At 42.9% G+C, this 259,116-nt stretch overlaps 4 protein-coding genes, 1 long non-coding RNA gene and 1 other non-coding gene across 11 annotated transcripts; 4 read left to right on the forward strand and 2 right to left on the reverse strand.

The window, feature by feature from the left end:
- Positions 1–4,629: 4,629 nt before the first annotated feature.
- On the reverse strand, positions 4,630–20,792 carry SUB1 (SUB1 regulator of transcription). Its single transcript, XM_074995703.1, has 5 exons — positions 20,708–20,792; positions 17,130–17,202; positions 15,390–15,509; positions 10,842–10,950; positions 4,630–4,884 (listed from the first exon to the last, which is right to left on the reverse strand). Exons 2-5 carry the CDS (start codon positions 17,199–17,201, stop codon positions 4,805–4,807), a joined length of 381 nt encoding a protein of 126 aa, XP_074851804.1. The 5' UTR covers position 17,202; positions 20,708–20,792; the 3' UTR covers positions 4,630–4,804.
- A 9,900-nt stretch (positions 20,793–30,692) lies between these two features.
- On the forward strand, positions 30,693–78,310 carry ZFR (zinc finger RNA binding protein). 3 transcript variants are annotated; one of them, XM_074995700.1, is made up of 20 exons: positions 30,693–30,807; positions 30,957–31,041; positions 50,156–50,438; positions 52,555–52,696; positions 54,111–54,329; positions 55,596–55,843; positions 56,842–57,033; positions 59,251–59,551; positions 60,366–60,562; positions 61,115–61,234; positions 62,180–62,325; positions 62,699–62,861; positions 64,663–64,868; positions 65,115–65,265; positions 66,520–66,661; positions 71,519–71,616; positions 72,432–72,527; positions 75,878–75,989; positions 76,122–76,219; positions 77,518–78,310. In XM_074995700.1, the coding sequence occupies exons 1-20, from the start codon at positions 30,771–30,773 to the stop codon at positions 77,695–77,697; spliced, it is 3,216 nt and encodes a 1,071-aa protein (XP_074851801.1). In that variant the 5' UTR covers positions 30,693–30,770; the 3' UTR covers positions 77,698–78,310. The 3 variants fall into 3 exon arrangements, with proteins under 3 accessions (XP_074851801.1, XP_074851802.1, XP_074851803.1); XM_074995701.1 differs by having other exon boundaries at positions 59,251–59,539; XM_074995702.1 differs by lacking the exons at positions 71,519–71,616; positions 75,878–75,989; positions 76,122–76,219; positions 77,518–78,310.
- LOC142013958 (small nucleolar RNA SNORA66) lies at positions 43,086–43,218 on the forward strand. The gene has a single exon (XR_012645833.1). It is a non-coding gene; the product is annotated as a small nucleolar RNA SNORA66 (small nucleolar RNA).
- Positions 78,311–98,580: 20,270 nt separating the features above from the next.
- MTMR12 (myotubularin related protein 12) lies at positions 98,581–164,416 on the forward strand. Of its 2 annotated transcripts, XM_074995704.1 has the most exons (16): positions 98,581–98,808; positions 115,993–116,047; positions 117,853–117,992; positions 119,101–119,173; positions 122,259–122,389; positions 123,758–123,851; positions 125,357–125,480; positions 126,248–126,323; positions 126,963–127,069; positions 131,491–131,615; positions 141,819–141,897; positions 146,050–146,120; positions 155,509–155,681; positions 156,576–156,743; positions 158,957–159,118; positions 161,538–164,416. In XM_074995704.1, exons 1-16 carry the CDS (start codon positions 98,581–98,583, stop codon positions 162,108–162,110), a joined length of 2,379 nt encoding a protein of 792 aa, XP_074851805.1. In that variant the 3' UTR covers positions 162,111–164,416. The 2 variants fall into 2 exon arrangements, with proteins under 2 accessions (XP_074851805.1, XP_074851806.1); XM_074995705.1 differs by lacking the exon at positions 158,957–159,118 and having other exon boundaries at positions 98,650–98,808.
- Positions 161,984–186,817, reverse strand: LOC142013830 (uncharacterized). Of its 2 annotated transcripts, none has more exons than XR_012645802.1 (5): positions 186,729–186,817; positions 176,057–176,174; positions 168,334–168,561; positions 165,983–166,403; positions 161,984–162,121 (listed from the first exon to the last, which is right to left on the reverse strand). It is a non-coding gene; the product is annotated as an uncharacterized LOC142013830 (long non-coding RNA). The 2 variants fall into 2 exon arrangements; XR_012645801.1 differs by lacking the exon at positions 186,729–186,817 and adding an exon at positions 186,112–186,236.
- Positions 186,818–186,890: 73 nt separating this feature from the next.
- On the forward strand, positions 186,891–235,436 carry GOLPH3 (golgi phosphoprotein 3). Of its 2 annotated transcripts, none has more exons than XM_074995706.1 (4): positions 186,891–187,303; positions 216,991–217,122; positions 224,349–224,463; positions 233,480–235,436. In XM_074995706.1, exons 1-4 carry the CDS (start codon positions 187,088–187,090, stop codon positions 233,923–233,925), a joined length of 909 nt encoding a protein of 302 aa, XP_074851807.1. In that variant the 5' UTR covers positions 186,891–187,087; the 3' UTR covers positions 233,926–235,436. The 2 variants fall into 2 exon arrangements, with proteins under 2 accessions (XP_074851807.1, XP_074851808.1); XM_074995707.1 differs by having other exon boundaries at positions 186,894–187,303; positions 233,501–235,436.
- Positions 235,437–259,116: the final 23,680 nt, after the last annotated feature.

Raw genomic sequence — 259,116 nt, forward strand, 5'->3', positions numbered from 1 at the left:
AAAGACATAGCAAAGACTGCTCTGCATGAAAGGGTAATGCAACTAGAAAATCCATTCTCTACAGACTACCCAAGCAAGTATGAAAAAACTGGGAGTCTTCTTTCCAAAGAACACTTATAACAACCCTCACCATGAAAAAGGCTGAGGTGGTGAGGCTTGGTTTTTTTTTTTCTTTTTTAAAGAGGGGTGCCTTTTTTTGGAAGGTGAAAGAACAATTATAGGAACCACCACACAGAACAGACTCTTAAAAGTTTAGATTTTGCCTTCGTCAAAATAATTCATTCGGAAATTTTCTAGTCACCAAGCACAAGTTGATTTTTCAAACACAAACTGTGACAGAAGTACTCTATGGCAGAGACCTGCATATCTTGGAATTCTGCTACTCAGGCAGTCCACAAAACCAGCCACATTAGCTACTGCTCAGGTTGTACCCAGAGCCAGCTCCCCTGGGCCTCCTGAGCAGCAGCCAGTATGGCTGGCCTTGGAAACCACCTGAGCAACTGGCCTCAAATTATTCCAGCAGCAGCTCATGGTGGCTGGTCCTGTGCCTCTGGCTGGTCTGTGGGGTGCCTCAGCAACTGGCAGCTTTGCAGGCAGCTGCACCAGCCACTGTGAAAGTCATGGAGGTCGCAAAAAGTCATGATTTTCATGAATCCGGTGAAAGAACTGCAGACTTAATAATGGTGCAGGTCAAAATCTAAAGATTTCATTTTAAACTGTCATTAATTTTCTAATTTTTGAATTACACTATGCTATAGCTGTCATTCATTTTCCGGTCTTGAAACTGGTATCATGCATGTCATTTTTTAATTTTTATTTGAACATTTAAGATAGTTACAACTGGAGGATTATTTACAGTGGCATTCCTACGGCAGATACCACCAAAACAAAATATACACACATTCCACATGGTTAACAAAACAACATTTTAGTTACTAGAATTACATCTATTGTTGTGTACAAGCTTTTGCTGACAGATGTCACAAAGTATTGTTACTGGGGTATTTCTGTTAACAGTCAATATGAGGGTAGTACTACATCTACTTAATTTTAATAGGAATGAAATGGATACCTATACATAAAGATAATAATGTACATAATAAGGTATTTAGCACTCGTATTTTGCCAAAACTTTCTATGCACTTTGAGATCTTATGGCTCATAAGTTTAATAGTTACCAGTTATGCACTATAGAAATATTGATGATCAAACTTACACAAACCTCCTTGGTATCTATCCTTACTGGTTCATATTTAACTGGAATATATGAAGAGATCAGTACATAAACATCTTTCTTGTGCACTTTCATTAGCAAGCATGCTTATTTGCAAAACCATTATCCAAATTTTAGATGTGAAATCCAAGCCTTCCATTTTTTTAAAAAATGGAAAGAATGATCCAATCATACAATGTACATTAATGCAGTTTAAATACTTATACTTGATGCAGAAGTCTTAGTCACTGGCACACATTCACTAAACTCCACATCACTTAATCAGCACTCCAGCATTCTTCTTATTCTGAAAGTCTGTTTTACAGTGTACGTTGCGTTACATCATGCAACTGACCGGCTCATAAGATAATTACTTTTTCACTGTCAGAAGAGCATTTTACTGCTGTACATGGGTTAGAGAATGGAAGGCTCTGAAATAAAATATATGAAGCTTTACAAAAACATTTCAGAAGGAAAACTGGCTGGCAGGTTAAAATTTTGTTTTTGTAATGCAAGTTCTAAGTAAAATGAACCTGCACTAAGTTATTAAAGTAAAAATATAAAAAAAAAGCCAACAGAACCAAGGACTAAATAGAATTAGACAAGGAGCTTCAGTGAACTTGAATAATCCCTTTTAAAGCTCAGTAACCTGTCTAAGGCTATATCTACACTAGCCCAAAACTTCGAAATGGCCATTTTGAAGTTTACTAACAAAGTATTTCAGTGCTTCATTAGTAAACTTTGAAATGGCCATTCCTAAGTTTTGGGCTAGTATAGACATAGCCTAAGACTCAATACTCCTTGGTTAAAAAAATTGCTTCCATGAATCTCTGCTATCATTGTATCCACAATGAAGTCTTCTCATTCATTCCCAAGACCAGAGAATTCAACTTCTCTCTCTCCTGAACACTTTGTAATAACATGATATAATCCAGTTACCATGTAAGAACCTCAAGGCCCAGTGCTACGATATTCACTTATCTGGCTGAGATGACATTGCTCCCTCTCTGTTACTACAATTATCCTATTCAAAACAACCAGATGAAAATTGAGGTAAGGCAAGTGAAATCTGCACTTACGTTTCTCAAAGATGAGCTTTCTAGTTAGATTTTGCAAGCTATAAAACCAATTTCATAAATATTGAAACAGTAGGTAAAAACTCTTCCAAAGATAAAATAAGTTAATTAGTAAGGACAATAAAGATCTGTAGCAATTCTTTTCCTTTGCTGTTCTGTGAAACTTTGGCAGGTACATTGCAAGCAATAAAGAGTTATTTAAAAAGGACTGTTGAGCTAAAGATGAGATTGTTCCCTTAAAATATGCCTTGTGGCCTCCTGACCTCCACAAACAGCACTTTGGTGAGGAACTTTTGAGTTCTTAAAGTCACAAGGGACTAAATCACCTCTAATTAGTTGCACTTGAAATTATTCAGTGATGACTGGCCTAAAGGGCAAATGAGGAAAATATGATACTTTGTATGCAAATTAAGCAGTGTGTGTTTAATTATATCAGTGCTTTTTTTGTTGTTTTGTTCTTTTCCTCCAAACAAAGAGGAGCCTGTACTCAGCAAGCTCCCGACTCTCCTTCCCCCTGCACCCCACAGCCAATCCTGTGGCACAAAAAAAAGCACCAATTATATCCCTTTTTCCTCAGCCTCCATACATCATGTGTACTTGATTATAAATTCTTGAAGGCACAGAATCTTGTGACACTTAAAACAGGCCTATATGCATCTGCAATATTAATAAATTCCTTGCAACTCAGATGACAATTCTGCAATTAAATGAACAGTGAAAAACAGTTATCTAAACAAGTTGAAAAATGCACTAACAATTTAACATTAAATGGGAAAATAAAGCAGATTCAACAGTTGTACATTCAGTGATAAAGTCCCAAAACTGCAATTTTCATCAAGTTGCTGTCTTCTTTCTTGAATTAAAACAATTTGAAATCAGATACACACACATGCACCACTCTCAGCTTCTATATAAATTTCTTCAGAGTAGCATTAATTCACCAACTGAGCTCACACCTCAGTTTTATGGTAACAGAGAAGTTATGGGTAATCTTTGTATAGGAGTGCCTCGCTACTTTAGATCGAGATGTTGACAGTCAAGTGAAGTTCACCAAAATCATGATCTGCTGCGTGACAGTACTAAACATGCTCTTCCTGAAAGACTAAAACAACTATGCATGTATAAGACACACAAACATGCAGTCTGACCAGGCAACATGGACAGAGCAGAATTATTTCAGTCCAGATTGGATCCTTGGCTTGAACAGTTTTAACCCTGCTTGCAATCTACACCAACTGTAGAATAGCCACGTTAGCAAGATTGTGGAACATGACTGAAAGCCCTGCCAAGGCAGGATACAGATTCTTGCCAGTTAGAATAGCTAATCCCTGGATATCAGATAGTATGTTCAAAATCTATTTTAATTTAATGTGAAACTTGAAAAGGGTAGGTAAGTTAACATTATTGGTTCATCTGTTTAAGATGAGACCTTTGAAATATAATCTTATTAAACCCTACTCAGAGGTAAAAATCTTGTCATAATACCATATGAAACATCCAGTCTGTTTAAGAATAAAGGCTAATTATCTTTTTTAAGTCAGATGTTCTGAAGAATGAGGAAAAGAATGTGGCTTATTTAAGTGTGCCTGAGTGATAATCACATATGATTGTTTAGTCTAATAAAGGAGTCAGCAACCTTTCTGAAGCAGACTGCTGAAATTTGACCTGTTAACCTCTATGTGCAGTCTGAGTGCCGGTGATACCTTTTAACATCACTTCACTAATAAAGAGCTTCATTAATAAAGATGCAGAGCTTTACCATTTAGGTGGTGGTTGGTAGCATTTGCTGGTCTTGTTAATCCATGGGTGACATGGCTTTGCGCAAGCTCCCAGCTGCATGGGGGAGGAGGACTGGGGCTGTGCTCCTGCCTCACATGCCAATGAAAATCAGCTCACATGTCGATCTTGGCATGCTTGCTGGGGGTTTCTGACCCCGGTCTAATATTTCACGTAAGCAATATCAAAATACCTCTGTACTCATCTAAATAATAAATAAATGTGGTGAATTTTCCAAAAACAGTAGTTTAGTTTATCTACAAAATAGTAATTAATTATTCACTATTTGGATTGAAACTGAAAATATCAAATGTATAAGTTCTGAATATTTGCAATAAGTGTTATTTTAATCTCTTCTGATCAATAGTTAATATGAACATGTTTTAACTGAATTAAAACCAAAAATAAATAGGAGACTAAACTGTTAGCTGGCCTTACTAGCAACTGGCTTTTCAGTCAAAAAGGCCAAAAACAGCTAAGCTTTACCTAATATTACTGGACTGTTTTTTATTCTACACTGTGTTGGAAAGCAAATTCTTTTTTAATAAAGTACACACAAATAGCCTCAGTTAGAATACACTTTTAATGCACATAAAAAAAAGTATTCATCTTACAAATTGTTTTGCAATCCAAATATACAATAGCTTGGAAAACAAGTATTTTAAGAAAACAAAAGCCAATGTGTAAAAAGACTGCTTAAAACAACTAAAACAGTAAAGATTTTTGTATGGCTCTGTCTTTACAGTTTTCTTACTGCATCATCAATATCAGAAATCTGTTCCTTCAGCTGGCTCCACTGTTCTGGATTTAAAGAAATACCTGAAATGCATTAACAATAAATCTTTAGTGCAGGATGAAAACGAAAGTCAAGTTTTTACAACTTTAAAATCCTTTGAACCCAAAACAATGATACATTATCAATATTTTCTTAAATTATAACGTTAGCTGTAGAGTTAGATTTTAGTTAATGTAATTCATGACTATTAACTGGAATACCTACATTTAATTTCAGGCCAAACCAACAGTTAGTCTGTTTATGGCTTTACGTGGATGTGGGAAGAATACAAAATGAACTGCAGTATCTTTATAGAAAACCATCCACAGGTATTATGTGAAACAAAAACCCCAAGTGTAGCTCAGGCCATGATGGCATGCTGCACTAAATCTCTCAATGAGCTGGATAGACCGAGGCTTTTCTTTAGTGGGATGAAGTCATGTATGTGTTCCTGGGTTGAGTTTGCATGCACTTGCACTTAAATTCATAAGTTCCCTGGTCAGCAGAACCATAGTGATTATCTAGCCTGACATCACTGTACAACAGGAACCTGTAGTGAACTTACACATTTCTTCTAAAAAGCTGATCTTGAATTCTAAATTGTCAGGTCAGTAATATGCAACCCACTGGCCGTGTCTACACTAGCCAAAAGCTTCAAAATAGCCATGCAAATGGCCATTTCGAAGTTTACTAATGAAGCGCTGAAATACATACTCAGCGCCTCATTAGCATGTGGGCGGCCGCAGCACTTCGAAATAGACGCGGCTCGTCCAGACGGGGCTCCTTTTTGAAAGGACCCCAGCTACTTCGAAGTCCCCTTATTCCTACGAGCAGATGGCAATAAAGGGACTTCGAAGTAGCCAGGGTCCTTTCCAAAGGGAGCCCCGTCTGGACGAGCCGCGTCTATTTCAAAGTGCAGCAGCCGCCCGCATGCTAATGAGGCGCTGAATACGTATTTCAGCGCTTCATTAGTAAACTTCGAAATGGCCATTTGCATGGCCATTTCGAAGTTTTTGGCTAGTGTAGTCGTAGCCACTATGACCACTGACAAACTGTTCCAATGGTTAATTACTTTCACTCAAACATTTCATCCTTATGTCCAGTCTGAATTTGGCTAGCTTCAAGTTCTAGCCATTGGACTGTGTTATACTTTTGTCTGCTAGACTGACAAGCCAATTATTAAATACTTCGTCCTGTGATACTTAGCCACCCTTACTGCTCTCCAGTTAAACTGAATTCTGTATGTTAAGCACGTAAATGTTTATTTTTGAAAACAGAAAAAGCACTGTGTTGCACTTTGTCTGGTTACAGAAGTGTTTACCATTCCTCACATTCATTAATATCATAATAATTAAACCTTACTCATGCCTCCATGTATGTTTCTTTTATTATCCACCCATTGTTTACTTAAGGATGTTTTTAATTTTGTCTCCACTCATTCAAGAATTAATCTTGGAGCACTTTGGGTAAACCCATAACAGGACCCAGGGAAAACAAGATCAGATCCTTTTTGTTACTGAACATTCTTATTATTTGAGATAATCACCATAAATACTGCTATTGTCAGCCACCTGTGAACTTTAATCTACAGGGGGAAAGAAAAACTTTTCCTGTATTCTTTCATGTTCTGGACACCAGCTAGTCTGAACGTGCTCTCGCAGTCTAAACAAATTTTGAGAGAAGACTTTTTTGTTTAAAGAAATCTTGACCACTTTACTGAAATTGAACATTTAATTTTGCTCTGGAAAATATGATCACCAATACCATTAAGCCCTTCCAATCGGAAAATATACAAAATTGATTTACCGAGTTCTCAAAATTCTTATCAGCAACTTAATTTCTAGAAGGAAGATCAACAAAATATCAAGTATACTACTTTAACATAAGTTTTCCAAGTATGCTCATTTCAGTCAAAGCAATTTAAACAGAAATAGAATGACAATATTCATTTTAGGATTAGAGTTTCGTTTAGTTTGCAAAAGGAAACCTCAATTGATAACAGACAGAAATACTGGCCAGTTAGACTAAACATCGCTTAATAATTAGGTACACCTATACAACAACCTAAATCTGGCAAAATACATGGAAGTAACAGATGTAGCCACATTAGTCTGTACTCCACCAAAACAAAACAGCAGAAATGTGGCATTTTAAAGACTAACAAAATGATTTATTCAGTTATGAGCTTTATGATTTATTCGAGACAGACCCACTTCATCAGCTCAATCTCATTTCCAATACAGACTGACATTTATAAGTACAGAGCACCAAAAAAATTGCAATAATAATAATAATAATAATAATAATAATAATAATAATAATATTATCTCAATCGTAACATCCCTCCTCCCTTCACTCCCACCTTCAGTCCCAGGTTCTTGATTTGTCAGTTTTTATTTTAATTTTTTTTTTGGTGCTCTGTACTTATGTCAGTCTATATTGGAAATGAGACTGAGCTGATGAAGTGGGTCTATCCGATGAAAGCTCATCACCCGAATAAACCATTTTGTTAGTTTTTAAAGTGCTACATTTGTGCTGTTTTGTTTTGGCAAAATGTATGTCACTCCTGGGTGTGAATATTCCACCCCAATCAACACAAGCTGCACCAACATAAGTACTCATGTGTATAGTGTTATGCTGGTGGAAGAGCTTATCCCGCCAACATAGCTTATGCCACTCAGGCAGGTGGGTGTGTTTTTATGCTGATGGGAAAACGTTCTCTCACTGGCACAGTGTCTTCACCAGATGCACTGCAGAAGTGTATACAGACTTGTCCTAAGTAACGTACACAGCTTGTTCAAGCAGCAATTTATTTTAGCAAACTTCTTCAGAGAGTTTGCAGTAGTCAAATTTAGTGACTTACATTCTTTTTTTCGTGAACATTTGTTTAGTCAAGCTGGATTTACAAAGGGTCTTACTGAGTTAGACACTTAAATCTCACAGGGGATTTGGGTGTGTAAGTCATTAGACTTCAATGAAAATGCTATCCTGAAACGACAGGACAAGTAGATTGTTGCGATTACACCAAAACCAATGTTAGTGTGTTACAGCTTGGGCTCTGCTTTCCCAATTGCTGAAGTAACACCACCTAAATTGAAACTATGCTCTAAGTGTCATACATACTAAATCAACAGTAGGCAATAGCATAACAAATTGCTTTTTTAAAATTTATTTAGTCTACTCAACGTGAGAAACAGCATCCAGAAATTTTCTAGAATACAATTTCTTCGTGTGCCACCTGTATTTTACTGACTGATTGTTAAAGATCTGTTTCTTACTTCCTTTACACACTGAGTTTCTGATATTAGAACAAACTAATCTATATTTAGATAATGTCGTTTGTACACCTGCTTCCACTCCAAGAAAAAAAAAATTCTGAGCTCTACATCTGTGTAACTGGCCAGCCATTTCCACCTGTCTTTGGGTTTAAACTTCAAAAGCAAACATTCATTTCTGAGTGTTTCTCTTCCAAATTTGAAAATGTATAAGTCATAGCAGTGTTCACCTCATTTAATATGTAAACTGGAATTTTACATTGAGAATGCAGGAAAGAAAATTAAATGAAGGAAGTTCTATTTACATTTGTACAATTTAGCTCTGGTTTTGGGGTACCACTGAAATGTTTACTGATCCTTGTCCAAGCTTTTGAACGCTCTCAATCTCTTTGAGAAAACTGTCAGAAAAATAAGCTGCCTATATGAATTACACAATCTTCACCTCTGAACTCTTCACTGAGATTACTAGTACTGACTACAAAGCATTCCATCGTTGTTTTGGATGATGAATATTGATTTTTTTTGGGGGGGGGGGGGCGGGGGGGAGACACGACACTATACCAATCCAGCATTCTAACAAGTTTAGTTGTACTGCTGCAGCCGGACACCTCAGATAGTGGTAATGATGAAATCAACAACAACGATACAGAAAGTGGTCATTCATCTCACCTGTATAATTCTAAATTTAACTGCCTGAAAACTTCGTTGACCCATTATGTTGGCCAGTGCTGCCTCATGCCCTTCCAGAATGTAGAGAGTGGCTAAACTTAAACCTCTGAAAACCAGGAAATACAAAGTTAAGGTTGTGTTGCAGGGATGGTGTGTACCTTAACTCTGTCCCCCTCCAGCTGGCAAAAGACACCAGGAATGGCTCCATAAAAATAATGCTTTTATAAGGCATGAGGAAGGACTACAAGAAAGTGCCATTGTTTGTGGTGTGTTCCAGATCTGAACTGCACCGTGACTCTATAAAAAAATAAACTGGAATAACCACTGCATTCCAACCAACCATTTTCACCTGAACTAAAATTGTAATTAAATCTCTCATGCTTAGACACAATGTAAGAATGTTAACAGAAGCTGACAGTTTATCTGTTCTGAGATAATTCAAAGTGGTTAGTTTTTTAACTTCATGCTTTTTCAATGGACTTAGTCAACATGGGGAATTAATACACTGGACATTTCAAAAACAAACTAAAAAATAAAAATATATTGTTGTTTTTTTCAATATGATGTTTATACCAGCAGTATAGTAATTCAACCTGCTTATGGGTGGTATTTTACTTCAGTTGCCCGTCGCCTAAACTAGTTTGTATCCAATGTCTGAGTCAAGTTCAAAACTCAAAAGTACAAGGTTGTCAAATCAATATGGCTACCTAGCCATCTCTATTATGCCACCTTTGATACTCTCTCATCGTCCAATTCCATGCCCACTATAGTTTAGGGAAACACTTCCAAGGCATCAATGGGTACGGAATGGAGCCTTTAATGAGAAACTTCTAACCTTCAAACACTTAAATTCTCATTCAGATAAAACCTCCCTGATTGTTATATGCCACACAGGAAAATAATCCAGTAATATTTAATTTTGTTTTTAAATATATTTTCTAAAATATAATAAAAACACTAGCATTACTCACCAAAAGATCCAGAATATTCAGACTGACAGAGAAACAGTATCTTCAATGTCATCCTTGGCATGGGTAGCACACTTTTCAAAATGTTGTTTCTTTCCTGCTACCAAGCCCTGCATTCTTTGTTACGCTTATACAGCATGTGATCCTTTCTTAATATTTCCAAATGATACAGGAATCTCTTCAAAAATATTCCTATATGGGAGTTTTGCATCTTGGAGGCATAGTGGAATTCCCCAAAAAAGTTAAGTACTATAACTTACTGGTATAACACTGTAAAAATTAAAACAAAATTTTTCTGCAAAATTTGTATGAAAGCAGCTGCGTTTCCACTTTAGTGTTCTCAGTTGAACCCTGTCCAGCTCCAACATTAACAACATGCCATTATGCAGTTTGTAATTTCTCATGCAAAGATAACTTAAAACTATTTGAGGGAAATAAGAAGAGCTAAGTAATTGGAGAAAATGCAAGTTTTTCAGTAGTTTAGGCTACAGGTTTTTTTAATGTTTTTCTAAGGAGAAAATGCAGGCTTGTTTTGATGAGTGCTATATGGACCTGATTTCTAATACCAATCCACTGCAACACAAACTTTTTACATTTTAAATTATAAAAAATTTAAAGCACAATTTTTAGGCAGGAAGATCAGATTTCAACTTTTTTTTAAAAAATGGGGTTTTATGGGATTTTATGCTCTGTTCTGAAAAACTATGGATCATAACCTCTTGGGCAAGGAACCAAAAGAAACTTTTAGGAGCAGGAGGAGAGAAGGCAAAGGACAACAGCTGTCCCATGTGCCTGGATTTCCCCTAGTATTAAGTAAGTCTCTCCCATTAAAATATTTCAGAGTTACTTCAAAGATGTCTTATCCAGGTAGGAAAAAAATATAATCGAAGCACGTTAAAATTTTGCATTAGAATCAAGAATAGACAGACATATAGACAAAGGTTTAAAGGTTTGCGTTGTGTAGCTGTAAGTGTATGAATAGGATACTTACAAAATTCTTCAAGTTAGATGATTTTCCATTTTCCTCAACAAAGCTAAGCAACATACATTTTAATACTATGCAACTAATGACACAAAACAGAAGTTCACCTTTTCTGCCAGGTTTCATTTCACCTTCTTGATCCATCCAGTATTCTCTAATATCAATTAGGACTTTCCCTTTGAAGTCACGAACACTGACATACCTCATTTTGCCAATCTACCAAAAAAACAAATAATCAGTACAACTTAAGACACTTTACCCAGAATAAATTTTTTTTTCCTTATCAGCATGAAATGACGACATGAGTCGTTGCATATTGTTGCAGCTTATTGTAGACTTAAGTTAAAGTGATTGGATTAAGTATTTTTCTGGAGAAGTACATCCTAACTAATAAGTGATGACAGCATTAATGGATGAAAGACTTAAAATGTGTTAACAGAATTTAGTATTATTTCCTGCAAAAAAATGCATGTCCTCAAAAGAAAATTCATGTGTACCTAAAAGCTGAATGCCTAATAAATATTGCCAACTTAAATTACTGATTTTCAAGCAAAAAAAATCCTGCTTCCTTGTGGCTCCTGCTAATGGAGCTAGAAAATGGTGAGAAGATAATCAATTCAAATTTATTTTCAAGCTATGAGACTAATAAAGAGGACAGGAGAACTATCACTCCCACCCGCTCTAAATCTGAGTTCACGTCCATGCTTTCAGAAGGAAAGTGAGATCTGCACATTTTAAACAAACAGAAATGCATAGTAAATTCAACTGATGGAGGCAACAGGCTCCAAATGCATACAGAATATCTGATGCTTATCTTAGTTAAATCAGCACAGAAATAGATTAGTTGTCTATCACAACCAAATTAAAACCTAGACTGCACAAGAAAACAGATTTTTAGATAAAAATAAATGCAACTGTCTGATTTCTGAGATTAACTGCACCTCACAGCACAATTAGAGCTTCCTGAAATCACCCTTTCCGCTGTAGAAAGCCCCCTAAAAGAAGCTTAAAACTTTTAATATTACTTTTCCACTTAAGTAATTGCTTTACTTGCCAGAAAAATTTTAACGTAATCAAGAATGGGAGGAAACAGTGCTTTATCCTGTCTCTAGGTGTCAAATTCTAAAGTACAGTGTATTACAAGATGGGAGACTTTCCTTCCACATAAAATGAAAAAAAGTATTTTACTGGTTCCCCAATCAATTTTTGTATCTACATCAGTCTTCATTTCTAAATCAGTTGTCATATTTAACTTCAGCACTTGTGTGCCACTGACATTGCTTCACAGACAAAAGTGAGTCTGAACCAGACTCCCAAATTTGAGAAAGTTCTGATTCAAGTCAGATTCTAGATACATCACTGTTGTCTCTACTTTTAAACACAAGAGCGATTGAAGATTTGATGTGGAAAATTGAAATTCAAGCCCAAAATGTTTATAAATTTGATTGTATTCACCAAAACTATCACAGCAATTTGGGGATAAAAGAGCAAATGAGTGTCACGACACTGTCTTGCTGGCAGAATGACTATTGCTACCTCTTGAAGGTCATTTGCACATAAATAAATTTATTAAACTTTTTATTTTAAAATATGTGTAAATACTTATCAACATCAGGTTTAAAACAAAGCACCCACACTTCAAAAACCAGTACCACAGTTTTTTCCATCACTATCAGAAAAAGCTTGTGTTTCAGTCACAGGTGTCAGAAGTTCTTCTGAGTGCATATCATAAAAACCATATTTAACAACAGTGCAATGGCTAATCCAAGGGAAGTACTCTAACCTGCTATGTTGGAGACCAAGATTTGATAACATTAGATTCCTGCAATGTCATACACAGCAAATTAAACATGAACTTTCCACATCAATTCTAAATTTCATTGTTACGTTCTGACAACGAAATAACCCAGGACTAAATGGCTGAAAGCACTGAAAAGACCAAACTCACCACTTGCAGGAGGAAAAGAACATCTAGCAGCACTCAGTCTAAATTGCAGTATGTTCCAGCCCAGACCTTTTCAATGTCTTTACTCAGAAGAATAATGGCTATAAAAGAAGGCTTCTAGCAGACTGAGGAAAAAACAAGTATCCTCAGGGTTCCCATTTCTACATTGGGAAAATGCACTATTTTAGAAAATGTCGAAAAACATAATTTGACTCAGCATTAAATATGAAAGCACTTTATGCAGACAGGAACATGCTCAAAAACCATGTGTTACTCTTGCACAACCCTAATACCTAAGAGATGCAAAGAATGAAATCTTAAGAATTCACACTGCCAGAAAATGACAATGAAATTCAGAATTGACACTAAAGTTCACCCTTAGATTTGCTGTGTACAACATTGCAGGAATCGAATATCATAATGTACAGATTTCAAATTGTACAATACTCGAGAAAACTGGCACAGGTAAGAGTTTCTACCTCATCTCTAAACACAACTTATTTTTATTATCTCAAGCCAAAGTCTTTGAAAGCAGTTGAGTGTTAATGTCTAAAGTAGATGTGCTGGGGCAGGTTCAGCGGAGGGCAACAAAAATGATTAAGGGGCTGGAGCACAAAACCTATGAGGCTGAGGGATTTGGCCTTGTTTAGTTTACGGAAGAGCAGACTTAGGGGTGATTTAACAGCAGCCTTCAACTTTCTGAAGGGGCGCCCTAAAGAGGAGGGTGAGATAACTGTTCTCAGTGGTGTCAGATGGCAGAACAAGGAGTAATGGTCTGAAGTTGAAGAGGGAGAGGTGTAGGTTAGCTATTAGGAAAAACTACTTCACCAGGAGGGTGGTGAAACATTGGAACCTGTTGCCTAGAAAGGTGGTGGATTCTCCATACCTCGAGGTTTTTAAGTCCCAGCTTCACAAGGTCCTGGCTGAGATGACTTAGTGGCGATTGATCCTGCTTTAAGCAGGGGGCTGGACTAGATGACCTCCTGAGGTCCCTTCCAGACCTATGATTCTATGACTATCATTCTATTAAAGTATTTATTCAAAAAAATCTCCCGTAAGTTTGAGAAGGTATTAGAAATTTACATTTTCACATCAATCTGTGCACAAACCTTTTATTAACACCTAGTGTGAATGCTCAAAATACAGTGCACTTCAGGACTGCAGCAGTGTCTTATCTCTGTTGTGATATTGTGACCACTAAGTTTTCTTCCAACTAAACCAAAATCTCCACTCATTTTAGGGTAACAGGAGTTCAAGCCTTCTACCTTTCTTTTCCCCTAGATAAGCCTTCCTTCAAGGGTATTTCAATCTCTATCCAACTTCAGGGTAAAACAAGAGAGAGCCTATGGAAGCTTCAGTCAAAAAAGTTCCACCCTCCCTCTTCCAAAAGTTCCAGTCTTGGCACCTTTTAAAAAAAACAGCAGGCATCTGGCCTAACTACCATCTCTCCCTCACTTTGTCCCCCAATCCAAGCTTTCTTTGCCAGCATTCATGCCTTGTTTTTAGGCCTCTTTTCAGGCCCCTTCAGCAAAATTCTTCAGTGGTTCCTTCCACACTCCCCAACTGGAAAAAATGCCCCTTTCTTACAGTCTTAAAGCAGGCTCACAGCAAGTTTTGCTCTTTCCCCAGTCTTCCCTACAATGAGGAAAAGGAAGCTGAGGTCCTTCTCTTCTGGCTCCATTCTCAGCACACTAAGTGGCATAAGGCTCACAACTCCATGATGCCCTTGGGAACTATGATACCCTTGTTGCAGAAACAGAATTGTACTGAACCCTAGGCCTGTACAAAAGAGGCCAGCATCACTTGGTTGTATAGACCAGTGGCAGTCCTCCATGAAGATCTGTATCAATCCTGTAAGACTGTCACTCTTCTCTGACATTGTGTTAGTAAAAACTAAATCACGGAATAAGAGAGACCATATAAACACAGGGACAAATTTTCTTGACACCATTCTAGTACAATGAGAGCTCTGTCAGCTGCTCTTGGTCTAGCTGAGTAGACAGAGAAGTCACAAGTTTGACAAGAGGTTCCCAGGAATCAAAGAGCCATGATTAACAGCTTTCCCAAATAGATCTTGTTTGAAATTAACATTTAAAGTCTAATTATAATTCTGTTAAAGTTTACAATAGAAAAGTCTAACCCTCACAGAATGACAAACTAGGACAGAATATTGGGAACACATGATACAATCAATCAATGAACCAGAGTTAGACTTGAATGGCAGAGTATAAATTTTTTTACTATACTAAATTCCATCGTTGTTTTTTCTGAGTATCTCACTTTGGGCATGTCTTCACTATAGGCAGTGATCAATCAGGCAGCAGACTGTGATAAATCAACCACAGAAGGCGCTCCCATAGAATCCAGTAAGCCACCAGAATGAAAATAAGCACAATTGATAGGAAGGCATCAGTTGTTAATTTACCGCAGTGAAGACACCAAGGTAAACAGACCTAAGTACATTGACTTCCGCTGAGTTATTCATGAGGCTCAAGTTGTATAACTTAGATTCACAGCCTGCAGAAGTATAGACTAGCCCCTTTAACAAGGTTTAGCCAAGAAAAATCTAGAAGATTGAATACTATGCTATAGCTAGACAAGAAAACAAAATATTCAGAGTTCAAAGATTACAGAATAAATACAAATTATAAAATGCTTCCTTAGGAACCCTTCAATCAACACACACCTATAGAAGCAGTATCAATATTACCTGGAACATATTCTCATCTCTGTTGCTACTTTGCTTAGAGGAAGCTGCACCTTTAGAACTTTCACCGGTCTTCTGTTTCTTCACAGGTTTTTCTGGAGCTGCTTGCTTTTTCCTCTTTGCCTTTGACCAAAAATTTAAAAAACAAACAAAAGCACACCCCACTTTATTCATTATTAAAACGGGGAAAATAGAGGCTGCAGAGAACTGTTATACTATGTAGTTCATTTCACTACAAATATAAAATTTTTCAAAACCCTGAATTTGGGGCTGGATTTTCAAAAGTTCCCTAAGATGTCCTAATTCTGCTTCTATTTAAGTCAATGGTAAAACATTGACTCCAACAGGAACAGATATAGTTTAATAAGTACTTTTGTAAACCCTACCCATAACAATTTTCCTTGCACTATAATTGCCAAGAGACAAAACCCTGGCTATTTAAAAAAGTGAGCATATGTGGGATTTTTTTTAAAAGCCCTATTTTAATATTTTAGAATTCAAGATCATAATAAAAGGGAGATGGATAATACCTTTTTATTTTGTTACTAATTGACACTAGCATATCAAGGTCTTCATGCTTCCACAACATTAGTATCTACAATGGACTACAGAATATACATAAAAAATTCTGTACACTCTTCCCTCACTATACGAGCACAACTGGTTCCCAACTTTCTGCTCATAGGCAAAAACTCTTAAGAGTGACACTAAATTTCCATTAAAATACATGTAAAAGCATCTGATTGGTTCCAAGTGCTTGAGTCAAAAGCAGCGCCGCCTGCTTCCAAAGGTAAGTGAATATTGGGGGAGAAGGAGTTTCCAGAGGTTTAAAGGCTGGGGGGCAGTTTGGGGACATGAGTGGGAGGGAGGGTTAAAACATGATGGAGGGTCGTGGGGGGCGGGGTTCAAGCTGCTGCTGGTTGGGTCTGTAGGGCTGGCAGGGGGGTTAAGGCTGCAATGGTTTTGGTCTGCGGGGCCGGTGAGGTTAGGCTGTGGCCGTTTAGGTGCACAGGGCTGGTGAGGAGGCATTTAGGTTGTGGTGGTTTCAGTGTGCAGGGCTGGCAGGGGCGTTTAGGTTGCAGTGCTTTGGGTGCACAGGGCAGGCGGGGCATTTAGGTTGCGGCGGTTTGGGTGTGCGGGGGTTGGGTTGTGGTGGTTTAGGTCTGCAGGGCCAGTGGTAGGGGGGAGGCGGTCAGGCTGCGGCAGGTTGGAGCCACCAGGAGGGGGTAAGGCTCATATTAGCGGGAGGAGTTCACTCATCCAGTGAACAAAAGGTAAGTATGTGCGTCACTGGTTTAAGTGAGTACTCGTAAATTCGGCCAGCATTTCACATGCAGAATGCTCAACCCAGCATGTATATCAAGTCTTGGTAGACTTAAAAGCTAAACAATCTTATTCATAACTTTGTAGGAGGAAAAAAAGTTAACAGACTAAGGGAACTAAAATAGTTTAGTATTCCTGCTTTTATCACAGAGATCTACAGATCTCCAAGAACCTTGTGATTAGATGCCCCCAAATGAAACACCAAATGAGGCAAAACCAGACAAGCTTTAAAAAAAAGATTCCATAATTAGAAGCATGCTACCTACCAAACACAGATCCCCAGTTTTAACAAAAGAGCTAGGCAACTCAAATAGCACAGCATACGTATTCCAGCAGAAATTCCTCCTAATGCAAGCCAAAATAATTTTGATGTTTAATTATTAGACTAAAACACAATATGCAACTGTACCAAATATTCACCTTTTTGTCGACTTCACTATCTGAATCACTGGCAGATGAGCTTGAAGACACAAGTTCCTTTGATTTAGGCATTCTGGAGAGAAGACATACATTGCAAAAATATTATAAAGTAAATACTGCCCTTACCAGAATGCAGTCCCCAAACCTCTTTGCAAAGGTTTGTCCCTCAAATATCTACTAAAGACTGGCTCGAAGCCAACGTGAAGTGGCAGGAAGCGTCAGTACATTCTGTCTGAGTGACTGTGTTCTCTCATCATCACACTAGTCCTTCATCCCCCTTTCATTTGATCCACTCCTCATATGTAACCTCTTCAGGGCAGGTCTACAGTCTACACTTGCAGTAACTACCATACTACCTGATGTAAGTTTATTTGACATCACATTTTGTTTTGTGATACACCTAGCACATTTGGGGTGCACAAAAAAGGTAATATACAAGTCAAAATTAATATTTAATTTATTATCAAAACAAAAAAGCACCTTCATTGAGATACTTTCAATAAACAACAAAACATATGGGTACAGCATTATCTTCCAAAAGCGACTCCCCCTCGCTCTCATATTCTGTTATTTTGTCTATTTTTGATTTCCAGGTCACAAAGAGAGAAGTGGTGACAAAGAAGTACAGAGCTATAATCATACATATTTCTACACACGTTTCAATAATTTGTTTAAAATACACCACCACCCTCCTGATTATTTTCAGTATTTTGGTGAATGTCTACAAGCCCAACAATGAACAACTCACAGCTAAAGAGCAAACAATATGTGATCTCCAAATGTTGGATAATTCTTCCTTTAATATATGCAGTATATTGCGAGATATGATACTGTATCTGTGTTTTGATCGTATTGCTAATAAAGTCTTGATTTTGCAAAGGAAAATGAAAACCTGCTGCAAAGGGCAACACATTTTAAGGAAGAAAACTGAAATTAAACATGAAGTAAAATTGTTATAATTAAAGTGGATTCAGGATTGAAAAGAAGGAAGATAGGAGGACAAACACAAAAACGTGAAGTGTGAGAAAACAATACATAACAAGTTTGTGAACTTCCTGCAGTAAACACGTATCACATTACAAATCTTTGTGTGCACTGTTCTTAAAATAGGGATTACAAAAAGCATGGTTTGACATTATATATTAAAGACCATCTTGTATTCATATGCGTTGCAGCTCTTGAATTACTGAGTTTTTTGGGGGTTTTTTTTAAAAACAAATTTTTAAAAAATGGCTCTTCTTGCTTTTTCGGTTGCCGACCCCCATCCTAGGTGAACGCAATGAAATCCAAGCAAACGTCTTAAACACCAGCCTTCATAAATTAGGCATTTATGGAAATCAGGGATGTAAAATCCCAATTAACCGATTAAGGAGGGAGGAGTTCAGCTGCCACAAAAGGGGTGGGGGGTACTGGCATATGGCTGGAATAGGCATGGTCCCCGGTGTGACAATGGCAGGGATGCTCCAGCACAGCCCCCATCTGTGGGGCCGGGGGGGAGGCGCGCACTGCGCCGTGCTCCAGTATGGATGGGTGGGAACAGCCTCCCCAGAAACACCCCCTTCTCTCCCAGCCACTGCAGGCAGGAGCTGCTCCAGCCATACTGGCATGCCCCCCACCTCAACTCCACAGCAAGGCTGGAACAAGCACCTACCAGCACCAGGCACAAGAGGCTGCTGCTCCATCACATACCATTTAACTGGAATTGGTAACCCTATGGTGAATCCTTAACATCCCTAATGGAAAACACATTGTTTTGAATGCACAGGTCTATTCTGCAAATCTACAATATAGTATATGATCATCTAGCATTTCTTGGGGGAAAAAGAGGCAGAAGAGATTTAAATTTTACTTTTAATACATTTCCAGCCTTTGAAAGAACAAAGGAAAAAAGTAACAGAGAGAAAGCCAAGCTAGTCTATTTACTATCAAAACAAAAAAGCAGTCAAGTAGCACTTTAAAGACTAACAATTTATTAGGTGAGCTTTCATGGGACAGACTCACTTCTTCAGACCATAGCCATTTTGGTATGGCTATGGTCTGAAAAAGTGAGTCTGTCCCACAAAAGCTCACCTAACAAATTATTTTGTTAGTCTTTAAAGTGCTACTTAAATGCCTTTTTGTTTTCAAAGGCAAATAGCATGTAAGCGCCATAGCAGGAATCTGGAGAGTACGTATGTGTTCTATTGGTTAATGTCAAGTAAGGGGAGAATGACTACCAGGGCAATAACCTTGTAAAAAGTGTGTTAGGATGGAGGCACAACAATTCATGAGATGGGTGACCAAAATGCTTGTGATCTGCATGATTTTTGACAATTAAAAACCACAGATCACAGAGGCCCACACCTTTCACCTATCATACTGAGAGAGTGGGAAAAGATTGCATCTTTCATCAAAATGGTGGGATGGGGCTTCTATTCAACAGGCAGAGGGATCTCAAGGCTTCAGCAAGATCAAGGCAGGCACGTACTGGCTTTCAAACATATTTAGATTGTTTTGTGTGGCTCAGAGGATCAGTATATTTGGCCACCCCAACCCAATGAATAAATTTAGAAAATAACAGGTGTAAAAGCAGCCAAAACAAGGAGAAATGGTACACAGGTGAGGAAAAAGGAAAACATGAAATACGAATGTGCAAGGTCATAACAAAAGCAGAAAAGATCAGTTAGCAATGTCTGAGGGTTGGAAATATGTTGAAAAGGAGCAGGACCCACTATGTAGCTAAAGAGCAGGAAGAAAGGAGACCAGCGACTCTGATACAGCATAAAGGAAAGGAAGTGCAAGCAACGGATTAAGATTATGGAGAGAACATGGAAGAAGGAGAAATAAGGATTACCATGATACAGGTCACTCAAAGACAAGGTTACCCAGGATGTGGGGATGGGCAGGAGACAGGGCACCACGTGAAGGGATATAGGGAAAAATGGCTATGGGCACCCAGAGGAAAAGGGAATGGAGAGAAGCAGTTGAAGGAGAACTAGAGGGAAGGGGAGCTGGGGGACAGCCTTGAAACACAAGAGATAAAGGGGGCAGGCGGTTCCCAGCGGCCATTTTCTCTCTCGTTCACGCGCTCCCCCACCCCCCACGAACAGAACACAGGGGAAGGGGAAAAGGGAGCACGGGACAGATCACCGGACGCGTGGAGGGCAGGTGGCTGACATGGACAGCTCGCGGCATGGCTACCAACACGTCACGGGCTGGGACCAGGTCGCGGGGTTGGGGTTGGTGACGGACAGGTGGCTCCCCGCCGCCATTTTCTCCCTCACAAGGCTGCTCTTTCTTTGCCCCCCGTCACGGCAGCGTGCCTAGACACACCGGCCCCCCACTACCAGTGAACGGGAGGAGGTCCCCGTACCCACGGCAGCGAGCAAAGGAGGAGCCCGGCGGAAACCCTGCGGGCCAAACTTTACACAGTGCTCGAAAGGCAACAGCTCAACCCACCCCCAGCTCCTAGCGCGGAGCTGACAGGCTGCCCCGTCCGGCTCCCGCAGACCCTGAGCTGAGGGGCAAAAGGTAAAATGGCGGCGGCAGCCAAGCACGCAGTCGGGGGAGGGGAGTGGAGGAAGCAATCCGATACTCACGTCCTAGTCTGCGTACCGCTCTATTCTCTCAACCACCACTAAAAGAAACGGAAATGACGCACACAGCAAACTCCACCTCCTACGTGATGACGCCTTCACGCGTCACGACGGCTGCTCCGGAGGAGGCGGTGTTTAAAGGGGAAGCAGACCATTGTAAGGGGCTCCATGAGCGGTGTTGTGCTTCCCTCGCCGGTGTAGATGGGGATGGGCCCAGAGAACGGGCATTACCTCTCCTCAGCAACCCCTCACAGCCTGGCGTCCTAGTCTGCCCTGCACCACAGAGAGCAGGAGACTGGCCTCGGGCGCTGGTGGCCGGGTTTTGGCCAGAGAAAAGGGTTGAGAAGGGGACTTGAGCGCATCCAATCAAATCTACTGCTCGGATGCTCACAGCAAAGGTGGGAGAAGTACCCGGGAAGTTATTTGACTTAAAGTACAGCTGCTTTGGAGGGATGTACTGAAGTACAAGTCACTGGTATCCCTCCGGGAAATTACTTGAGTAAAAGGACACATGCGTGACCGCATACATCACACCTTGATTTTACTCAAATATTCAGAAGTGAAAGCAGATGCACTTTTACTCAAGTAACTTTTTGGGTACTTTTTCCTCCTTTGCCAGCAGCCAGCTACTCCAGGCAGGTGAAATAGGGCCTGCTGTGTCATCCACTATGCCAGCCACCATTCAACCAGGGGCCACCTTCTACCTGCTGGCAGCTCTGGCTCTGCAGGTGAGTTCCACTCCCTCCTTGCCTTGGTCAAGGGGTGGAGGGTAGAAACAGTGAGTAATGGGAGAGATTCCAGAAGATTGAAAAACGGCAAATACAGTACCCAGCTATAAAAAGGGGAAATAAGGACAACCCAGGGAATTACAGACCCATCAAGTTAACATCTTTCTCAAGTAAATGGAGCAAATAATTAAGCAATCAATTTGCAGACATCTAGAAGATGATGAAGGGACAAGAAACAGCATGGTTTTGTCAAGAACAAATCCTGTCAAACAATCTGATAGCTTTCTTTCACAAGGTAACACCTTGCGGCTAGGGAGAAAGCCGTAGTCATGCTTAATCTTGAGTTCAGTAAAGCTTTTCATACTATCTTGCATAATCTTCCATAAACAAACTAGGGAAATGCAACTTAGACAGAGTTACTATAACATGTGTGCAAAACTGGCTGGAAAACCATACACATCAATGATGCACAGTCACGCCGGAAGGATATAACAAATGGAGTTCCACAGGGATTATCTGTGGTTTGGTTCTGTTCAATATATTCACCGGTTACTTAGGTCATAGCAGAAAGTACACTTATAAAGTTTGCAGATAACACCAGACTGGAAGGGGTTGCACACCAAGCTTGGGAGGGTTGGTTAAAAATTCAAAATGATCTGGACAATTTGGAGAAATAGTCTGAAGTAAACAGGATGAAATTCAATAAAGATGAATGCAAAGCACTCCATTTGGGAACAGTTACACACTTACAAAATTGGAAATGACTGCTTAAGAAAGAGTGCCATGGAAAGGTATCAGGGTCATGGTGGATCACAGGCTAAATATGAGTCAATTTAATATTGTTGCCAAAAAGGTGCACATCATTATGAAGCTGTGGCTGCACTAGCCCCCGCTTTCGAAAGGGAGATGCTAATGAGTCACTTCTGCAGATGCTAATGAGGCACTACCATGAATATGCAGTGCCTCATTAGCATAATGGTTGCCACACGCATTTTGAAAATGACGCTTTCTAATCTCTCACCGCTAGTGTAGACAGGGACCTTTTGAAAGGACCACCCATGTTTTGAAAGTCCCTTCTTCCCAAAACCAAATGGGAAGAAGGGGCTTTCGAAGTCCAGGGATCCTTTTGAAAGGCCCCTGTCTACACCAGCAGCATGCGTTTTGAAAGCGGCACTTCTGAAATACGTGAGGCTGTCATTATGCTAATGAGGTGTTGCATATTCATTGCAGAACCTCATTAGCATATCCTGACGTGTCTCATGAGCATCCCCCTTTTGAAAGGGGTGGGCTAGTGTAGACATAGCCTTAATGTTGTAAGCAAAACAACAAGAGTAATTATTCTCCTCTACTCTGATTAGGTCTTAATTGGAGTATTGTGTCCAGATCTGGGCACCACCTTTCAGGAGAGATGCAGATAAAGTCCAAAGAAGAGCAAGAAAAATGATTGAAGGTCCAGAAAACATCATCTTTGAAGGAAGACTGAAAAAATTGGGTTTTTTAGTGTGGAAAAGAGAACGCTAAGAGGGTCATTATAACAGCTTTCAAGAAACTGAAAGGTTGTTATAAGGAGGAGGGAGAAAAATTATTCTCCTTCTGAGGCTGGGACAAGAAAAAAGCCTTAAATTGCAGCAAGGGAGGTTTAAGTTGGACATTAGGAAAAACTTTATATTAGGGTGGCTAAGTACTAGAATAAGTTGCCCAGGGAGGTAGGGGCATCTCCATCATTGGAGATTTTTAAGGGCAGCTTAGACAAACACCACTCAGGGATGCTCTAGATAATGATTAGTCCTGCCATGAATGCAGGGGATTGGACTAGATGAACTCTCAAGGTCCCTTCCAGTCCTATGATTTTATTAAACCCATTTTGTACTAAAAGCCAGCAATACATTTACAGTATTCTTCCATCCTGCTGAATAGGAATACAATCAGTCATCACATTTCTTTGTTCAGCCTTAATCCACCAAACATAAAGAACACATTGTATAATTCAACTTTCAATTGCAATGAGCTGCAACAAAAATGAGGGAATCCCTCTCTATTCCTCCCGCCCGCTTAGTAAAACCTTTTTTGATGCTCATATAACTATAGTAGAAGGAGCAAATAGAAAGGCTGACACCTAGAAAGAAAGTTAACTCATTTTTACAAATAAACCATTGCATACTTACTCAACAGTTATTACTGTTACATATCATGCAGAGAAAAGCTCAAAAGTATGTATCCATGTGTATATATGTATATATACCCAGAGTAGCTCTTTCAAAAGGGGAATGCAAAGGAGGGAAATAAAAAATGCAGTAAGGCACTGATTTATATATCTCATGCTTCATTAGCATAATCTCTTTTTGGAAGAATGTGGTTCTTGATGCCAAACTATAAATGGCAGAGCTGATATTTAACAAGGTATATTTTTATAGCATAAAATTAGCATAATGGCAGCTGTGCGCTTTTCAAAAGTTCCACTTTCGAAACACATGCTGCTCGTGTAGACAGGCCTTTCGAAACCAAATGGGAAGAAGGGGCTTTCAAAGTCTGGCAGTCCTTTCGAAAGGCCTCTGTCTACACAAGCAGAGTGCATTTTGAAAACGGCACTTTCAAAACGTGCATGGCTGTAATTATGCTAATGAAGCTCTGCATATTCATGAAGTGCCTCATTAGCATCTGCCAAAGTGGCTTATTAGCATACCCCTTTTGAAAGGCAGTGGCTAGTGTAGCCACAGCTTGTGTGTCATACATGCATTATGAAATCTAATTAACTAGATTTATATTTTTATTATGAATTATATAAAACTAAAAGTAATTGTATGATCTTTGTTCCCTTCTCGTGACCCTTAGTGCACTGAGACTTTCAAAATGCTGCTAACCTATTATATTTAGTTTCATTAATGATTTAATTCATTTTATACACTTCTGTCTTGGCCTAGAATATCCCTGAGTCATATAGGCCTGTTGTCAAGAGGTAACACGTTTTCCTTAATCACCAGTCTCTATGACAAGAGCATTAGCACTGCTAATTTTAGACTTTTTCTTGATGGCTTACAAAGGAGTGTGTGGAGTTGGGGCTGCTTTACAGCAAGATAACTAACTATCTAACTAAAAAAACACACATTTTGGGGGGAAATAGATTAGTCTGGATGTCCTGTACTGTATGCATGTGGAAAAACTTGAAATTCATTTTCTTTTGTAGAAAATTCTGCCCTGCCCCCTTGTGGCCACACAAGCGCCATTTAGATGTGAGGTTTTAGTAGTCTGCACGAATATCTTTTTACAGAAATGTTTTCCACTTCTGCCAAAAAAACCTTCCAGATTCACTCAAGGGGGGCTGTCTCTGTGATTCTGAGAGCTTCTGAAGAGGCTAGTTTTGTGGGGAGAAAAGAGAGGGAAGGAAATCCACATCATGCAATGCTGTGACAAAAGGGCAGGTATTTGCACAAATCTGGGCATCGTGATACTGAAATTAAAGTCACAATGGATACCATATGCTAAACTGCTTCTTTTTCTACTTCACCATGGAAATCTCCTCCTCTTCCTCCTACTCACAAAGCTGAGACAAAGATTAAAGATCTACTTTCTATTTGAGTTCCTATCTATTTTTAATTGCCTCAGATGGGTAGCCCTGTTAATCTGTAGCTTCACAAATAACAAGCAGATCTGTAGCACCTTAAAGGCTAACCAATTTATTAAGTCATGTACTTTCGTGGGTAAGGCTCAGATTCTACTCCAGTCATCCAACTGAGTAGTCTTTAAACTGCTATGGGACTGCTTGTTATTTGTGTATGTATATTTTAGGTGCATTTAACTTTGGGTGAAGGAGGGAATCTACCTCATGGGCTAAAATACAGCATGCTTACTATTTGCCCCCCAAAACATTTTCCCACCGCTTCTTAAAATAGTTTGAAAAATGTATGGCATCTCAATGGGTGAAAAGATGGGACAGAACTCTTTCCTTATTTAACAAATGTTTTCAACTACACTAATATGTTTCAATAATATTTTTCTTTGCTTATTTCTTTTTCCACCTGCTTCTGCACTCTCCCAACACTTTCCTTTTCAAGGATGTACAAACAGCTGCTGCTTGAACTGCCATGAGAAGAGTTTATCCAAAAATAACGATATATCAGATTTGCTTCAGATTACAACTTTCCTCATTAAGATGTGGGATATTTTTCTTCCAGGGGCGAGTGTGTCTAATGCTGCAATTCATCTTCTGCACCAGATCCTGAAAGCTACTGGTGATGTGAGTCATGAAGTGAAGTTCAGTTAATGATTTCTGGTAACTATCTCAACTGTGAGCACTTTAATCAGTAGGACGCTGCTGAGGAGCCATGCATAATAAAATAGGGCAGAATTTTCTAAAAGTAGTTCCCTGCTCCATTGCCCAAAGATATTTAAAAATACTCTTATAACAAGTTGTTATAGTTCTGTATCTAAGTGAGGTGATTACACTACTGTCTCTTTAAAACAAGATAAGCCTGAAGAATAAGTCAAAATTAAACTATGTGGATAAGCATCTTCTATGTTGCTATGTCAGACAGCAAAGTGGGAGATTCAAGTCTACTAAAGTGAGTGCAGCTCTGTAGTGCTGAGCTCTTGAATATTCTGTGCTGTTTGTATAAGAAACTCGTTGTGCTTTTCACAGAAGCTGCTTGTGCAGAATAAGCATAAAATATGAAAATCAGTACTGTAGATAAGACAAGTGTTCCTCCAGGATTTTTAGTTTAAAAAATCAGTGAAGAGAGAAATGTTGCAAATGTGTGACTCTTGGGACAATGTGGAATCACAAGATTTGTGCATTTCCCAGAAAAGACTTGCTTAGAAAGGTAATTTTAGTTCTGTGGGAATTCTGCAATGTTTCTATGTCTCTAAATGAAACAATTGCAGAATTTCCCCAGGTCTATCATTTGTCAGAGAAGTAAAAATTCCAAGGATGAAGTGAAAAAGAGAATCTCAGATATTGTAAACCTAAAATCCACTTATGGAAAATTTAGGAAGTCATGAATTTCTTAGGAAGAAAATTACTTTGTGTCCTGACTCCAATTTAGGCACTAGTGGCTTTATTTCCAGTTTAGTGGGGTTTTCCTGTGTAGGTATCAGCTTGTGTAGAACATCTTGCAGGATGTGTCCTTTAGCTGGCATGAAAACAAAAGCAATTAAACAGCTCTAATTACCACCTGCTGCTTTCTTCACAGAGAGAGGATCCAAAGGAGCACTTTCACGCATGGCACACTGTCTTTTACAGGAGGTTAGTAATTCTGGTAATTTGAGAAGTAAACTAAAACACCTATCTTCACTTTGTTCCTTCTCCTATCAGTGCAGGGCTTTTTATTTTGTTTTGTTTTGTTTTCCCTACCCTGTCTGAGTGGAAACCGGGGACAAAGATAACAAGAGGAGTAAATATCTTTATTTTTTCTTATGAGGTTATGTCACTGGCTTACAAAGCTAGGGGGAGTGATTTGGTACTACTGTTATGCTAATAATTGTGTGGAAAGTTATCTGATTAGAGTGTCACAGATGCATAGAGTATCAGAGGCATAAACAATTAGGTTCCTCCATTTTGTTACACCTATTTTATAAATAAAAATGTCCATAGTGAAATACATGGTAAAAATTATCTGCCAGTAAATTATAATTAGTACTATCAAGCTGTGATAATTTAAGGAGGCTATGACTTAAACAACTTTTTAAAAAAACTCATTTTGAAATATAGAGTACAAGCCTTCCACAGAGAGTGAAATTCTTTTAAATAGCTACTTTCAAATTAATCTTAAAAAGAGTGCAACTTGAGAGGCCTTTGTTAGTTTACTGAAGATGCTGCAGATATTGTGTCTTACAGTCAACATTGTATACTGAAGGGGAGAAAATGTAATTCAGTCCCTTGTGTTGTTGCACGTAGTCATACCATTTTAAGGGACTTGAAAAATCAATTGCCTAATAAAGGGAATTTCTTAAAGGTGGAACAGAATGGTACTCATTAGAACCAGAAATAAGGGTATTTGGCTTTCTGAGCATAACTTTCACTACAATTATACAAATGGTGAATTTAGTCTCAAATGTATAGACTTAGTTTTTTTGATCAATCATAGGATGATAGGCTTCCTAACAAAGGTGCTCATAGGCATGCATTTGATTCTATGCATATGACAAATTGTTGTTTTACACATAAAACAGTATGTCCAAATATATCTGTTTGTCTGTAGGCACCACTGGATTTCTCATTATTTTTTCAGATAGAGACTAACACAATTACTCCTGAATAGTAAGAGAGGTAGCTATGCTAGTCTATATACTATCAAAACAAAAAGCAGTCCAGCAGCACTTTAAAGACTAACAAAATAATTTATTCTGGTATGGCTATGGTCTGAAGAAGTGGGTCTATCCCACAAAAGCTCATCACTTAATAAATTATTTCATTAGTCTTTAAAGTGCTACTGGACTGCTTTTCTGTTTGGATGATTACTTCTCTGAGACTTGCCAAAAGTGGTTATATTCATTGTCTCTAACCCACTGATTCCCAACTTATGGGTCCGCACCCAAACATGGGTCACCATTAGATTTGTTAAGGGTTGGCAGCTGGGCAGTTCCCAACTGCATGTGGCTGTTAAAGAAGCCACTTGCAGTTTCTTAACACAGCTGCCTCAGGCAGATATCTATCAATAGAGAAAGCTGCTGGAGACAGCAGCTGTCTCTGTCACAAGAGACAGCGATTACCTTATGCCTAGGTGCTGAAAGCTTAACAATTGAGTTAGTTGGTCTTAACAACTGTTACCTGTTGGGATCAGGAGAGCTGGGGGAGCCCAGCCTAGCATCCCTGGTGAAGAAGCTGCAGGAGGAAGGGGAGTGTCTAAGGCTGGGGTGGTTTAGGGCTCCAGGGGGGAATCTAACACTGGGGGCAGTTTAGGGTTGTGGGAGGGGGTGTCTAAGACTGGGGACAATTTGGGACTGCAGAGTGGGTTCTAAGGCTGGGGGCAGTTTGAGGGTATGGGGGGGTCTAAGGCTGGGGGTAGTTTGGGGCTGAGGGGTGTCAAAGGCTGGGGGTGGTTTGGGGCTGCTGGGGGTGGGGTGGTGGCAGCATGGGGTTATTTTGTGTTCAGACCCTGGAACATTTAAAAAAATTCAATGTGGCCCTGAGTGGGGGGGAAAGTTGGATATCCCCTGCCTTACACATTACAAAGACAGCTTCCATGTCTTTCCTATTCATAGGCAAGCCACTTAATAGTCTCTGGCAGTAATTTTGCCCCCCTCCTTCCTGCCCTGTTTTGCCCCCCCCCCCCCGTAGCTGATTTCTCAGTTTTCTTTTTTTTGTTTGTGATTGGCCCCCCCAACCCCTCCAGCGTTGGCCTGTGTGTACACTTGCAATCCTCTTTTGAAAGAGGTATGCAAATGAGGCACAAATTTGCATATCTGACACTTCAGTTGCATATTCTTATTTCAAAATAGCTTCTTTCAAAAGAAAACCAGTGTAGACACTACCCTTTTGAAAGTAAGCCACATTTTTGAAATAACACTTCTTCCCTTTTTTTAATGGGAAGAAGGATTCTTTTGAAGATGAAGTTTACTTTCGAAAGAGCAATGTCTGCACTGGTTTTCTTCTTTTGAAAGAAGCTATTTCAAAATAATATGCAAATGGTCATATATGCAAATTTACTCCATTTGTGTTTTTGATTTACCTCATTTGCATGCCTCTTTTGAAAGAGGAATGCAAGCGTAGACACAGCCTCTGGCTGTGGCCATACTTGGCCAAAACTTTGAAATGGCCATGGAAATGGCCATTTCAAAGATCACTAATGAGGTGATGAATTGAATGTTCAGAGCCTCATTAGCATTACGGCACTTCTGGCCACGGTCCTGAGAGGAATAAGGGGATTTCAAAAGTTGCAGGGTCCTTTCCAAAAGGACCCCCTGGTAGCCAGGCTGAGCGATGAGTGTTGGAAAGCAGCACTTTTGAAGCACTGCGGCTGGAAGTGTCCTAATGCTAATGATGTGCTGAATATTCAGTTCAGCGGCTCATTAGTAATCTTCAAAATGGCCATTTTCATGGTCATTTCAAAGTTTTGGCCAAGTGTGGCCACAGTCTCTGAGTGTGGGGTTTCAGCTAGGGACAGCAGGGAGTGATCTGAGGATGTCTTTCCCTTACTGCAACTGTTATTATTTTATTAATGTATTTTCCCTTTGTATGGAATAACCCTTAATATATAAATATGAGGGGGCAGAGTTTTCTATTCTTGCTGCATGTGCACAATTAGCCACTTATGGCACTGCCCCCCACCACCATTTTTTACTTGCCTTGGGTCACCAAGTCTTCCTGAATTGTCAAAATGGGTCCCCATCTGGAAAAGGTTGGGAACTGATGAAGTGTTCATGGTGAATCAACGCTAAGGATCCATTGAGAGGAATGAGTAGTTAGTTGAATTTGTACCTCAGCTTTGCAAAGGGACATTCAACTATGTGGAGTTTTATTTACATGCCATGTTGTGTTAGTACCTGCAATACCCCCTCATGGATATAAGGAATCTGCAGGATCAGAGCATTATGGGCAGACCCCTGAAGCTGCCCAGTATCCTATTGATTTTAAAGGAGCTCCATGAAGCCATAGGCAGGGGCCCACCTGAAGCTCATTGCAGGATCAGGATACAAGTGGTTATCTGTTGGGTCTGGTCTCCCTCAGGTGGAGAAATCTTCTGTTCAGAGGAATGGATCCCCAAAAGCTGAGGTATCTGTATAGAGAAGAGATGGGTGAAAATATAGTGATATGAGAGCCCCTGACCTTGTGCCACATGCTCCTCTTGCTAGATTTTAATAGAGCATGTAATGTATAATCTGTGCACTTGTACAAAGAGAGTTGTAATGGAACTACAGGTGTATAAAAAAGTGTTAATGCAAAACAAATGAACGCCTTTTCCCGGGGCAATGGAAAGGCCGGAGTATATGTGGGACTGTTCGTATAAAGCTTCAAGGGCCTCTTTCTGTATGTACTACTTTGCGTCTTCTGACGCTGAACGGAGGCGAAAGGGGAAAAAACTTCATTTCCCATTAGCCGCTGCACATCCCGCGCACGTATTCTCACCGCGGCAACCTTCCCACTGCCCCACCCCGCCCACCTGCTAGCCCGCCGTGAGGCACCGCGTGCAACGGCAGCGTGAATGGGAACTACGTCTCCCATCAGCCCCTAGTGCCCATGCGGCGCACGCGCATCAGCTGGGCCTGCTCTCGCATCACTTGGTCGTTGTTGAGCCCGTAGGTGGGTGGGGGGGAAGGGAGAGAGTGCGACGGCGAGGAGGGAGGGGGGTGAGAGTTGAGAGTTCAGCGGCCGCTGCCACTGCCACTGCCTCCAGCCCGGACCCATGATTCCCATATGCCCGGTAGTTTCCTTCACCTATGGTGAGTAACGGCGGCGGCGGGGGTGCGGCGGGCGCGCCACGCGCGAGGGCTGCCTGAGGCGCTGTGTCTGATCTCGCTCGCTCTCCATTTCTCTCTCTCTCTCCCTCTCGCCCGCCATGGCCCCGACCGCTGCCGCTTCGCCGTCGCAGTGCCCAGCCGGCTGGGGGAAGATGCCAAAATGGCCACCGGCAACTACTTTGGATTCACCCATAGCGGGGCTGCTGCCCAGTATAGGTAACCGAGCGCCCCGCCCTTCGCTTCCTGGTGCCCGGCTCGTGCGGGCCTGGGACCCGGCCCCCTCGTGCGCGCGCGCCCCCCACCGGCTCTTCTCCCACTGCCCATGTGGGCTTCCTTGCGGCCCCCGTGTGCCTGGCATGCCTCTGCCCCGCGCCGTGCACGGCAGGGCCTCCCCGAGCCTGTGCTGTGGATGGGGGGGTGGAGCTGGGCTCCGTGCGGAGGAGGAGCAGCAGATGCCTAGGCCCGTAAATTAAAATGGCCTCTCACGGTCTGCGACGCCAGGGAAACAGCGCCGTCTCCTCTTCTCATTCCCTCAGAGACAGGGGATTTTATTTACACACACGCCCATACAGACACGTGATGGGAGAGCTTTGTTACCCTGCAGAACCCATCCCCGTCGGGGGGAGCTCGTCAGTCACGGAGAGTTTAAGCACCAGGAACATAGGGCATGGGGTGTAAATTTTCTACTGAGACATGATTAGAAAGAAAAAAAAAACTTGCAGAAAAGGGAGAGAGAAAGGGCCCTTTAAAATCCTTCCACTCTACTCAAATACGTGAAATTTGAAGTTCCTGTAATGGAGTTTAGCGCATAAGTATATATTGCTTACAAAATGAAAAACAAAGCACTTAAGTAAGGTGTTGATATGCCAATGATCATAAGTATGGACTGTTTTTTAGATAGGATTTCTTTATCAAATACTGTCTGCTGGTAGCTGTAAAATTTCATTATGTGATCTCATGGGTTGTTAAATTATTTGCTTGTCTTACATCTTGATCCCTCCCCTCTGTCCCAGGTCCTGCCCCCACTCCACCCCTTGCCAGAGTCCTCACCCTGCCTCTTCCTGTCCTTGCTCTGCCCGTTCTACTCCTTTCCCCAATTCCCTCTCTTTTCTCTACTCCCGTATCCCTCAGGGAGCTTCCTGAGTGTAATTTCTTGGTGGGCAGGAGATGCTGGAGCAGAGTGGGTGGAGTTGGTCAGCAGGCTGCTAGGGGAAGAATGAGGTGCTGGCTGCCAGGTGCTGCTTAGCACCTGCTATTTTGACCCCTCCCTTCCCCCATGCTTGTTGAAGCCCATAGAGTCAGCACCTATGATTACAGCAGCACCTAAGGGCACTAATCAGGAGGAAATACTAATTTTTACTAGAAGCTGTATAAACATAGTAAAGACTAGGTCTATCCTTAAGGGTCTTTGTTTTAGCCACCTATGTCTTATTGCTAGGTGAGAGATGTTGAGGTAATGTGATACAAATATGATCATGTGTTCATATAGGTGAGCCAAATATAACTATTTGCCTAAGTTTACCAAGTGATTTGAGGAAGGCTTATTTTTAACAGGAGCACTGAAATCATCCCAAATCCCCCATGGTTGGTGTTTTCCAAAATTTATCACAAACAGAGACTGTGAAACGTACTCTTGAAATAACTCAAAATAGAAGAATGGATATTAGAAATTAGAGATGATTGCTTCCATCCTCTTTTGGAAGTATAAAATTGAAACTTAAAACATAATATCAGCTTCTAATGCATCGAAGCTCGCTCCCTTTATAAGTGAGACTTGATAGGTCTGCTCCAGTTGTTATGTATGCACAGTAAGCATATGTGGTACTTAACAATTAGTCTAAGTTGTAAGTGACTTCACAACAAAACAGCAAAAATCCATTATCCAGAAGAAAAACTAAATGCTGTTCTTAATTCTGAATGACAAACTTTATTCTAATAAAAAACAAAACTGTTCTTTAAAATATATTCCAAATTACTGAATCTCACAGATCTGCAGTATTGAACTGTAGACTAACAAAAATATTTCATTTGTGTGTGGTGGAAGGAATTTAGAGATGACAAAATTTAAACTTGAAAGAGTGTGGGTGGAGATTCCCACTGAAGTACTCAGGAGAAGTCCTTCATTGTGAGAGGATGAGACTTTAAACATTGATCCTGTAACTAATTATAAATAGGATCATAGGAATTAATGATGAAACAGTCCTGTTTGCTTATGTGGTAGCCTCAAAATGCAAGAATTGTTTCATAGATATGTTAGTGCAGAAATTGCCTTTCTCTAAATGAGAGAGAGATTTCACAGATATGGATGTAAAATGAAGAGATGAAGTAAGCAGTATTTTGCATAAATTTTGTATACAAGACATTTTAAGACAAAAAGACCTTAAATATGTGAGAAACATAGTCAGAATAAAAAAAATCCATCACAAGAGGATGAGACTCTAAAAATCAATCTCTTAGAGCACTCTTAAGCTGTGTCTATGCTTTCATTTCTTTTGAAAGAGGCATGCAAATGAGGGAAATTGGAAATGCAAATGAGGTTCATATTTACATATCTAGGGTCTCACTTGCATATTCATTTGAAAGAAGAAAAGCAGTGTAGACAGCTCTTTTGAAAGTAAACCCCATTTTCAAAAGAACCCCTCTTCCCATTTTTTTATGGGAAGAAGGGTTCTTTTGAAGATGGGGTTTACTTTTGTAATAGCCATGTCTATACTGCTTTTCTTTTAAAAGAAGCCCTCATGTGCATGCCTCTGTCGAAAGAGGAATGCAAGTGTAGACACAGCCTTACTGTGTGTCACTGCAATATATGAAAAAGACTTGGTGCTGAAGTGCAGTCCAGCAAAAGTACTAACATGCCCTTCACGTTAAAATGAATATAACCCTGCATAACTGATTAGTCTCGTTTAAAATGGTCCACATTATTATAAGTGTGTCTCTGAGGTACACAAAACACGTACACACACAAAGCTTGCATTAGTGGAGGGTATAATTTCAAAAATTAGGGTTGCAGACATTTCAGAAAGAATAAAACTAATTAAAATTTGATAGTCCTGTTGCTGTAAGGATACAAGATTTAATAGCTGGACCGAGGACATACCAATCAGCAGGTCTTCAAGAAAGGTGAACAAAACCATGAATTTTTGAAGACCGACTCGCAGATTTGAAATTTAAGACTTTAACTGATTGCCAAGGTAGCAGTTATGAACTAGATGCAAAGTGGATGATAAAGCATTAATACTCTTACATACAAAAAAGGAGCATATCCCATATTAAAGGTACACTAATGTAGCTAGTTTTTGTAGTAAGTATATACATCAAACACAAATATTTCATGCCAATACAAGTCAGACTGTTCCAGGTCTATTAAGGAAAAAAAAAAAAGCCCTCAAAACTCTGACAAGTTGGAACAGCTTTAAGGCTAGGTCTGGAAAAAGAGCCTTGTAGTCTATACTTCATGATTATGTGAAGTCCATTCACTTCACTGGAAAGGATGAAGGTACAAGGGTAACTGTCTGCATTTCTTTCTAGAATCTGTCTTAATTTATATTTTGAATATCTAAGAATCTGACTTAAAGCTTAAAATCTTCACATAAAAACTTCCAAAGCAAAATTAACTTTTCAGCCTAAGAGAAAAACTAAATAGTTCTAAACCAATCAAGTCCTTAGGGGCATCTTTCCCTTTAATTCAGTACAGATTTTTAAAACTACTAGACAAATACCTACGCTGTTGGTATCCTGAATACACTAACTAAATATACAATTTTGAAAAAGAAAAATGATACACATTACATGAAAACTACTTCTGTCAGAGGAAAAATAAACTAGGGAGTTCCTCAGTTCATTAGAATTGATGTCGAAAAGTGAAAAGTAACTGGAACAGAAAATGTGCTATATATATATTGTTGTGAATATAGATTAGCAACAAATTACAGTCACTTCATATCAAAATATTTACATTCTTTATGTGATGGGTGAATCAAAATTATTTTAAAAATGTAACATTAGTAAATAAAAGTACCAATTTGGAAGATGAATTAAATCTTTTTAAGTATTAGGGCTTGAATTCAAGAAGTTCGTGATTAGTCTCTTGGCGTGTAGCAGTTCATAACATCACTTAGGCTATGTCCACACTACAGCATAATTTCAAATCTAGGGAATTTAGCTCAATTTTAAATTGACTATTTACACATCAAATGCCATTATTTGAAATTTAGGGGGCCCTACAGTTGATATTCTAACTCTGACAAGCCAAGTGGGATTAAGAGGAAATTTGAATGTAAGCATTCAGATTAATGGTAGTGTAGAAACAGCTACTGTTTAAATTTGTTTTATTAGCCTCCAGAGGAATCCCGCAGGTATCCCACAATGCCCCACGGTTGTGAGTTTTGGCAGGTTGCATCTTTGATGCTCTCCAGGTGTGCAGGAAGTAAGGTAGCAGGAAACCCGCAAATTTAAGATTTTGGGGGCTGGTTGTCACTGTCAGGGGAAGTCTACCCCCTCCCCCACAGCAAAGATTGCAGGACTGCAAAGATTTTCTCTTTCTGAAAAAATGGCCTTTTGCTTTCCGCAGGAGAGGAATGAGGGCAATGCAATGTGGGAAGGTGACATTACATACCCACAACCATTTGCAGGGTATTTTTTTTTTTCCATACTGCACCAGCGAAAACACCCTTAATGCTGTGGGACTGAGGGAACTGTGGGATAGGTTCCCACAATGCACTGCTGCAACAACTGATGTTTGGTGATTTAGTATGGCAGTACTAACTTGATTTTGTTGGGACTTTGTGGGGATGAGAGGCTATTCAAATTTGAATTTATAAAACCCAGCATTACAAAATTGATTTTAATCGAATTTATCTCATAGTGTAAACATAAGCTTATACACAAGACTGTGACTAGGTGATTTTAAAAAACATAGAAATGTATTAAATGGGAGATGAAGTAAGATTTTGAGTATATAATACGTAAACTAGCTGGAAGTGGAAATTTGTAAACCTAAGGCAGAGAAGGAAACAAGGATTAAGTGTCCAAATTTTATGCACAGAAATAATGGAGTAGGAAGTATTCTTATTTCCTTCACTTTTACAGCAGTGTATATTTTTCTACTGTCCATCAATTATTTCTACTTAATTTTCATTCAAAATTGTTTACGCAAATGATATAGCTGTAACATTACAATTTTAAAGGGGGAAAACCTTGGGTTATTGAAATGAACAGTTAAGATAACTAATAAATACTCCATTACCTTTAACAGATTGTATAATTTGTAACAGTATTGACACAAATTCATTTTAAGTACTTTGATTTGCAACATAAAACTTCAAAGATTTAAAGAAATATGTTGACAGTTCATAAATACATGACACCTTGTGAAGTAATGCCTCCTTCTTGTGGTTCAAAGCTCCCTGATCTAGTATTTGCCCAGATTGTTATATTGGCATCTATTACTGTTGGCTCTGAGTGTCTTGAGTATGAATGACAGTAACATAATCTCTTCCCTAATTCTTCCCCCCCTCGCCCCCAGCAACTCAAACCTCATTGACCTTGCTCATAGACTTGTGGTGCTTATGCACTGGGGGATGGGAGGGGGGGAAAGCACTGAGGATCACAACTGGCTCAATCCAGATATACTGGAGGTTCCCATACCTGGTTTAAGCAAAGAAGTGGGGGTTTCATTTGTCTCCACATATGATGCAGTTAATGATCACCCTTAGTTCATCAGGCAATAAGCAGTAATCCTGGTCTGGTTTCTGTGGACATGTTTCATCTACCCCTGTGAACAGTTTCACTGTTTCTGTAAGAGGGCATGGCTACAAAAGAGACAGAAGCTTTTCAAACTAGAAGCAGTTCAGTGACCTTGCACTGGACTATATTCTCTCAGTGCATAGTGTACTGAGACATCTGAGAGAGATCAGATTACCATTTTAGATTAAAAACTGTTGCAGTGCTTCTGTGCTGGACTTGATGACTGTGTAGTTAGAATTGATTGTGGTCTCCTGGTGAGCAACAGGAAGAAGAGCTTTTTTTTCCATTGTGACTGTTTTCAGTGTCAACTTCAGAGCTGAATTCACAAGATCATAACGCTATAAAAAAATTAACAATCTCACATCAAATGCCTTGGATAGAGTGGGTTGTTGTATTGGAGAAGTTTTCTCCACATTTCCCTCTTCCTATTAGCATTAACTCCTCTCTAGGTTCAGCTTTTGCCGCATGACATTTAGAAAGCGGTGAAGTGTTCACTTAATGGCTCTGCCCTATAGTCCTTGATGGGCCAGCTACCCCAAGTTAGAAGTACCAGTAACCTGGTCAGGAGTTCTTGTGGGTGGACAGAGGTGGCAGACAGAAGAAGGTTGTTAGGGACACAACTTGAGTGAGAACGCAGGTTAGCTCTAGTGAAGACATGCTGTGAGGTTCTGACTTCACTACTTTAAAGAAAAATAGTATATTTTTTATGGTGAAATAACAAATGCACGTTGTAACATCCTTATGGAGGAGACAAATTATTGCAAAGTAAAGTAGGAGAAGGCTTGACATGGACAGAGGGAGTATAATGTTGGTCTTTAGCTACCTTGTAATTTAAAAATTACAAGTGTGGGATTTTTCATGAGTTAGCTCTCTTTCATTAGCTGTGTTGGGGTTAGTTAAAAAGGAATAAATAATTATCACTGACAAGTTTTTGTGCACTGAAACTATTAAGTTTTGCAGGAGTGCATATATCAGTGTTCAGATACATGTCAGTGTTCTAGAGTTTTGAGGAGTTTGTCCTTAGACTCCAATATAAAGATGACAGTGAGCTAGAAATAGGCTTCTTATGGACTTCTGTTGCAGTTTTAATGTTTCATTTGACAGCCAGAATTCCAGGTGTGGTCCATGTTTAAAACTTTACCTTCTATTTAAATGCAACATATTCTAGGGTGAAACAATTTACTAGTGCGAACAAAAAAAGACACCATATTTTGAGACAAAAATATAAAATGCGTTATCAAATTAACTGGAATTTTTCATATTGGTGGGGTCTCTTGTACTGTACAGTATACTGAGGGCTTGAAGTATCTTTAGAGTTTTTTATATTTAGTATAAATTCTTAATTTTAAAAAATTGTAAGATAAGATATGTTGTTCCTAATAGCTAAGTTCCACATCTATTGTTTTTCCTGACCAGTCATGGTATGATATCAAATACCAACATTTGCAAAAGATTCTTTCATAAAATCACTGACTGTTCAGGAATAGTGTTGGAAAAAGGGTATCTTTAAGTAGAGGTGGTCACTAAGTTGTCCATTATTCAGCTGCAGTCAAAAAACATTAGGGGCTTGTCTACACTAGCCCCCTTCGTCGCAGGGGACATGGCGAACAGCCTGAATGGGGAATAGCAATGAGGTGCTGCGCTGCATATGCAGCACCTCATTAGGCTAATTCTCACTGCGGGAACTTTGAAGTTAGCAGCTTCGAAGCACTGGCATGCCATGTAGCTGCAGCCACTACAAAGTACCTGTGCAACTTCAAAGTGCCCTTACTCCCAAAACGGCTTGCCAGCGCTTCAGAGTTGCTAACTTAGAAGTTCACGTGGCAAGAATTAGCCATATGCGGATGCAAATTTTCCATGCTTCATTAGCATATTGATACGTGGTTCAGAGCCCAGAAGAAGCTCTTCCGGACTCCGAAGTACACATGGAGATGCATGGCTCACGGGGATCTTCTGGAGGGAAACCCTCCTCCTCAAAATTTTGGGGAGGGAGTGGCTTCCGGAAGATCTCTGCGGGTGCACATTTCCACGTGTACTTCGGAGTCCAGAAGAGCTGCTTGTGGGCTCTGAACCATGTGCTGATATGCTAATGAAGCATGAAAAATTTGCATCCGCACCTCTTTAGCATCTTCTGGTTAGCTCATTAGTGTGCCCCTTCCAGAAGGAGGAGCATGTGGAGGCCCAGCTAAAAAGTTTTCTGATAAGTCTTGCAAAGTTTCTGACCTGACTTAATATTGCATTAACAACACGTATTAATAACCACAGTACTTGCTAACCCTAAAAGACCTGCTTTTGTGTCACTTCACGTTTTGCTTTCAGGTAGGGCAAAATTAGGAAAGAAAAAGAGCAAGTTTATAGTAGGCCTTTTAAGACACTGACCATTCTTCCTATAAGTGTTTAAATATAAAAATAACCCTTGCTCTAGTCCTCTTTTATTGCCTGACTTATTAATTATTTGTTGATCAGAAACCCCAATTTGACATTTTATGGTTTGTCTAGGTCCTGCTTCAAGAAATATTGCAGTTACTATGAGGATTCTGATGTAAATAACAATGACACTAACAGTTAGGGAAGATCTTGCTGTTATATTCATACAGTTAACAAAATCACATCTGCTCCAAGCCAGCGAAGTACTCAGAGATCATAGATATTTTGGACTAAAAGGGACTTCAGGTCATTTAATCCAGTCCCCTTCGCTTGAGGCACAATTAAGTAATTAGGTATTCCATCCCTGACATGTTTTTCTAATCTGTTCTTAAAAACCTTCAGTGACAAAAGAGTCCACTGCCTTTGTAGGCCATTTGTTCCACTGCTTACCTACTTTACAGGCAGGGGTCTTTTCTTAATGTCTAATCTAAATCTCCCTTACTGCAACTTAAACCCATTATTTCTTGTCATGTCCTCGGTGGATATTGGTAACAATTTATCACCTGCCTCTTTATAACAATCTCTTACATACTTGAAAACTATTATATCCCCCCCTCAGCCTTCTCATCTGTGAACTAAACACACCCAGGCTTTTTTTTCCAGTCTTTCCTCATGAAAATGCTAATGATTTTTGTTGCTTTCATTTGTATTTCCTCCAGTTGGTTCCACATCTGTCCCAAATTATGGTGCCCAGAGCTGCACACAGTACTCCAGTAGAGACCTGACTGATAAATGCTGAGTAGAGTAGAACTGTTTGGCTAGATCTACATGAGGAGCATCTGTCAACAGACATCACTGTCAGAAGGAATTTCCTGGCAATACTTCTGTCCACAGGTTATGTCTACACACAGAAGCAGATTGAAAAAGCAATCCTCTGTTGACAGGGAGCAGCTAGACTGCTTGGCTGTCTCCCGACAGAATGGCTGACTGGAAGCTCTGCAAACAGGGCTGCCCAGGGAATGAGTGGCATCTACGCAGCTGTTTTGTCAACAGAAAGCTGTGGAGAAAGGCATTATACCTGGAACCAGCGAGGTATAACGCTGCCAGCAGATGTGCTGAGTTTTGTCAGCATGCTGTCCACAGAGTACATTCTGCATATAGATACGCTGCAGGTTTTTCCAATAAAAGCCCAGTTTTTCCAGAAAAACACTCTCTTGTATACATAGCCTTTGAGACTTGCTTGCAACAGTCCTACTAAAACACCTTTCAAGGCTGTTTCCCACTCTGGTGCTTGGAGTGCAGCAGGTGGGGGGGCACTCAAGAGACTTTACAAATACCCTGCCACTGAAGCTTCTGCCTAAAAGCTCCCCAAGGTTAATGATTCCTTGACCTTGGATGATACACTGCCACCACCAAAGTGCAAAAAAACCCTTTGGGAGCACAGGAGGACACATTTGGGGATTTCTTCCTGTGCAGGGTACCCTCAAGCTCTTTAACCCTCTTTCTGGAGAGAGCTTAAAACAACTGTAATTTTCCTAATAGTTAAACCCTTTGGTCTCAGGCTCATACATACATGCCTTCGAGGACACAGATTCAGGTCATAGTCTTAATTTTTTATTTATTTATTTATTATTAAATTTTTATTAACAAAACAAAGAAAATACTTGGTAAAGCAGACGTGGTTTCTAGGTCATACAGAGCAACTGAAAAAAGGCTGATTAAAAATAGAGAGTTGCTTCCCATCAAACCCAAAACTAAGGAAAATAATCTGATCGTGCCTGACTAAACGTTCCCTGCTCCACTTAAATATCTATAATTTCCAGATTTAGTCCTTCCCTAGGCATGGATGTTGCTGAATATTTCATGGATGTTTTCCTGGCTTAACTTGTTACCCAGTTCTTTCTGGTCACACACAGACTGTAGCAGACACATCACTGCTTCAGTTCAGATTTCACACTCTTTCCACTGGCTCTTCTGGCTCCCTGCCAACACTTCCTAGAGATTTTCAGGGCTCTACAGTCTCTGGGTTTAACCCTTTACTGCATTTTTTTAACTAAATGGCTGGGATGTACAGAAGAGGGTGGTACCCTTCCCATTCATCACAACATCCCGCAGTGATGTTTGCTTTATTTGCAACATTATTACATAGTTGACTAATTAGGTTTGTGCTCTATTATAGCCTCAAATTCTTTTCTGCAGTACTTCTTCCTAGGCAGTCATTTCCCATTCCTGCAATTGATTATTCTTTCCAAATTAAGTACATTTTGAACCTCTCTAGTCTGGCACTCTCAGTACCTAACTGGTGCCAAACAAGAGAATTTGCTGAATCACAGGAGGTCAGTATTGTTTAGCAGCATTGTCAACACTTCCACAGCTTACTGGTCTCTTAGAAGACATTTAGGAGTAAATTACAGCTAAATAACACCACAGAACAGTGAGAGCCAGGATTGACAGGTGTAAACAAACTCTATAGGACCACAGGAAATTTGGCCACACCCATGATACAGAAAACTCTTGTTCATCTGGTATTTGATCATCTGGAACTCTCAAATAACAGGCATAATAACTCCGGCAAATCCTGAGCCATGACACAGCATCCCTTTCTTACTCTCCTGGAGAGCAGAAATGAGCATGGGAGCAACACTCTGCCCCTTAGTCTGGCCCACTCAGCGCCTGACCTGCCTCCCTCTGTGCTGAATGTGTGTGCAGCTGGTGGGCTCCTGTGCTCTTTCACCTGGTGTCCGCTGCCCAGAGTGGCTCTCTGTGCCGTGTGGCCTTGTGTAAGCTCCACAAGCAGCTCCTGCTGTCCCCACCAAAAGGTAAATGGGGCCTCGGTTGAGCAGGAGCTGGCAGTGAGGGGTGGGGGTGGGGGAGAAGCTGAACTTTCTTATGTGGGGGTGGGGGCCGCTGGCCTGTACCTCCCCCGCAGCTGCTGTCTATTATCCAGAATATTTGATCATCCGGTAACCTCCTGGTTCCAGGGTTGCTGGATATGAAAGAGTTTACTGTAAATGGTTGTTCAGCTAACTAAAATCATGCTGGATCGTGGATGTTGCTGGATGAGAGAGTTCCAGATTAGAGAGGTTCAGCCTGTACTGGGTCCAGTTCTGGGCACTGTGTTTTAGGAAGGATGTTGGGAAATTGGAGAGGGTCCAGAGAAGAGCCATAAAAATGGCTGACATTCTAGAAAATATACCTGTGAGAGAAGATTAAAATAATTGGATTTGTTTAGTTTGGAATAGAGAAGGCTGAGAGGGAGATGATAGCAGCTTTCAGGTACCTAAAAGCGTGTTAAAAAGAGAAGGAGGCAAAATCACTTTCCATAGCTTCTGATGACAGGACAAAAAGCAGTAGGCTTAGATTGCAGCAAGGGAGGTTTCAGTTGAACATTAGGATAAATTTCATGTCAGGGTGATTAAGTACTGGAATACATTTTCAGGGTGATTGTAGAATCTCCACTACTGGTGGTATTTAAAAACAGGTTGGATAAATATCTAACAGAGATAATACAGAGGGTGTTTGATCCTGCTGTGAGAGCAGGAGACTGGATTTGATGACTTCTTGAGGTCCTTCCTAATTCTAGTATTCTGTGATTGAAAAACTTGGACCAAAATTGCAAGGTAACTGGTCTCTTTTAATTGCTTCTGTAGATACCTGATTGTCTGACTGTCAAAGCCAATTCTACTTATTTGCTTTATCCCAGTCTTTGTTTACTTTCTTCAAAATTTTAAGACATCTATATTTTATAAGTGTGAGTAATCATGTCAGTAAGCCATGTCAGTGTGTGTTAGTTGTTGGTCAATAACCAATAGGTTATTGGTTATATGGCATGGTTTGTCAGTGTGCACTGTATCCTAAGAATGCATACCTTGTGTTTTATAGTCATATTAACAAAATAACCTATGATTTAGCAGGGAGTAATTCTGAAAGGTAGAATCAGTAAAGTGTAACACTTAATAGGATCCAGCTGTGCTAGAGTAAAAGAAACTGAAACAAACTGTAGGGGGAGTTTTGTGAACTGATCCCAATTTGAAGATTGCAGAGAAGTGTTGTAAGTTCTTCAGAATATTAGGATTGTAATGATTGATAGCAAGCATCTAACAGTTGCCTAAGAAGCAGTTATGTAAACAGAAATCTTTTGCATAATCTTGCAAACTCGATCACTAGCTCTGCATGATGTTGCAGAAGCGAGGGGAACAGGTTTGCTAAAGTAAACATGGCAATAGAACCTTATTAGCCTTAGTTATAACATGACTAGGGCTATTCTGTACCATGACAAGACAACTGCCAAATCTACTGTATATTTGAGAGAAGACAAGAAGTCATGCGACACCTCATAGACTAACATTTTAGAGCATAAGCTTTTGTGGGCAAACATCCGTTTTGTCAGATGAAAGTTTATCAGTCCCTCTGTTTGTTCAAGAACTCCTAAACGGTGAGAGCTAGGACCACCAAATTTGTTGTGCGTCGTCTTACAACTTAGAGCAAAGTAAGGGGTTGGTTGTGGCTGGAATGGGATTGTGTGTCAAAATGCAAAGGGGGCTCTGCTGTATAAGGACCACATGGGGGGCAGCAGCAGTTATGGGATTGAAAGCAGGGACAGGTGTACTGTATAATGACCACAGAGGGAAACAAGGTGACGGTTTGGTTATTCCAGGAAAATGAGATGTGAAAAAAAATCTTATTTTGCTAGGTGTGATCCTAACTTGTATTGATATTTCACAGTATGTGAGCAACAGTACTGTAGTATACCTTAAATGGTAATGAAGCCTCATTACAAGTGGTGTCTGCATTTGACATTTTTGAGCATTTCTTTATTTAGCTTACATGTAGTAATTGCTTGTGATGAACAGCTACTTTCTGTTATTTTCACATGCCCAGTTGAATGACCACTGTTTGTAGCCTGATCCACTCAGGATGCCACTAGTAGCCACTAGGGATTAACGGTGGAGGATAAGCAGATGAGGTTTATGACTTAATTGTTATGGTTAACCGGTAGGGGGCTAAAACAGCATGGCTGGAGCAGCCCTCCTACCTGGTGGGTCTGGGAGTGCTGGGAATCTGGGTGCTTCAGCTCAGCTGGGGTGGCCACCCTCTATGCCCCCTCCCCTTTTTTAATCAGTTAACCAGTTAAACTTAATGTTTAGCTGGTTAATTAAATGGGATTTTACATCCCTAGTACCCGCTGTCACCTTCTACCATCAGAAGCCAGTCCTCCCAGACTGGTCTGCTCTTGCAGAGCCTAAATTCTTTGCTTTGTTCATTCACGGAGGAAAAATGGAATTTGTCCATGGCTGATCTACACTGTAAAGTTGATGTAGAACAGTTTACATTAACCTAGCTCTGAGCATCTATCCTACAGTGTTGCCCCTACCCACTACAGGGACTTACCGCCATCTCTGCAAGAGGCATAGTACTTAGCTTGATGTCATTAGGTGAGCACAGCATCAGTGTAGATGCTGTGCTTACATCAGACTGTTTCAGCTGAAAGCTGGAATCCTGCCAGGTCAGGGCTAACAGCAGAGAATCACGCCAGTGGCCAGTGCCCCATGCCCCATATCGGTAGTTAAATTAGTGCAAGCTCATCTGGTGGTTTAATTATCACAGTGGTTGTGCATCAACATGTTTTGAGTTCATTTTATAGTGCAGACTTACCATGAGAAGTGGCTGGAACCAGTCTCAGGTGGTGGTAGAAGTGGCGCCAAACTGTTCCTTGCCTCTTTGACTGTTAATATTGCACTGAGAGGGAGTTGAAAGAAAATGTGGGGTTAATCATGCTTCCATTTGTCAATGCATGAAAGTGCCACTGACTTAAATAGAACTGGATCAGGCTTTTCAAGACTAAATTATGTTTTTGACGAGCAGGGGGTGCCAACCACCCTAGACTCTCTTTTGCAAATGTAAACTTGTTAGAGCAGCTGAAAGAACTGTAGCGTTGTATTTTCAGTGACGATTATAGTTTTTGTGACCAAGATTAAATGTGTGCAACACATAAGATCTCCACCCAAGTATTTTTTAATTCCTTTGCATCCTGTGCCATTACTGGCATCAAAATACTATCGCAAACTGGGGTTTCATTTCAGTGACCATATTACATGTAACTAAACGAGAAATGTATTTAAATATAAGCTGGCACTTTTTTCCCCTGTCATTTCTTGATTTCTTATAAATCTAGAGCTGTAACCAACAAGAACAAAGCCAACTAGTTGAAAAGGATCCCACCCTTTATTATATAATACTTTTTTCTCTTTTTGCTATATATTTTGTGCATTGGGGGGATATCGTTCATGTGCTAAAGATTTAGTTCATTATTTCCAAATGCTCACTTTTTTTGTGTTTAAATAAAGTAGGAGGTTATCTTGGTAGAGACCCAACCCACATAGTTAACTCAGCACTTCTCTGTTCAGTATTCCTTTCACTTGGAAAAGGGAATATTCTATTTGTGTGATTTTTAAACTAATTGACCATGCCAGTTGTCTGTTTTAAAACAAACTTACAATTTGTCTACTTTTTTTTAAAAGGGTAACTGACAGGCATTTTGTTAAAGTTTTTAATGCATCCTTATATTTCTGAATAATCAAAACAAGTTTTCTTCTAATGCTTGCTCACATGGATTCCATTCAAGGTGTGTGCCAGCATAGTCAGGGACTTTAGCCTTAGTGGTATCTGTAGGATCAGCTACAATGCCCTTTTGAGTTCCGTGCTCATGTATTGGTATATTACACCCTGCCTACCCTACACTCTCTTTTTATCCCCTCTGACGGTTGGTTGAGCACATTATCTTGCTTTGCAAGACCGTTAGCAGTTCTTAGTCTATTGTTCTGTCTCTTTGTTTGTTGATACATGCTTAGTTAGACCTTTAAGTGTTAGAGTAGCTATTTAGGAATTGGAGTCCCCTCTGGGACTTTCCCTTGGAGTGGGGTATGAGCTATAGGTTATAAGCCATGTTTGTGGTGCAGCTGGTCACTGACCATCATTGGCCCCTATGAACTCTGTTTAAAGTATTTGGGGGAATCGCACAGAAAGGCTAAGTGCAGAATCTACAAAATCTTTCACCATCATATTCAGAAGGAGCAGGTTATATGCTTGAGTGCCCCAAGTTTGAAGGGGAGTTCAGCCTTTCACCACTATAAAGCAAATTGCCACTGGCCCACAAGATGAGCACAGCTCCTCTTATAGCAGTGTGGAGTCAGGCAGTGACCCACTTAGCAAGCACGTGAGTTGGAGCACATTGCCACATCCAGCATAGGGGTTACGCAGTGGGTCCCAGAGCTTCAAGAACCATCCCTGGATAAGCAGGAGGAAGTTGCCTCTTCCCCTTTATCTCTAAGTGAAGCAGACCTTGCAAATGAGCAGCCTTTCTCCCACCCCCATCCCCGCCCTCCAGTGACGTCAAGGAGCACCAGGCTATTTCCAGAAGGGTGGCTGTCAACATGAACTTGGAGGTTGAAGAGCTAATAGAGAAGTCTGATAACGTTATTAGTGTTATACCTTCCTCCAGCCTGGCCTGCATCACATTGCCTGTCCACCACAGGCATCCTTAAAAATTGCCAAGTCTGTGGCAGACCCCCGTCTTCCATTCTGCCAACCTCCAAGAAGATGGAAAAGAAGTGCTACATACCCACAAAGGGATCTGAATACCTGTACATTTCACCCTTCAGCTTGGTCACAGCTGTCATCAACAAAAGGGCCAAGTGAGCAGCACACTGCAAAACAGACGAGGCTGGACTGGTTTGGCTGGAAACTTTGACAGCTGTCCTGCAATTTGAGTGTCTAACCATCAGGCCCTGCTCAACAGGTACAACTTCAGCCTTTTGGACTCCATCAGCAAGTTGAAGAAGGGCCTTCTACAGGACTGAGCTCATAAGTTCACCACCTGGGTGGACAAATGCAAAATTGTGGCCCTCCAGTTGGACTGGGATGCTATGGATTCAGTGGCCAGGATAATTGCCTTCTCAGTGGTCATGAGGCACACTTTGTTACAGTCCTCTGAGCTGTTGCAGGAGATGCAGATGACCCTTCAGGACCATCTGTTTGAGGGAGCAGGCCTCTTTCAGAACTCACGGGTGCACAAATCTGTGGCCTTAAGAACTTCCATGCCACCCTCCATTCCTTGGGCCTTCATTCCTCTCCCCAGGCTGAAAAGCCATTCCATCCCCCTTTGTCAAGATCTTGGAGTTCTCCAATTCAATTTCTGCAGAAAAGATAAAGGATTTAAGGGGTGTCACCTTTTGTCTTCCTCTGCCCAGCCTTGTTCTTCCAGAGGCCAAGGAAACCAGACATGGGTATTTTGAGGATGTGGCCTAGGATCCATCCCCCATTTCTTTCCTCAATAGCCTATGCCCCTTCTGGTTAGCCTGGTCGCAGCAGGTCTGACCATTGGGTGCTCAACATAACACCTTTGGACTATAATCTGAAGTTCATGCTGGCTCTCCCTTTCATTCAAGTTCCCTTGTTTAGGGACCCTTTTCATGAGCAACTCCTCATTCAAGAAGTTTGAGCCTCCTACACCTGGGTGTGGTAAAGGAGGTTCCCTCCAGACTTGAGGGGAAAAGAGTTCTACTCCTGCAGCTTCCTAATTTCAAAAGCAACATGGGGCCTTAGACCCATTCTGGATTTGTGCTGCCGCAACAAGACTCTCAGGAAGTTAGTTTTCATTATTCCATCCCTGGTTTTGGGAGACTGGTACAACATCCTCAACTCAAAGGATACACATTTCCATTTTCTTGGGGACCTTCCATTTTGTGTTGGGCCACTGCCATTTGCCATTCATGACATTGTTTTTCCGTTTGTCAGCTCCAACTGTATTTGTAAAGTGAATAGCACCAATAGATGCTTATCTAAAGTGTTGAAGGGTGCAAGATTATCTGAAACTCAACAACAAATAAATGGCCTGTGATGTGTTTGGTCACAGCAGTCACATTGAGACTGTTTTAGCTTCTCAGGCTAGAGCCACGCTACAGCAGAAGATTGACCCACTCAGAGTCGATCTTCTGGAATTTTATTTTGTGCATGTGCAAAATGATGCTCCCAAGGGTTAATGTCCACCCTGTACTCCTCGTGAGAGGCGAGGAATAAGGAAGGTTGAAGGGAGAAATGCTCCCTTCAATAGGGTGACAGTAGCTCCCCAGGCCAAATACGAGACAGGGGGATGAGCTAGTGTCTTGGCCAAAATGGGACAGATGGTCATCCTACCAGTCAGGCAGTGGCTGCCCTATGGGGGCTGCCACATTACCGGGGAGGGGTGCTCCCTGGCTGCAGGGGACAGCAGCAGCTGCTGGCCAGGAACCAGGTGGCAGCCACACTGCTTGGGCTCCAGCGCCCCCTGAAAATTAGGAGCCAGGTGGCAGCCATGCCTGTCAAGCTCAGACTCCCTTGAGCAGCAGGAAGTTTGGAGCCAGGTGGTAGCCACACTGGTCCAGCTCCAGCTTCCACGAGCCATGGGGAGCCAGATCCCGGCCAGCAGTGCCAGTATGCTCCCAGCTCCCCCCAGCTTGGCAACCGTGAGCCAGGCAGCAGCCGCACCACTTGGGCTCCAGCTCAACAGCAGCAACGCTGCTCAGGCTCTGGCTCCCCAGAGAGAAGGGAGCCAATTTGCAGCTGCGCCTGTTGGGCTCCAGCTCCCACAAGCAGCAGAGAGCCAGGATTCAAGCAGCAGCCATGCTGCTCAGGCTCCAGCTCCCCTGAGCAGTGGGGAGCCAGGTAGCAGCCACGTTGCTCAGGCTTCAGCTCCTCCGAGCAGTACGGAGCAGGATCCAAGCTGGCCATGCCAGTGATCCTCCCAGCTCCCCACAGCTCAGGCAGCCAGCAAATATTGGGCAATTAGCCCTTTTTTAGAAATAAATCAGGATACCTTTCTGGCGCCCGAAATATGGCCAGTACAGGACAGATGGTCACCCAACCGATTGACCTTATTCTGTATGGACAGACGTGGAGGAAGTCAACTGCAGATAAATTGGTTTTCAGGAACGCAATTGGCGTAGCTAAAATTGCAATCTGCGGTCGATTTCTATGTCTGGTGTAGACATAGCCTGAGTTTATAAAATAGAGATAATAACCCTCTTATGTAGGGATATGACTACTAATGATTATTTGGATGGAAATGCAGGAAACAAATCACTTTGGTGCATGAGCTGTTTGTCAAAAGTTCTTAGTTTTTTATTGAAACCCCAACCCACCAAGGTTGTAAGAAGTACAGACTTCTTGGCAGTAATTATTTTATAATTGTGTTTCTATTTTTAAATTAAGCTACATAAACTTAGTCATTTGTATAATGCACCGTACTTATGTTACAGATCACAATAAGGCAATTATAGCTATTAGATTCCACCCTTCAAATAGTCTTCTTTTCTCTTTGGAGTATTATTAGTATCTTCCTCTCATTAGTAAATATTTACCTGTATCCTGCTTCATGCATGTTGCAAAGAGTAAAGAAGCAAATTAATCTTAAAGTGTACCCTGAAGATTGGCAGAATAATGTTAGAACCATCACACCTCACTTCTGTAATGCCCTTGATTTGGCTACCAGATCTTCAGTTATTACATCTTTTCTCATTTTTTTTCTAGATACAGTGGCCTGCCTACCTAATCTGAACACATGAAAGGGTTGTCCCTCATCAGAAATTACTTTTAAATCTCTCCCTATTGAGTTGAGATTTTTGCACTGACATTTTTTTATAAAACGTTTAAGAAGTCACTCTTTCTTTCAGCTGGCTCAGTTAACAGGACTATATATGGTACATTTTTGGCGATGTAATTTGTTTTACAACTCCAGTAGCATAAAAGGAATCCTGCAGTTTGCCCTGAAAATGCCATGGAAAGTGGAATAGTTTGAGTTCTTTTTTCAGTGTAGTTTTGTCATATATACTACCCTAAGAACTATTGTAGTACTTCCATATCATGCAAAACCTGATAAATTGAAAGCTTTTTATTTCTGTTGTCAGAATGTTTGTTTTTATTAGATGGGCACTTATTCTTTTAAATAGTTTAGCCATTAATACTTCAGTGGTGATAAGTGTCATTTTAAAAGGCTTATAAGTGAGTGAGTGCTTTATATAAACTTGTAGCTATCTCTAGGATTATCCAAAACTTAGTTGTGCAACTTCTCTGGTATGTTAAAGTTGAGTGAGATATTTAGGTGTCAGTCTAGTATGTTTAACTGTTAAACTAATGGACTCGTTATTTGCCAAGTAATACTTACTGTCTTTTCTCTATATAGCCAGCAGCCAGCTTCGGGTGTAGCCTATTCCCATCCAACTACAGTTGCTAGCTACACTGTCCATCAGGCTCCAGTAGCTGCACACACAGTTACTGCTGCCTATGCCCCAGCAGCAGCTACAGTTGCAGTAGCCAGGCCTGCACCAGTCGCTGTTGCAGCTGCTGCAACAGCTGCCGCCTATGGAGGCTATCCTACAGCACATACAGCGACAGACTACGGTTACACCCAAAGACAACAGGAAGCACCACCACCACCACCTCCAGTAACTACACAAAACTACCAGGTAAGTGTATTATAGAAAAATTACAGTTCATAATATAATTTTATAATCATGTTGTATAGTAAATAAATTTTACAGTATATACAATTTGCAAAGGAAAGGCAAGTGGGTGGTTAAAAGAATTATTATTAAATCTGTATCCTTGCACTTGTATTGTCCCACTTTGCATTCATCTCCAGTTGATAATGATCCAAACTTAGCTTATGGATATTTCCTGATCTGTGTGATGTGATTTGGTAATCTTTCTAGTTCCCACTGAGCAAATGACCGCATGGTAAAAAATACCATCCACTTTATCGACTCAGTTGGACTCCTCTACAAAGACCACAGATTTTGGGGCGGAGGACTGAGCATGGAGACTGAACTGCCCTCTTCTCCAAATTAGGGTTAAAGCATGTAACTAGGAGACTGAGGAAAATTGCACTAAGAATGGTGGTATGACATATGTTTTGTTGAGAGAGGTTTTTAGTCTCCAGGAGGGTTAATGTGGCACTTTTCTCAAACACTTATTCACTTAATTTAAAAATAAACTAAAAGCCACCACGTCATCCCTGTCTAACATAAGCTCAGATGTGGCAAACATTCATGCATGTGAATAGTCAGTCCATTGAAGTCAGTGGGACATAAAGTGAAGTCAGTGGGGCTCTTTGCAGGCACATGTCTGCCCATGTAGCTTTTTTTGTAGGGTATAGAGCCTATTTGGCAAAGTATTTATTTTGCTATCTTGACTCGCACGAAAGCCTGGGGGACCTTTTCCCTAGCCTCAGTTTGTTCCTGGTTACTTTGGGGCTAATGCCTGTATTTACAAGATTTATATGAGGTAAATGTGCAGGCACTGGTCATATTCAATGTGAAATTTAAAGTATTGAAACTAATTTTCACATACTGGATTAAAGATATTGACACTGCCATTTTTCTTTACGGGCAGAATAAATTGAAAAGGACTTGTCTATTTAAGGGCCCCATTATAAAATTATCTAGTTGGGGTGACTTCTAGATTTGATATACTTTAATTTCATGAAAAGCATGTTAGATGATCTGGATGGTATCATTGATTATTTAATTGTTCCCTCTAGCTATCTCTCTTTTTCCCCAATAGCCGTGTCTGATTTGAGTAGTGAAAAACCAAGGAGCTCTTTCTGATAGTGTGAAGCAGCAATTAGCTAACACAGGCTAATAATTACAAGAGCACTGCATATGCCTGTTAACTAGATGTTGATGCACAGACAGCAAAAAAGGAGCCTTAACAAAGAGAATAAAATAATGAGTTGCTTAAATTACTAGGGTATGAAATGTTGCTTTTTAAGCTTCTTAACAGATATTCTAAATTGGGGGGAGGGATAGCTCAGTGGTTTGAATATTGGCCTGCTAAATCCTTCATTGAGAGCTCAATCCTTGAGAGGGTCATTTAGAGATCTGGGGCAAATAAATTCAAAAATAAAAATTTGTCAGGGATGGTGATAGGTCCTGCTGTGAGAGCAGGGGACTGAACTCAATGACCTCTGAAGGTCTCTTCCAGCTATATGAGGTAGATGTATCTCCAAGATGAAAATTCTGTAACCTGCAAATGGTTTACATTATACAGTATAAAACAGAATGCTTATAAAAGATACAAGTTCCGCTCCCCTTGTAATTTATAAGTAAATAGGAAAAATACTAAATCAAATTTATAATTCCTACTAAGTATTGATGTGTTTTATTAAAACTAGAGTTTATGCAAATACACATTTTGTGCTGGATTGTTAGTTTGTTTTAAATTAAATCAAATATTTGTCCTGATATAAATGTAGAAATAGAATGATCAGAGAGTCGTACTTTTCTGTTCCTTAATGGAAATATTTAGGGGGAAAATGAGAAAATACTTTTAAAAGCAAGAGTTGAATTGCTTTTATTTAATGGGTCTATTAATGATGTTCATCAGACAGTCAGTACTTGTGTCTTGGTATCTTAAGATTATGTATTTTAAAATAAAAGCTTTATTTAACTCAAGAATCATGTACATACTTAAATGGATTTAATTCAGTAGACTGTCCCTCCCTTTGGCTGCCTTTGATTATCCCAGGTACCAGACATATTTAAGCAGAAACTCAAATCCTTTCTGTTTTTTCATGTTTTTAAGGATTCCTACTCATATGTTAGATCCACGGCCCCAGCTGTGGCTTATGACAGCAAGCAGTACTACCAACAACCAACAGCAGCTGCAGCTGCAGTTGCTGCTGCCCAGCCTCAGCCTTCGGTAGCTGAATCATACTATCAGACAGGTGGGTGGAGCTCATGAAATTCCTTTTTGGTCAGTATTGAAGCAAAGTATTTCTTCATATGTCTTTAAAAACTGATCTTTATTCTTAGCGATATAAGGCAACCCTCATAAATATAAATGTATGGACACAAATCCTTCTGGTATCCAGCACTTAAGACACTGCTTCAGTTGGGTTTTTTTGTCTGAAAAGATATACACGTTTTTCTATGCAAACTGAATTTTACAATATGTAAGTTTGTTTTGAAATATATTGAGCCTACCAAGTTCAAACATATTTTGGCTGGTCAGTGAAAACGGGAAGAGACCTGGACAAAACGGACCTTTGAACACGGGTTTGGTGTATGAAGTAGCAGAAATCAGTATTAACCCATTTTGGTCATCACAAAGTTGAAATCCTGTTTAAACAAGTTTTAAAACTTTGTAGTGTTGGTATGGATGGGAAACTAAAGGCAAGCATTAGCTGTATGGTGAGAAGAGGTTTGTTAAAAGAAAGCAGTAGGGTGAGGAATTTGCTTAAGAATGTAAGCCTATGTGGGGAAAGACCAGAGTTATTGTGTATATGGATTTTAAAAATTCTGATTGAACAGTACATGGCTACAGTTTAAAAAAAGTTTTTAGAAGGTGCTTTATACATAAAGATAGGGCATATTTTGAGTCCATTAATTAGTGTCTCTCATGCTCCAGGTGGGGAGGAAGTCTTACCTGTTCAAGAGACGAATATATTGTGAACTTAACATCATTATCTATAGGGCCCTTCAAGTTTCACTGCAGTGAAAAATGTGTCCTGTACCATGAAATAAGCCTTCCCTTGTGAAACCTGATCTCCCTAAAATCTGCTACAGCAGGGCTGGGAAGGAACCAGGACTTGTTCTGGTGAAAAATTAGACCCACCTTCACAGGCAATGTAGAAGTGAAAGAGATATGTAGCCTTATTTCTGTCCTACAGCAGCCACATAGCTAGGCTCTAGGTTTCTGCCCTGCAGCTCCTGGGAGCGCTTGGGGCTCTTACCTCCCCAGCCAACTCTTGCTGAAGTTTGGGGGCAGCAGCGCTCCAGGCTAAAAATAAAAACAGCTTCTGTGTAGTAATGCTTCTGAATTTTTGTACATTAATGAGCTTCAAACTAGAAGTGATCATCATAACTCAGGCTACTCTTCATAGTAATGAAAAAGAAATAAGAAAAATGTCTGGCTGTATTTAGAGAAGAAAAATGAAATTAATTATGCAAACGTACTTTGGAGTTGTATTAGTTATTACCTGGCCATCCTCTTTGGCATGTGCACTTTGTAACAGAATAATCCTTATTTGTTACGTGCTTAGTTACACATTTGAATGTAGTTATTCTAAAGTGGTTCAAAATTCACCTAGTCTTAAATTTTTAAATCTTTGTACAACTTTATTCTTCCATCCTAATCAGCTCCAAAAGCAGGGTATACTCAAGGAGCAACTCAGTATACTCAAGCCCAGCAAACTCGACAAGTGACAGCCATAAAACCAGCCACCCCAAGTCCAGCTACAACTACTTTCTCCATATATCCTGTATCCTCCACTGTACAGCCAGTAGCAGCTGCAGCAACTGTTGTTCCATCCTATACTCAGAGTGCTACATACAGTACAACGGCGGTTACTTATTCTGGTAAGAATCTTGCATGTTACATTGGTATGAGCTATGTGATTCGTGTGACAGATAAGGATTTTATAGGCTTGACATTTTGGTAATTAACTTTACTTCATGCTTTATAACAACTGTTCAGTCAGATCACTAAAATGGCAGCATATTTGGACATATTTTTGAAAGAACAATTGTTATAAGTTGTTCTGGTTTTTTTTGTAATAAGAATAAAAGAACAATTCCAACGCTGCTTGGTTAGGTCTTAGTGGTGGTCTAGTTTGGGAGGGGAGCATCGAATGGGGGTGGGCAGGAGAGAGAAATACCCAAAGAAAATAAAATTTTAGGGGGCAAGGTACTGCCACCAGACAATAGTTTTGAAGAGTTGAGTGGTCAATCTAGAGTAAAGCTTAGACTTTAGATTACTTTCGTCTTATGGGATGAGGGTGTTGAGTACAAGAGCTTTGCTCCACATATAACAGATTTAAAGCTTGATTAAGGAGAGAAGACATCCTGTTTAGCTTTATAGTAAGATGGTAATCAACTGGTAAATTGCAGCTGGTTGGATCTTTTTGTATTCTGTTTTGAATATTCCTTGAAACAGCCTAATCAGAGGATTAAAGTAGTTGAACTTCTAGATGTAGAGTGTTCATGGGAAAACTCTCTCAAATGTATGAAAGCAGTTTTCTTGGTTTATTCAACTGTGATCCTGTTAATTATGGAGTGAAGAGCTATGGCACATTACAGAGGACCAAGCTGTCCAGCTCTTTGCACCAAAGTACATCTGAATTTACTGGGTGCTTTAAATATCATAGAGTAATGGGTTTTAGGCCTTCATGTAGCTTTTATTTCACATGCATGTGTATCTTTTTTTTTTAGCTTGAGTGTGAACAAATAGTCATTTGTAGTTGCTTTTAGATCATCTTTGCTGTGCTGTATCCAGCCTCCCAAGATGTACCAGGAGCTTTGGCAAATTCTTGAATGGCAGCTTTGATACTGTATATATAAAGTTGTATAGCTTCAAAGATCCATCTAAGAGAACACGTGCCCCAATATAAGTGGGAAACAGTATTTAAATTTATATGTAATAAAAGATCATGTAAAATTATGATTAAGTGATGAGATCACTTGACCACACACTGTATCACTGTTACCCTATCAAAATGCTTAGATCACAAAATATACCTTTCTGGAAAAAAGTTAAATGTCATACGGTATATCTGGAACTAGCTTGTTTGTAACTGTGACATACAGTGTATAATAATGTAACATTCTCATATTTTGATCTTTGAGGTACCTCTTATTCAGGCTATGAAGCCGCAGTATATTCAGCTGCATCGTCCTATTACCAGCAGCAGCAGCAGCAACAGAAACAGGCAGCAGCAGCGGCTGCTGCTGCTGCCGCAACAGCTGCCTGGACAGGGACCACCTTTACTAAAAAGGCACCATTCCAAAATAAGCAACTGAAACCAAAACAACCTCCCAAACCACCACAGATCCACTATTGTGATGTTTGTAAAATCAGCTGTGCTGGACCACAGGTACCTGTATTACATGGCATTCCACTGTATATATTAATCATAATTTCATGTGGTTAAAATCAGGCATTATTTAAGAACAGTTGTGAATAAAGAAAATTATTTAAATTTTGCTGTAGAGGTGGTTTGAATATGTGTACCATTATGGAAGGGGGAAAAGCGATGTTTGTGCTCTACATCAGTAGCTCAGTTCTACTTCTGGCAATGAAAACGGTTTGTTTTCCATTTGAAGCACTTGTACTGCACAGTGGTATACTTCCTTCTCAGATTCATAGACCCTTGAATTTAACATTTTATGAAATTTCTCTTAAAGTAATATGCTACTTTGTACTATGTTTCTCTTTCTAGCACCCGGGCTAGTTTTGTACTGAGGGCACTGAGATTGACAGCAAAGAACATGAGGTGTTTTTTTTTCACACGCTTCATAAGTATATTTGTTGCTTTGCATGTCACATGACAAAATGCGTTAGTTTTCTACTACCCTTTCCCCTTGGATTATCCCTTCCCATACAACAACATTCTTAATTTTAGTAATTTTCCTTTGCGCTCAGCTGTACTTTAGCAGTATCCTTCGGAATCATTCAATTCTTTGGATGCTCTACACCACTTGGGACTTGGGTGCAGCCTTCTGAGGAAAGACCACTTGATTGTTAATATCTGCCACTTGGCATTAGATATTACTTTATGGTTTGGGAATTGAGATGTTGAAAAATCCTCCATATTTTTTGCCAGCTACGGATTGCAGTCTATCATGAAAGGAAGATTATTTCTACTTGAAATAATCCCTGTCAGCAGTTGGTTTGTACCTCAGAGCATATGCACAGTAAATGGTAGTGCTATGCATAGGAAATATTTTCCTTAGCAGTATTAAGTGATGTTGATTATTTTTATTTTATAGACTATTGTACATTTTATTGCATCATATGATTCACATAATTAATGGAGTAAAAAAAAATTTACTTGAAGTGTGTGGTTTTTTTTTTTGCTGCATTTTTAAATAGACTTATAAAGAACATTTGGAAGGCCAGAAACACAAAAAGAAAGAAGCAGCATTAAAAGCATCTCAGAACACCAGCAACAACAGTACTTCTGCTCGTGGAACTCAGAATCAGTTGCGCTGTGAGCTCTGTGATGTGTCTTGTACAGGAGCAGATGCATATGCTGCCCATATTCGTGGAGCTAAACATCAGAAGGTAAGGGCTTTCTTCTGTTCTTCATAAGCAGAAAGCTGATCAGAATATTTTTTTATTTTAAAAGATAAAGGTGAAAAAAGCATGCAAAAATATGCATTTGAAAATAATTACATTTGCATGCACACTCCTCTAATTAGTTAGATTTATTGTATATATAATAGTGAAGACGAGAGTGAGGGTTGGCTGACAGTGAAATGAAAGAAGTTTTTATTTTTTAGGAGGTCTTGTTGGTGCCAAAGATATGCCCATGGGCTGGGGGGTTAGTCAAGGAGCAGCATGGAAGAGGCACACAAGCAAGAGTAGGAGATGACAAAGGATTAATTAACATCACAGTGTAAAGAAGAGCTGGAGGCCTGTTGCCCTTGCTTATGATGGTTAATGAATAAGTTATGTAGATAGTAAGCAGTTTGGGCTATGGACTTTGTCTGTCTGTGACCACCTTGAAGAACTAAGCATGCTTTGGAGCACTTTAAGAATTGTGATGGTGCCTTATATTACCTGAGTACGTGTTTAGATTTCACATAGATTGCCAGGCAGCAATGAAATTATTGCACCTAAAATAGAGAATTCAGTTTTGGTTCTTGTTTCAGGCAAGCTTTTCTATTTAAATCACTTTTTTGATATTTAAGTAGAACCATGCTATTGGCCAAGCCACCATAAGGAAACACTGTTAACATAGAAATGTGCCCATCCTGTGCATTCTTAGGTTCTTTATAACATCGATAATTATACTTTTTTGCACAGAATTTTATTTTACATGAGACAACTAAAATATCCAATACAGTAGGATGCTGTACTATATATGAACAATGTTAAATATAAGGACATTTATAGTTAACATATTTACTGATTATTTTTTTAATTATTATGTGGAGGCAAGGAGAACTCTCAACACGTTTGTAATTATGGTTACCTTGTGTATAAATGAGGTGATAGATATTACAAACCATTGGGTTGTACTACCAACTTCAAATTTATGAAAATATTTGCTAATAAAATTCATTATACGATGTTTAAATGTTTGAGCTTTTAATCTAAAATTTTGTCTTCCTTTGAAATTGTTTGTATTATAGATTCTGGTATATTTATGAATGCTATACAGTAGAACCTCAGGAGTTATGAACACAGGAGTGGAGGTTGTTCAGAACTGAAATGTTCATACCTGAACAAACTATATAGCCTTTCAAAAGTTTACAACTGAACATTGTTTTAATGCAGGATTTTAAACTTTATGTAGAAGAAAAATGCTGCTTTTAACCATCTTAAACAAGCACAGAAACAGATTTCTTACCATTTTTACATTTTTAAAAAATGTTTCCCTTTATGCTTTTAGTAGTTTATTTTACCTTTTTTTGTCTCTGCTGTTTGCCTGATCGCATTCTTCTTGGTTCCAAATGAGGTATGTGGTTGATCAGTCAGGTTGTACTCTGGTGTTTGTAACATTGAGGTTTTGCTGTAAGGGTCAAACTTAAAATGAATCCACTGTTTTTTACGCTTGTCCCTCTCTCACTTCCCATATTGTACTTTTCATTGTTGAACACTAAATGATCTTTTTTTTGTTTGAAGTCTCTCGATATTTTTTACAATTTCTCACTGTAAGAAAAATGAAATTTAATTATTTTAAACTTGTCCTTCAAAACACTATCTGGTATATAAAGGAAAACGGAACACTTGTTTTTTTAAATCATGTATCAGTAATGTCAGCTGAGTCTTAGCTGATTTTGCTGAAGGACATGTTAATGGAGGTCAGTGTCTGTTGTGGAATCTCAAACTTTAAATGAAGGGGCAGAATTTTATCGAATCTTTATTAAAGACATCTATTCTGCAAAGTCATGGTAGTTAAAGGGGCATGGTCAGGGTTGCAGAGAAAAGATCTTAAAATAATTTGATTAAAACATCTCTGCCCTTCTTTAGGTTTCTTGACTTTTTGACTCTTGACACTAATTAGTCATATTTTCAGTAGCTGTCCAGTCATGGAGTTTTTCTGGGACAGATAAGACCTTACGTTTATTTTTAATATAAAAAGCAAGCAAAGAAAAAGTTTATGGGTCAGAAACTTTTCTTTATAAATCATTCAAAACCAGTATGGACACAAGTTCATTTTCACCCACTTGCAGATTGCCTTGTTAAGGAATAATAGCCATATATTTTTTAAATGTAACCATGTGGGTTCGTTTTTTAATGAGGAACCTGTGTTTTTTTTTTTAATTGTTCTAGGTGGTTAAATTGCACACAAAACTTGGCAAGCCCATTCCTTCAACTGAACCAAACGTTGTTACCCAGGCTACTTCCTCAACATCTGCTTCTGCTTCCAAACCAACTGCCTCTGCATCAAATATTGCAACTAGCAGCAGCACTGTGAACTCCTCCATTACATCTTCAGCAGTGAAAATCCTTACTCCCACATCAAGCACAACAATTAATGCAGCAGCCAACAACAAAGTGTCTGTAGTTGCTGCTAATGTACCTGTAAAGAAAATATCTACACCGAAAATAAACTTTGTTGGCAAGTACAGAAGTCAGTCTTCATTTTGAAACCTAACCTATTTTAGGGATTTTAAATCTATATATAGTTTATTCTCTACTTTCTTAATGTTGCAAATAACTATACATATGAGTAGCTCTGTTAACTTTGTACACATGGAGTAAGTCCCCTTGAAATTCAGTGCAGAATTGTTAGCAGCATTGGGGAATATGCATTCTAGGTGATATAGACATGCAGTTCTGGGATGTTTTCTGTCGTTTTGATCCAGTTAGCAATAGATTCATCTTCAGAAAGCAAGTATCACAGAGGTAGCCGAGTTAGTCTGTATCTTCAAAAACAACGAGAAGTCCTTTGGCACCTTATAGACTAACAGATATTTTGGAGCATAAGCTTTCGTGGACACAGGACTTCTTCTGAAAACAGTTCTACAATGGGTTATTTCTGAAAGAAAAAGATAGTTCATTTGAATACCTTTTATTGGTTGCTCTTTTTTCAGTCTTACGTCCTGCTTGCAGAACAGTAAGCTGGATTTGATAGAAGTCTAAATTGCTTAAGCTTATTATGTATTTACTATAAAAACTGAACTTTGGTGAACTGAGTTGAAAAAGTTTGGTGCCAGTTATTTGAAAGAAAACAATGTTGATTAAAGCTGAACTTTTGCAATGTTTTCTGTTTAATTGTATGTTTATGGTGGTTAAATTTACTTATAAAGTAACTTTGGAAAAAATGGTTGTACTCTGGCCAAAACGTTGAGATGTGCAATTCATTTCTTTGATCCGTACATATTCTGTAAGCATATAATCATTCTACCAAAACTAACAATTCATTTAAACTTCTTTGATTTTAGGTGGTAATAAACTACAGACAACAGGAAATAAACAGGAAGATATGAAAGCTGTTGAAAATGTTAAGAGTACTCCTTCTGTTGCTGTTGTACAGACCCAGGAAGTAAAACCAGATACAGCATCAGAACCAGTGACTCCCACAACTCTTGCTGCTTTACAGAGTGATGTCCAGCCAGTGGGTCATGACTATGTGGAAGAGGTATTAATCTGAAAACCCTCTTAACATATTTGTTAGATAAAATAAAATGTCAGTCAGGATTACAAAGCAAGACCCCAGTCCTGCCAAAACTATGCTTAAGTTCACACGTTATGAGTAGAACTGTCAAAGTCAATGGAACTGTTCACAGTGCATTATGGTAAGCATATGTATATAAGTATTATAGGATCCAGGGTCAAAGTTGAATATACTCAAAACATTTTCCTCTATTTGTTTCTGTTTTGTAAAGAAATGTTTTTGAATCTAAGGTTCTTAAAACAGTTACTATATTTTTATTACTGTTCACTCTTCTGAGCGTGAACCGTGTGTTCCTCTTTGTACGGTAGCTAGCACAATGGAGATCTGATCATAATTGACAGTTCTTATCTTGATTATATCTCTGAAGTGCATACTAAAATATATGTGTAAATATACTAGCATGTTTTGAGTAGGATATAATTAATATTCTTGTAAAGGTAGCTTAATTTGTGGGCACAGTTAATTCTGGGTGGTGGGTTTTTTAAATATCTAAAAATCTAATATGTTTTTCTCAAGGTACGGAATGATGAAGGGAAGGTGATCCGCTTTCACTGCAAACTTTGTGAGTGCAGCTTTAATGATCCTAATGCCAAGGAGATGCATCTAAAAGGAAGGCGACACAGGCTTCAATACAAAGTTAGTTGATAGACAGTTGACAGTTTATATTTTACAAGAGCTTAATTGTAATAACTTGTTACTCAGAATCAATATGAGTGATTACCATGCCTAACTGGTATGTAAAAGTGTAGAAAAACATTGAACTTTCCTTTCGTGGTATGAGATCTAGATCTATATATAAATGGCTTAAAGAAAGTATAAGTGCTGTGACTTTTATATGAAAATGTTAACCATCACTGTGCTTGAGTGAGTTTAGAAATATTGACGTAACATATTGTAATTAAAACAAAAATAGGTCCTTTCATGTTCTTTCCTGTGAATTAGCAATAGGACTAGTGTGAGAGATTTTACAGATTATTTTTCTTTAAATTAACCTTTTTTGGGTGATGGGAAGAGTGGAACTTGCTATTTTTGGCAATGTTTTTCTTACTCGTATATGTAATTCTGGCCATTATGCAGTTTATTCCATATTCTTGTGAACATGATTTTTAAAAATTGCATGTAGTAACCAAAACCTTGTATATTAAACCAGGGGTGAGCAAACTTTTTACATAAGGCCCCACTTTTTGTCCCTTCAGTTAGCAGGGCTCCACCCCCAGCCTGTCTAATGTAATCCAAACAGATGGAAATTTCTGTTATGTTCACAGGAAAAAACCTTTTGACATGTGTAAGAAAATAAGTATGTAGAATGTAAAAACTTTATTAATCAGTATATAGGTATGAATACACATACATATAAACAAGGATGGCACAACATTTTTAATGAGATGGATGAGCCTGAGACCCAGCAGCGGGTTGTGCTGTGACCCCCTTACAGAATTTCATGCCCCTTCCCCCCTCCAGGGGACCCACTTCTCACTTAGCGCACTCCTATTGTAAATCACTGGTGCTTAAATAAAATTTCTAAAAGCAGGGTGAAATAAATTAAATGTTGGTTTTACTTTTCTGTCTCTGAAACATTAGAAAAAAGTAAATCCAGATTTGCAAGTAGAAGTAAAACCCAGTATTCGAGCAAGGAAAATTCAGGAAGAGAAGATGAGAAAGCAGATGCAGAAAGAAGAATATTGGAGAAGAAGAGAAGAGGAGGAACGTTGGAGGATGGAAATGAGGTGACAAGTCTAATATTAAGCATAAGATGCGTTGAACAAAATTTGCAGTCTGGTCATCTGAAGAGGGTTCCATTCTATTTATTTACTGTATTTCTTGGCAGATGCTGCTGTTGAAGACTCTCTAAACTCTTTTTGTCTTCAGTCACTCCTTCGTGTAATTCTATACATTTTTACTTTGATCCAGCTGAGGCATGTTGGGTCTACTTAAAATTGTATTGAAGAGTGGGGATTGCTTTTAGTACAACCATCCCTTTTTACTTGTCCTTTGGAGCTGCCAAGGATGAACTAGTGAATAGTATCGACTGATTGTATTTAGAATAATTTAAACCTCCCTTTGCTATGTAAAGAACATGCTTTGATTCATGCAATTCAGGCGCTATGAGGAGGACATGTACTGGAGGAGGATGGAGGAGGAACAGCATCACTGGGATGACCGTCGCCGAATACCTGATGGAGGATATCCTCACGGCCCTCCAGGACCTTTAGGCTTGCTAGGTGTCAGACCAGGAATGCCTCCTCAGCCCCAGGGACCAGCTGTAAGTTTCTTAAAGTGGAAGATTAAAAGTTGATGTCTCATTTATCCTTAGGTCAGATATAATTCTTATGCATATATGATCTTAACCATCTTCATTACTGCATTAATCTGTTTCAAGGTTGTTCTCTAATAAAGTGCTTGATATTGTGGGGTGAAATAAACACAGTGGGACTCTGTACTGGTGTAAGAATATGCCAGTAAGAGTCCAGTTGGATTCAGTGTCAGTACACACACACTGTAAAAAGTACATGTTCAACAGCTTTGTGTGCAATATTATTTTCAATAAACAGAAGTAAGTACTTTATAAAAAATTGCATTGATTAATAAAGCTGTATTTTCCAGTTAATAAACAAAAATATATTAATAAGAACGTGGATAAAAGTGAAGGTTAGAGTTCCTTGTATCTAGTGGTGGCAGAATTAAATTTTTATTGTTTATAATTTTAATTATGTCAATGTTTAAAAATAAACTTTTTCTGTTGTTATCCATTTAATTTTTTTTTGTTACAGGAGTTGTAGATTATAGTAGTTATAGGTTGAGTCAGATAATAGTAATTTAAGTAGTCTGTGGAATTCTAAAAGTTGAAGCTTTTTAACAGTTAAAATACAAATTATCACATGTCTAGGTATATAAAGTCAGTATCTTTAAACTATACTCAATTGTTAAGCAGGCTCTTCTTTGCCTTGCTGCATGTTTAGTATGGATCGAGCTGGGTTTTTTTCATTATGCGTATGTGAGAGTACATGTTGGGTCTACATTTATCTGCATTTATGAATAAAAATCTAAACTTTCCATCCTTAAACACAAACACACACAGCAGCATATGTAAGTGTTTGAGTAGTCCTAAACTTACTGTGTCCTTACTGTCTAGGTTTTGTGTCTTGTAAATTGTTGGGTTTTGTACAGTAAGGTCTCAGAGTATGTGAACTCATAGTAAATGACCCTGTTGTTAGGCGGCTGATCCCGATTCCTATAGTAAACCCTGTACTCTGATTTCCATTTGCGCTTAACTCGTTCCCCCCGCCCTGGCTCAACCCACCTCAAGTCTCCATGGCCCCAGCTCAGCACCCTTCTTCTCCCACCCCCAGCTCTGCTCACCACCTGTGCATAGCTCCTGCTCGCCCCATCCCTGCCTCTGGCTTTAGTCACCACCCCTCAGGCGCAACTCCCACTCAACCTCCCAGGCTCCAATTCAAACCCCCTGGCAGCTCACCACCTGCACACAGCTCCAGCTCACCCTGCACACCCACACGAGGCTCTGCCCCTGGCTTACCACCCCTCCCACACAGCTCCAGCTCACCCCGCCACTCTGCCACCCCAGTTTTAAACCGCCCATGTGCAGCTCTGGTGCAAGCTGCCCCCTGCCCCATGCAGCTCCGGTTCAGCACCCCACCCCCGGTTCAGCCCCACTGCCAGCTCACCACCCGCACCCGGCTCAGCCCACCGTGGCCTGACTCACCACCCCCATGCACAGCTCTGGGTCAACTCCAACCCTCACCCCCCTGCAGCTCTAACCCACCCCAGCCTTAGCCCTCCTCAACTGCTCCCCACCCCAGAACTTACTTTTCTGCTGCTTCCCTGGCTGCAGAACATAAGCTTTGCTGGGGGAAAAGCCAGACCTCCACTTACACAAAATCTGGGTTCATGCAAGGGTGTGCAGAGTGGAACCCTCATGTATTCTGAAACCTTACTGTATATTATTATGATGCTGTCAATTAGCCCTTTTGAATTTGAGCTTTTTTTGCTAGATCAAATTAAGGTAACTTCAGTTGAATTTTTAAAGTACATTTTTCTTAATGTAGCCTCTGCGTCGTCCAGACTCATCCGATGACCGTTACGTAATGACCAAACATGCAGCCATTTATCCAACTGAGGAGGAACTTCAGGCTGTCCAAAAAATAGTTTCCATCACTGAGCGAGCCCTGAAACTTGTGTCTGACAGCATGACTGAGCAGGAGAAGAACAAGGGCAAGGAGGGAGATGATAAGAAAGATGGCAGTAAAGACAGGTATGTCTATCTTCAGTTTAAAAAAAAATGCTGAAAGATGACTTTTTCTTCCATGTTTCTCATTGTACCTCTTTTTAGTGGTGGCTGAGATTCTGTTTTTTCCAAGTTCTGACAGAATACATCACAATGCCATCTGAGAATGCGGAGTGTTGTGTTTTACCGTACCCCTTTGTAACGTTCAAAGTTGTTTGAGTGATGAAAATGATTTGAAGCACCTCTTGAAACTGTTACTTCACTCGCCCACAGAGCTTTGAAAGGAGTCTTACGAGTAGGAGTTTTGGCTAAAGGCTTGCTTCTCCGTGGAGACCGAAATGTCAACCTTGTTTTGCTCTGTTCTGAGAAGCCTTCAAAGACATTACTCACTCGTATTGCAGAAAGTCTTCCCAAACAACTTGCAGTAAGTTGGATTTGGAATTTTCAGAGGATGTCATAAAGTGTGTTCCAGAGTCAAATGATCTGTTGGTCTGACTGTGCTTCAGTTTTACACACGGGATGTTAAAAAGTTATCTTGCATTTTGCCAGGATTTGTATCTGAATTCAGTGCCCATGAAAAGTGTCTTTTCAACACTGTGTGGGTAAGCAAGAAGTGGGATCCATCTCACAAGAGTATGTATATGTTTGTAGTGCCACTTGATAGATGTAGTAATCTCTCACCAACTCATATTCACATATAAAAAGAGGGAAAGAATCGTCTTTTGTCCAAACTGCTCTCAGTACCAAAGACAGAATATACATACATGAAAACAGTTGTAAGTGGTTGACTTGGGTGGAGTTTTTAAGTGATCGTATTCGTATCCGTTCCTATTGCACCCCTCACTTGTTACAGATGTTTATATAGAAGTTACAGAACAAGATCTATATGTGAAAATGGTTTATATGATATGGAATCAGAAAGTCTGTAATATTTGGTCTGATGTTTGCAGAGGAAAGTATAGCAAAATAATTGGCTGGCATAGTGGATGAACTGAGAAACAATAAGTTCAGTGAAAGCTAGGTTTTTTTTCTTTTTACTATGAGCAGTATGTGCAAACCTTGAGCCACGTCCTTGAAATGCCTGTGCAGCTTGTGGTAGAAGGGATGAATAGGCTGACAGCTCTTCCTGGGATCATTAGGAGCCAGCCATTCTGATCATAAGGAATGAATTAGCCTCATGACTATTCTCCCATTATTGTGTGGGCGGTTAACAGCCAGCCCCACCACCACCACACACCCATACGTGCCCTGGCCAGGCCAGGCCAGGCCAGCAGTCAGGAATTAAGTAAATATGTTTACCTGCACTCAAAGCAGTTGTGGTATAAGAGGCATTACTTTGGCCATGTGTGATCTAAAGATTTCTTTAAAAAACAGGTTAATGGTTAAACTGGGTAATTTTAAAACTGTTGAAAATTTGACCTCTTTTTTAATATATTTTGTGTATGTATTTCCTCTGTGTATTTTAAAATGCTTTTGAGGTAACTATTTTTTTAATGTCTCTAATAAACTGTAGGAAAGTCCATATTTGTAAATTGCATGATTAAAACCGTTTATAATTGTGTATTGAGCAGACGTCATTATTATATTGGAAGTTCTGTGACCCTCTGAGAATTATCAGTTCCCCCCATGTTTTTCTTACAAGTGATAAAAGTACATTTGCTTCTGAATTTTTCATTAGGTAATAAGTCCTGAGAAGTATGAAATCAAGTGTGCAGTACCAGAAGCAGCAATAATTTTGAATTCATGTGTGGAACCCAAAATGCAAGTTACAATCACATTGACATCTCCAATCATTCGAGAGGAGAACATGAGGGATGGAGGTTGGAAAGTTGTTAAAGATGTTATCTCTCTATTACCGACTATTGTACATTTATCTAGTCTGTTTAAGATGACACTAAGTCCTGGAAGGCAACATGCTGGCATAATCTATGTATTTGATTGAAAACCTACTTATTCAACAATCAGTCTTGCTAGAGAATGTTTTCTAAAATTACATGCTTTTTATATTCATTATTTAGTTCAAAATTTCTCTTTTTGCCTAACTTAATGTACAGCCTCAGCTTTCTGGAAAAGGTGCTAAATTTTGTCTTTCTCTCCCCTCCGTCATTACAAAATTCAGTTATTTGGAAAAACTAAATATTTTGCGTCACCTGGTTACAAGCATTCCCTAAGAGATTTTGCAGCATATTAGAAAACTAAATGTTTTTATCTTTTGAAACTGAAACTGTCTTGCTACCACTTACATCTTTAAAATGGCATTGCTGCATGTAGTATACAAATGTGGTTTTGATGTTCATAGTGCTTGTAGATTTGTCTGGAAGATGCGAATTTTTTCCGGCTATCTGAGGTTGGTCTTCAGACTGGAGTGATTTTGTTAAATATACAGGCTCCTGGGATTAATGTCTGAGTATTTTATCCAAGTGACATACACAGAACAGTAGAGTATTGACAAATGGTTTGGTCACTGAGTTAAAGCAGAAGTCAGAGCTCTTAAACTGATTTATATTTGTAAATGTGCAATCCCACTGGTGCCAGCAGTGTTGCTTTAGGGTCTGTTCTGTAACACTTTCAAAGCTCCAAAAACTTCTGAGCCAACAAGCATGATTAATGTCTGCAGTACGTTGATTCTATTGTTCTATGGGTCAGATAAAATTAACTTTGTTTCCTTTCATCCTCTGTCTTTTGTAGTCAAAAAGAGGTTGTAATAAACCATGGTTGGTTGACTACAAACCTACAAATAGGCAATTTAAGTCTGTATTAACACTTTTTCTTGATGCAAGTTGGGGAAAAAGGTATATATGTGGGCATGCGCGCGTGCGTGTATGTGTATATAGTAAATTAAAAGGATAGAATGCTTTACTTCATTCCAATTTTATCTATCCTTTAAAATATTTGAGGCTGTTTCTTGCATTAGATATTTTTGAAATTAGAGAATTATAATCAGGTTTTGTAGTCACCTGGTCCCCACCCCAGAAAACAAAGATAAACTATAGGTTAGATTACTTTCATTTTTGATCTTTAATTGTATACAGCACATTATGAGTGAGCTGTGTGTATATACGTATCTCCAGCTATATACGTTTAATACAAATATTTCATATCAAACCCAGCCATTTATCATTTTATTTTTGATAATTCAAATTGTGCCAGAAATACTTTTTTTCATCTAGACTGAATCACATAAAGCATTTCACTTTGTTAACAATTGGTTAAAGAAAAAGCTGTTACCCGTTATAGGTTTGAATATAGATGCTATGAAATTAGAGTAATTTTAACCATTATCTTTATTCCTTAATGTACTGTGGAAAACAATTAGTCCACACTGCTGTTCTAAACTACCGTAAAATTGACTCGTGGCCATTAGATTTGTATGTTATAATTTACAAAGGTAAAAAAAAATCACTGGATTTTTCAATACCTTGATACTTCATGTGCCCAGAGGAAACAAAACTATATTTTTGTCTGACCCAGACTTGAGCTAGAATTACCATTCTGAATTGGAGTTGATGGTATTGCCTTTAGAGAAGTAAAATCAAATAAGAGGTAAATAGATTTCACTTCAAGACACTGAGCAGTATAAATGGATGTGCGGATAAGTTCATTGATAAAACTAGAAGAGAATGCAGAATATTAAACTGCAGACTATTTTAATAAACCAGGTGTTATTGTGAAGATTGCTGCTTATTTTTGCTGCAGAATAACAGTGTGTGCGTGTGTTTTTTTTTTCCCCCTTACTGCAGCTCCTAATGCTCTGTGTCTTAAAATGGTTTAAAGTCTCTTGCTGGCTTTGGGGGAGCTAGTTTAGGTGTTAACGAAGGCTTTGCCGGAATAAACAGCTTGAAGATGAGACTATGACTTGCATGCAGAATAAAATCCTATTTAGTGTGTAATAATGCCATTAAGTGACAAAGATAAAGAGAACTAATTATTTTAAAAATTAACCACACACCAATTGTGCCATATAGTATTGTATTTGACAGTTATACAAAATTTCCCTGAATTGACTTATTCTGGTATGTTCAAAATGCTCTAACCGTTGCTGTGAAATCGTTTCTCTCAGCAAACACAGAATATGATATATGTGTGGGTGGGTGGGTTTTTTTTTTAAATCCTTAGCTTATCAGCCCCCGGTCCAAAGCCTTCTAGCAGAGGGAGTTGAATCCTGTCAGGGGTTGCTGCCAAGACATCGGAAGGATTTTTGACCAAGGTTTTCTAAAGCTCACTGTCACACCTGCCATACTGCACAAAGGAGGGGTTTTGGTTGCATAGTCCTAGCATTTACTGTTACGTTGTGTTTTTTTGTTTTTTGTTTTTCTTTCTTTTCTTTTTGTCTTTTGTCTCTCTTACAGAATTAAGCAGTGTTCACACTAGTTTTGAAATAGTTGACTGGGTAACACATTTTACATAGTGGAATTTACTGAAATTGATATACCTGTTAACTTTTAATGAGGAAATAGTGTGGACACAGCATGTCTTCTAACAAAAGATTAACCCCTTATGTTTAGGTTATGTATGGAATACAGTTTATATAGAGTAAGAATTTGTTCTTGTTTTTGTAAATTAACATAGCTTTTGTAATAGGTTAGCAGGGTGTTAGGCTAGGAGTCTAATTACTATAGTCTTTAAGGGGTTAATCCACTTGAAACGTAAAACGGGTGCAAAAATCCACAGATGAAATTTTAAGAGTTTCTCTAATATATTTTCAGCCAAAATTTTTTTAGTTGCAATAGCTTTAAGTTTTGAGGTTATTAAGTCTCCATTATTAATGGCACGTGGCATATTTCAGATCCACATTTCCATGATAAGATTGTCTACTGTGCCTGTAAATATTTTACAATAGAATTATTTTCCAGAGTTCTAGAAACTGAGTAATTGGAGTTTCACGTTACATAGTAAATTATTATGCTGAAAGATCACACATCATCTATTTCTACATTCATGTCATAAGAACGTAGATAATTGACGGACACAGAGAGGCCATGTCACCCACTAACCCTTGAATGTGTGTTAATTGCTTAGCCTCTCACCTTTCTTTTCTACTAGGTGGCTTCTCTCCATATATATCCATTTTCTCTAATACTCACCATGCTCCACCTTACTTGACAACTTTTTTTTATGCTTACTTTTCTGTACTGAAATAATTTTATTTTTAATGTCTTCCCTTACTCTTTGAATCCTTCATCTGTGAAAGTGAGTCCTTATTTCACTTTATCTAAAATATTCAGTAATTCTGAGTATATTTGTGAGATTATATTTTAATTTTCCCTCGTGAAAATTCTTAATGTGGAATCATTGTGGCTTTTGATATTTCACGTGGGGCAGAGCAAAATAAATTTTCCAGTGAAAAGAGACCAAATCCAAACAAAGTCTAAATGAATTCTTTAATAATTATATTGCAACATTTGTCTTCCCTTTTTATTTATATGCTTTTTAACTGTGAATGCATCCTAATATCCTATTTTCCACTTCATTCATATGTTGGCAGCTGCATTTAAGTTCTCCCATAAATATTTAAGTCACTATGCTTCGTGAGTATTGTACTGAATGCACACTTTTTCTGTTTGGTACTCTAACTTGCTTATGTCACGTTTCCCAGCACCAGACTACATTTTTAGTATGCTGCCACTCGTCAGAATGAGTTAAATGGAAGGTTATTTAATTAGTCCTCTTCTGCTCTATCAACATTTTTTACTTGCCACAAAAGCCATTTTTATATATAATAAGCTAAAGAAGTTTTAAAACTAATCAAGTTAAATCACTGGTACATTATTAGCCAATTAGAAAATGACCATTTGGAATCATTCTGTGTTGCCTGTTTTGTTGGAACAACTAATTTGGAAAGCTTATTTTACCTTGTGGTCCCCTATTGAGTAGTCACATTCAGCATAACATGATCAAACCCCTGTTTTGAACAATGTGCAAGTGTTTCCTTAATCTTCCAAATATTCTAACGCTTTTACTGCTTTTCTTTCTTTTGTTAGATTTAACCAAGATATGCCTTTTCATGTGTTTTAATATTTCCTAGATGAAATTGGACTGTGTGCACACACAAACTTGAAAGTGCAGAAGATACAGAAATTATAGTAGAAAGTAATAAAAATGATTGGAGTTCTAGAGTAGTTCACATTCCTTTAGTCATAGTGAAGAAAAATAACTTGCACTGCACTTCAAAGTTTAATGATATCACCAGACTGTGTTTTCAGGGCTTATTTGTTATTCATGTCCTTTTTCATTAGGAGCAGGTCCAGAATGACATGAGACCATTTAAGTTGTTCAGCAAACCCAGTTTGTTGTAAATTCTATTCCATTAAAGTGGATTTTTGTGTTCCTTCTGTCTATGTTCTCTGTGCTGGGGGACTGTGTCCAACCATCCTTCCTTTAATATTTAATTTCAGGGGAAATCTGTTTTTCCAGAGCTAGTTTGTATGAGTAACTGCAAACTTTTGTGTAATCCGCAGTACATTCAAAAATTAGATTAAGGGCTAAGTTGTATTATGCTCTTGATCTTTATACTGGGTTATATTCTAACCCCAATTAAAGGGATTTTATTTACATGTTGGACTGGGGTTTAAACTCTAAATGGCACGTGTGACATTGAAGCTACTTTAAAGAAGTGTCTTGCTCACCTGGTCAAACACCCATTCCTCACTGCATTTTGCCAATTCAATCCATTTTAGATATAACCTCGGTTATGGTGAAAGACCCACCGGACGTCTTGGACAGGCAAAAATGCCTTGACGCTCTGGCTGCTCTACGCCACGCTAAGTGGTTCCAGGTTCGGAACATCATTTTACTTTCTTCTTGTAGCCTTATGAGAGATTAGTTCAGTTGCGATATAAATGTTTTACTCTGTGAAAACACTCAAGGTTGCCCATGGTAATACTACTTTAAATTAAATGAACAGACAAATGTTAACATAGAAAGCTCAGTATGGAAGAACTGCTTTATGCAGTTAATGCTGAACTGACAAACTTTTTTCCTGCTCATTGAGAAGGCGATGTTGAAAGTTTGACTCGCTTTGGGTAATCGTATGCTGTGTGTATTCATAATATATTCCATAAGGCTGCAGAGTAACTTTGCTTTAAATAATGGAATATGTGTTTTAAGCTTTGTGTTTAGATTTAAGTCTTTTTTTTCCTATTTCTTGAAGTGCATTAAGTGTAGGGAATGAAAGGTGAGAAATAACTGTTTGGTTTAGTGACTTTGCACTCTGGCAAAGGCACAAGAAAGAAACCAAACAGATTCCCTTGACCTTTCAGTCTCTATACATACTTTTTAGATCTTTATTCTTTTTATTTCTGATATAGAAAGATATGTGTTGTTACAGATGAACATAGGTCAAAGTGTACAGGGGATCAAGAAATATTACTCTTGTATAACCTGTGCACTTTGACTTTTTCAACTTGCCGTTTACTAACCCTGGAATAAAATACTGCTGTAAATGGCAGCTCATGAACACAATTTTAGAGTGACTTGTTTCTATTCTATATCTGAGCTTCCATTGAACAGTGGTGTTTTAGCTTCTCAACCTGTGGCCTGTTTTCTGCTGGTGCTGGGATTGATTAACTTGATTTTTTTATTGCTCTCAAGGCTAGAGCTAATGGTCTGCAGTCCTGTGTGATTATCATACGTATTCTTCGTGACCTCTGTCAGAGAGTTCCGACTTGGTCTGATTTTCCAAGCTGGGTGAGTTATCCTTTTCACATGCACACTAAGGCAGAAGTATGCTGCTACAGCTTCAGTGTCAGAAAATGCAGGTGCAACTTTTTTCTTTAACTATAAAGCCATATAGCAATCATATTTTTTTTTGTTTTTTCCCTCCTCAGATAATTTTAGAATCTTTAAAAAGAACCCAAACTTTGGGTATCCTGTTATTTCTGAAGTTAGATCTTTTCTAAACAGTTCTTCCTCCTACTGAACAAAAATACCAATGAATTCAGTACTTCTCTTCTAAGAGTCTGCATAAAAATTAGTCACGTGATTATTTTTATCTCAGTTTGCTGTGAATTGCTTGGCCTTTCCTGTGACTTGTTTGAAATAATTTGTCAAATGTATCTGGATAACCTTTGCAGCATCAACTTTGTGTAAAAGTTATTTGCCAAGTACCCCTTCTGTTACCGCTCTTAGTATTTTTGCTGCTGCCAGATATGGTACAAGAATACTGTTATGTTATAACCATATATGACAAGAAGTGTGTTGGAAATAGTCCAGACCACTTCAATCTTTAATTTCTGTTTGAACAAGAAGTGCTAATATGGAGGACTGGGAAAGAATTTACCAAATCCGCTTAACTGGAAATGGTGTTTAAGACTTAAATGTTTTCATTAAGTCTTATTTGGCTTTAAAATATTTGAGCAAAACAAACATTGCTCCAGATTCTGTCCTGTGCCTCTTGAAAGAGCCAGCACAAAAAAACATGGGGGGGAGAGGGCTAAGATGCCCTCCTTGAACCATCAGGATCCCAGGCTGCTGAGAGGCTGAAACAGTCCCCAGTAAAAGTTGTGTGTGTTTCAGGGCTGTTCTGACTTAAGACAGCCTTTCTTGGTCTGGCCTTTGGGCTGCAGTGTCACCGTAATGATGACTACTATGGCGGTCTCTCTCCTCTCCCAGAGTAAACCCATTAACGTGGAGCTTATTTTTGCCACTTGTGTTGGCCATATGCACCTGCTGCATCTATGTAGAGTATAGTAGCTCAAGCAGACATAGAATCAGCTTCATAGGTCCTTTAGTCTCCCTCCCACGTGTGAAGTTACAAATTATGGCAGAAAGCAAAGATATTTAGAGTTTCATTAGTTATGGTTCAAACTCTCTCCTCTAGGAAAATGAAAGGGAGGCTTTAACTATTTAAAAAGGAGTTGGGAGCTAGAGGGAGGAATAAGATATTACTAACTCTTCATTAATACACACTTCCTGGCAGCCCCAAGGAAGTTAGATACAAGCTGTCTTTCTGTAGAGCGAGTTATACAGTGCATTGCATGTAGGGAAAAAATTACATCACAACAATATTTTAAGTTGCAAAAAATCAAACATATTAGAAAATGTCAGAAATTGTTACTTCTGCATTGCAAATTCTGCCCCATTGTTCATATTCATTATGATACGTAGGTTATTGAATGGTCTTACACTGTGCATTTTCCCCTTGATCCCTATCTGATTTGGTTCATCAGATAAACAGCTGCCTCATTCTTGAGCACTGTTTGATATTTTAGTAATTCCCATTCAGTTAGTGAGCCATTGCTATACTACAGAATGGGAGGTATCCATTTTACCGATAGGGAAACCTGAGTCTACAGAGTTAATTGGTTGGAGACCTAGAATTAGAACACCAGTTCCTGATTCCCCAGCTCTATCATTCTTTCAGACCATACTTTCTTATTGCTAGAGCTGCTGAATATTCACAGTTCTCATTGGCATGTTATAGCCATGAGTGCTCCACAGATCTGCTTATCAGACCCACCCCCCGCACCCCCCAAAGTATCTCCAGTTGAGCAGAGCAGGAATGAGGAATACACAGTAGCAAAATGTTGGTGTATGTAATTCGTTCAGCATCATTTTGAAAGAGTGTGGCAGAAGCAGAAATAGAACTGAATACTCGTGTATGCCATTCACCTGCTTTGACCACAAGATCATCCTCTCTTCCGAGCCTTGTTATCTGCTTACCATGCAACTGCTAGAACAAATGAAACAGAGATGTTACGAACAGACTAATTTACTATGAGACTCGGATTCATTTTGTGCCTGTTGTGCATCTTGTGCACTGAACAAAGCAGGGATTCTTTGAAAAATCATCTTTAATTACTTGGTTGCATACTAGCTAAATGAATGCACACAAAGTTGCAGAATTAAAACTGCACAGACAACCCAAACACCTTATTTCCTGATGGTCAACTCGGGAATATAAACAAAGTTTTTAATGGGGCTTTTCTTTTTTGTTATGGAATTTCCTAGTCTTTTAAAAGAAAAAGATAATTCATGTGCAGACGTATTACCTGTGCCATCATAAGGGGTAGGGTGTGAAACCCCAATCTTCAGTTGTGCCACACAGGTTGAGCTACAGGACTAACTGTTTAAGCTTAGGTAATTATCCCTCAGAATGGAAGGGGTCGAAATGGGAAAGTCTGGCCCAGTGTGCGCACACATATTCTCCCCCTCTCTTCTCTTCCCCCACCCTCTCAGTATAAAATGGTAAGGAGCAGAGTCAAAGCTAGATTGTGCTCTGTGTCCCCATCCCATTCCTTTCCCAGTGCAGTTTGTATTAATGGTACTGCTTTGACAGTAGTGAGCAAGATTTTGATTAGTATGTTCATATACACAGGACTGTTTTGGCATGCTGCTAGAAGGGCATGTGATAGGAGGGAAATTGTGTGGGTTTTTTTTCCCCCCCTCACTTATATTGCAGCTAAACCTGAACAGAATTGCATGAGTCAAAAGAAAAGGCACCTTTATAAGTCAGGCATGGGAAGTAGAGGTGCAGCAGGGAGGGTGCCAGAACACCTCCAGGTTTTGCGCACAGCATCCCCCATCAGTCCTGTGTCCCTCATGCCCAGGGTCCTTGCCACTGGGCTTGCTGCAGCCCTGGACCGTGGATGGCCGTCCACACTGCATGCAAGGTCCTGGCTCAGAGCACCATGGTGGTGAGGGGTTTGGACAAGAGTAAGAGGGGTGCAGCTGAGCACCCCTAATCCAAAAACCATTCCAGTACAGCTGCCGTAGGATGTTCTCCGTGCTGGAGTTCAAATCCCTACAGCAAACTATGTAGGTGTGAGAACATTTCAAGAGGTTATAAGAATCTTTGAATGGGAAGTGTAAAACAACTTAAATATAGGGGCTATTTCTCTTAGACTAATTTCACATCGCTACTTAGTTGTCTGAAAATCTGATATTCTTTACTTTTTTATATTTTTCAACTGGACACAATATTTTTTGTATAATTTCTTACTAAGCTGTATATACCAGAAAATCTGAGTTGAACTGTAATGACATTCTTTTTTTAAAGCAGCCTAGTAAAATAGCCTCTTTTTCTATTCTTGATTTAGGCTATGGAGTTACTAGTAGAGAAAGCAATCAGCAGTGCTTCTGGACCACAAAGCCCTGGGGATGCACTGAGGAGAGTTTTTGAGTGTATATCTTCAGGAATAATCCTAAAAGGTAGGTTGCATTTGTTTGATATAAACATTCTTGACAAAATCTAGAATATGTAATCTGTTAAAGTAGATGATATAGTTATATACAGGCAATACATATGGACACTAATCGTGGTAACTAGCTGTATTGTTATAGGTGGTCCTGGCCTTTTGGATCCTTGTGAAAAAGATCCTTTTGATACACTTGCTTTAATGACAGACCAGCAACGAGAGGATATTACTTCAAGTGCACAGGTAATGAAAATTATAACAAAACAAGCCAAGTTTGGTGGTAGTATGTTGCAGTTTTGAAGATCTTTGTCCTTCAGTAGTAAAACTTTGAAAACAAATTGAGTCATGTAACAAAAGTTTGAGTAAATTCATAGACGTGCTCAGTCTGAGGACTGAGTACTCAAGTGTTTTCACATAATGGTCAGTGCACCTATTAGAAATGGGCAATAAACGTATCCTGGTGTTGACTGATCCTGAGGATACTTACTCTGGGGGTGGGATTAGCTCTTAGAGCCAAGATTCCCATGTTGGGGGAGTATTCCAGCTACACTTTTGGTGTAGTTTTAAGTCTGCTTTATCACACAAAAGCCGCATCTACACGTGCATGCTACTTCGAAGTAGCGGCACCAACTTCGAAATAGCGCCCGTCACGGCTACACGTGTTGGGCGCTATTTCGAAGTTAACTTCGACGTTAGGCGGCGAGACGTCGAAGTCGCTAACCCCATGAGGGGATGGGAATAGCGCCCTACTTCGAAGTTCAACGTCGAAGTAGGGAACGTGTAGACGATCCGCATCCTGCAACATCGAAATAGCGGGGTCCTCCATGGCAGCCATCAGCTGAGGGGTTGAGAGACTCTCTCTCTCCAGCCCTTGTGGGGCTCTGTGGTCACCATGTGCAGCAGCCCTTAGCCCAGGGCTTCTGGCTGCTGCTGCTGCAGGTGGGGATCCATGCTGCATGCACAGGGTCTGCAACTAGTTGTTGGCTCTGTGGATCTTGTGCTGTTTAGTGCAAGTGTGTCTGGGAGGGGCCCTTTAAGGGAGCGGCTTGCTGTTGAGTCCGCCCTGTGACCCTGTCTGCAGCTGTTCCTGGCACCCTTATTTCGATGTGTGCTACTTTGGCGTGTAGACGTTCCCTCGCAGCGCCTATTTTGATGTGGTGCTGCCCAATGTCGACGGCACCAGCCCTGGAGGACGTGTAGACACTATTCATCGAAATAGCTTATTTCGATGTAGCGTGCACGTGTAGACGTAGCCAAAGGGTACTTCTGTCTGGTAGTAAGAGTAGCAATTGCTACTGCCCAGCTTAGGAAAAGATTACTGCAGTTCATCCTTGTGGACTTGCAAGGTTCTTCATGGTTGTCTATATCTCTGTACCGTTTTAAATTTTATTGAATTAAAAGTATTAACTGAAGCATTTGTGTAAGCTTTGACCTTTTCTGAATCTGATTTATGAACAAAAATGCTGACTGTCTTTTCTGTCATATTTAGGTTTAATATTTGTTTCTGATAGGATTTTGTTTTGTTTTTTTCCCATTACCAGTTTGCGCTGAGACTCCTTGCATTCCGTCAAATACACAAAGTTCTAGGAATGGATCCATTGCCACAGATGAACCAACGTTTCAATATTCATAACAATCGTAAAAGGAGAAGAGATAGTGATGGGGTTGATGGCTTTGAAGCGGAGGGGAAAAAAGACAAAAAAGACTATGATAACTTTTAAAAATGTCTGTCGTCAGTGTTAAGATAAGAGGTGATAATAGGAGTCCATTTGTTGCTTGACTCTTTTTTTTATTCATAATAATGTCTGTTGTAAAACATCCAAAAGCAGATGAAAGATCAGTTTTGCAGAAAGAGGACTTACCTCTTCTGTGAAGTTCTAAACTTTTGATGGATGTGCAGTTTCAGACAAATTATGGATGTGAAGACACCACAAATGGAAATTGTGCTCTGATTTAAAAACAAACTAGCTTAATTTTCCCCTAGTGTTTTGTTTATTTACACATAAGTTGGTAACTATAGTACCTTCCCTATTTTTTGTCCTTTTTATTAAGTGCATTGTCTAAATGCTGACTGTATGTAATGCAGCATTTGTGCTTCAGTAGCTATGAATATTTCGATACTTTATTTAGAAGTTTTGTTTGCCTTTGACACTAGTTGTATAAGTTACTCTGTGTTAGAGATGGTATAGTTTCCCTCCCATTTTAATATTTTATAGCAGAACATTTTTTGTAAAGTGAGACTGCAGGATTTTGGTTTTTTTCCTACATGTGAAGGGTTACAACACACAATTATCCTGCCATTTGAGTGCTCAGAATTAAATGTTTCTGCCAATCTTGTGGCATTTGTCTCTTTAGTGTGATATAACAATGTAATTAAGACAGATTTGTGTTAATCTAATCAAGTTTGCTGTTGTGCATTAGCAGTGTAAAAAGCTAATATATACAGTATGGTCTTGCAACAGTTTTAAAGCAGCTGCATAACTGATCAAAAATGCATGACATTTGTTTTTAATAGAAGGGCTTTTTAAACTATCATTTTAGGTTTAATGCATAGGTCTTTGTATGATTAATTGTGACATAGCAAGGCCAAAAAATAACTTTCAGATTTTTTTTCCTGAAGATGCTAGTAAAAGTGGGCATTTAATCATTTGGACAAAGTTGGCAGTTGTTTTCAAACAGCTTTGTCAATGTGATACTAATGCCATTTCATTAGCCCTTAAAATAGATGTTTGCCATATCAGTGCCTGTGAGGTAACTCCTAGTAGCTATTGCTGTATAGCTATTTTTCTGTGTATTTCAGTAACTTGAAACTATTGCTGACAAAGTAAAGGTTATTTGAAGAAAAAAAACCCAGAAAATTATTTGGTGTGGCCACAGTGTATGCTTATGTCTTCTTCAAAAAAGCTAAATATTATAGCAATGGTGTAAGTAAAATTACATCATAACTGTTGTATGCTCCAGTACACAGATGTGATTTGTTGTCACAGCACTACAGTGGGATATGCAACAGTGGAATATGCGAATAAAAACTAAAGTTTATTAAAGGACTTTAATGTTCATTATACACTGGAAACTGAAGTTTCGCTCTTTGTTTGGTGTGCACTATGCTTAGCTGAAGACTTGAGAAAACACATTGGTTTAGTATTGACTATAATAACATTCCTGTAACTGTTTTACAAGCAACTGTAGGAAAATATCAGATATTGGAAAAGAACACTGGTTTTCTTGACTTTTAAAACTTACTTCAAATCCTTTTGTTTTGGGTTGAACTTGTCTTTGAGCTTTTAAGTGTGTGTTTTGTTTTTGTTTTTTTTGCTTGTCTTTCATAATATAATGGAGAAATTCCAAAAACATTTTAACACACTGGGCCTGTGGAATGTAAATACAATATTAATGTAGGAGAGGGATCTGGATGAGTTTAAACATACAGTATCCTGTGAGCATGAAACACTGCAACTTTAAAAATTAATACAAAGACATTAATGGTTACCAAGCTAGCTAATGCAAAGTTTTCCCAGTTCAGAAAAAGATTTCTTAGAAATTTCTGCTTAGAAAATAAAGTAATTAGCAATGCTCAGAAATTACTTTTCACAAAAGAGGATTGCACTAACTTCCTTTATGCCACCTTGGCACTCAGTTTAGCAGTGTGAAGTTACCCAAAATCCTCTGCCTTAAAAAGGGAAGACATTTTGCTGCTGTGATGTTCAGTCATTGCCATTTATTATTTTGGGCATTCACTTCATGTCTTCTATGTTCAGTTGCTGTTAATCTGGCCATTTTGATTCTGAGCAAAAGTTTCCTCCCCAAAAGAGACATGCTGTTAGTTGTCATGTGACCCTGTTCTTTAAGATGAGATGGTCAAAGATAAATTTTGGATTTCCTGCATTTTTGTTTCACTGATTTATAATCTTAATCAGTTTCTGGATGTTTGAAATATTGTATACTTGAAGTGATTTCCCCATTAAATATGAAGCTGTGATCATGATTTTTGATCTTTGTAGTAAAGAGTGGATTTGCAGTTTTTTTTTTCCTAACCATTATCTATGGTTTATTTTAACTCGACAAAAATTGTTGGCTTCTGCAGAATTAAGAGAATGAAAAATCAAACAGGTTTGAGGTTTTTTATTTTTAACAAACTTGTAGATACTTCTGCATTTACATTATTTAATCTACTAGATCTTTTGTATGACTGCATTTTCAAAAACACCTAAAACTAGTTTGCAAACCCAAATTATACATAAACTCAGCATTCAATTATCCTGTGTAGTAATCATTGTTATACTGAATAATACAATAATGTACTGCATAACTCTTAGCAATATTTGTCTTTGAGTGGTATCCCTATATGTTCTGCACTTTGAGTGCATATACCCCTGCACCTGTGATTATACTGGACTTGTTCTGATGTAGGCAGGCATCCCTGTGTTTTAGAGGTGCCTTTCTGGCTAGGAGGCCATATCAGTAAGAGATGGGCATCTTCAGCACTCCTTTGTGTGGGTGATTCCACATCCCCAATAAATCCAGGATGTGCTCATCTTTCAAAAAGCAGATCTCAAAAGAATGGAAAAAACAAATATAGACATTTAATGATGGAGCAACCCTTAAGACTGGTTTCTGACCCAGGCACTGTGGGTCTTCTGTACACAGTTGCCAGTGTCTCAAGTACTCCATTTATCTCAAGACCACACTCACTGAGCATCTCTCTAGTTCAGGTGTCATCATCAATGTCTGGACATCTGTCACGAAAAGCTTCGAGAGAGCTTCTGTGACAGTACCTGCGGGTTTGAGAGCTATATTAAAGTCTCTGGCCAACAATAAAGATTAGAATCGCCTGGTCTACTATGAAATCTTGATCACCATCTGCAAGACAACCCCAGAGACCTCAAGTCCCAAAAGGAGTTCTTATGAGGCTTTGAATGTCTCTGGTACCCTGAAAAGTTTCTAAAGTATCTTATAAGCACCATACTTGGCAGCTGGATTCAGTACTGAAGGCCTCTTTAGCTATGTAGGCTAGTGAAGATTGTACTTCCAAGATGTCTGTCATCAGACTCCTTTATTCTTTTGGTACCTATATAATCATCGTGCGTTGCATTGGTGCCAATGGAGTTTCACTCTGAGTTTTCTTGTGTCTGAAATTTGCGTTCTCTGTACCATCAATGCCAAAACTGGCCTCCAAAGGAAATCATCAAATTTGCACCAGTATGCTACTGGTATTACAGTAGTTTAGGTACTCCAAAGATTTCCTAGTGTTCAGTGAGACAAAATCTGTTACTTAACGGTACTAGTCATCTAATGCTCCTGCAGTCTGCTGGTTCTCCAGCTTCACATTTTTCACTGAGACAGTCTTACTGACTTGGACCGTACAAGGTGAACAGTTATTTCTTCTTTTGGAGGTGAGTTCCTCTGACACAGATTTCAGTACAGGGTTCATCTTTATTCTAGGAGGCATAATTAACCCACATCTACTGATACTATGGCAGTCACTAATCCTCAACTTCCATACCCTTGGTATGACCAGCATAGTGCCCTAGTGACCTTTATTGGGATTCTTGAGCCACTTACTGAGAACAATTTAGGTTAGCATCTACCCACATGGAGCATAGATGGAACATGCTTCTTAACTTCCTTTTCTATCTTTCCAACCAATCATGGAGATTTTTGAGGTGTACGAGGCAAGGGCTGATCAAGCCGACACTAATATTTCATAATCACCTGGTGAAGCTGTTATGACTTCCCTACCTTTCATGGAAGATGACTTCCAAATGTTTCAGGAACTGATGAAACACACTGCTTTTATGCTTCAGATTCCATTACAGGAGGACCAGGACTCCCACTGTAAACCCTAGCACCCTTTACGCACCACAGTCTCTGTGTAGATAGGCATCCCTGTCGTCAAAGCTTTGCTGGAGCCAGCTAAAAAACATCTAACAGACTCGCAGGCACCACATCAGTGCTTGCAAACATGCAGGTAAAAAGTACTATATCCCAGCTAGGGATTCCAAATTCTCATTTTCTTACCCTATATTGAACTGTTTTGTAGTAGAGGCTGTCAATGAATATCATAGATCACATAGATCTAAGTCTACGCCATACTCCAAAGACTGCAAGAAATTTGACTTCTTTGATCACAAATTCTACTCCTTAGCCACACTAGAGTTTTTTGAATTACAAATTGCCAAGTCCTTGTGTAAAAATATTATTTAAATAAGTTCAGTTCTTAAATTGAACAGCTTCAGAAAAGCATCTAGAGCAAATCAAGGCTATCCTTGAGATAAGTAGGGAGGTATAATGTACTGTTGAAGATGTTCCTTTTCAGGGTAACAGCCTTGCTTGCTCAGCCTTCTTCATGGTAAACTTCACACTCTTTAAAGATTTGAGGACCATGCTCAAATACCTTGGGATCTGTACATCTGTGAACGCAGGAAAATTTAGTAGGATTCATACTGCTTGAAGTTTTTGTCCAGCCCGTTTTTCTAAGTTATGTAAGCCACCTGAGCTGAAGGAGAGAAAAGTCAACAAATTGAGACTGAAAGAGAATAAGTGGATGGAGACCTTGAAGTTGGGCATCCTTGATACAAAAGCTTATTAGGATTTAAGACTATTAAAAATGTTTTGTTGTTAAATAGTTCATTGAAATTAGGAAAAGTGACCAAATAGGAGTCACTATCAGCTTTGTGCTTTATAAAAACAAAGTTATAACAGGATTAGAAAATAGCATGTACCGTGGAACAGTTCTCTGATGGTATCCCGAGACTTTTTCCTGATACCATACTTCCTGATGGAGAAGTGACTGGCCGCCACTGACCTGCTGCTCATAACTCAATACCATCTCAATTCTAGGTAATTATTTGGTATGTTTCAAATCTATTGCTTATGTCTGCATGTGCTTAAATGTAATAAATAGCTTTACATAACAGCATGTTTATTTGCATCAATTTTTTATCAGCCAGAAGCATTATGTTCCCATAGATTTATTACTGATGTCACCTAAAGTGAAAGTTATCTCTGCTTTGGGTTCTGAAACCCTTGGATATCAGCAGATTCGCTGTACTATGATTTGAACTCAAGATATAGGCAAATGGGGATTTAATACAAGCTTTTTGGTGCTGTGTGGGCTCCTGTTAACTTTGGATCAAATGAAATCTCCCTGGACATTCAGTGGCAGATTTAAGGGTGACAGTTATGAAACAAAAAGTTTTAAAAATCAAATGGAGAGAGAAATCTCTGAGCTGCAATTTATTTGCAAATTTGACTCCATTAACCATGGATTAAACAGACTGGGAGCGGCTCGCAGTTTACAAAGGCAGTTTCTCTGCTTTGGGTGCTAATAGCTCCCCATTAGACTCTGACAAAGGCTCACATCCACCTGTCTGATCTGACTTGTTTTTTTTCCCCTTTTGATAAGTACTGTTGATACTGGGCCATTTCTACCTTGCTGAATAGACCTTGTCAGCTCTGGCCCTCCCTCTTACTGGGACCCCACTCTTTAAATACCCCTATGAAACAACCCCCCCACTCATGCATCTGATGAAATGAGTCTTTGCCCACAAAAGCTTATGCTCCAAAATATCTTAGTCTATAAGGTGCCACAAGACTTAATGTTGTTAAAAACACAGCTGCTTTTTCCCCGTTAGTGTGGTCTGTCAGTATGGCTGATTTATAGGGTGTGCTGTACTAACATGGGAGGGGTCCATATGGCTCAGTAGTAGTAGCAGTACCAACGCTTCTAATAATGTGAATAATGAGTGACAAATTCATGATAGTGGCTTGTTTAACTTTTCTCTCTTCAGTTCCTGGTGTCCATTTTTGTGTGCACTATGAGGTGAAAAAGACCATAGGAAAACAGCATATGTTCTGCTCTGAGCAGAAGTGCACTACAACCCCAGTTTCTAGTAGAAATAACAGAACAGAGCCATAAACCAGCAATCTTCCCCATCCATATATTAAAACAAAAAGCAGTAATGTAGCACTGTTAAAAACTAACAATTTATTAGGTGGTGAGCTTTCATGGGAGAGGCTCACTTCTTCAGATCTATAGCTGTACCAGAATAGACATTTATAGAGAGTGCTACATGACTACTTTTTTTGTTTTTCTGCAATACAGACTACCACAGCTATCTGTTACTATTCATCCATATATTGTGAACAAATATGGTAGCAGAAATTTAACCAGGCTATGGTGCTTCCTCTGTTGTGAATTCCACTGTGAGGTACTCTTCCCTAGTAGGTTCTGAGAACAATTCCAATGTGGGACATGCTGTAGCTGTAGCATAAAAATACTTTATCCAGCAGGTGGCTCTCCTCTGGTGATATGACCAGGGCAGTTGTACTAGGGAATTTCCAGAGATGCTGTTAGGAAGTTACTGTTGGTGGTGATCAGTCTTGAGCCACTTGATTCTCACTCTGCATTAATTACTGGTGCAGTCAATCCCCAGCATTGACAGCCATTCAGATAAAGCCTTATAGACATGCTTATTTCTTGGTTTCTTACTGAAGTTCAGTGTGTGGCTTCAATAACTCCAGAGATTAACCAGAATTTGGCTGTGTTCTGACCAGCTAGAAGCCTGCTTGGCACAGGACTTCTTTGCCTAACTAATGTGTGTGTGTGGGTGGGGGGGGTAACTAAGTTTTCAGCTGAGCAGTCCATGTAGAAAGGAGGGATCAAATTCCCACCAATTTTACTTCAACCAGGATGCTGATTCTGGTTCCTAGGAACTGACTTGGATATGTGGGGATGGGAAGGCTGGGAAAAACCACAGTAAATGGTGGCATAGCATTACCACACCTGAACTCACTGGACAGTCAACTTGTGGAACACTTTCCAGAGGATGGTATGAAAGCAAATGCATATCAGGATTCAAAAAAGAATTTGATAAGTTCATAGAGGATAGCCTACTCCTGCACCCATCTGCCACCCTGACCCACCGCCCCAAGCCTGATCCCCAGCAGCCCCGCCACACAGTGAACTTATTTTTGGTCCCACCCAGTGTCTTAGGATGGCCCACAAAATCTTCTAGCTCAGCACTCCCCCTGCCGTCCCAGGCTCTGGGGCTAGCATGCAAGCAGAATGAGGCAGTTGTTTTCCTCTCCCTCACCGCACTTCTCACCACGTCACTTTTCCCTTTAGTGTGGCCCTGGCTGATTTTTCCATGGGTTCCCCACCTCTGAATGAAACTCTGGGATCCTGCATGAAGCACATCCCCTGAATGCTGATTTTCCATTACAATACATCTTGAGACCTCCAATAGCCAGTTTTCAATTAATGTGTAATCTGATTTTGTATAGTTCTAGTGTCTTCATCTAAATGTTGAGTAGGTACCGAGTCATATTGTTATAGAAATCAAAATATATTAACACTAATGTCTTTATCAACCAAACTTATCTGAAAAGTCAGGTTAATTTGACGCCTTATCCATAAATCCATGCTAACTGGCATTAAATACATTACCCTCCTTTAATTCTTTATTTTCATTCCTTCTGCTTCTTATTTTGCCCAGGTTTGTGGGGGGGGGGGTTGACATCTAGTAAGATGTTCTTAAAAGGTGCCCATTTATCATTCAATTTTTATGCTGAAATTCTCTTTTTCACATGACTTGGGTCATAATTGTTCTCAGCTTTGTGATCAAATTATGATCACTTGTGCCTAAGCTACCATTGAGTTTTTTAGTTCTGTGATTAATATTCCTTGTCAAGAAAAGCTCATATAAAATCACACACTCTCCAAGTTTGCTGCAACACTTCTTCAATATGTAAATTGTCACATATAATTAGAAAGTCTAATGATACATTAGTAGTCTGCATGAGTCTTGAAGCATGTCACTCATTGAAGTCCCTGATGGCAATGCCTCCTGTTTTCTCACACCCTCTTTGATAGGTGCTTAAGAGGCTGGTTATCATACTCTTGTGTAATCTGGTGGTCTGCAGCAGACACCAACTATTCCATCTTGTGCTTTATGTATTAGGATATGGATATACAAGCATTCAAGATCATTTGCTTCCCCAAGTATGAGTGGGCTGGACACAGGTAACGCCATTTTAAGTGAATGACACAATTCCTTCTCTTGCATCCATTCAGTTGTTCCTAAATAGTGGTAGGTTGTAAGCAGTGATTTTAACATTCTATCATGGAAATCTTTCGACCAGACTTCAGCAATTTATGCTCAAAATGTGCTTTTCCAATTCCTCATGTTTATTATGTGGGTTCCTAGCCTTGATACATAGGCAATTACATAATGTCTTGTCTTCAGGTCCTTTTATGCCTTGATTAAATTTCCCTTATCACCTCAATTTAGTGCTAAATAAGAGCTTATTTGTTCTTTTTGTTGGTTGTTTAACGCTCTCCCAATTAATCTATATAGTGCCCTGTCCCCAAGAAGATTAGGCCCATTCTACTGGGATGCAGAACATCCAGTCTTAGGGTATGTCTACACTAGAGGTTTTGTCACAGAAACTCATGTCAAGAGGCAGAAGTTGCCAAGGAAGTCTCCAAAGAGGGTTTAAACTTGTTCTCTCTAGCAATGGATTGTGTCCACATCTTTCTCTTCCCATTGATGGGGAGCAGTGCACTGTGGATATGTATTCTGCAGTGCCTCACAACACCAGCTGTCATTAGGTATTGTGGGGCTACAGAACTGAGCATGGGGCATTGTGGGACCATACAAAACATCCTGAGAGGCACTGCTTTGTTTTGGGGCTTCTGGCATCTGTGTGCCTTTTTTCCAGCTGCTATACTTGGATGTGTACTCCAGTGTGTACAACAAGAAAGAATGGATCCTGTACTTCTCTCACATGCTTTGTTTACTGTCATGAGGGTCTCACACAAGGCAGCAGAGCAGATGTGGAAAATTACTCAGAAAGTTACTGGTTTAAAAGTACAGCAGCTTTGGGTGGGGGCACTTAGGTACAAGTCACCGCCATCCTGCTGGAAAACTATTTGAGTAAAAGTGCACGCACACACTCATGTGTGTCACATCTTGACAGCACTTTCACTCAAGTACTTTTGGGGTACTTTTTCTACCTCTGCACCAGAGATCATCTTGAAATTACTGACTAAGGAAGAAGGCTGGGAGGAGCCTGACAGAGTGCATGCTGTGGACAGCAGCAACTCGTTGCATTTGGCACTCACATCTGTACAGATCAGAGCAGTGGTTTTGGACTAGGGAAACCAACAGTGGTGGGTTATTGCATCGTCAGGCAGGTGTAGGAAGAAGACCACTGGCTACAGAACTTTAGGATGTGTAAAACAACCTTCATAGAGCTCTCTGCTTAGGTGGTCCCTGAACTGCAGTGCAAGGATACCAGAATGGAAGTTGCCCCTCAGGTGGCAGTGGCTTCATGAAAGCTGATGACTTCAAATTGCTGCTGGGCAGTTGCAAATCAGTTTGGAGTGGGGAAGCCTACCAGGGGAGCCAGATTGCTGCAAATGCAGGGCAATGCAGCTCTGCTCTGGATGCATGTAGATCCAGGCGTCATAGTCATAGCTGAGAGAGGTGAAGTGCATGGCAAAAATTGGACTTCTAGACAAGGAGAAGGAGGATGAGAACATAGTGGGGTGTTGCAGCATGTTCTCAACAGGACAGCTAAGGATCTTGTACACAATGCCCGAAAAAGTGTTAACATCAAATACTATATTCTAACATTTCACGTCTACAAATCTTTTTCCCACCATTCACTCATTGTCCCACAAACCCTTGCAAGGAATGCATCTCTGTAAGTACCTTAATCATGGTGTATGAGGGGAAGGAAGTGGTAGCGTCTGTGCTTACGGACAACATAAATTGCAGCTTGGTCTAGAAAATTCTTTTTTGCAGGAAGAATCATAATTCTAATTGTCACATTTCTTCACAGTCAAGTAATATTGAGGCAGACATCTCCCTGCTCAGAGCTAAGGAAACCAGGGCATAACTTCTGGTGTATGGCTTTTGCCCATCCACTTCGGCAATCCACCTATGTTCTTCTATGGTTCCTGCACACGTGATTGATGAATGGTACAGGCGAGTGTCCTACAATGGAGGGTTGGGACAAAGGAGCACTGCCTTGGAATCTTATCAAATATATCTCCAAAAGTTTTGATAGCCTCTCTGCAGATCAGCTACAGGGAGATACATGCAGATCACAGAAATGCAGCCAGCCTCCCATTTTTCCATACCCTCAGCCCTGCATCTCACCCCCTGCTTCCTGGTGCCGAGAAAACAGCTGCTTAGTATACTGCTTCTGTGCCCTTGGAGGTGGCTGAGGCTGTCAGCAAGAGGTGGAATCACCACTGAGGATTGCATCCAGCTCTTTATAGTAAGAGTAAGTCTTTGGTGAAGCACTGGAGCATCAGTTCAGCTCACAGGCCTTAAGATAGGCTTGTCTTGAGTGATTTAATCTTTACTCTGCAGTACAGCATGTCCCTCTCAGATCCCTCTTCACATAACTCAAGAAATGTGCCTGTATCTGTTCTAGTTCCTATGGGTTACTTGCAACTGGGACTGGACAGACCCTCTCCCATATACTGATCAGCTAACAGTTCAAGGAAGGGAGCATTTGGTGCGATGGCCAGGCATGGGCACCTGGGAAAATGCCATGAAATCACTGCATGCTGAGCCAGCTCGTGCGGGAGGGGACTTTCAGGTGCTCAAACAACAGATAAAGGAATTGAAATTTTGTGGGGCTTACAAGGGGGTGGGTAGCTGGTCGCCTGGCTGCAGAGTAATGGAGTGCAAACTGTTGATCAGAGCAGCCATTTGAGAATTGTGGGCCACTTCTGGAAGACCATAATCAGTGGAAAAATTCCTGGTGTCTACGGAGTAGGTTTGTGAACAATACAGGTTGGGGACAAGACAGGAGTCCCATGTGGAGCTGGATGTTTTTTGCTGATGCAAAAATAGCAATTTTTCTCAACAAAAGTTATGTTGCAAAGTGTACACGTGCAGTTTTATTGACAAAAGGGAAAGGCACTCTTCCTTGATCAATTTTGCCAGTGTAGACAAACCCATAGTGCTGGATCTTGTGTTTTTTTGCTGAGAAAGCAACATGCCATCTTGCTGTCTTTTGTCCATTGCAGAATTTTCTTTCCCTTAGTAAAGAATTCCCAACCAGACTAGTGCTGGAGAGCCAGAGGTTTTTTAACAAGCACACGTGATTTTCTACTTGGATTTGGGTGAGCAGCCCCACAAAGCTGGGTCCCAAACACCTGTTTATTTAACCAGAAGTTTCAATGTGGAGGACCTGATGACTACTGGCATTCCTCCTAGTCTTTGCTCTGGTAGTCACAGCCTCCCCACCCTTGTATACTTCCAGCTGTGTAGAGTGCTACCATGTCCTCTTACCGCTGGAAGATAAGAATCTGAGGTGGTAATGAGTGTTCTCTGTAAGCTGAGCATTTGGGCAGCTGCCTAGGCAAGATTGAGGTGCACCCTGCTGAATAGCAGAAGGCCCACAGCCACCCACAATGGTGGGGGGAATACTCTGATAACACTATTGTCGCATAGTATGTGTCTATTGGTGGAGCACAAGTGCACATACCTTGGTGCACCTAACAAAATGTATTGTGCCTATAGATGGAAAAAATTAGAGGGAACGTTGATGGTGATGGTCCCTAACTCTGGTTTTCCAAGAATTCCTCAACCTCCCTGTGATCCCTATAGTGGCTGTACTTGCCCTTCCCAATAAAGGATCTTCTCTTCTAGTACAGCCATCAATTTACATGTAACACCTACTAAGTGTGTTACAGCTTCAAGATGAAAAGAAAACATGCTGCATCCACTGCGGAGTGCAACCATTGTTCCATTACTAGCCATCGAAGGGATGGACCACAAAATTGTACCTGGCAAGCAAGGTTTTCAATTCACTTTGAAACTCCTATATGTCTGTGAAAAAGTTTGCCTTGCAAATTATTTCTATCTTGCATACTAAGATTTGCTAACCCCCCCACCCCGCATTATCTCCTAGCTACCAGGAAAAAATTAACCACTCAGAGACTTCAAACATTTGGCCCAGGGGCAATGTGTGGAGGGTGCAAAGGGGGTCATGCATCCCCCCACAGTGTGTGTGTGTGTCTCTCTCTCACACACACACACACATTCACAGGACTGTACCACTCCCAGTGAGTGCAGGAGGAGTCCCGCCTCTTCCCCGGAGTGGCGTGGTGGAAGTGGTATGGGGCTTTGGCAGGAAGAGGTGGGTAGGGGTGGAGCAATGGTGAGAAGAGGCAGGGCAAGGGCTGAGCAGAGGTGGGGGAGAGAAGGGTGGGCTATGGGCAGGGAGGCAGCAGTAATCTCTGCACTAGCTGCCACTGCTCTGTCACATGACAGACCCAAGAATACAATCACAATGCCTAAGCCAGGACACCTAGATCTTTCTCACTTGGCTGAGCTGGGGACTATGTCCAAGCTATGCAACCCTCACAGAAAACAAAGGAGATAGACCTTAACATATGGGTGAGAAAACTGGAATCTGCTGAGGGTCTAGCCAGCTGGCTAACTGCCTTTGAAAGCAGCTGCCTCAGGAGAATTCTAGGCATTAAATGGAATTAATTTGCTAGCAGGCGCGATACACGTTTCATTGCTTCTTCAGGCCTTGACTTGCAACAGCAGGGGCTTATTATATCCATTTGTTGCCCCACAAGCTCCCTGTGTGCCAGCCTCCCATTTGCATCTGTTTCAGGGATTTCCTGAAATCTCCACACTGGCAAGGCTTCTGGGACCCTCCCACCTTTCCCTGTATCAGCAACTCTCTTTGCCGCCCTCTTCCCATGCCTGGTCACTGTGTGTCCTCCTTCCACACTCTTCAGAAACCTCCAATTTCCCATCCCCAAAAAGGGGTGCTCTGTGTCCCTTATTTTCTCCACCTTTTCAGGGTTCCTCAATGACCCCCCACAAGGGTTTTTGTGTACCCTTTCTCACATACCAGGTGTGATGGGATGCACTTACAGAAGACCCCCTTGAGATGTTCCCATGTGCTGATCATGCCACTGCCATGCACCTTTTTGCTTTCTGGGGCTCTCCATCACCCTGCCCTGCTGAGCCAGCTTCTCTGGTCTCCTCCAGCCGAGGCACAGAGTGGAGACCAATGCAGACACTATTAAACCACAGCTCTGGGTGGATGCAGATCAAGGGCTCAGCACCGAGGAAATCAACCCCCAGAAGGGCTCAAAATCCCAAATAAACCCATCTCTGTGCAAGATTCACACAGGGGTGGCTCATTAGGTAAGTCCCCTTTATCAATAAAAGGGAGGTATGCACAGTGGTAGCCCTTCCAAGGTAATAGCAATTTACACTGGGCTTAATTAGTAACAAAAGAGTTATTAACCAAAGCAATAGGATTTAAATGTTTATAAATAAAAACAGTTCTATGTGGGCTACCAAATCAAACAAAAGATAAAATGCATAGCTAATTCAGTATTTGTGAGTTCTCACCCAGGACCAGTGTTTCTCAAATTTTTGGACACCACAAAATACCAAGCAATAATATTTTTATGCAGACCACCTAAGAAAATTTTCTTCAAAAACATTTTGTGAACCCAAAATAATTAAATAAAAATAGCAACATACACAGCATAAACAAAATGAAGTAATTTAATCAGGTATCATAGCAATGAAGAAGTAACAGTATCTGGTTTTAATAACAGAAAACACACTTTTAATTATATTTCCAAACACTCGCTCATGGCACACTTGTGAGTTGTTCAAGGGACACTATTGTTCAGCAGAACATAGTTTTAACTAACTCTTGTTTCCCAAACTGCGTTCCAGTGTTCTGCACAATGGGAATGGATGTTTCATGAAAACATTTTGATGCTAGCAATACTTTTCCTTTTAAAAGATTAAATATGAAATTGTGTGTATCAGAAATACTAATGTATTTGAGTAGTACTTAGATTGTAGGTATATTCATATTCTTAACATGTTCATAATAGTATAGTTATTATTATGCAACTTGTGCCAAAACAATCAGAGTCAATTTGGATGTTTCGACACAAGTTGTGTTCAGAGAATTCATGTGATGCTGCACCTGACTTGAGGATCCAACTCTCCAGCGCCATTCCTAATATTAAGCGGATTTGCAAGCAAAAGATGCAAAAACACTCTTCCCATTAAAAAAAACTGTCTAGAAGTTACTTATTTCTATTTTCCACTAATTTTGTGTAAAAAATAACTATAAAAACACAAAATTTAAAAATATTTTTCCATGCTTAATTTGTTTTGTTTTCTTTTTCGTAAAAATGTTTTTTAGGCATTATGGAAGGACAGCTCTTTTTTGAACAATATCGTTCTTTCTATTTTTGTATGAAAGAATGACACATCATCCTTCTTTTGACTCTTACAGCGATGTTTTGCTTTGGGTTTGTACTTAATTTTTAAGCTTAATTACAGGTTTGCTAACCATCCACCTATCAGGACATTCGTTGTTCATTCAGATGATTTTCTCTTGTTATTTTTTGCTCTTTATAAAATAAAAAACGTCTAAAAACCTAACACTTTTAAATCAACTTTTGAGCATTATATGTGGCAGGAAGGAAATAGTGACTGGAATAGCAAAAGCAAGATCAAATTTGAAGGCGATGGATAAGATCTGGAAAAGCAAAGTGATTAGCTTAGGAATGAAGCTGAGTGTCTTAAAAACGTGTATATTCAGCGGTATGTTGTATCGATATGAGACATGGGTGACAACAAAAGATTGGAAGAGAACAATATTGGCATTTGAGAGGAGTTGTTACAGAAAGATCCTGAGAATAGGATGGATGCAGAAGGTCACCAACGAGAAATTACATAGGAAAATACAGTTTCAAGAGAGCCTACTGCAGAAGATTATACAACGCAAATTACAGTTATTCGGGCATATCTGCAGGAGGAAAGATGAAAGAAAAGTAAAGACCCTGGTATTTGGCATGATGGACGGTTGGAATAGGAGAGGCTGACCACACAGAGAATGGGTAGATGATAAAGTAGATTGGTGCAGAGCTAGTCTACAGAAACTAAGCCACTCCACACTGAACAGGGGAAAATGGAAACAAATAGTGAGGGAGGCATCACTGAGCCCATGATCATTGATGATAATGAATTTTTCAATACAAGCCTCCATCCCTCACCAGCATGTATGTATTCCACCATTATATTCCAACCCCAAAAGTGTTCTGCGTCCAAATTAATTTGGGAAACACTGGTTTCAGAAACACCGCTCTAGATAGCTCCTTTATATCAAATGAAAGCTACAAGTCAAAAGTGATCTTATCAGGGTCTCTAGTAAAGTTATTTGTATCAGGCCATTTCCAAGGCAAGCTGAAGACAAAAGATGGAAGAACCCCATGGCCCTTTACTGGGGAGCGAGGGGAGGGGGAATACCATTCTTCTTTTTGGGTAAATGGATACTCCAAGATGGAGACTCAGACAATCAGGCATTGCCTACTCAGTGGTCTGATGGTAGACAGCAAAGGTCTTTACAGAGACAAACCATTTGGTGTAACTTCGTGCACAAAAATAGGATTTACAGATCCTGCAGATTATACCATTGAAAACAATAGGTTACAAGACACATTTTGTTACAGTATCTCTGAGTTATGCATATTTATATTCATAGCCCGTTATCCATAAAGTATGGGTCTGTCACACCAGGTCCCCCCAGTTGTTGTGTACCACAGCTTCTTTGTGCTTTTCGAAGAAAATGCAATCACCTCATGTAAGGTCCTCCTATTGAGGGTTTGCACACCTGCAATTTTCTCTCCGTTCATGCTACCTCTCCTGTGCTACTTTGTTTGTCAGGCAGGTCTTCAGTGATTCAGCTTTCCAGTCAATTCATACTTTGCTCATGTGCAAAACAAATGCCTTCCTTAACATGTAGTCACTTCCCCACCCCTCACCCCCATGGCTGGTGAGGAGGTGGTAAAATTTCTTGCTCTGGGTCCCTATGCAGGGACCGTTTAAGTATAGCAGACTTATGCTGCATCCCTTTACTAATTGCAGCTTTTCATTTCCCTAGGTAATTTTCCTGTAGTCTTAATTGAATCCCACCAACTAGCTAGCAGTTGTTTCCTCACTCCCTCAGGTCCCTGCCAGTGACTGATCTGTGCAATCCTTTCAGCTCTTGTAATGTCCAGAAATACTTTTTATTTCCCTAGTGTCCAGCAACCTGAACTCACCTCAGCCCTGTAGCTCTTTATTTGAGTCTACTGGGCCCTGATTGACTCTTCGTCCCATATGAAGTTCACAGATATCTGCAATGATGAAACTGAAGGTCTTCAATACAAATGTGGAGGGTGTGCTGTTGTAAGGATGCACGACCTGGCATACTGAAAAGTTTTCTAATCACAAGCTACAGACATTCATAAACAGATGCCTGAGGCACATCCTTCACATCAAATGGCAAGACTTGGTCACATATGAGGAGCTTTGGAACAGAGCAGGACAAGAACCACTTGACATTCAAATCAAGAGACGGAAGTGGGGATGGCTAGACCACACTCTCAGAAAACCGTCATCCAGCACAGTTCATCAAGCTTTCAAATGGAACCCTCAAGACAAATGCAAAAGAGAAAAATCTTGGACGATGTGGAGAAGATCTACTGAGTTTGAAAGACTTTTATACTCCTGGGGTCAGTTAGAAGTTTTGTCCTAAGACAGAGTGAAGAGGAGGAGACTTCTAGATGACCTAGGCTCCACGTGGAGTACAAGGGTTTGAGTCAGTAAGTCAAGCCACTGGGGCCTGATTGGCTGCATCCCATGCTGCTTCTCTAGCTAGCCTGGAGGACTCTTTCTAGAGCCCTTTTCTGGGGCAGGGTAAAGGAGAGTCAAAAGACCTCCAGCAAGGGAGCTTCAGGGCGTACTCCAGCCTATCAAAGCTCCACCCCTTCACAGCAGGTCTCCCATTCCCCCCACCATGCCAAGGGCTTTACTCTCCTTCAGTCCTCACAACATCATGGTCTGCATTCTCCCTATGATGCCAGGGGCTCTGCGTCTCTCCTCTCACACCTGTATCTTCCTTTCCTGTTTCCCCTAGTTTGGAAGTGGGAGTTGGACAGACCATAACAGGGGTCAGCAACTTGCAGCTCCAGAGCCGCATGTGGCTCTTTAAGGAGTCACTTGCGGCTCTGGGCGCTGCCGCTGCTGACTCCTCTTGTGGCTCCTTGCCCTGCCGTCACTGAAATAATGGAACTATTGGAACTTAATAATGTAAATAATGGAATTTAATTGGTTTAACGGCTGGCAGGGTGGCGGGAGGGATCTGGCCATTAAACTAATTAAATGTAATTCCATTATTTCAGTGGCAGCACAGCAGGGATGTGCCTTGACACACTGCAGGTGGGGGAAGTGCAGGAGAGGTTGGGGAAGGAGCAGCTGAGTCTGCCCCTGTTGGAGCCACGCAGCCTCCTGAGGAGGTAACAGCTGCTGAGGAGCAGCAGCAGTGCATGCAGATGGAGGAGCTTGTCAGCTGAGGTGGGTTAATCCTGTGGATGGAGGGGTGGGTTTGGGGCTGAGAGGAGTTAAGCCTGGGGATGGGGGGCAGGTTTGTGGGAGGGGGGTAAAGCTTGGGGATGGGGGGTGGATTTGGGGGCTGACGCAGGTAAAGCCTGGAGATGGGGGGAAGGTTTGGGGGCCAAGGACGGTAGATCCTGGGTATGTATGGGCATGGAGGGTTGATGCAAACATTTATCCTTCTTGCTTATGAGCCTATACCCCGGTGTAGCATTTTCCTTGCCTTCATTTGCTCTCCAACCCAGGGGAGCAAACTTTCTAATTGGTACAAATCATTGTGTGTGCACTGTTCTTAAAATGGGTGTGACAAAAAGTATGGTTTGACATTATTAAGGACTGTCTCGTATTCACATGCATTGGAGCTATTGAAGTAATGATTTTGTAACTAAATGTGAAAGAAATGGCTCTTCTTGCTATTTTGGTTGAAGATGTCTGGGCATACCCTCTCTCCCTACCACAGCAGGCTCGGAGGAGCAGAACCTGAAGAAGGAAGGAAGTCTTCTGTCTCCTCTCCCTTATCGCCCTCATGACTTTCAGTACAGAAAGCAATTATTTCTGTTCCATCATTCAGGGTGTTAAAATAAACACTGTTGAGAGGATGAGCAGTGTTATTGTTGTGTTGCAATGTGTCAATGAGTGTAATCAAAAGGTGACCTGAGCCCATATATCCCCCATATTTCCCCTTAAAATATTCCAATTTTCCCCAAAGTCCAAAAGGTTCTGTTCACCGATGCCAAGAACATTCCCTGAAATGCTGGAATTGATCAGCTGCAGGGTTTGAAGGTTACCAAACATATAGACATAAAGAGAAACAGCACCTGGCAAATTTAGCCAACAAATTTTGAGATTTGCCAGTGGCTTAACTTCTCTTCAAAGTTAGCTAGAAAAAATGAAAATATCTGAGTCCTGCTACGAATGCAGCCAGAGCATCTGCCAGATACAGTGGTAGGAACAGGAAGAAACGGCTGCCTGAAACCATTCTTCTTTTGAGCAGTACTTGGAGAACTTGGTAACAGAGGACATGCAAAGTGCAGGGGTGGCAGAGTCTAATTTGTGTCCTTAACTAGACCTGATGCAGGACAGATTCAGAATGACTGACCTCACATTTGTTAAAACAGGGATCTCAAACTCCATTTACCTTAGGACTAAGTTGGGCACCCCCCTCTGACAGAAGATGTCTGTGTGCTCATCCCCTTACATGTCCCCTGGCCCTGCCTGCCACCCCAGGTGGTTAAAACCCCCCTGGGAGCCACCTGCAGCACAGTGAAGCTAGAAAGGGGGAGAGATATGGCTGAGCTTGGGAGAAGGCAGCAAACTGGAGCAGAGGCTTCTGCATCACCGTTTCCCCATGTCTCCCTCCATTGTGGTGAGTACACAGGGGCCAATCTCCTGCTGCTGCCCCTCACCAGGCCCTGCAGATAATCCTGAAAGCCAAGTCCCTCTGAGAAGAGGGTGAAGCAGGGGTGGGAAGAGGTGGAGCTGGGGCAGGGCTTGGGGGAAAGGTACAGATGCACCCCCGGGCGGCAGGGGCTCAGGTGTTAACAGGCATTCAGGAGCTAGATTGGAACTGCTTGGGCGGCTGATGACCTGTGCACAGAGCCATCCCATCCATAGGATAAGGAGGGATGGCTGTCCCACGGATAGGAGGGGGAACATTATCTGGGGCAGGGCACAGGTTGTGGGGTCAAGCAGCAGCAAAGGGTCACCTCCCCTCACTCTGCCCCCCGCACTCACCATGCAGCACAAGTGGCAGCAGCTTGCTGTGCTCCACTGAGCTGCTTCGCAGTGGCGGGAGGCGGCCTCCACTCCCAGCCACCCAAGGGGAAGTCGGGCTCAGTGGGCTGGGAGAGCGCAGCAGAGCTGAGCAGGCTGCTGCTTGGGCCATCTAGTGAGTGTGGGGAGCAGGCCAAGGGGAGGTGACCCCCTGCTTCTGCTACCTATGCCCACATCCTGCTCCGGGTAACCCCAGCCAGGTTAGTAAGGGAGGGAGTTCAGGATGAGGGTGGGGCGAAGCAAGGGCAAGGCCTGCAGTGTGTGTGTGTGTGTCTGTGGGGAGGCATTGCCTGGGACCCTCTGCCTGGGTCTGGGAGTTTGAATCCCGTGTTAAAGAATTGATTTGGATTGCTACTAAGAGAAGTGTTGGAAGAGCTTAATTGCTGTGAACTTGCTGTGCTCTTCTGCATGTATCTGGTGGAAAAACAGGGGGTGCTGGCCAAGCTCAAGTGAGCCTAGGAGGCTACAACTGAAGTGTGAACTTCAATTCTTGCGCTAGACTTGCGCTAGAACCAGGGAAGCCTGAACACTGATGCTGCAATTTGCTAGCACGAGCCCCATACCAGGGCTTTTGTCATAGTTTATCAGAGCCAGGTAGGGGGACCCCTCCTCTGCCTCCCCAGCGGATTTGCAGTGGGGGCGTTTTGTTTCATGTTACAAACCAACTCTACGACTCTCCCTTCCTCCTCCAAGCCTGGCGCACCGCTCGCTAGGGGGGCACGCTGCAGACAAGGGATAAGAGAAGGACAGCTCAGCGGTTTGAGCATTGGCCGGCTAAACCCGGGGTTGTGAGCTCCCTGTAGGGGGCCATTTAGGGATCTGGGGCAAAGAGATTATTAAAAAAAAAATCTGTCCTGCATGGTGCTGGGTCCTGCCGCGAGGACAGGGGACGGGAGTGGGTGACCTCTGAGGGTCCCTCCCAGCTCTGTGAGCGACGATAGGGATGTAACCTCGGCTCCGCAAGGGAGAGCTCAGGGAGGGGCACCCCAAACAACGACCGTGAGTCACAGCCACAAAGCCACCCACGGGGCGGGCCCGCCGGGCTCGCTCGCCCGCAGGAGCGGCGCCACTAGTTCAGAACAGGGAGACAGGCAGCACCAGCGGCCAATCAGCGGAGGGCCCAAGAAAGCTCCCCTGATTTGTCGCTCGTAGCCCGGGGCACTCGGGGTCCATTGAAGACGACGCTAGGACCCAGCGGAGACTTTCGGCCTTTCACGTTAGCCAATCCGAGCAGGGCACTTGGGTGTGAAGGCGGGGCTCTATTTGATTGACAAGCAGCAGGGCCCAACGGAGCAGTGGGACGCCGGGATTCCGTTTCCAAGAAAGGGCCGGCGCCGAGGGCGGGTGGGGTGATGTCCGGCTGGGGCGGGAGCCGCCATGGGCGGGGTTAACTACGTGACCCAGAAGCGGGCGGCACTACCGCTGGAGGAGACTGACGAGGAGTCTTGGGAGGAGCTGGGGTCGCTGCCGCTGTGCCCGCTGTCCGGCGCAGCCGCTAGGAGCTGGGGCGGGCGGGAAGCGCCCGGAGCCATGTTGGGGAAGGGAGCCGGCGGCAGCGGGGCTAAGCCCGCCAAGCCGTCTTTCGTGTCCTACGTCAGCCCGGAGGTGAGGGAGGGGCGGGCAGGCTGGGGACTAGCGGGTCGGGTGCGGCTCCGAATCCCGGCGGGGCGGGGCGGGGCTGGGCTGGGCTGGTGGCGTGGGGTGGGAGCAGGAGGGGGCCGGGGCCGGGAGCGTGGCGGTTGCTGCTACAGATTCCCAGCTCCGTCTCGCGCCTCGAGCCCGGGAGGTCCGAGAGTGCGCGGCTGCAATCAGAGCGTGGCTGCTCTTAACCCGGCTGGGAAGCTCCGAGCAGGCGCACCCATGACGGGTCCAGGCGCTGCGCTGAGGGTCTTGGGGCAGCGCGGTGCACAGTGTTGAAGCTGCGAGGAGCGCCTCGTGTCGGCTGGGGGGCTGGGAGGGGCGCTTCTCTACTGTGGTGACAGGTGCCTTAGCTGCACCCACAGGGGTGGGCAGGCAGACGTAGGGTCTTAGAACCCATCCGAACTTTGCCCAGCTCTGCAAAACAGGCCTGGCAGGCCATAGTCCGGCCGCGGCCCTCCCATCGCCGGGACCGGAGTGTAGAAAGGCACAGCAGCAACCCAATTGCGCAGTCATTATGTTAGGTACTGTACCTTCGGCACGTCTTCTGTAACCAAACGAAATAGGGACATTGTGGCGTGGGTAATGACCCTGTTCTTCTGGTTCAAGCCAAACCTGCGGCAGGCGTTAACGTTGATAGATACTTGAACTTGAACTTGAACTTGCAGCTCACACTGTACTGGTTATTCTTGTTTTTTCAGTTTTGGTCAGCTCCACTATTAATTGTATGTTTAAGATAAAGTTTGAAATAGGCAGTTGTTGGCATTCCAAAGACCTAAATTATAGGTCATGTAAACTTATCATCAGCTGTGGGAGTTGACCAGACATTTACAGCTCATGGAGAACTGTGGTTTAATGCACAAACCTGGTTCCTTCAAGATAACTTTTTTTCTGGAGACCAAGGGGAAGCATTTTACAGGAATTAATGCAGCTAGGTAAAATAATCTGTACGAAAATGTATGTAGTCTTCACTGTTTAATACTTGAATATGTTCATTCAAACTTTATAAGATAAACTTTTAAATTTTACTGAAGTGTAGTTGATGGGGTTATACAAACCAAATGTGATGGTCAAGGTGAGCATATACAATCAACTTGTAAAATGGTGCATTTCCATTATTTGCTATTCTGTTCTTGTATAGCTTTTAATCTTCTCTTTTGCTGCTCTGTATTGAACACACTTTTTCTTTGAGGCTGTCCCCAGTAAGTGTTGTCTGTCTTCTGAGCAGTTACTTTGTTTAAAACTGTATGTGTGCAAATGATCCATATGTTTTATTTCAGTGCACTTTACCCTTCTCCAGCCACACTGAATTTGACCTGTTTGGGTTTGGCTTGATTGCCCAACTTTATTGTTTTACATATGATTAACCTAAATAGTATTCACAAAAGCATATTTGGTTAACTCACTGGTTGTTCCAATTCAGTACAATTAATGTATTATCACTGGTCCTAGCACAGACCATTGTGGTATACTGCTAGTTAACCTTTCTTGTTTATACTGAAAATTAGCATCCCTTGCTTTTCAGTTTTCTCCCTAATCAGTGTCTAAATCATGCCACAATTTTGGCCCTTTTTTTTAAGGTCAGAGATTCCTGGCTTCCTTACTTGCCTCTTCAAAAGACAAATAACTTAGTTGTATGTACTGTCTTGTCAATTCAAAGCCTAGTTAATCTCCACATATGTTTTCTTGATCTGTTTTACAGTGTACCTGTATTTTGTCAACTAATATGACAGATTTAGAAGTAAAATGGAGTAGTCTGGTGTTTTAAGAGGCACAACATGTAGTTAACTTCACCAGTTACCCGTGTGTGTGTGTGTGTGTGTGTGTGTTAGCAGCTCAATCATTTCTTTTGTTAGCTACTTGTTAAATTACTGTTGTTCAGTTCTAATGACTTACTACAATTTGTTTGACAGTTCTTGTAGGATGTATGTACTTTATTGTTGTCTTTCCTTTGGAGGATTTATATGAATAATATACTTCTGAGGTCACCTGGACCAGTGTTTCTGAGCCTTTTTGATACCAGAGACTGGCTTGCTGCCTTCTTAAACTGTGTCAGGGACTGGATTGGGTGTTGGGACTGGCTGTTAAGAAACAGTTGAGCTATACCTGGAGTTAAACTTCATGACTTACTGTTGTTGTTCTAGGTGTTTGTCTGTGGTAGTGTCAAGGATATGCACGGTGTTTTTCAAATGTACATTCTCACCTGAAGATTTAATTCAGGTACAGATAGGAGTTTCATGACAAACTTGCATGACAAAGCAGTATGGTGGTTTTTCACTATCTGTGTGGAAGGATAGCTGATGAGAAGGGTGAAAATAGAAGTTGGGGGGAGCGGGGAAATGAGCAGTGAGGGAAGTTATAGAAGTTGTTTAAATGCTACAGTCAAAGCCTAATTATTCATTCCAGTTTCTTTATATCACTTCACTAGTGTAAAAGCTGTGCAAACCAGGTGATTTTTGTCCAGCTGGGAATTGTCCATTCATAAAGATAATCCTTAGGTGGTATATAGCTGTTGTGCTGCTTGACAACCACCTTCCTTGTAGCTTGCAGCCTGAGAAGAGGAGAAAGATTAGGGAAAATATGTACTCTGATTTTATTTCTGACTGCTGTAAGAACGGTTTTAGACTGTGCTGCTTTGTATTGTTTACAGCAGTTCTGATATGAAGAATACAGCAGCCAAAGTGGTGGCACAAAGCTGACTTTGACCAAGCCCTCACTTTGCACCCACAAATGGTCTAATCTTGTTTAATACCAGGTGAATACGGTGATTTTTTTTTCTTTAAAAAATGTGATGTTTAAACTAATTTTAGGTTTCTCTTATTAGGTTAGAATGTCAAAATATAAGGGATTGGGGGTGGAAATAGTCTTCGTGTTACTCTACATCTGAGGATTTTCATGGTCCTGTTTTATTCCTGTTGCCATTTGTTAAAATAGATGAGAGAAACTGCTGCTGCTATTCTGAGAATCTCTGGAAAAGATGAGCTTTGAGTCTGACTAAATATAGTCCATCATCCTTTGTAAGATGGGAGCAAAAGTTGATCAGGGGTCTGTTAATGTCAACAATCTAAGGTCTGGCATTTGATATTTCCTTCCTGATCAGAATTGTCTAACTCTCCGGAAGCATGACTGAATATAGGTATGCAAAATTTCAGTGTCTTGACACCTCTGACCTTAAAATAGTCATATTTGCTTATTGAAATTATAATAAAGAACAGAATTATCAGACATGTTGACGAAACTGGTTTGTTTAGAGAATAAATGTGGCTTTTTTGTAAAAGGTAATCCTTGCTAATCAATCTATTAGAATTCTTTGCAGGTGTGAGGGGTCAGCAGAAATGTGGTAGTTCAGTGGATATAGTGTATGTAGCCTTCAAAAAATCTTTCACAAAATCCCTCAAAGGCTTCTTATTGAAAGTAAGCAGTCATGCAATAAAAGGAAAGTGTTTGTGGGTCAGTAAGTGTTTAAAAAGCAGAAAACCAAGCATAGGATAAGTGGTTTTCAAAATGGAGAGAGAAATAGTGGAACCCTGTATGGATCCATACTAGGACAAATACTGTTCAACATGATTATAAAGAATCGGGAAGAAGAGGTGAACGGTGAGGTGGCAGAATTTGCTGATGATACAAATTTACTCAAGATAATTGAGTACAGAGGACTGAAGAGTTAGAATGGATCTCATGACACTGGGTTACTGTGCAACAAACTGGCAGATGAAATTCAGTTTTGATAAATGGAATGTAGTCCACATTGGGAAAACATCCCAACCCTCCATACAGAATGATGGACTCTAATTTCAATTTGTAATTGAAAAGGATTTGGAGCCATTATGACTAGTTCTCTGAAGACATCCATTCAGTGCATTATAGTAACAGAGAGGAAGCTGTGCTAGTCTATACACTATCAAAACAAAAAGCAGTTAAGGAGCACTTTAAAGACTAGCAAAATAGTTTATTAGGTGAGCTTTCGTGGGACAGACCCACTTCTTCCGACCATAGCCGTCCCCGAACAGACTCAATATTTAAGGCACAGAGAACCAAAAACAGTAAGCAAGGAGGACAAATCAGAAAAAGATAATCAAGGTGAGCAAATCAGAGAGTGGAGGGGTGGGGGGGAAGGTCAAGAATTAGATTGAGCCAAGTATGCAGACGAGCCCCTATAGTGACTCAGAAAGTTCCCATCACGATTTAAACCATGTGTTAATGTGCCGAATTTGAATATAAAAGCTAGCTCAGCTGCTTCTCTTTCCAGAACGGTGCGATGATAATTCTTCAGTAACACACATACCTTGAGGTCATTGACAGAATGCCCCATTCCATTAAAATGTTGACTAACTGGTTTGTGGATCTGGAGTGTTTTGATGTCTGTTTTGTGCCCATTAACCCTTTGTCTAAGGGAGTTTAGAAGTCTGTCCAATATACAAAGCATCTGGGCATTGTTGGCACATGATGGCATATATGATGTTAGTAGAGGAGCATGAGAAAGTGCCCGTGATTCTGTGAGTAACCTGGTTAGGTCCAGTGATGGTATTTCCAGAGAAGATATGTGGACAAAGCTGGCAGCGGGCTTTGTTGCAGGGAAGGGTTCCAAGACTGGTATTCCTGGGCTATAGACTGTGGCTGTTAGTGAGGATCCTCATGAGGTTGGGAGGTTGTCTGTAGGAGAGAACAGGCATGTCACCCAGGGCCTTCTGGAGTGTGGCATCCTGATTAAGGATAGGTTGTAGGTCTTTCATAATTCGTTGCAGTGGTCTGAGTTGGGGGCTGTAGGTGATGACCAGTGGTGTTCTGTTCTTGGCTTTTTTGGGCCGATCTTGGAGTAGCTGGTCTCTGGGTATTTGTCTGGCCCTGTTGATTTGTTTTTTTACTTCTCGTGGTGGGTAATTCAGGTTTATGAATATTTGGTAAAGTTCTTGTAGTTTTTGGTCTCTGCCAGTTGGATCAGAGCAAATGCGATTGTACCTAAGAGCTTGACTGTAAACAATGGATCTAGTCACGTGTGCAGGATGGAAACTAGAAGGGTGTAGATAAGTATAGCGATCAGTAGGTTTCTGCTACAGTGTGGTACTGATCAGGCTGTCCTTGATTAGTACTGTAGTGTCCAGGAGATGTATCTCTTGCATATTGTAATCAAGGCATAAGTTGATGGTGGGGTGTAGATTGTTAAAGTCTCTGTGGAATTCTTCTAGAGCCTCTGTACTGTGGGTCCAAATCATGATTATAGTGTCAGTCAGAAAAGCAACCAGAATGTTAGGATCCGTTAGGAAAGGAGTAGACAATAAGACAGACTATATCAGAGTGCCTCTATATAAATCAAGGGCAGGCAAACATTTTGGCCTCGGGAGTTTCAAAAATTGTATGGAGAGCTGGGTAGGCAAGGCTGGGGAGAGGTAATGCCACCTGAACAGCCAGGTGTGGCGTGCCCCCTGACTGCACCCCAGAACCTCCCTCTCCCATCCTTCACCTCTGTCCATCCTCTTGACTTCTGTCCTGGGATTCCCACCCTCTGTCCAGCCCCCACAGCTGCCCACCCTCTGACTACACCTCCCAGAGCACTGGGGCTGGCAGCATGGTGAATGCACTGGACAGGTACTGTGGGCGCTGAGACTGTGGGGGAGAGGAGGCAGAAGAGGAGGGACTGGGGGCTGGTTGCCTGTGTTCACGCTTCTGCCCAGGAGTTGAGCTGTCTTCTCCTGGCAAAGCTGTCCTAACCATGTTCTCCAGCAGGAACTTGGGTCCAGACTGAAGTGTCCGATGGCCCAGATGTAGCCTGAGGGCTATAGTTTACACTCCTCTGATACAAATCCATGGTATTGTATGCGTGTACCTTGAATACTGCATATAGTTCTGGCCACCATATGAGGATAAATATTAAAATTGGAAAAGGAACAGAGAGGCAATAAAATGTCTAGGAGTATGGAATAGCTTCCATGTGAGGAGAGATTAAAAAGCAGTGGACTTTTCATCTTACCAAACAGAAAACTAAGAGGGTATGTGATATTCTGAAAATTTTGGCTGACGTGGGAAAAGTGAACATGAGAAATTTCTTATTTGCTCCTTTGTTACAGAAGAACCAAGGACCACTCAATAAAATTAGTAAGCATAGGGACACAGAGGGAAGTACTGTCCTGCTTCACACAACATACTGTCAACACGTCACTTCTTAGCAGAGAAAGCCATGAAGGCTGCTAATATAACAGGGTACAATAAGAACTATAATGAAAAATAGATCCATCAATGAATGTCCAGCATAGTCAGGGGTACAACCCTATGCTGTGAGTGTTTCTAACCTCTGTTTTCCAGAACCTGGGAATGGGCAATAGAATGGATCATTCAGTGATTTCCTGTTCTGTTCATTCCTCCTTAAACTTCTCCTATTGGCTGCTGGTGTAAGACAAGACACCGGCCTATATGGACCACTGGTTTGACCCAGTAGGGCTGTTCTTATGTATGTTCTTATTGTAAGTCTAGATTCATTTGAAGCTGTTTTTTCCTGGACAGATTTTTCACATCTATACAGTAAAACCTCAGTTACAAACCTATTTGTCAACCACATGCCTCATTTGGAACCAGAAGTCTGCAATCAGGCAGCAGAGGCATCCCCCTCCCAGTCAAAACAAAAAAAATAAATAAATGCAGTACAGTGCTTGATAAATGCAAACTACTAAAAAACCAAAAGAAACGTTCATGAGTAAAACCTACTTCATTGAGGGGTGTGTGTAAGAAACAGCTAATGAATGAATTAAGCTGGACATGTTTCATAGCAAAATCACATGCTCTAAGCTAAAGAGTGGCTTTTTCTTTATTTGGCAACTATTAAAACGTGTTGCAGGCAATGGAATATACTTTTTACAGTAAATTTGGCTTTACTTTTTGTGAACTAGGATGGTAAGTTATGTTTATACACACAAACAGTTACATCGCTTGACTTAAATTCAGATTTCTTTTACATTTTTATGGTAGAAAATAGTGAGTGATTCATTCATTGCTTGTTTTAACTTTTGCACTTGTGATTTGTCAGCATCTAGTTGGATGTAAATATAAGTTCACTTTGAGATTCACAAACTGCATTTTAATTAAATATACTAGGAAAACTTGTTACAACTTAACCAAACATTATTTGGATTTAAAACTAAAATCATAAAACACAGAACTTTGTCTGTAGTATAGTGAATTGAACTTATTTTGGTCACTATGTCCAAGATGTTTTGAACCACTAAATCTCACCCTCACACCTAGTTGTCGTTCAGAGGCTGGAAGGGCAAACAAACATTCCTGCTTTTTACCACTGAGTCAGTTTCTTAACCTTGAATTAGTCACGGAACTGAATAAATGAAAAAAGAAATATTCTCACTGCACCTGGGGAAGAGGCTGTGGCTATCAAGCACTGATTTCAGTATTTGAATAAAATTTGTTTAGCTGGTAACTTGCATCAGTTCAGTAGTTTGTTTTTTCTTTAAATCTTAAAAATGGAACAGTGTATGTTTTCTTTTATGTAATCATTGTGATAGGTTATGGTGCATCTAGGCCTTCATATAGCCTGTCCATTTACAGTTTAATTTTTGATAGAGATAATGAATTCATCCTCCTGAGCAGTATTGGGAAGGAAAGGAATCCTAATTTTCATCTACAGGAGAAGGTCTGTGTCCCTTATAGAATACTGATGAAGGCTGGAATATAGCAGGTGGGCTACATTCTAGATATTATGGCCTTGTCTTCTAAACTTCTTAGTCCGCTTTGGGACTTCACTGTAAGGTTGAATTTCATATGTTTGTCAGATCCCAGCACAGCAAGTCCACAATCCTTATTCTTCATGGTGCTCTTAGGCAGTTTGTATTTGTTTGGGTACATCTTTTTTACTGGGAAAATCAGCCCTAACACAGTCAATCCTCCTGAGTTCAATTTAGCACCCCTAGTGGGGGCACACTAAATTGAATTTACAAGGCACCCCGTCAACCATGGTACTCCTTCCCTGCCTCTTAGAAGTAAGGGAAGTCAATGGATGTGCAGGCTCCCATCAATCTCAATGGCAAAGGCATGGAAGCCCAACTTGAGGTGTGTTGACTTTAACATAGCTGCAATTGCGTACGTTAATTTGACCTTCCCATGTAGTGTAGATCTGCCCTTTGTGATCAGATGTCTACAGTAATGTCTCATGTAAGATCTCAAAAGCAGTCTGTTGCTGTTCTTGCAGGATAGGATAAGGGTGAAAAACATGGTCTGGAACACTTACGATGTGCACTGGCTTTGGAGGTTGCAGGAGAGGGTAAATAGTTGAGAATGGATCATGGGTTAGAAACAGAAGACTGCAAGTTGAGCTAATGTGACTGGAGAGAATAGCTGAGGAAGCAAAAAGGTCTAAATAATGATGTTAATGCAGGGACAGAAGAGGATAAAGAGGAGGAACAGGCCAGAAAAACCACACAGGGAAATTGACACCATAATCTGACAGGATAATGAAGAGTGGAGTGAACTGGAGAGAGAGGTAGGACAAAAGCAATAAAGGCAGAATACATGTTTTATGAATGAAAATGTTATGTAACATCAAACAGTAAACTTTTTTCAACTGCCAATTTTTGCTAACTGCTGTCAAGCCGAGTTTTGTGTTCTTGAAATGGTCTTCAAAACTTAAATGTGAATAATAAAATCAATAAGCTTCAGCATCTTTTTTTAAATGTCATTTCTTTAGGCAATACAAAAGTATTTTTGTAATTATTACTTAATGAAAAGTGTGGTGGACTATGAAAGGAATGCAATTGAAGTTCCGTTCAACCCTCCATTGATAGATGCACACATTGAATGGAACTGGAAGGGACCTCAGGAGGACATCAAGTCCATTCCCCCGCCCTTTTGGCAGGACCAAGCACCCTCCCTGACTTGTTTTTTTTTTTTTTTTCAAATCTATTTGCCCCAGGCCCCTAAATGGCCTCCTCAAGGATTGAGCTCCCAACCCTGGGTTTAGTGGGCCATGTGCTCAAACCACTGAGTTATTCCTCCTGCCCCCCCACCCCCCATAGAAGAGAATCTGAAATTCAGAGCAAGTCTGGTCTTAGTGCAATTTTTGTAAATTTTTTTTTTTTTTTTTTTTACAGCCAAGACCTAGTTTTCACAAGCTCTGAAGTATTTTGCATTTTCACAGTAGTGGTAATCTACCAGCCATCTTTACTGCTGGGTTGGAGTGTGTGTAGTTCACAATGTGTGTGAGAGCACTTCCTGTATTGCTAAGCAACAGTATGGAAAGTCATGGAAATATTAGATAATGCTCAAGTCTGGTAAGTTGTATTTAGTAAACATTGGTTGAAGAATGTCAGTAGACTCTAGCACCTCTCTCCACCTATGTTATTTGTAACTATGTATAAATCTATTACTGACTTATAATTTAGTACTAGATAGAATAGCTCTTCAGATGAAGCTATGAAGATTTTGGGCTTGCTTGGTTCAGTTTCATTAAAATGATCTATACTTTACTATCCTCTGCTACTTCCTCAACTTTGCCAGTCTGCTGTGCTCCAGGCAGATTGCCACCCTCAGCGCTGGCTATTTATGCGCCAATCATCGAATTGTCCTGATTCAGGGGCAGGCTTCAGAAAAATGGCCCTTTGTTTTTAATGGTGGGGGAGTGAGGGCAGTGCACTCTGGGATTATGACATCAGACACCCACAACCACTTGCAGTGCATTTTTTCCCCATAACACACTGGCAAAAAAACCCAAAATGCAACAGGCCTACTGGAACTGTGGCATAGGTGCCCACAATACACTGCTGCAACAGCTGAACTTAAGCAATGTGGGGACATGCTAAATCGACTTAGTGAGCAGGTGTGGACGCTCAGCTTTGACTTTATAAAATCTATTGTTACAAAGTCAGCTTTCATGCATTCAACTTTATTTCTAAGTGTAGACATACTCAGTGTTTTTCCTGATTCACATCTATCTGAACATGACTCTCTCCATTCTCTAAATCCTCATTTTCAATGGATCCTTTCCAAATAAATATTTCTTCACAAGAAAAATACTGCTATACCTGAGGATGTTCCTGACTAATCATTGATCCACTTTGTCTTACTCGTGCATCTGATGAAGCAGGTCTTTGCCCAAGAAAGCTCATACTCCATAATATCTGTTAGTCTGTAAGGTGCTACAAGACTTGCTATTATTTTTGAAGCTACAGACTAGCTCGGCTACCTCTCTGATACTTGTTGCATAACATTTTGGAGGAAGGATTTTAAGTTACTTGAAAATACTCAGACATGCTTTCTGACATGCCCATGTTACCCTCCAGTCCATTCTTTTGTGCCCTGTGTCTTGAATCCCCTTAACCAGCCCTCATCCCTAGACAGAATTCCTTGCATCCCCTTTCTCTTTGAGGCTAAGGTGTGAGGGTGGCAGGAAGTGGGAGGGGGAGAGCTTCCTGGGGTTCACCCAAGCTGCTCCAGGTGAAGAGGAAGTCCCATTTGCCCCTTTCCCTTAGCATCTGGCCAAGTGTAGAATTCCAGTTCCTCAGTTATGATAAGAAGCTGTGTACCTATGTTGGTGGTCCTAGTTCTTACCATTTAGGAAGAAGTCTTGGATGAACAAATGGACTCTCACAAATATAGAGTAGACTAGAGAATTTCCCTGGCATAGCAGGGGATGTGGGGGATGCAGGAGTCAGGGCTGGGAGGTCTAGGGTGGCCCAAAGGGACTGCCTGCAGTGGTGAGGGAGGTGCTGCTTATGTAATGGCAGCTCCCTTAGGAGCCCATGGCTCCTCTAGGGGTAAAGGGACAGGGGTGCCAGGGCCATGTACCCCGGCTTGTGCCTCCTCCCAGGGGAGTGGGAGGAGCACGAGAGCTATGCTGCTGTGCAGTGCCCATCGGGGTGGGGGTAAGGAAACGGGCAAACAGGGCTCTTTCTCCCCCCACCCCCATCCCACTGCCCTGCAGCTGAGAGCCTGGAAGTGGGATCTGTTAGATGCACCATTTACCTGTAGCCAGCAATATGGAGAGCTCCAACCCCACCTGTCTACTACTGTTGGTGCATCTGTGGTCCTCATCCCCTTCCCATGTGGTCACTCTGCATTACAAACTGTCCCCTGCACTTGTGGCCTTCAGTAGTCAGTGCGGAGCATAACTCTCCTGGCTTTCACCACCTCCTCCCTTTCTATGATAGGGAAGATAATCCCATTCCAGGCACTTCATGTTTTCCTGGCACAATCCAACCATGACCTTGCTTCAAGTTAGGCTAAGAGGAAGCTGCATTCCAAATTTGGTGGTCCTAGCGATGTCATTTAGGAGGAGTTCTTGAATTGGCAGATGCAGGAACTCTTGTGTGTGTATGGTCTTATCTCTCTTTTCAAAGGCTTCCTTCCATTTGACATTTGTTGTGGGTTTATTTATTTTTCACTAGTGACTTGTGTGCGCTTATTTTAACACACATTATTGAACCCACTTAGTAAATCCACTTCAGGAATGTGGGCTGAAAGTTCCTGCCAGAGAGTAGGTGGGAATATGTCTGTATCCTGTACAACTTGCATTTCTGCAAAGTGCTTCCACTTCTGCTATGTGTTGCTTTGCCTATTACCTGGTTTATTGTTCTGTTTATATACTCTGTACTGATCCAGGGTTTTCCTGAATGGCTTTCACTCTTCTATGTAAAAGCTGGTGTACAGCCTCATGCTGTCTTACGTGGTTCCAGTTCATGGGCATTCACATACCTGTTGTGACTGACTGCTCAGTCATCAGGAGTATACCTTGTATTTGTCGTCATTCTATGCAGATGTTTTGGACTTCATTGCCCTCTGGAAATATGAGCATATACAAGCTTATCTGAATTTTATCCACTGCAATCAGAAATTCCTGAATGTATAACTGTGATGGAGGATTAAACCATGGGATGTCCCAGCAGAATACTTAGCGTTTACTTTGTAGTATTACTGTATTGAGTGACTGCATTGATTCAAAGAAAATAGCTTAATCGTCTTAACAGTGCCGAGTGTGTGCACCGCTGAAGTGACAGTTATTGCACATGTTGGATATTCAAGCCCTGCAACAAGTTTCTAGTGCAGACATGCTCTAATGCAATTCCAAACATAGCTGATGTTCCTGGAGGTTCAGGCTTCAGAGACTGTCATGCACAACTTCATCAAAGCTGTGTTGAATGAAGGATGTCTGCATTTGATACCATGCTGCAGCACAGACTCTTTTTTTTTTTTTTTTTAATTACAAAGGAACACTAGAGTAGAAGCTGTTTTTTCATCAAGGACCTGTGGGTTGCTTTGGTGCAGGCATGCAGTCTTTTTATATTGAGATCCAGAATCTAAAATGAAATTGCAAATATGTAGCGCCACAACAGAAAATTCCACAGTTTTTTTCCATCAGTTCCTATGAACTAAAGACTAAAAAACAAGAGAACTTCTAGCTGATAAATGCAATTTTGAAGGATTAAGATTACTTATTGGAGGTTGTCATTTGTCTAGGAACAATTGGAGTGTGTTTCTTCCCACTAGAACCTTCAGGAAAGGAGAAAGGGCACCTGATGTGCTCCAAAAACAGAGAGGCTGCATCTATACTTGCAAATTCTTTTGAAAGGTGTTTGGTTTGTTTTTTGAAAGAAGCAGGCTCTTTTGAAAGATATACACAAAACCATGCTTTCAAAAGAACTTAGCACTCCTTTTGAAAGTGCTTTACCACTCCCATTTTAGGAAGAGAGGTGTATTTTGAAAGAAAACGTGTAGGCACTCCGTAGGCCCTTCTTTTGGAAGAGTACTCCTCCTGGTGCCTGATTTTTTTTCTTTTTAAATCCCTGGCCCATTTTCGAGAGAGAGAGAGAGCGCGTTCACACAGCCCCATCGAAAGAGCGAATCAATCTTTTGATCCACTTTTTTGCGTGTGGACAAGCTCTTTTGGAAGAGGTCTTCCAGATGGGCTTCTTTCTAAAGATCTCTGTAGTACTGTAGATGTAGCCGAAGGAAGCAGTAATGTCATACGCAATGTGCTAGATTCAAACATACAAATGCTCAAACTATATTATCTTACATGGCATCCAGGGTGTTTGGAAGAGCACAGTCAGTCACTTCTTGAGATGCAGTTTACCTTGCTGTAAATACTCAAGTGACCACTTGAAGATACAATGTATCTGTTTAAATTGACCTTCAGAGATGTATCTTAAAAATAAGCTGGTACCCTCTTTCTGCTTGACAAAGAAAGAAGGCATGACTTGTTAGTCTTTTCTACTTGTGTTGCTTACAAAGTTAAGGAATGTGAAGTCTGACCCTTCCTTATTTTTCCTGGAAGGCATCTTGGATGTCTGAGTTGTGTATTTTGAGCTCCTTAACTGAGGCGATGAGAGGATTAAATCTTTAGCACATAACTGATTTTCTCAGATTTATAGCTATTTAAATTATTGTATCAAACTGCTAAATCACGTGTTAACAGTAGTTGTCTCACTCAGGTGTGTTGCCATTTCATTAAGTTTCTCAAGGAGATACAACTTGAATTTCTAATACAGAAAACCTTTTTTTGGGAAAACCTTTCAGGCTGCATTAAAAAACAAAAATGGGCATTTTTTCCTTTGCAGGTTACATTAACTAAAATGGCCATCTTGTTTTACCTGCTTCTCTTTACAGGACTGCAGCTATACATTTAAGAGATGCTAGCTGACCTCTTTTAAAGGCAGTCTCCTGTAAGTGTTTCACTTCGTGTTAACTCATTTATATAAACTTTCAGAAATTGACTGCTGTTCCTATTGACTTTAGATGAATAACATTTTTGTCCTAATTTTACCAACTGTCTGCTAGTAAACTGAAAGTAATCTTCACATGGAAAAAAACATTCATAGCCATACAATTTTGAAGCATAAAGAGATGTCTAAATAGTCTTAATTGTTATATATGTCAGACAACTGAGGCCAAGTTTAACAGGGAAACGTGTTTTTTTTTTTTTTTTAAAAAATAAGCTTATGTTTGCCTATCAGAAGGGGAAGCTGGCTGATGTATGTGCACACAAACTAACACACGGGAATTTCAGAGTTGACTGTGCATGTACATGCTGCTGTGTCTGTGTTCTGAAAAATGTGAACTATAGTTCTTCACCACTGATTACAGTAGTCTGTGGTAGAGCTGCAGCTGTGGAGGAAAAATAGTTCTGATTCTGGGGAGGGGGTTTGATGCAAGGTTGGTCTGATTCAATGAAGTGCTGAAGTTGCTGCTTCTGCATACAGGTTGGTTTGCATGCTGGAATGTCTGAACTTCTAGAGCTTCATTTAATTGTTTGAAGTTTGTATTCATGTTTATACAATAACACACACAGTTATTTCTCACCCCCCCACACTCCTCTGTTAGCTTTTATCATCTGACTTGAATTTTTTTTAAAAGTTTTACTTTGTCTTTTTATAAGACTGACTACCTTTTCTGCCTTCTATCCCAGCACTCCATACAGGTAGAACCTCTCTAATCTGGAACACTCTTGAGCAGCAAACTCTGTAATACAGCATGATTTTAGTTAGCTGGATGACTGCTCATCATAGGTGTGTCTGAATTTCCCATGGTTGCATACAGTTTATTGACAGTCACCAGTCTTGTCTCTCAGTGTGCTGTGCTGTTTAGCTGCAATTTACCCCATATGTCTTCTAAGAGCCCAGTAAGCAGTGGAAGTGTTAGTCATGTGCTAGAAAATATCGACCTCCCATTGTATGGTACCAGTCAGGTCCTGAGGGTGCCGGACAAGAGGTTCATCCTGTATTTCTTGCTGCTGCCTTGCAAAGGCTTCCTGATACTTTATTTTTGTAGATGTGCACAGCAAAGAAAAATCTGCAGCTGGCCATGCCATCTGATTCTGGGGCTCTTTACGGTAGGAGGGTCCCAGAGCTTGGGCTCCAGCCCAAGCTCAGAAATCTACGCAGCTCTTCAGCTAGAGCCCTGTAAGCCAGGCTGACTGGCAATTTTTCTTGGCCGTGTAGATATCTCCTCTGTCTGCCTTGTTAGATGCTCATAAATAACTTCATTTTTCATGTAGGTACTTTGGGTTTGGACAATAAATATCTATATGTAGATGTGGGTTTTTAATTTTATTTGTGCCAAGAGGTATTTCTCATCTTTTGTGCTTAACCTGAAAAGACTCCACATGTTGTCCCCTCTTATTTTGACTTTTCATAAATTTCCCAGCTGGCTTTCTTGGTTGGGTCACAATCTCCTGTTGGGGTACTAGGCAGTAACTAACATTAGGTTGCAACAGCTGTGTTTCCTTTAAAGTTTCCAGTAAACCAGTAGTTCTCCACAAGGGCTCCTAATGCATGTTAGGTGGAGCTGTTAGGGGACTCTGGAGGGGACATCCTGGTCTGACTGAGCAGGAAGGCTCTTCAATCTTGGGAGGCTACAATAAAATCACATTAATTATGCCAAGTGCTTCTAAGGCTAGTGTAATGGATAATAGGGCCTCTTCTAGTACCTTTGTCTGAGACCTTGTACTGTGTGTAACACTCATAAATTGAAGTATGCCATGTTCAATTTGTGTAAAGGATTTCTGGCTCTGAGCTTCTAGAGTCACTTTCTGTGAGATCTCTTTAATAGTGACAGACTTTTTAGGTATAATGTACATATTTTCCTCCCTTTATTTATTGAAATATGAAGATTCATGGAACTGAAATGATGCTACATAGCTTCATTGCTAATGTTGTGGTTCTGATAAATTTGTCTGGCATGTAGATGCTAGTGGATGTATGACTTTTGAAGCAGGGAAGTTAAGGAAATTAAATTTTACTTGAGAAACTTCTTAACTAATCATTCTGTGACCTGTACTAATGGCAGTGATGTTGGCTTTTTAGTTAATATCTGTAACTAAGTTCTAAACTGGATAATAGTAGGGTTCCCAGCACAGAGATTTAATCTTCATTTAAAAAAAAATTAAAACAATATTTTGGATGCTTTTACGTTTTCAAATATATTGATTTCAGTTACAACACAGCAAAGTGTACAGTGGTCACATATTTTGATTACAAGTAGTTGCTTTGTGAAAACAATAGTAATTTTTCCATTTATGCTACAGTAGTTTGTATTGTGTGCTCTTGATCATGAAGGTTGAACTTACAAATGTAATATGTACAAAAATAAAACAATGTAAAACTTTAGAGTTTAAGGTCTAGTTCTTCAGCCAATCAGTAAGACACACAAGTTTGGTTACAATATTCAGCCAACATTGCAATATATTTACGTGACAGATATGTTTAAAAACAGTTACATCCTTTCATGCTTCAATCATAATTTCAGCAGATGTGATGATACTGATCATGGGTGTTCATTTTATCATCTAAGTTAGATTCTGCCAGCAGAAGGTTGATTTTTGCTTTTTGATTGTTTGGATTCCACAATTTCCATGTTGAATGTTGCTCTCAAGATTTTTGAAAGCACGTCTAATCTCTCTGATTTTTGGATAACACTTCAGATTCTTAAACCTTAGGTCAAGTGCTACAGCTTTTTCTAAAAATCTCACATTAATACCTTTTGATATTGCTGTAAGATCTGCAGTGAAATTGTTCTTACAGGAATGTGTGCTGGCTCATTTATGCGAGATTGCTATAACATGAAATATTTGGGGAAATCCAGGTGAAACATAAAGGAGGCATGAAGGTCTTCCTTTAGGAGTTCGGTCACAAACATAATGTACTATTTTTTTTACAAGCATCATCATCATGGAATCATGCCTTCTGGAATGGTGGCTGGTACATTATGAATGTTTAGGCCATCTAGTAACTTATCACAATTTTTTAAATTAATCTTGTGAGTTAATTGTGATTCATAGACAGCCCTAATGGTAAGGGGTATGTCTGTTCAATTTTACTTTGTGCACTTAACTTTGCTTTTGTTCAGACCTTTCACAAATCAGTTAAGTAACACCTTTTAAATTAGGAAAACTGCATATATTGTGAAGACTACTGTAAGACTACAAATGTTTTATAAGATGTTGGAACTTCTGCTTCTAGGTCTGTTCTGAAATTTATTTCAGATTAATGGTGTCCTTATAAACGTCTGTTTGCTAGAGATCTTTTTTTCCTTTGTATTTTGAACACAGCAGTGCTTTGTAGATCCCTGAGGTAATCTAGTTTTAAATTAAGTCCTACAGTAAAAGCTATGAATGTCGGTAGTCCTTTACAAAGAATGGACTCTTCTCTTTTTTCCTTTTAGGAAATAAATATCAAGGAACCTACAGAAAAGGAAGTAAATCTTCACTTGTTACCAGGTAAGTGCTGTGCTTCGTTGTATTTTGAATGTAGCATATAAAATTTTCTCATGAAGATGTGGCTATATAAAAATACTCATTTGTTTGGTGCAGTAAAATCTCAAACATCTGTATCTTCTAATGTAATAGAGGGAGGTAGATAAGTAACCATATAGACAATGTTCTGTTTTGCATCTGCATGGATTATTCTAAAATCCAAAGTTGGTATTTGTTTAACTTTAGGTACTGTGTATACAGGTGCCTGCATGGGGGAAAATTTGTTTTTACATTATGTTTTCATTTTATGAAGCCCTAGAAGAAATTTTGGAAAAGCTATATATATTAGAAATTTAGGTCCTGTCTTGTTTGAAAGCCTGACTGGAGAATTTAGTACAATGCCCCTAAGAAAAGAGGACAAGTTGAGCTCTTAAAGATTTTGTAGTTACAATTAACATTTCTGACACTTTGTTTTTTTTTCCCCCCCCCCCCCACCTATTCAACTCCAATGACTAACCTTTTAAACAATAAGCTTTTGATAAAGCTCTCCCCTTTGATTAAGATGTTAGGAGTTGCAATAAGTGTCTTTGAGAACTTCCAAATGTTCCAACAAAACAGGAAATTGGAGGAGGAGGAGGAGTAGTAGTAGTAAAAATAAAGCTCTTGCATTGTTTATAAAGGAGCTAGAAAGGGCACAAGCCCAACTGAGTTTAAAATTCTTCAGTTCACTTCTAAATATTTAGTGTCCCACTTAAAAAAAAAAAAAAAAAAAAAAAAAAAAGAAACCTGGTAGTTAGCATTATGCTTGGAGCACATAACCTTTGCATGTGGAGTATAGAGCTTTGTTCTGGTCATCATTGGTACATAATAAAACTCTCAAACGTAGGTTTAAGTCCTTGGAATGTCCTCTGTTCCTGTGGAACCTTTGTAGTTTTGATAACTTATCAAATGCATGTCATGATTCTCAGCCAAAACATTGAGAGTTATGGTTGTAGGTAGCAATTGATGCAAACCATTAGCATTCTGTAGGCTATAAAAACTTGACAGTGAGAGAATTTATAGTTGAGACTTGATTTCATGAAAGGATTTGGCTGTAATGCACAGGACACTCAGGGTGCATCTACACTAGCAGCTAACTTCGAAGTTAACTACAAAGTTATTCACTACATCGAAGTAGCCAGCAGAGAGTCTACACACATTTTCCCTTACTTCAAAGTAGGGAGCGCAACTTTGAAGTCCTTTCTCCATTCCCAGGAATGGAGTAGTGCCCTACTTTGAAGTTTAACTTTGAAGTAGGGTGTGTGTAAATGATATCCTTCGAAGATACTGACTTCTAAGTTGTACTTCGAAGTTATTTTTGTAGTGTAGACACAGCCTCAGTGTGATCTCTGTCTACAACATTGCATTAGTTTCAGCTTCTCCAACAAGATGTCTCCAATTTGAACCTGGAGCAGCCACTTAGATTTACACTCCATATATTGCTTATCCTCTCAACTCTCCACAAAGGTACAAAGTATCATATGTAAAGTTTCCATTAGAAATTAAGATTAGCAGTTCATTTAAAAAGCCATTGACCGGTTCTTTATTTAATCTTGAACCAGTAACCTAGAGTGAGAATGCTCTGATAAGACGGTATCAGTCCCATGAGCCATTTCTCTGGCTCTTTTTCCTTCTTTCCCTCTGGCATTTGTGCACCATGGTAAATTCAACCAATCAATGGATAGGAAATTGGGGCTCAGTTTTATGCTGAGTTGGAAGTTTAAGATCTTTGTATCTTAACTAGAAACATTTCCCACTGTGCAAGCTAAGCCTCTGTTTATTTCAACCAGGTGAATTTCTGCTCTGTGAGGCAAGCACTGTATTAAAGTGTGTACAAGAAGAAGGGTCAAATCGTGGAGCCTATGGGAGACTCATTTGCACGAACTTCAAGATAGCTTTTCTTGGTGATGAATCTTCTGTGGATGATAATGTAGGAAAACAAATTTCATTTGGCTAAGTCTTGTGAATGTGACTTTTTGAACACTTAGCAAATAATATACGCTGCCTCTATGTAGCCTTTTTCACCCCTTCCTGGTAATAAAGAGAATGTTGTAAATAAATTAAATGGAAAGCTTTGTAGCAAGCCTTAAGCACAACAGGCTGATTAAACACAGTTTGTGCACTTAATGTCATCACAGGACCCCATGAGTCATAATAGATAACTTTTATTTCATGGGTCCATCTACTCTGTGAATGTTCACAATTTTCTCCTCAAAAGCACCAGTTATGTCCCAAAGAGTTAGAACAGAGTGATATGATAAAACAAATGCTATCCCATTTCTAGGTGAAGTCTGTTTATAGTTAAGATCTCTTTCAGAACTACTATCACTATTGAAAATTGATCCTGAGAGTAACACGTTTTCTTTTACAATAATCTTTAAGTTTTAGGCTGTGTTGCAAGTTAGGATGGGTTTGAATAAAAGCATTTTTTTGCATGCTGATGAGTGCAAGCCTGTGGGAGCACTCTTCAACAAATTTAATTCTAGTTTACAGTAAGGTCTTAGAGTACATGACCCCATTTTTATCCATCTGACCCCAATTCCTATAGTAAACCCTGTACCCCAATTTCCGTTGTGTTTAACTCCCTCCCCCTGCCCTGTCTCAACCTCACATGGCCCCAGCTCAGGCCCCTCCCCCCAGCGTTGCTCACCATCTGCGCATAGCTCCTGTTCATCCCCCTACCCCTGCCTCTGGCTCTAGCTCACCACCCCTCAGGTGCAACTCCCGCTGAAGCTCCCCAGCCCTGGTTCAAATCCCCTGCCGGCTCACCACCTGTGCACAGCTCTGGCTCACCCTGCACACCCACGCCTGGCTCTGACTTACCACCCCCCTCACACAACTTCAGCTCACCCCCCGCCCCAGTTTAAACCACTCACATGTGGCTTTGGTTCCAGCCACCCTCCCTGCACTGCCCCACGCAGCTCCAGTTCAACTAAATACATAGGTGACATCTCTAGTGGAAAGATGCCGTTGTATAGTTTGACTATAGTGTGCCTTATGACTGGAATTTTGAATAACAAAATGCTTTTATCTTGTAGGAACCAGAATTTAAGAATAAGATCATAGGAGAAAATGACATAACTCTGCATTGTGTAGATCACATTTATGGAGGTAGGGTTTGTTCTCCTCCTTCCCCCCAGTCTGTCTTACACTGCATAAATCTAAAGCAACAATGGGCAGCCTGGGGTAGTGAGTTGGCTGCATAAATGGTCCTCCATCTCAGTGGGCTGCAACACTGTCATAACAAGATGGTCTCCCAGGATAGGATAGTTTTGCCTATCTAGAATTTGCAGGTGTGCTGATTGAAACATATCAGCACTTTGGCTGCTGAAGAGGGAGTACATAGATCTCCGCCAATGATATGTCCAGTCAGCATTCACCTGACTTGGTGTGCCCTTGCTTTATATGCATGTAGCTTTAGTAAGGCCGAGGGACTTGGGGGCCCTACATAAACAGAAAGTAGCAGAATCTGGCAATCCTTCACGTGGGCAAAGGTAAAGAAAATGTATCTGGGCCACACATAGAACCCTGATGGGCTGCTTGCAGCCTGTGTGCTGCATATTGCCCACCACTGCTCCAAGGACATGAACTGGGATTTGTAAAAGTATTTAGCTATGGATAGTCAATGACATTTAGTTTCCTAGGTGGCTGCATTGCTCTTGACAATGAGATATAGGCTCCTAAATTATAAGTTGCAGTAATGTCTTTTAAAAAGTCCTTGGATCTCTGTACTTTTAAGCTAGTGCTTTGGTCTACCAATCTGTCTAGTTAGCATAATTAACATCATTGCAATGTAATCCTTCCATAATTTAATGTGGAATAAATAGTGAATTGAAATGTATCGATTTTTTTTAAATGTTCAAGTTTAATGTTTAAGTTCTTTACTATCCTTTCAAGTAAAGATTGGATTGAAAGCAGCATAAATCAAGGTTTCATCTCATGTAGCTGTTGCATAGATTTGAAAACCTTGGCTTATGCTTCATTCAGTCCATGAAATTGGAAAATCTACATTTTGTCTTTGTTTCTGGTTAGGCCAGTTCAGAAGTTAATTGAAGTGAGGAGACCGTCCTAATTCTTGGCACAGTGCTCCCAGTAACACACTTGGTTAAACTTGGACAGTATCAATCCACATATCTGCTGAGCTATTGTAGTGTATTTGATGTGTGGAGCTATAGAACTGCTTGTTTATTGGTTCTGGGTAATATCACATCAGAGTACTTTGAAATACTGAGTTGCAAAGTGATTTCCTGCTTCTATGGTAGACTTTGAGAAGCATCATCTCAAAATAAAACATTCAACATTATCTGAATGTTAAAAAAGGGCTGGGGAGGAAGGTAAAATAAGAAATTTGTACCTAATACTGGATTCAGCTTACTTAATTTAAGAAGTCTCAAAGACAAGTCTGTCCTTTGTAACATTAAATAAAAATTGACAACTGGTCTGTGAACTTGTCAGCTGTATGATGTAAGCATTAGTGGAAGGAGTCTGGAGGAGGAGGAGGGGACCTATGATTTCATTATGTGAGCTAGGATAGGACTTGTGAAGAAAGGCATAGCCTGGAGAGAGATTGTGTTTCTGGTCTCTGATGGAACTGAATAGTTGGCTTAAATTGCCTAAATGCCTCCAAGTGAGGGAAGGGTCTGAAGTCAGAAAAGGCTTTGACTACTCTGATATTGAATTATTTTAAACATTTTAATTATCAGAATCTCATGTGAATGTTTAGTGTGGTGTTAAAGGTCTGTTCTCTACTGGACAAATCAGTTACACTGTTCCTCTGATCTTGATTGTAGTCATACTTGTTTGGTTTTGCAGTGTTGCTTAGCTGATGGTCGTTTGAGTATTGCTAATTAATGTTATAATGATAGGTGAGTGTCTGTGTTGGCACCAAAGGTTAGTTCAGAAAAGTACCCTCTTGTAATTTTAAAGTTTTTATTTAAATCTATGGAAGTTTCCACTAGACCAAGCATTGGCAACTACAATAGCAAAGAGAGCCATTTTTTTTAATTTGGTAAACTCGGTAATTCAAGAGCCACAATGTGTGTGAATATGAGACGATCCTCAATAAATTGTGACTAACCATACTTTTTGTAACCCTTATTTTGAGAATAGGGTAGACACAATGATTTCTAGTGTGGTACATGTTTACTGTAGGACATTCACCATTTGTTGAAAATAAGCAGGAGGTTTTTTAACTTGGAAATTATAGTGTCAAGAGCCACAAAGAAGTCCTTAAAGCAATAGTTCCCAAACTTATTGGCATCACGCCCTCCTTTTGAGAAATCCTCACACCCCCAACACCTCTTTTTTTACCATGGGCCGGCCAGCCACCCCAGCCGCCTGTGAGCCACCTGCCTGAGTGCCTCTCCCGTCCCCAAAGCCAGGTACCTCTAGCCCCTCATCTAATTCCATCCTGCTCCTCACCCCCAAAACACACTCACTCACTTTTGCAGGAAGCAGCTAGCTCCATATGGGCCTTCTCTGGCTGCCTGCTTTTTATAGCAGCTGTGCTGGGTCGCCCATGTAAAATGGCAGAAGCTGAGAGCTGGAAGCAAGGGCTGGCTTTTTCTTTGGGTGGGAGGGATGACTTGGGAGGCTGGGTTGCCTTGAGCCCTCTTCCTCTCTCCCCCTGCCCCCGGGAATTTCTGCACACACCCATTTGGGAAACTGTCTTAAAGAGTCAAATGCACTTCCAGAGCTACAAGTTGCAGGCCCCTGCACTAGACCAAAATTTCTTATAAAACTGATCTTGAGGGAAAGCCTATATGCTATCATACAGTTTAATGTGAAGTAACAAGTCTTATTTTTGCCTGTGACAGGTTTCTTTACCTGTTTTCTTTACCACAGCTTGATACTTAAGCTGAAATTGTGGTTAGTTGCTTGTGAGAAGCTGTCAAGGGAACAGTGAATGGCATAAAAAGTCTCTGCCCTGTACATCACATCAGCTATCAAGTGGTCAGAATTAAGAACTGCAATCAAGCAGTTCTCTGGTTGAGTGAAAGAGAGGAGACATGAAACAGAGGTCTTGGGTCTTTCACCTGAGAAGTATGTGGGTACAGTCATTTGTCTGCACTGCAAGTAAATATTTTGGAATACTTGATGAAACTCTTGTATTGCCTTAGTTTAGTTGGATCCCCATCAATATATGGCAGAATTTTTAATGTTGATAAATTCTATTTTGGGTTTTTCACTTCTTTAGTTTATGACGAGAAAAAGAAATCTCTGTTTGGACAACTAAAAAAATATCCAGAGAAATTAATCATCTACTGTAAAGATCTTAGAGTATTTCACTTCTGTCTGAGGTACACAAAGGAAGAGGAGGTAAAAAGGGTACGTATAGCAACTTCGTGTATTTGATAACTACTTTCCCCTTTAAAGGGTTGAGTTGTTACCATGGTATTTTAATAACTCAGAAGTGATGTAGGACTTCTGGAGAGTAGGGAGATGGATCTGAGAGCAGTTCAGTCAAACCCTTATGACAAAATTTACTTCTGAGCCATTCACTACTGGGCTGAACAGTCATGGGAAGGTCACACTTTGGTTTGGTTAACTTGTTTCTTCTTCTTGGTGTGCTTATAATGATGTAAAATCCTGTGTAATTAGTTAACCAATTAAACAAGGTCGGGGAAGGTGGAGTACCCATGCGTGCAGCAGGCCTGGGACTGCTGTGTACAGCTGCTCCTCTGGCTGAGCTAGAGTGCCTCCTGGCAGCAGTGAGCCACGGAGCTGGAGCAACCTGCTGCCCACAATGGGTGGGAAGCTGCTCCAGCTCCCACTGATTAACCATAACCAGTAAGCCTCACACAATTAGGGTGAGGCATACCAATTAACCAGTTACACGATAACATCCCTAGCATATAGCAAGTTAAAATGTGTGCATTGGTTTTTATTCTGGAAGAGCCTGGTTATCTGGCACTCAGATAATTGGCACATTTGGTTAACTGGCATGCCTGACTGGAGCTGGCTGCTGCAGGGCTGGAGTCCTGGGCTGGGGAAGTGGGTTGTCCTGTCACACAGTGGGACTGTGGTTTCTGGGAATACAACTCAATTTTCATGGTTCAGCAGTCCAAGCTGTTTGACAATGCTGTATATGTCTTATACTCACCAAAGTAAATTCTTTTGTAAGAATTTCATTTCTGAACTTTCATGTGTTTAAAAAAAAAAAAAATTAAAACCCTTCAATGGAGAGAGTTGTCACCAAAAGTTGTGTAAGAAGAATATCGAAGGCTGACATTACACATACAAGGGATATAACTAGGAAGCATAGTCATCTGAATGCCACTCTTCTTGGTATTAAGAATTGAACACAAACGTAAGAGTGTACTCGGGTGAAATAAGGCTGAAGTGTGAAGGGTGAAGTTCACTTAATGAGCTGTCTAAACTTAAGACATTCCTTAAAAAAAGTACAAAACTTGACCAAAGAGCTCCAGAAAAATTGAAGTAGAATAACTTTACGTTTTCAGGATTGTCCTTTAAATATAGAGCTAGATATAGTAACAGCACAGATTCATGGCAAAGCCATCTTTTTGCATTTTAAAGCAGGTCTTTAATATCGTGCTTCATTTAAATCTTATTGACAATGTTGGTTTAGTGTAATCTCTTCTAGGTTTTACCTTTTGAGATTCAGCGCTGTTCACATCACATGACTCTTATTACAGTCTGATATGTACATGTTTTAATTTGTTGGCTCTTTCTTAGATTGTGAGTGGCATAGTTCATCATAGCCAGACTCCTAAACTACTTAAACGCTTGTTTCTGTTCTCTTATGCAACAGCTGCACCAGCCAATACAGGTAAACTTAGTTCTTTTTTTTAAGTTTGTTGTAACTTGTATGTGTTGTAATTCCTGATTTGTAGCCTATATCTGCATGAGATTTTCAGTGTCCAGAAGTGTTCTATCTAAACCCAGGACACTATCCCCAAATTTGGCCAAGTAATAAGCCTCTGAACATTTTCATATCTACATGCGAAGTACAGTTTGTTTGAAAGTGCTGCTAAAATCTCCAAGAGTGCCTGCTGCATACCCTTAGTTCCCAGGGGGCTTTTGGTGATATAAAACTTAAATACAGTTATTAGCCCAGAGAAGAGGGTCAGGGTCTTTGGTATTCTAATAGACACTTAATGAGGAGAACCATCAAGAGGATGGGTTAAATGGAAAGGAATTGCTTTTGATCAGCACCCATGTTACTTCGTGGTTACCTATCTGATTGAGTCCAGTAAAATAAAATCAACTTATCCAGCTCTATCCTATCATCTGAATACTGATCAAAACACGTTTAAAGGGGGTAGGATTAAATGGACAGTCAGTTAATAATTGAGAGGCTAAGCAGTATTGGATAAAACTTGCTCATGATCAACTTGTACAGAGGTCTGGCATATACAGTTTTTCCCTGATACCAACAAAATACCTCTTTTTGTTTTCGTTTTCTGCTTTCTGTTTTGGCTAAAATGCTGTCTGAAGAGTGAATGTAATTGCCTGCTCTCGCTTTTTAGATTGAGCTACATTGTTGTTGCATCTTTCCAAAGAGCTTTATCATATAAATAAACCCACCCTTATTTCAGCATTTTTTTCCCTCAAATCATCTAGGAAAGATGAACTCGTCAGCTTTCAACATAAATAGTAACTTACGTTATACTAATCCACCAGGTTTATTAGGGAAATAAATCCAGTAAATTTTGAATTTTGTGGAAGATTCCTGCTTGCCATGTCTGGTTAAGGCACACAGAGTGGCTTGTTATATTTTGAACAAGCAAAACAGTTTTAGTGTAGATAACATAATTTCTTAAATTGCCAGTTTTTGTGGAAACCTAGCTGATGTAATAGTGCTGTTAAAGTGAAGTTCCTGCTGATTCTTCATTCCTTTTGCACCCAAAATATCTATCCTGCCAAGAGGCACTTTGATGCACCCTGATGTTGGCTCAGACATTTAGTTTGAAATTTACTTTATCTTCCAGTAACTTCTGAAGACCCAAACTAGTACTGAGGTTACAGTGTTCTTTGCACTGAACACAGTAGTGGCAGATTCTTCCCTTAAACATTTATGATCCAAATAGAGAAGACAAAGTGGGAGAAGAGGATGCAACGTATAAGCAGAGTTACCAGGGATGATTGGCAAATGCCATAGAGTGCATGGTGGATCTTGGTTGTAGGTCTCTAACTAGCCTTTATGCATGTGGAAGCACTATGAAGAGATTTTTAGCATGCGTGTTACTTCAGGAACGCGTGGCTTGGTTTTAAACCATGCTTGACCAAAGACCAAATAGTAAAAGTAGTATCTAATTGGATTTCTGTTGACAGACTCTCAAAACCAAACTGTGATGTTTGATGCTATTAAGGATTGGCGTGAGGAGTTAGAACGAACCAAAGGGAACATGAAATATAAAGTAGTGAGCGTCAATGAAGCCTACAAAGTCTCTGAACGGTAAGCTTGAATTCTAAAGCCATTGTTCATGTTTCATAAGTCTACTAAACATGACTGGTAAATCTCTATCCTCCCATTTGGATTCTGTCTTCCAACTCATTTCTCCAAGGCCTCAAACACTGTAAGAAACACTTAGGTCTGGCGCATGCTTACATTTTTTTGCTAGAATAGCTATAATGTTCAGGGAGAATTCTTCTCTCCTCTTCATCCTTCTCCTTTCATTAATATAGCTATGCCAGGAAAAACCCTGGTTTAGATACAATTACTGTAGTAAAAAGGTCATTTAATGTAGTGTAGTTTATTTGGGGAACTGCTGGGCTGGCAACAAAACTTCACAAGCCCTCTTTTGGTGATATAGACTGTGTTCCACTGGAGTAAATTACATATCTATAAAAGCAAGCCCATGTCAGCTTTAGACAAGACCATTTTCATGTGGAAATTCTGTAGTTTTTAGAATTCAGCAGCATATTTCCATTAAGCTTTTGACTACAGATAACGTACCGTGTCTCAGAACAATGTAATAAGAGGTCTTGTGCTATCAATATAATTTTAATATTATTTAAAGTTCTGAGCCATTAATATCAAATGTCTTCAAAAAGTTGGGCATTTTGTTTAGTACCTTCCAGAACAAAGATACCTAGATTAATGAAGGAAATAACTAAATATTTGGATTTTCCTGATTCTGTAGCAAGAACATCGAGCGTAATGTGTGACATTAAATCTGCTGTGGATGTCTCTGCTATAGGACATGTGTCTTTCCTCTTTAGATTGCCATTGTATTTTGTTGTTCCCATGTCCCTCTCTGAAGAGAGTATCTTGCAGCACCAAGGAAGAGGCATTCCCGTGAGTATACATGCAAAGCTAGAATGTGAGGAAATGTAGATGGGAAGGGAAAACTTTAATATTTCAGACTGTATAATTTTACAGAAATTATTCATAAGTACATTCGCCTAAGTTTAGTTCACATTGCGCTGTCCAAGTTCTTTCTATAATAGCAGACTTACCCATAAAAGAAGCAGCAGCTAAAAGTAGAGGTTTTGAAAGTTTCTCCCTTCCCCCAAAGTATATTCAGAGCAGTAATTTTGGCTACCTCTCCTTAAATATACAAATAAAGCTATGAACAGATGTGTGGGGTTCATTAGTGTTCGCACATGGCATTCTCTGACTAGTCTATATTTCTTGATCTTTTGAGGTTCTCTAGAGGCACTTGTTTCTTGGTACTTGCAGAACCTTCCTGCCTAATGATTTACTGATTTCTCCTAAACTATTTGTGATAAAGCAGCAGGAAGTGGTTTCTTATAATCTAATGTTCTTTCAAATAGAAGCATGTAACTGTCCATGTGTACAGGAGAGCTAACCAACCAGGTAAATAGCAGTCATGTAGCATTTTAAAGACTAACAAAATAACTTTAGGTAATGAGCTTTTGTCGGACAGACCCACTTTTTCTGATCTGTTTAACCAGGTAAATGTTTTTTCTGCAGATTTGGTGTTGGTCTTGCCATAATGGTGCTTCTCTTCTCAAAATGTCTGCTTTTCCCAAAGAACCAGAGGACAACACTTCACAAATGCACAAAAATTTCTTGGATGGGTCAGTAATGTGTCCGTGACACTTTTTAAAAAGTCCTTCTTGTGGACCATACTTCTGTCTTCTGTATTCTATGTCTGAGCCTACTTTGCAACAGCAGACAATTGTCTCTGATAGTTTTGTTTTCTAGTCAGTGTGTTAGAAGCAGTTTCCTTTTTTAGGGTTGTGGCTGTAAACACACCATAATAACAGTGATGTCATTGGTCAAGTAACACAACTATGAGTACAGTAAGGTCTCAGAGTACACGACACCACTCTTATGTGGTTGACCCCCAATTCCTACAGTAAACTGTGGAAATGTACAATTTCAAGTTGCGCTTAACTCGGCCCACCCCCCCAGCACTGCCCACCACCTGCACGTAGCTCCTTCTCACCCCCTACCCCCACTTCTTGTTCTGTTTCACCACCCCTCAGGTACAGCTCTGGCTCGACTTCCCTGGCCGCGGTTGCACTCCCCTGCTGGCTCACCACTCTCATGTGGTGCTGGCTCACACCCCACCCCCATGCCCAGCTCTGGCTCAATCCCCCATCTGCCCTTGTTTAAGCCCCCATGTGCAGCCCTGGTTCCATCCTCCCACCCTGGTTTAAACACCCCCCCTCATGGCTCTGGTTCATGGCCCATTCCCCCCCGCCCCCGCCGCTCCGGTTGAAACCCCCCACAGCTCAGCTCACCACCTGAGCAGGGCTCTGGTTCACCACCTCCGTGCACACCTCCAACTTAGCTCCTGTCCCCTGCAACCCACCACCAGGCATAACTCTCCTCAACTGTTGCCTCCCTCCTTCCCCCAGGACTTACCTTTCTCCTGCTTCCCCAGCTGCAGAACATGTGTTCGGCTGGGGAAAATGCCAGACCCCCACTTAGGCAAAATTCTGGTTACATGAGTGTATGGAACGGAACCCTCACGTAACTCAAGGGTCTACTGTATATTCACCAGCATAAATCTCTGTGGAAACTGGGGAGAGGTTTTTCTGTTGGGTCCCCTCCCTCAGTCTAGCTTCAAGCTTTACCTGCAGTAGTAGTATCACTTCTACAGATTCCCTTAATTTAGTTCGATCATTTTGCAGGCAAATGAACTTTAAACACCTCTTTCGAAAGCACAAGTTAGATTTGTTTTTTGTTTTGGCCTTGAAAGTTGTATTTAATCTCAAACTTTGCTTCTCCAGCACTGGTTCAGGCTGGGGTGGCATCGCAACTGTTTCACTTAAGCATTAATAATCACCAATTTCTAACCCCGATGAGGCAGTTAAATTCATTGATGTTGAGGTAAACTGGATGCCCCAAACCAAGCCCTGTTGAATGGTAAATAGGGCTATGTTGTTGAGCTAAGGAAGAAGTGAAAAGTGAGCTTTAACTTGCTGTCATCTGTGAACCAAACTGCCCTTTAAAGAGCAGATTGTAGACATGCTGGATAGCAACTTACCACTCTGCTCATCATAAAGGAGGTCCACAAACAGCTACTGAGTGGTAGCTTAGCTTATTGGATGAAGAAGGTAAACAAAAGGATTTTTCTGTGGACCCTAAAATAATGAACTTAATTTAACTCTTAAAACAGTAGACAAGGTTTCTAACCCTTTCCCTATATTCTCTTATGCTTCTAAATTTCATAATGGAAGGATATATTGAATAAACTTTCAGAATTGCTTTGAAAAACATTTTCTTTCAAAAGGTAAGGAACCATATGCAAATAGCAACTTATCTGGTTGTGGGTCTGTCTTCAACTACATGAGAACTGCCCCATCTACAGTGAGAGATGTCTGAGGAGCACATTGGTGGTTAGTGGTTAACCACTAATCTTTCCATCCTTGTGCAGAATACATTTTTGTGTACACCGAGGCATGTGTGAATTTGCACCACCAGTAGAAACAAAAAAAATCTATCTACAGGCACTCTAGCTGTGCGGCCGCGTGTGTATATGGCTTACAGGGAACACAGACTACCACTCACAATTTTTTTAACTTGACTTTATAGTCTACACTGATGGTAAAATCATGCTTAACATTGTAGTTTTTTCCCAGTATATAGCTGGTTTACTGTCATAGTTGTGCTGGTAAGTGATGTGATTCTTGTTAACTGTTTTGCCTTATGCTAGTATAGCTATTTTAGATTCCTAAACAAAAATAAGGTTCTTATGGTTACATGGCTACTTGTACTTCTGTCTCCTTTTCTGGTCTTAGTGTGGTTCCTTTGAGTTAGGCATCATGTCCTTATCTTTTGTGGGGAGTGTGACTCTGGTAGCTAGCCCACCTAGGGCGTGACCTCAGAGGTCTTAATCCACTATGTGTGGGGAACAAAATGTTTAAATATCAGGAACAAGCCCATTCACTCTGCTGATAAAAATGAAGAATAAATCTTAATTGCACTTACCTTCAACCAATTAGACCCTTGTGACAGTGAAATTAATTGATGGTTGCTAAATCCTTTTCATGTTCTTTAACTTCATTTCCATTTCTGAACTCTAAATAGGAGGGTGTTTGAGCTGTTAAAAATTTTTTTCTACCTTCCCCCAAATTGATTTTGACACCTGGAAAGATTCGTGGAGAAATTCATCTCTACTATTATACTTGTATTTCAGATTCAGCCATAATTATATTTTATCTGCTTTTAATTCTTTAAATAGCTAATTTATTTTATTTCTTAATAAATCTTCAGTTAGTCTAACAGCATTATTTTTGGTGAGATCCTGAATTATGCAGTAACCTGTGGTGGGTGACCAATTATTTGCGGTTGGGGAAAACTAGTGACTGTGTCTATACTACAGCAATCCTTCAAAAGAAGTGCTTCCAGAAGAGTTCTTTTGAAAGATCGCATCTGCATACAAAAAAAGAGGATCAGAAGATTGACCCGTTATTTTGATAGAGAGCATCCACACAGCTCCTGCTCTTTCGAAAGAGTGGGCTAAGGATTGAAAAATCTGGTGCCATGAGGACTGCTCTTTCAAAAGAAGGGCCCATGGAGCATCTACACACTTTTTTGAAGAATCTTTTGGAAAAAGGCGCTCTTCCTCATCTGGGGGAGAGAGAGGGTCACTGGTAAAAGGTTGAAAGAACATATTTTGTATGTTGACACTCTGCAGCTTTATTTTTGAAAGTCCTGGCTTTTCAGAAAAAACTTGCTAGTGCAATGTATTGTTTTTGGCTTTGATAAGTCTAGTTTGACTGGGTAGTAAATAGAGGCTGGCATGCCAAAGTAGTTGTCTGTATTCCACACTATTGCAAAGTACTCTTTTTATTGCTGACTTGGTAAATCTAATGGTAGGATGGACCACCAGTGTGGGGAGTTCCTACTCTATTTTTGGACAGTTTGTACTAATTTGGGGCATTTTTGGCTATAAGCCATTCTAGGCAGAGGTGGAATCTTGTGACTCTCCAACTCTTAGACAAGATCCTTGAACTACAGTATGTGTGTTGCAGTTATGATTTATTTAGGCCAGGTCTACACTCTAGGGGGAAAATTTGATTTAAGATGCGCATCTCCAGTTATATGAATTGCACAGCTGGAGTCAGCATATCCTAAATCAACTTTTCTTGCTGTCCCCAAAGTGGGATGGGAGGTCAATGGGAGAAACTCTCCCGTTGCCTTCCTTTACTTCTTGCAACTGTGAGGAGTACTAGGGTCAACAGTGGAGCCCTGATGATTAGATTTAGTGTAGCTCCACTAGATGCGCTAACTCAAACCCCAGATTAATCTCCACCTCATCGAAACATAGATGTACCCTTAAATCCAATTTGGATGCTGTCTCCAAGTCCTCCCTTTAGGAGCTGTGACAGTGGTGTATGCAAGTGATCCAAAACAGCTTTCTTAAAACCAGAGAAGGATTTTAACACAGTCATTCATGACTGTTGTATGTTCCCCCATTCAGGTAGTGCCTGTTGAAAATCATCCAAAGTTCTTTGATCAATCATGTTACTTTAGCCTGAAAATGCACTTTAGAGCAGTTGGTTCTACATTTTTTATCTTTTGAGAGATTTGCTAGAAGATGTAACTAATCAGTATCCGCCCCCAGTACATATCCTGACAAACCTGCCAGTGAATTAACTCAGTGTATGCATACAGTAAATGCTATTTGGTCAAAATACACTATTCGAAATTACAGATCAGCTGACAGTATAAGGACTTACAGTTGCATGTACACGTGGACAGTTTTGCTCAGTTAGGTTTGCTGGCATACATAGAGCAGCAAAACTCTTGTGTAGACAAGCCCATAGCAAGGTTGTTGCTGAATATTCTAAAAGGCACATGGGACCATTAGCCCACTAATGCACAACCTGCTTTTGTGGCAAAATTCTCTACTTTTGCTGTGTGTGCGCGCCTGCACGCATGTGCGTACATGGGTTGGGGCATGGACCTTGCTACTTTCAGTGACAAATATCAGTGTTTCAGTTTCTATAAACTGAAAGGTTTAATCTCTTCTTTGATTATTCAGAGTTTATAAGACAATTAACAAACCTCCTTATGAAGTCTTGAAAATTGATGACCTTTCAAACAGCCTTCCATCTCTTCAAGATATTCAAGCTGCATACTCTAGATTTAAACAGCTCTTTCTAATAGGTAAGTTTTAAAATTAGTTAAATGAAGTGGGATGTCCCAAGATGTGACCAGTGACCTTTTAGGGCAGTGTTTCCGGAAGTGTGGTACACATACCACTGGTGGTGTATGAAAGTGGATTTCAAGGGGTACGTGGCAGAAAATAAATTACTAAAAATCAGAAGATATGCACTGGGACGGCATTGGGAAGTATGGTACACCGATAAAGCCAGAATCCCAAAGTGGTATGCAAATGTTATAAGGGTGGGAAACATTGCTTTAGAGACTTGTTTATTTTGCATCCAGATGATCAATCACATCTCCAACAGATCTGTAGTACAGTTCTTGAGTTAAGATATGATGGTCTCTTTCTTTTGGTTTAGGGAGAAAGCACTTAATTTTATATATAATATATACAGCGAAAGCTAATACTGCTCTAGAAGTCAAGTGAAATTTGTGCATGTTGATCTATTAAACTGGAAGGCTGCTCTTGTGAAAAGGTTGTCCACACTAAGACACAGTATCCATTAGGAAGCTAGTTACAAAAAGTTAGAACAAAACACAATTGGCGATCAACTTCAAGTCTCATTAAACTCTAATGGTTAAAATAGAACCCGTAAGTAGGTGTCTGATCTCTCATATCTAATTAAAATAGGTTAAATCAATGTTTTTAATCTTGACCTTATTTCAAATAAGAATTGGCAGCGTTCTTAGGTATTCAGAATTTTGGGAAAAAACACCAGTATAAATGGGGTGATGCACTATAATTGCCAAGTGCAAATTCTCCTGACTTCATCTTGATTAATGATTATATGTTCCAAACTTAATGACTAAAGCTTTCAACCTTTCTAATGCACCCTTTTAAATTCTAAAACAAGGGTGAGTAAACTTTTTACATTGGGCCCCACTTTTTGTCCCTGCCATTGGCAGGGTCCCCCAGCTTGTATAATGTAATCCAAATGGATGGACGTTTTGGTTACGGTCCTAATGAAGAAACAAAAACAAAAGAGAAAAAGAAACTGTTGTGTAAGAAAGTATGTAGAAATTTATTTATTGGTATATAAATGTACACTTACATAAAAACAGTAACATTTCAACACTTTTAATGAGATGGATAAGCCTGAGACCCAGCAGCTGATTGTGCAGCGCTGCCCCCCGCCACCCGCTCTTTCAATATTTCATATCCCCAGAGTGGGCTGCCCTCCCTCCCCACTTTGCACAACTCTGTTCTAAAGTACTGTTGGAGGCTACATCCTCGCTTCAGGATTAACTGGAGTAATCTACACTGTAATAAAACTTGTTAGCCTAGCACAGGTAAGTAAAGTGATACTGCAAAATTAACAAGTGTGATTTATGAGCAGCTGACGAGTTAAACTATAGCCTAGATCCTGACACTTAATTTCAGGAGTTGTGTGTAGGGACAGGGCTAAAGCTAGGGAAAACATTTAACTGTAGTTAACATTGGCATAAACAGGTTGGAGAACAGCTGTTTAATTCTGCTGCAGTTTGGGGGAAGGATTGAATAACCAATTTAAATTGCTTGTCTTTGAACAAAATCAGCTGACTTATTTAATTGTGAATTTGTAGAACTAATGTTTTTTTTGCCATTGCAATTTTAGGTTAACATTTATGAGCTAATCCCACTGAGAGGGTCTTGTTTTAATTTTATAAAACAACTATAGGCAGAAACAAATATTGGAACTTAATTTCTGATCCTGTCAGCACTTCTGCAGATGTGTAACTTAACTTATGGTGTAGCATCATTGATGCCAGTGGAACTCTATGGGCTTTCAGAAAGCTTGAACATACATGTTTTCAGCATCAGGCCCTAAAACTGTATTTTTATTAGACTGTGTAAAATAACTTGACATTTTTTTGTTTTGAACAATAAAATAATTTTGACTTTCAATCAGTTGAAGCTATTGTGAACTCTTTTAGATGCACAAGCCAGAATTTGACTCCTCAGGGTGAGATCTTCAAAGCACTTGGTTTGTCTTTACCGTGGAACTATACTAGACATTTACTAAGGTGTTGCCTCTAGCAGCTCTCCTGTCCACATACACAAACCAGTCACCAAGGCTAAGCTTTTAACTTAGACTAGCCTGGCTGGGGTGTGGATTAGAGACCAATTTCTGCTTTAATTCAGTTCAGTAATCCAGTCATTTTATAGTGAGGCTAGATACAAACTGCAGTAAACTGTCTTAGCTGGCATTCTATCATCTGGAACTCTCAAATAGCTGGCATTTTAACCATCAGTAGATTTTAAGTAACCATAAGTTAGGTTTTCCATATTTACAAAATAGGGAAAGTAAATCCAAATACATGCAGTACATACCGTCTAAGTTTACAGTGTACAATACAACTGTTGTTAAATGAAGTGCTCTGCATACATTTTAGTTTTAAAATCTAATCTTGTTTTTCTTCAGTGTTATGCATTGCTAGGAATACCTCTCTCTTAGCCAGAATATTTAAATATCCGGCAACCTCCTTGTCCCAGGGGTGCTGTATATGAAAGAGTTTGCTTCAAATCACTTGCATTCTTATTCTCTAGTGCTTTCCCAGAATTCTCTACTTGTGGCCAGGATAGAGAGCTCGTCCTGTAATTTGCTGGGAAAGAATCCTAGAGTAATACACAAAACCAAGAATCCTGTGGTGCTTACAGCACCAGTTCAGGTGCAAGAACGTGGATAGGAATTTGCACTGTGACTGCTTATGCCTAGACTAGCTTAACCTGGATGTGGTTCATATGTTTTTGCTGCAGAGTTAGCCCATGAGCGTAAGTGAGTGGAGCACAGATCATATTGACTTAAAGCTCTAAACCTTGATGGCACATAATCATTTCAGTTTTCTTGACTTAGGGAAGTTTGGTATTTCTGAAAGAGGTATCGGTTGCAAATGTAGCACGAGCTATTTGCTTATTAGCTGTTCATGATGTTATGTGAATAAAGATGTTAGTGAGACCTTAAACTCTTCAGTTTAAAGAGGATTTTAGATTTGAAAACTGTTTAGAAGGAAAAACAGCCATATAAAAATCTGTAACCTTTTCACTCAGAGCATGTCCTTGTGAGTTGATTCTGCAGCTCCTCCAGTAGTCCTACTGCCCCTTCTTTTCAGTAGACTCTTCAGTTTGCCCACTGCAGTCAGTTTGCCATGAATTTACTAGCTACACTCTAGCTATCAGCCACCACACACAGTCTGCTTTCTAGCAGCTTTTCCTCTTTGTAGCTGCTGTTAGGGACCTAGTCAAACTGTCTTCTGTTGCTCAGAAATTTCCTGTCCTCCACAGTTGCTATTAATTTCCTCCCCATATAGTCAGGAGAAAAGGCAAAAGGTAAAGTAGCTTCCAAGCATGAATGAAGTCCTTGTAATTTAAAAAAAAAAAATCTTTCAGTGACTGAGCTATCCTTCTATAAACAGTCATTTGCTACCACTTACAGGTGTATTTAAAAAGAGATTTAATGTATTGGAAAATATGGAGTATATGTAAACACATCTTTTTACAGCTTTTTAATGAACCTTTTATTTAATCAGCTGTAGTTTACTGAATGCTTGATTATGCTGAACAAACTTTTAATAAGATTTCTTGCATAGCCGTTAAATGGTATTAAACAGAGAACCTGTTTGACTCCCTAATTCTGACGCTTGGAGTAGTGGGTTTCTTTTTAATTTCTCTCACACAAGCTCTTTGCATCAGTGTATTAAAACTTTGATTTAATCATTAACTAAGTGTGTTACTTTTGTTGTTAACCAGTTCTAGAATACTTGATCAGTTATTTTGCTGTGAGAATGTGTCTTGGTAATATGTACACATAGTAAATGAAATAATGAATTTACATGAGGAATTCAAGTAGTCTGTGGGAAGCACTCCAAAAGTAGTGAGGTTAATAAAATCCCCCAGATTGTCTGAAGAATTTAAGTTCAACCTGCCTGACTGAAAACACATCTACCTCTACCCCCCCAATAGCTCCTGTGCTTAGGGATGTCAAAATTCCACTGCATCTTCAATTGTCCAGTGTTTAAGGCTGGAACAGACCTGAATATGTATGATAAAGTGATTGCTCATGTCAGTTTCCAGTTGGGTGTATGTGTGGCAGCTAGAAGCTTCCCCCACCCCAGCTCCCACTATATTTCTTGGGTTAGTCTGGACACCCCTGAAGTCGCACCTTCATGGCGTTCAACGTATGTTTCTGTTGACTTACCACCATCTCCCTGCTTTCTCACAGTGATGCCGGTAATAGTTAGTTTTTATCGGCATAGTACCTTATGTCTCACAGGCATCCTGACTTTTTAAGAAAAAAGAGACTACTTGTCCTGTATTTTGTGAGGCTTCTGTTCCCTGGCATGCACTGTATCAAGGTGGCAGTCCCAGTGTAAGGGAGCTCCTCTGCTGGGTGGCTGCCCCATTTCCTGGTGCTGCATTTCCTGGCACCCCATGGAGGCATTCCCCCACTGCCAGTGAGCTCTGCTGTGGGGGTAGCCTCTTAATTCCCTGCCCCCCCCCACCCGCTGAGAGGTTGCAGAGCCCCTGTCCTCCTCTTCCCCTCATCAGCTGGTTGCTAAGGAGCCCTGGCATGGAACAGCAGCCACCCATCTCCTGAGGCCAGTGTCCTGTATTTGCCATAGGGCAATTCGGTCACCGTATTCAGTGCTCCTTTTGGTGGCTCTGCAAAACTTGCAGGACTCAGAAGGACCAAGACCAGCACCTCAAGATCCTCCTGATGGAAGTTGCACTCCACCTGTGGTCAGACCCCCAAAATGCCTGAGCTGACCCTGAACACCTTTCATTTGTGTGGATTGTGCCAACGCTGGTGGCATGTGAGCTGGCATCAGGGGAGAAATCATCTAGAGATCCTAGGCAGTGCCATGGGTTTTACTTGTAAGTCTCCATAGGCCGCAGGACAGCACAGTTCATAGTGGCCCCCTCCTCTTCTGGGGCATCAGCCAGAGAGGGAGCACTGTTCCCTAGTGAGACCTAAGGAACCAGCAACAGTGAGACCTCATCTGTATGTTACAAGCACGTCAACAGCCCCTGCCCTGGCGACAGCTGTTCAGGAGGGTGGTATGCAGTACCTAGTGATAGAATCGGTGGAGTATGCTGACCCTAGTATAGATATCTGTGCCCCCTTGGGCACCTCCCACATTGCCCGGCCACTAAGATGTTGTGGCAGACCCCTGCCTTTGTGCCTCCAACAGTAGAAAGAACATGCCATCGAAGGGCTATGGGCACCTGTATACTCATCTGTCGCCAAACTCCCTGATAATGTATGCAACCAACCAGCAGGAGCACGAAGGCATGGATTCCAAACCAAGTACCTTTGATATCAGTGTAGAGAATGTGGCTGGCACCAGGTTCTGCCCAGCAACATTCCCTCTCGCTGTTGCTGAATAAGCAGCAGAAGAAGGGTGCCTTCCTCCCCCAGTGCCAGAATGGAAAGAGGATTTGAGCAAAGGACCACATGACCACTGAGGTCTGACCTTACCGGCCAGGAATATGTTTCCAACTCCCAGTTTCTCCTGTGGCCCTTACTGTGAGAAACAGGCCTGGTGGCGAGAACAAGCAGGCCTGCTGGCACTACAGTTGCTGCACTGTGCATCAGACTCAGCTAAGTCTGTAGTATGTAAGGGCAAGCCAGTCATAGGTCCTCCCCATAGGTCAGTGGAGCACTCTTTGTCCCTGGACCACAGGCCTAAATGCCCATCTCCCTGGCCTAAGATCCCAGCATCACAACTGTGGGCTCCTGTCAGAAGAGTCAGGTCCCTGACACTGTGCTCTTCCCTCTGAGATGTGGGACGCTGGAGTTGAGGTACCAGACCCTGTACCACCAGTACTGGTGAACTTCCTACCAAAGATCACATTGACACAGGTCACCCTCACCAGGACAGTCTCCCAGATGTCATTTCCCTCTGCGGGGTAGGATTTCTCCCTGTTGAGAGACAGGTTTTCATTTGCCTGGTGCCACTCATCAGGCAGGCACAGATCCTTGCCTCATGGTCACTGATCAGAGTCACTTGGCGGACTATGGCCTTGACAGCTCCACCCTGGCCATTGGAAGGGCAATGGTTGGAGTCAGACCAGAAGTTCAGCCACTCACTCATCCTGGCTGCATCAGACAAGTCAGTACTGAATTAGACACAGGGACAGCACCTTAGACTCCAGCACCTAAGGAGCTGTCCCCTGAGAAGGAAGGGGAACCCATCTCTTGTCTGGGGATGGAGTCGTTGTTAGTCTCTTGGCAAAACAATGGCAGATCCCTTCCAGATGGACAGTACTTACCACCCCATCCTTAAAGAACATCAGGCCCTCCTTCAACGGCTCACTACCAACTCAAATGACAGGCAACAGGCATTCGTGAACAGATGACTGAGGCACATTCTTCACATCAAATGGCAAGACTTGGTCACAAATAAGGAGCTTTGGAACAGAGCAGGACAAGAACCACTTGACACTCAAATCAAGAGAAGGAAATGGCGATGGCTAGACCACACTCTCAGAAAACCGCCATCCCAGCACAGTTCATCAAGCTTTTAAATGCAAGTCTCAAGACAAATGCAAAAGAGAAAAACCTTGGATGACATGGAGAAGATCTACTGAAAGGCTTTTATACTCCTGGGGTCAGTTAGAAGCTTTGTCCTGAGACAGAGTGAAGAGGAGGAGACTTGTAGATGACCTAGGCTCCATTTGGAGTACAAGGGTTTAAGTCAGTAAGTCAAGTCACTGGGGCCTGATTGGCTGCATCTAGGCTGCTTCTCTACATAGTGTGGAGGACCCTTTCTAGAGCCATTCATAAACAGATGCCTGAGGTACATCCTTCACATCAAACTGCAAGACTTGATCACAAATGAGGAGCTTTGGAACAGAGCAGGACAAGAACCACTTGACATTCAAATCAAGAAAAGAAAGTGGGGATAGCTGGGGTACACGGTCGGAAAACCACCATCCAGTGTACTCTGTCAAGCTCTCAAATTGAACTTGCAAGGAAAACGCAAAAGAGGAATACTGTGGACAACATGGAGAAGATCTACTGAGCATGAAGGACAACTGAGGTACTTCTTCCAGCTAGAAGTTTTATCACAAGACAGGGAGCAGTCAAGACTTGAGGAGGACCTGTGCTCAACCCAGAGTACAAGGGTTTAAGTCAAGTTTAGGCTCAAATTGGTGATTTTTTAAACTGACCATTGTGGAGGAGTCTTACCTCTTTGACGACATATCCTACTCCACCCTGATCTCGGTCATGCTACGCATCCTTCCAGGGATCCTTAGGATTGCCAAATCACTGGGGCAAACCCATTCTTCAGTTCTGCATACTTTTTAAAAAGGTCAAAAAGAGCTATTATGTCCCTGCAAAAGGGTTTGAATATCTATAGACCCACCCCCCACTGGCACCACTTGCTATGTTGGCTCTTACTGAAAAGGACAGGCTGGGCCAAGTCAGCAGCACACTAAAGAACAAATATTTCCAAGAGACTAGACTTCTTTGGTAGAAAGGATTATTCAATGGCAAGAGGGCAACTGCAGGTGTCTAACCACCAGGTCCTATGGGGCAGGTACAGTTTTAACCTGTGGGACTCTCCTTAACAAATTCACGGAGGCCGAGCCCAGGAGTTTGCCATTTTAGTGAAGGAAGGCACAGCAATGACGAGGGATCCTTCGAATAGCCTGGCATACTACTGACTCACCAGACAGGGCTGTCAACTCCATAATGACCATGGAGGGTATCCCAGGAAATGCAAGCCACTGCAGGACTTCCTGTTTGAGGGGATGGGTCTCTTTTTCCAAGGTCACAGACTCGGTATTCCACATCCTTAAGGTCTCTCATATACCCTCTACTCCTTGGACCAACATACTTCTCAGCTGGTCAAGAAGCTTTTCTATTCTCCACCTCCTTCCCTTCCACAGTCTAGGTCTTCGGGGACTCTCCCCAGCTGGACACCTATGAGAAAGGATAGAGACAAGGTGTCTGGGGCAACACCCATTGTCTTCCCGTCATCTGCTTAGCCTGACCCTTCCAAGAACCAAGAAGGCCAGAAGCATAATTTTGAGGCTGTCCTCGAGGATGATGCCCCCATCACTTCCCAGGGTACGCACGCCTACTCTCTCCTTGACACTGTCCACCCCTTCCAATCAACTTAGTCTCAGCTGATCTTGGGAGTGTTGGATGCTCAAATATCCTCCATATCTGTACATCCAGCAGTTCGTGCTCCATTACAGCTGCCATTTGGGCCTGGCCCACTCTCCCAGAACCACGTCAGTCTCGTACATCCAAACTTGGTGGTGCTGTACCTGATGTCTTGGCTGCTGCATGTTAAATGCAGAGGAGCAGGAGTGCTTGGCTTCTGTGCAGCAGGTCCTATTAGGCAGCAGAAAATCCTCCACCAGAACAATCTACCCGGTCAAATAACCGTTCATTTGTTGGGCCTCAGATAAAAGTATAGGGCCTGAGTGAGCCTCACTGCAATTGATCTTGGAGCTTGAGGTGCAGAAGATAATCTAAGGCATTACCCCTTTCATCTATAATGGTTCACTTGGCTGCTATTTCAGTCTATCTGCTGCTCAAGGGTGGATTTAAAAAAAATATATAATTGCAGATTCCCCAAGGGCCTCAAACGAGTCGACCCACATGTCAGGGACACCATTCCACCACAGGACTTGAATCTTGTACTGTTATAGCTTACGCTCCCTACTCTTCCCTTCAAGCTTCTGGCTCTCCTCTCCTGGCCTGGAAGGTCACAGTCCTAGGTATAAGTAGTTCTGTTTCTCAGGTCGCCAAGATTAGGGCACTTATCTTGGAACTGCTCTACATGGTCTTCTACAAAGACAAAGTCCAGCTGTGGCTGCACCAGGCTTTCCTGGGTATTTACTTAAGTATTTTCTCCCAAAGCCTCATAAGTTGGAGGAGGACCATAGACTGCATTCCCTAGCTATCAGGAGGGTACTAGTCTTCTACACTGAAAAGACCAAGCCATTCAACAAATTGTTGGAATTGTTTGTCATGGTAGCAGACAGGATGAAAAGTCTGCTCCAAGAATGACTTCTGTGGCTATGGCTATCGAGAAAACTAGTTTTAAATTGGTGCTTTTTATATGAAGTGAATTTCTTGATCTTTATCAAAATGCTGTTTCAGGAGTCTGAGAGGCATGGAATTCATAAGAAAAAGAAATTTTGATCTATGATGAGATATTGATAAATTTACATGTGGAGCCAGAGCAGTGCATGGTTTGGAGAACAAAAATAATCCTCCCAAATGCTGGTCACAATTATTGTAACAGCAAATGGAGACAATCAGGCAAGATGACACATTTTGGCAATCCTAAATGCCTATTCAGCCAGGTTGCAAGCCTCCTTGGCAGCTTTCCTAGCCCAAATGCCAATCCAGGACATCCGTAGGGTAGCCACCTGGTAATCCATCCACATATTCTCTTACCCATTAGGCCCTGGAGGATGCTGGATTTGGTAGAGCAGTTGAACTCCAAACTCACCTCGGAGGGTACTGCTTGTGAGTGCCCTAGAATGGAGTTGACAGGAGCAGCCACTCAAAAGAACATAACAGCTATACTGGGTCAAACCAAAGGTTCATCTAATCCGGTATCGTATCTTCCAACACGAGACATTGTCAGGTACCCCAGAGGGAATGAACAGAACAAGTAATCATCAGGTCATCCCTTTCCTGTTACCCTTCCCCAGCTTCTGACAGATTAGGGACACCATTCTTGCCCACCCTTGCTAATATTCACTGGGCGGGGCGGGGAAGATGGTTACCTACTTTTTTAAAAATTGTTAAAGATATGCTGCTCATGTCCATTCCATTACCCACCCTCCTTATCTCTCTGTTTAAGTGGATGTAGGGTCAGCAGCACCTGTTACACCAGTGCATGAGCATGGCGCTCAGGGGGTCACTATACCCAACCATACAGATATTGCTAAGGCAGAAGTCTCTAACTGTGCACGTAGGCATGCACATGAGTGGAATGGAAGGCACATGAGCAACATGCTTGCACAACGGTTACAAAAATTGGGAGGGAGGGTTATTACTTTTGGACCCAAACTAAGTACACGCTTTTTAAGCATAGACAAGTGTAACAGAATTCTCAGTTAGCTTTAGTCTTCACAGTCTTAAAACATAATCTGTTGGATGCCGAATGTCCACCCTTTTTGGAGTTTTTCTTATGACAGACCTCTATTAACTAGGATGGTGCAATTGCTCACAGTCTAATTTTCTGTTTTTACAGATAACAGTACAGACTTCTGGGATACTGATGTAAAATGGTTTTCGTTACTGGAGAGTACAAACTGGCTGGAAATCACGAGGTTTGTTAATATGTTCTTTGGGTCCAGTCTTTAATTGAATGTGATGACTTCTGTGGCTATGGCTATTGGGAAAACTCGTTTTAAATTGGTGCTTTTTATATGAAGTGAATTTCTTGGGATCTTTATCAAAATGCTTTGTTTCAGGAGTCTGAGAGGCATAGAATTCAAAAGAAATTTTGATCTATGATGAGATATTGATAAATTTACATGTGGAGCCGGAGCAGTGTATGGTTTGGAGAACAAAAAAAAAACCTCCCAAATGCTGGTCACAAAACTTTTCTCGTTGTTGGAAAGGGATTTCATGTGCTTTGTTTCATGAACTTAATGTAAAATGGAAGATTAAACAAAAAAAAATAGCCAGACTTCTGGACTACAGTAGAGCACATGCCATCATCACTGAGTGGGGAGGGGTAGCTCAGCAGTTTGCTCTTGTCCTTGTAAACACAGAGTTCTTCTTCGAGTGGTGTCCGTGGGTGCTCCACAATAGGTGTCGGGCTTGCCCGGCGCTGCAGATTGGAAATCTTCTAGCAATTTCTCCTGGATCGCGCATGCGCCGGTGTGGGCTGCCCCCCTGCGCGCCCCCGGCCACTTGCACGATCCAGTCCCCGCCACTTCCTTCTCAACCGCCATCGGCTGCAGACGGAATCCACTCAGGCTAAGGCCAGAGTCAGATTAGATAGTTTTTTTTTTTCCCCACGTGTAATTTGTTGTTTTGGTTATTAAACAAAAAAAAAAAAAGAGAGAGAGAAAGCAAAGACAAAGAGAATATCAGCAAAAAAAAAAAAAGAAAAAAGGAGAGGAGCGGAGAAGAGCAGACGTGAAGGCCATTAGGTCACCCGCTGCCGCAGGCCAGTGATCACTCTTTGGGGTAGAAAGGCACGGATTAAGTGCTAAGTACCCTATTAACAATAAAGGACTTGCCACAATGGCCTCTTCAGGTTTTACACAGCGTGAGTCATGCCGTGAAGCTATGCCGGCCTCCGTGGGGCATAGCGAAGGCATCCGATGCCTGGGGGAATTATAGGCTACCAGACGCGTTCTGACTGTGCTCTGACCCCCTCGGTGCAGAAACGGAGAAGACTCTCCCTGGCTTGATCCTCACAGTGCATTTGCAGCAAGCAGGACGAGCGGAGCACACAACCACCAGCTGCATACTCAGGCAGCGGCACCGCCACAGGTGGCACAGACCCCCGCAGCACCAGTGGTGCAGGGGTGCCAGGCACGCAGCCTGCAGGCACCGGAGGGGGATACCCGCGCAGCACCGCAGCTGACGGTGCCGAGCATGGCGCTGACAGCAGGGCTGAGATCCCCAGCACGGGAGGGGGCAGTGCCGGCCCCGCAGCGGAGGGGCAAGGCAACATCAAAAACCCGGCACCGCAGTCCATCTCTGGACAGGGCTGCGCTGCTGTTAGCACCAAGCCCTCCCCCTGTGATACACACGCTGCACTGAAGGCCTGTGTCTCCACCAGCCCATCCGGGAAGAAAAAAAAAAAAAAAAAGAAATCTCCTTCTCTGTTCCTCCAACCAATGTCACCATGGCTTGGGCCACCTTCACCATTTGTGGGATTGGATCCCCTGGAGTACTATCACAAGCCAGTTTCACCTCTATCTGTGTCGTTGCGGAGGTCTCGCTCTCCCAGACATCGGGGGTACACACCCCGTGAGTGGTCCAGGTCTCCATCCCTGGACCCTTGCCCATACTGCCATGGTCGTCCTTATCATGCTGGACACAGACGAACCACAGGCCTACACCCAGGGGCAGGTCCCCCCACCCGGCCGCTCAATACACCCGTGGGCACTCCCGATCGGGGATGGAAACACAGTTGTCTCAAGGAGAGTTAATTTTAGAACCCCAAGACTTTCCTTCACAATCCTCCAGCAAGCAAGTGTATCATCGACCGCAGGAACCCGAGGGTTCGAGGGAGGTTTACCTTAGTGGTTCCTCCTCATCCTCCCCAGATGAGGCCATGGCCCCCAGGGATGTGTCTCCCCCGGATGACCTTAAACAGTTTCAGGAGCTGTTTAAAAGGGTGGTTTTCACGCAAGACATTCAAAGGGCAGAGGTGTAGGAGAAACATCGCAAACTCCTGAAAAATTGGAGACCCCTGGCTTCATCCAAAATTGCTATTCCAGTGGACGTAGCCATTCTGGAGTCAGCCACTACTATATGGCAGACTCCGGCCTCTGTTCCGCCTACGAACGAGAGCAGATAAGAAATACTTCGTCCCGGCAAAGGGCATGGAGTTACTCTTTAGTCACCCACAACCAAATTCTTTGGTGGTCGGGTCATCCCAGCAGACGTCAAAGGCTTCTCAGTACAAATCGGGGGGATCGGACAAAGATGCTAAGAAGCTAGACCTGTTTGGCAGGAAGGTATATTCCTCTCCTATCCTGCGATTGAGTGTGGCAAATTATGGGCGCACCTGGCAAACCGTAATTTTGATAATTACTCCGGGCTTACGCCCCTCATGGATTCACTTCCAGAAGACAAAAAGCCGGTGTTAAAGGCGATTGTTCAAGAGGGCTATGCAGCATCGCAGACGGGAGTCCAGATTGCCCTGGACATGGCGGCACGTTCAACGGCTACAGCAGTGGTCATGCGTAGAGAATCCTGGCCCCAGACGTCGGGTATCTCGAGGGACATACAGGCGAAGATCGTGGACCTTCCCTTTGATACACAAAAGCTGTTTGTAGACTCAACCGACTCGGTCCCTCACTCCAGTAAGGACTCGAGAGCTACACTTGGAAACTCGGACATTTATACTCCCCCATACAGGAGGGGAAAAATTTTATCCTCAGCAAGGATGCTATGCTTACAACCACAGCGTGCTCAATATCAACGGGGCTACGGCCAAGGGCGCTATCAATAGCGGCAACAGTACAGAACTCCTAGGCGACGTTCTCAACAAAGCCCAACGCCCTCAGGTCAGGCCTCAAAGGCAACAAGTTTGATGGGTATGTCGGGGGCTGCACTATCAATACCCTTGCTCAGTGCCACTCTCATGTCATGTTCCGTCATCACCTCAGCCCGTTCCACTCCCAATGGCAAAAGATCACCACAGACATATGGGTGCTGGAGATCATAGCCATGGGTTATGCGATCCCCTACCAGTCGCTTCCACCGACAAAGCCTCCCACCAGGCCTCACCTCAGGGACACTGCCACGAGGCGAGGCTCAATCACAAGATGACTCACCTTATGTTCATAAGGGCGGTGGAAAGAGTGCCGGAATAATTCCAGGGGAAGGTTTTTATTCATGCTACTTCCTACCAGGGAAGAAAACAGGACACTGGAGGCCCATCTTAGATCTTCGGGGCCTCAACCGTTACTTGCGCAAGCAACGGTTTTCGGATGATCAGTTGCCTTGATACTCATGGCACTGGACAATGGAGACTGGGTTGCAGCACTCGACTTACGAGATGCTTACTTTCATATAACGATCCACCTGGCACACAGACGCTTCCTCCGCTTCACAGTCGGCCAGGAGCGCTTCCAGCACAGGGTTCTTCCGTTGGGCCTCTCCTCGGCTGGAGAGGTTGAGACTGGTTGAGACTCGGATGGAGACTGGTTGAGCGCCTGGCAAATACGAGGCTTTCAACGTTATGTTGTTGGCAATGCACCAGTTCCACAATCAGACCGCTTCCGCACATAGGCACTTCGTCAACAAAACGCTGTCAACAGAGGCGCTATACTTGATAAGGGAGAAGTATAATGCTGCTGACTGAACAGCTGAGTTTAGTTGACAAAGTTCCAACAGAGCCCTTTAAGCGTGTAGACGCTTTATGGGTTATGTTGACAAAAGCCACTCGTGTAGTATATAACGTGCCACAGGACTTATTTTAGTTAAAAAGTAGAAATATAAAACTGGTCTTTAAAAATGCACATTGGAAATCAAAACTTCTGTAAAATCAGAATACAATAAAATTTCTGGAACCGAAGATTAAGTTTCAAACATGAATTGTAACTGGTTAAATTTCAAAAGAGAATCTAAATCACAAACTTGATTTATGGAATCGCTACCCAATCTTTCTTCTGATTGGCAAGATTATTGTAACTGAACATATATGAACTGCCATAATGCTGCTTAAACTTAACTAGTTGAAGACCAGATTTAAATATGTGAATTTTGTCTTGTTTCTGCATGCCACGTAGGCGATGTCTGAAAAAAGCAATAGAAGTTGTTGAATATCTGGAAGGACAAAAGACAAATGTTCTACTTGTAGGTAAGAATCTTTAATCAAGATGTGATCATATATGGTAAATCTTATTCTTTCCTAACATTTCTCAAAGAGAAGGTGGAATTTTAAATTCAGTAAACCCTTCACCATTATTTCCCTTTCTTGATATGTGTTTATTACATTTTAAACTGTTTAAACTTATACTCTCTAATGTGTGGCACTTTTTACGTACAAAACTGCCATCTGTACTGCATCTAACTTTTTCTTCTGTTTTGAAATTTTGTATGTGTAGTCTCAGCTTATCATGGAATCACTTGAGAGTGAAGATGAATTATTGAAGGACATTTTGAGTCAAAAGATTTTTATGAATGCTTTTTGGCCTAACAAATTTACAGATTATTAACCTTCTAATGTAGTTACACAAACTAAAAAGCTACTTAATAAAAAGCTATTGAAAAGTTGTACCTATGCACTATGTTTGTATCAGCATTTGCTCAACTAATGTGTGTTAATGATTGTGAAAGGGGGATAATGGATTAATTTGGTTTATGCAAAAAGGCCCAATAATTATCTGGTGTATGGCCATTTTGAGAATAGTTTCTGCATTTACACGAACACATCAGTTAACAGTGAATGAAATAACTTATAGGATCAAGCCTGAACTATAATCTAAAGCAGGCGTGTCCAGCCCGCGGGCTGCATGCGGCACTGGACAGCTAGTAATGCGGCCCCACAAGATGGTAAACTTTTAACATTATTATGTGATTTATATACATTAACTATATTACATATTTTATATGCAGCCCAAGACAATTCCTCTTCACTCAATGTGGCCCAGGCAAGCCAAGAGGTTGGACATCCATGATCTACAGTTTAGGCCACATAGTTGTTTAATTGCAAAGTAGACTTTCCCAGACATGCTAATTTCCTCAAATTGCAGATCATCTGTTAAAATACCATAAACCGAGACTGGGATCTCTGTCTTGTATTGAAAATATTAAAAATTAATAAATAAATATTAAACTAAGATGATATTTTTATGTTAAATAATGGAAGGTATTTAGGGTACAGTGGTTTGAAGCAGTCAGGTATTAAGTGCTGGCAAAGGTTCTGCATATCACCATGGACAGGTGTTTGTCACAAAAGTCTGCAATCTCATAGAGAAGATAGTGTTGGAGGTAAAGAAATATAGAATACAGTAAAACCTCGAAAGCGTAACTCAGAATTGCACATTAACTTGCATCAACTCAAAATATCATTCTCCCCCCACAGCCCTGGCTCAACCCCCACCTAGCCCCGCATAGCTCAACCCCTGCCCCCAGTCCTGGTCACCACCTGACTCTGGCTCAACTCCTCTCTTCCCCCCTGTGCCCTGGTTCAACAACACCGCGCCCCCCCCACCCCCCGCGTGCGGCCCTGGTTCCATTCTCCGGCCCTGGTTCAAACTCTCTACACACTGCTCTGGTTCAACCCCAACACACACCTCTTCAAATCCCCTGTGCAGAGCTCTGGTTCCATCTTCCTGCCCTGGTTCAAACCCCCTGTGGCCTGGCTCAACTCCCCCCTCCCCATGTGCAGCTCTGGCTCAGCTCCACCCCCCTGCAGCCCTAACCCACCCCAGGCTTAACCTCTCTGCCCTCCTCCCACAGCCCCACCCCACCAAAAGGCTTAATCTTCCCAAGCTCTCCCCCAACCCCAGGACTTATCTTTCAAAAAGAGCTGCTGCTGCTTCCTTGGCTACAGAACGTGCGTTGTGCCAGGCAAAAAGCCTTCTCCCGACTTATGCAAAATTCAGGTTACACGAGGGTGCATGGGAACGGGACCCTTGTTTAAATGGAGGGTCTACTGTAAAGCAAAGTGAATGAGGCACAATTTAATATACACCTTGTTCCATACTCTCTCCTTCCTTTCATGTCTCTTCCCTGTAGCTGTTCTCTTTTTGTCATTTGTCACCTCATCCAGCCCTCTATCATTACCACCTTTGTGTTCTTTTCTCATCATGAACATTGTATTGAGTGTGGGAGGGTTAAAGCGTGTGAGGACAAAGCAGAAGGATTGCTTGGGAGAGGACCTCAATAATTTGGGGTCTCTCCCTGCTGGAGAAGAGCAGAAACCAGAACTGATGCACAGAAGAACCAAGTTCTTGTTGTGTATTCCAATTAGGTGTGAAGTAGAAGGGATATCTCTGCACAGGATGAGAATCAACAACTTGAGGTGGTTCTTCGAGTGGTCCCCGGGGGTGCTCCACAATAGGTGTCGGGCTCGCTTGGCGCCGCAGATCAGAAATCTTCCAACAGTTTCTCCTGGATCGCGCATGCGCCGGCGTGCGCCACTCCCCCGCGCGCCACTCCCCCGTGCGCCGGCGTGCGCCACTCCCCCGCGCGCCCCCGGCCACGTGCACGATCCGGTCCCCGCCAGTTCCTTCTCATCCGCCATCGGCGGCAGACAGAATCCGCTCAGGCTAAGGCCAGAGTCAGATTAGATAGTTGTTTTCTCCGTGTAATTTGTTGTTTTTGGTTACTAAAAGAAAAAAAAAAAGAGAGAAAGCAAAGACAAAGAATATCAGCAAAAAAAAAAAAAAAGAAAAAAAGAAAAACGAGAGGAGCGGAGAAGAGAAGAGCGGACGTGAAGGCCATTTAGGCCGCCCGCTGCCCCGCAGGCCGGTGATTGCTATTTGGGGTGGAAAGGCACGGATTAAGTGCTAAGTACCCTATTAACAATGAAGGACTCGCCACAATGGCCTCTTCAGGTTTTAAAAAGTGTGAGTCATGCCGCGAAGCTATGCCGGCCTCTGATTGGCATAGCGAATGCATCCGCTGCCTGGGGGAATCACACGTTACCCAGAACTGTTCTCACTGTGCTAAACTCACAGCCAGGGCCAGGAAGGACAGAGAGATAAGGCTCTTGTCCAATAAGGCTCTCCAGCCGGACTTGCCGGAGAAGCCTCACCCAGAAGGGCCTTCTGGGTTCCATAAGAGGAAGGCAGCTTCTCTGACCCCCTCGGTGTAGAAACGGAGGAAACTCTCCCCGGCTCGATCCTTGCCGGCGGGTTCAGCGAGCAGGACGAGCGGCGCACACAGCCCCCAGCCGCATACTCAGGCAAGCGGCTGCGCATGTGGCAGAGGCTGAGCCTCCGGTTACACAACAGTTGGCACACACGGCGCCCAGAGCGTCAGCGAGGCAAGCGCCGGACCTGGCGGCACCAACGGTGCAGGGGCACCAGGCACGGAGCCTGCAGGCACCGGAGGAAGCTACCCGCATGGCACCACAGCTGATTGTGCCGAGCGCGGCGCCGACAGCGGGGCTGAGATCCCCGGCATGGGAGGAGGTGGTGCCAGCCCCCCAGGGGAGGGGCAAGGCGAAATCAAGAACCCGGCACCGCAGCCCATCTCTGGACAGGGCTGCGCTGCTGTTAGCACCAAGCCCTCCCCCTGTGATACACACGCCGCACTGAAGGCCTGTGTCTCCACCGGCTTATCCAGAACCTCGTTCTCTGTTCCTCCAACCAATGTCACCATAGCTTGGGCCACCTTCACCATTTGTGGGATTGGATCCCCTGGAGTACTATCACAAGCCAGTTTCACCTCTATCTGTGTCATCGTGGAGGTCTCGCTCTCCCAGATATCGGGGGTACACACTCCGTGGGTGGTCCAGGTCTCCACCGGACCCTGGCCCATGCTGCTATGGTCGTCCTCATCATGCTGGACACAGACACCGCAGGCCTACATCCAGGGGCATGTCCTCCCCCCCCCCGCCCCCAGCCGCTCAAAACCCCCTGGACACTCTCGATCGGTGACGGAAACACAGCTGTCTCAAGGGGAGTTAGTTTTAGAACCCTGAGACTTTCCTTCACAATCCTCCAGGGAGCAAGTGTATCATTGACCACAGGAGCCTGAGGGTTCGAGGGAGGTTTACCCCAGTGGTTCCTCCTCATCCTCCCCAGATGAGGCCATGGCCCCTGGGGATGTCTCCCCCCCCGGATGACCTTAAACAATTTCAGGAGCTATTTAAAAGGGTAGCTTTCATGCAAGACATTCAAACGGCAGAGGTGCAGGAGAAACGTCACAAACTCCTGAAAAATGTGAGACCCCTGGCTTCATCCAAAATTGCTATTCCGCTGGATGAAGCCATTATAGAGTCAGCCACTACCATATGGCAGACTCCGGCCTCTATCCCACCTATGAACAAGAGAGTGGATAAGAAGTATTTCGTCCCGGCAAAGAGCATGGAGTTCCTCTTTAGTCACCCACAACCAAATTCTTTGGTGGTCGAATCGTCCCAGCAGAGGTTGAAGGCTTCTCAGTACAAATCGGGGGGATCGGACAAAGATGCTAAGAAGCTAGAGCTGTTTGACAGGAAGGTATATTCCTCTTCTACCCTGCTATTGAGAGTGGCAAATTATGCGGCACGCCTAGCAAACCATAATTTTGATGATTACTCCAGACTTACTCCCCTCATGGATTCACTTCTGGAAGACAAAAAGCTGGCGTTAAAGGCGATTGTTCAAGAGGGCTACACAGCATCGTGGACGGGAGCCCAGATTGTCCTGGACGTGGCGGACACGGCGGCACGTTCAACGGCTACAGCAGTGGTCATGCATAGAGAATCCTGGCTCCAGACATCTGGTATCCCTAGGGACCTACAGGCAAAGATTGTGGATCTTCCCTTTGATACACACAGCTGTTTGCAGACTCTACCGACTTGGTCCTCCACTCCAGTAAGGACTCGAGAGCTACACTTAGAACCTTGGGCATTTATACTCCCCCATACAGGAAAAAAAAAAAATTTACCCTCAGCAAAGACTCTACGCTTACCAACCACGACGTGCTCAATATCAACGGGGCTATGACCAAGGGCGCCAGGGTGCTGGAGATCATAGCCGTGGGTTACACGATCCCCTTCCAGTTGCTCCAACCGATGAAGCCTCCTGCCAGGCCTCACCTCAGGGACGCTGCCCACGAGGCGAGGCTCAAGCAGGAGGTGGACCACCTGCTACTTCCTAACAGAGAAGAAAACAGGAGGCTGGAGGCCCATCTTAGGTTTTCGGGGCCTCAGCCGTTACTTGCGCAAGCAGCGTTTTCGCATGATCACAGCTGCCTCGATACTCACGGCACTGGACGATGGAGACTGGTTTGCAGCCCTCGACTTATAAGATGCTTACTTTCATATAACGATCCACCCGGCGTGCACACGCTTCCTCCGCTTCACAGTCGGCAAGGAGCACTTCCAGTATAGGGTTCTTCCGTTCGGCTTCTCCTCGGCCCCCAGAGTCTTTACCAAAACCCTGGCAGTGGTGTCAGCCTACCTGCACAGACGGGGTGTTTATTCTTCCCATATTTGGGTGACTGCCTGCTAAAAGGGACCTCGAAGGCAGAGGTCTTACGCATGATACACGTCACAGCGGACACGTTTCTTCGCTGGGCTTAGTCATCAACCTCGCAAAGTCAAAGTCCGAACCCACACAACATATAGAGTTCATAGGGGCACGCATAAACTCTATCACAGCAAGGGTGTACCTACCTGACGCCCGCTTCCGCGCAATCAGTTCGCTGGTGCAAGTCATTACATACAGCCCCACGGTGCCGGTCTTAACGTGCCTACGGCTGCTGGGCCACATGGCGGCAGCGACGTTTGTGGTACAGAATGCCAAGTTGTACATGTCAAGCCTGTAGCATTGGCTGGCGAGCGTTTACAAACCGGCATCCCACACTGTCCACAGGGTGGTGTCGCCCACAACAGATGTGCGCAGATCCCTGGCGTGGTGGGAAAACCCCGAGAATCTGCTAGTTGGGGTGCCTTTTCACCAACCACAAATTTCTATTTTTCTTACTACCGACGCCTCCCACATGGGATGGAGAGCGCACATCGGTGACAAGGTAACGCAAGGGCTATGGTCCCTTGCAGAACAGACACTGCACATATCCATACTGGAGCTCAGAGCAGCGTTCAACGCCTGCAAACATTTTCACGATTACCTACATGGCAAAGAAGTCGGGATTCAATACCAACAATCACTCCAATCAGTCGACAAGGAGGAGCACGATCCCGTGCCCTATGTGCGGAAACACTCCGATTGTGGAGTTGGTGCATCGCCAACAACATAACATTGAAAGCCTCGTACTTGCTGGGCGCTCACAACGTGAAAGCAGATCAGCTGAGCAGGCGCTTCGCAATCACGCACGAATGGCAGATCCTCTCCGATCTGCTACAGTGCATTTTCGTACATGGGGGTTTCCCCAGATCGATCTGTTTGCCACCCAGTACAACAGAAAAAAAAAAAGTGTCCCCAGTACATCTCCAGGGCAGGAGTGGGGCGGGGGTCCCTGGGGGACGCATTCATGTTTTCATGGAAGGGCTCCCTACTTTACGCGTTTCCCCTGCAGCGCTTATCCACAAGGTCTTGCACATAGCCAGAAGGGAGAGAGCTCGCATGATACTCATAGTCCCGCTTGGGATGGGCAGCAATGGTTTCCCTTGCTTCTGTGCATGTCGGACCACCCACCGCTCCCTCTACCGGTGGCGCCGGACCTATTCACGCGGGCTCAAGCATCCATAGTGCACCCGCACCCTCAGGGTCTGCACCTACAAGCATGGCTAATCAGTGGCTCAGCTCCTTAAAGAGCACATGTGCGGAGGGAGCACAACAAGTCCTGGAATGTAGCCGAAGGACCTCCACCAGGAGGACTTACAAACAGAAATGGACTCGATTTACAGCCTGGTGTTCCGCCAAGCAGTTCGCTCCCCTTGACGTTCCTATACCTGTAATATTAGAATACTTATTGGACCTCAAAAGAGGCCGGCTTTCTCTATCCTCGCTAAAGGTCCACCTTGCCGCTATATCAGCCTTTTGGCATACAGAGGAAGGGCCCACTGTATTCGCCCATCCTATCGTTACAAGGTTCTTGAAGGGGCTGGTAAACCTGTACCCTCCTCGAAAACCGCTTCAACCATCGTGGAATTTGGACTTGGTGCTCAGCACGCTATCGGGTCCACCTTTTGAACCATTAGCGACAGTTCCCCTACGTCTCCTTGCGATGAAAACAGCCTTCCTCCTTGCAATTACGTCAGCCCGCAGGGTGAGTGAGCTCGCAGCAGTGATGCCAACGCCGCCCTGCACAGTATTCTCAAAGGAGGCGGTAACCTTAAGGCTGCACCCAGCCTTTGTTCCAAAAGTTTCTTCGGAGTTCCATCTTAACGAACCAATAGTTTTAGCCTCGTTTACCCGAAGCCTCACAGCTCCGGCAAGGAGGCACGCCTGCATCTCCTGGATGTGAGGAGGGCGTTGGCCTTCTACACAGGCAGAACTAAGTCCTTCTGGAAAACGGACAGGCTTCTAGTCTCTCTCGCTCCCGGGTCAAAGGGAGAAGGTCTCTCTTCACGGAGAATCTCAAAGCACATTGTGTCCTGTATAAAAATGTGCTTCGAACTTCGAAAGACCCCTTTGCTGGCCCCGCCCAAGGCTCGCTCCACCAGGGCGGTGGCGGCGTCGACAGCCTTCTTCAAGGGCATCGCGTTAACAGACATCTGTAGAGCGGCGACCTGGTCATCCTACGACACCTTCGCCAAGCATTATGTCCTCCTCGGGTATTCCAAGAGGATACCCGTCTGTCGACAGCAGTCCTCTCGGGGGCAAGCTGCACATAAACCGATTACCCACCTCCTTACTTGGGTTACTGTTGGGTAGTCACCTATTGTGGAGCACCCACGGGGACCACTCAAAGAAGAAAGAGAAGTTACTCACCTGTAGTAACGATGGTTCTTCGAGATGTGTCCCCGTGGGTGCTCCACCAGCCGCCCATCCTCCCTGCTTCGGATCTCTGTCTAGTGTTTTTCAGGAGCATCCGAGGCGGTTGGTCAAGAAACTGGCGGGGACCGGATCGTGCATGTGGCCGGGAGCGGCGCGCGCAGGTACATGCGCGATCCAGGAGAAACTGCTGGAAGACTTCCGATCTGTGGTGCCGGGCGAGCCCGACACCTATTGTGGAGCACCCACGGGGACAGATCTCGAAGAACCATCGTTACTACAGGTGAGTAACTTCTCTTTCACAGGTGATATAGTTATCACTGAAGATGAAGAGAAGCTAGCAAGAATGATGCAAGTGCTAAATGAGGAAGGGAAACGGTATGGACTGATTATGAACATTGATAAAACAAAAAAGGTATTTGTAGATAAGGGAAATAGGAAGGAAGATCAGTGTCGACAGGATCTAACTAGAGAACATAGAGAAGTTCATGTATCTGGGAAGCAACACAACATCTGATCTAGACCAGGGATTCCCAACCAAGGGGTTGTGACCCAAACATGGGTCACAATTAGATTTGTTAAGGGTCGCCAACTGGGCAGCTCCCAGCTGCATGTAGCTCTTAAAGAAGCCATTTGCAATTTCTTAACACTGCTGTCTCCAGCAGCTATCTCTATCACTACAGATAGTAATTACCTTATGACTTGGTGCTGAAAGCTTAACACTTGAGTTAATTGGTTTTAATGACTGTTAACTGCTGGGAGCAGGAGGGCTGGTGGAGCTGCCCAGCCTAGCAGCCCCAGTGAAGAGGCTGCAGGAGGTGGGGGAGTGTCTAAGGCTGGGGCCATTTAGGGCTGTAGGGGTGAGTCTAAGGCTGGGGGTGGTTTGGGGTGCCAGGGGATGGAGGGGGCTAAGGCTGGGGGCAGGGGTGGGGTTGTGGTGGTTTGGAGCTATTGTGTGTTCATCCCCTGTAACATTTAAAAATTGTCGTGTGGCCCCCAGGGGAAAAAAAGCTGGACTCTCCCCACCTTATGCATTACAAAGACAGCTTCCACGTCTTTGATATTGGTAGTGATCCCAGGCAAGCCACTTAATAGTTTCTGGCAGTAATTTTCATGTGCCACCTCCCCATCTCTTCTATGTAGCTGATTTCTCAGTTTATGGTTTTTGTTTGTGACGACCCACCAGCCTCAGAGCATGGGGTTTAAGAGGGGGGCAGGAGGGAGCAGTTTGAGGATGAGTCTTTCCCCACCACAACTCAGATTAAATACAATAATAAAATAATAAACTATACAAAACAAAGTGTTGTTATATTATTAATGTATTTTCCCTTTTTAATGCAATAACTATTAATATAGAAATGTGACTGTGCAGCACTTCATTAGGCTAAATCTCCCCCACAGCAACTTCAAAGTGCCATCTTGTATGTAGCCACAAGTCAGCTGCGGGTACTTTGAAGTGCCTGCGCCACTTCCAAGTCCCTTTACTCCTCTAGTGCAATAGGTATTGAGCATTTCTAAGAAGCCTTTACTTAAGCATCAAAGTCCAAACAAATCTTGGCAAATTTTATCAAAATATTTCCATAAGCATCAATCACATCAAACAAACGTGAAACATGCATTTAGATGGCAAGGGGAGCAATATGCTTCACCATTGTAACGTTTTTATCCTTTATTAATATTACTTTCTAGAGGAAAATGCTTCTGATCTGTGCTGTGTGATCTCCAGTTTAGTTCAAGTGATGATGGATTCACACTACAGAACAAAACTTGGGTTTCAAGGCCTTATTCAGAAGGAGTGGGTAATAGGAGGACATTGTTTTTTGGATCGTTGCAACCATTTACGACAAAATGACAAGGAGGAGGTATGTTTCTGCATTTTTGGTTTTGTACAGCTTCACAAAGCTTGCTGAGTGATGTATGATGATAAGCATTTGGGATAAAAATACCTGTTTTTAAGGTACCTTAATTGCAAATCTCGCCTTGTGGATTTCAGCTATTTGATTTGTCAGTTCTGTGTTTCACTGGAAAATAGCTCTTCTAAAAAAAATTTACCTTGATGACCTGTAACCCACAGGATCAATACATACCTAAAAATTGTACTAATTGGTTAAGTGTTGCATCATTCATAAATTTGCAGCACTGCATACTCCAGAGTTGAAGATACAGCCATAAGTATGCATGTGTACATTCTTTGGAATAGAATTCCTTTTTTTCCTCTGAAGGCGATATAGCTGAATGCCGCAAAGTGCCTTTCTGAAATAGAGAGTGTAGAGCAGAAGCAAAGAATTAAAACATGGAGATTAATTGAAATGAATCTGAAAATGCTACCATTTAGCTTTTCCCTTATTTATAGTCTGGAATTCTAGGAATAAGTTGATTTGTAATTTTATCAAGAGGAGGGAATCAGTAGCCTTTGAAACTTTCTGGCATAGCTCCCAGTGATCCAAACTAATTTCTAGCTTTCACTGCTAACCCTTTGGGTGCTGGCAGACTTGCAGTTTTCCTCACAAGTTTCATGTCTAGTGCAAGAAGGCAAATGGTTAATCTCTAGATTAGCAATTGGCAGGTTAATGGTCCCGTGTATTGAAACAAGTTTGTGAAGTACTTCAGTGCAATTCATCATAAATCCTGGTGGCTGTTTTTAGACAGGTTTGTATTTGTGGGCATTCAGATAATTTAAAAATATGCTGTTTGCATGATAGGATATGATGTGGTGTCTTTTTTCTGAAATTGACTTAATATTTCTTTTTCTATAGGCTCCTGTTTTTCTTCTCTTCTTAGATTGTGTTTGGCAGCTGGTACAACAATATCCTCCGGCATTTGAGTTCACAGAGACTTACTTAACAGTCTTATCAGATAGTCTCTATATTCCTATTTTTAGCACCTTCTTTTTCAATTCACAGCATCAAAAGGACACTAACATGGTAAGGGTGTGATTTAGGGAAGGGGTGTGTTGGAGAACCCTTTTTCCAACAATGTGGGTAATACATAACAAAAATTGACTGGTATTAGAATTAGCAACTAAATTATGTTTTCCAGAAACAATTGAGGGCAGTATGATGTAGATGAATATGAACAGGATGGGAAGTTTGAATGTGCTAAATTCTGGTCCTAATTTTTCCCATTGCTTTGTGGCTTTGGGAAAATAATCTTATCTTTTTGTGTTTTTGCTGTAAGTCAGATATTTGAGCAGGAGAAGTAAGATTGCTATCTGTAATGCCTCCGATACTTCACTGTAGACCTTTTTTATTGCTACTGTTATATCAGATTAGAGATTTATTTATGGGAGTGTAGGACATTAAGGCTGCGTGTACATTGCCCCTCCCTTTCGGAAGGGGCATGTATATGCAAATGAGGTGCTGCTATGACTATTCCGTGCCTCATTTGCATAATAGCAGCCAATCTGTCGAAAGTGCTGCTTTCGAACTGCAAACTAGCTGTGCAGATGGGGTTCCTTTGAAAAGAAGCCCTGCTTTTGATAGCACCCTTCTTCCCAATTTTTTTCAGGAAGGGTGCTTTCAAAAGCAGGACTTTCTTTTGAATGGACCCTGTCTGCGTGGCTTGGTTGCGGTTCGAAAGCAGCACTTTCAATGCAGCAAGTGGCCACCATTTTATGCAAATGAGGTGCTGAATATTTATACCAGTACCTCTAGCATTTTCGATACACTGCATTTACATGCCCCTTCTGAAAGGGAGGGGCAATGTAGACACAGCCTAAGAGTAATTAAAACATCTTAAGATATCTAGCACTATTACACCTGTGGATTGGGTCTTCTGTATTTCATGGGCACAGAATTCACATACTGTGAAAGTGTGCTTGAGAATCCACACTCACATGTTTTGTGTAGCTATCTTGGTAGAAGAAAGTCTTGAAAACATGAGCCAGTTATGAATCAATGCACTGTTGTCCTTTAAGTCTATAGACTGAAAAAAACCCAGCTGATATGCAGTACCTCATTCATCTGTCTGGGGTATTATTGATGGTGATAAGTGTCTAGTCTTTTAGTGCAGATCATTTTAGCAAGCTCAAGTTAATGTACTTATGTCACAATCATGCCACAAGCTTTGTCAGTCTTCTACTTGGTTTTCAGTCCTCCAGTTTCTCTTTTGACAACCTTCATCGTGCAGTTTTCATGGCAAAAAACTGGTATATTGAAAGCACAATAAGGAGATGGTATAAAATGGTTGGTGCTGAAATAAACTGAGGTTATTATATAGATTGCATTAATTTCTCTATTTAAAAATCTGAGTTAATTCTTATTTGGGCTGCGTCTACACGTGCACGCTACTTCGAAGTAGCGGTGCCAATTTCGAAATAGCGCCCGTCACGGCTACACGTGTTGGGCACTATTTCGAAGTTGAAATCGATGTTAGGTGGCGAGACGTTAAAGTCGCTAACCCCATGAGGGGATGGGAATAGCGCCCTACTTCGAAGTTGAATGTCGAAGTAGGGCACGTGTAGACGATCCGCGTCCCGCAACATCGAAATAGCGGGGTCCGCCATGGCGGCCATCTGCTCAGGGGTTGAGAGACTCTCTCTCTCCAGCCCCTGTGGGGCTCTATGGTCATCGTGTGCAGCAGCCCTTAGCCCAGGGCTTCTGGCTGCTGCTGCGGCAGCTGGGGATCCATGCTGCATGCACAGGGTCTGCAACCAGTTGTCGGCTCTGTGGATCTTGTGTTGTTTAGTGCAACTGTGTCTGGGAGGGGCCCTTTAAGGGAGCGGCTGGCTGTTGAGTCCGCCCTGTGACCCTGTCTGCAGCTGTTCCTGGCACCCTTATTTCGATGTGTGCTACTTTGGCACGTAGATGTTCCCTCGCAGCGCCTATTTCGATGTGGTGCTGCCCAACGTCGAAGTTGAACGTCGACATTGCCAGCCCTGGAGGACGCGTAGACGTTATTCATTGAAATAGCTTATTTCGATGTCGCTACATTGAAATAAGCTATTTCGATGTAGCGTGCATGTGTAGACGTAGCCTTGGAGTTTACTGAAGAGTCCAGGGACCTTGCTGCAGAATTTATGTCCAGCTAAGCGGTAGAAAGCGTAGGGCTCAGTCGTAGATTCTGGTTTTCATCGTCAGAGTCTTGTGGAATTCTGTTCTTGGCTGTATCTAACTACTTAATCTGTTTGTTTTGGCAGTCTGGTGACAGCTACAGTGCGCAAAGCAGCCATTTCAGGTTTCTCACAGTTTGGGATTGGTCTGTGCAGTTTGAACCGAAAGCACAGGTTTTGCTGAACAACCCTCTTTATGTGGAGAAGCCAAAACTAGACAAAAGTCAGCGGAAAAGTACAAGATTCAAAGTAAGATATTGGAAACCCCCTAAAAATACATTTCTACTTTTCAAAACAAAAAAGCAGTCAAGTAGCACTTTAAAGACTAACAAAATAATTTGTTAGGTGAGCTTTCGTGGGACAGACCCACTTCTTCAGACCGTAGCCAGACCAGAACAGACTCAATATTTAAGGCACAGAGAATCAAAAACGGTAATGAAGGAGGACAAATCAGAACTTTTTTCTGATTTGTCCTCCTTGATTACCATTTTTGGTTCTCTGTGCCTTAAATATTGAGTCTGTTCTGGTCTGGCTACGGTCTGAAGAAGTGGGTCTGTCCCACGAAAGCTCACCTAACAAATTATTTTGTTAGTCTTTAAAGTGCTACTTGACTGCTTTTTTGTTTTGATGGTATATAGACTAGCACGGCTCCCTCTCTGTTACTGTTTCTACTTCTATGCGAGTCATTTATGCTCAAGACAAATATGCTTAAAACTTGGAACAAAAATTTATGCTGTATTTAAGATTCAAAAGCCCACGGTAGAATCCAAAGGGTTCAGAGAAACTTTGCACTTGCAAGAAGCACTTTTATTTGATCTACCCTGTACAGCTGCAAATGAGTGCAGAAACATTTAGATGGGAGACCTAACCTGAGGTGCTGTAGTCCTAGAGAGGTAGTCATATTTCCAAATCTGAAGAAGTGGGTCTGTCCCATGAAAGCTCATCACCTACTAAATAATTTTGTTAGTTTTTAAAGTGCTGCAAGACTGCCTTTTTGTTTTCTAAGATGCTTTGTGTGGCTCAAAGGATAAGTATAGTGGTACCTTCACTATATTGTTTGTTGTAGTACTAAATCATTTATTGCCAACCTGTGTAAAGAGACTTTACTAGACTTGGTTTGCTGTAGTTCATGAAACATCTAATCCAAATGCATATCTAATTATAAATCCTAATTACCTTAATTTGAATTTGATCTGTTAACTAATGGATCTTAAGATTGTCATGGCATCTTAAGTGGATGGCCATTTTTCTATCATCCAGTAATAAAAATTAACGTAAAATATACTTTGTTTCTATTATGGCATTGTCTAGTGTCTAACAAGGACTTTTGCATCCTAAAATTTCATGAGGTTAAATTTGCTGTGTACGATGAATGCGAACTGCTTAACAAATTACACTCATCCCTCGCTATACGAGCACAATTGGTTCCCAGTTTTTTGCTCGTAGGTGAAAACTCGTAAGAGGGACACTAAATTCCCATTAAAATATGTGTAAAAGTCTCTGGTTGGTTCCAAGTGCTCAGAATGGCAGCAGGTGGTGCTGCTTTTGAAAGGTAAGTGAACCTGGGGTGGGTGGGAGTTAAAGGCTGGGGGCAGTTTGTGGACATAAGTGGGAGGGAGGGTTAAAACATGGTAGTGGGTTGGGTCCATGAGTGGTGGGGGCGGGGTTGGGGTTCAGACTGCTGCAGGTTGGGTCTGTGGGGCTGGTGGGTGGGGGGTTAAGGCTCCAGTGGTTTTGGTCTGCAGGGCCAGAGGGGTTAGCCTGTGGTGGTTTAGGTGTGGCGCGGGGGGTGGTTTAAAGTTGCAGCAGTTTGGGGTCTGCAAGGCTGGCGGGGGGGTTTAAGGTTTCTGCCATGTAGGGTGTGTGGAGCCGGCGGGGGGGGGGGGGCGGGTGTTCAGTTGCAGCGGTTTAGGGTCTGCGGAGCTGGCAGTGGGGTGGTGGTGGTTAGGTTTCAGCAGTTTAGGTCTGCAGGGGTCAGACTGCGGGGGATTGGGGCTGGCGGGGGTCAGGCTGTGGTGGGGTGGAACCACGGGGAGGGGGTAAGGCTCATATTAGTGGGGGAATTCACTTGTCCAGTGAACAAAGGGCAGGTATGTGTGTCCCTTATTTAAGCGACTACTAATAAATAAAGTACTCATTTAACGAGGGATGAGTGTACTGTGATGTATATCTGGACAGCTACAACATTATGCTGAGGAATTGATTTGCAGGCTGACCAGTGTGAAAATATAAATTTTTCTTAGTGTGCATGGGATGCTTGAAATTAGTCCTTTACCAGAATTGTTTAGTCCTTTTAATTTCTTAACATGCTCATAAGATCTGGTCATTTTGCCAAAAAAGACTTCATTGCCATTGATACTGGGTTGCTGTAATTGGAGAACAAATGAGTGAATTTCATTACAAAGCCACGAAATTAAAATAATCAAGTTCTCTCTTCCCCACCTCCCCCCCGACTCGCTGCACTGGCTGTCTCAGTAGCTAGTATACTTTAACATTGACCATATACACAGTAGACAGGTGCGAGTTAAATAATAAATCAGTGCAGCTTTGTTTACCAGGAGGTGTCTTAGTAGTTCAGCATTATTTTATGGTAGCTTGGCTCATTTCAAATGTTGGCTTCAATTTAGAATACGCAATTTACTTTAGTGTGTTTTATATTTTTTTATAGCATCAACGACAGCTTTCTTTGCCACTGACGCAAACAAAATCTTCTCCAAAAAGAGGATTTTTCAGAGAGGAAACTGATCATTTTATTAAAAACATTTTGGGCAAAAGAATTAGCAAACTGATAAATTCTTCAGATGAGCTTCATAATAACTTCACAGAATTCTATGATAGCTGGCACTCTAAGCCTATTGACTTTCATGGACTTCTGCTGCCTCACACTGAAGGGCCAGTAATCAAAGTTTGGGAACAGCGATACTTACGATGGATTCCGGAAGCCCAGCTGCTGGGTGGTGGTACGGTGGCCACTGCAACTAAAATCTTGGACATGATGGAAGAAGTGCAGAGTTTACAGAAGGCAATGGATGAAAAACATAGTCAAACAGTTCCCCAAGGCAGGGAAGCTCTTCCGATGCTGAGAAATTCTGCTCGTTTATCATCTTTGTTTCCATTTGCTTTGCTTCAGAGGCATTCTTTCAAGCCAGTTCTGCCTACTAGCACTTGGAAAGACTTGGAAGATGAGGAAGACTTGGCCAAGAGAGATGATGAATTTGTTGATTTAGGTGAAGTGATTTGACTTGACTCAAACTACAGAAATGGAAGTAATGGCACAAATTTCAGTCTGAGTTGTACATGTTATACTTTACTTTTAAATGTTATGCTGTATCCTAATTGATTAACTCTTTCAAGTTTCTGCCTCTGGGTTCAACCAGAATGCTAAAATCTTAACCGAGGTCTTCAGCACAGAAAGAATCAGCTATCATATTAATATTTTTATATAGTCTGTGGAAAAAACCTTGATATACTTCCATTTCCATCTAGCAACACTTTACTGCAGACAGATTTTACAGGGGTTGAAGAGAGACACTGTTTTGTTGTGAGCAAGGTCTGCTCTGTAGCATATGTCAAGAAGAAATGAAATTTATAAAATGGCTATTCAGTCCTAAGGAATTAAGTTTTTTGTCTAACTTTATATGCTTGATATGAATTTCTCTACATAACCACTAAGATGGTTGCAACGTTATTGGAAGCAGCTGGTTAAACTGTCTTTGTAATCTTTCTCCAGAAGTGGTTAACTGGGAGGAAATGGAGAATTGTAAATACATAGATACAAACAAGTATAATCCTTCATTCTCTGAAGCTGCGAAAATACCATCCACAGTAGCCAGGGCTTATTGCTCTAATGTAGGACATCATAAATTGTGGTTTGGCCATCCTCTTCTATTCTGGTCAATTATTGCTTCTTGGCCTACAGAATTTTACTTTCCAGGTGGTATTATAGTGGGCAGTTTGGCTGTTTTCAGCCTTGCCATGTGCTTAATTTAAAGTCACCGGGACATTTCGCATCACAAGTCTGTCTTCTCATTCCCACCATGCAATACAGTCCTGTTTGCTGCTAATTATAGGTAATGATCACCTTGAAAGACTCAATTCACCACGAGAAACTCCCCTCAGATGGAGTAGGACTTTCATGCTGGGGTCCCAGCTTGATGCCATTTGCATTTCATGGCTTTTTTTGTAGCTTGGCCCTTTGCTAAGGGTGGTGAGGAGTTTTATACCCAAGAAAGCTGGATTACAACTTATTGTCACTTGTTTTATGAACTTGTGGCATGCATTTATTATGAATGTGGCCTTCATGTAAAAACTGATCGTAGAATCCAGTTGCTGGATTTTGGCATAACAGTACCTCAGTGATAAAAGCCATATAAGAAATGCCGGTCACAAACCTCTTGATCTAGTGTGTATAAACTCAGTTTTTAATGCAGATAGTTGTACTTTGTAAAATCCAAATTTTTACTTTTTATGAAATATCATATCTGTGATCATTTTTCACCCTTAAGTGCATAAAATAGTCCTCAAAATGGAAGAAAGTCATAAAAGCCTTTACTTTGGTGAAAGGATTAATACTGTATGTTAGGTGTTAAGGAACTTTATTCTACAATCGGTCAGTTCATAGTGATCAGGAATGTTTAACCTGGTTGGTAAAGAGGAGTCTTAAATTTTGCACTGAATTATATTCCTTATGAACAGCTGATCCTGTCTCTTCTCTGGCTTCTCTGACCTGTTATAAACCAAGACTGATCTGCTCGGAAATAAAATAAACTGATCAGGGAAAAGATGATGGATCAGTGCAGCTGGCTGCCAAACTGAAGCGTCTCATGTTTTGATTGCCTTAAGTCTTAATAGTGAAGACTGTTAATTTACACTAGCACTACCCTTACTTTCATAGTGCATATGAGCCTTCTTAAAAGTAGCACTTGCCGTAATTGGCTGTTTTGCACTCATGTCTTTCAAACTAACGGATTTTAATTACTGTAATCCCAAATCAAGTGTCTCAAATAAGTATGGAATAGTCTCTCTACAAAGTAATACAACTCGTACATTTCATGGGCAACAGTTATCTTTTCTAAGATTATAATTACTTGGATTTCAAATTTTTAAAATGCTGCCATTGAAAACTTTATTTTTTATATAGAAAAATTCCATTTGTGCTTTTGAAAGTCATGTTGTTCAGTTGTTGTAACGTGTTCAGTCATGAAACTTATGTATTTATATAGGAAAATGGATGTCAGATATCTTTGTATAGAAAATTCTCAAGTGGATTTGTATAAAGGAGATATTTATGTGCAGGATGAAACATGGGAACACTTCACTAATGTAAATGTATGGTGAATGCCATCGTTATGAGTTCTGTTTCGGCACTGTGGGATTGGAAGTGTACTTAACTTTACCAACTTGTGGTTTTCTGTTTATACCTCCAAGTTTTTACACTGAATGCAAATTGCAGACGCTTTAACCGTATGTATTTTTAAAATCCTCCTATTGCTCTTATATAGGCTGTATAGAGAGCCTTTGTTAATAAAATCTACTGGCCTCTCTTTACATGAAATAGTTTAAATATACATTTTGTACTGAGTACACACCAAGAAATTTAAATCACAGTTAACTAGACAGTCAAGTTTTCTGTATTGACACAAGGTGATTGGAGTGGTTAAACATACTGTGCTTTTAAAGGCTTTGTATGTTTGCTAAAAATGAAAGAATGAAGCTAGTGTAGAACAATGCTTGTGACTCTTATTTCTGTTTTTGTTCTTTTTGGGGAACAAGGAGTTGTAAAATGAGGGACATCGGTGTATCTCTTAAAAGGGGAAAACTTCCCTTCTGCAAAAGGAAAACAATAGGCTCTTACGTTGTGCTGCTTTATGATGTACAGATGTGGTGCTGAAGGCATTTTAAAAAGCTAAACTGGAAACTCAACTTAGGATTTATCTATGACAAAAGCCTTTTGACTAAGTCAATTTCGAAATTGTTCTGAAGTCAGTGTGAAGAGCAGAGCGCTCGTGAGGAAAAAATTTTTAGTTGCTACTTTAAAACACTTCTTTAATGAAATGCTTTTACGGAAATATTTTCAAAGATTTGAGGCTATGCTTTCTCAGGTGTGAGGTCTCAAAGTAAATGTATTGTGAGCTCCCAAGATGGGCTCCATCTGGAAGACCAAACTTATGTAGTGGCAAAGTTCTGTGGTGTGTTTTTTTTGGGGTGGGTTTTTGGATAAGCAAAAAGGACAAAAAAAACACATTTTTTTTCTCATTAGACAGTTTTGTACCCCAAACCTGGTTAAACTCTTGGAGAAGGTCCAGTGTCTACTTTCAGCTCCCAGTAGAGCTGTATGTAAACTGTTTATAGCATTTCAACTGTTCACAAGGTCCTAATCAGAGCAGTGCCCTCTTCCCCATTCCACAAATTGTAATGATCTGAAAACTTTTTCATCATTTATGACTTTCTATAATAGAAAACAAAATATATGCTAGGCTGATCATTTAAAGATATTCACAGAATATTTTTCAGTTTATGGGTTTTTTGGCAGCTCATGATGCAGAAAAAAACATCCTGAAAGTGGTGTTTTCTGTTTTTGATTATGCAATTTTCCTTTATTTAAAGAGAATCAGTTCCAAGATTGGTCATCCTGATTTCTCTGGTCATCTTGAGCGCTCATAATAGAATCTATGAAAAGTAAGTGTTTAGGGTATAAAAATATAGGGTTATCAAAATTTTAGGAACATTGGTGATATGTAGAAAGAACAGCCTGCAATCAAACTGCTGAAGCCTGAATTTGAAGCTTACATTGAAAACTCAAACATGTAATAAGAAAAGGGGTATTTTTTTAGAAAAATAGTAAAATGCTTTTAGCATTACATGTCTTAGGATGGTATCTACTCGGTTTCTTTTCTCCAGTGACACAATGGCCTGCTCAAGGGGCTTCTCCTGTTACTTTTAATGTTGTCTGCATGGATGCTTGCAGGCGTCTGCCTAGAACATTGCACGTTTTTGTGTTGACCTGAAAGTGTGTGTCAGGTGGCTAGGTGAGTGTAGATTCCCACACTAGACCATGATGACTGCTCTTCCTTTATTGGGCTGAAGAAGGACAGGAGTAAACAAAATCCTCACCATGGCAGTAGGGAAACATTGCTGAAAGGAAACCGCTGCACGGGCCAGGAGAGCTTTTCCTGCTAGAGTCCAGAGCTCAGATGTATTTTTAGATCAGGGTGGAAAGTGGACTTCAGTAGTCTTCACAGATGATGGATAACACATTATAAAAATGATTTATTTAAACCCCTGCGATAAGCCACGGTTTCTCAGGCTTCTAACATTCTTTCTTCTTCGAGTGGTCCCCCTGGGTGCTCCACAGTAGGTGTCGGGCTCGCCCCGGCGCTGCACATTGGAAATTTTTAGCAGTCTCTGTCGGGTTGCACATGTGCCGATGCGCACCGGTCCTTCACACGCCTTCGGTCACATGCATGATCCGGTCCCGGCCCCTTCCTTCTCAACCGCCAACAGCTGCAGATGGATTCCACTCCAGTTCCAATGCCTGAGAAAGATAAAAATTATGTTTTAATTTTGTTAATCTTGTTAATTATTAGTTTAGTTAGCATTGTTAATGTTGTTCTGTTAAATGTAGATATAGTTTAAAAAAAAAAAAGGGGGAGAGAGAAGAACGGAGGTGGCCGCCTTAAGCGGTCTGCTATCCTGAAAGCTGCCAATGTTTTCTTTTTTTCAGGACTGATTAGCTGTTAAGTCTTTGAATGTTAATAGGGCACTTAAACGCCCGGGCCGAGATGTCCTCGCCGGTGTTTAAGAAATGTGCGTCAGGCCCTGCCTACCTCAGATGGGCATAGCGCATGCATTTGTTGCCCTGGGGAGACCTACGTTCCACAAAAGTGTCCTCACTGCTCCAAGTCACGGCTAGAGCCAGAAAGGACAGGGAAATGAGGCTGAAAATGATTTTATTTGATAAGACCCTCCAACCTGAACCATCAGAGAAGCCCCATAAAGAGGGGCCCTCAGGCTCGCTCGCACAAGAGGAAGGTGGCTTCCCTAACCTCTTCTGTACAAAAGAAAAGAGAGCTTTCTCCAGCTCGATCCTTGCAGGACAAGCAGAGCACAGGGCTCTGACCCGCAGGCTGCTCAAAGCAGGATAGCTGTAGCACACACAGCTGCGCCGGGGCCTCCGGCCATTAAGCAGTTGGCAGCGGGGGTGCCTCAGCCGCCGGAATCAGCGGCACTGACTCCCACGGCACCGAGCCCTGTGGCACTGACAGCACCAGAGCAGGGGTACCCGGCACAGGACCCAACGGTGCTGGAGGAAGCTACCTGCGCAGCGCCGTGCACAGGGGCACCGAGCGCAGCTCCCCAACGGTGCTGAGGTCCCCGGCACAGGAGGGGGTGGCGCCTGCTTTGCAGGTATGGGGAAAAGTAAAAGCTAAAATCCAGCACCGCAGCCCATCCCTGGAGGCCACCGCATTGGTGTTATCGCCTAGCTCCCCCCCAGAAATACATCGGGCAGCAACTCCAATGGCCTGCTTCAGACCTCCATCCCCATTCCTTCAACCACCCTCCCCCTGGCTCAGACAACCTTCACCAATCTCCAGTAGGGACCCCCTGTGAATACTGTCACAGAGCATCTCCACCCTTCTCAGCGTCATCACAGAGGTCACGCTCGTCTAGACCCCATGCGTACGTTTTCCGATCATGGTCTAGATCCCCATCACCGGCCCCTTGCCCCTTGCCCCTGCTGTTATGGCCGTCCCTACCATCCTGAGCGCCGGCACAGGGGGTCCAGGTCCAGGGGTGGATCCCCACCCACACCTCGCCAACACCCCTTCACACAGCCTCACTCCCTGAGACGAACACAGCCTTCCCAGGCGGACGTTGGTCCACAGGCCCTGGACCTCCCCTCTGAATCCTCAAAAGGGCAAGCATATGAGCAAATCCAGGAATCGGGGGAATTAGGGGAGGTATATCATAGCGACACCTCTTTGTCCTGCCCAGATGAGGGGATTGTCCCTGGGGACATTTCCCACCCCCTGGACGACCTTAGGCAATTCCAAGAACTATTCAAGAGAGTAGCACAAACACAGGACATTCACATAGCGGAGGTGCAGGAGAAACATCATAAACTCCTGAAAAATTTAAGACCCCTGGCTTCATCTAAGATCGCTATCCCACTAGATGAAGCGATTATGGAATCAGCCACCAACATATGGCAGAGTCCAGCCACTACCCCTCCCACAAATAAGAGGGCAGATAAAAAAGACTTTGTTCCAGCCAAGGGCATGGAATTCCTGTTTAGCCACCCCCAACCAAATTCCCTGGTGGTCGAATCATCACAGCAGAGATCCAAGACACCCCAATGCAAATCAGGAGGGTCAGAAAAAGATGCGAGAAAATTAGACACGTTCGGTACAAAGGTTTATTCCTCCTCTTCCTTACTACTCAGAATGGCAAACTATGCAGCACACCTGTCAAACCACAACTTTGACAATTATTCCAGACTTGCTTCCTTCATGGATTTCCTTCCAGAGGATAAGAAACCGGTGCTGAAAGCGATCGTCGAAGAGGGCTATGTGGCCTCATGAACAGGAGTCCAGATTGCCCTGGATGTGGCAGACACGGCAGCACGCTCCACAGCCACAGCAGTGGTAATGCGTAGAGAATCGTGGCTCCAGACATCTGGCATTCCCAGAGATCTGCAAACAAAAATCGTAGACCTTCCATTTGATAAACAGAAGTTATTCGCAGATTCAACTGACTCAGTCCTACACTCCAGCAAGAACTCAAGAACCACACTTAGGACCCTGGGCATATATACCCTTCCGTACAGGAGGAAGAAGTTTTACCCCCAACAAAGGAGCTATGCTTATCAACCTCAGCGTACACAATACCAATGGAGCTATGACCAGGGATGCCACCACCAGCAGCAACAGTATAGGGCCCCCAGATGATGCCCCCAGCAGGGTCGCACACCCTCGGGGCAAGCCCTGAGACAGCAAGTTTGATGGGTATGTCGAGGACTGCAATATCAACACCATCCCTCAATGCCAATCCCAGCACATGTTCCATCATTGTCTCAAACCGTTCTACTCTCAATGGCAAAACATCACCACAGACAAATGGGTTCTGGAGATTATAGCCACAGGATACACGATCCCCTTCCAATCACTACCTCCACTGAAACTGCCCACCCAGCCCTTCTTCAAGGACCCCTCCCACGAGGCACGGTTAAAACAGGAGGTAGACCATCTCATGTTCATAGGGGTGGTGGGGAGAGTCCTGGAACAATTCCAAGGGAAAGGGTTCCACTCAGGGTACTTCCTAACAGAGAAGAAGGCTGGAGGCCAATCCTGGACCTACGGGCCCTCAACTGGCATCTGTGCAAACAGCGTTTCAGGATGATTACAATTGCCTCCATACTTACGGCATTGGACGATGGAGACTGGTTTGCAGCCCTCGACTTGCAGGACCGCGTATTTTCATATAACTATTCACCCGGCACACAGACGTTTCCTCCACTTCACAGTAGGCAGGGAGCACTTCCAATACAGAGTTCTTCCATTTGGTCTCTCTTCAGCACTCAGAGTGTTCACCAAAACACTGGCAGTAGTATCAGCTTACCTACACAGTCAGGATGTGTTCATTTTTCCATACCTGGACGACTGCCTACTGAAAGGGGCCTCAAAGGCAGAGGTCCTATGCATGATACACGTCACTACAAACACATTCACCTCGTTGGGCCTACTTATCAACCTCTCGAAATCAAAGACCAAGCCTACGCAGAATATAGAGTTCATAGGGGCACACACAGACTCTGCTACATCAAGAGTATACCTGCCCGATGCCTGTTTCCGCACCATCAGATCCCTGGTACAAGTGATGACATACAGCCCACAGTGCCAATCCTAACATGTCTACAACTGTTGGGGCACATGGTGACCACCACGTTCATGGTACAGAATGCCAGGCTGCATATGCAGGGCCTGCAGCATTGGCTGGCGAGCGTTTACAAACCAATAGTCGATACCATCCACAGGGCAGTATCGCCCCCAGCGGAGGTGCGCAGGTCACTGGCATGGTGGGCAGATCCCAAGAATTTACTAGTAGGGGTGCCCTTCCACCAACCACAAATCGCGATTTTCCTTACGACAGATGCATCCCACATAGGATGGGGAGCGCACATCGGCAACAAAGTAACTCAGGGGCTACGGTCCCCTGCGGAAAAGACATTGCACATAAACATACTAGAACTCAGAGGAGTGTTCAATGCGTGCAGACGCTTTCGGAAATACCTGCACGGCAAACTAGTCGGGATAAATACCGACAACACCACCACCATATTTTATATCAACCGGCAAGGAGGGGCCAGATCCCGTGCGCTATGCGTGGAGGCAGTCCGGTTGTGGAACTGGTGCATGGTCAACAATATAACGCAGAAAGCCTCATACCTACCCTGTGTCCACAACGTGAAGGAGGACCAGCTAAGCAGGTGATTTGCACTCACGCACAAGTGGCAGATCCATGCCAATCTGCTCCGACAAGTTTTTCACAAATGGGGGGTTCCCCAAATTGATCTGTTTGCCACTTACAACAACAAACGATGCCCTCAGTACTGCTCCAGAGCGGGCATAGGACAGCGATCCTTGGGGGATGCCTTCACGGTGCCATGAAAGGGCCCTCTACTCTATGCGTTCCCTCCCACGTCATTCATTCACAAGGTTCTAGAGAAAGCCAAAAGAGAGAGAGCACGCATAATACTGATAGTCCCAACCTGGGACCGACAGCAATGGTTTCCTCTGCTTCTGCGCATGTCATGCCTCCCACCACTCCCCCTACCGGTAGTGCTGGACCTTCTCACGCACGCTCAGGGGTCCATAGTGCACCCACACCCTCAAAGACTCCGCCTACAGGCGTGGCTAATCCATGGCTCAGCGCCTTAGACAGCACATGTTCAGAGGGAGTGAAACACGTCTTGGAGTCCAGTCGAAGGACTTCCACCAGAAGGACTTACGCGCAGAAGTGGAAACGATTCATCTCCTGGTGCTCTTCCAAGCAGTTGGCTCCTCAGGGCGTCCCTATAACTGCAATTCTAGAATACCTGCTGGAGCTAAAACAAGACGGACTCTCCCTATCCTCTCTGAAGGTCCATCTTGCAGCTATATCAGCATTTCAACATAAAGAGGAAGGGCCAACCATATTCGCCCATCCTGTGGTCACACGGTTCCTAAAGGGGCTGGTAAACCTGTACCCCCCTCGGAAACCGCTATCGCTGCCATGGAGTTTGGACTTGGTCCTCCACACGCTCTCGGGACCACCCTTTGAACCATTGGCCATGCTACCCCTCTGGCTACTTACCCTGAAAACAACCTTCCTTCTCGCCATCACGTCAGCCTGTAGGGTGAGCGAACTCGCAGCAATAATGGCAACGCCACCCTGCACGGTATTCTCAAAAGAAGCGGTGATCTTACGATTACACCCGGCTTTCCTTCCAAAGGTTTCCTCAGAGTTCCACATTAACGAACCAATAGTATTACCCTCATTTTATCCTAAGCCTCACAACTCTAGCAAAGAGGCGCAGCTGCACCTGCTAGACGTAAGAAGGGCGTTGGCCTTTTACATAGACAGAACTCAGCCCTTCCGGAAAACGGACAGACTCCTGGTGTCTCTCGCACCCAGGTTGAAAGGGGAAGGTCTATCCTCACAAAAAATTTCAAATCACATCGTATCCTGCATAAGACTGTGTTATGAGCTGAGTAAGACCCCTCTGCTAGTTCTGCCCAGGGCTCACTCCACCAGACCGATGGCAACGTCGACGGCCTTCTTCAAAGGCATCGCATTAAGACATCTGCAGACCGGTGACTTGGTCATCTTACGACACCTTTGTCAAGCATTATTCCATGCACCAGGTGTTCGATGAGGATACACGCCTATCAACAGCAGCCCTATCAAGGGCAAGCTGCACATAAGCGGACACCCACCTCCTTAATTGGGGTCACTGCTGGGTAGTCACCTACTGTGGAGCACCCACAGGGACCACTCGAAGAAGAAAGAGCAGTTACTCACCTGTGTAGTAACAATGGTTCTTCGAGATGTGTCCCTGTGGGTGCTCCACTACCCACCTGTCCTCCCCACTTCGGTGCTCTGTTTTCGTGTTTTTCAGAAGCATCTGGGGCAGTTGGTCAAGGAACTGGCAGGGACCAGATTGCGCATGTGACCGAAGGCGCGCGAAGGACCGGCGCGCATTGGCGCATGTGCTACCCAATGGAGACTGCTAAAAATTTCTGATCTGCGGCGCCGGGGCGAGCCCGACACCTACTGTGGAGCACCCATGGGGACACATCTCGAAGAACCATCGTTACTACACAGGTGAGTAACTTCTCTTTTCCCTACAGAACAGTGGTGGTGTCTCTCCCCCCATGAAGCTGATAGCATAGAACAGCTGTGTAGAGGAAAGAATGTTCAGTTATCAATGCTCACAACTGTGTGTTTTTCTTGCCACCTCTTCAGGACAGGCTGGCTAAACTTTCTGTTTCCCAGCAGCAAACATTTGAAATAAAATACACACCCAGTACTCATAACTTTAAATACAAAAATGATTCAAGTAGACAATTAACAATTATAAGCAGCAAATCATAAGCTTTTCATAAACACCTCACTTGGTACACATTGTAGGAGATTAGTTGCAAATGTAAACTAGAGGGTGCAACAATTACCTGTCTATATTTCAGCCAGATAACATTACCCTCGGTTTTAGCAACTCTCCTTTTAACACTTCTGACCAGATTTTCAAAATAGCTTTCAACCCATTATACAGACGTTCCAAGAGGTCTCAGCTCCTCTTTAGACAGTAAAGTTAGTGGGAACCAGACTCTTTAAATCTTTCTCCAAGATCCTCACAAAATGAACAGGCAATGTACTTTGCACACTGTGCGTTAGATAATGGCAGTGGCTGGAATAGTCAAGCACACTGGCAAATTAATTTTAATGTTGATAAAAGCAAAGTAAGGCCCATTAGGGAAAAAATAATCCCAACTATACATAACCGAATTAGTCACTGGAGATAGTTCTTTGAAAACGTCCATTTGATGTGCAGCAGCAGTCAAAAAAGCAAACAATGCTAGGAATCATTGGAAAAAGGGATAGAGAAAAAGACAGACTATCATACTGCCTCTATATAAATCCATGATCTTGAATACTGTGTACAGATGTGGTTGCTAAATCTCAAAAAAGGTATTTTGGATTGGAAAAGGATCAGAAAAAGGTTGAAATAAGTGCCATGTGAAGAGAGATTAAAAAGACTGGAAATTTTCATCTTAGAAAGGCAGAATATGATAGAGGTGTACAAAATCATGACAGATCTGGGGAAAGTGAATAATGAAAAGTTACTTATTCCTATAACATGAACCTAAGGGTCACCAAATGAAATTAATAGGTAGCAGATTTAACACAAACAAAAGTATTTCTTCACACGGTGCTCTATCAATCTATGGAACTCCTTGCCAGAGGATGTTGGGAAGACCAGGACTCCCACAGGGTTCAGAAGAGAGAAATTCATGGAGAACAAGTCAGTCAATACTTATCAGCCAGGATGGATAGAAATGGAGCCCTTAGTCTCCATCCAAAGTCTGGAAATGGGTGACAGTGGAGGGATCACTTGATTCTTACCTGTTCTGTTCACTCCTTCTAGGGTATCTGGGATTGGCCACTGTTGGAAGACAGGAAACTGGGCTAGGTCAAGTTTTGGTCTGACCCTGTATGGCTGCTGTTCTGTTCTTGTGAATTAGAGCTCTGGCTGGGGATGCAGGGTTTGAGATGCAGGAGGGTGCTGTGGGCTGGGATGAAGGGCTTTCGTGAAGCACTAGGGGGCTCAGGGCTCAGGCAGGGGATGGGGGTGCTGGAGGGTGACGCTCTGGCTGGATGTGTGGGGTATGGGGTAGGGCTGAAGGCTTGGGGTTTGGGCAGGTGTACCAAACTGGGATAGAAACACTTGGTGGAGAATGGGGGAGGATCAGAGCTGGGTCATGGTGTTGAGGCTCAGGGCTGTAGGCTCTGGACAGTGCTTACCTGAACTGGTTCCTGGAAGCAGTGGCATGTACCACTTCTGGCTCCCGTGCAGAAGTGGGACCACATGGCTATGTGCACTGTAACAGTCTCCCTGCTCCTGGCACCAGTCCCCAGGAAGACAGTCCCGTGCTTAAGGCAAGGGTTAGCCCTCACACTCCAGCACCAAGGGCCCCACTATGGTGCTCAGAAAGTGATGCCTCTGGCTCAGGGTGGGAGTTCAGACCCTCACCAAGGCAACAGCAGACTCCCTGAGCAGGATATGGCAACTTGTCAGTTTGCGGATGCAAGTGTCCTTGATAAAAATGTTGAGGACCATGGTGGGGCAGTGAAGGGCAGGTCCATCCAAGGAATTTCCCTTTACTGCTCTCACTGGCCACTGTCACCCCTCTTGAAGCACTGACTCCACAGCTTCCAGCCTACAGAGAACTGGCCAATGGGAGCTGTAGGGAACAGCACCTCCAGATGAAGGACGCTTGTCGGCAGAGCTGTCTGGCTGTGCCTCCACCAGCAACAACAGGAAGATACTTGTAGGGACCCCTTCATGGTTAGCCCTTACAAATAGGCCTGCTGGGGGTTGGGGGGCTAGAGGCAGAAGGAGAAATTGCCTGGAGCTTTGGGTGATTTAAAAGATCTTGTGCAGTTGCAGCTGTGGTAACAGTGGCTGGGAGCCTTGGGCCCTTTTAAATCACCCAGGTAGGTTGCAGGGATCTGAGGCAAATGCCTTGTAACTACTCGGAGTAAGAACTGGTGGCAGCAGCAGCAGTGCCCACACCTAATGCTGCCATTTAAAGCTCTTTGGCAAACTCCATCCTCTATCCTTCCCACTTCCAGAAAGACCAAAGAAAAGAACTGCTCCCAGCTATGGGATTCAAATACTTCTCTACCCATCTGCTTCTGGGGTTTCTAGTCATCTCTGCAGCTAAAGAGAGAGAGTCAGGGGCAGACCAGTTCAATGCCCCAAGAATAGAGAGCCCAAGACCCTTTTGTGGGACAGACTTCTTCAATGACCCATTGTCAATTCCAGGTAGTAAACCATCAGGTGCGGGGGGAAGATTTAACTTTAATCTGTGGAACTCGCTCATGAAATTTAAGGACTTTCTGCCCCAAGACTTAACCTGAGAGCTCATACTAGAGGAGGGTATGACTGCACTGATGTTTTTACCAGATGGCCTTGGACACCGCCCATTTGGCAGCCAGGGTGGTTACCTTGGCTGTGGTTATGAGGCGCAGTTTTGTCTTCAAACTGCAGGCCTGTCACAGGGGACGCTATGCTTCATCCAAGACCTCTTTTGACTAGGACGGACACTTTGCGGAGCAGCCAGATGCAATACTGCATGAACTCAAGGACATTCAGGTGAGCCTCCATTTGCTGGGCATGCGTACTCTATAGTCAACAATTAAACAATTCAGGCCACCCCCAACCTCCTAGGGCTGGGCCACCTGGGCAGGGTCCTGCTAGATTGAAGAAGGGACGAGGACAGAAGTTTATCACCATCCTGCCACTTCCCACTGACCTGCAAAGCACTTGGGGGAACTGAAGAACTGGTTTTGATGAGGCTCTTGAGAGCAATGCCCCAATCACTGTGGATCCACTTTATCCCTTTCTCAACCATTTACCTCCTTTCCAATCAACTTTGTTGAGAGTCAAATTGGACTGATTGGTGCTAGAAATTGTATCTCTAGGCTACACCTTCTAATTCTTGGCTACATCCCTCCCCTGCCTCTCTTCCCCATCTTTCTTCAGCGACCCTTCCCACAAGCAGCTCTTCATTCAGGATGTCAAAAACTACCTGCAGCTGGGGGTGGTGGTGAAGGTCCCTCAAGAAATGAGAGGGGAAAAGGGTTTCACTTCCACTACTTTCTAATATCAAAAGGAGGCCTATGATCTATTCTGGATTTGTGGTGACTCAAGACTGAGCCTCCTTCACCCGCTCCCTGGATCCAGCAGACTGGTATTCCGCATTCAAACTCAAGGATACTACTTTTTGTATGCTCGTCCTCCATGAATGCAGATGGTTCCTCTGTTTTATGGTGGTCCAGCAGTATTTCAGGTTTATGGTGCTGCCCTTTGGGCTCTTGTTGACCCCACATGTATTCACAAAATGCACAGCCCCAGTAACCACTTACCTGAGACGTCAAGATATCCAGCTCTATGCTTTTCGTGACGATTGGCTCATCGGGGTGGATCACGAGATCAAATACAGAGGAATCTTGATCTGATGCAATCCACCTGCCTCACCTGTACCTGTTAGTAAATTAAAAGAAATTGACTCTCATACTAGTGCAACAGGTAGAATTCATAGAGGTGGTCCTCGACTCTATCTGAGCCTGAGCCTTCAGTCTGAAGGCCAGTTTGCAAGCCATATTAGATTTGATCTAAAGGGTTGATATAAAGATCACCCACTCACCACTGCTTGAAGCTGTTAGGCCACATGGCAGCTTACACTTACATGATCTGTCATACCTAGCTCCATCTCCAGCCTCTGCAAGTGGGGCTGGCATTGGGCCACATCCCCAACTGGCATAATCTGGACCTGGTAGTCAGGATACCAGACCACATTCAGCTGTCACTGGTATGGTGGTTGGCTCCCAGGTTCCCTTTGTGGTGCTGTCCCTGACCCTGGTTTCCAATGTCTCAGACCTGGACTTGGGAACCCAGCTGGGCAAGCTTAGCAAGCTGGGCTACTGGTTCTGGGTTGGTCACTCCCTTCACATAAATGTCAGGGTAGTGTGCTTGGCCTACCAGGCTTTCCAATCCTACCTGGAGAGAAAACAAAAAAGCAGTTAAGTAGCACTTTAAAGACTAACAAAATAATTTATTAGGTGAGTTTTCATGGAACAGACCCACTTCTCTGTCCCACGAAATCTCACCTAATAAATTATTTTGTTAGTCTTTAAAGTGCTACTTGACTACTTTTTTGTTTTGATAGTATACAGACTAGCACGGCTCCCTCTCTGTTACTCTTCAACTGGAGAGAAAAGTGTTTCAAGTCCTGACCAACAATACTGCTGAATAGTTTTATACTCACAAGCAAGGCAGAGCCAGCTCTGTCCAAGCCTTTTGTCTGGAAGTTCCCTGGTTCTGGTACTTTTGTGTGCAGCCTGCCATTCATCTCGTAGCTGCACACTTTCCAGGAACCCAGAATGCACTAGCAAATTGCCCCTGCAGAGCCTTCTCATCATGCCACAAATGGTCACTCCATCCCAAGGTGGTCAGCATGACCTTCCAAAAGTGGGGAGCTCCCCAAGTGGATTTTTTGGGCCCCTCAGAACAGAAAATGCCACATGGTCTGCTCAATTCAGGTGGTTAAGTGGCTTCCTGTCAGATGCCTTCTTACTCCTGGGGTTGGGGACTGTGCTGTACATCTTCCTACCAGTGCCAGTAATCCACATGCCCCTCATGAAGATCACACAGGACAGTACAAAGGTAATCCTGGGTTGGCCTTGCCAACACTGGTTTGGTGTGCTTCCTTTCAGGCTGGATCTGCTGTCCCAGAACTACGGAAGTCTTCTGTACCGAAAACGGACAGCACTGATGGCTTGGGGGCTGCATGTTTAAATGCACAAGAGTTTGGGTGGTCAGTCCAGATCTGACAAGTCCTGTTGGGCAACCAGAAGCTCTCCATGAAGGTGACCTACCTGGCCAAAAGGATATGGTTCATAAGGTGGGTCTTGGACCACAGTATCAGGCCTGCACAGGCTTTGCTGCTCTCAATCTTAAAGTATCTTGTGCATCTCAATCTCCAAGCTTGTCCCTTCCATCAATTAAGGTCTACTTGGCCAGTTTATGAGACTTTCATCCTCCATTCCAGGACAGCTCAGCCTTAGCTTACGACATGAGTCTGTTTCTTTGCAAGGTCTGAAGCAACTTGACCCCCACCCCTCCTAGACCTGGGTCTAGTGCTGGTGCAATTTGTGGAGGCCCCTTTTGAGTCACTGGCTTCCTGTCTTCTCTTTCTGCTCTCCTAGGTGTTATTCCTGCAGGTGATAATGTCTATCCATAGGGTCTGTGAGATTAGGGCATTTACCTTGGAGCCATGCCATATGGTGCTGACAAGGTCCAGCTGTGACTGCACCCAACTTTCCTGGCTAAGGTTGTTTCGCTATTTCACATAAGCCAGAGACATATTCTTGCCTGTCTTCTTCCCAAAGCTGCATAAATCTGAGCAGATGTATAGATTACACTGTCTGGACATGTAGAAGGTGCTGGCCTTTTACATCAAAAGGCCCCATATTTGTGGGACTGAGTATCAGTACTTGCTACTACTGAGTACCAGCACCTCAGCAGCCCCAGATGCTGTGTTGCTCATGTCCATGCCATTACCTGTCCTCCTACCCCTCTGTAAGAGTGGCCAACAAGCAGGAACTGAAAGTACACAGGGCTGTTGGTGCTTGATATATCAGTGTATGAGCGTGACACTCCAGAGGACACCATGGCTGATCCTATACATACTGCTAAGGCAAAAATCTCTGACAACTGTGCATGTGGGTGTGTATGTACTTAGAATGCACATGAGCAACATTTCTTGAAGAACACCACTTAGGAAAGGTAGGAAGCCATTCTTCTTTTTTTATGTGTACGTTTGGGTTTATAATAATACATACATTGCCCTGCATGCTTTGCATTACCTCTGTATGGCACAAATCAGCATTCTTTCATAGTTACTTTCCTTCAAGCTTAATGAAAAACAGCTCAGGCTTGTAAAGATTTGTCATTTTTAATCCCTAGGGAAAATCCTATTAGAGTTCTATTTAGTGATTCTGAAGTCATTATGAAAATTCTAATTCACATGCAGTAAACTCAAAGCCAGCACTGATCTAGTCTTGTTCACTGTAAACATTTTTTAAAAAATTAAATCATGAAGTATTGAATAAGTACTTCATTACACATTATATAGAGTGGTTCCTGTACTCTCCAGCTAATGGCACTGGAAGTAAGCCATCTTCCTTGTTTGTGTTTGTGTTTCTAGCAGGCATTATCATACAGTATTTTTTTATTTATGCATGAATATGATGCAATAATAATATTTAATCAAAGTAGAATAGGTCCTCAAAATTATATCTTGTCATCAGAACACAGGAAAATAGAAGGCTGTGTACCAGTTTTGATACCTGTTGCAATCCAGCTTCACAAAAACTACCTGGATCCTTTACTTTTCATATCTAGGAATCCAGCCCCTTTGCTGACAACTGTTTGCCTGCTCCACTGAACTTTCCAGGTGGGTCCACTCTCTTAGAGGAGTCTTTCCTAACATACTTTTCTGGAAGCTTTTTAAGGTGAGAGACCATTTTTCCATTTGGTAGCTGCTCCTCTCGTCTAACTGATAAGTCTTATCTTTTCCCCCTTTCTCATCTTCCTGAGGAAATGGGCCATACTCTCAAAATATTGTTGTGCATAGGCAGGCTATGATAACTCATCCATTCAGCCTTCTTGAAGGGCAGTGTCCCAGCTGTAGTACCTGTGCTATAATATGTGAGAGAAGAACAGAAAATTATACTGGACAAATACATTGCAACAGTGGTGACCTCCATATGAATGGAAAATGCTATAATTGTAAAATATGGTTATAGTTGGAGGACCAATCAGCAGAATCCTCTCCATACATCTTTCGGTACTTTTGTCCCATTGCTGTCTTGTGTTACCACAGAAAAATGTTTCTCTTGCCATACTCCATGGCAAGGTGGTCTGGTGCTAAAATAGGGACTTACATGCCATCGATCACCCCCCTGCAGTTTGGGAATCCCACTGCTACAAAATTATCCACTATGTCCTGCACATCACAAAGACAATCCTGTGTAGTAGGAGTTGATTTAATGACCCTGCACATGCTGCCTGCAGTGAATTTCCTGACTCCGAACTGATTTCCAACTGACTGGCAGTGATCTGGCATTACAAGTTTCCACAGTACACGTGCCTCGCACTTCTCAGCTGTCAGAATGGCTCTCGTTTTACTGTCCCTGCCTGGGAAGGTTGGGGTGAGTTTGGTGACCAGACCCACGAATGTGGCCTTCTGCATCTGAAAGTTCAGCAGTCACTGCTCACCATACTACTGCTCATCATCCCACCTTGAGTCCAGAACCAGTGCTTGACCATCTGCAGCTGCTCCACGAATACTGGCAACAGCCTTGAATTATGTCTTTCTGTTTCCCACAGCCATCTAGCCATCAAGGAACCATCATTTTCACTGCAGCTCCTCTTGTGGTTTTGCTCGGGTGCCCTGTGCTTGCAATGCTCATGACAATAGTACTGAGCTGCCCATGCTGCTGCCAGAGTGGTGAGCAGCGAGAATGGATATGTGGGTTTGAGGGACTTTGAACAGACAAGAACTCTAAGCTTCTCTGGGTCCATGCTAGCCTTGTAATGGTGTGTGCGAGGCTAAGAAAAAGTGGCACAAAAAAGCTTTTTCCTGTTGGTTTTCACAGGGAGGGTGGAGGGAGTGCAATGCACTCTGGGACGCTAACATCACACACCCACAACCAGAAACTGGGACCAAAACCCAGAATGCCAGGGGGCAGCAGGAACTGCAGGACAGGAGCCCACAATGCATTGCTGACACAGTCAAACCTAGCAAAGTTAATGGGGACGCACTCCATCAACCTTCTGATCAGGTGTGGACAGGCACCCTAATTTTTACAGAACCAAGTGGTATAAAGTCGACTTTAATAAATTCCACTTACTCTGAGATGGGGCTGAACCAATGGGAAGTTGAACCCTGGCTTCTAATCATCCCTGCACAACTCATTTCAGTCTCCTGAAGCATTGAGAAACTTCCAAAACCATTCTGTGCCAGCTGGTATTGAGTTGAACACTGGGGTGGTAGCCTGGAGGGTATTTTATTGCTGTCTGCATCAGTACCAGTGCACTCCTTGTGAAAATGCACATCATCAACACAAGAAGTGTAGTGAATATATGCACAAGCAATTGTAATAACTGGTAGCTGGATGGTGATGTAATTTAGGTCAACAGAGTTTTGTAGCATAGCTATGACTTGAGAAAGAGTTGCAAAGTAGGTTTCTGTTCATCTTCAGAGGCATCTGTGATAGGGTTGGTTCCGATGCAATTCCCTGTTCTAGCTGGAGGGATTGTCATTCCCACTTATTTTTCTACTAGAATAATTTAAAGCTCTGCTTCATCCTCTTCCGTTCTGTGATTCATTGCTTGCCGTTTTCTATTAGTGATGAATGTGTGAATAAAGATGTGCAACTGAGTAAGAAATGTCTGACCTGATAATTTTCTTTGTTAGCAGCTTCTCTTCTAATTCATCCAACTCTGGTACACTGGTAAATTAGCAGAATACAGATTAATTTTTCCCTAATTGGAGGCTTAAATGTATAGTTGTCTTAAAGTTAGTTAATACATTATATCAAGTTGTTATCTGAATGCTAATAATGGGTTGCTGAAGCTTTGGAATAACTCTTCTGGTGGCCTGAGCTGAGAGTGGGGCTTAAGCATAGAGCCTCAGCTACAAGGTTGGACTTCCAAATTTCATTGATAGGGGCATTATCCTATTAGTACTGAGTAAGGAGGGAAACTTGGTAATAACTTTCTCATTCAATCAGATAAAAGCCATGTTTTAACTAACTGGCTAGCTTCAAAAGCTGAACTTTGTTTGATGTTCAGAAGACTCTGTGGTCTTCAGTATGCACAGAAAGAGAAACTTTAACTTCTGTTTGTTCAGACCCTGCAGGTAATTACATTTATTTCAATTGAGATTGAAGTCTACAGGCTAGTTTCAATTCAGATTTGCCTTTTCAAAGGGATTCCTGCGTAAATACCAGCTCTTTGTCATTAGTCTCATGTACTACCAAAGCCATGGTTTGGTAACGTTAACAAAGTGCTCAGGTCAGATTGGATCAGATCAGCCTGAGCAGCCGTCACCAGCTCTCTTTCCCCCTTGTCAGGGGAATCACCTGCCCCTGCTGCAGCAGCATCTGCTGGGGCTGAGCTGGGGAAGTGCTGTGCTCCACCAGCTGACCAGCCCTTTAAGAGGGAGATCCCCTGCCCACCCCCACCATGGCAGCAGCTGCTGGGCCTGAGCTGGTGTCCACACCCCCACTCGACTTGTGCCAATTTTGACTTACGCCAGGTTTCCCAGGAACATAATTCCTGCACAAATTGTTGTGTATTGTTTATATGATCTTCTTTGTTTAGTTGCAGCAACAAGGCTTGCAAACAAAAAAAAAAGGTGGGGGCGGGATGCTATTTTGATTTTTACTTGTAACTTGAAACTTTTGTGTACCTCTCTTTGCTATCTAGTTATATATATGTTTAATGAGTTGACAATTATTTATGTACTTGAACAGAAACAGTGAGGGATTTGCTGTATTTGGAACTGAAGCAGATATTTTATTCACGTAATCTTTATGAATTTTATATTAAATACTTGATTGACTCCACGGTGCCAATTACAGTAGAACTTCAGATTTATGAATATCTTGGGAATGGAGGTTGTTCATAACTTTGAAATGTTCATAACTCTGAACAAAACGGCTGTTCTTTCCAAAGTATATAGTTGAACACTGACTTAATACAGCTCTGAAACTTTACTATGTGTAAGGAAAATGCAGCTTTTAACCATCTAAATTTAAATGAAACTAGCCTAGAAACTGTCTTCTTACCTGCCAAATCTTTTTTTTTCAAACTTCCCCTTTTTTTAGCAGTTTACATTTAACACAGTACTGTATTCGCACTTTTTTTTCTTTTGCTGAGTTACTGCACATTTCCAGTTGCAAATGAGGTGTGTGGTTGAGTAGTTAGTCTGTAACTCTGGGGTTCTGCAGTATAACCAGTTTTGGTGGTAGCTTCCACAAGGTGACACCTCCAGTTAATTTTTACAAAGGTCATTGATCTGATTTCAGAAAAGATTATGTTTAATGTTATTGCTGTTGAGCCTGACTTATTTTAACCACCAACCTGCAGATGAAAGGCCAGATCTGTCTTTCTTTTGCCACCAAGGTCTTAGCTGTTATTAGTGTAATTGTGATTTTATGATGTATTTATACTATTAAAATAGGACTACACAGTGCCAACTACAGGGTACTATCACTCTTAAGATCCAGGCCTGAAAAATTATTTATCCAAAGTTAAAGCCTTATCATAGGCTTTTTTGTCCAAAACTGGCCAATCCAGTTCTATGTACAAGCACCTCACCTTAAAAATTTAGCTAATATCCTTCAAGGAGGAGAAAGACTTTAAAAATAAAAACAAAGCCACAAGGATTCCAGGAACAAGCAGTTACAGCATATGAATTCAGCAGTGGGGAGAATTTGGAAACACTTGAGATTCAGGGACCCTCTTTCAAATGAGGTAACTTTAATAAAGCATATCTTTTTTAAGATTTCCTAAGATGCCTTTCACTGTTGATATTTCAGTACTATACAAAAACTAAGGATGCTTTGAGGATTTAATTCAAAGCTTACCGATGGCTTTTGGAAACTTTCTATTTGCTTCAGTGGTCTCTGGATCAGTCCAGAGAATGCCCTACTGATGACAATATTGTCATATCCTCTTTCATTTTCTATGTACTTGTTTGGCTGGTTCTCTTCTTATCTTCTTTATTGTCTTTAGTCTCACCAGTTGTGGATTGGCTCTGGCAGGATGGTATTATCAGGGTTAGGTCTCATCAAAGAGGTGTGTTTTTAAATCTAAAACTCAACATGGTCAAGATGTAGTTCCAAGTGATTGACTTGGGAAGGGTGTTCCACACGTGCCTCTGCCTCTGAAAGTAATCTGCCTTTGCAGCTTGAATTGGTCCAAACTAAGCAAAATGTGGAATAAACCATCAAAATATTTTAGGCAACAGCATTGGTTAGATCAGTGAGGTTCTTGTGGCAAAGAGGGAAGCGTCAAACATGCTGCTGTGAACCATTAACTATTCTCTGTAGTTATCCAGCCAGTTATGCACCCACCTTATAGTAGCCTCATCTAAGTTGTATTTGCCTAGTTTATTGATAAGGAGATTGTGTGAGACTGTATCAAATTCTTTACGAAAGACAAGGTACACCACATTCACCACTTCTCCCTTATCCACAATACTTGTTATCCCATCTAAGAAAGCTATCAGATTGGTTTGACATGATTTGTTCTTTATAAATCCAGGCTGGCTATCACCTTATTTTCTTCCAGATGTTTGCAGATGAATTATTTAACCACTTACTCCATTATCTTTCCTGGCACAAAAGTTAATCTGACTGGTCTGTAGTTTACTGGGTTGTTCTCATTTCCCTTTTTACAGATGGGAACTATATTTTTGCCCTTTTCCAATCTTCTGGAATATTTCCCAATTTCCATGACTTTCCAGAGATGATAGGTAAAAACTCAGATACCTCCTCTACCAGCTCCTTCAGTATTCTAGATGCATTTCATCAGGCCCTGGTAACTTGTAGACGTCTAACTATTCTGAGTAATTTTTAACTTGTTCTTTTTTTTATTTTATATGTTCATCCCCTTCTCACTAGCATTCACTGTGTTAGGCATTCCTTCATCATCAGACTTCTTTGTTTCTAATCTAACACAGAGACTCTCAATGTGTCTGTCTCCTACGTCCACCTCCACCTCAGTTCAGGTGTGTATATATTTAATATATAAGGCAACTCCTCCTTGTTTACCCCTCCTGTCCTTCCTGAGTAAACTGTACCCTTCTATGCCAATATCCCAATCGTGTGTATTGTCCCACCAAGTCTTTTTGATACCAAGTATGTCTTAGTTGTTTTTATTTATTAGTACTTCAAGTTCTTCTTGCTTATTACCCATACTTCTTACACTTGTATATACGCATCTAAGATAATGATTTGATTTTCCTCCTGGTTCTGCCTAGACCCTCCTTGTTCTCTGTTATTATAGACCATGTTCCTTCCCATTTCCGACCCAACTCCCAGGTCTCCATGTCATCCCTTCTGGCCTGGCAGAAATGTGACACAACCCATTTACCTCACGGAGGACCAACATACATACAGGATTTCCCTGACATAGTAATTTCATAAAACCAGCCAAAATTCAGAAGTGGTACAGATCGAATTCCCAGTTTGTCACACAAAGTCTGACTGAATTGTAGTGACTGACCTTTCTGGCTTTTGCTCCTAATTATATAGAATGGAGATGTCTGACAGGCTGTTTCCAGCTTTAAAAATCAACCTTTTTGCTATCAATCATTATCTGCAAAATTGAATCCTTTACACTGCTCTGTCCACCAGTAACTTTGTTTCTCTGTCACCAACATCGTGGTATGTGCTGTATGTCGCTAAAACGACACAATCAGCTTTGTCTTGGCACTTGCCCTCACCTTTTGTTTTCACTACAATTACTGAATTGTTAGATCACTGTGCCCCTAGAGAGTCTGATAAGCCCTTCCCTGTTTGAGAACATCTTTGCTAGCACAATACTCAGAAGATTCTGAGATACCTCTGTAGCTCCTCCTCTCCCTTTTGGGTGTGTGGATAATATTTTAACATGGAGGAGTCGATAGATGTTTCTTTATACTTTTAAGAAATTATAGAATCATGCATGTTAGAGATTAGATTGGCTCATTCCCCTGTAAATGTGGGATGTAATTCTTTGGCACAGGATCTGAGTAAATTGAGAATAAACCTGTTTTTGGAAAATAACTTGAATGCTCTGATCCTTAAGCTGGAAACTATGATGCACGTTGTGTCCTCTTACTCCCATAAATAGCCCTGCTGAAGTCAATGGTGCAACTCATATGATTAAATTTAAGCACATGTGTAACTGTTAGTTGCATCTAGTTCACAATTCCAGACTTACCAAGTCTCACTCTTTTGTGAAGGGTGAATTTTAAGGGTGTTTCACTTCCCCTGTCCCCAAATTGGAGAATTCTGTGGTAAGTTTTCAGAGATATACAGGAGAAAGCTTTAATTTTCTTTTTAAAATAGCTGTTCACAGTGCCCTAGCATGAGATACCATGTCAGATATATGCTGGGCTCATTTAACAAATAAGGCATCACAGTCTTTACCCTAATGAATACACAGTCTCATTAGCAAGTGATGCTCACAATGTCTGAATTTTCTGGGAAGGGCTGGACTGCACTATAACATCACATTTATTATTTTAACAATGCTTGAATAGGGGTTTGTTTTTTGATTAAGAGACAAAACGATTTACTAGTTCCCACCCAGCACAAACTGTTCCTCTGCACCAGTCCAACACCTGCCAACTTTCACTCACATTAACAATAGTAATCAGCGATGACTCAAAACTGAAGCCTGTTATCCTCAGCAACACGCAGATTTCAGTGGTTTGGAGAAGAAGAATCCGAGTTCTGCTTTAGTAAAACCGAAGTCTCAAGCTTCATGTATTCAGCAAATTGAAACTCACCCTTTTGCCTATCAATTGGCCAGACATGAATCCTTGCTCCCAAGCACTCCGTTATTTCTCTACGAGGGGGAACCCTGGACCCTCACTTTCCTATCCATCAGGGGGATTCCTGCAACCAGTGGCCTCCCTTCCTTTTCCGGAGGGCCCCTGAGAGGACTTCCCACACTTTAACTGGCCTCTTGCCTTCTCCCTGTAGGGAATCTGCCCTCCCAACCCCCCTTCTCCTGTCCCTATGGGCGATCTCTGTCCCCTCCTACGCCCCCTCCCTATCTCCTGTGGGGAATCCCCTGTCCCTGTGCTGGGGATGCCCAGCCCTATCACTTCCTTCCCCCTCCCTGTGGGGGATCCCCACCGCCTAACCGTCCCCATCCTGCCTCCCTGAGGGAGGTCCCCACTCCCATCGCCCCATGGGGGACCCCGCCCCCCAACCGCCCCTTCTCTCGCGGGGGAGGACTCCGCCCCCCTACCAGTCTCGTGGGGGGGGGGGAGGAATCCCCGCCCCTGCCCCTCTCCGGTAGGTGGGGGGAATCCCGCGCCCCAGCGGCCTGTCCGGCTCCTCCCGGCCCCGGCTCTTTCCGGTGCCCTCCCCCTGCCCGGACTGCCACATCCTCCGCTGACATCAGCCCGCGCCGCCATATTGGAGGAGAAGCCGCGGCCGCTGCCTGCTCGGTTGCTCCTACTGCGGGGGGGACCCGGCCCGTCTCTCCCGGCCGAGCCCTCCCTCATGCGGCCCCCCGGCCGGCCGCAGCCCCGGCGCGGCTAGCGAGAGCCCAGCACCCCGGCCCAGTCCCCACGCCGGGCTTTCTCCCGCCCGCCCGCCGGAGCCATGACTTCCCTGACCCAGCGCAGCTCGGGCCTGGTGCAGCGCCGCACCGAGGCCTCCCGCAGCGCCGCCGCCGCCGACAAGGAGCGGGTGGCCGGGGGCGGCCCCGAGGAGGAGGGCCGCCGCGACGAGCAGGGCGACGACGAGAAGGGCGACTCCAAGGAAACGCGGCTCACCCTGATGGAGGAGGTGCTGCTGCTGGGCCTCAAGGACCGAGAGGTGCGGAGCGGGGCGGACGCGGGTGGGCCGGGGGAGCTGGGACCTGGCGGGGGGGGGGCTAAGATCTTGCGGGGCAAAGGCCTGGCGAGTGGGGGGGAGGTACACTGGGGAGACTGGGGTCATGGGGGGCTCGAGGATCTGAGGTGGGGGCTGGTACACGGGGGGGAATAAAGGCCTGGCGGGGGGCGGGGTTGGTACATGAGCAGGCGATGGGGGACAGGGACCTGTGGCTGGGATCTTGGCGGGGGCAAAGGCCTGGCCAGGGGAGACAAGGACCTGGTGGTGGGGGGAAGATATCCTGGGGGGACCGGGATTTAGGGGGCAGTCAAGGACCTGATGGGTGGGGGTGGCTCTGTCTTGGGTGGGGGGCAAAGGCCTGGTGAGTGGGGAGGGCCTGTCAGGTGGGGAAGTGCTGTTTGAGTGGGCAGTGGGGGCAAGTCCTTCTGGCTGGGACCTTGGGGGGTGGGGGACAAGAGCCTGACCAGTGGATGTGCGGGACTGGATCTCGTGATGGGTTCTGGGACCTAGTGCCTGGGGAGCCTGGGATGGTTTTGGGGGCGGCAGAGGCCTGGCAGGTGGGTGGAACCTGGAGTCTGGGGAGGTTAAGGGCCTACTGGGAGGGGGAGGGAATGAAACAGGTAGCAGGGACAAGGATCTGGTGGCTGTGGATGCAGTGGTTTGAGCAGGGGGCAAGAAGTGGGGGCTTAGATCTTGGGAGAGGAGCCTCAGATTTGCTGGGGGGGAGATTAGGGAGAGAGCCCAGGACCCCATTGTATGTGGGGGCGGTGGATGGGAGAGAATGCGTAGCTTAGGTCCTGGCTGGCAGGTGGATAGAAGGCTGGGGTTTTAGGGCATATGGTGGGAGAGCTAGGATTTGGGGCAGTAACCAAGAATCTGGTGAGGGGAAGGCTAGGATGTGTGGTAAAGGAAAAAACTTAGGATCTTGTAGCAGGGGCTGGAATGCCTTTGTCTGTTGTCTTTGAGAGGAGTAGTGATTCTGGGGAGGAGAGGGCTTGGGTGAATGTAAGCAGGATGGGGACTTTGGGTTTAGGGATAAAGGCAGAGACCTTGTTGGTGGGTGGTCAGGAGTCCATATACTATGGGTTACTAGGCCAGAACTGTGACATTATACCCACCCTCTCAAAGCTCATTTGGTTTCTGGTGTATGGGAGAATGTCTCCATTCCATGTATTTGGTTTCATGCAATAAGATGGAATTTTGTTGGGTTGGGTGCTAAATTAATTAGATTGCCAGTTTGGAGATGTAGGTGTGGTCATACATACATTTTGCTTGAAACAGTTCTTGACCGTAATCAGTTCTAGTCTGCTGTACCTCTTTAAAATACCAGAAGATATGTTTCTGACAAAAAGGGGCTTCAGACACTAGGAATGGGGTAAATGCATTAATCGCAGTAGTGTGCAGTTTTATATTGTTTCTTTAATTTAAAATTTGAAATTTATTTTTAGTTATGTTTGCAATGTGATTATAGAAGTGTCTGGTTCATTTCTACCAACATCTTTTCTTTTTCTTTTTGTTTCTTTTCGTTTTGTTTCGTTTCTTTTCAGGGGACAAAGAGGTTTAAATAGCATTAACGAAAATAAATCCCTGTAGGAACAATCCTACAAAAGGGGATGGATTAATATAGTACACATTATATATGAATGCTGGTCTTTCATTCAGGTTTGATGTCACCTTTAAACTTGAAGTTCTGATCTGCTTTTCAGGCAAACTAGCAAATGCAGACAGCTGTGCAACATCTGTTGTCCAGCAGGACCATGGATTTTGCAGGCTCAGAGTCCGGGGGCTGGAAAGTGGAAGGTGCCAGCCACACCAGCAGCAGGAGCCTAGGGAAGAGCAAGCTGGTCTGACAGCAAGCGGGGGGCAACAGCAGCCAGGGATCCCAGGCCACGAGAAGGAGCAGGGCATGGGCTGGTAAGCTGGCCTCCCATCGGGGTAGCAGCAGCTTATCGCCAGGGCCAGACAGGAGGCTGCAGCCCAGGGAAACTGCAGTCAGAGCTGTGCAGAAAGGTGCAGGCCAGGGAGCAATGTCTCATCCACAGGGCTGGGTGGGAAACCATGGCCCTGGGAAGCGATGTCTGGGTCTGGGCCTTGGTGGGAAACTGCAGCTGGGGAGGGGTGCCTGGGGAGTCTGCAGGAGGGGAGAAGGGGTTGGGAAGCCATGGCAAGGAGCCCAGGAGCAGGGGCTGAGACCAGCAGGGAGCAGAATCGACCACATCTGCTCCAGCAAAATCCCTGGTCCCAGACCCTTGACATCCTGAGGGTGCCAGACTAGAGAGGTTGAACCTGAACTGTTAAATTGTATGTGTTCATTAATAAAGTCTGATGTGAGAGGAGACTGCTTTCATTATGTTTGTACGACTTTTGTTGCACAACATCTAAAATTAAGTAATCTAATAATGGTTAGATTGAGAAGCAGCTGGTATAACTGACACATTGTTAAAAACAGGTATATGAATAGTGTCTTTTATTAGATCCCTGTTTCCTGTCTCTTGTGTGATACTTACTGTTTTAGTCCCTGTTCTTGTAATTGGATCTGCTTGGGTCGGACTTTGCACTTTTATGAAGTCCCAATAAGGTCATGAGCCCTCACACGGACCACCTTTGTGAATCTGATGGCAGGTATCACGACTTTATGCCCTGGTTCTGTGTACATTTGCACATTCTTAACTTTACACACCAGAGTAGTCCCACTGAAGTAAGGGTAAGCCTGTGCTTGAAGGCTTTACAGGATTGGGCCTTAGATTGTAAGCTCTTTTTATTCGGTACTGTCTGTATGTGTGTGTGAGAGAGAGAGAGAATAGCAGTTAACACTTCTTGGGTGTTCCCAGAATACAAATGATCAATAATTGAATTTGGCCTCACAATTCCTTTTGAACAGAATGGTAGTTAGGTGTAACAAAACTGTTTTGTCTTTCTAATAACTTCACGTCCCACAAGAGACTCTTAAGGACAAGGGCAAAAGCAATATGCAGTTATTAAGGTTTGTTACGTTTCATGGAGGTAAGGTGTTTTGTGTCTGTTTTGCTGTTCTGTAAAAGTTTCTGTCTTCAGACCACTTTCAGGGGATACTGCCAATTTAAAATTACATATCTTTGAAAATATTTTACCTTCCATTGCTACAAGTAACCCTTATGTCAGTAAGCAAAAATTGTTTTCTCTTTTTTCAACTAGTCTACTTTGTGCATTTGGCAGCAATTTTTATGGAGGGTCAGTTTAGCTCTTTCTCTCCCTGTGGTTGATTTCATATGTTATTTGTGTAGGTCTTTCTCAGAGTAACAGTCTAGAAAAAAAATTAAAACTGGGAAAGTGTTATGAAACCACAGAAAGTGGTTGGGAGACTTAGGAGCAGGCATAGTACCCAAAACTACTTTAGACACACTTTGAAAATTGACTGAATTTCAAACTGAGTCCTATGTGCTTACTATTGTGAAATGCAATCAACGTCAAACAAAGTACTTGAGTGTTGAATTCTGAAGTTTTTTGTGGCTAGCGTAGCTTTATTCAACTAATATCACATGTTCTCCTAAAAGTTCTAGCTACCTGTCAGGAAAAATTGGTTCAAAATTTAATATTCATGTCTTAGCTAAATCAATAGCTCTATTGTTTCTTTTCTTTGAAAACTTGAGAGCATGTTGGAAAGAGTCTAGAAAGATATATGTTAATATTCTGTAAATATAATTTAATATAATCCAAACTCACCTAAACTGCGTACAGAAGGGACCCTGTTGAAATGGATGCAATTTGTAATTTAAATATGTGGTGAGACTTTACTTCTAAAACAACTTTTTGGAAAAGGTTCAACTAGCAATCCAGACCTTGGAATTTTACACCACTAAATACGTCTAATGCATTGTAGCTTTCTTTGTGGACCCAGTCAAAAGAGAGGCACAACTTTAATTAAATCATAGCAGAACTCTCCATTGGTACCTGCTGTGTGTAAATGCTCTGTACTTGGTCAGTAACACTTGGTACATCCTTGGTATGGAGAAATTTGCTTCTTTTAAAAAGGAAAAATACTTTATTTTAACCACTTGCATTTTCTGCGTGCGGTATACCCATGTCCAGAAAAGTCTGTTGGTCTTTGATTTTTACATGTGATATTGTTCATACAGTCTGAGTTCATTTTTATTTATTTTTTATTTTGTTTTATCCGCATGTACACAGTCATTCTGGATTTTAATAACAAAATAGCTTACAGAAAAATAGTTAAAGTATGCACACATCCATGTCTCATGCATATTGTATTATAAAATATCTCGTTACTGAGGTCCATGTAGGCAAAATACTGACTTACACAGGTTTACATGTTACTTTCATGTGTGTAAGCAATTTTCCATAGAAATATTATCTTTGAGTAACAAACTTCACTGTGACATTCTAGATAAAAATTAAATATTAAAAATTTTTGTACTGTGGATTTTGGAGAGACGGGATATAACTTTTGTATGGAAGACAAAAGAACTGGCAAAATGATGGCCAAAAGAATAATACATGTTTATGATCATTTTTGAGGATTTGTGGGTCTGTAGCATACACAGAACGTTCAGGATCATATTTTTGATTACTACAACAGTGCTAAATTGCTGCATGGTAGTTTTCCATTATGTGTGCATAATTGTCCAGAAATGGTGGATACAGTCAGTAGACACGATCTCTTTCAAGTGCGTGTTATGAAATAGCAATGCATCTGAAGATATCTGAAATAGTTAGTGTAGCTTGAACACTGTATGAGACTGAAATATTCTAAGTCTCTGAGATTTCAATTATTAGCAGCTTTGCATGCTACTGGGACAGTGGAGACTAATGTTAACGGGCAGATGGGTGTCCTTGGGGGAATATTTAATGTATTGGAACACAGTGCATAATTAGGATTCTTTAGGCATCATCACATCTTCAGGAAATTCTGAATTCCTCTGGAAACCCTTCAGAAGTTAAGCCCTAAAAAGAAAGCCCAGTTCACTCAAACATTTTAAAGCAGTTGATTAAAGGAATTGCATATTCCAGAGTGTTTTAGTTTGCTTTCATTTCCCATTTTTAGTTTTTGTGCTTAACGAGTACTTTACTTTTGCTTTTGTAAGTCCAAAGTTTTCTTGATGCTGTGATTGATAAATTGATAAATGATAAATTTTTGATTAACAGAATTACTGTTTAATAAGTAGCTGGCTGTTGCGCATGAACATACAAACTGATAATGATGATGGACCAAAATAACTCCGCTAGCCTTACAAATATTTCGCAACTCTGATAATCTAATTTCCAACTCATGCCGTATTCATTCTTTTCCTCTAGCTTTGCTTTCAATTTTTGTGCCTATTCCTTAAATACAGGGTCTACAGTAATCCCTCAATTTAAATCAAAATTTGCATAAATGGGGCTGGGGGCTTAGGGAGATGCCCAGAATTCCCCCAGCTCGGTGAAATCGGGGAGCAGCAGCACTCTGCCGCCATTCCAGCTGCCCACTTTCATTGGCTGGGAGAAGGAGTGTGGCTGCTGGCTCTAGCTGGGAGAAACTGCTCTGTAGGCAGTTGTGTGCCTTCTGGGCTGGGGTGTGTTGGTGTGTGTGTTTGTTTTTCGATTTGCACTTAACTTGCGTTAATGCTAGTTAAGTGCAAATCAAAATTGCACTTCTTGAGGGTTCACTGTATTTGAATTTATTTAGACAGTTATGGTCATCTAATATAGTACAAGCTTCTGTGACACAGAGGTGTTCTTTTTGAAATAGGATGATGATGGCCTGTTACAGCAGTAGATGAGAAATCACTGAAATATTTTTATTTTACTATATTATGCTGTAAGATGGTGCTTATGAAAGGAACAGTTTGAGGGTTATCCTTTGATGGGCTTACTAAAGCACTTAAGGAAGTTAGAGAAATAAATATAGGGAGGATAGGAAAGTTTGTTTTTATAAAAGTGTAACTTAAAAGAGTACTATAGACCAGTTTGTTCTGAACAGCTCTTGGCTGTCTTTTATACAGTCTTTCACTTTGGGGTCAGTCCCTTTGAAGACTACCAGCTAGTGAACTGGCTGCTTTCCGTAGTAGTTACTTGCTTTTTTTTTTTCCTTAAGTCCTCCTCCTAAAAAAAGCAAATCTTTTCAATCATAGCAATATGTACAAATGTTCCCGCAGTCTTTACAGATGTGCTATAGCTGATGTATTTGGAAAAATGACAAATCATGAAACAAGCCTCTGTGGGTCCTCAGTTTTATTTTCATAGTGTAAATAATTGATATACTAAATACAGATACAGTATTTTAGCTGATTCCCAACTGAAATAAAAAATATTCTGTGGTACTTACTATTATATATTGCAGTCTGCAATTTAGATAAATATAGTAATTTTACTGTAGGCTACAACTGTGAATTTGTCTTGGCACATGCGTACCAAGAATTTTAATCAGGAATTTGTGTAACTTAGGCAGCACTTGACATTTCTTTACTCTTTATGGGCTAGAGACTGGACTGTAATTTACAGAAGAAAAGTGATGTTAGGTAAGGGGTCTGCAACCAAAATAGCAAGAAGAGCCTTTTTTTTAAATTCACTTACAAAATCAATACTTCAAAAGCTGCAATGCATGTGAATACGAGACAGTCCTTAATCATAACGTCAAACCATACTTTTTGTAGCTCCTATTTTAAGAACAGCATGCACACAATGATTTGTAATGGTTATAAAGTTTTGTTTCTTTCACCCCTGGTTTGGTGAGCAAATGAGGACAAGGAAGACACTACACCTGGGGATAGGTTTTGACGCAGGCAGGAGCAATGTTTGCATCAACCCTCTGTGCCTCCCACCTCTCCCTCCCCATTCCTGGGCTTTACCCACCTCATCCGCCAAATCCATCCCCTATCCTCAAGATTTACCTCCCATTCCACAAACCTTCACCCCCGTCCCCATCCCCAGGTTTAACTCCTCTTCTAGTCCTTGAAATTACAGGAAGGATGATCCTGGATATAGGTATCTTTCACCCATATTAATAGTTCTTGTCCTTGCAGAAATAGTATTGAGTATTCTTTTTAAAATTTAATTAATTTTTCTTCCTCCTGTGCCTCTTGTGCATAAGGATTAATGAGTTCTTTTATTAATATGTAATATTTCTTGGATAAGAAGTTTTTCCATACAAACCTGTATTTACATACGTAGCATGTAGAATGTTTTTCATTACAGGATAATTTTGATTTATGCGATTTTGACTTTTGTGTTACTTGGAGTAACGTGAGTCGAAATCAGCAAGTGGTTTTAAGGGAACCAGCAAATCTACTCTTATTGAGCTCCACCTGCCATCTCCAGCCCTCAGCTCCTGCATCTGGAGGAATCTGGGGAGCAGCTGTGCTGCCTGGTCAGTCTGCCCCCCCCCCCCCCCCCCGCCACTTGCAGGAGCCAAGAAACTCCCCTCCACTTGCAGGAGCCAGGAAACTGACCAGCACTGCTGCACTGGTCAGTTTCCTGGCTCTAACAGGTAGGCAGCTGGGAGCTTGGTGCAGTAGCACCATGCAGTTTCCGGCTCCCCGCTACTCACAGAAGCTGGGAAACTGACCAGCACTGCTGCGCCTGGCTCTGGGCGCTCTGCTGCTCATGGGAGCAGGGAGCCAGGCGCAGCCAGGACAAGGATCCCTCCCCACTTACGTGAATTTTGTCTTACGTGTGGTTGCTCAGGCATGCAATCTACCTGTAAGTCAGGGGGTTACTTGTACATAAGTTGGACCATTAAGATTAAAAATAAGTATCTAGCAATCTGTTTTCCCTCCTCCAGCCCTAGGTGTTAAACACCTGCTGCTTCAGTGGACATTAATAGCATTTATCTATATTAAACAGTTTTGCAAATCAAGCTGGTAGGTTCTTTTCTTCTTTCTCTTCGATATTTATTTTAGTAACTTTGTCATCAGCCCTGTAGTAGACATTGGCTTTTCAACCAGTGTCACAATCTGCTTAGATGCAATTCAGGCACTAAAATAGTAACCTGTGTGGACAACTTTAGCTATGAACTGAGGTGGCCTCTATATAACAGCCAGCGTTCACTATTCTGTTATGTTCTTAGTGCTGGGTTGTGTAAGAATGATTTTACAATGTACTTTCAACCTGACTTTCTGTGCTGTTAGTGGTACTCAGTCTTTCATTATCCTACAATCTTAACTGTGGAGATTTCCATTCTTGTGAAAGGCATCTGAGGGCAGACTGGATCTCTTTGACTTGGCAGGGTTCTGAAGCTGCCCCCTTTACACCTCACCCAGATTTCTCTGTCTTCGAAGCAGCACAAACTATAGGCTACTGATCTCTGGTGACGGCGGTAACTTAATTTTTGAGGGAACCTGCAAATCTACTCTTAATTGAGCTTTGGGCTAAAAGTTTTGCTCAGCACTTTCCTGTCTTGCACCTGTGCCAAAGGAGGCAAGGAAAGAGAAAATTCAGAAATGTTTGCTCAGCCTGTCACAAAGAATCTACAGCAGCAAATGAGAAGTCTGTACTCTGGGGAAGATCTTATTTCCCCAATTCCCAGCTAGCGTGTGGTTAGTGACAGCACCAGGGTGTCTTAGTGGGTTCCAGTGAAACATTGTCTTTCTGGAGAAACTGGTAAACTGTATCAGTCACACCCCTTTTCTTCTCCTCCTGTGCCTTACCCCCTCCAACTTGGGGACTTAGCCCATCCCTTCCAGTGGAGAAACCCTGTTTCTTTTATCCCTGTATGTAGCCTCAAGGTCTGATTCCCAGGTAGATGGCTGCGTGAAGGATCCAATTCTCAAATGCCTTGGAGAAAAGGGAATAAAATGACACACATTGTGTGAATCTGATTTCTTCTCTCCACAGTTCACTAGAGAATCTGGGACTGGAATTGATGATAACCCTGAGCTCTGGGTTTGACTTTGGCTTGAACAAGTCAGAGAGAGATTAAATTAAAAACTGACTTTCTTGTAATAAGAAACACAGATAGATATTCAGAAGCAAGAAAAGGCCAAACAAATTGTTTTGATGTAGTTCAACTTGACGAAGTAGAAGTTTCCCAGTGGTATCAAGGAACAAGAAACTCACTTTCCTCCGTGCGTCTCACTTTTGAAAGAAGGAGATCCTTACCCTGAGGATCCAAAGCGGAGGTGTCAAAGAGAGACAGTCATCTGAAACAGAATGTTTTTGCCTTAAGTATGAGTAGCGTATTTTCCTCTGTGTAGATGTGGTAAATGTAGAATCTGAGGTCCAGGACTCCTGTAGATTGTACTCACTGTCAAAGCCCTAAGGCAGCATTTCCCAAACTAATATGGCCATGGACTGCTTTGGGGGTTGGAGCATATTGATGGAACACATACATTCTGGTCCCAGGGAGGGGCATGTGTGTAGGTGTGTGTTTCATACCAAAAACTAGCTGCATATAATACTCAAAAGTTGATTTAAGAGTTAAGTTTTATTAGAAGTCTTTGTAAAATAAAAGAACAAAAAAAAAAGAGAGAGAAAATTATCTGAATGAACAACTAATGTCCTTCCTGATAGGAAGACTGTTAGCAACACTATAATTGAGTATAAAAATTAAAAATGAAGTAGAAGCCCAAAGTAAAACATCATTATAACAGCCAAAAAAGTATGATTAGTGTTGTCCTTTTGTGCAGAAATAGAAAGGATACTATTGTTCAAAAAAAGACTGTCCTGCCTTAAAGCTTAAATTTTTTTAAATGAAAAAGAAACGCAGAACAAGTTAGGTATAGAAAAATATTTTTAAATTGTGTATTTTTATAAATTTATTTTTACAGAAAACTACTGGAAGATAAACCTAAGTAACATTTGACAGTTTTTTAATGAGAAGAGTATTTTTCATCTCTGTTTTGGCACACATAGTAACTGTACTATTATGAATGTGTTATAAATATTAATACACCTACAATCTAAATACTATTCAAATACCTTAGTATTTTTGATACACACATAATTTCTTATATAAATATTTTAGAAGAAATATCTCTAGCATCAAATTTTTTCACAGAACACCTGTTGATGTTGTGTGGAACACCAGTGACCCACAGAACAAAGTTTGGGAAACACTGCCCTAAGGATATGTTTTCTGATCAAGGTACCAACCACTTCCTGAGTCCAAGACTGTAACTCCATTGGTAGGCAAGTTTTTACCTAACGAATCCATCAGCTCATGGGAATAAGGGGACTTCGAAGTAGGCGGGGTCCTTTCGAAAAGGAGCCCCGTCTGGAAGAGCCGCGCGGCGGCGAGGCGCGTCAATTTTGAAGTGCCGCGGCCGCCCGCATGCTAATGAAGCGCTGAATATGCATTTCAGCGCTTCATTAGTAAACTTCGAAATGGCCATTTGCGTGGCCATTTCGAAGTTTGGGGCTAGTGTAGACACGGCCCATGAGTATTAAAATAGCCTATTATAAGGTGCAGTTACAGCGCAACTTTAAAGGTCCTTTTATGCCATCAATATTATCATGGTTCTAGTTGTGGGTAACTCACCAGAATGCTGTGAGGGCGTATAGCTGCTGAATCCTGTGTGTTCTAGCATCATCAACTAATCCTTGACCTTTACCAAGTGACTTTTTATTGCTAGGCCACCTCTGTTTGTATAAACCAGGTCATCTAGGTAAAAGTCAGCATATTGTAGAGTGACCTTCCAAAATTAATGAGAAGTCTTGTGGTACTTTATAGACGAACAGATTTTTTGGAGCATAAGTTTTTGTGGGCAGAGACCCTCTTCATCAGATACACAGGACTTGTCGTTTTTGCAGATACAGACTAACATGGCTACCTCTCTGATACTTCTAAAATTAGACCTTTGTCACCAGCCTTTGGAATTTCAAATTAAACATGGAGAGAACATGACAACAGAAAAGGTGAAAGATCCATTATCCAAAATGGAGTCTGTAGTTTGAAGCCAATACAAGTTTTCTTCTATATGGGGGCTTGGGCCACCCCTCTTTTGATATATGTTCTATCGATTGTTTCAAATGCATCATCCTTATTAAGATTTATCCTGGCTTGGACAGAGCAGGGGGTGGTTTCCTTAAAGAAGAAGCGAATTTATAGAACTTCTGGGAAGTTTGTTTACCTTTATTTTTGCACTCCTAATATTTTTCTCTAAGGAAATGTTGACTTGCAACATGTTGGACATAAATTTCCATTGAATCACAAAGAGAGTGTGTTAGAGGCTGATGTTTCAGAAATACATAATTTGTTGTGACACTTTTATTGTAATCAATTTACTGATTTAATCTTCTTTTCCTCAGAGAAATGGATTTTTGTGCTGTGAACATCATACAATTAAGATAGTGAGGTGTGTGTGTTGGGATACAGGGAAGGGCAGACAAAATCTTATTCTCACATGGTAGTTGAGTTTTTGAGCCACTCAGTCCTTTTACTGATACTACAGATTACTTCTGAGAAGCTGCAGAATGAAGTTGTCTCAGGTGTCATATATAATTGAAGGATCTGTTACAAATGAAAATAGGTTTACTTTATAGCACAGCTAAATAGCTGCATTAATAAGAAAGTATTACCTTACATTACAGCACTAGAACAGTGGTGTCCAAGAGAAATTTAACTAATCAGCACAGCCGTCCCTGTCCATACGCCTCGGGCCAAGCACACCATGAGATTACTGACTTGAAGCCATGCCATGCCATGCGAGCCGCCTGGAGCTGAAGCCCACCAGGGCTGCCACCACACATTTCCCCCACCATGTGGTGGGGTGCATGCATGGAGGGGCACCCCACGTGTGACTCTCTTGAGCTACATTTCACCATGCTACACTGCCCCATTCACCACAATGGGGAGCATATTGGACACAGGGGCGCAAGAATTATTGTTCTGGAAAGCTTGGGGGAGAGTGTTTCCTTATCCTCTAGTAAGGACAAAAGTTCTCATCTGTCCCTCTAGGAAACAAGAGGAAACATTATTTAAGAAGGTGGGATGTTTTTAGGTAAAAATTTAGGAAAGAAAAGTTTCCCGTTTGTTCTTGGTTGAAATTCTTTGGTGTGTATTGTGTAGGAGGTTTGATTAAAATGATCATGGTTGTGTCATTTGGCCTTAATGAACAGGAATCTTATTTCATCTGTACATATAGGACCCAAAGAGCCTCTTACTTTGACCACCTCAGCCATCTAAGAAAATGATCTTTGTGAGATCTTAGAGAGAGGTTTGAGTAAAAAATGAAGCCTGGGTTAAAGTCCTGAGTATGGTGGTGGTGGTCACAATGATCAGGATGGCATGTAGCAGGACATGTTAGAGAGGAAGGTGGGGAGCTCTGTGTTGGCTATGTTTATTTTGATTTGATGGTTAGACATCCACGAAATGTCAGAGAGAGAGAGCCACTAAGATTGTAATGTGAACAGAGATAAGGTACAGAGGAGGGGACAGGACAAGGACCAAGCCCTGTGGAACCTCAGTAAAGTGGTGGGAGGAAGAGGGAGTGGAAAAGGGATCCTCTCAGGTCATTGGAGTAGGAGGAGAACCAGGAGAGGACAGCCATAGAAGCCAAGGGAGGACACGATTTTAAGAAGGGGAGCGTTGCCAGTCAAATCAAAGGCAGCTCATATGTCAAGAAGGATGAAGAGAGACTACTGATTCTGTGTTTTTGCCAGGAAAAAGTCATTAGAAAACTTCAGCAAAATGAGTATGAGCGAACAGCAGAAGCCAGATTGGAGAAGTCTGACAGAGTCTGTAGAAGAGTGGCTGTTAAGTACAGAGATGAATGGGACCAGGGATATGCAGGTTGTACCTCCCTGATCTAGCACTCTGGGGACCTGAGTGGTCCTAAATGAGGGAATTTGCCAGACTAGGGAAGGTCAGGCCTCAGGGCTTGCCTGGGGGGCCACCCTTCCTGGCCATACAGTTCCCAGAGGAGGCTCTTCTTGGGCTGCTGGTGAGTCCTCTCACACCAGCCCAGCTCTAGGCCACTGTGGGGCTGCCAGTGAGAATTCCCAGCTGGGCTGCCCACCAAACTCCCCATCCCCTGCTGGGATCCCCCTGTGAGGCTACCAGCAGAGCTCCCCAGCCCCACCCAGCTCCTCACCACCACAGGGCTAATAGTGGGGATTCCTGTCCCTGGCCAGGCTCCCTGATGGATTCCCAAGACCCTGCTGAGCTTCCCCAGTGGGGCTGCAGGCAGGACTCCCCAGCTCCACTTGTCTCCCTGCCGGCAGAGATCCCTGCCTGGCGCCTCCAGCCCCAGCTGTGCTCCCTGCAACAGGGCTGTCAGTGGGGTGGAACTTGCTGCAGTGGGGCTCTCTGATCCATCCAGGTGTGTGCAAGGGAGTTCAGGAGATGGTATGAATTTACTGTGGGAAGTGAAAGGGTTAAAAGAGGAAAACAGATGAGAAACTTCTGGCAGGGGAAGGGGTGAAGATCATGTTATATTAATTTTCTGTTCGTTTAGGGACAGCAGTAGGGTGGCTAATGAAAATGAGGATATGAAAGTAGCAAGTCAGACTACTCAGTGGGACTAAATTGGGGGCCTGGGTAATCTCCATCCAAGAATGTTCAAGTAATTAACACACGAAATTGCAAGCCTTAGCAAGAACTCTTTATGAATCTGTAAATTTGGGGATTGTACTCTGCAACTGGAGAGTGGCTAATAATGGTCCTGTTCTTAAGAAAGGTAGAAAAGGTGATCCAGGAAACTACAGGCCTGTACGTTTTACTTCATTTGTGTGGAAGGTCTTAGAACATTTGGAAATAGAAAGCATCAAGGTAAGAGAGGCAGACCCCACAGAGAATGGATAGATGATGATGCAGACTGAGAACAATGGAAAGGAATAGTGAGAGAGGCATCAGACACCAATGGGCGCTGAGCCCATGGTTGATGAAGATGGTGACGAGGTAAGACTGGATTTACATTGCTACAGGCAGCTATTTATAGCAATTAATGTATATTTTTCACCTTCACATGACCATAGGAACTTGTTGGCTTTTATTAGATGAGGATCTAGCACATTGTAATGTTAAAACAAAAAGCAGTCAAGTAGCACTTTAAAGACTAGCAAAATAATTTATTAGGTGAGCTTTCGTGGGACAGACCCACTTTTTCAGACCATAGCCGTCCCAGAATAGACTCAGTATTTAAGGCAAAGAGAACCAAAAACAGTAATCAAGGAGGACAAATCAGAAAAAAATGATCAAGGTGAGCAAATCAGAGAGTGGAGGGGTGGGAGGTGGAGGGAAGGTTAAGAATTAGATTGAGCCAAGTATGCAGATGAGCCCCTGTATTGACTCAGAAAATTCCCATCCCGGTTCAAACCACGTGTTAATGTGCCGAATTTGAATACAAAAGCCAGCTCGGCTGTTTCCCTTTCCAGAACAGTGTGATGATTCCTTTTCAGTAACACACATACCTTTAGGTCATTGACAGAATGCCCCATTCCATTAAAATGTTGACTAACTGGTTTGTGGATCTGGAGTGTTTTGATGTCTGTTTTGTGGCTATTAACCCTTTGTCTAAGGGAGTTAGAAGTCTGTCCAGTATACAAAGCATCTGGGCATTGTTGGCACATGATGGCATATATAATGTTAGTAGAGGAGCATGAGAAAGCGTCCGTGATTCTGTGAGTAACCTGGTTACGTCCAGTGATGGTGTTTCCAGAGAAGATATGTGGACAAAGCTGGCAGCGGGCTTTGTTGCAAGGAAAGGTTCCAGGACTGGTATTCCTGGGGTATAGACTGTGGCTGTTTGTGAAGATCCTCATAAGGTTGGGAGGTTGTCTGTAGGAGAGAACAGGCATGTCACCCAGGGCCTTCTGGAGCGTGGCATCCTGATTAAGGATAGGTTGTAGGTCTTGAATAATTCGTTGCAGTGGTTTGAGTTGGGGGCTGTAGGTGATGACCAGTGGTGTTCTGTTCTTGGCTTTTTTGGGCCTATCTTGGAGGAGCTGGTCTCTGGGTATTCGTCTGGCCCTGTCGATTTGTTTTTTTGCTTCTCCTGGTGGGTAATTCAGGCTTATGAATATTTGGTAAAGATCTTGTAGTTTTTGTTCTGTTAAGGTTATGTCTTCAGTACGGGAAGGATCAGTGCTACCAGTTCTGGAGTTTGATTTAGTGTGCTTGGTAGGAGCATGCTAAACCGAATTCACATGGCACACTATTGACTAGGAGCTGGAGCAGAAGCTCAAATTAAGGTACATTGACTCATAGTTGGAGTTGCGTATCTCCATTCAACCTTCCCCTTTAGTTTAGACCTGGCCTAAGTTATCCAAGAATAGAGCTGGGGCAGAATAGTCTCTCTAAGAAGATCCCAACTATCAAACTTCTTGCCAGAGGACATCCAGTTCAACTCAAGCCTACAGTGATCTTTCAAATGAAGTTCTTCCAGAAGATCTCTTCCAAAAAAAAAAAACTTCTTTTTAAAGAGTAAATCCACATACAGAAAACTGGATTGAAAGATCAATCCACTCTTTCAATAGCGAGTGTCCACACAGCCCCTGCTCTTTTGAAAGGACAGAATAGGGATCAAAAAATATGGTGCCATGAAGATTGCTCTTTTGAAAAAAGGTTCCACAGAGTGTCTACATGTGGGTTTTTGGTTTTTGGTTTTTGTTTTTTCTTCTCTCCAAAAGCAGCTTTTGAAAGAAGGTGCTCTTCCTGATCCAGGAGTGGAAGAGGGCTTTCAGAGGAAGCATCGCATTTTGCATATGGACACTCCGCTTGTACTTTCAAAACAAGGCCTGATTTTCTGGAAGGGCTAGCTAATGTGGATGCAGCCTAACTGTGTTCAGTTCAAAATGTGATGCTCATCTTTTCTATAAAGCCTTCCTCTTCCGAAGGGAGGATATAGCAACAGCTTTAAGGCTCCTCCCCTGCCCCACAACTTTATTGTATAGACTCAAGGTGGACACTTTCACTTTAATTGTCAGATTTTCAGAGATTCATCTGTTAGGGTGCTTTAGAAAATCGGCATTATAAAAATGAGAAACAACAAAAAAAAAAACACTATCTCATTACAAAATCTCTCTCTCCCTCTCCCCCGTCCCGGGTTTTCTCATAGAATTGTTTTCTAGTTTACGAGAAGCATCTGTCTCTTATATTCTGCTTTCACCGATCTACCTGGGCTGAGCTATTTCTGAACATGTTGTTAGGAAAACAGCAGTTCAGGCAGTCTGTTCCAATACAGGGAGCTTTTGTGTATCAGTGCATTACACTGCAAATGGAAGCAGACCATATAAATGAAGTTTTCCTAAACATATCAACAGATGGTGAGACTTATCTGCTAAGGAGTCAGAGTATTACACATCAACAAGAAATCCTTCAAAAACCAGAACTCAGAATTCATTATGTTGCAGCCTGCTATGAATAAATCCTGTAATCTGAGAAAGCAAGAAGTTATTGTTGTAAAGGTTATTTAGCAGAAACAAGAGCCATTTATAAAGCCACCTCTGAAGCCAAACTAAATGCAGCAAATTTGAAATTATTCCAGTTAAATTATGGGTAAAACCTATATTGTAAATATACTTCAATAATTTTTGCAACCTTTACACTGAGAAAAGCATAGTTATGAGAGTTAGTCTCTTTTCTGCACACAGTGCAGTTCTGAAGGATCAAAAAGCATTTCTGTTATTTCCCTTTTCTTCAGACTTTTCAGAGCATTATTCTTGGATTACTTTAAAAAAATATTCAAGTAAGCCATTTCCAGTAAAAGGATAACTGACAGATCCTCATCTCTCTGGAAGTAAAGATGTATTTTGGTCTGGATAATCAGTTACATGAAACACTGTACTATCCTTAAGATAACTGTTAACTATTGCACTTCACAGTAACATTATGATTTCTGCATAACTGATAGATTAATTTTTTAAACAAGACATTTTCCCTCAATTCAACTCCTGTAAATTCAGCCTGTGATCAGAGCTAACCAGGCTGCTAATTTGATTTCCATATTCTATATCTACTCCTTAAGGATATTTAGGTATTCTGAAAAATACTGCACTGCTGACAATGGACTCTCCAGCACCAAGGAATTTGGTAAGCCACTAGTACAGAGGGTCCCCAAAGTGTGGTGCGTGCCTCATTAGGGGCAAGAAGGAATAACCAGGTGGAGGATGGGAACAACACCTAGGTCCTCCCCATCCTCGTCTGTGTCTTTGGTTCCCAGCCCTGTGCCTGGCCCTGTCCCCAGCCTCAGTACAACTACACTCCTGGCCCTGAGCCAGCCCCCTTTGGCCTCTGGCTTCAGCTGTATTCACAGTCTGAGTCCAAGACCAGGAGCCCAGCTGCCAACCCCTACCACAATCTGTCTGCAGTTCTGCCCCCTCGCCTTAGCTCTGGTTGCAACCCCATTCCCATCTCGGTCCTCAGCCCTTGTCCTTATCACTGTCTGTCATTCTTCCCTGGAGCCATAGCTCTCCTCCCACCTGGCTCTGGGAGTGGTAGGGGTGCAGACAGAAGTAAAGTGGGGCATGGTCCTCAAAAATGAGGGAATTGCTGCGTTAGTGCATCTCAAACATTAAGCAACAGTTCAACTACAGATAGCATTTTAGCTAAATAATATGGCCAATATTATTTAAAAGCAGATGCCTAAAATTAACCTCCTAAGATTCTTTTTTAGGTGTCTGAAAGCTGAGTCTTCACCTACAGGCTTTTGTCAACATTACTGTGCAACACAGTCACCTAAGCAACACAGTTATACCAGCTTAGCTACCAGTAACCTGTGGGTTTCTCCTGACAGCATAGCTACAGCCTGATAGGGAGGTGGGAATACCTGGGCTGACAATGAGTCTCCCAACTCCATAGATAGTGTATTCACTAGGTGCTGCAGCAGTGTTGCTGTTGCACGGTACCGGTAGACAGGCCCTGGGTAAGTTACCTAATTTTCAAAAAGGCTCAGAACTTATAAACTCCCACTGCAGTCAGGAACATTTGAACATTCTGTACCAATACATTATATCTATCTCTAAACTTAGGAGCGTGATTCAAAAAAACAAAAAAGACAAATAGTTCAACTGCTAGCAGTTTTTGCAAAATTGGTTCCAGACACTGTCTCCAGGCCCAGCTTTTATATTTTGCTCTCTGCTTAAAACTGGGTGTTCCACTTAAACTTTAGCCATGTTGGTGGTCATTAGCTTAGAAATTAACATTTACAGCACCAGTTCGTGTCACTGTGTATAAAACATAAAAAACATCACTTCCAAATGTAATTTAATTAAAATTGCCACTTGAGTCTCCTGTAGCACATATTTCACGAGGGGTATGTAAACCTGACCCAAAATTGCAAAATCTGTGTGCAGCTTGCTGAGGTACTGTTTTAATAATCAAAAGTTTACAACGGGCAAGTTATATTTAGCTATTGCGTTGTCTTCACTAGGAAAATAGGTGCTTTTAAAATGCCAACTAATACACGATAACACTGCGGTATAGACAAGGCATTTTCAGTTTTAACTAAAAGTAAAACGTGGTGATTGCTTATGGTAAACCCATCTCAGTCCTAAAGTTTGCTTCAGTCAACTAACATGTTAAAGCGTGCCTTGTCTAAAGTGTAGTGATAGTTAATATGTTGAAAATATAACAAGCAGTCCTGTAGCAACTTAAAGACTAACCAGTTTATTAGATCATGAGCTTTTGTGGGTAAGACCCACTTCTTCAGGAGATTGGAGTAGGCAGTTAGAATCAAGGGTTTATATAACAAGGAGGGGGTGGGGGGTGTGCAAAGGAAGGAGGAGTTGGGGAGGGCATTACCTGACTAGTAGGATGAGGAGATGAAGCAAATTAAGGATGTGTCCCATTCCTGAGACTTTCAGGGCTGGTAAGGAAATTGCCCTTGTAATGCATAAGATAGTCAAAATCTCTGTTAAGGCCTAATTTAAATGTGTCAGATTTGCAAAGAAATTTCAAATATGCAGTTTGCCCAATTGTAGCCTTGAAGGCCATTTCTACATTGTATTCAGTTTCATTTAAGTTTCGTACGTAAAAGGAGAGTTTCTCTTGGTAAAGAATGAACCAAACTCAGAAGAACTCAATGAACCAAACTCAAATGAACTCAATTACCAAAGGCAGTTTAGAGCACATTGACTTTAATACAAGAAATAGATTTGAAAAATAGGCAATTATAAACTAAGTATTTTGTTTAGCTGTGTTATGAAAAGGTTGGCTGTTACTATGTAATGCCTTGTTTTCTGCAGAGCTTCAAGATATAAAAATCTTTTCTTGTGCCAGTACCCGTGTGATTTCCATATCATTAAGTGGTCTTGTACAATATGTGTAAAATTGTCCTCATTGTTAAATTGAAGTAATATGAGTCAAACTACAAAATAAAAAATGAGCACCTTAGTTTTTTTTTTAAACAGTAAAAGTTTACTGTTGGAATGATTGTAAACAAAGCAAGACCATATTGACTTCAGGACTCATTTTTTGTGATGCTTAGGTTGAGAGCTTTTTAAAGTAGTACTCTTTGGAAGAATAAAATAAAGAACACTTAAAAACAAATTGAAGGACTTGCTTGAAAATGATGAAAGATTATCCTGAAATTCTAATTACCAGATCAGAGGAATAAATCTTAAAGTCTGCATTTATTTGCTTTCATTGCTTTTTTTTGATCAATATTAAGGGAGGTAGTGGCTACATGTAGGCTTTTACCATAGAAGTTCTCAAGTAGTGGGTGATTTGTCTTGTCGTGTTCTAAGTGGATGCTTGCCAAAGTGTTCCTTATCTCAAGAAACTAGAAATTTTATGGATTTGAACATAAATGATTTTTACTGTCAAATCATTCAGAATGCAGCATCACAGATAGCATGCTTGCCGTATGCAGAAAAACAAGAAAAATTGTGCTGTTTTGCCTAGTTGTGACTACTTTGTCTCTTCCCTTTTTGGTTGGTAACCTTGAGTTTAGTTCCCCTCCCTCCCATAACCCTCATCCCATCTTGACTCCTCCCTTCCAGACCCTGCACTCCAAACCCTCCTGCACCTTCATCCCATCCAGACCCCACACCCCCATCCTGTTCCACCACCCCTCTCCAACACCCCCCAGTCACACCCCCACCCCTTCCCACTCCTGTATGCCCCTCCTGCTGGGTTGCCTAACCCCAGCCTACTCTTGCACCCTCCCTGCCACCCAGACCCTCCAATTTCCAGGCTGCTCCTGCACACACTCAATCAATCTCTCTCTCTCTGACACAACACTATAAGCCCACTCCTTGGCAGTCCCCTCCCATGCTGAGCCCCTCATTCCTCTCTCACACCAGCACCTAGAGGGATTCACAAAATGTCCTAGCGCACCCCCCACCCCCGGGCTAGTGTATGAGGGGCAAAGTTTCATTTTTTTGTTTTTCAATCAGGGCAACATCACTGAGGGTGGGGGGGGGTTGTTTTGTTTGGTTTTACGTTGCTTCTCACTTGTGTGGATCACTGACTGATTTGTTTATAGGTCAGTGGCCCCTGACCCAAACAAGGTTCTCCACCCCTGCTTTAAACATTATTATGCTTTGTGGAGGTATTTTTCCTATGCAGAATTCCAGCCAATCAGAGCAGTGGGATAAAGTCTCTGGACCACCCTGGCTGGGGGAACAGCAACAAGCTGTAGCAGCACTGTGCAGAGCTGCTTCCTGCCCCCTGCCCTCTGGGAGAACCTGTGGGCAGGATCCTGCCTGGCTTGTCTGATGTGGCCTGCGAGGCTTGGGGGCTCCCCATCCCACTGCGGGCTGGATGCTGGGGAGGGGAGTTATAAGCCTTAGGGTTCATACTGGGGCAAGCCACAGTCTGGATCCAGGCCGGGCATTCCCCATCCCTGCTTTATAGTCTGTATGGTGTTATCACTGATTTTTGTATCTTTGTTCTTCTGCTGGCACTGTCCCTTTACAGCTGCGCTTTGGCTTACAAATATTCCAAACCATTCACTTCTGTGTTGGAGCTGTGAAATAATGCTGGCAAGAATAGGTCAGATTTAATTTTATAAAACCGTAGTGAAATGCTAGATCACAGTGAAGGTAGTGGTGAAGAAAAGGTTCTGATTAGAACACATTTAGCATTTTGGGTGAGGAGACAGATGGGAACATTTATGGGAAAAGTCCTATTTATCTAGCTAAATGTTTAATATGTCCATTGCAGTGGTATTTGAGCACAGTTTTATGGAGATGTGCAGTTACTTCAATATATTGGTTTTTTGCTTTCAGAAATTGAAATGCTTTCATCAGGAGACAGGTTATCTAAAGGAAACATAATTTTTTTGTTCAAATGATGCTGTCAGATTCCTGTTATTGGTTGTGGGGTGACCCTGGTTTCCCAACCTCCTCTGCTCCCACTCTCCACAAAAAACCCTAAACTAAGCTAAACTGACTGCATTACCTTAAATAATGTTTGTTGTCAGCACATGTGGTTGTAAACAAGGGATTTTCTGCTCTGGGAACAAAAGTGGCCATATAAAATCTGTTGTCTCAGAAAACATATTACGACAGTGGTATTCAAAACAAAATTTAGCAGTTGTCCCACGCCGCCTCCTCTTCCCCCTCCCCCCCCCCCCCACAAGCCAGGCACCTGCTGCCCCCCAGGCCGGAACACCGCTCCGTGCGAACTGCTAGTGAGTTGTCAGAGCTGTCCTGCTGCCTCAAGCTGCCCTGTGCTGTGTGAGCCACCCCGCGACCCTGAGCAAGCTGCAGGAGGAGCCGTCTCTGCTGCCATGTGCTTGTCCCATCAACAAGCCACTTTGTCACACTACACTGTCCAATTTGCCACATGTCGCAAACAAGCAGCATATTGGACACTGCAGCATTAGGATTTCCAATTTCTATTGAAGAACTTCTGGGAGTGACAATGGACTGAAGATGCAGCCCACTAGAACTATTAACTACCACAAGTTACAGCGGGGTGGCCAGCCCGTGGCTCTCGAGCCACATGAGGCTCTTTGACCCTTTAAATGTGGCTCCTCCTCAGAGCCATGCGCTAGGAGTGCCATCTGCTGCTCTGCACACACGTCCCACCAGTTGATGGGAGAAACGCATGGCAGCGGCCCTGGGGTGGTGACAGTGGTTCTGGTGAGTCACTGGCATAGAGTTAGAGCAGGGGGGAAGGAAGGGGGAGAGCTGGGGTGCCTGGCTCAGGGGCAGGGGGGGCATTGAGTTAGAGACGGGGGGAGAGGTTGGGGCTCAGCAGGGTTAAGCCTGGGGCCAGGTGGGGAAGGTTGGGGCTCAGAGGGGTTAATCCTGGGGATGGGGGAGGATTTGTGGGATGAGGACAAAGCTTGGGGCTATAGGGCAGAATTTGGGGGCTGAGGCAGGTAAAAACTGGAGATGAGGGTAACAACTTTCTCACTGGTACAAATCACCATGTGCGCGCTGTTCTTAAAATGGGGTGACAAAAAGTACGGGTTGACGTAATTTATTGAGGACTGTCTCCTACTCATGTGCATTGTGGCTCTTGAAGGATTGATTTTTGTAACTGAATTTGAAAAATGGCTCTTCTCGGTGTTTCAGTTGCAGACCCCTGATCTATGTTTTTTCCTTTATTGGGGGTGGGCACGAGGTTATAGATTGGACCGTCTTGTTAACAGCCTAATATTACCTTATTTTAGTGTGGCTGGTGGAGATGCGACCCTGTATTTCCAAGCTTATGGCTGTTCCCGGTCTTTAGCCAAAGCCCTTAGCTTAAGAACAAGTCTTCAGACTGTCACAGTGACAGAAGGCACATACACATGAAGACTGTGATTTTAATTCTTTGTTTTTATACCCCTTTAGCTAGGTAAATGATCACAATACACCTACATTCTTAAAGTATAGGCTTTTGCAGGAATATCTGTATCCTAACAGTTCTCATCTCCTGACCAGTCATTTTCCTGTTACCTAAGCATAAAAGAAATTTCTACAATGCCCTTAAAACTATTAATACTAACATAAGACCCTTGGTGTGTTCAAAATTGCTACTAGTTCTGATGATTTAAATCCTCATTATTCTTAGAGTAGCTTAAGTGTGACGATGTGCAGTCATCAGTAGAACTTTATTTCTGTGGATACAGAAATGCTTGCTACTTCAAATTTGGGATATACAAGAAACCAGTTAACTGGTGGGCTTTAGCTGACCTTAACTGTTAACTCCAATTTCCCTCCCTGCCAAAAGCATGCCAGTGGGAGCAGCCCCAGCTATGCCGCTGCCGACCACAAGGAGGGACCTTGGTAGGCTAGTTAAATTATATAATTTTAATCCTTTAACTGGTAACTTTTTAAACAATATTTACATTCCTACTTTAAATTTTACATTGGTAAAACTTTTTTTAATGCAGAGACCAAGACTGTCTGTCATTGTTCTTTCTAACTTTTTTGTAAAACTGCCAACAAGAAGTCCTCAACTTGAAAAGTCAGAGACTTCTAACCAAAATGGTAATTAAATGCACTATGAAGTTCGGTGTGCCTGGAAGGGTGACTGTCTTGGTGTCTTTAAGAATTCAGGATGTCTCAGCTCTTAAACCTTTGCAGTGTGCATCAGGTGGATGACTGATGATGATTTTTAATTTATTTTTGCTCCATGCTTTTGTAAAGGTCAGTTCAGTCACAGAGGATGTGGCCCATTATCAGCAGCTAATGTGGAGGTGTGAACATCAAGAGAGGAGAGAATGGGAGTGGCTGGACAATCACAAAAGCAGTTTCTTCTCTCTTGATGTTCACACCTCCATGTTAGCTATTGATAATGAGCCACATCCTCCATGACTGAATCAACCATGTCAACTCTGGCCCTCCTCTTGACTGGGATTCCCTCCTTTTCATGAGCCTATAAATTCAGATTCTCCTCTGGAACCTGCACTCATGCATCAGACGAAGCGAGTCTTTGCCCACGAAAGCTTATGCTCCAAAATATCTGTTCATCTATAAGGTACCACAAGACTTCTTGTTTTTGAAGACACAGACTAACTTGGCTACCCATCTGATAATTATTAAATAAAGTGAAGTAGCCAAGGAATAGAAAAATAGAAACTTTTAACATGAGGGTTAGACCCTGCTAGAGAGGGGGAAAAGGCACCTCAGGCCAGCAGCCTGAGCTAGGGAAGCAGCTAGTGCACCAATGCAAGCGAAAGCACTGCAGTCAAGTAGCGAGAGTCGGCTGATCTGATTGCCATTGTGCTGGCAAGGTTTAAAAACAACCCTCCCAGTCAAGCACGGATGGGGGAGAGTGAGAGAGGTGGTGAAAGTGAGAGAGGTGGTGGAGTTTGGAGAGCTGTTGAGGACATAAGGTGAAGACAAAATAGGTAAGAGGTCCAGGGAGTGCTTGCAAAGAGTGCTCCCCTCCCACACTTAGGCTGACAGCCCTGGCTTTGGGAGGGGCGGAAAAGAGACTGACCAACCTCTCAGAGCAATAGAGGTGGTACTGCCTAAGCCCTTCAGTTGGAGGCAGAACCAGGGGACCAGAGCAGGACCACGGGGCACCTTGCCATATATGCCTCAATTTTTATAGCTCTTAGAGGAAGGAAAGTAAAAGTAGTAAGATTTTGGAAATTAAGCATAAAGTAGTCTGAATAAATGTCTTTGTGAATGTCTTTAAACAAAACATATACAAAAACAAATAGTCATTAAACTTGTGCTTTACAATCTTATAAATTTGTAGGATTCCTTGGTAAATATTTTTGAAGCACTGTCTATATATATGCCATTTTAGTTTCTGGGACTGAACGATGTTTTTGTTTCTTTATTGCTTGCTCACTTTCAGGGAGATTATTTAAGCTTGCTCTAAAGAAAGGAGCTGATCTTGTTTTCTCAGGAAGCTATCTTGATTATTACCTGAGTACTAGAGGCTGAAATAGCACAAGAGGTGCATGAATACAGATTACTGCCACCTCTGTTTTTGGTCTACATTAAGCTATCTTGGAACCTGAGTCTAGTTCTTAAAGAATCATACAAGCTGTAGAAACTGCCATCATATTTGGAGTTCCTTAACTTCCTCATAGGTGTTCTCAGAGAGCGGCAGTTAAATAAGCTCCTTAAGTCAGGGACTTTTTCATATAAGGTATGTAAAGCACTGTATACATGCTTCAAAAATAATGGCCATTATATTTTTATGTGAAATTATAGATAGAGAATTTTTGTGCGGTCTCCCTTATATATTTTAAACTGAATTCTGGCAAGTAAACGTCTGGATTCTTATAGAATCATATATAATTTGTAATCTTTCAGTACTTACGGATAAACATTGCTTGTAGTAGAACAATGCATATTCTATAGAGCCCAGCACTGGTGCTAGCAACAGAAGCCTTTGAGTAACTTCCAGCTTAAACTATGGCCTTCTCAGTGATAAACATGTTCATGTTAGAATTGCCTGCCATTGATACCAGTGTGGCTACTCTTCTGGGGGGGATCAAAGGTAAGAGCGCACTGTTATTTTTTGACACGTTAGTGAGGTTAAAACACTTTCAAACAGTGCCCTGCTTATCCTAAAGCATCCATGGTAGTTACCACCAGGAGAGCTACACTAATGATAGTGGTGAAACATGCTAGGAACACAGTCTGACATGGATGCAGCATGCACTAGAGAGGAAATAGAACAGGAAACTTTAGCAGGTATTTTCTTCCCTCTTTGTTATTCATAGCTGCAGTAGAGAAGAAGTGTCCCCTAATGCCCTGCTTGGTCAAGAGTGGCTCTGAACTGGAAGCAGCAGAGAGACTGCCACTGGCCAAGCAGAGTCTGGGTGGGGGTAGTCAGAGAAAGAGGCAAGGTGGGTGCAGAGCCCCAGGAGTACAGCTCCATGGGAGCTCACTGATCTCTGCGGCAGCCTGGTTGCACTCCCAGTCCCTGCTACCAGCTGCAGGGTTGCACTCCTGTCCCCTGGCAGTAGAGCTCTGCAGCCATCCTGCCTCTTCCCCCAGAGCATTCCTTGTCCCTGCACCCCACCCCCTACTCCCTTACCCCTCTCTCCCTTGCTTTTGGCTCACAGGAAGCTCTGAGAGGGTGCGGGGAGGAGTTGCTGAGTGGGAGCCAGATTTTTCCCTAAGAGCTTTTCCCAGGAGCACCCTGGACCACAGATGGTGCAGAGCTTCAGAAATTTGGACCATAGAGGTCAAACCTATATTTGATCCTGTCTTGGCACAGGCAGCTGATCCTCATGACTTACCAAGATTGCTTCCCGCCTTACCTTTCTATGATTCTAAAAGATGAGTAAATCAAGTACTTCTGGTGAAGGCTGGGAGAGTGGCAAGGATTAGTACTGTGTAATAGAGCTCAATGTGATCTGGGTTGAATTAAAATAATTGTTATAATAGTGACACTTATTCTCGTCCACTTTTACTCCACCCAGAGATTCGAGTTAACCGACTGTTGCTAAATGAGCCCTTCATGCACAAGTTTCTATTATCACGTGTGGTCTTTGCTGTGAACTCAGGTATGACCAGCACGTCTGTCTGAATTCCATCAAAAGCCAAATTAGTGTGGCAAGGTCAAAATGTCCAGATTGTTGTTAGTTTTAGTTATTTATTTATTAAATACTGTTCTTGGAGAGACTATTCATAGCACTGCAATTTGTGCTGTTTGGAACATGGTGTTCCTTAAGTTTTGAGTCAACTGTAAATTCTGTATGAATCGCTCATCAAGAACTAATTAAAAAAGGTGATTTTAAAGGTTTCTAGTCCTCTGGAGAGAGCATAGTTACTTTTGTTAAGACTAAAATCTTTTGAGTTGTCTTTCAAGATCACTTGATTGAAAACTGTTAAATGATTTCTTGCTTAACTAAAACACAGGAGAGTAGTTTTTTGAATTATTGATGAAGTTGAGAAGTTTATATTTGTGGATTAGTGTGGTAATGGTGAAATTAATTTCAATTGATGCAAAAATTAATTTTAATAAATAGAAACAATCAGTGTTTCTAAATAACAATTCTAGGTAAAACACTAGGACTTAAAAGTAAGGAAATATGGATAACCTCATAACTATTTAACTGCCCACATAATAAATACATTTTAATCAAATATAAGGAAAGGCATATTTCACTGTGGCACTTCCTTAACTCTGTTCAGTGGGTTTTATGTGTTAGATTCATTTCAGTATTTTTTTTCCAAAAGATGCCATTCTGTGACAAAAAACTAATCTGAAGTGTTTGAACAGGCCAATAATTCATCTTGTCTAGTATCCTCCTTCTAAGAGTGATTGGGACCATATGTTTCCAACCTTACAGTGGACATGTTAAGGAATAACCTGTCCATAAAAGAAGTTTCTTTCTAGCTCCTCTTATTAGTTAGTGGTTGGCATTTGCTCTTGAGCACGAGTTCTTTTTTCAAGATTAGCTGTTTGTTAAACTGTTCGTAATTACTGTGAGAATATTATATATTTAATTGGATACAATTTACATATACAACCTTAATGTACAGTAAAATCACAAATGTATGCATATGCACATTTTAAACTGGCATAGTGGTGTACATCAATGTATTTGATTCCAGAGTGATACAAAAGCTCATGCTTCATGGTTTAATCCAACCTGTTTTGGGGAGTAGCATGAGACCAGAGGAGACAGATTATTCCACTTCTGGCTATTAAGGAGTTTCTTGCACCTTTCCTTGAAACATTTGGTACTTGCAAGTGTTGATGACAGGATGCTGGACCAAGTGGACCATGGGTGTGATCTCATATGACTTTTTTCTTATATTTATTTGATCGTGATTTTCTTCTTAAGGGTTTTGTTTTGTCCTATGTTTTGTTGCTTTATGGAAAAATAATATTATGTCGTAGTGTTGACAGGTCTATAGTTAAAATTGAGGTTAGTTTTCCATCATATGCCAGAATTTCAACCGTTCCCTAAATTTTCAAAATCATTTTTCTTTGCCTTTAGAATAAATTACAAAATTATTCTGTCTTGAAAGTTGCTAAAATTTGATATTAATTTGAAATACCGTAAGTCAAAATACTTTAGACATAAGCAGTTTTCAAACTGTACGTATTCCTTTAAGTGGTATTGAAGTCATGACAATAACTCAGTCTGTGAGATGTACATAAAATTCACTGTGTCCCTAGCAGTTAGACAGAAAATTTCTTGGATTATTTCTTCCATTTTTCCTGCTTATGCAGAACTGTTTCCTAAACAGAATTGTATAAAGGTCACAGAACCCAAGATAATACTTCAGACTTGCTTTAGTCAATAAAATACCCTTAAATTGCTATCCTTGGGCATACAGTAGGCTTCAAAAATAGTTAACCAGTTTTTATTGAAAACCATGAAATGAATGACTAAGAAAATAATTGACAAATTAGTTTGGAAAACTACTTTATTCAGTGTACTCTTTTCAAGCAGAATGAAATGTTAATATAATTAGAATCTACCAAATTTGTGGCTGAGAAAATTGTGGCATGAGCTGTGAAATCTAGTCTTTTGTATACTTTTTACCTATACTACTGTCCCCTTACTTTTGTGGTGCCTTCAGAGCTAGGTACCCACCCAGCACCTCCCTCTTTCTGTCTGTCAAGTAATGCAGGCAGAGGGAAGAGTGGTGGCTCTTGGCCAGGTTCCCAGATGTTAAGGAGCGCTGGTGTCAGCAGCAGAGATGTAAGGATGGCAGTATTAGTTCCGGTCTATAGCTTTCCAGCTCTGAAGGTAATAAAAAGGTGAGGGTGACAGTATAGCAGTCTGTCAGGAATAGGCTTACAATCTCTCCTTTTGGGTCGGGCCCCTCAGTTAAAGAAACACTTCTGAGAAACCACGCATTTTTGCAGGTTGGTCATGACGTAAATAGAAATTTAGTGGATGTGTTACTTGGCTATTTATGCTGTGACCAACTCACAAAAAAGGTGATTTCTTTGTTTTAAGTATGTCCTTTCATTTGAGCTGGGATTATTTGTTACTGTATCAGTCTGAAAACCAGCACCGTTGGGGCTCGACATTCGCGGGGGTTCGGTGTTGAGAACCCTGCAACTGTTGAATTTCGTGAATAGCATTTTACCCTACGGGGGAGAGAGGAATCTTGACGGGGATCACCTGGCCCCATTGTGGCAGCAGTTGCTGAGGCTGAGCTGCTCCTTCCCTGCCATAGCAGGGCCAGGCAACACCCCTGTCAAAGGGGAGGAAAGGAAAGGCTCAGCCCCAGCAACCGCTGCTGTGGCAGAGCCAGGCAATCACCCTGTCAAGCGGGAGGTAAGGAGTGGCTCAGCTCCAGCAGCTGCTGCTGCTGTGGGACCAGGTGATCCCCCTGTCAAGTGGGGGTGGAGGGAGGAGCCGCGCAGCCCCAGCAGCTGTGGTGAGGCCAGGCGAGCCTCCTGCTCGCGATTAATTAAATTCGTGAATGTTAAAGTCGCAAATGTCGTGACCTTACTGTATTAGTCACTTATCCAGGCTTTCCTGTTCACAAACATAGATGTTATATTAACATTCCTCAGGAAGCATAGATGATGGCGATATTCAGCCAATAGTGTCTAAATTAGACAACAATTAAAAGGCTGATGTCTGAAAAAAAATTATTCCAAAAGGAATTTATTTTTGCTGTTTGTGAAGATGTTTAACATAGCACACGGAAGATACCTAAATAGCTGTTGTTTACTATAGTGTTTGTTTTAATTTTCTAATGCCTCACCACTCGTCAGAGATAGTGAGAAAATAATTAAGCAAATCTGGGATAGGTTCTCTTCCAGATTTTCTGTTCAGGTTGTCAGGTGAAAAATTAATTTTTCTAGGTCTGCAATGTTAGGGAGAAAAAAATTCACCTTTGCCTAAAATTCTGAGTTTTGACTAGAGAAGACAGCAAGCCTTTCTGTTTTCAGCTACAGATGAAAAACTTGCTTAAAGTTGTCTCTTCTTCTGCAGGGTTACACATCTTTTTGGAATGATTGTATTTCCTCTGGGTTGCGTGGCTGTATGTTAATTGAATTGGCATTGAGAGGACGTCTTCAACTGGAAGCATGTGGAATGAGGCGCAAAAGTCTCTTAACAAGAAAGGTAAGAGGAAGAGGCAAACAATCTTATTTTTTGTAGTATTAAAGTGATAGATTACAATCTGAAGAATGGGGGGGGGCGGCTTTTTCTGTAATGAGATATGTTACGTGATCATGGTCAGAGCTCAAATGTGCTGTACGTTATATTACTTCAGCACTGTCCCTACCCTGAAGAACTTTTAAAAGGAGCTAATGAATTTATGTTCATGACTTCAAAATATATAAACATTAGTTCCCCAGTTTAGTAAAATACTTAAGTATGTGCTTAATGTAACACATGATCAGTTTCACCAAAATCAATGGGACTCCTCATGAGCTCTTGAGTTAGGCATGTGCTTTTGTACCTTATTAAATCAGGGCTTTAATTAAGCTAAAAATCTCGGTCAGTCTTTAATCCATCACTTTGTACCTGGATTTTCCAGGTTTTATGTTAAAGTAACTTTTTATGACGATTCCTTCAATACTTAGGAATTACTAATCCTAGCAGTGTTAATGGATATTTATAAAATCGAGTTATTGAAAAGTGGTTAAATGTTGCCTTTTTGCTACAAAATAAATTTGCTTTTCCGGGCAGACTGCCCTGTCCGTCAGTGTTATCTTTTAGTCACCTTCTTAGAGCAGATTTTGAAAACTTTCCAAGCCTTCTTCTGACCTCGTCTACATCTGCAGAATTGGGCCTCTGTTCAGAAAGACACATCTGACCACTGTTAAGTCTAGTCCAGCAGTGTTTAGCCTTGATTAGTTTGCATAGAATGTCTCCCTCCTCTGCCTCCAAGCCTCATGCAGTTTCTTTGGTTTGTCAGACATTCAAGAATATTTGTAAAGGCTATATTTATTCTGGATCCTTTTCTTCCTAGAATTTTGTCCAGTGCTTTAAATGAGTCTAAAAGATGTATTATGTGAAACGAATCTGTGCACAAGTACAAATGGAAATAATAACCAAATAGCCATCTTTCACTTTATTTTGTTAATAGTGCATTAAAGAGAGAGAGAGAGAGAGAGAACTCGGAGTTAAAAGATGCTTCAGTCATAAGTATTCTGTTTTTCTAGTGTTTGCTGCTGTTGAAAGAATACTTTTTAGTTCCTGTATTTCCATCTTTCCGTATGTGGAAGACTTGACCTGAAAAGGATGCAGAAGTCATGCAGTGCTTAAGGAATAACATAGCTAAAAGCCCTACATGCTAGTACTTAAAATGTTCATTCTTTCATATCTCATACTTAAGGGAGCAATTTCCAGGTTGACCTACCTTTTTTTGGAAAAGCCATGCCTTCTTTTTCCATAAGAGTTGAGTCTTTAGCAACTATTTTCGTAAAAAGCATAAAATATCAGCAACCTCCTACTAAAAAGTGTGTAAGAACATCTTGAGGAAAGTGATTCATTTTGCACTTCCAAAAGACTTATACCTGGCAAAAGTATTTAAATCTTGAGGCCTAATGAAACAGAGGGGCTAGTGGATTCAGTTTGTCCATCTTATTTCGAAATGTAACAGATTAAAATCTGGAACAGTCCTCTCACCCCAGCCCACAGTCTGTACAGTTGTGGTGCAGCTGATGTGAAATTCTAGGGAGGAGTAAGGGGATCTGTCACTGCGTGCTATGTAACTTTGGGTGCCTTAAGGCTATGATGCTATGGCTAATAACTACGACAATAACAGCCAGCCCACAAGCCTAAACGCTTCATCCAGACTTCTACCAGCTTAGTGACATTTTGCAGGGTAACCCCACCATTCCTGAGTCTCCACACTCACACATTGTTCTGAATAGTAGCAGAGAGGAAGCCGTGCTAGTCTATACACTATCAAAACAAAAAGCAGTCAAGTAGCACTTTAAAGACTAGCAAAATAGTTTATTAGGTGAGCTTTTGTGGGACAGACCCACTTCTTCCGACCATAGCCGTCCCCGAACAGACTCAATATTTAAGGCACAGAGAACCAAAAACAGTAAGCAAGGAGGACAAATCAGAAAAAGATAATCAAGGTGAGCAAATCAGAGAGTGGAGGGATGGGGGGGAAGGTCAAGAATTAGATTGAGCCAAGTATGCAGACCAGCCCCTATAGTGACTCAGAAAGTTCCCATCATGATTTAAATCATGTGTTAATGTGCCGAATTTGAATATAAAAGCCAGCTCGGCTGTTTCCCTTTCCAGAACGGTGCAATAATTCCTTTTCAGTAACACACATACCTTTAAGTCATTGACAGAATGCCTCATTCCATTAAAATGTTGACTAACTGGTTTGTGGATCTGGAGTGTTTTGATGTCTGTTTTGTGCCCATTGACCCTTTGTCTAAGGGAGTTAGAAGTCTGTCCAATATACAAAGCATCTGGGCATTGTTGGCACATGATGGCATATATGATGTTAGTAGAGGAGCATGAGAAAGTGCCCGTGATTCTGTGAGTAACCTGGTTAGGTCCAGTGATGGTATTTCCAGAGAAGATATGTGGACAAAGCTGGCAGCGGGCTTTGTTGCAAGGAAAGGTTCCAAGACTGGTGTTCCTGGGGTATAGACTGTGGCTGTTAGTGAGGATCCTCATGAGGTTGGGAGGTTGTCTGTAGGAGAGAACAGGCATGTCACCCAGGGCCTTCTGGAGTGTAGCATCCTGATTAAGGATAGGTTGTAGGTCTTCAATAATTCGTTGCAGTGGTCTGAGTTAGGGGCTGTAGGTGATGACCAGTGGTGTTCTGTTCTTGGCTTTTTTGGGCCGATCTTAGAGTAGCTGGTCTCTGGGTATTCGTCTGGCCCTGTCGATTTTGTTTTTTTATTTCTCCTGGTGGGTAATTCAGGCTTATGAATATTTGGTAAAGTTCTTGTAGTTTTTGGTCTCTGTCAGTTGGATCAGAGCAAATGCGATTGTACCTAAGAGCTTGACTGTAAACAATGGATCTAGTCACGTGTGCAGGATGGAAACTAGAAGGGTGTAAATAAGTATAGCGATCAGTAGGTTTTCGGTACAGTGTGGTACTGATCAGGCCACTAACACTAACAGACTAACAAAATAATTTATTAGGTGATGAGCTTTTGTGGTACAGACCCACTTCTTCAGACCATAGCCATACCAGAACAGACTCAATATTTAAGGCATAGAGAACCAAAAATAGTAATCAAGGTTGACAAATCAGAAAAAAAATTATCAAGGTGAGCAAATCAGAGAGCAGAGGGGCGGGAAGCCGGGGGGAGTCAAGAATTAGATTAAGCCAAATATTGAGTCTGTTCTGGTATGGCTATGGTCTGAAGAAGTGGGTCTGTCCCACAAAAGCTCATCACCTAAGAAATTATTTTGTTAGTCTTTAAAGTGCTACTGGACTGCTTTTTGTGTTGATAGTATATAGACTAGCACGGCTTTCTCTCTGTTACTTTTCTAATATTAGCTATCTGTTGCCTCTGAGCAGTTTCCTAGCATCCTGCCAAGTCCTAAAGGAGGATCCAGTATTTACAGATAGCTCCCCACCTGATACTGTCCATGAGTTCTAAGCACAGTATTTGGACCCAGCTGTTCCAGACCTGACTATTTTGGGCCATAGACATAAAAATTCTTGATTTGCCTGATGTGCTCTGAGGATTGGTCAACTTTAAAGCACTTTGAAAATGAAAACTTTTGTGTAAGTTTTACTGATATTGAATAATATGGCTTTTTTTTCCATAATGCCACTGGAATTTTGAGGAGATTCCAAGAAATCTGCATTTAAAATTGTCCTTTGAGAATGTGTCTCATAGATCTGTTGCATGAAATTGTTGCTATTGTTTAAATACACTAAAAATGAGTAATGCAATTCTTCTGCATGATGCCTTTAATATAGGATATGAAATGAGAAATGGGCTACATGTTTTTTGCATTTTATGTTAAAAAAAAAATTGTCACCAGATGGCAGCAAATCTTTCCATTTGCAACCGAAAGAGCATGAGTTGCAGCTGGTGGAAGACTACAAAGAAACTTTGAATAAGTTACCTGCTGAAATGTCAGTTCTAAAAGTTGAAGTGCAGTAAAGCTAAATAACAAAGGTTACTTTGGGTCAGTGGTGGACGAAGTTCTTTTCCCCCAAAACATTAATTTTCTGTTGCCCACATGCAGGGTTGCCAGATTCTGTTGGCGCCTATCTGTTTAGGTTTTTTCCCTGATTATACTAAAGTGAGACACACAAAAAGCAAGGGCATGTGAAGTGAGGTGTGTGTTGATTGCACACAACATTGTGGCTATGTCCTATTCCAGGGATTTGTCAGCAGACGTTTGTGTTGGACGATATTTGACGACAAAACTTCTGTTGACAGAGTGGCCAGGTAGCCTGGCGCTTTCTCAACAAAACTACCACCCAGAACAACCACAGCCAGGGTTGCAGGTCACTCCTTCCTTCCTGGAGTTCGTGCTAGAGCCCTGCAGAGAGAGCTGCTTAAAGGGACCCCTCTGCACAGCCAGTCTCTGACCCTGCTATGAGCTTGCCTACCCCGATGTGGCACAGCAGAGCTCTCCCAGCACCTGCTGTGCTTGCCCTGCATTAGGGGACGACATAACCTGTCCCTGGGTGCCATGCCACCAGAGTTGCCCCATGGCCCATGATGGCTCCACACTGATCTGCTGCTGCTGAACTGAGGGTGAGCCAAAGAGCACCTTTGGGGATATCCCCTTGGGTGTGAGACCTCCCCACCCACCCACACGGTGTGCAGGCGGCTCTGGAGGCACTGCACCAGTTCTGACTGGTGGGACCAGCTCGTCATGAAGTAGTGGGATGACCAGCAGTGACTCCAGATATTTTGCATGTGGAAGGTCACCTTGCTGAAGCTCTGCACTTGGGTTGCCCCTGCTCTCCAGGGACAGGACACACAGCTGCAGCCTGCATCCCTGTGGAGAAGAGGGTTACAATCACCCTCTGGAAGCTCTCACCCCCCAACAGATACTGGTCAGTGGGCAACCAGTTCGGCATGGGGGAAGTCTACCATTGGGGTCCTCCTCATGGAAGTAATGCAGTTTTGGGCAGCTGTCCCATCATGGGGGTGGGGACATCCCGCCAAACGGGGACCCTCAGGAAGCAGGGTCGGGGGGTGTGAGGGATGGGGTTGGAGTGGGGGGAAGTCCCACCTGGGGGACCATGCCATTACGCCCTCACACAGCCTTGCATCTGGGGGCGTGGCCTCATGGTGGGGTGCCTGGAGAGCTTCAGGGAAGAGGAGGGGTTCACCCCCGTCCTGGGGCCCGGGTACTCCCTCCCTCAGTCCCTGTTGTGTGTGTTCAGTTTCCCTGACCCCGACAGTCTAACTGCCAAGGGGAGTGTCCAGCCAGAGGGGTCCCCTCATGGGTGGTGGGTGGGCCAGGAGCAGCCTTGTCCTCCCCGGGGCCCACACACACACCTATGGCTTGTGGCGCTGCCCACGGAAGCGGGTGGTGCCTCACACCTGCAGGCATGTCCATGTGCCAGGTGCTGCACTCCTTGGTATGTCTGGGGTCAGGCCAGCACCCTCCCTCCTTCCCCCTGGGGCTTGAGGCTTGCCTGGCCTCCTTTAAGCCTGGCAGCAACATGCTTCCCGTGCGTGAGGGGTGTGTGCTGGGTCTGGGTGGCACATACTGCCACTGCACATGGTTCCATGTGCTGGGTCTGCAAAGTGAGGTCCTAGCCAAGTGAGGCTTGCAGCACACCCCGTCTGCGCCCTCCTCCCATGCTCTGGGGGGCGTGACCCATGGGATACTCACTGGAGGGACCCTTGCCCACTTCCTGGGAGGTGGCCTGGCTGCCTGGGGCCAGTCCAGGGTGATGACCAGGCTGCTGCCCTCCAAGTCTGGCTCCAGTGGCTCCTGCTGCTGTGAGGAGGGGCAGGCTCAAGCCCAGTAGTGAGGCTCAGGCCAGGGGGTGATGTGTCTCCCCTCTCCAGGTTGGTATGCTCCTCCCTGTAGTAGGGGCATGTTGGTGGTCCTGCCCCTGAGCGTTGGGCAGCATCCTGGCCCCACATGTACCCCTGGCAGAGCTCTATTACTTTCACCCTGACTTGCTCCAGGGTGCAGCAGGGGTGGCCACGTTCAGCCAGGGTGGTGACCATGCAGCCATAAGTCTCTATGTTCTGGCATTTGGCCCTGGGGCTTGCAGAGTTTCCTTCTTGGCCCAGAGATCTAGGAGGGCCTCAATCTCTGGGCTGCACCAGGACAGGTGCGCCTCTTGGAGACTTGGGGAGGGTCCTGGGAGCCCTGCGGCTGCTCCTGGGGCAGGTCTCATGCTTCCTCCTGCTCTGCCATGGGGACAACACTGACTAGAAAGGTGTGGCTGTGGTGAGGGTGGTTTCACGCCAGATGGTAGCTCTGTTGCTCACACACTTTCAGCTTCTTGCCATGGTGTTCCTGGGCTGCCACAGCTTTAAGAAGTGCCAGAGACAGGAACCATAGAGTGCCGCATGCTGTGAACAAGGTGTCTGCCAGGGCACCTGGGTGGCCTACTGGAGGCCTTTTCTGTCGACAGAACCCCACTGGAATGTCCAGACCAGCGTTTTGTCAACTGGTCCCTGTTAACAGCGGCGTTCTTCATGCCAAGCGGGGTACAGATATCGACAAAAGCGCTGCGTGCTTTTGACTTACTCTTGACAGAACACACTTCACAATCTGGACGCTCTGCGGGTTTTGTTGACAAAATAGCCATTTTGTCGACAAAACCCTGCGTGTGAGAACTGTGTGCTCCTTCCGCGTCCAAGCAAATGTCTGCTATGGTTTATAAGCAAATCCTGCAAATTCTACGCAAGCAAGCACAGGTATCAAGACTGCCCTGTCCCAGGAGACTTTGTTAGGACAGTTTGTTAGACTTTGTTAGGCCCACTCACTTGCCTAGGTTGCCCAGTGCTGGTTTAGAAGGGCTGACTAATGAGGGATTCTTTCTGCATAATGTTGCAAATACTGTTCTTTACTTTGAAAAGTCTGTCTATAAATGACTCTACTAAAAAGTACTGGTAATTTTTGACCAGTAGAAGTACAAACTGAAAGTCACAGGATAAGGTGAGACGATGTTTTAAATAAAGCTGTACTGCAGGTTCTTCAGACAGAGGAAATTGTTTGGGTTTATAAATTGGATTTAAATTATTTCACCGAGAACGTTCCTGACCAAGATGTAATGCGCAGCATTGAGAATTGCTGAACCAAATGTAATCGTGTTGTGTCATATTAAGAGGCATTTTCCATTTTTTATCCCACACGTTTCAGGTGTATAAAATAGGATGAAAATATGGAGGGTAGATGTAACTTTTTCTTTTACTTGTCATCAGGTGATGTGCAAATCAGATGCTCCAACAGGGGATGTTCTGCTTGATGAAGCTCTGAAGCACATTAAGGAAACACAGCCTCCTGAAACTGTACAGAACTGGATTGAACTGCTTAGTGGTAAGATATTGACGTAGAATTTTAATGTGTTTAAAAAGATAATTCTCATTGACTGTTGTCCCTGGATTAGGGAAATGTTGTCAGCTTTTTGGCAAAGTGACTGATCCTTGGTATGTCGTAGCACAGATCGGAATGTGGCCAGTAGGACAATACAAATAGCTGTTGGTATTGGCTTAATTAGATAGAAGGGATCCAGATGTAATATTTGGGGGTACTATTTGCCTGGTATGTCAGATTTTGAGGACTATTAAGCCAAAATATTTGGGACCAAAATATGTCCTCCAAGACATGGCAGTTGTTGCCAATAGCACAAGCCTTCTTCAACAAGATGTGAGAGCCTTTCCATTCATGTGGAAGGAGGAATAGTTTCAGTTTAGGTTACTTTTTTCTAGGAGTTTACTGTTCACGTCCTCCAGAGATCTTGGCCACCTCCTCCAGTGAAGAAGTGATGAGGACCTGATACTTCAAATTTAAAACATATAAATTGGCAATTTTATAAATTAAAACAAGCCTACACCTTTCTTTACATTTGCTTAAGAATTCATCATTCACAGAAGCTTATAAATTACTTTGAAATTTGACTAATCAGAATAGTCCTAATCTCCTCAGAATGAAGGATGCCAATTGATTTATTTGGTCACAATTGCCTCGATTTTAATATCACTGTAAACTTCACTGCCTCATTGCTTACCTCGTTTTCCTGATCGTTTACAAGTATGTTGGACAGTAGTGGTTCCAGCACAGATCCTTGGGGGATCCCACTGCTGTTACCTGATGTACCTGTTATTTTGGGATGTGCTCATTTATTAGGGTTACTGTTACCATCGGGGGGGGAAAAAGAGGTGATAATTATCAGTGTGCTGCTTGAGTTACTTGTGTTCTCATATGGGCTATGTCTGCACGTGCCCCAAACTTCGAAACGGCCACGCAAATGGCCATTTCGAAGTTTACTAATGAAGCGCTGAAATGCATATTCAGTGCTTCATTAGCATGCGGGCGGCCGCGGCACTTCAAAATTGACGCGCCTCGCCGCCGCGCGTCTCGTCCAGACGGGGCTCCTTTTCGAAAGGACGCCACCTACTTCGAAGTCCCCTTATTCCCATCAGCTCATAGGAATAAGGGGACTTCGAAGTAGGCGGCGTCCTTTCAAAACGGAGCCCCGTCTGGACGAGACGTGTGGCGGTGAGGCGCGTCAATTTTGAAGTGCCGCGGCCGCCCGCATGCTAATGAAGCACTGAATATGCATTTCAGCGCTTCATTAGTAAACTTCGAAAGGGCCATTTGCGTGGCCGTTTCGAAGTTTGGGGCATGTGTAGACACGGCCATGGAGCTTTTTTTCTCTCTTCTGCCAGTTTCCTCCCAATGGAGCTACCCTCCAATGTCTGGGTTCCCCAGGTGTGGGTTCTTTCCAGCTTAGAATCCAATACCTCGCTCTCTCTCTCTCACCTACCCACCCACACACACCACCCAAAAGCATGCCTGAGAGGACTGGTTAGATCAGCACTCAACAGCTGATCCCTGATGTGTCCCAGGTCTCAGCAGGCTGAGTTGCACAGCAGTGCTGAGTTGTGGCCCTCATGTGCCTTTGGGCTCAATGGACTGGGCTGAAACAGCTCTTTAAGATGCCACTCTCATATGTCCCCAGCTTCAGCACCTCCATACGCCTACTGTCACACCTCAACTGATCTGCTAGTAACCCACATGTTGAGCAAACCCCACAGGCTTTTTGGGCACTACAGGGATCTTCAGCTTAGATACATGGCATGTTATTGCAGAGTGAGAGGGGGAAGCCAAAACAATACCCCCAAGGGATGCCAGAGGGGGGGAAGGTGAAGGGAGAAGCAACCAGCTTAACTATGAAAGTTATTTATTTGCAGGTAGTAGCTATACAAGGGAACAAGGGGAGTCAAGGAAACAAAACAGTTACAATATTAAATCTAACTTAAATCTGAGCACAGCTTGAAAACCATAACTGATCACATAAGGCTGGGTCAGGAGGCTATACTGAGAGAGAGACTCTCACCACTCTATGAAGCTTGAACTGATTAGGGTTCCCAGATGGTAGTGGTGGTCCAGAGTGTTGGAGACAGGCAGAGCAGAGTCCCCAGCACAATCAATATGGAGAAGATGAAATCCCTGTGGAACTGGTGCAGAGTTTAGATCCACGCATTAGAACACTTTACTTGGGCACGTGTAAGGGTTTTTGTAGGGGAAAAGTCAGTGGTTCAAGAAGGAACACTGGGTTTGTTTATGGGTAAACAGATGGTTCAAAGAAGTATTCTAAAGTTGTTGTGTTTAGGCTAGACAATAGAAACTGATTATTTCTGGATCTGAGTGCTGTTTTTTTGCGGGAGCTCATAATGCAGGTAAGCAGTTTCAGTATTTTGGATATCAGTAGAGGATTTTGTTTTTACTGAAATTTGGTCTGATAATTACTGATCTGAGCATGGGCAGGCATGGGTTAATTAGCATGTGAAGAGATTTCTCATCAGGCCGTGCCTCCCTGTGTTCTGTATCCCAGAATTCAGTGCAGTTTGTGTTTTTGTCCATTGTGTACACTAATGAAGCTGTCTTCTCTCCCATCTCCGATGCGGATGAGGCTAGAGATGGTTCCTTAATCCAGACACCGTTGTTGGTGGATTTAGGCATGTCCCCCTCTGCCCATGTGTATTGTCTTTTGTTCAAGCTAAGACCCCAGGTGGGGTGGTTGTCTTCCATTAGTGTTAAGCCCTTGTTCCCAAAAACACAGAGCTGGTAGATAACACTGCTTGCCCTCTCCATTGTGAAAAGTTACCGTTTATTCCTACCCTTTGTTTTCTGTCTTTTAACTAGTCACTCTTATCCCATGACTGCTAACTTTGCTTAAGAGCCTTGTGTAGGGACCTTGCCAGACTTTCTGAAAGTCCAACTAAACTCAGTGTTTCCTGTGGCTCACCCTTGTCCGCATGCTTATTGACAACATCAAAGAATTCTGAAACGTCAATGAGGTGTGATTTCCTTTTACAAAAGTCATGTTCACCCTCCCTCAACATGTTGTATTCATCTACATATCTCATAATCCCGTTTTTTGCCATAGTTTCATCCAATTTTTGTTGTATGGAAATTGATCTTTCTAGTCTGTAATTGCCAGGATCACCTCAAGCTTTTTTTACAAGTTGGAATCGCATTAGCTATCCTCCAGTCATCTAGGAAAGAGGCTGATTTAAGTGATAGGTTAGTTTATTTTCCGAGTTCCTTTGGACCTCAAGTGAATACCATTTGATCCTCGGTACTTATTACTGTTAAATTTACTAGTTTGCTCCAAAATCTCCTCACATGACACCTGATTCTGGAACAGTCCTTCAGATTTGTTCCTAAAAAAAATGGCTTATATGTGGGAATCTCTCTCATCCTCTGCTTTGAAGACTCATCAAAGAATTAATGTAGCTTCTCTGCAATGACCTTATTTTCCTTGAGTGCTCCTTTAGCATCTTGATTGTCCAGTGGCGGTATTTTGTTTGGCAGGCTTTCTGCTTTCGATGTTGTGCTTTTTTTTTTTTTGGTTTGGTTTTTTTTGTTGTTTTTTACTGTGAGGTTTTTCTTTTCTTTTGCTAGTAGCTTTTCTAACTTGTTTTTTGGCCTGCCTAGTTTTATGCTCAGACACTTGACTTTCCACAGTTTATGCTTTTTTGTTTTCTTCTTTGACTTCTGATTTTTAAAGTATATTTTTGCCTGTGCCTGTTTTTCTGTGCTTAGGAACAATGGCAGTCTTTTGATTTTCTTACTTTTTTTTTTTTTTAATTTGAGGTGTGCATTTCATCTGAGCTTCTATTGTGATGTTTTAAAAATAGTTTCCATGCAGCTTGCAGGCATTTTAGTCTTGTGACTGTTCCTTTTAATTTCTGCTTAACTACTGTGCTGCATTTCTTTCCCTCCCCCACCCCAAAAAAAATGTTAAATTTAATTACATTATGGCTTTTTTTATCGAAGCAGGTTAGCTATATTTACCTCTTGGACCAGAACTTGTCTCATACGTAAGAATAAAAAAAAGCTTTGTAGCTTTTTCAGCTCCCAGTTGGTTTCTTAATTTTGAATGAAATAGTCCGTGTCAAGACAATATTCTCTTTGCGCTGGCTGCTAGCAAATTGAAATGAAAAGTAAGGCAAAAGCTTCTCTGCACAGCAAAAACTAAAAGTACTTATATTTGTAAAACATTTGCTCTATTATAAAGACTAAAAATACTACTTATTGCACTACATAATGTTGTCACATATTTTTAAAACTTGAATGGACCTTAAACATTATTTTCTCCATGATTGTGTGTGTTAATTAAAAATCAGCAGTCTCCAGCTTAATAAAATTTGAGCAGGGCTTATTGATGCATCATATTTTGTTTTTTAAAATTATTTTACTAAATTATAGTAAAATTTTGCCTTGACATATTGTTGTCAGAATTTCAGTTTAAAACAGATAGATGTTGAACAAAGAAAAATGTATTTATATTTAATGTATTTGATTTTATTAATCTATTTTTTATCCTTCCTGTTTGTCTGTTACGTCACACAGAATGCAAATTAAATGCAGCTGTTCTTAAATGGATTGCAGCTGTTGAACAGTACAGAGCAACACTGTCTAGTTTAGAAAAAGGGTGGAGAAAATTACTGTGTTCCGTGGTAAATATAACATGACTTCAGTCCAGGCAGAGTAAAGTTATGGCACTAAAATCACTGTTCCCGTTAGATTTTTTCCCCTCCCTTGTGTGGGTGAACAAATAATTTAATCAATAGTTAGATCAGAATGGAGTCTAATTCCCTCCTTTTCTTACGAGTATATACCTTCCTTCCTTCACTCATTTTCTTTTTACTGATTCACTTTTTCTCTTGTGTCATTTCATACCTCACGTGCATTATCGCTGTCCAGAGCCAGATTAACTCTTCTAGAGACCTGGGGCGATTGGATTTTGTGGGACCACCCCCAGGCTCTGCGGTATGGCCAAAAATAAGGTATTCAGAATGTGGGAGGGAGCTCAAGGCTGGGGCAGAGATTGGGCTGGAGAGGGTGTGTTTTAGGGATGGGCTTGGGCTGGAGGGCATGGAGTGCAGGAGGGGGTTCCAAGCTGGGGCCCAGGGGTTTGGAGTGTGGGAGTGGGTTCAGGGCAGGAGTGGGGGTGGGAATTTAATGTTGGTGGGCAGGGGGCTCAGGACTGGGACATTGTTGAGATGCAGGGAACTTACCTGGGGTGGCACAGGCCACCGGGGACGGGGGAGAAGGGAGGAGCAGGTGACTCTGTGCACTGCCCTGAACTCATCTGCAGGCACCACCCCTGCAGTTCCCACTGGAAATGATTCCTGGCCAATGGGAGCTGTGGGGGGCGGAGCCTGCAGGCAAGGAAAATGCAGCTGCTGGTGGTTGCAGCTCCAGTCCTGTGAGGGGGACAGCAGAGTGCAGATCTGCATCTTCTCCCCCCACACCCACAAAAAGATCAGCTTTTTTGGTGGCCCATAGATCTTTTTGCAGGGCCCCCTTTAGCCCAGGGCCCTGGGCTACAGCGCCTACTCTAAAGCCCCTTTCTTAATCTGGCCCTATCACTGTCACTAGTCTTTCCTTCTCTTGTTTCCTGTGCTTGAATTAGGGGACAGGAAAAGAAAGAAGCGGCAAAACAGCTTTATGTTTCAGTGGGAATTCTGGTTAATAGCCCTTTAATCTTGCAAATATTTCTACAGGTGGTAAAAACATTTGCTTTTCTTATCCAAAATACAGTGTCCATATTAGCACACTTCCCTTTTTCTCACGCTAGCATATTAGGTCAGTACTGATTCAAAGGTCACATAACGTGTCACCTATGCGCTGGGTATTCCTCTAGGTTTCATCCATATTTTGACATGATGAGCTTTCAGTTTAAGGTGGCATGGCTGAAAGCTGTATCAGTACTCTTTTTATGCTTTTATTTGGTAGATAGTTTTGGGTAGGATTGGGGGCTCACTGGTTTAGAGAACTATTTTGAAGAACAGTACACTCATCCCTCACTATACGAGCACAATTGGTTCCTAACTTTTTGCTTGTAGGCGAAAACTTGTAAGAGGGACACTAAATTCCTACTAGAATACGTGTAAAAGTCTCTGATTGGTTCCACATGCTTGGAGTGGCAGCAGGTGGCGCTGCTTTTGAAAGGTAAGTGAACCTGGGATTTGGGGGGGGTTAAAGGCTGGGGGCAGTTTGCGGACGTGAGTAGGAGGGAGGGTTAAAACATTGTGGAGGGTTGGATCTACGGGGAGAGGCGGGGGGGCAGGGTTCAGGCTGCTGCAGGTTGGGTCTGCGGGGCTGGCAGGGGGTTTAAGGCAGCAATGGTTTAGGTGCGTCGGGGCAGCGATGGGTTTAAGTTGCGGCGGTTCGGGTGTGTGTGTGGGGGGCCGGGTTAAGTTTCAGTGGTTCATGTGCCCAGAGCCAGCGGGGGGTTTAAGTTTCAGCAGTTCAGGTGCATGGGGCTGGTGCGGGGCTTTATGTTTTGGCGGTTTGGGTGCGCGGGGCCAGCAGGGAGCTTTAAGTTTCGGTGGTTTGGGTGCGCGGGATGGGTGGGGGGTTTACATTTTGGTGATTTGGTTGCACGTGGCTGGTGGGGGGATTTCAGTTTTAGTAGTTGAGGTGCACGGGGCTGGCGGGAGGTTTGTTTCAGCGGTTCGGGTGCATGGGGTTGGTGGGGGGTTTACATTTTGGTGATGCAGGTGCGCGGGGCCGGCAGGAGGGTTTAAGTTTTGGCAGTTTAGTGTCAGAGGGGCCAGCAGGGGGGGGGTCCGGCTGCAGCAGGTTGGAGCCGCGGGGAGGGGGTAAATCTCGTATTAGCGGGGAGAGTTCACTTGTCCAGTGGAAAAAAAGGTAGGTGTATGTGTCCCTCGTTTAAGCGAGTACTCGTAAATAAAGTACTCTTTTCACCAGGGATAAGCGTATTTGGATTTTTAAATAGACTTAACACAGTTTTTTTTTTTAGTGTTTTGGCTGAAGAGTTTTCCTGGGAAAATGCCAATCTAATCTTAAATTAGTGCAATGTAAAGTCTGAGACAGAGATTCTACTTAAGAGGGTTGCTTATGAGATCTTTCAGAGAGAACTATGCTTGATCTGCAAATTAGAAAATTTTGAGGCCACATTTAACAAGCAGGCATGGTTCTAAAGTGATCCATAGGGAAAACAGCCTACAGAATATGCACCACGCTTATGTCAGAAGACCTAGTGCTTCTGAAAATGCTGCAAATATGCCTGTATCTCTAGTAGTGCTGTTTTGTGTAGTTTAAGGGCTTGGACACAAGGTGTCACCAAACTGTGAACTGAAATGTGAACTGAAGGAGGCAGATGGGTGGGGGATGTTAAGTGTCTCTTCCACCCCATACACCCCTCCTTCAGTTCATGTATTTGATTTTTCAATTTTTAGTGCAAATTTTTTGGACCTCTGTACTATGTATCTGGGTCTGGACTGGAATCCTATAGATCTGAAGAAGTGGGTTTGTCCCACAAAAGCTCATCACCTAATAAATCATTTTGTTAGTTTTTAATGTGCTACATGACTGCTGTTTCATTTTGTTTGAATACAGGCTAACACATCTACGTCTCTGTTACTACAGAACTACATCTGAGTAGTACAGACACCCAAAAGAGCAAGGAAACAAGTAACTCATATTCTCTGTTTATTTTCTCTTACCATGATCCATTATTTAGGCACTGTTTCAGGACCCACTTGAGGAAACCATATTGAATCAGGCAGGGCTAGTACAGAGCCCTGTGTCATCCACTAGGTAATAATGTGCATGCTGAAGGAGTCACATTCACAGAATCTTTGAGTCACACTATAAAGGTTTAGTCAAGTTTTGATTACAAAAGCAGTTTACTGCATATGCATGTGCAACACTCTGTGCTTCCTTGATATGTTCTGAAGGAGCTACACCACTCCCGATAATTTAAACATTTTAGAGAGAGAGAGTGTGTGGGGGGAGGTGTTTACAAAATGGTGTTTTCAGAGGCCTGTAACTTGTCCCATGAAAATATTTGTCATAGAAATGTATGAAACCACTTACAAAGAGAGCCGTTTCTGGCCAACTTTTTAACTTTCATTTCCTTGCTGGCTTTTCAAAATAATTTTTTTTATATATATAAAAAATCAGGGAAATGTCTGGGGGTTTTTTTTTCTTTCATTCTTTCAAAAATTCAGCTTCAATAGACTAGATATAAAATTTAAGAAGATTACGTGGGATTAAAAACAAGTGTTAAATTGAAATGGTTGGAAGTCTTAGCTATAGCAGTAGCCAATGCTGTAAAACTCCACACTTATTTACATGGATTTACCTGAAAAATTTAAGTGTTTTACTTTACCTTAATTTTTTGTTTCCCTTTAGCAATGTGTTTGGAAATGTCTTTCCTTATTTTGTGTTACCATCATAATTTTCTTCAGGCATTGCAAGAAGACTTATTAGAAGGTGATGGGCGCCATTAGCTCAGATTTGTCTATACACAGGAAAATAGATATAAACATAACCAGTTGCAACCATGAAAAGCATATCTGGGATAAGAATCAGCATTAGTACAAGTTTGTGGCAGAAAGAATGGCACTGGCAGAAAATAACAATTTCCCAGCCTTTTCAAGTATCAGTGCTGGACAAGTGGGAAAGATTATAAAAGCTCTTTGTTTACTGAGAATTATTTTTATTCATTGTTTTCCTCTTCTCCACTTTCCCTGGCTTCCTTATAAAGTGACAACAAATATATAGTTGCAAGCTGTGATTACTTTGTTACATTTCACCTTCAGTAGAGTGAAAATGAGCCAACTATATGTTTGATGTGAGTTTGAGCACTCAGAAGTTGTTTGGGGAGGCATTCTTATATTTCATTTGCCTAATCCTGTATTTGCTGGCCAGAGGTTAGAAGAGAGCTACCAGTGTGTGGCATCTTTCTGCATAAAGTCTTTGTGTTCATTAAAGCCTTTATATCTGCATTACAGAAAAAAGTAAGAAATTGTCCACGGCGAGGTCAGAGCTAAACCTTGATTAACAGTTGGTCTTTATCTGTTTTTAGGTGAGACATGGAATCCGTTAAAATTGCACTACCAGTTACGAAACGTGCGTGAACGTTTAGCTAAAAACCTAGTGGAAAAAGGTGTATTGACAACAGAGAAACAGAACTTCCTTCTTTTTGACATGACTACCCACCCTCTCACCAACAACAATATCAAACAGCGCCTCATCAAGAAAGTTCAAGAAGCAGTTCTTGACAAATGGGTGAATGACCCTCACCGCATGGACAAGCGCTTGCTGGCCCTCATTTACTTAGCCCATGCTTCAGATGTCCTTGAGAACGCTTTTGCTCCACTACTGGATGAGCAGTATGATTTAGCCTCAAAGAGAGTGCGGCAGCTTCTGGATTTAGACCCTGAAGTCGAATGTCTAAAGGCCAACACAAATGAGGTCCTGTGGGCTGTTGTAGCGGCTTTCACAAAATAACTGCAATCATATTGAAGTGTTCTTCTTCTCTCTCCTTTATGTAAACCAGTTGTTTCTCTTCTATTGACTATTCATGTTTTCTGTAATTTGTACCTTCTCACATGATGAATCAGCTCTTGTTTCACAGGAATGATAGGTGTTGTATTTCCCTTCCCTTTGTGTATCTGTATATGGATTCTGCTGGTACAAGAGACCTTCCCGTTTAAAAAATAATTGCTGCCATATTGGCATTCCATTTCCTATTAAATTACAGTTAACTTGAAATTCTTAGTTTAATTCATTTTTCACTCTTTGGTTGCTGGAATGGTTTAACTTGGAAAGCACCTCAAAAAAGAAATGTGCATGCAGAGTTGGTTGGATCACCGAGTCTCAGCTGATGCAGATGTGTACACATCAGTAGCATCCTGTTGTGCAGTCCACACAGAAGTCACAAAAGGCCTTTTCAGTCACCAAAGTTAAATACTAGTGTCTGTCAGGACATTTGAAGTATAGACGTTGGCTCAAATGTTATTCACAAAATTGTTTTAAATTTAGAATAGCCATTAAACATCTTCATAAATAGTTAATGTAAAACACCCCACAGTTTTTACCTCTTTGGTAAATCTCTTGGGTACTTATATTTTGTTATATTAAACTCTGAATTACAAGGCTAGTGTAGAAAGGTCCAGTTGTTTCACAAAACAGTTTTGGGATGGGATACATTCCTTTATATTCTGTATATAGTTTGAACTGTATATTAACAGCCCCCCATCTTTGCATTTTTCAAGATTTAATTAGTTGTACACCTGTGCCCCTTACTTGCTTTCAGCCATTGTCATGTGATGAAAAGACAGGCCTCTTACAAAGAGCATGTGTGTGAACTCTGTTCCTAATGTCTGTGGAGCTGTACCATCCAGGAACAACTCAGCCTATGCATTGCCTTTTATACTTGTTGTGTGGAGAGGAGATCAGTTGCTGTCACTGTTTGTTTATATTATTTCTGTATGGAAGAGGCTTGTGACCAGTACAGATCTTGAGTGCAGTTTTTAATTTTGTTTGTACACAAGTTAATGTTTGTCTCTTAAATGTCATAATCTACTTACACTTAAAAAATCAAATGTCAAACCTAGGAGGTCTTGCATGTAAACAGTTAGCAAGTAATGACTACAGCGCAGATGAGTAAGAGTTCTGTAATGGGAAGCTCTACTATGTTAATTATTTTATATACAATTATGTTGATTAGCACAATGTAAAAATATAAACTTTGGCTTTTTAAAGTTTATTACCTCTTTACCACTGCTTATCTGCCACTGGTTTCACAGTGTAAATATTATGCATTGAGCAAATTAAACTTTTTTTTTTCTCATAACATGCATACTAATATTGGGGCTTACAGGTGTTTAGAAACTTTTTGGTTAACATTCAGAGCAAAAATACTAAGTGGTGTATAACTGTAGAATTGAAGTTTAAGGGATCCCTAATCTGTATACTAGCTTTTTACCTACAGTAAATAAACTATGATCTTGAAAGTGCCTGAAACAGAGCAAGCATGTCATTTGTATTTTGTGTTGAAAGTTTTAGATGATATCCCATTTGTTGGAGATTTCTTCTCATGTTCTGAATGAAATATAGAATTGTTATTGCCACTGTTGGTGTCTTCTCTGTTCTGCAGATTTGGGTGACCAGTGTGAGACAGTCTAAGCCTGTGTAATAGGGAGCAGTTAAGTGTTACTGGTGGACCTCTTCCACTTAGGGCCAGGCTGAAAAGTAATGCTCTCAAACAGGGCCTCCAGTTTTATACCCACAGTTGACTTTGGATCACTGATAGCTGATTTTTCAAATACAGTCAAGTAATTGTCTAATGACCTCAATTCATGGCATCTGTAATTTGTACGAAATTAATTGAACCTGGTATTTTAAAATGTAGCCCTAAATGTTTAATAGCACCTTTGCAGCTTCTAAGTGCTGTTTAGAGAATTTTCATGTATTAAAAGCATGTTGTAAGATGTTGCAAACTCAAAATGGCTTACACAGGTGCGTGTAACCAAACAAAACTGATGTACTTTTAGAGATAGTTTGAGGAGAATTTATAGACAGGGGGCAGTGAGTGGGGAGGAGAGCAAGAATTTAAAAATTACACTTCTTTCAGCTCACGAGACCACTGTAGTAAGAAAATTTACTCTCATTTTTTTGTTTGGCAGCACTTTGCCCAAATCGGTTTCACTGTTTTTAATTGTTCTCCATGCTACCTTCCCCCACCTAAAAGATTGTCAATTTCCTTTGTGTTTCTTTAGGGGAAAGAGTAACTGCAAAATCACAAAAATATATGGTGTGTTCAGGAGCAACTGTAGTGTCTAACGCTACTTGTAGTCAGTGTTCCAAAAACAAGGGATGTTTCAAGTTGACAAGGTGCCTTTAAATATCTTTCCAGCATCACTTACATCATCATTTCTCTGCTCTTGTTTTGATATGCTGCTCTAATAAGAAAATAAAGCCAGTTTTTCTTTCACAGAAAGTAATGATGTGTCATGCACAAGACTACCAGTAAGGTGATAATGAAAAATTGGGCAGCCGCATTTTATCTTATCCAAATGCTGTAGGAATACTTCGGTGATATGTCTAATACAAATCAAGCCTCATGGATTTTTTTGCCAAACCTGAACCTTTACAATAAAGATAAGGTGCTGCATTACAGGACTGGTTTGTCTAACATTCCTGCCTTTTACCGCTAGCTCAGACAGATTTTTGGGGAAACTGAAAAGGCTCACCATGCGTCACTGCTCTATTTAGCACCTTATACAGCTCTCATTGTTGCAAGTACTACAGCTCACTTAATTCTGGACTGGAGACCTGTTTTAGAACAGCTTAGGTTACTGCATGTCCCCACACTGGTTAGGACCTAGCAGATGATTCACTTTGAGGGGTATAGCATTAACAACAGTGATACCTTCAGAGATGCTAGATAGCTTTGAGTGTTCATTCTTTACAACTAAATTTGTGGTTGTTCATATGAAAAATTAACTCTAGGTATTATGTTCAGACCTGATACTTACTCATCAGCTTTTGAAATTAAAGATCTTTGTGGTTTTGGACATGCATCACATTTGTAGTTTTTTTCCTACATCTAGGTATGTAGCTGTAACGAGAGTATTCCCCTCATTTGTTAGTGAAGGCAGCATATCAAAAGGACTGGTTTGCCACCAGTTGAAGGCAGCACAAATTCAGTCCTCAGAATGAAAGGCAGTTAAATACTCATGTTCTTCTTCGAGTGTCCCCATGGGTGCTCCACAATAGGTGACGGGCTTGCCCGGCGCCGCAGATCGGATCTTCCAAACAGTTTCTGCCGGACCGCGCATGCGCCGGCGCGCGCCGCTCCCTTGCGCGCTCCTGGCCATGTGCGCGATCCGGTCCCCGCCAGTTCCTCTTAACCGCCGTTGGCTGCAGACGGAATCCGACTAGGCTAAGGCCAAATAGCGTATTCAACGACTTTATCTGTTTTTCTTTAAAGTTTTTTCAGGTACTTAGGCTACTACAAGTTAGCCGGTTGTTATTTTGTAAAAAAAAAAAAAAAAAACAAACAACAACAAACAAGCTACGAGAGGGACAGCTCAGTCCAGTCCCAGTAACAAGCGCCAGAGGCCAGGAGCTAGGGCCATCAGCCCTCCTGCTGAGGCAGGCCATCGGACGGGGAAAACGGCACAAAGAAGGTGCTAAGTACCCACTTAAAAACTCAAAGACTCACCAACAATGTCCTCTTCAGGCTTTAAAAAATGTGAGTCCTGCCGAGAGGCGATGCCAGTGTCCGATGGGCACAGTCTATGCATAAGGTACCTGGGGGAGTCCCATGTGGCACAGAAATGCGCCTTCTGTGCTAAATTAACAACCAGAGCACGGAGGGACAGGGAGATGCGGATTAAAATGCTGCTTCTTGATAAGGCCCTCCAGCCAGACGTGCCGGAGCGGCCGCAGCAGGAGGGACCCTCCGGGGCCCTTAAAAGGAAAGCTGCCTCCCTCACTCCATCAGCGCACAAACGGAGGAAAGTTTCTCCAGCCCGATCCCTGCCGGCAGCAACAGTGAGCGGGATGGGAGGAGCAAGCAGCCCCCAGCCGCAGCAACAGCTGATCGGCGGCAGCACGGAGAGCCACGTGGCAGCGGCTCAGCCTCCGATAATCAGCCAGCCGCCCCGCACCGCAGGCAGGGCGGCGGCTAAGTAAGCGCCGGTACCGGCGGCACCGCAGACAGCGGCACCGACCCCCAGGGAACCGGCGGTGCAGAGCGCGCAGGCACGTAGCCTGCAGGCGCAGAAGGACACCGCACGTGCAGCACCGCCTTCGAGTGTGCCTAGCACAGTGCCGACGGGGCCGGGATCCCCCGCGCGTCAGGGGGCGGAGTTACCTCCTCCAGGGAGGGGGAAGGCTGTACACAAGAGGAGGCATTGCAGCCCCTCTCCGGACAGGGCTGTGGAGCTGCTTTCTCACAGCCCTCCGCTCATGTTGCAGACTCCAACCAGAAGGCAGGGGTCCCCCCTAGCCTACCCGGAGCCCCCTTCTCCATTTTTACAACCAGCCTCACTATGGCTGGCGCACCACCTTCACCCTTCCTGGGATTTGAACCGCTGGACTATTATGCGAAATCGCTCTCTCCAGTGTCTCGACGATCTCCCTCCCCCAGACGCAGAGGGTACGCACCAAGGGAATGGTCAAGGTCACCTTCCCAGGAACAGTGCCTCTACTGCCATGGTCGCCCCTACCACGTGGGGCATGGACACCATCGGCAATCTACTAGGAAAAGATCCCCACACACTACCTCGTACCCCCGAGGGCAATTGCGATCGGGGACAGAGACTCAAGCATCTCAGGGGGGACTGGTCATGGAACCCCGAGATTTTCCCTCGCAAACCTCCAGCGAGAGGGTGTACCATCACCAGCAGGAACCGGAAGGGTCCAGAGAGACGTACCCCAGCGGTTCCTCGCTCTCCTCCCCGGACGAGGCCACGGCCCTGGGGGACGTCCATCCTACGGACGATCTCAAACAGTTTCAGGAGCTGTTTAAGAGGGTGGCCTTCACGCAAGGCATCCAGACAGCAGAGGTGCAAGAGAAACACCATAAGCTCCTCAAAAATTTGAGACCTCCGGCCTCCTCCAGAGTAGCAATACCGCTTGATGAAGCGATCTTAGAGTCCGCCACTACGATATGGCAGACCCCTGCAACTATTCCGCCTGTCCAAAAGAGAGCGGATAAGAAATACTTCGTGCCGGCGAAGGGCATGGAGTTCCTGTTTAGCCACCCACAGCCAAACTCCTTGGTGGTGGAGTCCTCGCAACAAAGATTAAAAACATCTCAATTTAAAACAGGGGGAACAGACAAAGATGCCAAGAAGCTAGAGCTGTTCGGCAGAAAGGTCTACTCCTCCTCCACTTTAACGTTGCGAATGGCAAATTACGCAGCGCACTTGGTGAACCATAATTTTGACAACTATTCCAGGTTAACCTCCCTCATGGACTCGCTTCCAGAGGACAAAAAGCCAGTCCTCAAGGCCATAGTGCAAGAAGGCTACGCGGCTGCGAGGATGGGAGTTCAGATTGCTTTGGACGTTGCGGACACAGCAGCATGTTCCACAGCAACTGCAGTGGTGATGCGACGGGAGTCCTGGCTCCAGACCTCGGGTATACCGAGAGATCTGCAGGCGAAGATAGTTGACCTTCCCTTCGACTCGCAGAAGCTGTTTGCTGAATCAACTGACTCGGTCCTTCATTCCAGTAAAGATTCAAAAGCCACACTCAGGACCCTGGGGATTTACACCCCTCCATACACAAAGAAAAGGTACTACCCTCAGCAAAGGCGGTACCAGTATCAGCAACAGCGCCCCCAGTATCACAGGGGTTACGAGCAAGGGCGACATCAACAGCACCAGCAATACAGAACTCCCAGGCGACGCTCACAACAGGGCCGTGCGTCCTCGGGGCGGGGCCAAAGGCCACAAGTTTGACATACAGATCCAGGGCTGCGCCATCACTACCATCGCACAAGGTCATCCGAAGCGGCTATTTCACCATCGCCTCCGACCATTCTACGACCAGTGGCAAAGGATCACCACAGACAAATGGGTGCTGGAGATCATAGCCACGGGGTACGCCATCCCCTTCCAGTCGCTCCCACCGTCGCGACCTCCACCCAAGCCCCACCTCCAGGAGGCCTCCCATGTAGCCAGGCTCAGGCAGGAGGTGGCCCATCTCGTGCTCATAGGGGCGGTGGAAAGGGTGCCGGAGCAACTGCAAGGAAAAGGGTTCTACTCCCGGTATTTCCTAACGGAGAAAAAGACAGGAGGCTGGAGGCCCATCTTAGACCTTCGCGGCCTCAACAGGTATCTGCGCAAGCAACGTTTTCGGATGATCACGATTGCCTCCATCCTTACAGCACTGGACGATGGAGACTGGTTCGCAGCCCTCGATTTACAAGACGCGTACTTCCACATAACCATCCATCCGGCTCACCGGCGATTTCTCCGGTTCATGGTAGGCAACGAACACTTCCAATACAAGGTCCTACCGTTTGGCCTCTCCTCGGCCCCCAGAGTCTTCACCAAGACCTTGGCAGTGGTGTCAGCCTACCTGCACAGACAGGGGGTATTTATTTTCCCGTATCTGGATGACTGCCTGCTCAAAGGGGCCTCGAAAGGGGAGGTTCTGCGCATGATACGCGTCACAGCAAACACGTTCTCCTCACTTGGCCTGGTTATCAATCTGGCAAAATCAAAAATAGACCCCACACAGGACATAGAGTTCATAGGGGCTCGCATAAACTCGGTCACGGTGAGAGTATACCTACCAGAGGCTCGCTTTCGAGCCATCGGTTCCCTCGTGCAAGTCATCACCTTCAGCCCTACGGTGCCGGTCTTGACGTGCTTGCAGCTGCTGGGCCACATGGCAGCGGCGACGTTTGTGGTGCAGAACGCCAGGTTGCACATGCGCAGCATGCAGCACTGGCTGGCGAGTGTATACAAACCGGCAGTACACACCGTTCAGAGGGTGGTGTCGCCCACAGCCGGGGTGCGCAAATCCCTGCAATGGTGGGTAAACCCCAGGAACTTGCTAACAGGGGTACCCTTCCACCAGCTGCAAATATCGGTTTTTCTCACTACAGATGCCTCCCTCATAGGGTGGGGAGCGCACATGGGCGAAGAGGTGACTCAAGGACTGTGGTCACCCACGGAGCAGTCACTACACATCAATGTACTAGAGCTCAGAGCAGTGTTCAACGCCTGCAAACACTTTCGAGACCACATACAAGGCAAAGTCGTCGGGATCAGTACAGTCAATACCTCCACCATGTTTTATATAAACAGGCAAGGAGGAGCTCGATCCCGTGCCTTATGCGCGGAAGCAATCCGCTTATGGAACTGGTGCATCGCCCACGATATAATATTGAAAGCCTCATACTTACCGGGTGCGCACAACGTGAAGGCAGACCAGCTGAGCAGGCGTTTTGCGCTCACACACGAGTGGCAGATCCGTCCCGATCTGCTACGGCCGATTTTCCACGCATGGGGGTTTCCCCAAATAGATCTGTTTGCCACTCAGCACAACAAGCAGTGCCCACGATTCTGCTCCAGAGCAGGACTGGGCTGGGGGTCCCTGGGGGACGCGTTCGCGATCCCGTGGGGGGGCCCCTTGCTTTATGCGTTTCCTCCCACAGTGCTGATCCACAAAGTTTTGCAAAAAGCCAGGAGGGAAAGGGCCCGGATGATCCTGATAGTCCCAACGTGGGATCGCCAACAATGGTTCCCCCTACTCCTGCGCATGTCGGACCGTCCACCAATGCCTCTTCCGGTGGCGCCGGATCTGCTCACGCAAGCCCAGGGGTCCATAGTGCATCCGCACCCCCACAGCCTGCGACTGCAAGCGTGGTTAATCCATGGCTCAGCTCCTTAGAGAGCACATGCACAGTGGAAGTGCAGCAAGTCCTAGAAAGTAGCAGGAGGACTTCCACTAGGAAGACCTACAAACAAAAATGGACTCGCTTCACGGCTTGGTGTTCTACCAAACAGCTGGCCCCCCTTTCGGTGCCTATACCTACAATTCTAGAGTATTTACTGGACCTCAAGAGAGGAGGACTCTCGCTATCCTCGTTAAAGGTCCACCTTGCCGCCATCTCGGCGTTCAGACATGAGGAGGAAGGGCACACGGTGTTCACCCACCCTATGGTTACCAGGTTCCTCAAAGGGTTGGTAAACCTCTACCCCCCTCGGAAACCGATTCCACCTTCATGGAACGTGGACCTGGTGCTTACCACACTGATGGGACCACCGTTTGAGCCCTTGGCCACGGTTCCCCTCCGCCTCCTTACAATAAAGACAACCTTTCTTCTTGCAATTACGTCAGCTCGTAGAGTGAGCGAGCTCGCGGCAGTCATGGCAATGCCACCCTGCACTGTTTTTTCCAAAGAGGCGGTAACCATACGGCTGCATCCAGCCTTTGTTCCCGAAGTTTCTTCTGAGTTTCACATCAACGAACCGATTGTTCTACCCTCGTTTTATCCAAAGCCTCATAACTCCAACGAGGAGGCGCACCTACACCTCCTGGACGTGAGGAGGGCGCTAGCCTTATACATAGACAGGACCAAGTCCTTCCGGAAAACGGATAGACTCCTAGTCTCCCTCGCTCCCAAATCGAAAGGAGAGGGTCTCTCCTCGCAGAGAATCTCGAAGCACATTGTATCCTGCATAAAACTGTGCTACGAGCTCAAAAAGACTCCTTTACCGGCCACTCCCAGGGCTCATTCCACCAGGGCGGTGGCGGCATCAACAGCCTTTTTCAAGGGCGTTGCGTTGAAAGACATTTGCAGAGCGGCGACCTGGTCATCCTACGACACCTTCGCCAAACATTACGCCCTTCACAGGGTATTCCAAGAGGATACCCGTCTCTCTGCAGCGGTCCTCTCGGGGACAAGCTGCACATAATCCGATTACCCACCTCCTATCTTGGGTTACTGCTGGGTAGTCACCTGTTGTGGAGCACCCACGGGGACACTCAAAGAAGAAAGAGAAGTTACTCACCGTAGTAACGGTGGTTCTTCGAGATGTGTCCCCGTGGGTGCTCCACTACCCGCCCATCCTCCCCGCTTCGGATCTCTGTTAGTGTTTTGCAGGGGCACCCGAGGCGGTTGGTCGAGGAACTGGCGGGGACCGGATCGCGCACATGGCCAGGAGCGCGCAAGGGAGCGGCGCGCGCCGGCGCATGCGCGGTCCGGCAGAAACTGCTTGGAAGATCCGATCTGCGGCGCCGGGCAAGCCCGTCACCTATTGTGGAGCACCCACGGGGACACATCTCGAAGAATCACCGTTACTACGGTGAGTAACTTCTCTTTTCTTCTTCAAGGAGTGTCCCTGTGCATGCTCCACCGCAGGTGTTTTGGTGCCACAGTGTGCCTGGTCAAGATTTTACTAGCAGTGGCTTTGACAGCTAGCTCACACATATGCGTTGTGCTACATGCGCTAGATGGCTAATGCACATTTAAATTGATAAAAATGAAAATATTAACTATTCATCAAAGTTATTAAAAGAAAATGCCAGCAAGCCTATTGACACAGCAGTTTACATTATATTTGTAACAAACTGACTTGGCAGGTGATGGGTAGAGGACTAGTTCTGTCCCAGTCAGGTTTTGTGCTGCTCTACTTCCTCAGATTTCTCTCCCTGGTGAATCCACCTCTCCTCAGCCCAGGAGATGGGGGAATATTATGTAGATGGGAAGAGAAAGAAAGGGAATGCTGAGCATCCCTGCTCACTAATTCTTACACAGATTTGTTTGCATGTAGGTTCATGCAGAAGGTGACTGACTTAACAGCTTATGAAAGTTTCAGGCATCCAAGAAAACCCCACATGACTTGGGTGATCATGTGCACTTAAAGTAAGAGCTTATGAATCTGTGTCCCCTTGACACAGTCGCTGGAATTTGTTCAAGTCAAACAGCCATGAAATAACTTGCAATAACAATCACTTTTGGATTCAAGTTTGTTTGGTTCATTTGCAAACAGGAAATGGGGCTAAATTCACTTAGTGAATGAATTGCTAGCTGCAAAATTTGCCTGACATAAAGCATTAGCTATTGCTTGCAGCAACTCTAGGGTTACTTACATTTTTCTCTGATTGCACCTGTGGCATTCAGTGAAGTAAATCTGGAATCACTTCTGGAGTCTCTGCTATGACAGAGAGAACATATTATACAGGGTACTTACATGGCTCATTGATAATAGCCACCTACCTTCTCTCCAAATCTTTCTTCCTGGGGGAGGAAGGAAAGTGCTCCTGATTACATCAATCTGGCAATTTTTTTCCCTGCAATGTTTAACCATTCAGACCCTGGGAACTTTCTGTTAAGAGGTCATTTAGCGGATGGTCAGGAAAATGACAGCATTGCCAAGGGTGATCTGTGAACAGCAGGTACCTGCAGCACATTTTCATTTACCTTATTGGTGCAGTGGAGGAAAGAAGGAAGCCAGAGAATGTTAAGTGGACCCCAGTGAATTCCGTCATAACTGAAGTGAATCTTCTGTCAGGGTAGCTCAGATGGAAAAAGAAGGGAAGAGCAGGTTTGAGGTCATCCTACAGCCAGACATTTTCAGGTTATGTTCATCAATTGCATGAAGGAGTGTTCAGAACCGTGCTGAACGTTTGTCCCTTGGATTTATGCTAATGAATGGGGTCAGGGCCTTTTCTGTGCTGCATTCTTTGTTGTACCATCAAATGACTGCTTGCACTCAGCCATGCCTGCACAGTGGCCTCTCAAAAACCACTCACACCAGGAAAATAGGCCACTTGAAAATTTCGAGAGGCTATCCTGCAGCATTAGAGCAGGGAAATTTGTCTTGACAGGACACAGCCTTGTCAAAGCTGCCCTTGAATCCTCTCTCCTTGTGGCCCTGCAAAACCCCAGTTGTTGAAAGCCCTGCCCTGTCACACCAGCAAGAATAAGCAGGGCTTCCTGCTGTTGATTAATGCCACCGGGGAAGAGATGGAGAGAAGAAAATGGCAAGTTTTCCATGGTCAAAGAAAGTTGTGCAGAGCAGAGATTCATGGCTTGGGCCATGATTCCTAATGCAGTTACTTCAATGGCTCTTGTGGTATGTAGGTTGAGGAAATGGCAGACTGCGAGCGGAATGTTTTACTCTTAGCTTATGTGGCTTAAAGCAGGAAGAACAGTGTCCAGCAAAATGTTCTGCCCTATCAGCAGTGGCCAGAATCATACAACTGCAGAAAAATGGTGCAATTGTTTCCAGGGGACACCCCAGCGATCGAGTTTAGAGTTCAAATATTGGATCACCGGCTGCACCGAAGGATCAGGTAATACCATCACAGCTGTAAGGGTGTGGAACATACCTGGTACAAGGGAATGCTATTAGCATATCAGGTCTATCATCTCATGCATTACAAGGCTCTTACCTGAACACTGAGCCCCAAACTGCATGCCACATTTGTATGCAGTGTCCGGCTTTACTGCTCAAGACAGATGCCAGATGAATGGCCGGCAAGGGTCGTTATGGTGATGTAGACACACGTTCAGCGAGAAGAGGACTAAAAGCACCAATCTCACTTCAAAGAGGCAGTTGAGAAACTGTGTGGGAACTTCTGGCCACCTTCAGCATGAGCTAGGTTCAAATTGAAGCCCTGTTGATGGAAAGAGGGCCCTCTATCTCATGACCAATGTCTGGTATGGTTTTTCTTGCTACTCCTGTAAACCTTTAGAGGTGAGTAGGTCCATTAGTAGTGTTTTATGACTGCCCTACTGACGTGAACCAGTCTTATCGTGAAGTGTGGCATCAAACGTGTTAAAAGGAAGCCTGGAAAAGCACAAACTTGCAGTATATTTCCTGGAAATAAAAAGCCTACCAAATTTGCATATCATCTTTGACATTTTGAGTAAATTCTGCCACTCTCTGCCAGGGGTGCAAGGCATATTTTTACCCCAGTGATATATTTACCTCTCACAGCAAGTGGAAATGGAAAAGAAACGAGAAGTGTGTGGCTATATTTAAGACTATATCAGGGATACAAGCTGCCTCCACAAGGCAATTTATTTCTTGTCCTGGCCTCTCTTCACTGTGTCAGGCTATCCAGGTAGCTGTAGTTTTTAACAGGATCATCAACACAGTGCTTTTCATTTTCTATTCCGTTTGTAACTCCAGATTTTTTTTTTTTCCTTCTGGCAGCTCACTAGCTAAAACCAATACACAAAAGCCACGTCTACACGTGCACGCTACTTTGAAGTAGCGGCACTAACTTCGAAATAGCGCCCGTCACAGCTACACGCATCGGGCGCTATTTCGAAGTTAACTTCGACGTTAGGCGGCGAGACGTTGAAGTCACTATCCTCATCAGGAGATGGGGATAGCGCCCTACTTATGTCGAAGTAGGGACCGTGTAGTAGTTGCACGTCCCGCAACTTCGAAATTGCAGGGTCCTCCATGGCGGCCATCAGCTGAGGGGTTGAGAGACGCTCTCTCCAGCCCCTCAGCTCAATGGTGGCCGCGTGGAGCGGCCCCTTAAAGGTCCCCTCCCGCTCCCTTCCTGTGCAGGAAGCTGAGGGAACGTGCAGGCAGCAGCTCAGACACGCGGCCAGCCTGCACATCCCTCAGCAGCCACAGGAGGCACAGGACCATCAATGGCCGCCCGGCAGCCCCCCCAGTGCCCCCAGGGGACCCCCCCCAAGGGGAGCCAGGGCAGCCAGCCCAGCCAGGCGGGCAGCCAGGCTGGCAAGCGGCAGCGGGGCCCCTCCTGGACGGAGGCTGAGGTGCGGGACCTGCTGGGGCTCTGGAGCGAGGAGGAGGTGCTCCAGGTAATGGGGAGCAAGAGGCGGAACGCAGATGCGTTCGCTCGGCTGGCCGAGGGCCTGGCCGCCCGGGGTCACCCTGCCCACACTCCTGATCACATCAGGAGTAAGGTGAAGGAGCTGTGGCAGGGTTACACCCGGGCCCAGGATGCGGCTGGACTATCTGGGGCCGCCCCCGTCACTTGCCCCTTTTACAGGGAGCTCAGGGACATCCTGGGCCCCCGGCACACTTCCTCCCTTCCGGCCACCCTTGATACCTCGGCCGACGAGCCCCAGCAGGCCCTGCAGCCGGAGTCTGCCCCGGAGGTAAGCCCCGCACCCTGGGGGCCCCCCCCCGAGCCCACCCCCGGGCCATCACGGGGGGAGGAGGAGGAGGAGGGGGGCTCCTCCTCCGCAGAATCCGGGCTGCAGATCCTCTTCCTGCCATCCCGGAGCAGCAGCCGGGCCTCCGCCCCCCGGGGAAGTCCGGACCGTGGGAGTGGACCGACAGGTACGTACCCCGCTCTGGTCTACACCCCCGGGGTTGAGGGGCAGAGGTAATAGATATGTGTCCAGGGCCCCCCACATGCTCACATGGCCATGGCCCCAAGGACAGCAGGGCCATGTCCTGCACAGCAGTGCATCAGCCCCTGCCCCCCCCCCACCCCGCACAACAGTGCCATGCCCCATCCCCGGGGCAGGGGGGAGCGGAACCTCAAGGGGCCCCCGAGAGGAGGGGGTGGGACACCCTGCAGCAGCAGCAGCATGTGATGGAGTGGGGGGAGTGCAAAAGGGAGACTCAGGCTAGATATGAGCAACAAGAGCCGAATAGCTCCCAGGGGCAAAGGATGATCCTGGGGCTACAGCTGGCAGGTGACACCTCTGCCCTGAACAAACAGGAGGGAGGAGCCGAGCTGGCTGGGAATCGGGGCGGGGGGAGGGCGGGGGCCGCAGGTAGAGGCTAGGGGAAGGGAGAGCTGGAAGGCAGCCAGCCTGAGGAGGGGGAAAGCTGCATCCCAGAAGGGCACCCCTTGGGGGTCTTCTCCCCAGGATGGGTTGGAAGGACTGTCTCTTCTGACAGCTGGTGCTGTCACTCCTGGGAGAAACTGGGCATCTGTGGCCTAAGAAACCTCTCCTGTCAGACCCTGTGGAGTGAAGTGAGAGTCACTCCCACCAGGGGACGGGGTGCAGTGCAGGGGGACCCCTGAACCCCATCCATCACAGCAGCATCTCCCGGGGACGGGGATGGGGAACCTGCAGCACAGGGCTGGGGGAACAAAGGCCACGGCTCAGGGCCCACACTAACGCCTGTCTCCATTCTTCTCCCCCCCGGCCTCCTGTGTCCCGCAGCTGCACCATTGGAAGGACCGGAAGAGAGCGCCGGCGAGGCATCAGTGGTCCCGGAGACCCCTCCGGGGCCATCGCTCCAGGCAAGCCCCTCGGCCGAGGACCGACCAGCCCCACGGCGGGCTAGATGGCGGACCCCGCACCACCACCAGCCGACGGCGACGGAACCCCAGCTGCTGGCCATCCACCGTCGGCAGCTGGAGGTGGCGGAGCAGCGCCTGCGGGTGGAGCAACGTCGCCTCGACCTGCAGAAGCGGGCGCTGGCCTGGCGCCAAGAGGCATGGGGGGCCTACATGGACACTTTCAACCGTCTTGTGGACTACCTGGCCCCCCATGCCGCGCCGGCCGCCGCAGCGCCCACCCTGACTGCTCCACCCGCCGCACCACCAGCTGCTCTGCTCGTCGCCGTCCCGTCCGCCGTCGCCCTGCCATCCACCAGTGAGGGCAGGATCGCCGAGGGACCCCTGGAGCCAGCTGAGACTCGCCGGGCATATCTTCCGGTCCGCTCCACCCCCAGCCAGCCCCGGACAGGGCTGCGGCCGCGGCGGGCCTCCCGGCCGCCCACCCCCAGTGCCGGACTTTAGGGGCGTGGGGTCCGGGACGTGCCCCCCCCCCTTGTATATAGTTGATTTTTAAAAAAGGACAATGATGGACAGTTTTAGTTCTCTTTTTTTGTGCCCCCCTTGCCCCGCCCCCCCCCATGTAAATAGTTCTCCCCTTTATCATCCCTGGTTTTCTTTTTAGTGAACAAACTTTTTTATTACTATTGTTTTATTTGTACACATTACTTTTGTTACACACATCTTGTATATAGTTTGTTCTTGTTTTAATTATAGTTCCAAAAAAACAAAGTTCTCAAAGAAAAACCAGTTAAATTTTAGCCACAAGTGCGTGCTGTCTTTTGTCCAGGAAAAGTCGGGGGCGGGGGTGCGGTTGGGTGCTCCGTGGTGTGGGCGTAGGGGCAGGGAGTGTGGTGGAGGAAGGCGGGGGGCGGTGGGGGACCTTGCAGAGTTCACGCTGTGGCCTCATCATCAAAGTGGGCCCGCAGGGCCTCCCGGACCCGAGTCCCTTCGGGGTCCACCTGGCGACTGGGGGCAGCGGGTGGCTGGACGTCGGCCCTGCCGGCCTTCACAGCCCAGCCCTGAAAAAAGGCCTCCCCCTTGCTCTCCACCAGATTGTGCAGGGCGCAGCAGGCACCCACAATCTGGGGGATGTTGGTGGGGCCCGCATCCAGGCGGGTGAGGAGACATCTCCAGCACCCTTTGAGGCGGCCAAATGTGCGCTCCACCACCTGGCGCACGTGGTTCAGGCGCTGGTTGAAGCGCTCCTGGCTAGCGGAGAGATGGCCCGTGTACGGGTGCATGAGCCAGTGCTGGAGGGGGTATGCCGCATCTGTGATGATGCAGAGGGGCATGGTGGTGTCCCCCAGAGGGATCTCCCGCTAGGGGATGTAGGTCCCCGCCTCCAGCCGGCGGCACAGGCCCAAGTTCCGGAAAACCTGGGCGTCGTGGGTGCTGCCAGGCCAGCCCACATAAATGTCCTGGAACCGGCCCCGGCTGTCCACCAAGGCCTGCAGGACCACTGAGTGGTAGCCCTTCCGGTTTATGTAGCGTCCTCCACTGTGTTGCGGGGCACGGATGGGAATGTGAGACCCATCCAGAGCCCTGAAGCAATTGGCGAAGCCCAGCGTGGCAAAGCCGGCGATGGTGGGATCTGGGTCCCCCAGCCTCATGAGCCTGTGCAGGAGCATGGCGTTGATGGCACGCACAACCTGCAGGGAAAGAACATGGGAGACCACCAATGAGGGGTGAGCTGGGAGTGCGGGGCCCTGCCCCGCCCTGCCCTGCCCAGGCCCCCCTCCCCTCCCCACTTCTGCCCTGCCCTTCTCTGCCCTGCCCTGCCCGGGCCCTCCTCCCCTGCCCTCCCCCCCTCCCCCCGTGGGTCCTCTTACCTCCATGAGGACAGCCCCGACGGTGGCCTTGCCGACACCAAACTGCTGGCCCACGGATCGGTAGCTGTCGGGAGTGGCCAGCTTCCAGACAGCGATGCCGACCCGTTTCTCCACAGGGAGGGCACGTCACATGGTGGTGTCCTGGTGCCTGAGTGCGGGGGTGAGCCACTGGCACAGCTCCATAAATGTCTGCCGGCTCATCCTGAAGTTCCTGAGCCAGCGGTCGTCATCCCACTCCTCAAGCACCAGCCGCTCCCACCAGTCAGTGCTGGTGGGGTAGCTCCAGAGGCGGTGACGTGTGAGGCGGGGGGGGGGCGGGGTTCGGGGTGCTGAACGGTTGGGGCTTGAGTCCTGCTCCCCTGCAGGCTGCTCCTCCTCCTCCGGTGTGGCAAGGAGGTGCTCAGCTGCCTCCCGCATGGCATGGAGCAGGGCAAGCCCTGCTCCTGCCAGGAGGGCTGGATGGACCTCTGGCTGCTGCTGCTGCTGCTGGGGGTCCATGACTGCGTTGCCCGAGGTCTGTGTGCCTGTGGCTCTTCAGACCGCGTGCTGTGCAGGCTGAGTGTGTCTGGGAGGGGCCCTTTAAGGGAGCGGCTAGCTGTTGCCCCGGAAGCGCTAGTCTGCCCTGTGACCCTGTCTGCACCTGTGCCTAGCATCCCTATTCTGATGTGTGCTACTTTGGCATGTAGACGTTCCCTCGCAGCGCCTATTTCGATGTGGTGCTGCGCAACGTCGACGTTGCCAGCCCTGGAGGACGTGTAGACGTTATTCATCGAAATAGCCTATTTCGATGTCGCTACATCGAAATAAGCTACTTCGATGTAGCGTTCATGTGTAGACTTAGCTAAGGTGTCTCAGGCGCTGTTGGGCTTTCAAAGGGAGAGGACAAGGTTAATGTCAGCTGAGAAGCAAACCAGCAGTGCTTCTAAAGACTAATCAGCCGTCGGTGTCCCCACAAGTAGAAAAATTAACCTCCACCATTGCTCGTGAAGAAACAGAAAGGGAGCTAAAGAAGCCCAATTGAAAGCTGTTTGGTACGCAGTCAGTTCCTTGCTGATATTGTGGTTACCAACCTCCTCCACACCTTACCTCCCACGCACAAAAGAAACCCTCAATAAAAGCCATTACATTTACCATTTAATACTGGCTTGCGAATCTCTGTCCTCTCCCACTAGCCAGGAGTCTGCTTTGGCTGTGAGCATCCTTTACGAAGAGCATCAAAACGCTTCAGTGAGAAAAGGCAAGTTTCGAGGTTGGTTTTGCATACTAGCATAACTGTCCTACACTTGCTATTAGCATATGGGAGCACAATTGCTGGGTTTGCTGCATCAAAGCTGGAAGGAAGCCGGATAGAACCAGAGAGTTGGAAGAGTGACATTAAAGCTTCAGGGTCTGAAATCAATAGGACAACAGCAGCAGTGATGTCATGGTGACATGGCTGGTGGCCGGTGCTAGCTTCTCCAGTACATTGTCAGGCTCCCAAGAGGCCTGGCCAGCTCAAGCTGCTGCCAGGGCTTCACTGCTGTTTTTATGTGAGCCACTGGGATCAATGCTAGCCCTGGTACATCTACCCACGCTGCAGTCACACCTCTGACTGCAGCATAGAAACCCCTGCACTGGTGTTTAGCCTCGGTAAGTGATCATGGTTTTCTAGTCAACTTTTGGCCCTGAAAGTTCCCCTCATAAAATAATGCTAGTGCATGTGGCACAATGCACTGCTCAACCTTCTCTCTGGATCATGGAGGGAGAGCTGTTGGGCTGATACTAGCCATCTGCAAAGAAAACCCCACACTGAATATTAATGCCCCCTCGCTCAGGACCGTGCTAAAGAGCTTGTAGCTAAAGCAGCTGGTGGAAACAAATTACAGTTAGATAGTGATTACAGTTACCTACCCTGCATGCTTTGTGGAATGGCAAAAATGGTAAATATTAATATAGCCACATCCGAATGGGTCTCTCTGCTTTCACCAACATTTATAAAGATTGAGTAAATCTCTCAGTCTTATTTCAGAGCACACAGCTGTACTAAGCAGTCTGCACCAGGGCACTTGATAAATAGTTTAATTTTGTTACGCTAAGCAATGGTGTGTTGTTTTAATCTTGCTAGTGATTTTTTTTTTACTGACACTGATCTAAAATACAGTATGAATACAAGAAATATAATTATTCCATGGATTTAAGACCAAAAGGGACCATTAGATTAAATTGTTTGACTTCCTGCAGACTACAGAGAATTGAATTTTATTCCATTACCTCTCAATAATTGAGCTCCATAATTAATGTTGACATTTTTAAGTCTGGCATTCAGTCTTGATCTGAAGATTTCAAGAGATGGACTATCCACCACTTTCTGGTTAATCTCTTAAAAATGTGTGACTTATTTCAAATTTCAATTTGTCTGGCTTCAACTTTCCCCACTGGTGGTGGTGGTGGTGGTCTGTGTTTTTGATTAGATTACAGATCCCTTTTGTATTTTCTGCCTGTGAAGACACTTCTAAAATGTAATCAAGTCACCTTTCAGTCTTCTAGTTGATCAGGGTTTACTAATTGTCTGTTTAAGGGCTTGTCTACACAGGAAAGGGCTTGTCTATACCACTACCAGCCCATGTGTGACATTCAACTAGTTGTTATACTCTTCTCTCTGCTATCCGTTAAGCTGTGGTGGTAGAGAGACTGTCTCCTTGCCCTCAGCGTTACACTGGCGGCTGGTGTAAAGTAGGAGTCAGTGCAAGGCAAACAGTTCTCAGTTTCTGGTGGGTGGGTGACAGGGCCACGGGCAGGTGTGTGAAATTGGTCACTGGCTTTTCAAAACCAGAAGTTATTCAGTTCAGACCCCCATGCAGACATTGTCCAGTTGCATCAGACTTTGAGACAGTCATTTTGAAATCGCTTTGGCCTGCAATCACATTTGTATTGGATAATTATTTTTAATTTAAAATAAAAGCTGCCTGTTAGCTGACATGTTTTTTTTAAGTTAGTTACAAAGTAAATGGATCCCTTAAATGAAGACATGAATGCTCATCAGTGCCTATTCTAGACCATAAGTAGGTCACAAGCTGCTGAAGTGGTAAGTGATGTAACACCCAAGCAAATCGAAAGAGACAACCACTAACCCATATGTTAAAAATTCTCCTTTATGCTTTCTCACAGACATTTCAGCCATAAAAAATTAAAGTGAGGCACTTATGGCTGTAGAGAACGGCTCCTTACTTCAGTGCCTCATTATTGTACTGGCATTAACATGTATGTCACCTCATTATGGTGCACCAGGGATGCAGAATACATGTAACAGCAATTAAGAGTGATGGGAATTAGGAGGATAAATGTCTGTGAGAAAGCAGCAGCCTCTAGCTTCTGCTATGCTAGGAGAAAATCCCGCCAACAGTATTTAAAAACCCAGTTGCCCTTTTCACAGAGCCCAGATAAGAATAGATGATGCAAAATGAAACAAAACCCCACGCAACAACCACCTGACATTGCTGAAACATGGCATCTGTGCTGACTACTAGCAAGTTGGGGAGACATCTGTTAATTAGATGGGACTTATTGTAATATAAATAGGTTGTGTGACCACAAGTACTTACCAAATACTTTTTTTTTTTTGTGTTCCAAATTACTTATGGCAGTGCACTGACTTGCCTACTATCACTGCTTGTATGCCATAGCATCTAAGAGCACAAGTGCTTCCACTCTAGAATGGAGCGGTGTTTCCTTCAGACAAGCAACCCCCAAAAAGAGATGCTACTGCAAGGAATGAAGGGGCTCCTTTAGCTCCAGGGGACTTTGTGGTGCAGCAGCTCTCCAGTTCTATTGTGCCTGTAGAAGGTCTGGACAAAGTGGAATAAAATAATATAAAAGTATAAAAGAATAAAAAAGTATAGGTATGAATTACATATATGTGAATTATATGTGCAGCCCGACTGTCACCTAATCATTAGCGCTGAACTCCTGTGGTGTGCTGGAGGTGTGTTGTGTCTGACTGGAGAAGTGTCATGGGTGGCGGATGAAGGCCCAACTGGGGAAGGCGAGCCTCACTCCTGCCTCTTCTGCCCCAAAGCCAGGCTCCTTCAGCAGCCTCCCACCTCCAACCCTGCTCTCTGTGGAGCCAAGCCTGGTCCAACCTCAGCTCAATTCTTCCTGGCCATCTGGAAATGGGCTGCTGCACTGCGGCCTCAGCCCTCTCAGGCAGTCAGGTAGTGTAGGCAGTTTTAAGAAGGCAATGCCCTCCTTTGCCTACATTACCTGCAGCCATGGGAGATGTATGCATGCAGTGTTGTAGCAATGTTGGTCCCAGGATAGCAGATTATCAAGGTGGATGAGAGGATATTTTTATTGGACCAGCTTCTACTGATGGAAGAAACAAACTTTTCTGTTACACAGAGCTCTTCAGGAGTATGTAGATCTAGTCAGTAGTAGACTTTTCCTACATTGCTATTAGCCTTGGCATCTGTAGTGCACTCACTTGCCCATGGTGAATTCTGAAATGTTGCTGTGTTACTGAGGGAAGAACAGCCTGCTTTTATTTTATTCACTTACTTACTCATAGAGGGCAGGTTTTGGCACAGGCCTCCAACTCCAATTAGGTTTTCCTACTTGGTTTGGCCATAGGCTTCCTCTGTAACTTTCGAACAGTTTCTTGTTTTCACTCTTGCTCCTGGACCTGCAATACAAGTAAATATTGTTTGGGTTTTTTTTTTTTTAATTCTTTATAACATAGACTATAACTGTTTCATGGCTCATAACCAAGGAGTGAATTATTAAACACCAAAATTTAAAACACACGTACCCTTGGTAGACAAGTTATATTAATGTCACAAGAATGTATAACTACTTATATTTGCATAAAAGTCATGTGCATTATTCTGGTAGCAAGAGGGATTAAGCAATGTTTTTAACCCAAATAATTTGTACTTCTTTATATGGATGTTTTCCCACTAATATTTTTTCAAGCCTCAAATGAAATATGCTATGATGCCACACACAACTGCCTCTGTGCAAATACAGTGCCTCAAACTCAAATCAACTCACTTTAAGATTTAAACCCATACCAGACGGCGTGAATAGTTAATGCACAGGCCAGCGAAATAGAAAGTGGCATCTCACTGTCATAAGCTTGTGACTAGCTTGAAACTGGAAGCAATTCTTTGGTACCAACAGAGGGTTTTGTTTTGTTTTTTCCATTCCCCCCCTTTGACAGTCATTACTTGTCAACTATGCTTTTATGAGGAAATGTGAAAGTTTTGTGATAAAACTCCTGGAGTCACTGGTCTCCAAATACAAAATGGCCTCAATGTATAGTAAGTGTAGTCATATCTGATGGGTGGTAAGTATGCTAAGGATATGACCATGCAGGTGTTTAGATTCCTTTCCCTGGAATATTGCTCAGCTTTTTTGTGTGTTTGCTGACAAAAGCACTGAATATTCACTGTGTTGCAATATATGCCTGAAATCCTTTGATAGCAGATTTTATCATTTAGATCTAATTTTAAATAAGAAAAAGAACAACTCAAGCCACAGATGACATTGAAGTAACCTCCAAGTTCTAGACCACATCATATCTAACAGCTTATCTGTGATATTTATAGAGCATTTTTCATTGTAATTAATGTAATCACCTATTGAATCACCGTAGCTATGGAAGCTTTTTGGCTAGCCTCTGATAGAACTAGAGACCTCAGCTGATCTTCACTTCTCCAAATCAAAAGCATTAATTATGCCTATCTCATTATTCATATAATGGAAGAAACTTATTTTTATTTTTGGAAAATGCTAGCCATAGGCGGCGGTTGGCTAGGGCTAGTACGGGCTCAGATGCCTCCCCAAATCCATCTCTGCTTAGTCCTTTTCTCACCTGCCCCACTGCCACATGCACAACTCTGAAGGAGAAGCCTCATGTCTGGCAGTGCAAGAACCAGAAAACAGGAGTGGGGCAGTATGGGAGCAGGGCAGGTAGAGCTAGAGTCCTCAGTCCCAGTAGGCATCCTAGCTCCTGAGCCATGCTTCTGGGAAAGTTGAGGAAGGCTCCTGCAGATGGGAAGGCTCAGGTGCTACACCTGGAACAAGTCACTAGGAAGCGAAGCCCCAGCAGCTAAGTGGGAAAGACATATCCAAGTGGAGATCCCAGGGGTTCCCAAGGAAATGGGATGGATGCAGAGCACAGAGTCAAGTCCCAGTGGTGGAGATTGGGATGAGGTGCCCATCTGAAAAGCTAGATGCACACAAATCCATGGATCTTGATTTAATCCATCCAAGGGTACTGAGGGAATTGGCCTTTGGCTAGCATCTTAGAAAACTTGTGGTGATTGGGAGGGGTCCCAGATGATTGGAAAAAGGCAAATGTAGTGCCCATCTTTAAAAAAGAAAAGGAGGACAATCCAGGGAACTATCGACCAGTCAGCATTACCTCAGTCCCCAGAAAACATCATGGAGGGATCCTCTAGGCATCCATTTTGAAGTACTTGGAAGAGGGGAAAGTGAACAAGAGTAGTCAACATGGATGCACCACATCATGCCTGACCAATCTGATTAGCTTCTATGATAAGGTAACTGGCGGTGTGGACATGGGTAAGTCAATGGATGTCATATATCTTGACTTTAGCAAAGCTTTTTGTACAGTTTCCCCACAACATTTTTGCCCATAAGTGAAGGAAGTATGGATTGGATACATGGACAGTAAGTTGGATAGAAAGCTAGCTAGACAGCAGCTGTGTCTACACCACAAAAAGAGCTTTGAAGTTGCTAAAGTCGAAGTAGGGTATGTGTAGATGCTCTACTTTGAAATACAACGTTGAAGTAAGCAACTTCAAAGTAGAGCATCTACACACATCCTACATCAAAGTTAAGCCTCAAAGTAGGGCACTACGCCATTCCCAGGACTGAAGTAATGACTTTGAAGTTGGGTGCTGTACTTTGAAGATAACTTAGAAGTAAGGGAAAGTGTGTGTAGACTCTCTGCTGGCTACTTCAACTTAGTGCCCAACTTTGAAGTTAACTTTGAGGTTAGTTCCTACTGTAGACAAACCCAGTCAGGCCCAACAGGTCAGTGGTCAATTCCAGGTGGAGTGCCCCAAGGACTGGTTCTAGGGCTGGTATTGTTCAACAGCTTTATTAATGACCTGGATGATGGGATGGATTGCACCCTCAGCAAATTTGTGGATGACACTAAACTAGGGGAGTGGTAGATACGTTGGAGGGTAGGGAAAAGGTCCAGAATGACCTAGATAAATTGGAGGATGGACCAAAAGAAATCTGATGAGGTTAAACAAGGACAAGTGGAGAGTCCTGCACTTGGGATGGCAGAATCCCAAGCATTGTTACTGAGGACCAACTGGCTAAGTAGCAGTGCAGCAGAAAAGGATGTGGCGATTACAGTGGATGAGAGTCAGGATATAAGTCAGGGGCCACACCTACACTTTCATTCCTTTTTCGAAAGAGGTATGCAAATGCAGAAAATTGAAAATGCAAATAAGGTATAAATTTGCATATTTAGCACCTTGTTTGCATATTCTAATTTCAAAAGAGCATCTTTCAAAAGAAGCAAGCCAATATAGATGCTGCTCTTTGGAAACTAAACCTCATCTTCGAAAGAATCCTTCTTCCCATTAAACAAATATGCAAATTTACACCTAATTTGCATTTTCAATTTACCTCATTTGCATACCTCTTTCGAAAGAGGAATGCAAGTGTAGCCACACCCAGGCTGGCCGTTTCTACACAGGCCACTTCTGAAGCCCACCCTATGCTAATACACAGAGCAAAAGATGCTAATGAGGTGCAGATGCAAATTCCCCATGTCTCATTAGCATAATATCACGTGATTTGGAGTGTGGAAGACCATTCTTCTGGATTCCAAAATGCCGTGTAGAAGCGCAGCATTGGGGCGGGGGGGGAGGGCTTCCAAAAGGAAGTCCTTCTGGAGGCCCCTTCTTCCTGAAAATTTTTGGGAAGAAGGGGCCGCTGGAAGAAGCACATCCTTCTGGAAGCGCCCCCCCCCCCCCCTCCCCCCGTGCTGCACTTCTACACGGCGTTTTGGAGGCCAGAAGAATGGTCTTCCAGACTCCAAATCACATGATGTTATGCTAATGCGGCATGGGGACTTTGCAGCCACGCCTCATGAGCATCTTTTGCTCCATGTATTAGCACATCACTTCCAAAGGAAGTGTCCTATGTGGAAACGGACGCTGTGTCTACACCAGCATTCCTCTTTCGAAAGTGGTATACAAACGAGGCAAATCGAAATGCAAATGAGATGCAAATTTGCATATTTGACCCTCATTTGCATATTCTTATTGTGAAATAGCTTCTTTTGAAAGAAGAAAACCAGTGTAGACGCTGCTTTTTCGAAAGTAAACCCCATCTTCGAAAGAATCCTTCTTCCCTTTTTTTAAATGAGAAGAAGGCTTCTTTCAAAGATGGGGTTTACTTTCAAAAGAGCAGTGTCTACGCTGGTTTTCGTCTTTCAAAAGAAGCTATTTTGAAATAAGAATATGCAAATGAGGTGCCAGATATGCAAATTTGTGTCTCATTTGCATTTTGATTTGTCTCATTTGCATACCTCTTTTGAAAGAGGAAAACAAGTGCAGATACAGCCTCAATGTGCTCTTATAGCTAAGAAGGCTAACAGCATATTGGGACGCATTAGGAGAAGCATTTCCAGCAGCTCTAGAGGAGTTGTTATTCCCCTCCATTTGGCACTGGTGAGGCCACATCTGGAGTATTGTGTCCAGTTCTGGGCTCTGCAGTATAGAAAGGATGTGGATGCATTGGAGCGAGTTCAGCGGAGGACAATGAAAATGATTAGGGCCTGGAGCACATGACCCATAAGGAAAAGCTAAGGGATTTGGGATTATCTAGTTTGAAGAAGAGATGAGTGAAGAGTAATTTGATAGCAGCCTTCAACTTCCTGAAAGGGGGCTCTAAAGAGGATGGAGAGAGACTGTTCTCAGTAGTGACAGCTGGAAGAACAAGGAGCAATGGTCTGAAATTACAGAGGGAGAGATGTAGGTTGGATATTAAGAAAAACTGTTTCACCAGAAGGGTGGTGAAGTACTGGAATGCTTTACCTAGAGAGGTGGTGGACTCTCCATCCCTAGAGGTTTTTAAGTCCTGG

Source organism: Carettochelys insculpta, chromosome 5, assembly GCF_033958435.1.
Source record: "Carettochelys insculpta isolate YL-2023 chromosome 5, ASM3395843v1, whole genome shotgun sequence".
Lineage (NCBI taxonomy): Eukaryota > Metazoa > Chordata > Testudines > Carettochelyidae > Carettochelys > Carettochelys insculpta.

What these genes read in the sequence shown, in the direction of transcription:
- SUB1 (XM_074995703.1), bottom strand. Translation starts at nt 17,201, where the DNA reads ATGCCTAAATCAAAGGAACTTGTGTCTTCAAGCTCATCTGCCAGTGAT. An exon ending in ATAGTGAAGTCGACAAAAAG is followed by an intron (nt 15,510 to 17,129) that starts GTGAATATTTGG and finishes TTTTGGTCAAAG; the next exon opens with GCAAAGAGGAAAAAGCAAGC. An exon ending in AATGAAACCTGGCAGAAAAG is followed by an intron (nt 4,885 to 10,841) that starts GTGAACTTCTGT and finishes AATGCATTTCAG; the next exon opens with GTATTTCTTTAAATCCAGAA.
- ZFR (XM_074995700.1), top strand. Translation starts at nt 30,771, where the DNA reads ATGATTCCCATATGCCCGGTAGTTTCCTTCACCTATG. An exon ending in GGAGAACATGAGGGATGGAG is followed by an intron (nt 66,662 to 71,518) that starts GTTGGAAAGTTG and finishes AATCCATTTTAG; the next exon opens with ATATAACCTCGGTTATGGTG. An exon ending in ATATTACTTCAAGTGCACAG is followed by an intron (nt 76,220 to 77,517) that starts GTAATGAAAATT and finishes TCCCATTACCAG; the next exon opens with TTTGCGCTGAGACTCCTTGC.
- MTMR12 (XM_074995704.1), top strand. Translation starts at nt 98,581, where the DNA reads ATGGGCGGGGTTAACTACGTGACCCAGAAGCGGGCGGCACTACCGCTG. An exon ending in GACAAAATGACAAGGAGGAG is followed by an intron (nt 155,682 to 156,575) that starts GTATGTTTCTGC and finishes CTTTTTCTATAG; the next exon opens with GCTCCTGTTTTTCTTCTCTT. An exon ending in GGAAAAGTACAAGATTCAAA is followed by an intron (nt 159,119 to 161,537) that starts GTAAGATATTGG and finishes ATTTTTTTATAG; the next exon opens with CATCAACGACAGCTTTCTTT.
- GOLPH3 (XM_074995706.1), top strand. Translation starts at nt 187,088, where the DNA reads ATGACTTCCCTGACCCAGCGCAGCTCGGGCCTGGTGCAGCGCCGCACC. An exon ending in AAAGTCTCTTAACAAGAAAG is followed by an intron (nt 217,123 to 224,348) that starts GTAAGAGGAAGA and finishes ACTTGTCATCAG; the next exon opens with GTGATGTGCAAATCAGATGC. An exon ending in CTGGATTGAACTGCTTAGTG is followed by an intron (nt 224,464 to 233,479) that starts GTAAGATATTGA and finishes CTTGATTAACAG; the next exon opens with TTGGTCTTTATCTGTTTTTA.